The sequence below is a fragment of the Xiphophorus hellerii genome, chromosome 13, assembly GCF_003331165.1.
Source record: "Xiphophorus hellerii strain 12219 chromosome 13, Xiphophorus_hellerii-4.1, whole genome shotgun sequence".
NCBI classification, from domain to species: Eukaryota; Metazoa; Chordata; class Actinopteri; order Cyprinodontiformes; family Poeciliidae; genus Xiphophorus; species Xiphophorus hellerii.
This window is the reverse complement of record NC_045684.1, coordinates 1,549,743-1,830,756: the sequence shown is the minus strand read 5'-3', so window position 1 is coordinate 1,830,756 and position 281,014 is coordinate 1,549,743. Positions and strand designations below refer to the sequence as shown.

At 39.2% G+C, this 281,014-nt stretch overlaps 20 protein-coding genes across 40 annotated transcripts in view; 7 read left to right on the top strand and 13 right to left on the bottom strand.

Moving 5' to 3' along the window:
- Positions 1 to 124, top strand: part of LOC116731353 (C-type lectin domain family 4 member E-like) — a 5,692-nt gene extending 5,568 nt beyond the window's left edge. The window contains exon 8 of the mRNA XM_032581094.1: positions 1 to 124. This exon is cut by the window's left edge and continues 734 nt beyond it. The gene's annotated coding sequence lies outside the window, so the exon portion shown is untranslated.
- A 5,918-nt stretch (positions 125 to 6,042) lies between these two features.
- Positions 6,043 to 34,751, top strand: LOC116731350 (hepatic lectin-like). 3 transcript variants are annotated; one of them, XM_032581088.1, is made up of 8 exons: positions 26,279 to 26,330; positions 26,719 to 26,807; positions 29,194 to 29,292; positions 29,548 to 29,625; positions 30,084 to 30,146; positions 30,344 to 30,495; positions 34,208 to 34,320; positions 34,408 to 34,751. In XM_032581088.1, the coding sequence occupies exons 2-8, from the start codon at positions 26,780 to 26,782 to the stop codon at positions 34,577 to 34,579; spliced, it is 705 nt and encodes a 234-aa protein (XP_032436979.1). In that variant the 5' UTR covers positions 26,279 to 26,330; positions 26,719 to 26,779; the 3' UTR covers positions 34,580 to 34,751. The 3 variants fall into 3 exon arrangements, with proteins under 3 accessions (XP_032436978.1, XP_032436977.1, XP_032436979.1); XM_032581087.1 differs by lacking the exons at positions 26,279 to 26,330; positions 26,719 to 26,807; positions 29,194 to 29,292; positions 29,548 to 29,625; positions 30,084 to 30,146 and adding exons at positions 6,043 to 6,251; positions 6,348 to 6,413; positions 8,013 to 8,153; positions 8,463 to 8,543; XM_032581086.1 differs by lacking the exons at positions 26,279 to 26,330; positions 26,719 to 26,807; positions 29,194 to 29,292; ... (3 more) ...; positions 34,208 to 34,320; positions 34,408 to 34,751 and adding exons at positions 6,043 to 6,251; positions 6,348 to 6,413; positions 8,013 to 8,153; ... (2 more) ...; positions 8,992 to 9,128; positions 9,221 to 9,602.
- LOC116731355 (hepatic lectin-like) lies at positions 17,758 to 24,614 on the bottom strand. The gene is made up of 7 exons (XM_032581096.1): positions 24,555 to 24,614; positions 23,996 to 24,058; positions 21,155 to 21,283; positions 19,260 to 19,325; positions 18,869 to 19,020; positions 18,637 to 18,761; positions 17,758 to 18,561 (listed from the first exon to the last, which is right to left on the bottom strand). The coding sequence occupies exons 1-7, from the start codon at positions 24,610 to 24,612 to the stop codon at positions 18,327 to 18,329; spliced, it is 828 nt and encodes a 275-aa protein (XP_032436987.1). The 5' UTR covers positions 24,613 to 24,614; the 3' UTR covers positions 17,758 to 18,326.
- A 12,062-nt stretch (positions 34,752 to 46,813) lies between the features above and the next one.
- On the top strand, positions 46,814 to 51,828 carry LOC116731352 (hepatic lectin-like). Of its 3 annotated transcripts, none has more exons than XM_032581092.1 (8): positions 46,814 to 47,074; positions 47,591 to 47,687; positions 48,872 to 48,970; positions 49,136 to 49,213; positions 50,675 to 50,710; positions 50,908 to 51,059; positions 51,171 to 51,295; positions 51,375 to 51,828. In XM_032581092.1, the coding sequence occupies exons 2-8, from the start codon at positions 47,630 to 47,632 to the stop codon at positions 51,595 to 51,597; spliced, it is 771 nt and encodes a 256-aa protein (XP_032436983.1). In that variant the 5' UTR covers positions 46,814 to 47,074; positions 47,591 to 47,629; the 3' UTR covers positions 51,598 to 51,828. The 3 variants fall into 3 exon arrangements, with proteins under 3 accessions (XP_032436983.1, XP_032436984.1, XP_032436982.1); XM_032581091.1 differs by having other exon boundaries at positions 46,817 to 47,074; positions 50,660 to 50,710; XM_032581093.1 differs by lacking the exon at positions 50,675 to 50,710 and having other exon boundaries at positions 46,815 to 47,074.
- An 8,664-nt stretch (positions 51,829 to 60,492) lies between these two features.
- Positions 60,493 to 64,179, top strand: LOC116731349 (C-type lectin domain family 4 member A-like). The gene is made up of 8 exons (XM_032581085.1): positions 60,493 to 60,690; positions 60,790 to 60,852; positions 61,664 to 61,795; positions 62,207 to 62,275; positions 62,522 to 62,644; positions 62,842 to 62,993; positions 63,101 to 63,225; positions 63,316 to 64,179. The coding sequence occupies exons 1-8, from the start codon at positions 60,633 to 60,635 to the stop codon at positions 63,500 to 63,502; spliced, it is 909 nt and encodes a 302-aa protein (XP_032436976.1). The 5' UTR covers positions 60,493 to 60,632; the 3' UTR covers positions 63,503 to 64,179.
- A 3,142-nt stretch (positions 64,180 to 67,321) lies between these two features.
- Positions 67,322 to 79,935, top strand: LOC116731348 (CD209 antigen-like protein E). Its single transcript, XM_032581084.1, has 8 exons — positions 67,322 to 67,513; positions 67,667 to 67,726; positions 68,306 to 68,407; positions 68,542 to 68,619; positions 68,857 to 68,925; positions 74,778 to 74,929; positions 79,433 to 79,557; positions 79,648 to 79,935. The coding sequence occupies exons 1-8, from the start codon at positions 67,399 to 67,401 to the stop codon at positions 79,832 to 79,834; spliced, it is 888 nt and encodes a 295-aa protein (XP_032436975.1). The 5' UTR covers positions 67,322 to 67,398; the 3' UTR covers positions 79,835 to 79,935.
- A 6,247-nt stretch (positions 79,936 to 86,182) lies between these two features.
- On the bottom strand, positions 86,183 to 120,382 carry LOC116730585 (uncharacterized). Of its 4 annotated transcripts, XM_032579921.1 has the most exons (48): positions 120,280 to 120,382; positions 118,330 to 118,440; positions 117,847 to 118,003; positions 117,568 to 117,760; positions 116,783 to 116,854; positions 114,568 to 116,401; positions 114,403 to 114,492; positions 113,391 to 113,507; positions 112,601 to 112,757; positions 111,870 to 112,062; positions 111,647 to 111,718; positions 109,562 to 111,374; positions 108,191 to 108,253; positions 107,498 to 107,769; positions 107,164 to 107,443; positions 107,011 to 107,087; positions 106,786 to 106,926; positions 106,219 to 106,379; positions 105,090 to 105,276; positions 104,290 to 104,484; positions 103,375 to 103,536; positions 102,406 to 102,605; positions 101,186 to 101,330; positions 99,733 to 99,936; positions 99,497 to 99,647; positions 98,631 to 98,731; positions 98,437 to 98,529; positions 97,912 to 98,144; positions 96,705 to 96,885; positions 96,429 to 96,623; positions 96,140 to 96,290; positions 94,995 to 95,110; positions 94,790 to 94,915; positions 94,383 to 94,533; positions 94,123 to 94,295; positions 92,977 to 93,112; positions 92,769 to 92,864; positions 92,051 to 92,088; positions 91,853 to 91,970; positions 91,644 to 91,768; positions 91,382 to 91,559; positions 90,334 to 90,614; positions 90,030 to 90,117; positions 89,127 to 89,272; positions 88,416 to 88,530; positions 88,106 to 88,345; positions 87,616 to 87,736; positions 86,183 to 86,687 (listed from the first exon to the last, which is right to left on the bottom strand). In XM_032579921.1, the coding sequence occupies exons 2-48, from the start codon at positions 118,436 to 118,438 to the stop codon at positions 86,510 to 86,512; spliced, it is 10,425 nt and encodes a 3,474-aa protein (XP_032435812.1). In that variant the 5' UTR covers positions 118,439 to 118,440; positions 120,280 to 120,382; the 3' UTR covers positions 86,183 to 86,509. The 4 variants fall into 4 exon arrangements, with proteins under 4 accessions (XP_032435812.1, XP_032435809.1, XP_032435810.1 ...); XM_032579918.1 differs by having other exon boundaries at positions 107,164 to 107,769; XM_032579919.1 differs by having other exon boundaries at positions 98,631 to 98,728; positions 107,164 to 107,769.
- A 247-nt stretch (positions 120,383 to 120,629) lies between these two features.
- zmym4.1 (zinc finger MYM-type containing 4, tandem duplicate 1) lies at positions 120,630 to 148,887 on the bottom strand. 5 transcript variants are annotated; one of them, XM_032579922.1, is made up of 28 exons: positions 148,150 to 148,887; positions 147,316 to 147,463; positions 147,104 to 147,198; positions 140,380 to 141,109; positions 138,861 to 138,980; positions 138,534 to 138,610; positions 138,293 to 138,439; positions 137,190 to 137,422; positions 134,954 to 135,146; positions 134,667 to 134,870; positions 133,689 to 133,839; positions 132,844 to 132,959; positions 132,593 to 132,760; positions 131,841 to 131,991; positions 131,034 to 131,206; positions 130,809 to 130,953; positions 129,481 to 129,576; positions 129,209 to 129,397; positions 128,367 to 128,479; positions 128,056 to 128,284; positions 126,628 to 126,870; positions 126,445 to 126,551; positions 125,680 to 125,857; positions 125,451 to 125,602; positions 124,456 to 124,570; positions 124,130 to 124,378; positions 122,713 to 122,842; positions 120,630 to 121,987 (listed from the first exon to the last, which is right to left on the bottom strand). In XM_032579922.1, exons 1-28 carry the CDS (start codon positions 148,519 to 148,521, stop codon positions 121,756 to 121,758), a joined length of 5,256 nt encoding a protein of 1,751 aa, XP_032435813.1. In that variant the 5' UTR covers positions 148,522 to 148,887; the 3' UTR covers positions 120,630 to 121,755. The 5 variants fall into 5 exon arrangements, with proteins under 5 accessions (XP_032435813.1, XP_032435814.1, XP_032435818.1 ...); XM_032579923.1 differs by having other exon boundaries at positions 138,293 to 138,436; XM_032579927.1 differs by lacking the exon at positions 148,150 to 148,887 and having other exon boundaries at positions 147,329 to 148,024.
- A 482-nt stretch (positions 148,888 to 149,369) lies between these two features.
- On the bottom strand, positions 149,370 to 156,245 carry LOC116730589 (uncharacterized). The gene is made up of 2 exons (XM_032579931.1): positions 155,541 to 156,245; positions 149,370 to 150,662 (listed from the first exon to the last, which is right to left on the bottom strand). The coding sequence occupies exons 1-2, from the start codon at positions 155,873 to 155,875 to the stop codon at positions 150,116 to 150,118; spliced, it is 882 nt and encodes a 293-aa protein (XP_032435822.1). The 5' UTR covers positions 155,876 to 156,245; the 3' UTR covers positions 149,370 to 150,115.
- Positions 156,246 to 156,967: 722 nt separating this feature from the next.
- On the bottom strand, positions 156,968 to 182,656 carry sfpq (splicing factor proline/glutamine-rich). 4 transcript variants are annotated; one of them, XR_004341351.1, is made up of 12 exons: positions 181,660 to 182,656; positions 180,563 to 180,751; positions 180,178 to 180,479; positions 179,992 to 180,087; positions 179,709 to 179,905; positions 179,488 to 179,572; positions 179,234 to 179,345; positions 179,095 to 179,143; positions 178,809 to 178,915; positions 157,927 to 157,975; positions 157,750 to 157,849; positions 156,968 to 157,374 (listed from the first exon to the last, which is right to left on the bottom strand). XR_004341351.1 is itself a non-coding variant. In XM_032579930.1 (10 exons), the coding sequence occupies exons 1-10, from the start codon at positions 182,521 to 182,523 to the stop codon at positions 157,949 to 157,951; spliced, it is 2,028 nt and encodes a 675-aa protein (XP_032435821.1). In that variant the 5' UTR covers positions 182,524 to 182,656; the 3' UTR covers positions 157,926 to 157,948. The 4 variants fall into 4 exon arrangements, 3 of the variants coding, with proteins under 3 accessions (XP_032435821.1, XP_032435819.1, XP_032435820.1); XM_032579930.1 differs by lacking the exons at positions 156,968 to 157,374; positions 157,750 to 157,849 and having other exon boundaries at positions 157,926 to 157,975; XM_032579928.1 differs by lacking the exons at positions 156,968 to 157,374; positions 157,750 to 157,849; positions 157,927 to 157,975 and adding an exon at positions 172,697 to 173,188.
- Positions 182,657 to 184,218: 1,562 nt separating this feature from the next.
- On the bottom strand, positions 184,219 to 195,693 carry lypla2 (lysophospholipase 2). 3 transcript variants are annotated; one of them, XM_032579933.1, is made up of 10 exons: positions 195,636 to 195,693; positions 191,601 to 191,740; positions 190,537 to 190,568; positions 189,445 to 189,510; positions 189,328 to 189,375; positions 189,088 to 189,158; positions 188,057 to 188,130; positions 187,862 to 187,963; positions 187,600 to 187,770; positions 184,219 to 186,741 (listed from the first exon to the last, which is right to left on the bottom strand). In XM_032579933.1, exons 2-10 carry the CDS (start codon positions 191,676 to 191,678, stop codon positions 186,691 to 186,693), a joined length of 693 nt encoding a protein of 230 aa, XP_032435824.1. In that variant the 5' UTR covers positions 191,679 to 191,740; positions 195,636 to 195,693; the 3' UTR covers positions 184,219 to 186,690. The 3 variants fall into 3 exon arrangements, with proteins under 3 accessions (XP_032435824.1, XP_032435825.1, XP_032435823.1); XM_032579934.1 differs by having other exon boundaries at positions 191,601 to 191,693; positions 195,636 to 195,689; XM_032579932.1 differs by lacking the exons at positions 184,219 to 186,741; positions 195,636 to 195,693 and having other exon boundaries at positions 187,498 to 187,770; positions 191,601 to 191,711.
- A 908-nt stretch (positions 195,694 to 196,601) lies between these two features.
- pithd1 (PITH (C-terminal proteasome-interacting domain of thioredoxin-like) domain containing 1) lies at positions 196,602 to 201,203 on the bottom strand. Its single transcript, XM_032580301.1, has 6 exons — positions 200,847 to 201,203; positions 199,587 to 199,630; positions 199,276 to 199,353; positions 199,100 to 199,204; positions 197,750 to 197,858; positions 196,602 to 197,171 (listed from the first exon to the last, which is right to left on the bottom strand). The coding sequence occupies exons 1-6, from the start codon at positions 201,042 to 201,044 to the stop codon at positions 197,070 to 197,072; spliced, it is 636 nt and encodes a 211-aa protein (XP_032436192.1). The 5' UTR covers positions 201,045 to 201,203; the 3' UTR covers positions 196,602 to 197,069.
- An 807-nt stretch (positions 201,204 to 202,010) lies between these two features.
- eloa (elongin A) lies at positions 202,011 to 214,373 on the bottom strand. Of its 2 annotated transcripts, none has more exons than XM_032580299.1 (12): positions 214,237 to 214,373; positions 211,995 to 212,051; positions 211,728 to 211,840; positions 210,921 to 211,393; positions 209,817 to 210,145; positions 209,047 to 209,155; positions 207,494 to 207,646; positions 207,291 to 207,388; positions 204,859 to 205,039; positions 204,648 to 204,777; positions 204,230 to 204,376; positions 202,011 to 204,144 (listed from the first exon to the last, which is right to left on the bottom strand). In XM_032580299.1, the coding sequence occupies exons 1-12, from the start codon at positions 214,306 to 214,308 to the stop codon at positions 204,012 to 204,014; spliced, it is 1,995 nt and encodes a 664-aa protein (XP_032436190.1). In that variant the 5' UTR covers positions 214,309 to 214,373; the 3' UTR covers positions 202,011 to 204,011. The 2 variants fall into 2 exon arrangements, with proteins under 2 accessions (XP_032436190.1, XP_032436191.1); XM_032580300.1 differs by having other exon boundaries at positions 204,234 to 204,376.
- Positions 214,374 to 219,178: 4,805 nt separating this feature from the next.
- klhl43 (kelch-like family member 43) lies at positions 219,179 to 229,055 on the top strand. The gene is made up of 7 exons (XM_032580298.1): positions 219,179 to 219,355; positions 223,748 to 224,135; positions 224,504 to 224,652; positions 224,741 to 225,087; positions 226,605 to 226,904; positions 227,051 to 227,226; positions 227,648 to 229,055. Exons 2-7 carry the CDS (start codon positions 223,834 to 223,836, stop codon positions 228,435 to 228,437), a joined length of 2,064 nt encoding a protein of 687 aa, XP_032436189.1. The 5' UTR covers positions 219,179 to 219,355; positions 223,748 to 223,833; the 3' UTR covers positions 228,438 to 229,055.
- Positions 229,056 to 230,490: 1,435 nt separating this feature from the next.
- Positions 230,491 to 249,177, bottom strand: rpl11 (ribosomal protein L11). 2 transcript variants are annotated; one of them, XM_032581802.1, is made up of 6 exons: positions 249,173 to 249,177; positions 234,118 to 234,268; positions 233,930 to 234,036; positions 232,761 to 232,892; positions 231,493 to 231,603; positions 230,491 to 230,582 (listed from the first exon to the last, which is right to left on the bottom strand). In XM_032581802.1, the coding sequence occupies exons 2-6, from the start codon at positions 234,239 to 234,241 to the stop codon at positions 230,553 to 230,555; spliced, it is 504 nt and encodes a 167-aa protein (XP_032437693.1). In that variant the 5' UTR covers positions 234,242 to 234,268; positions 249,173 to 249,177; the 3' UTR covers positions 230,491 to 230,552. The 2 variants fall into 2 exon arrangements, with proteins under 2 accessions (XP_032437693.1, XP_032437692.1); XM_032581801.1 differs by lacking the exon at positions 249,173 to 249,177 and adding an exon at positions 234,827 to 234,851.
- On the bottom strand, positions 236,460 to 244,442 carry LOC116731906 (cyclic GMP-AMP synthase). 2 transcript variants are annotated; one of them, XM_032581796.1, is made up of 10 exons: positions 244,361 to 244,442; positions 243,404 to 243,470; positions 242,791 to 242,911; positions 242,231 to 242,463; positions 241,667 to 241,889; positions 240,228 to 240,358; positions 239,540 to 239,684; positions 238,858 to 238,957; positions 237,841 to 237,963; positions 236,460 to 237,276 (listed from the first exon to the last, which is right to left on the bottom strand). In XM_032581796.1, the coding sequence occupies exons 3-10, from the start codon at positions 242,864 to 242,866 to the stop codon at positions 236,898 to 236,900; spliced, it is 1,410 nt and encodes a 469-aa protein (XP_032437687.1). In that variant the 5' UTR covers positions 242,867 to 242,911; positions 243,404 to 243,470; positions 244,361 to 244,442; the 3' UTR covers positions 236,460 to 236,897. The 2 variants fall into 2 exon arrangements, with proteins under 2 accessions (XP_032437687.1, XP_032437688.1); XM_032581797.1 differs by lacking the exon at positions 243,404 to 243,470 and having other exon boundaries at positions 244,361 to 244,434.
- On the bottom strand, positions 245,264 to 252,195 carry LOC116731907 (elongation factor 1-alpha). The gene is made up of 8 exons (XM_032581798.1): positions 252,080 to 252,195; positions 250,695 to 250,850; positions 249,266 to 249,445; positions 248,007 to 248,303; positions 247,783 to 247,933; positions 247,016 to 247,272; positions 246,409 to 246,643; positions 245,264 to 245,605 (listed from the first exon to the last, which is right to left on the bottom strand). The coding sequence occupies exons 2-8, from the start codon at positions 250,836 to 250,838 to the stop codon at positions 245,481 to 245,483; spliced, it is 1,389 nt and encodes a 462-aa protein (XP_032437689.1). The 5' UTR covers positions 250,839 to 250,850; positions 252,080 to 252,195; the 3' UTR covers positions 245,264 to 245,480.
- A 134-nt stretch (positions 252,196 to 252,329) lies between these two features.
- Positions 252,330 to 256,154, bottom strand: LOC116731908 (elongation factor 1-alpha). The gene is made up of 8 exons (XM_032581799.1): positions 256,020 to 256,154; positions 255,092 to 255,246; positions 254,137 to 254,316; positions 253,765 to 254,061; positions 253,525 to 253,675; positions 253,186 to 253,442; positions 252,874 to 253,108; positions 252,330 to 252,776 (listed from the first exon to the last, which is right to left on the bottom strand). Exons 2-8 carry the CDS (start codon positions 255,233 to 255,235, stop codon positions 252,655 to 252,657), a joined length of 1,386 nt encoding a protein of 461 aa, XP_032437690.1. The 5' UTR covers positions 255,236 to 255,246; positions 256,020 to 256,154; the 3' UTR covers positions 252,330 to 252,654.
- Positions 256,155 to 265,969: 9,815 nt separating this feature from the next.
- Positions 265,970 to 276,315, bottom strand: LOC116731400 (sialin). 2 transcript variants are annotated; one of them, XM_032581113.1, is made up of 11 exons: positions 276,182 to 276,315; positions 273,065 to 273,200; positions 272,127 to 272,344; positions 271,420 to 271,653; positions 270,320 to 270,494; positions 270,125 to 270,243; positions 268,704 to 268,865; positions 267,595 to 267,727; positions 267,374 to 267,521; positions 266,713 to 266,803; positions 265,970 to 266,416 (listed from the first exon to the last, which is right to left on the bottom strand). In XM_032581113.1, exons 2-11 carry the CDS (start codon positions 273,138 to 273,140, stop codon positions 266,243 to 266,245), a joined length of 1,530 nt encoding a protein of 509 aa, XP_032437004.1. In that variant the 5' UTR covers positions 273,141 to 273,200; positions 276,182 to 276,315; the 3' UTR covers positions 265,970 to 266,242. The 2 variants fall into 2 exon arrangements, with proteins under 2 accessions (XP_032437004.1, XP_032437003.1); XM_032581112.1 differs by having other exon boundaries at positions 273,065 to 276,081; positions 276,182 to 276,291.
- A 667-nt stretch (positions 276,316 to 276,982) lies between these two features.
- Positions 276,983 to 280,394, top strand: mycbp (MYC binding protein). Its single transcript, XM_032581115.1, has 5 exons — positions 276,983 to 277,109; positions 277,392 to 277,464; positions 277,895 to 277,943; positions 279,978 to 280,110; positions 280,192 to 280,394. Exons 1-5 carry the CDS (start codon positions 277,095 to 277,097, stop codon positions 280,252 to 280,254), a joined length of 333 nt encoding a protein of 110 aa, XP_032437006.1. The 5' UTR covers positions 276,983 to 277,094; the 3' UTR covers positions 280,255 to 280,394.
- Positions 280,395 to 281,014: the final 620 nt, after the last annotated feature.

Below are 281,014 nucleotides of genomic sequence, written 5' to 3'. Positions count from 1 at the left end.
ACTGTTTAAAAGAATTTGAAATCAAACACAGGAGAAATATGAATCAAGATAATTTGTTGTTGATCTAATATTCTGGGTTTTTGGTCAATAATTTAACTCTTTAATTAGGACAGTTTATTGAGAAAAAAGTCAAATTGGCTGTAAGTGCTCATAGAAACCATAACTGTGTCTTTGTCAGAGAGTTTTCCTTATTGTGAAGCGTCTCCATGATGAGACGTCAACAGAGCTGTGAAGAAGGTAAGAAGGTAAATATGGAGGTAAACCAGCAGGAAGGTGATGGAGAAGCTGCAGCCAGAGGTGAGTGGTCTTCATCAGACAAACATCAACCAGACTGAACACAAACTGCCTGTAGAGACAACATGCAACATCTGAACTGGAAGAAAACAGCTGTGTGTGAAACTAAACGGCCCATTTACTGCAGGATCAGATCAATGCATAAAGTTCACATATCAGTAAATAAAGACTGAGATGTTCTTGTTTCTCTGACATGGAAGGAAACAAAAAGTAATAATAGGAATTAAAGTCATCAAGTGTTTAAAGATAAAGTGCAGCTACAGAAAATGAGGAAGTGAAACAAAGTTAATCACACATCATATTTCTTTTTGGTGGTAGTTTTGTCATGAACTGTTGTGGTGGAAGCGGTGAGGGAGACGCACCAGACCCAGATGAGATGATTATGATGATTTAATGGTGAAAATAGGCTCAAATAATTTCCAATGTCCACAAAACCTGGCGGCACAGTTGAGCAGAAGGCAAAGGCTCAGCACTGGTAGCAACAGGCTACACGCATTGACAAGGACCCGACAGAGACACTGAGACACAGGTGACACTAAATACACGGGAGGGTAATCACAGAAACGAGACACACCTGGGAAACAATCAAGGGGAAGACAGGACAAGACGAAGACTCAGGGACACAGAAAACTAAATAAATACACAGAAAAACACAGAACATGACAAGTTTTTAATGTCAGCAGCATAAAAATCTGTGATCTAGAACGTCTGATTTTACAAAATGTAAAGAAACTTCATGATCACCTTGGAGAAACATTTGGTGAAGGTGAGAAGAGAAAAATCACTTGAACTGAAAGAAACAGTTTTTAGTAAGACTTAAAACATGTGAAGCAAAACATCATTATTCTTTTCATAGCATCATTGTCAACTGTGATAATGTGATGTCACTTCCTCTTCTAAAAAGAAAACCATCTTAAAATAATTTCAGAACATATCTAAGCTTTTTACATTTAAAACACATTGTAAAAACATGTTCTGATTCGGGTTCTGATCCGGTTCTGCTCTAAATGATCCTCAGGTGAAAACCCAAGCAGAACCTGCAAGCTGCCAGCAGGGAGAGTAGTTCTGCTGGTTCTGGTCGGTCTGCTGGCTGCTGCTCTCATCGTCATCTTCAGACTCTGTGAGTTCATCCTGATGGTTTATTCTTACTGGATTTCAGTTTATGAGACAAAACTTGTGAGGTTTAAATTCACATGATCACTTTTATGTAACTACATTAACTATTATTTCCTTCTCCAATCAGCTTTCGATAAAATACAAATGAATCAAACCATCAAAACCCTGGAAGAGGAGAATGAAGCTCTGAGGAGAAATCAGTCAGGTGGGACAGTCAGAGTCTGAAGGCCTGAATGTCTGACAGCAGAGACGTTTGCAGTTTTTCTGAGCTGGAGTCTTACACTGATGTTAGTGATAAGTTTTGGTATGGGCTCATTTCAGGGCCGGCCGTGTCATGAGTGAAGGAAGACCAGATAGGGAAAATGTTTTGATGGAAACAAACCTGTCTGGAAAGTTAGAGCTATATGTTGGGGAATGCCAATAATGTGTAATGATGGACTGTAAAGGAGACTAAATCTAAAGATCCATAGGATCGATAGGGTATGATTCAAACAAAGATTCTCTGTTGTGATCTGTGGTGCAGTTGGAAATAAAACCCTTCAGTTTCCCGCTGAATCCGTGTCTGGTGAGACTCAGCTACTGACATCTTTGTTATTATGTATCTAAAGATAAAATGTGCCTGAAATGGGCCAAAGACTGGGACCAATATGAAGAAAAATGTTATTACTTCAACTTCATCAAATCCTCCTGGAATGACAGCAGACGTTCCTGCGCTGATCTGGGATCAGACCTGGTGAAGATCCACAGCAGAGAGGAGCAGGTATGAAACTCTGCTGCAGGTTCAGCTTCTCTCTGATTTCATCTCATCATCTTGATTCTCCATCTCACAGAAAAGGTTCACAGTTATTTTATCAACGTTTCCTGTTTAGATGTTCCTGAACAAAAGACTGAGAGACCTGATGGTGGATGATGAGGACAAGTTCTGGATCGGACTGACGGACTCAGGGGAAGAAGGCAGGTGGTTCTGGGTGGACGGATCTCCTCTGAACGAAAGGTTTCATTGAAGTGGAAATATGTTGGTCTGCAGAATTTCACTTGCTGGGGTAAACTTTGTCTTTCTGTTCTTCATTCTCTAGTTTACATTTCTGGATTGATGGCCAACCTGATGACAAGAGTGGAAACATCCCAGATGCAGACTGTGTGAGGATGGGGAGGAAAGGAGACGGCGATCCGAAGTGTTGGTTTGATCGATTCTGTGATCACCTGCAGAAAAGCATCTGTGAGAAAAAACCGAACCAGAAAAATACGTGTGTTTTTTTCTGAGGTATATTTAAAAAAAGAACCTGTTAATGAGAGCAGAGATTACATCTTTATGATTTTATTGACTTCAGCAGCCTTATTAATGTGTGATGTTAATTGCATTTTCTATGCATAATATTTTTATACCAGATTTTCTTTCTTTTTGATCTCAATGTTGCTTTTCTTCTGTTATCAGTTTGGATCAGCTGTTACAGACTCTTTCAGTTGAATAAGATGAATTCCCAGGTTAAATGTTACAGCTTTGTTTTGCTGTTTTGTTACATTTCACATTTACAACATTTTGTTTTATAAATGACTCAGAGTCCGAACTCTGAGAAAACACAAAAATAAGTTTCCAGTTACTTAATGCTAAAGAAATCAGTCCATTCAAACCTACCAGACAAAAATAACAGTCACACATAAACACTGGCTTTTCCTCGGGAGGAAAACTGTGATAACTGTTATGAACTGTTATGAATTGTTATGAACTGTTATGAACTGTTATGAACTGTTATGAATTGTTATGAACTGTTATGAATTGTTATGAACTGTTATGAACTGTTATGAACTGTTATGAATTGTTATGAACTGTTATGAACTGTTATGAATTGTTATGAATTGTTATGAACTGTTATGAACTGTTATGAATTGTTATGAACTGTTATGAATTGTTATGAACTGTTATGAATTGTTATGAACTGTTATGAACTGTTATGAATTGTTATGAATTGTTAGCATCACGTTTTTGCTTTGAGTTTTCTTTTGGGATGTAACCTTATCATTACTTTTTATTGTAATCAGTTTTTGAACCTTATTATTTTGTCTCAAGTTTTATTCAAATATATAACAAATATTCATATATCTCATTTGTATTTATATGATTCTTTTCATTTAATGACAACTGCATGACTTTGTATTTATTTTTTATTGCTCTACCATTATCAGAACGTCTTCTTTGCGTTTTGTGATTATGATTTTGTGGTATGAAGAGGACATTTTTATTTCAAAGGTCTTAGGTATGCAGAGCAATTAAGAAGAGCATTCTGTACTTAGATAATGATACGAATGAGTGATACCATGCATGCAGTTATATTTTAGAACGTGCAAGTTGAAAAACTTTTAGTCTTTGTTTAACAATCCTTCTCTCCCATTTCTCCTTATCTGCCTGTGCAGACACATAAAGTGTTTCTGTGCTGTAAGCTCAGAGCTCAAACCAAACTCTGTGTTTTCTCTGCATGTTGCAAGGGGAAATAAATCAGGTTGAATTGGACTGCTTCCTGTCGTTTGATACATTTCATAAGAAATACAATAACAGTTACCCATAAATATTGGTTGTTCCTCTGTTGGCAGCAGCAGCTGCTGTCAAGAGTTTGAGATCTGGAATAAATTTTTAGCATCATTTTAGCTTTGTTGAATTGTCTTAGACACTTTGGAGTGTTTTTCAGCATGAATAGTTAAAACTCATGCCACAGCATCTCAGTGGAGTTTAACTCTGGATCAGGCTCCAAGATCTTCGTTTTGTTTTTATTTTATTTTCTATATTCAGACCTGGACTTGCTGTGTAACATAAGTGTGTCAGAGTTAATGATCACAAACTAATGGTTGCATCTTTTCCCTCAGGATTTTCTGCTGCAGAGCAGAATTCATCATCCTGTCACCTAGATCAGGTCATCCAGGACCGTCATGCTTTCAGCAAAAAGTTCTACTTCTGTCCCGTCAATCCACAAAATGGATCCCCTAAAGTCTTTGAATTCATTGAGATTTTTTTTGTTAATGTCAGACAGACTTGTGTGTTTTTGCATTTGTGTTTTGCAGCGTTCTGGACTTGGTCCTCTCCCATGAAGGCCATTTGTGCTCAGGCTCTCGTAACCTACATATCAAACATTTGGTGTAGCAACCACAAAGTCTCAATAAATAAGTTATTATCATCTAAAACAATGTTTTGTCAACCAGGATCCTGAAAAATTATTGAATGCTTTAATTTTCAGTAGGTTAGTTTATGTAAATTTCCTTATAAATCAATCAGGCAGCTGCAGCTCATCCAACATGCTGCTGCCAAAGTCCTGACCAACATCAGGCAGGTAGAAATTCAACTCAATTCACTTTATTTATTTAGCACCAATTCACAACAGATGCCAATAACTCAGTCACACACTGTACAGTCCAATTAATCACAGCTACTGATCAGAGCATTAAGCTCAGTTAATTATTCAAATTAGCTTTAAAAGTTTCTGTAGAAGGAAACCAGGCAGATTGGATCTAATCATCAGTTTGCAGCATTTTCTCCTCCTGGACAAGAATGTAGCAACAGTCTCTGAGTTGCATTGTCGCCTTCACAGCAGTCCTGCATACAGAGCATGCACACAGGGACAGTGGAGAGGAAAAACTCCAGCAGAACCAGAACCAGAACCTGGCCCAGTATGAGCCGATTTCTGCCACGACCCACCGAGGGTTTGAGAAGACAGAACAGAAAACAAACACATGATGAACTGTTCATGGGAGTAAAACGTTAATAGTTTGTGCTACATTTCTTCAGTTTCTGTCGATTATCTGCTTCTATTTACTGACATTTCTGAACATTTCCTGCAGTTCAGCCTCGTCTTTCAGCTGATAAGCTTCTTCAGCATTTTAAACTCGACTCTAATCTTGTGGGTTGGAGTTTAGATTTCTTAATCTACAGATCTTGGTGTGTGAGAGAAATTCACCGTCTGTTTTTCCACTAGCTGATCTCATCTCATGGTCAACCACAGGCTGTTAACTCGCTATCCTACTATACGTGTAATTCAGCGAAGACATGCAGGTAAAGAGACAAGCAGAAACTCTGAGCTCCTTTAAATCGAGGCTGAAAACAACCTGGTTAGCTTTAGATTAAAAACATTAATTAATGCTGGTCTGGATTACAGCCTTTTGGTTTCTTTATTTTGCCACTGCAATATAATTTTTGTGTTTATTTTATCATTTGAACAACTTTGTTGCTGAAATGTGCTGAACTAATAAACCTGGACTCATCATGTTCCCTCAGAACTAAGGAACAAATTTCATGACTGAAGTCAAGAAGAAACATCAGATAATGAGGTTTAAGTCTTTCTGTTGCACAACCGTAATGAGTTTGAAAGTTTTATTAAGGAATATTAACTTGGTGAAGGGGAAACAAACCTTTGTCAGCTGGAACAAATGCTTTGTAATTGTGAAATCATAAAACTAAAATCATTACTTGAGTATTTTAAATGAGGTAAAGGACGTGCGGAGGAAGTAGAGATATGTCTTAAAAATGGTGGAATGGAAACTAGGTTTGGTGTTTACTAGCAGACTTCATCTGTGGTAACAGAGTTGCTTCCTGTTGTTTCATCATCGTCACTGATATCATTTACCACTAAAGGTAACTCACAGCTCTGATGCTGAGCCTGCCTTCAACACTGGATCAAACTTTCATCTCCGCTGATTCAGCGTCTCCGCTCCGACCCGACTGCAGCTCGGCCGTCACTCCGCTCTGAATCCTCCAGACTTCTGAACTTCACCTCTCCGTCAGGCTCAGAGATCCAACATGGCCGCTGCCGAGGTAACGTACGCTGATGTGAAGCTCCCTAAATCCAGGGCCAAAGGTGAGTTCATCTTTCTCTGCTTGCAGATTTAATGTTTAAGAAGTTACATTTTGTCAGACGTCGACCCAAACTGACTGATTTCTGCCTCACATGCAGCTGATATTCGTTTGTCGCCAGAGGTCACTTACTCTGAAGTCAGGCGCCAGAGAAAACTCACAGAAGGTAAGTAGAAAAAATAAAGAGTGTGTAAAAGATCTGTTAATCTGCAGAGGAAATAACTGAAGAAAATGTCATTATTTTATTTAATCTGTGTTCTGCTGAAAAATGCTGAATATTTTAATGAAGAAGCCAAAGTATTTCTATTAAAAATGCAAATTTGGAGTAAAAATATCCAATTGGAACATTTTGACTGCATTTTTTTTATTGAATATAAATATCTGTGAGTCGCAGGCATTTGATGAAATCAGCTTCTGGTCTTTGAAACGAGGAAAAGATCGACGTGTTAAACTCAAAGTTAATGTCATCCTGTGAGGCTGCTGTCATGTTCCTGCTGTTTCCTCTCAGATTTTAAGATTCTTATGGTGGAAACCAACAGCAAGTCATAATTTCTGCTCTTTCCATCAGTGACTCTTCTGTCTAAAGTTTATTTTCTTCTCTCCTGTTGACAGAATGGTTATAAATATCTCCTGTCTCAGCATTGATGAGCTTATTTACTATTGAACCTTTTTTTTCCAGAAAGGTTTAAATGCTGCAAAAAACAAAAAAATTCAAACATTTTAAATGTTTTCCAGAGGAAGATTCAGACAAGAGTGAAATTATTAATACAGAAAACTCTTCACACTTTATTACTGATCTTTGGGATTGTTTTTGAACATTTGCTGTAGTTTATAACTCTCTGCTTTCTTTATAACTGACTGCTGCCGTTTGAGCCAGAATTAAAAATACTGGGGCTGCTCATGTAGATTAACCATGTTCAATAATATTAAGTGATTAAATAAGTGAAGGTACATTAAGCTGATGAATGCAGTGTCATAGAAGTGAGGAAGTAGGTGGTGAGACTGACGCTGAGGATCCAGGTTGAAAAGATTAAAAGATGATTTTAATGTAGATTCCAGAAAAACAAAAGTCTGATAATCCAGGCAGCTTGAGAGCAGAAGGCTAAGACTTTACACTGGTAGCAACTGGTCAGAAAACACAGCTGACCGCAGACTGGCATGGCAGCTTGACAAGACAGATTCAACCAGGACCCGACAGAGACACAGAGACACAGGTGACATTAAATACACAGAGGGTAATCAGGGAACGAGACACACCTGGGAACAATCAGGGGGAAGACAGGACAACATGGAGACTCAAGAGACACAGAAACCTAAAATAAACACACAGAAAAACTCTAATCATGACATGCAGGGCAGAGAACAGCAGATAAACAGACAGCAGGACACTGACAGGTGGATTCACTTCACAACTGAACCTGTTAATTATGTGCAAAATGTCAGAGTTTGCACATCCATGTAATTTATAAAAATATGGAATATTGGTTGCTACCAGGTTAACAGCATCTCTGTCTGTAATTTAAAAGGGTGAACATGGAATAGATCATAAATCTATAGGATTTATGATCTATAGGATCATAAATCTATAGGAATTGTTTATTCCAACGATTCTGTCAGCAACATAAACTGAAAAGATTTAGTTAAGAAACGTGTGGAGTAAGCATTGCTTTGAAGCTCTATTTCTTAACTGTATATTATTATTATTATTATTATTATTATTATTATTATTATTATACATAATGAACCCGTCTTGGTGTCTCCTCAGACTCTCAACCATTTGATTCAAGCGAAATGAGGAAACCTCAACCCAGACGTCAGATAAAACCTCGACTCACCGCAGAGCGAGCGGCTCTGCTGGTTCTCAGCGTCCTGCTGGCGGCGGCCATCATCGCCCTCTCTGTCACCCGTGAGTCTCAGTGCTGAACACAAACTGATCCAGTAAAATGATTAAACCATGGAGGGTTTCCTGGGTTTCATGCGGGTCGCTTCGGGTCGTAAAATATTCATAATTTGACTCTCATCAAAAAATGAGATGTTCCTTTCGTACCTGACCTCTGAGACTTTGAGGGAAAATCTTTGGAAGTGTCTTCAAGGTTCAGTCATAAAGATTTATTCAGCGCTGCCTGACAAATCATATTTATTTGTGACTTTTTTGGATTAAGCAGGACTTTGTGAAGGGAGACTGACGTGAAACACTTTTTATTTTTCTAAACAGAAATGAACAACAGAAACATCCACAGTGAGCTTGAAATGTGCAAAGCGTCTCCACCTCCAACATGTCCTTCTGCAGATAAAAGTAAGTCCATGATCTGATCTTTGTCTCATTTCTGTCCTCTAATGAAGTTAAAGAGACATTGATGGACTGACAGAGACAGGAAGTTAGATTGTAGCTGCAGGACAGAAGACGCCTCCTGCTGTCTCCAGATCACACAAACATCTACAGAGATTTATTCCTCCTGGTTCACTGAAGTCTTTGTCTTTAAAGATAAAACATTTCTGAAGTGTGAAGCAGGATGGGAGCTATATGGAGGAAACTGTTATTATTTCTCCACCAATAAATCCTCCTGGACTGACAGCAGAAGTTCCTGCCAACATCATGGATCAGACCTGGTGAAGATCGACAGCAGAGAGGAGCAGGTATGAAACTCTGCTGCAGCTTCAGCTTCTCTCTGATTTCATCTCATCATCATGATTCTTCATCTTAACTCAGAAAAATCTCATTTTCATCAACTTCTCCTGTTCAGTTGTTCCTGTGCAGGAAACTGAGACGCTTCATTCATCACATGAAGATAAATGAAACAAGGAATTTCTGGATCGGACTGACGGACTCAAAGGAAGAAGGCAAATGGTTCTGGGTTGATGGATCACCTCTGAATAAAAGGTTTGATTCCTCTGAAAATATCCTGGTGTTTTTCAACTTGTGATGGTTTTATTTTATTTTATTTAAGATGCTTTTATTGTTTTAAATCACAGTCTGAGTTTTTGGAGTGAAGACCAACCTGGAAACAAACATGGAGGAAATAAAACTGCTAAAGATCGAGACTGTGTGAGGATGGAAAGGAAAACAAAAGAAGAAGAACCGATTTACTGGTTTGATGCATCCTGTGATGATCCTCTCAGGAGCATTTGTGAGAAAGCAGCAAATGTGTCTCAATGTTTCTGTCACTAAAGATCAATTCAGTTAAAACATCTGAATTCAGGATCAACAATGTTAATGTGACATTTAGAGATTTATTTCAGACATGATGAAGAAAAGAAAATAAATTCAGAAACTTTAACCAAATGTAATTGAATGATTTTTCTTCTCATTGGCTGTAAGGCAAAACCCATAAAATAAAATAAAACATGAAACAAACATTTTTCCTGTCATATTGACTGCTGTTCCCACTAAATCCAGTTGATCACATATTATACACATTGAGCCTGATCTTTAAACCCTTCATGGCAACACAAACCTGATCTGCAACCAGGACACACCGTCTGCAAAACGGCCGTTATCCAGGTAGCACATCTGCTTTCACGACTGAAACTCAGAAATATCATTACTGGGAATGTAAATGTATTAACTCAGCAGCTGCAACTGGGTTTATTAAACCTGGATCAGATTGCTAATAATTGATTTTGTGTCAATATTTAGAACAACTGAAAGATATACAGTAGGTGCTAACATAGATAAAATAAAAGAGTATAATGCCTGTGAAAATATTTCGGAATATTTAAAACACATTTTAAAAAATATCAAAGCTATCTTTAAACGAATGAACTGCTTTTAACATTTTGAGGTTATGGAAGTTTAATCTGAAATAAGGTCAAACAGAAGCATGTGGGAGGAGGCAGCAGATGAAGAACATCTTTCAGGATCAGCAGGAAGCAGGAAGATATTCTGAGGTTCAACGACTTCATGTTTCTTTAAAGATCAACATGATAAAAACCTTTATTTTAAAATCTATCTACGTAAACTGAGCACATGAAAGTGGAGTTTACTTATGGAAAATAAAGCTCAAGCTGATGTTTCTAAGCGGTAATGTAACCATCTCTGCTTGGACGCCGCCATGTTGGAAAACTGATATTTGTGTTCAGTGGAACCAGGGTCGGCCCAAACCTCGTTGTGTTGTTTTATTATGGCTGTTTATTTTAGCCGGACAGGAGAGGCAAAAAAGAAATGATTTTGAATACATATTGATAAATTAGCTCCCTCTGGTGAAAATATATTAAAAATCTGAAATTTCAGTCCAAAACCTCAAAATAACTCAACTTAAAAGTTATGAATATTATGAAAAAGATTTGGTCTAAATCAGAATTTTTATAATAAAATTAAGATTTTTAGGATAATCTTTTTTTATAAGACTGATAACTGAGATCTGTTTGATCTTCTGTGCTGTCATTGAGCATATTAATAAATGGGTCAGTGATTCTGTGGTGGGTGATGAGCCCAACCTGAACCTGGGCCTCAGATAGCTTTGGACCGGCCTTGTGCTCTGTGGCAGTAAGTGTGTATAAAGATCTCTGACCTCAAACACCAAATATTTAGTCAGAAATACATGAAAAAAGTCAAATTAAAAGAGAAACATCACCATGGGTGTCATGTTGCAGGTCGGTTGATGAAGAACCCGAATGCAGAGAGGAAGAAGCAGCTTGTTGGTAAAGAATGATTTAATGAAAAACGTACAGAATAACAGGAGACACAGGGAGCCAGAGAGGAAACAAAAACAGGAGTCCAGGAGGAAAATGGCAGCAGGGAAGTGATGGGAGAAACCAGCAAGGAACTGAGAATGAGGTGCTGAAGTACTGGGAGGTTTACTACTGAACAAAAATATCTAACACTAAAGAATTACTAAACCTGAGAAGCATAATTAAAGTAGAGTAAATAAGAAAGGACCAGACACAAGAAATAAACCTAATAAACTAGAATCACTAAGGAACAACTGAACCAAAATGGCCGATCTAATCAAGGAAAAGGAACGAAGCAGCACAGAAATGAACAAAACCCAAAACCAACTCAAACGAGCCGACATCCTGACACGGGTCCTCATCTTTTAGACCAATAAAAATGAAATGATTATTAATGAGATGGGAGGTTATAATCACAGAGTCTTAATAAACAGGCTTTAAAAAATAATAAGTGAAAATGGAGGCATGTGGGAGGAAGCTGCAGATGAAGATCAACAGGAAGCTTCGTTAGATATGAAGAGCGAAGATGTTCTGATAAATATCATTCTGCTCCGCCTGCAGAGGACAGAGGACACGTTTCTGGTGAGTTTTTAAATATTTCTGACCAAATAATGCTCAGAGAATGTCTGGGGTGTTTATTTTACCAAACTGTGTCATTTATGTAAAATGAGCTTGAATTTAATCTGGAAACATCACGTTTGGACCCAGGACCAAGTTCTGAAAGTTCTGAAAGTTTTAAGCCAATTTATCATTTTAAGGTTACCTAAAACAATTCATTAATGATTTCTTTCAGAAAGAGATAATATAGAGCATCTATAAAATATTATACCTGATCATCTGGATCATCAGGCCTCAGCACCGAAAGCGCTCTGACGGCCGACTGCAATCACAAGATTTCTTATTCTTCCACATTTTTTAGAGGCTTTAACATATTCAAAAACTCACCAAAATTCAGAGAAATTTGTTCCCCACATGAAATGTTTGGATTTGAATTGAAACGATAGTGGATGTGGCTAAGCTACTCTACGGCGCCCCCTATGCTGAGACAAGCTAAACTGTACATGGTAGAGATCTGAATGTTGGTCCAAAAGGCAGATCAACCCAAGTCAAGACAACAAGTCTCTTGGAGGTTTGTCCTAAAATGTACCAGGAGGCGGCCATTTTGGGCCATAGGGTAAATTTTGGCCATTTTTGGCATTTATACAACTCCTAGGGGTTTTGAGCTACGGGTTTTATCTTTGATCAGTTCACAGTTAATAAAAGTTCCTCTCTACACTGGGTGAAACATGAGGGTGTGGCAGAATGGAGCCGGTTGTATATGGTTGGCTCTGGATCACATCTGATTTATCAATCATTTGTAATAAATCCACTAACTTTCTGAAATTAACTGCAACCAGAGGTGAAATAATAACACTGATGATAACATAATGTAAAAATACTAAATTGTGTTTCTCAGAGTGGAACTGAAGCGCCTGCATGATGAATCGTCGACAGAACCCAAGCAGAACCTCCAAGCTGCCAGCAGGGGGAGCAGTCCTGCTGGTTCTGGTCGGTCTGCTGGCTGCTGCTCTCATCGTCTACAGACTCTGTGAGTTCATCCTGATGGGGCATTAGATTCACTTTGAATACTTGAAGGTCAAAACAGAAACTAGATGGTTTTTATGAACATCTTTACAAAATTCTGCCTCCATCTGTTTTCTCGTTTTGTCATTAGCTTGTCGTGTTGGAGTCCAATCAACGTCTCCAACTCATGAAAGAGGAGAATGAAGCTCTGAGGGAAAACATCTCAGGTGAGACTGTCAGGGTTTGGAGATTTCCAACATGTACAAGTTTCCCTGAGAGCCGACAAGCCCGATTCAAATGAAGCTGGGACATTGTGTAATCCATAAATAAACGCAGGATAAGATGATTAATAACCACTTCGGTGGAAACTAATGGGATTCTGATAAATGAACAAATAAACAGATGCTAGTTTTTGAATTTTGCGCTTCGCTCCACCTTGCTGAGCCGTTCAGGGATCCTCTCTTTGTTCCCATTAAGGATTCTCACCTGTTTCCAGTGAACCTGTTCACCTGTAAAATGTTCCAAACGACTGGTTTCCTCAACTTTACCAATGTTTTTGGAACGTGTTGCAGGCATCAAAATACAAATAAGTACATATTTGCAAAAGTACAATAATTTGAACATTAGATATATTATCTTTGTAATGTGTTGAATTCTGATTTTATTTGTTTTACGTAATGTCGACTCCATTGAAACTGGGATTGTAACTTTAGATTATTTTGTAATTTTCTCAGTATTCTCCAGGTTAATTCTAACACAGGATGTTTATTTCCTGTGACTTTGATGAGGAGAAATGTTTGGACTTGATCTCTGAAACAATATGAACTTATAAATGTCCACTGCTTTTTCCTTCAGCCTGCCAACGACTTCCTGCGTTTCCTCCTGCGTTTCCTCCTGCGTTTCCTCCTGCGTTTCCTCCTGCGTTTCCTCCTGCGTTTCCTCCTCCAACTGCAGTAAATATGAGTAAGACACATAATCACACCATCATCAATAACTTCCTTCCTCCTGACTCATTAAGGTCTTTGCTTTTATTACGTTTAAAGAACCCCCATGTTTGCAGTGTGAACCAGGCTGGGAGCTGAACCAAAACAACTGTTATTATTTTAACACCAATAAATCCACCTGGACTGACAGCAGACGTTCCTGCGCTGATCTGGGATCAGACCTGGTGAAGATCCACAGCAGAGAGGAGCAGGTATGAAACTGCTGCAGGTTCAGCTTCTCTCTGATTTCATCTCAGCACAGAAACACATCACCGAGTCAATTTCTTCTGTTCAGGCATTTCTGGCGAGAAGAGTGGGAGACATGATGGAGGACTTTTGGGACAAGTTCTGGATCAGACTGACGGACTCAGAGGAAGAAGGCAGATGGTTCTGGGTGGACGGATCACCTCTGGACAAAAGGTTTGATTGGTTTGGAAACATCTTAGTTTTTCACACAGCTGAAGTCGTGTTTATTATCCCAGGTATTTCTGATTTTAATCTTTTAGTTTAAATTTTTGGAGTTACACACCTGATGACTGGAAAGGTTCTGAGCAAAAACATCCAGAGGGAGAAGACTGAGCAACAATGGGGACTAAAGGAGGATCCCAAGGCCTCAAATGTTGGTTTGATGTTTTCTGTTCTAATTCTCAAAAAGGTGTCTGTGAGAAAACTCCAGAAACTGGATAGACATTTTGTTTGTGTGTGTGTGTGTGTGTGTGTGTGTGTGTGTTTGGGTGTGTGTGTGTGTGTGTGGGTGGGCGTGCGTGTGTGTGTGTGTGTGTGTGTGTGTGTGAGGCCTGGGCGCCTGTAGGATGTCATTGTAGTGTGAACAAAACCATCGCTGCACCCGACTCACACTAACTCATCTCCAACAGGCATCATCTGCATTAAACCACCATGTTGTAAAATTTTGTCTGAGCTCCAAAACCAAAGAGAATGAAGAGAATTTATTTTGTGAATTTATTATTTTTTATGTTTTCACACAAATGTAGAAGATCTAGAAGATGTAAAGATGCAGAGTTTGTGTAAATAATGTCAGGTTCATTTACAGTTCAGTTCTAGATGAATCCATAAATACATCCAGTGTGTTTCTTCTTTCTAATGTCTGTCTCCGGTTTTTATCTTATTTTAACTCATGCAGCATTAAAACAACTTAATAAAGGTAAATGTAATTTTATTTATATAGCACATTTTCAGCAAATGTTTTACAGGAATTAAAAGGAAATACAAACAAAATAACAAACCAAAGCAAAATAAGAAAAAGAATCTAATGTTGATCTAAAGTTTGTAAACTAGATCATCCTGTTCAGGGTTGGTAGGTTAGTATAAGTTATTTCCTTCTCAGCTTATGACCCTGCTTGGTAAATAAAGAGACGACACATTAATCGTGAGCTTAGGTTATTGTTCATATAAATATAAAACTGTTCGCTGCACAAAACGTGTTTCTCTGTAAATATTTAGCTTGGACAGATTTTGTAGAGGTTTCATATTTTCTCAGTTGTTTTGTAAAAGAGACGATTCTGAAAATGGAGACAACAGGAGAGGAAAGATCATTTCAGCATCAGCCTCTTTTATTAACCTTTATGTTTTATGTGATTGTTTAAAATGCTGTGAGGCAACATTTAAACATATTTATAATGAGACGACACATTAATGGTGAGTTTAGATTAAAAACATATGCAAAATATGTTTTTCTGTAAATATTATAGCTTAAATAAAAATCTGCTATTTACTTTTGTGTTTTTATGTGATGTTTTCAGCTCATAAAATATACTGTTTTTATTTCCTTTTGAGCTTATAACCCTGCTTGGTAAATTGTGTATCATTTATTTTAAAAATTCACCATTTGATAAACTTGAACGTCCTTTTTATTTGTGATTCTGTTCTTCCTTTTCATTTTCTTAATATTTTTTCTTTAGTTTGATAATGTTTTTAATATCAGATTAACTTGCCTCCTGTTTCAGCATCACATCAGGTTTCTGTTTGTCATCAATGTTGTCTTCTTCCATCCATTCATTCATGACTACAGAGTGACAGGGGGCTGGAGACTACCGCCATCTAGTGGAGAGAGACGGGACACCCTGGACAGGACACCTGTCCATCATGGGACAACAGAGAGGCGTAACTTCCTGTTGGACTGGCGTGGACATGTCCCCACCAACACTGGCATAAAGGGGACAGGATAGGGACAGACCCACCAATATTTCCTCAGCCTTTGTTTCTTTATGCGCCTGCATCTATGTAACTCTGCAGCAGCTGCACCAGGAAACGATTTCTAAAATGTCTTTGTAAAACTTAAATGGAAAGTCCGCTCAGTGATCTAGTGGACTGGACATCATGTAACTTGCAGGAATATCGATGGCCGGAAATGACTCAATCAAGTAAAGAATCTGAGAAGGAGACGCAAAGTTTTGAGATTAATTGTCAACACTACGATAGCAAGATAACCAGGTCCAAATGGATCACATTTCACAGGTCAGTAAAAAGCTTTAATTAAAAAATATATATGAAGAAAGTGGAGCGTAGGTCAGTTATTCTAGCTTAACTTGTATCACCTTAGCATGCGCTCTTGCTGCAGTTCGGAGTGTTTCGGTTTAATTTACACAAAATTTAGGAATTGCAGGTGTTTAAGTAGCTAATCCACCACCGCTGATGTTCAGGCATCAGTAATGATCCCAAAATGGAAATTCAAAAACATAAACCTGCAGGACAGAATGTTCTGTTTGGTGTTTTTATGTCCATTTTTGTGTGGGAAATTTTTTTTTTGTGAGTTTTGTATGTTAATTCCTGATGCACTTGAACATAATCTGTGCTCTGCGCTCCCGGGGCTGTGGTTTATTGGTTGCCATGGCAACGAGTTTACGTGTGACTTTAAACTGACACACTGAGAGAAAAATAATACAATCACCCGTTTTTCTACATTTTTCAAATTGTAGAAAAACGAACAAATTGCATCATTTGTTCGTAGAACGTGGAAATATTCAGATCAATCATCAAACAGGCCGATTCCATAAATTAGAATATGACTGAAAAGTTCCTTTGCCAGCAGTTTCATGACTAAGTGAAAGACATTCTATAGATTAATTAGATTACTTATGTTTTAACATGTTTATATTTCATAGTATGTTTAATACCTGCTAAAAGATTATTTTCAAAAGGTGCTATTAATCTGAAAAGTCTGATCAGGACGTATATCCTAATTATTGATTAAGACTGTCTGGCGTTCACATGTAAGTTTTGGCTTCATTCTTAGCAGTAGAAAATAAAAGTCCTTCCAGTAACTGGATGCATCATGACCTTATGCCCCCATCCTCCGCTCCTCTTCATCACCACCAACGTGCAACACAAAGTTACACCTTGACACAGAGAACCGTAAACACACTGATGTTAGACGGTGATCTAAAGGAACCAATGAAGCCGAGTTGGTCATTTTATTAAACTGTGGGAGGAAACCAGAGTATCCAGGGAGAACCCATCAGTAGAGGCTGTTCTGCTATATTAGCCTATAGCTGGCAGAACCAACTATCTACATGCTGTTGGTTGGAGGCAGAGGCAATGAAAAGTTTTCTAGAGGTTTGTCCAGTATTAAAAGCATAAAAAATGATGCAAATATCCTTTCCGTAGAAGTAGAAATCAGCAAAATATTTTTATGGGAAGCATGAAGAGCTCCAAAATGTCTGACTTAAAAAACCCAGTGGACCAGAACCAGCAGATGGTCACTGGCTGTAGAAACCTCCCCTCTGACCTTCAGCCATGTGGACTCTGGTCCTCTGGTCTCCTCCAGACTCTGGGACCTTGATTTCCAAACGAAATTAAACTTTTACTTTCATCTGAAAACAGGATTTGGGTCACTGATTAGTTCTGATTCCTTAAAGGATTCTGCTAGACAATCCCCTCAATGCTGCTGGGATACGTTTTCCTTCCACTCAACCTTCTATGAACATGCTATCGTTTATAAACACATTGCATTTTGGATTTTAATTTTCTGTAAGCTCCAACCATCAACATTACAAGAGAAAAAGGCCTGAAATATTTCACTATATGTGCAACAACAAAATATTTGAACTTTTTTCTGATATTCTCTTTGGGAGATGAGATTAAAATATAAAAACTTGACAAACAAAATTGACCAGAGGAGGGCAGCAAATCCATGTTGCTGTTTCAGATAATTTAAGGTGAAATGTAATCCTTAATGTGTAAGAAGGAAAGTGGAGACCTGAAGGCAGCTTACAGTTTGTCTTGATGGAAATGATCTGATCTTCCTCCCTCTGTGGAAATAAAAACCTCAGGAAGTCGATGTCATTCATTTTTATTTGCAGGCTATTTCTTCTTAGATTCAACATTTCTACATTTAGATCTAATAAACATCTAAAACTATTTCCAGAGATCAAAAAGACAAATTAATGAACCAGATATCTTCCAAATTCATCCTAAACGTCCATAAACCATTTAGAAACAGAAACATCATTTCAGACACAAACTGGTGTTTTAAAAATGACCTCAGCCTGTAACTATAGATCATTTAACAGAGTGAAACACAGAACAGGAAGATGACATCGCTATAGCAACACATAGTTTTCAACCTTAAAGCTGTTTTAAGAAGGAAACAGACATGTTAGCTTTTAAAGTCTTAACTTGAAAACAGGAAGTGGAGGAGGGAGCAAATTTATCTGATGCACAACCTGGAAACAAACTTCCTGTTTCCTGTTGGCCAGTCGAGCCAACAGTTTATACAGCCCATAATATCAAATCAAGCAAAAATAATTTTGATGGAAAATTAAAGATTACGTTAAAATTTTAAAGAATAAATTTTAAATGTGACAATATCTTTATAAAACCTTCATCTCTGCAGCTTCTTGATCTTAAACTTCAGACACACATGAACTCTGTTCAGCTGTTTTCTCACAGATACTTTTCTGAGGATAATTACAGGATGTATCAAACCAGGACTTCAGATCATCATGTTTTCCTTTCTTTCCCATCCTCACACAGTCAGCTCCAGCTTTAGCTTCAACTTTAACTTTATCTTCAGCTTTAGCTTCAGCTGAACGACCAGGACTCCTGTTGTCAGGTTGGGATTGATTCCAGAAACTCAAACTTGGAGAGAAACAGAAAGAAAACAGATAAAGACAGAGATAAATTCAAACAGAGACGTTTTATCAGCAGTCAAACCTTTCATTCAGAGGAGATCCGTCCACCCAGAACCATTTTCCTTCTTCCACCGAGTCCGTCAGTCCGATCCAGAACCTGTCCTGATTATCGTTCATCAAGTTTCTCACTCTCTCCTCCAGAAACACCTGAAGAGGAAAAGTTGTTAAAAATGAGATTTTTCTGAGCTGAGATGAAAAATCAAGATGATGAGATGAAATCAGAGAGAAGCTGAACCTGCAGCAGAGTTTCATACCTGCTCCTCTCTGCTGTCGATCTTCACCAGGTCTGATCCCAGATCAGCGCAGGAATGTTGGCTCTCATTCCAGGTGGAGTTCCTGTTGTTAAAATAATAACAGTTTCCTCCATGTTTCTCCCATTCTTCTTTACACTTCAGAAATGTTTCCCCTTCAAACAGATCAGAACAAAGACTTCAGTGAACCAGGAGGAATAAATCTCTGTAGATGTTTGTGTGATCTGGAGACAGCAGGAGGCGTCTTCTGTCCTGCAGCTACAATCTAACTTTCTGTCTCTGTCAGTCCATCAATGTCTCTTTAACTTCATTAGAGGACAGAAATGAGACAAAGATCAGATCATGGACTTACTTTTTACTGCTGGAGGTGGAGGAGGTGGAGGACATGCTGGACATGTTGGAGGTGGAGGACATGTTGGTGTAGAACTTGCAGTGTTCATTTTTGGTCTGGAATTTATTTCTATGAAAAACAAAAAAAATCATTAATAGAAATAAAGGAAAATCGTGACTTCCTGTGTCTATCAGCTCATTATTGCGTCTTTAACATCATGAGAGGGCAGAAATAAAATCTCTATTTAATTGAATTAGACTCACAAGTTAAACATTTCTAACAGCTCAGAATGAAAGTTGTAACTAAATATTTTGGACACTTTTAAATCTTGACAGTCTGACCAGTTATCATTTACCAGTTTAATGATAACTGGTTGGATATTTTCCAGTACTGGTCAATTTAAACAGAGAAAAATAAAAGTACCAGATTAAAAGAATTGTAAAATAAAACTCATAAAATCTTCAACTATTACAAAAAAAAAATCAACAATAATATATAAAACATATATATATTGCATGGACATCGGGGGCAGTTCCCCTGGATTGGCAGACTGGGGTGGTGGTCCCCCTGTTCAAAAAGGGGGACCGGAGGGTGTGCTCCAATTACAGAGGGGTCACACTCCTAAGCCTCCCTGGCAAGGTCTATTCGGGGGTCCTGGAGAGGAGGGTTCGTCGGATAGTCGAACCTCGGATTCAGGAAGAGCAGTGTGGTTTTCGTCCTGGTCGTGGAACACTGGACCAGCTCTACACCCTCGGCAGGGTCCTGGAGGGTGCATGGGAGTTCGCCCAACCAGTCTACATGTGTTTTGTGGACTTGGAGAAGGCGTTCGACCGTGTCCCTCGGGGAGCCCTGTGGGGGGTTCTCCGGGAGTATGGGGTACCGGGCCCTTTGATACGGGCTGTCAGGTCCCTGTATGACCGGTGTCAGAGTCTGGTCCGCATTGCCGGCAGTAAGTCGGGCTCGTTTCCGGTGAGAGTTGGACTCCGCCAGGGCTGCCCTTTGTCACCGATTCTGTTCATTACTTTCATGGACAGAATTTCTAGGCGCAGCCAAGGTGTTGAGGGGATCCGATTTGGTGGCCTTAGAATCTCATCTCTGCTTTTCGCAGACGATGTGGTCCTTTTGGCTTCATCAGATCGTGATCTGCAGCTCTTGCTGGAGCGGTTCGCAGCCGAGTGTGAAGCGGCCGGGATGGGGATCAGTGCCTCCAAATCCGAGGCCATGGTCTTGAGCCGGAAAAGGGTAGAGTGCCTTCTCCGGGTCAAGGGGGGTGACCTGCCCCAAGTGGAGGAGTTCAAGTATCTCGGGATCTTGTTCACGAATGGGGGAAGAAGGGAGCGGGAGATCGACAGGCGGATTGGCGCAGCGTCTGCCATCAAGCGGGCGCTGTACCGGTCCGTCGTGGTGAAGAGAGAGCTGAGCCAAAAAGCGAAGCTCTCGATTTACCGGTCGATCTACGTTCCCACCCTCATCTATGGTCATGAGCTTTGGGTCATGACCGAAAGAACGAGATCGCGGATACAAGCGGCCGAAATGGGTTTTCTCCGTAGGGTGGCTGGGCTCTCCCTCAGAGAGAGAAGCTCAGTCATCCGGGAGGGACTCAGAGTAGAGCCGCTGCTCCTTCACATCGAGAGGAGCCAGTTGAGGTGGCTCGGGCATCTGGTCAGGATGCCTCCTGGACGCCTCCCTGGTGAGGTGTTCCGGGCACGTCCCACCGGGCGGAGGCCCCGGGGAAGACCCAGGACACGCTGGAGGGACTATGTCTCTCGGCTGGCCTGGGAACGCCTCGGGATTCCCCCGGAAGAGCTGGAAGAAGTGGCCGGGGAGAGGGAAGTCTGGGCCTCCCTTCTGAAGCTGCTACCCCCGCGACCCGACCTCGGATAAGCGGAAGAAGATGGATGGATGGATGGATGGATGGATGGATGGATATATAAAACAATAAAAACATTTAAACTTACTGACTGCCAGGGCGATGATGGTAACTACCAAGATGCTAATGAGAACCAGCAGGACCATTCGCTCTGTGGTGACCTTTGACCTTATGCCCTGTCCAGCCTGTTGAGCATCTATGGCACACTTTGGACAGACTGAGATGGGAAACAGACAAACTTCTGTCAAAGTTCCAATAAAAGTTGGACCATAAAGGTTGATCCATTGAACTTTTATGTTCCTCACAGATTCATCATGTTAACTATGGTGTCCCACAAGGCTCTATTTTAGGTCCTCTACTTTTTAATTTGGACATGGTGCCACTTGGTTCAGTCATCAGGAACCGTGGAATCAGTTTCCACAGTTCTGCTGACGACACTCAGATTTCCATCTCGTTGCCTCGGGTCGAACCCCAGCCCATCACTGCACCTTTTAAACTGCATTTCAGACATAAAGACCTGGATGGTACAGAACTTTCTCCAGCTCAACCAGGACAAAACAGGAGTTTTAATCAATGGACCAGAGGATCAGAAGGAAATTATAATTCAAAAATTACAAACTGCATCTTTTAAACCTTCAAAAGAAGTCAGAAGCCTGGGAGTTTTTCTTGACTCTGAGCTACTTTTATTCCACATATTAAACAAATAGTTAAAACAGGATTTTATCGTTTAAAAATCACAGCCAGAGTTCGGCCTTTTCTCTCCCTCGCTAACACTGAGACTAACGTTTCTATTTCCAGTCGTATAGAAACTGCAATGCCCTGTTTTCTGGTCTCCCAGTGAAAACTCTGCTCAGCCTTCAGCTGTTACAAAACTCTGCTGCTCGATTGCTGAGCAGGACCAGAAGGCAGGATCACAACACACCTGTTTCAAAATCACGGCACTGGTTCCCAGTAGGTCTCAGGATCGATTTTAAGATTCTTTTACTGGTTTTTAAATGTCTTAATGGTCTTGCACCATCTTATCTTGCAGAGCTGCTATTACCTTCTACAGGCCGGGCGGCATGGGCGGGCATTGAGGGGCATTGAGGGGTCATTGAGGGGCATTGAGAGGCATTGAGGGGGCATTGAGGGGCATTGAGGGGGCATTGAGAGGCATTGAGGGGGCATTGAGGGGCATTGAGGGGTATTGAGGGGCATTGAGGGGGCATTGAGGGGCATTGAGGGGCATTGAGGGGTATTGAGGGGCATTGAGGGGCATTGAGGGGCATTGAGGGGGCATTGAGGGGCATTGAGGGGCATTGAGAGGCATTGAGGGGGCATTGAGGGGCATTGAGGGGTATTGAGGGGCATTGAGGGGGCATTGAGGGGGCATTGAGGGGCATTGAGGGGCATTGCCCGCCCACAGTATCAGCCGTTCCCCCGACTGGAAGCTGTTTGTTGTTTTCTACCTTAGAGCGGCCAACTCTATATCAGTTTGATACAATAGGGGCTTCTGCACTTCCCATATCTGTGTCCTCTGTCACTTTTCAGCAGTTAAACTGTTTAATCCATTAACACGTCGTAACCTGTTTTCCGAGCCGCCTTCAAACGCATCATGAACGCTGTTCATTTTGCGCTGGGTTTTCATTTGTGTGGCAGGAGAGGAAACCTGCTGCTGCGTTCAGAGCTGAGCAGGTGTGTTAGAATCACGTCAGCAAAACGTAAAAACTTTGCACAGTTTTTCCCCCAAACTAACCGACTGAGTTGAGTAAAGCTGTCGGATGCAGGTAATGAAAGCTAACAGATGACTAGTTAACAATACAGCACCAACAAGTGGCCTGCAGGCTACTGATGTTGTTGTCTATGTTCAGCTACGTAGATTCATTTTGCCTCCCTGTTAAACTCGTCTGGAGCCGGGCTGCCTTATGGACCGGACCCTGAGGTCATCTGGCACCGGACTACTAACAGAGTCAGAACTCACTGATGGTGAGGCTTCTGTCCAGTGTTGTGGCCCGTTTGTGGACCGGTCCGCCAGAGAACCTGAGGGCTGCAGAACATGTTGCTGTTTTTAAGAGCAGCTCAAGACTCGACTGTTTAACTGTGTTTAATGAATCGAATCATTTCTGCTCAGTCGGTGTTTTTCCATGTTGAGGTGGATAATTGTTGGTTTTATTGATCTGCACAGCACTTTGAGCTGCTTTTAGTATGGAGGGTGCTTTATAAATTAATTGATTGATTGATTGATTGATTGATTGATTGATTGATTGATTGATTGATTGATTGATTGATTGATTGATTGATTGATTGATTGATTGATTGACTGAGAACAGCAGTAATAATGTTTCTTTCTGATAGGAAATATTCTCATTCTGATCTGATCCAATGACCTGCTGACAGAAAAACATGGCCGCCACATTCAGTCCAGCCATATTCTCATATGCTTACAGTATGGATCACCTTTCTATCAGAAAGACTAAGAAACATGAAGCAGAGTAATCTATAGAGTTCTGGTGTTACTTTGTACTAAAAGCGTGACAATAAAATAATAAAATAATAATAATAAAATGACGATTTGCTCTCAGAATCTCTTCATTCATCACATCTAAGAACCTGAAGAAACAAACAAACTCTGGATCACCAAGCATGGCAGAACAGGAAGTGAAGCAATGAAGCTGTTTTTGCTTCTGGTGAAGAAAATCTTTAAATAGAAATGATTTCTGCTCAGAAGCTGCTTGATTCTCGAAAAACTACGGTGGCGTTAATGAGATGCATCTTCTCTGGCTGATCTGTTTTCTATGAGTACATTTACTGTTCAGCTACTTTAATTCTCCTAATTTAACATAAAAACATAAAATATCCAACAGAGATGGCAACAAAACATCAAATACCACATTTTAATAACATCAGAGAGTGACAATATAGACTGGCTGATTTGATTTATTTTACTCACCTGGATGTTTTGTTCTTTTCATCATGATGTCAGAATAAACAACATCAGCTGCTGGATCCTCAACTGGACAACAGAAACACAGAGAAGTGTGAAGGAGAGCACAGAACCAAACTGATTCAATGGACAGACTAAACAACCAATCAGAGACAAGGTTACTGAAGTATAAGTCAGGAGATGGATACAAAAACAAAAATTCTGGAGGTAATTTGATACCGTCTAGATGAGAACTACTGCTGGGGAAAACTTTTTATTTCCCAGCATCACAACGACCTGAAACATCAAAAGCTGAAGACAAGAAGGTGGAGGTTCTGGAGTGGCCCAGTCAAAGCCCGGACCTCAATCCCATAGAGAATCTGAGGCAGGATTGTTCACAGTGGATGTAATCCCACAGAGCTGGAACAATTGTCTTTTTTTTTCTGAAAATCAGTCAATCAATTCAGTTTAACTTTAAAGTTTTATTATTATTATAATTTATTCCTGCGTTAAAAGAGTCACATTTTGTTGATGGTGACTGATTGAAATCCAAAGAGGTGGTTAGTTTTCAGGTGGATATTCTTACCTTTGGTTCTCTGTCTGGTGAACTTCACATCAGCGTACGTTACGTCGGCTTCAGCCATCGTCCTGCTGAAAATGGACCAGAAGTTACTGTCAGCTTTAAAATAACCTGATGTCAGGTCTGACAGGAAGTCATAAATTAAACACTGTTAATTTATGCCGCTTTACACAGTGGTTTGAAAAAAAAAAGTTTAAATTATGCGCTGATGTTAAACAAACTACTTGAATCCATGAGTAAAGCAGCAGGTAAAACTTTAATCATTTAGATAATTTATTCTTGTTTAGCATGTTGGTTGGTGTCAGAGGAACTGAAGACAGGAAGCTTGTTAACTTGTCGAAACCGTTTCAGATTAAACTCTGATCTCAGCTTTTGCAGCTTTTCCTTCATCTGAGGAACAAAAGTCTAAAAACAGACAAGCTGTCCAGACCTGGACGGTTAGAGGCCTAAAGGAAAGGCTGGTGTTGCTGCGGGCCGAGGGATTGATGTGTCACTAAATATGATAAATGTGCAGCTTGTAGGTTTTCTAGTGCAGTGCGTTTCTAAGTGTGGGCCCAGTCGGCACCAGTTTCTGCTTCGTCAGTGTGAGATGAAGCTCAGACTCTCATGCTTTGCAAGCAGAGCAACAAACTGAAGGAGATTCTTGCAGGCCAGCTGTGGACCCTGCAGCTCTCTGGAGGGACGGATCCGATCTTGGAGAAATTACAACCTCAGCTCGGCTGAATGACCAATTTCCAATTGCAACGGCGTCACTTTCTGAACCGGCTCCTCCTGCGTCGGCCTTGGCTGCTGCTCTCTCTAATTCTCCTGGATGTTACGTAAAGGAAGACGCTCTGCTGCCAGTGACAGCTGTGGATCTGTCAGGTTGCTGATAAACTCTCCATCACATATCAGAGACTGTGGCTGGGAGAGATGTCTGGTGCAGCATTCATGGACTTAAGTTCAACCCACACACACACACACCCACCCAGACTCTTCACGGCTACAAACACACACCCTCCACTGGTGTCTATGTTTGCTTTTTATGCAGAGGTTTTATTTTTAAATTTTTTTTTATCTCCACCAATCTCATATTTTTCATTTCTGATCTAATGAAAGGGTGGCCCCTCCCAAGATGGCGGCAGTCTGGCACCTGTCTTCCCATGTCTTTGTTTGTTTCTTTCTTTGGACGCACTGAAGTGAAATTTTGTTGTGTTTCTTCACAATGGCAATAAAAGCATTCTGATTCTGATTCTGATTCTGATTCTGATCTGATTCTGATTCTGATCTGATTCTGATCTGATTCTGATTCTGATTCTGATTTGATTCTGATTCTGATTCTGATCTGATTCTGATCTGATTCTGATTCTGATTCTGATTTGATTCTGATCTGATTCTGATCTGATTCTGATTCTGATTCTGATCTGATTCTGATTCTGATTCTGATTTGATTCTGATTCTGATTCTGATCTGATTCTGATTCTGATTCTGATCTGATTCTGATTCTGATCTGATTCTGATTCTGATTCTGTCCCGCCTTTTGTTGTCTGACTGTTAGAGTCGTTGCCATTAGATACAGGAAGTATCTGGATGGAAACATAAACCTTCACTTAACGATAATAATATTTAAAATGCGTGAGAAGAAAAAGTGGATAGGAAATGAGGAAGTGAGCAGCAGATGAAGACTCCTCCTCCTCCTCATCATCATCATCATCAAGTGAAGCAGGAAGTTTCTTCAACATAAAGTCTGGAAACGTGAAGCTGAAGCATCGACAGATCTGAAGAACTGATCAGAGATCAGCGGTGAGTTTAGCTGGTTTTCTGTCTGATTCTAAGATTTTTGATCATTTTTGTTTTTGATCATTATTTTTTGTGTTTTTTATTAAAATTAGCTCAATAAAAACTTCATTTATTTAATACTTTAAAAGATTTTTGCTTTTTTCATCACTTGTCTGGTGAATATTTTAAATATTTAGTTATTATGTTGTAATAACTGAATAAATACAACAATTTTCTCTCTGGACTGTTATGCTTGGTGAGTAATTTAGGTGGAGTTTTAGCTAAACTGCCTAGAAAAAGGTTAATATCATGACTTTCTTTAATAATTGGTTTTTCAGTGTCATAAAGAGAACTGTCTCCTGAACTGAGGACTGCAGCTAAACTTTAACATGTACATTATTTTTCTTTATAGAAGCTGCAACAAGAAGCATCCGCTGTGACTGTTTTTATCCTGAGTGTGAAGTTTCCTCATCATGAGACGCCCACAGAGACACACAGAGGGTGAGAATATTAATGAGGAGATCAACCAACAGGAAGGTGATGAAGAAGCTGCAGGCGGAGCTGAGAGGTCTTCATCAGATAAACTACCAGGCTGAACAAAAACTGCTTTAGACATTTAACATTTAAACTTTAAGACACCTCAACGGTTGAGTTTATTAACTCTTAGCTGTTAAGAGTTAAAAATTAATGAAAAGAAATTTGAGCAAGTAAAACTGATAAAGCACATAGAGGAAGGCTGATGTTCCTGAAGATCTAACACGCTTCTTGTTGGTGGGTTCGGTTCTCACGGGTTGCAGCATGAAGAGCTGTAGATCTGTTCTCACCATCTACAAACGTTTTAGTCTCTATATTCCCATTTCTGCACAAACAGGGTTGGTTCTATTAAATGTTAATTGCAGCAGTTAAAGAAAACCCCAGTAGCTTTCAGTCCTGTGATATTTATTACATTTCGGATCAATAGTCATTTTCTTTCTGGTTCTGATTGACCCACATGCAGAACACAAACAGGAGATGAGAAAATCAGATTAATAACGTTTATTTTAGACAGACCAAAGATTGAGTGAGATGTGTGATTGTTGTCCACTGGCTCGGTCCGTCTGAGATCTGAAGGCGGGAAGACGAGAGGCAAGTGGACTGTAGAAAAGAAACTTAAAGGAATGCTGGATGAGACGAGGTTAATCCACCGGGGTCGGACGGGTTGGTGCTGGAGGTTCTGGGAGGAGTCCGGTCCGGGTTCTGATGGCTGGAGAAGTTTCTGAAGGAGGAGACGTTGGAGGGCAGACAGGTAATCAGGCAATCTGAAGGCAGAGGAGCGGATCTTCTCCGGTCATAGGTGGGAGGAACCAGGTGAATTTACAGCTGAGGCTCTTGGATGTGGGTTAGATGAACTTTGGCAACACAATGAGTATTTATTTCCAAGGCACCAGGAGAGGAAACCAGCGAGGAGGTCAGAGGAAAGTTCAGGTTAGTGAGAAAGCAGAAAAAGGCCCAGAGATAAACTCAGAGGGGCTCAGAGTACCGTTACTGGACAACACTCTGGTTCTGGAGAACTTATGCTGGCGTTGGTGAAACCCATTACCCGCAGGTGAGCAGGAACCGCCCTCCATCACACAGCAACCTCATGGCGCCTCCTGGTGGAGAAACAGCAAAAACGCTCCACACAAGGCCAGAACTCCAGCAGTTCTCTAGTTTCTCTAAAAACCAAATGACAGGCAATAGAGCAGAGCATAGAAAGAATAATTTATACTTCTGTATGTAATCTGTGTGAAATATAAGATAAATTATTCTTAGAATCAAGATTAATGAGATTAACTATAAACCCCGAGAACTGATAACAGGATGTCTGATGATTTTATTGACATATTAAAATATTTTGATCATCACATCATATTTACACACAGAAATAAAAAATACAATTTAATCTACAAACTCCACTTTTACTGAACAGAACTTCATTATTTTACTAGGATTTGAATTTTAATTTATGTATTTAAAGGAAATGTTTAATAAACTGAGGAAACCTGTTCACTGTATTTGCAAAATAAATAAGTAAATAAAATAAGCCATTTATTATGGAAAATGTAATTAAATATATGAGATACATTAATTGTTTCTAATGTAAAATAAAAGCCATCAAAGTGGCTCCTTAAAGTAAGAAAAACAGAATTTCTCTGGTTACTTTCCAATGATAAGTCAAACATTGTTTTTCTAATATTACAGGATATTAATAACTAAGTTAACACCAAGTTAGTCTACTCATAGAATTAGACTGTAAAGTGATTTTCTCACACAAACAAACAGTTAATGTACAAAACTGTACATTTGTTCATAAATCACATGTATCTACAGGATAATATTATATATGTTTTAAATCTAACTGAACATGAAACGTGCTGCAATAATTTCCTTTCCTAATCATTTCCATATTTTTGATGACAAATTCTTCAGATTATATTTGATGATCTAAACATGTTTTAAAATAATTTTTACATTGCATTAATTTTAGCTGTTTTCTATTTTTTATTATAAACCTTTATTTCACCAGGAAAATCCCACTCAGACTTTAAATCTCCTTGGTAAGAGAATCCTGTTTCAGGCTGGCAGCAGCACAGAGTTTACAGAACATTTACAGCAAAACAGAAACATTTATTATTGGAAGCTTTTGGATGTTTTTACAGACTAAACTGATTTCATCTCATCATGATTCTTCATCTCAGCTCATCATTTTTAATTCCAGTGTTTTTCTCACTACGTGTTACTGCTAGCTTACATGTAGCTCACCACCATCAGTGTGTTTGTGTTTTATTTTTATAGAGTTTCATCAGGTTGATGTTAGTTTCTGAGAGTCTCCAGGTTCTGATCCAGTTCTGCTCTAAATGCTCCTCAGGTGAAAACCCAGGCAGAACCTGCAAGCTGCCAGCAGGGGGAGTAGTTCTGCTGGTTCTGGTCGGTCTGCTGGCTGCTGCTGTCATCATCTACAAACTCTGTGAGTTCATCCTGTTGGTTCGTCTTTTCACTGAATTTAATTCTTAGATCAAGACAAAAACTACATGATTTGTATCAATCAGTCAAGTTTATTATTGTCTCACATTTCAGCAGTAAGACAGTTTAAAGTGCTTTACATCATAAAGACACAATATGAATGTATGAGCATCTTTACTGTGCTGAATTCTGTCTTCAACATTTTTCTTTTTGCCAATGAGAGTCTTTAAATTCTGACCTCCATCTGTTCTTTATGCAGCTTTTGATAAAATACGAACCAATCAAACCATCCAAACCCTGAAAGAGGAGAATGAAGCTCTGAGGAAAAATATCTCAGGTGAGACAGTCAGAAGGTTCAGACTGAACGTCTCATTCAGATCTGATGGATCAACTTCATTTGTAACGTTTCATGTAAAAACCAGGTCAACATTGTTACTGTAACACATCAGTTATGATGCATTAGTGGTGAAACTGCTGAGATGTTTCTGCTGAAACAGATCAATGTTTCTCCTGTTCTGCAGAGTCTGAGAAACGTTCTCTTCCTGATGCTTTCTGCTCTTTATCCAACAATGTTTCATCACTGAGACATCATGACTGTCAGTCTGATGAAGCTGCTGACTCTCAACACCTGCACAGATGTTCATGCATATTGTATTATATAAACATGAGGTTTCCATTTTACATGTTGAATTGCAGAACACGAGTTAATTATTTGATCATGTTTGTTCATCAGTTCAGCTTTAGAAGAAGAAAATAACTGACTGAGATCAAAACTGGTTTTATTTCTCTGAATAGAGCAGCAAACATGTCCAACATGTCCAACATGTCCTCCACCTCCTCCACCTCCAGCAGTAAAAAGTAAGTCCATGATCTGATCTTTGTCTCATTTCTGTCCTCTAATGAAGTTAAAGAGACATTGATGGACTGACAGAGACAGGAAGTTAGATTGTAGCTGCAGGACAGAAGACGCCTCCTGCTGTCTCCAGATCACACAAACATCTACAGAGATTTATTCCTCCTGGTTCACTGAAGTCTTTGTTCTGATCTGTTTGAAGGGGAAACATTTCTGAAGTGTGAAGCAGGATGGGAGAAACATGGAGGAAACTGTTATTATTTTAACATCAATAAATCCTCCTGGAATGACAGCAGACGTTTCTGCCAACATCATGGATCAGACCTGGTGAAGATCGACAGCAGAGAGGAGCAGGTATGAAACTCCAGCTGTGTTTCTATTCATCATAGAATTTTACAATGAGAGACTTTCAAAATAAAATTGCTTCATAAGAACGAGGCAATTTTCAAAAACTTTTTTTTCTAGATAAAATTTTTGCTTTAGGATAATGTTTTGTTTTGCTGTAACAAAATTAGTTTATTTCACAAAACCAGACTAGAAACACTTTGTTTGCATCACATAAGTCACATGATCAACAACCGGCTGTTGCCAGTGGAGCAAACCAGGAAGAAGGAACCAGGAAGTGTCAGGATCTGTGTTTTTCTGTGTTTATTTAGAGTTTTCTGTGTCCTTAAGTCTCTTCGTTGTCCTGTCCTCCCCTTGATTGTTCCCAGGTGTGTCTCGTCTCTGTGATTACCCTCCCATGTATTTAACTCCACCTGTGTTCCTTGTTCCTCGTCGGGTCCTCGTCATTGTTACGTCAATGTTTAGTCTTATTCATCGTCAGTGTGTCCATGTTCCTGCCGCTCGTTGTTTGGACTGTGATTTTCTTAATTAAATCATCATTATTCATCTTACCTGGGTCCGCTGCATCTGCCTCACCACCTCACACCCGCACTTCATGACAGAAGGACCCGACCAGACCGATGGTGAGACAGCAGCTCATGGCCCAGCACGACCCGGAGGTATGGTTCCAGCAGCAGTTGGAGTTGGCTCAGCGGGATCTCTACAGGGACGTTGAGATCCTGCCATCTCCGCTGCTGCTGGAGGAGATGGGACTGGTGTCGGACTACACCCTGGCGATTAGCCAACGCCAGATCCTACCAGTCCCCACCCCAAAGCCCTCCGGATTCGGCCCCCGCCGTTACTCACGCCGGGGGAGACAGCGACGTGAGCCGCCGGTGAACCCGGCCCCTCGTCGCCTTCCGGATCCGTCACCTCCGCTGTCAGCCCGGAGACGGCGACGTGAGCCGCCGGCAGACCCGGCCCCTCGTCGCTCTCCGGAGCCGCCACCTCCACGGTCAGCCCGGAGACAGCGACGTGAGCCGCCGGCAGACCCGGCCCCTCGTCGCTTTCCGGAGCCGCTACCTCCGCTGCCAGCTCGGAGACAGCGACGTGAGCCGCCGGTGGACCCGGCCCCTCGTCGCCTTCCGGAGCTGTCACCTCCGCAGCCGTTTCCAAGGCTTCGCTGCGGCTCGCCCCCGCGGCCGGTTCCAAGGCTTCGCTGCGGCTCGCCCCCGCGGCCGGTTCCAAGGCTTCGCTGCGGCTCGCCCCCGCGGCCGGTTCCAAGGCTTCGCTGCGGCTCGCCCCCGCGGCCGGTTCCAAGGCTTCGCTGCGGCTCGCCCCCGCAGCCGGCCCCGAGGCTCCGCTCCGGCTCACCTCCAGCCGGCGCACCCGAGGCCGAATCAGCCGGCGTTCCAGCCGGCGCACCCGAGGCCGAATCAGCCGGCGTTCCAGCCGGCGCACCTTCCGAGACTCCCAGTGTTCCTTCCGAGACTCCCAGTGTTCCTTCCGAGACTCCCAGTGTTCCTTCCGAGACTCCCAGCGTTCCTTCCGAGACGACTCAGACTCCCAGCGTTCCTTCCGAGACGACTCAGACTCCCAGCGTTCCTTCCGAGACGACTGAGACTCCCTGTGTTCCTTCCGAGACCCCCTGCGTTCCTCCTGAGACCCTGACTTTCTGCGTTCCTCCTGAGACCCTGACCTTCTGCGTTCCTCCTGAGACCCTGACCTCCTGCGTTCCTCCTGAGACCCTGACCTCCTGCGTTCCTCCTGAGACCCTGACCTCCTGCGTTCCTCCTGAGACCCTGACCTCCTGCGTTCCACCCGAGACCGAGACTCCCTGCGTTCCACCCGAGACCGAGACTCCCTGCGTTCCACCCGAGACCGAGACTCCCTGCGTTCCACCCGAGACCGAGACTCCCTGCGTTCCACCCGAGACCGAGACTCCCTGCGTTCCACCCGAGACCGAGACTCCCGGCGTTCCACCCGAGACCGAGACTCCCTGCGTTCCACCCGAGACCGAGACCCCCAGCGTTCCGACCGAGACCCCCTGTGCTCCACCAGAGACCCTGCCTCGGGGGGCTCGTCGTCGCCGTCTGTGGGCGGCCCCCGGGACTCATCGCCACCTCCAGCGCCGCGGACGGCCGCCGGACCGCCTCCGTGGTTCCCGCCTCCAGCGCCGCGGACGGCCGCCGGACCGCCTCCGGGGTTCCCGCCTCCAGCGCCGCGGACGGCCGCCGGACCGCCTCTGTGGTTCCCGCCTCCAGCGCCGCGGACGGCCGCCGGACCGCCTCTGTGGTTCCCGCCTGCAGCGCCGCGGACGGCCGCTGGACCGCCTCCTGGGGTCCCGCCTCCGGGGTTCCCGCCTCTGGGGTTCCCGCCTCCAGCGCCGCGGACGGCCGCCGGACCGCCTCTGTGGTTCCCGCCTCCAGCGCCGCGGACGGCCGCCGGACCGCCTCTGTGGTTCCCGCCTCCAGCGCCGCGGACGGCCGCCGGACCGCCTCTGTGGTTCCCGCCTCCAGCGCCGCGGTCGACCGCCGGACCACCTCCGTGGTTCCCGCCTCCTTTGCCTCCGCCCACCCTGTGGGTAGTTTTTGTTTGTTTTTGGACTCTTGGCCCTTCCTGTGTTTCCGCCCACAATGGTGGGTTGTTTTTTGTTTTTTCTGGACTCTGGCCCCCCGTCCAGCGCCCCTCCGCCCACCCTTGTTGTGTTTTTGTTTTGTGGGCGTCTGGTAGCCGCCCTTGAGGGGGGGGTACTGTCAGGATCTGTGTTTTTCTGTGTTTATTTAGAGTTTTCTGTGTCCTTAAGTCTCTTCGTTGTCCTGTCCTCCCCTTGATTGTTCCCAGGTGTGTCTCGTCTCTGTGATTACCCTCCCATGTATTTAACTCCACCTGTGTTCCTTGTTCCTCGTCGGGTCCTCGTCATTGTTACGTCAATGTTTAGTCTTATTCATCGTCAGTGTGTCCATGTTCCTGCCGCTCGTTGTTTGGACTGTGATTTTCTTAATTAAATCATCATTATTCATCTTACCTGGGTCCGCTGCATCTGCCTCATCACCTCACACCCGCACTTCATGACAGGAAGTAGCTGGAGCATCATGACAGCATGTTTTTTACTAACTTATCATGTGAACAAACTTATTCCTGATTTTAATTTCCTTTCTTATTGAATGGAAACATGCAATAGAAAATAGTGTTTGTTCAACATGAGCAAAATACTGACAAAGTTTTGAGTTCATTTATAATGGAAACACAGATTCTGCTGCAGGTTCATGTTCTTACTGATTCATGTTTCTTCATCTCAGCACAGAAAGATCTCAGTCACCAATCTTCTTTTTAAATTCCATTATGTGTGCAAAACCTTGTCGATATTCCACAGAAGAATCACATGTGAATAAAATGGTTCACTCAATAAGACTTTAAAAAATGATTATCCTATTTCCTGTAGGAGGAACAAGGCACAGCATCCTGTCGTCTTCTTCATCGTTTCCTCCAGTAGTAACATCCAGTTGTTGGTCATGTGACTCATTATAGAAAAAGGTGTTTCCATTGCAGTTTTGCAAAAATACTTTAATTTCCATTCATCTGAAAACCCACCTTCTCCTAGTGCAGAAGCTTTTTATCACAAAACAAGAGTTTTCTTTTTAAATTGCTGAGTTTCCATTGAGCAAATTTATTTTTTGCTTCCAATTTGCCATCATGGTCATTGGAAACGCAGCTTTTTAAATCGTCTCTTCCTGTTCAGATGTTCCTGCAATCGAAACTGAAGAAGGATCGGGACTCGTTCTGGATCGGACTGACGGACTCACAGACAGAAGGCAAATGGTTCTGGGTGGACGGGTCACCTCTGGACCCAAGGTCTAGATAAATTAGTGTTTTTTTGTTTTATTAACGGTTTAAAATCACATTTCTTTACTGTAGTTTTGTGTTTTGACTTTCTTTTAGTTTAAGTTTCTGGCATAATATAGAACCAAACAACTCGGCCGGAAAGAACCCAGCAGGAGAGGATTGTGGGAGGATGGAGAAGAGAGAAAACAACAAAGATCTGAATAATTGGGATGATTATTCCTGTGATGTTCAAATCAAAAGTGTCTGTGAGAAACCAGCAGAAATGTGATTGTTTTTATCAGGTACAAACATTTAAGACGTTTTCTTTCTGTCTGGACTGAATTAAGATGCAAAAAGTCAGATTTAAATTTAGACTTTTAATTTACTTTCACATGATGTGTTATTGCTGATTGGAGATTTCTAAATAAACTAAATAGAAAATAAAATCCTGCTGCTATAAATGTTATTTATCCTTCATTCCTTTAGTAATGTGAACATTAAGCTTCAAAATCCAAACAAAACATTTATCATAACTGGACACCAGTATGGAGGAGTGACTGGTGCAAACATGGGAACTGGGTCAGAGCAGCTGGTGGAACTGGGAGCTGCAAACTGGAATAACTGAGGACATCTAGTGGCCATTACAGGAACTACAGGCTAAACAAACAGGAAAACAAATAAATCTAAATCAGGGTGTCAAACCTTTTGTCACATGATGAAACATTGTGATGGCAGAATGAGTAAATATCCAAAAAATATCTGATTTCTAAACCATTTGAAATTTAACCTGCTCAACTATAAACTAAGCATACAATAATAATAATAATAATAATAATAACAATAATAATAATAATAATAACAATAATAATAACAATAATAATAATAATAATAATAATAATAATGGGGATACAATGTAAATCAATATGTCTGATACATATTGATGATGTGTAGATAAGCCTAGCTGCCTGCTGCCACTGTGACTCAGTTATTCTCCATCCCTGTTCTTTAATTTTGTCTAATGAAGGTGCTGCTGCTGTCTGGATTCATGTGTAACTGTTGATGTGGCCCCTCTCTGTATGGGATCCACCTCCAGCCATTCATCAATCCAACTGTATGCTGAAGTCTGAAGCATTGATGAGAAATATTTTTAACAAAACTCTGCAGCTGCAGATATCTAAAACAGTTGGAAGAAGGTCGGCCAAATGATTGCTGCAGCTGTTGAAAGGACAGAAGATGACCGTCTCTGAACAGATCTCCCACAGTAGTTATCCCTTTATTTGCCCAGGCATGGAAAGTTCAATCAGTTAAAGAAGGTGGGAACAAGGCTTTTGCTGCTAGGGGAGCTGCTAGGAGACCCTGTTTTTGTTTGAAATGGATCCTAAGCTGTTCCCAGATCCTAATCGCCCCCAATGTAACTGGGTTCATTGTAATTAGTCGTTTATCTAATGGCAATGAGAGGCAAACAACTGAGGCCAGTGAACCAGATTTACAAGAGTTTGTGATATTTGCAGCCCAAATTATTGGTTGGTAGACCCTTCTATCAACCTTAGATGGGGAAAAATTAAACTTTTTCTCTATTGAAAATGTTTGTCATTATTTGACAAAATAATACACAAACATAAAATATAAAATACATTAAAACAGACTTAAGAATGAGGTACTGTACAGTGGAGAAAGATTACAACTTAAAATGCTGAGCAGTTATTAAGATAACATGAGTATGTTATCTAACATATGTTATGAGTATGTTATCACCACATCACCCTGACTCCAGGGTGATGTGGTGGTTCAGGAGCAAAGCACAACCCACATATTGAGGCCTTAATCCTCGTGGATTAATACCAGAATAAAGTCCTAATGATGCAAGAATAAAGTCATAATATTACCAGAATAAATTAATTATCATATGGGAATAAAGTTGGAATTGTATGAGGAAAGACATCGCAAAAAAGTCGTAAAGATGTCAGATTAAAGCCGTAATCAGATGGGAATAAAGTTGGAATAAATACGAGAAAAAAAGTCATAATGTTACCAGGATAAAGTCATATTGTTATTCTGCTAATACGAGAATAAAGATGAAATAATATGAGAATATCCATAACAATGCGAGAGTAAAGCTGGAACAATCACAATAAAATGAAAATAAAGTCGGAACTTCAACATCACGAAATGATACAAGAATAAAGTCGCATTATTACGAGAATAAAGTCGTAATATTACCAGAAAATATTAATATGAATATAAAGTAATATTCAGAAGTGACTGAAGTTGTTTGTTCAATAATTTTCTCATCATTGCATCTTTTATTAAAGTTAAGACATTCATGCTATTATTTAATTTATTTTAATAAATAATATAAATTATCTATCTAACTCTTTTCTTTTTTTATGTTTTCACTTTTCCTCTCAGAATTAAATCTGCAGGGTTCTCCGGTCCACGGCCCGGTCCACTCAGTCGGTTCTGGGCGGCTGGTCGTCCTGTAATCCGCCTCTGACTCCGTCCAGCTCCCACCTGAACGGCTCCTGCCCCAAACCCGCAGGGCGCCACCCGGGCTCCCCGCCCACCGCGGCCGGGTCCGGGGGACGAGGAGGCGGAACCGCGACCCAACTTTCAACCAAAGATCCTCCTCAGCCTGTTTGAGGAAACGACTAAGAGTTTATTTTACGGCGCCCCCTAGTGGACAGAGAGGTTATTTTTCTCTCTGCTTTTGCCTTCCCTTGCAATAAATGAGCAATTTCTATTTTATACAGTCACAGTGATTACAAATGTCAATTTAAAACCGCAAATACCTTTAAAGTTCCTCAGTGGAAAAGTGTTTATACATTATTAACCATAACTATTTTTGTCGCTTTCTAGACAAAAGGCCACATTAGTAGAACTTTTAAATAACATTTGTGTTCAAATTCTGTTTTATCAATCAAATCAAAGCCGTCTTTATTGTATACTGGAGGTGCCATTTGTAAAGTTACACAGTAAAATAAAAGCAATAATTTGATTTAATTTGGCCCATCATGCCTGTCACAAATTTATAAAGGTAAGATTTCCAAACTAAATATTTAATTCACCAGATAAATATTTATCTAGCTTTATTTAGCTTTCAAATTTAATATTTTGAATTTTGATTAGCTTGAAAATTCAAAGCTAAATTTGAAATTTAGCATCAAATTTAACCTAAATTTGAAGCTTAAAAATTAAGTAAATTTGAATTGAAAATTTGAAACACTGAATTTCAAATATGTTAAATTCAATATTTGACAGTTAGGTAGTAGTTAGCTTCCATTTGGGTAGTAGTTGGGAAGCTAATTATTTAGTTTGAAAACTAAATATTCCTGAATAAATCTTTAATTATCTCTCAAATAAATATTTAATTTGTAGCTAAATTAACCGGAAGTTGTTTGGCTTGCCCTTACATTTTAGACAGAGGTTTCAAAACTACTCACTTTCTCTACTGAACTAAATGTACAGATGCTAGTATGAAAAAATGTTTTATTAAAAGTACAGGTTGGATTGTTTTATTCCAGTAAAAGTACTAAAGTACACATTTTGAAATGTATTTAATTAAATAGGTTTAATCTCTGTCAGCTCCCACTTTCTGAGAGGCTGCAACACAGTTTGCTGCTGCCCGCCTCACCAGATGCACCAAACTGGACTCAACCCCTCGGATATAAATCGGCTGTAATCGTCCCAGGATGCAGAGCTGCTGGCGACAGAAAAATGGATCTGACTGGTTTCACTGAAGGCCGAGCGTCTTGGTTTCACAGCTGAAGTGGGTAAAGATCAGCAAAACAAAAATCTTGACCAGGAAATAAAGTTTAGTTAGTTCACAAACATCAGAACTACAGGAAGTTCATGATTTGCATTGAAACTAAAACCAAACTGAACATTTAATTAAGATCTGCTGACTTATATTTATGTAAACTAATTACAAATAAAGAAAAATATTTTTCAGAAGGATTGATTGTACATTTTTAAATAAGCAGTTTATGGATAAACTTATGCTATCCATAAACATAACTTTGTGGATCAAACAATCCAGAATATATGTAGAGTGAAGAGTTTTAATAAATTAATTATACATTTAAATAATTATTTCATAATTTACTTTTTGTCATTTGGCATTCTTCACTCTCCATAAGACTGGAGTCTGGAAAATGTACATTTTACTAAGAATAAGCCAAAAAAATTTAAAAAATTATATACATACATATATATATATATATATATATATATATATATATATATATAGAGAGAGAGAGAGAGAGAGAGAGAGAGAGAGAGAGAGAGAGAGAGAGAGAGAGAGAAATCACAGTTTCTCTAAATTATTCTAAAACTGTATTAGAGATAAACTGGCTTGTTCTTTGAAAAGTGTAGATTTTCAAAACTTAGAATTATTTTCTTCAGTCCTAAATTGTGACATATAAATACAAGATTAAATACTAAATTATTCTAAAACTATATTAGGAATAAACTGGGAATAGTGCTATTTACATTAGCTTTATTAGAGGTTTAGATTTTGGCAGGTTTTACGGGTTTTAAATTGTGCTTGGGCTGGAAGATGTCAAATCTGGCAACCAAACCGAATGACGCCATATTTGTTATTTATGAGCGTGAGGCGCATGCGTCATGCTTGATAGAAATTTGGCGAGGCATCCACGTCATCATTTTTAAAAAAAGACGCTAGTCACATCCGGTTTCACGGAGATATTAAACCAGCTGTCTGATATTCATAAACTCTGGAACCCGGATTGAAAATTATCTTTTCTAATCGCCTAAGAAGCCGAGTTCTCTTGGACTCCCAGCCTAAATAACAACAAACTTTCGCGGCTCTGCCTGAAATCGTCTCCGTTATCGAGGCCTGGTAATATGACGTCATGACCTGCTGAGAAGACGCTACTGAGGGCGAGTAGGCCAGGGTTCGGGACCAAGATGGCGACCGGACCAGTCGCTGTGTGATGTAGCTGAGACACAGATTTCAATTTTCAGTCCTCCTTGCCAACATAATGCTCTCTTTTTGATCCAGGAATGTCTGTAACTTCTATGTTTGTTCTATTCAACCTGATCAAGAGTCACATTGTTGTTAAGACTGCGATCAAGGACGAGAAAAGACTAGGAGCTAACAAGCTAACCTCTGGATTCAACGGTCATCTTCCAGATCAACGTATACTACGATGCAACGATCGGAGCACAGCCTTAAAAGAAAAGAGAAAGGGAAATCTAAATCTAAATCTATAGCTTCAGACTTGCACAAAGACACGATGTCATCGACTGCAGCTAGTGGTCCCCGGATTTGCTCCCCATCTGATCCAGCTGCAGGTATCCCTGCCTCCGATCATAACTATATTGGTTCCATGGACAGACAGAGCCCTGATCTGTCTCCTCTACTGGATTCTGACCCAGATACCCCTGCTAAACCAGAGGAAAAGAAACTAAAAGGTGACTTGTCTCTCTTTCAATTACAAGACAACATCGCTAAGATAATCAATGATCGCTCTGATAAATTAGAAAATATGGTCAGCTGTAACACCGTTAGCATCGATGCTCTGAAGAAGTCAATTGACTTCATTTTTACGGAAATTGAAACGCTAAAATCCGACGTGAAAGCTGTGAGCTCCATATCGGAAAACACTGTGCAGAAAATGGCTGAAGTAGAAATGAGAATAAACGAAACTGAACGATACCAACGTAGATGGAATTTAAGGCTACACGGAATCCCAGAAGATAAGCATGAAAACATCAGAGCCAAAGTTAGCGACATCTGCTGTGCTGTTGTTGGAGAGAACCAGGTAAAGATGAAAGAAAGTATTGACATCGCTCATCGTCTGGGTCGCTTCAACGACCAACAGAGGGCGCCGAGAACCACTATGATCCGCTTCACCAACAGATCATCCCGCGACCTGGTATGGAAAATGGCCAAGAGCAGCAGCTTTCTGAAGGAAAACAGGCTGAGGTTTACAGAGGATCTCACCACAGCTGACAAGGCTCAACGAGAAAAACTGTGGCCATTAATTGATGCAGCCCGGAAAGAAGGAAAAAAAGCCCATTTTGCTGGAGTCCGTGTGATCATTGAGGGAAAAGAAATCAAGTCACCGCTGTCCCCAACTGGACAGAATGTCATTCCTGTCCTTATGGACACAACAAGCCCTTCATAGGCATGGTCACAGGTTCTGCTCAGTTGGTCACCTACAAAGCCTACACACTTAATATTTGGTTCCTTTTCTATCTTCTAATTCTGGAAGGCAGTTTGCCTATTTACATTATCTTAATTCACTCTATGTTTAAAAAATAATTATATGTTTATTGAATTCTGGTTTGACTGTGCTTTGCTAAGTGTATTTACTATGTTGTTAAGTACAGTCTCTGCTTTGCTGTGCATTTCAGCACTTTTCATATCATTTTGAATTTATTGTCCTTGATAGTTATTAATGCAGCTATACTGTTCCAAACTGCAAGCTTCTTCTAAGTCTTAGTATCTGACATTCTAAATCACCTTAGCTCCATTCTGTTCATGGTTTAAATTACACCATTCCGGGTCTGTAGGTTGTTTTCTGTGTCCACTTATCCTACATTGTCCCTTTCAATCTTCTCATTAAATGCCAGGGGTTTAAGAGAAAATGTTAAACGAAAAGCTTTATTTTTATTTGCCAAACAACAAAAGTCTGATTTTTGTTTTTTTCAAGAGTCACATAGTGTAGCAAATGATGCATCCTTTTGGAAAACTCAATGGGGAAATGAGTTATGGTTTTCTCATGGCTCAGAAAGATCAGCAGGGGTTACTATTTTAAAAAACAACTTTAATGGTTCTGTTCTACACTCAGAAAGTGATCCTAATGGCCACTATATAATTTTAATCCTGAATATCAACAACTATATTACCCTTCTTGCCAATGTATATGGATATAATTCAAAACCTGAAAATGATCTTTTACTTGATAGATTAGAATCTAGCTTTTTACACTGGTTATCAAAATACCCAAATGCTCTTCTTTTAATGGGTGGAGATTTCAACGTTGCTTTGAACAGCTCCCTAGATCGATGGCCTCCAAGTGTTAATAATACTTCTTCTATTAACTTGTCCTCTTTTATACAAAAATTTAATCTCATAGACATATGGAGGGAAAAAAACCCTGTCTCTAGAGCTTACACATGGTCTAATAAGCCTCGCTCATTAATGTCTCGCATAGATTACTGGTTAGTTTCTGATTGCTTACATAAGAATAACATTACTCCTAGAATATTAACAACACCTTTAACTGATCACAAAGCAATATCATTGATTGCCTCATTCTGTCCTAACATTACTCCCACATTCAAAAGTTCTTATTGGAAACTTAATAATTCCATCTTAAAAAATGTGCTAGTAATTGATAAAGTCAAATTATTAATAAACCATTTCTGGAAAAAAGCCTTAATTAATAACAATTTCTCTAGAAATTGGGAACTCCTTAAATTTGAAGTTACAAAATATTTCAGAGAGTTTGGTGCCTCTCTATCTAAATCCAGGAGAGATGAAGAAACAAATGTAATATCCAGAATAACTGAAATTACTCAAATCTCACCTGAAAATTTATCTGAAAATGACTTAAAGGATTTAATCATTCAACAAAATAAATTAAATGAAATATACAGAAGGAAAGCAGAGGGGGCTTTTGTGAGATCGAGAAGGAAATGGCTGGAGGAAGGGGAACAAAACACTGCGTATTTCTTTCAATTAGAAAGAACCCGTGGTCAATTCAACTCAATTCAAAAACTTAACATTAACAACTTTATCACTGATGATCCCCAAACAATAGCAAAGTATTGCTCTACTTTCTACAGTGAGTTGTATGAATCACACTATAATAAATGTGAATCTGAAATTTTCTTTACACATCTTACTGAAACTAAGTCAATTAATGATGACCAAAGGAATGTCTGTGATAGTCCCCTATCTCCTGCTGAAGTCCTGTCTGCCATCAAGCACCTAAAACTCAACAAATCTCCAGGAGTTGACGGCCTAACTTCAGAATTCTACATCACCTTCGCAGAACAACTGGCCCCGTTCCTCCACCGGCTGTTTGCAGAATGCATTGATAACCAAACTCTTCCTCCCACTCTGTGTCAAGGCCTTTTGACATTAATTCCCAAACCTAAAAAAGACCCCCTTCTGATTGATAATTGGCGTCCAATCTGCCTTCTTAATAATGACTATAAAATTCTAGCTCAAATTTTTGCGATGAGAATGAAAAGTGTTCTTAACTTTATAATTGATGAAACTCAAAATGGTTTCATGACACAAAGACATATAGCCAACAACATCAGGCTGGTGTTGGATCTGATTGACTATGCAGATTTGTGCCATGATGACAGCCTTATATTATTTTTAGATTTCCGTAAAGCCTTTGACACCATTGAGCATAATTTTGTTTTTCAAACATTAGAGAAATTTGGTTTTGGTCCTTACTTTTGTGCTGCAATCAAAACCATGTATAAAAATGCTAACTGTTCAATCAAGCTTCATGCTGGTACGTCTCCCAGATTTGATCTAAAGCGAGGTGTGAGGCAAGGTTGCCCGCTGTCCCCATACCTCTTTTTGATCTGCTCTCAATTACTTTCAGATTTCATTAAACTCAACCATTTGAAAGGTATCTCTTTTGCTGATAAAAATATTATAATTAGTCAACTAGCCGACGATACCACTTTATTTTTAAAGGATGCTTCTCAGGTTTCTTTAGCAATTAATATTGTTGAGAAATTTTCTAGAGCCTCTGGACTCTACCTTAACATTGATAAATGTGAACTTTTAGCCCTTAAAAATTGTAACAAACCCTCTATTTATAATATTCCTGTTAAAGAATCGGTCACTTATCTCGGCATAATGATCAACAAAGATCAAGATTCTAGAAATGCTCTGAACTTTAATCCTATTGTAGAAAATGTACAAAAGAAACTAAATTCTTGGCTTCAAAGAGATTTATCAATTCAAGGAAGAATTTTGCTAACCAAAGCAGAAGGCATCTCCCGTTTAACTTATCCAGCTTTGTCTCTTTCTGTAAATAAACAAACAATTGACATCATTGATAAAATGCTTTATAGATTTGTATGGAAAAATAGGATTCATTATATCAGGAAATCAGTCTTAATGAACTCATTTGAACTTGGTGGCCTCAATTGTCTTGATTTCTCAACCTTAAACAATACATTCAAAATAAACTGGATTAAACAGTTTCTCAAAAATCCAACCTCAATCTGGAATTTTATACCCAACTATTTATTCTCAAAACTTGGTGGCCTTAAATTTATTCTCCTTTGCAACTACAAAATTGAAAAACTACCCATAAAGCTATCTAATTTTCACAAACAAATGCTTCTTTCCTGGTCTCTAATTTACAAGCATAATTTCTCACCCCATCGATATTATATTTGGAACAATGGAGACATTTTGTACAAGCATAAATCTTTATTCTTGGAAAATTGGTTTGAACATGGAATCATCTTGGTTCAGCAGCTTTTTAGACCTGATGGTGTCTTAATGTCTTATTCTGAACTTCTAGAAAGGTTTGGTCTCCCCATACCACCAAAGGAATATGCACTTGTTTTTGATGCCATCCCATCTGGTGTTATGATGCTTCTTAAGTCTTCTGTAACTTCTGTTCTGACTCCTCCAGGTCTAGACGCTGCTGTCACTAATGTTGGTCAAATCTGTTTTTCCACAAGAAAGCGAAAGAACAACCGTGATGTACGTGCCTTATTCCAGAAGGACATCGTCTCTGTTCCTAATGTTATCTCTTATTGGAATAACTTTGCCCCCAACCTGAACTGGAAAAAAATCTGGTGTCTTCCATCTAAATATTTAATTATTAATAAAATCAAAGAAGTGTCTTTTAAGATAATCCATCGTTTTTATCCCTGCAAATTTTTCCTTCAACGATACAAAAAAGACATTGACACAAACTGTTCATTTTGCCAACTCTATGTAGAAGATCTCTGTCACTTATTCTGGTCATGCTATTTCTCTTGTATTTTCTGGCAAGATATTTGTACGTTTATTTCCCAAAGAATTCTTGATAACTTTTCCCTCACTTATATAAATATGTTGTTTGGATTCTTCTCTTATCCCACTAACAAAACCAAACATTTTTATATTATCAATCTAATTTTATTAGTCGCAAAATATCATATACATAAATCTAAATTCTCAAATCAGAAACCTCGCTTTTCAGCCTTTAAAGTGGAATTCAAACAATATATTACATCTCTCCAGTATTCAAGGAATAGAAAAGCAATTAAGACAGTGGATATGTGCTCTCACTTTAACATCTTTCTAAGTTAACTTTTTTATTTATTTATTTGCTTTTCATTTTGTTTGTGCTTCCTATGTAACACCCTGGCATTGTTGTCTTGTCTGTTTTGCTACTTATTGCGTTGAGTCTGCTATTTTGTAAACCCCTTTATTGTCAATAAAAAAAAAAAAAAGAGGGCGAGTAGGCCGCGGGAGCGCCATGTTTGAAATAGCTGCGTTGGTTATTTGGTAAGTTATTTTTCGGAAACTTTGTTTTGCCCCTGATGAAGTTATTGAAGCCATTTTTACTGTTTAACGGAGCAGCAGAGGAGGAGCGACCGAGCGACCAATGGCGTTTCAGCGGCGGTTTGTTTGTTTGGCTGCTGGCGTCAAACAAACAAACAAACATCTGAGGAGGAAGAAAATGGCGTCTATCACCTGATCGATAATGGATATCTTGGGTGATCGACAATGAAGCTGAGGACCGATTCAAGCTGCCTGGGGGAACCGCTCGACCCAACAAAGGTAAGTTAAGTCAAGCTTCTGTTCGACCGCCATGTCTTCTGCGGGTTTGATGCTATGCTAACGCTGTTTGATGCTAACTCTGTCGAAGGCCGAAGCTTTGCTGGTTTGGTTTGATTCTCTGCTGAGAGTCAATGAGCTGAGAAGGATTCTGCTGTTGCAAATCATTTTGTCTTTGGGTTTTTGTTCTGTGGTTTTCATGGTTGGAAATCAGTTGTGATGTGAAGGAAAAAATGGCTGCTAAGGATTTTTCAAATACATTTTAGAGACTGCAGGAAGGAACTCAGCTTAGTAAATTACTATAATAAAACTTCATAGCATAGCTATATATTAGTGATAATTGAATGTGGTTATGTTGACATAGTATAGCTGCATTAAAACAATTATCTTTTGGATGTATATTAAATGTTTTTGGGTGAAAATATTGTCTTATTTATTTTTGAAAATGCATACCTTTTTTATTTTTTGTATCTACTTAATATTTAGTTTTAAATTTAATCTACATATTTCAAAGTCTGGGTCCATACTATAATAAGTCAATAACTGAAACAATTTTAATTTACTTTCAACAATTTAAATTTAAATGTGAAAACCGGTTTTGTGTCAAAACATGCAGCCTCTTGAAATTTAATCTTGATTTCATTTCATCTGCACAAGTTTTTTTTGGGAAGTTTTCCTGTTAAAGGGAACTTTTTCCTCGTGTCTGTCGCCACATTGATCCCCAATAGGAGGCATTGCTTAAACTTACTTTTATAAAATGTAAATTAATGGTTCAGTGTTGGGTTTGTTTGGAAGTTTTCCTGTTAAAAGGAAGTTCTTATTTTTGGAAATTCTTCCTGTTAATCCTCATATGACCATAATTGTAACTAGGACTCCTGTTTTTTTTTTTTTTATGGCTGTAAAATTCTCAAAAAATGTGCATTCAGTTTGTATTTTTGCTCTTTTTTTCCAGAACAACCTCAGCTTTCACTATCTGATGGTTATTTAACATTTCTGTCTCTTAAAAATTGTGACAGTTTAAAGATTTTTTTAAAACTAATTGAAATTTGAAGGTTTATTACTGAACAAGAACTTCAAGCTGACAGGGGCAAACAATTTCAACTTAACTATATTGCATAAATGCTGAGAAAACTGAAGCCTGGCCTCCAATTTACAAGTTTTTATTAAATTATTTCATGTGTTTTAATATTTTGTGGTAGACTCTAAAGCAGTTCCTCTCCAGCTGGCAGCAGAGTAAGTGTAAATCACTTTTTACCAAAAGTGATTTTTATTTCCGTCCCTACTTTATTTAGCACACTTCAGGTTCAGAGGGTGCTGGTACCCATCTCCAGGGGTCAAAGGGCAAGAGGAAGGGTACACACTGGACAGGTCACCAATCCCTCACTTGGCTGATTTTTTTTTTTTTTTGCCAAAATCATTTTTGGTAAAAATATTACTTAGGGCATACCAAAAGTGATTTTGGCAAAAACATAAAAAATAATAATAACAAAACAAATCATTTTTGTATTATTTCTTTTAAATATATCTATTTCCTGATCCTGTGATTTTCTCATTATGAACTCTTCATACATTATATCTTGTCATCAGTTGTGATGCGCTGCTCTTTAAGGCAAAACCTGTTTCTTCTTTATTTGTGTTCAATGTAGAAGAATAAACAGGTGAGCTGTGAGAGCTGAGGACACCTAGTGGCTGTTACAGGAACTACAAATCAGCAGAAAACGTCCCTCATTCCTTCATGTGATCAACCTGCTAGATCCACCACATCCTGATGCTAAATGTTTCTGTCAGGAAGTTGGACTGTAACTGCAGGACAAACCCTGCTGAGTCCAGAAGTGTTGAGTTTTATTTGATGAAAGTTTGAATCATGAGGAAGCTGTACTCAGATGAAGTCTCCTCCTCATCCTCTGAGATCAACAGGAAGCTTTTTCAGATCTTGTGAGACATAAAGATGTTCTGATTAGTTTCTGCCTGTTCAGCCTGCAGAGGAGCAGCGACATCATTCTGGTGAGTTTTGATCGATTTCTGTCCAACACAGAAAATATGACGAGTTTATTTCACCAAACTTTGTCATTTTATGTAAAATAGTTAGGATTTGATCTAAAAATACTGGATTCAAGTATAAACACAGAAAGTGTGAAAAAATGATAAATAAACTGATCTTTTCTGTGTAGACAATCCACTACAGGCTTTTATTTTCACAATTATTTAAAAACTGAAAACTTAAACCTGTTTTGTTCCTCCAGTATCTTTTATATGTTGAAAACTTTGTTAAACTCAAACATATGAACTTTAACCTTTATTTACAATCTGATTTTTCAACTTAAACTTTTGTTTCTGTGTATATTCATCGATTTTACTCATAGAAAAACAAACGTTAGGAGTGAAATAAAGCAGAAACTTGAAGAAAAATTACAGTAAACATCTGAGATGAAAAGATCTACATTTCCCTTTAAACCTTCAGCTAAAACATGAAAAAGGCTAAAATATTAATCCCAGAAATGTCTCTGTGTTTGTCCTCAGAGTGAAGTTGATGAGACGCCACAGAGCGATGAAGAACTGATGATGATGAGTGTGGCGGTAAATCAGGAGGAAGGTGATGAAGAAGCTGCAGCCAGAGGTGAGTGGTCTTCATCAGATCAACAACCAGACTGAACACAAAACCAAACAGCTTCATCTGAAGGTAAAGGATGTTTACTGTTAATCCCAGACAGAGCAGGATGTGATATTAATAATTCACAACAAGGATAATCCAGACCTGAAACCTTAAGAAACAGAAGATCAACCAATAAACGCTGAATATTAATAAAGTCTTCGTATTATTTCCATGTTTGTTCAGCAGCTGAACACTGAGCAGGATGAGCTGCAGCTAAACGTGTAGAGCGTAATGGCTGCTGGATTTTTCCTCTGTTTGCTGCACCAAGCAGCTTTAAGGAGGGATGAAAATCATCAGATCTTTGTGGCGTCAGAGTGACTTCCTGTTCTTAAAGCTCAACATCCTGAACATTTACAGCCGATCAACATGTTGCTTCACTTTCGAGAGAGAAAAAAGAACTAGCAGCTAATTTACACGAAATGGAAAATATTTAGATTCAAACCATTTTCAAAATTGTTGAAATCTGATAATTGAAGTTATAAATATGTCAAATGAAGATGATGATGAGATGATTTAGAATAAATAAACCATAAACATCCAGAGATTTTCTGTGTAGCAGAATCTTTTCATCTTGCATCTACAGATCCTTCAGTGACGTTTTATGATCCTTGTTTATTTTTAACCAAGTAAAAATAAAAACAAAAAATAGAATTTAATTATTAGAAATATGAAATTTTTAGTTTCGTCAAAGGTTTTATTGGCCTTTATTTGATAGTTAATTGACAGGAAAGTGGGTAATGAGAGAAGGGGAAGACATGCGGCAAAGGTCACCGGGCCGGGAATCGAACCTGCGACAGCCGCTTCGAGGACTAAGGCCTCCTTATGTGGGCTGTGCTTAACCCCTGCACCACTACAGCACATCCGTTGTTTTTTCTTTTAGTAAATTTCTAAAACAAAAAAAAAAAACCCTAGTTGAATGAAACCGAGGCATCGAGGTCAGCAGAAGAAATTCACGTCAGAAATATCAGCTGATATAATAATGAAGATTAAAATGAGGCCAGCTGACTGGCAGTTACGTTTTTATTGCATGCATCAGATAAAATTAGAAAATCTAATCAGAGTTTCAGTTTTATAGATGTCAGGTTGATGTTAGTTTCTGTGAGTTTGTCTCCAGGTTCTGATCCGGTTCTGCTCTAAATGCTCCTCAGGTGAAAACCCAAGCAGAACCTGCAAGCTGCCAGCAGGGGGAGTAGTTCTGCTGGTTCTGGTCGGTCTGCTGGCTGCTGCTGTCATCACCTACAAACTCTGTGAGTTCATCCTGATGGGTCGTTATGTTCACTGACCTCTTAAAGGTCAAGGTCACTCTGACTGAATTTTATCTAGAACTTTTTTCTCTTTTTTACACCAGCGTTTGTCATGTTGGAGAACAATGAGAGTCTTTAAATTCTGACCTCCATCTGTTCTTTATGCAGCTTTTGATAAAATACGAACCAATCAAACCATCCAAACCCTGAAAGAGGAGAATGAAGCTCTGAGGAAAAATATCTCAGGTGAGACAGTCAGAGTCAGAAGGTTTCCAGAAGGTCCAGTCTGAAAGTCTCATTCAGTGCTGATTGATCATTTTGGGATGTTTCATGTAAAAACCATGGTAACATTGTTACTGTTTTGACCAGGGCTGGCCCAGGCCTCCATGGGGCCCTGATGTTGGGGCCCTCTCTCTGTGCTAATAATGTGAATTGCTGCAATCTACAGTCAGATGATAAGATTATTCACACATGTGCTCAACTCATTGCCTCTCTGACAGCGCTGTTAGATCCTATATCATCTAGTGGCAACAACAAAAATATATATATACTAGCATGCGCTGGACTTAAGATGGAATACATGCACACATATTCATAACATACTTTGATTAAATTAATTTCTCTTAGGCGTAACTCCAATAGCTAAAGATGTTATTTATACCAGGTGAGTCTTTCTCACCTGAGGTTGTGGACGAGCACCGGGCTGATTCTGAGCCTTCAAATCATTTTAACGGCTCCTGGAGGAGTTTAATAACTTATAAGTTTATGTAACAATAATAATTGTTTTAGCCACATAACTGATCATGCTCTGCAGCAAACAACATATCTCCAACTGCAGCTTAGAGCAGCTCATTGATTTATTAATGCCGAGGCCATTTAGCCTGATGTAAAAACATTTTGCTAGACAGTAAGAAGTTTTAATTATTGCCATCAAGCGTTATGAAGCCAAAAAACCTCAGAAACGTTTAGGGCCAACCACGAGAATCAACTGGTTTAAAGTTAAAGCTCATTTTCACACAAATGCAACCATTCTAGCATAAATGATTTTCTGTTGAACTTTGCTGCTCAAGGTCACGATCACGCTAAGTTTCTCTGTCACTGAAGGATAAGTCCTATTTTGCGACATGGTTTTGCTAACTTATCTTCCACCAGTGGTTTGGAGGTTTGATGCTCTGCACGGCAGCTCACATTACTGGTGAGGCGAGAACTACTGCGGCCACCAGGGGGCCTCCTAGAACAATTTATTTTTGCCTTTTTGCTCGTAGAAAGATTGATTTCTGCATGATCTAATATTTATTATTGTAAAAACACAGCTTTATAATGAAATTGTGTGTATTTGTTAATATAAATACATAGAAATCATTACTAAAAAAAGAGAGAAAGAAAAGAGATTGGAATCCCCTGGAATAATGGGAAGCTGAGAAAATGTTTCATCCCTACTTTAATGAACCAGATGATTTCTGTACTCGGGCTCACAGATCACAAATTGAAGTGCTTCATCTGCACTCAAAGAAACTGCTCTTCCTGTTTCACACAGAATATTTCTTTGATTTCTCAAAACAGAGAAACTACCGAAACCAAAGCACAATGGAAGTATTTGTTTTTAATAAGTGACCAAAGTGTGAACTCATTTGTTCATCAGTTCAGATTCAGAAAAAGAAAATAATTGACTGTTTTTATTTCTCTAAACAGAACTAAAATACATAGAGCAGCAAACATGTCCTCCACCTACAGCAGTAAAAGGTAAGTTCATGATCTGATCTTTGTCTCATTTCTGTCCTCTAATGAAGTTAAAGAGACATTGATGGACTGACAGAGACAGGAAGTTAGATTGTAGCTGCAGGACAGAAGACGCCTCCTGCTGTCTCCAGATCACACAAACATCTACAGAGATTTATTCCTCCTGGTTCACTGAAGTCTTTGTTCTGATCTGTTTGAAGATGAGAGATGTGTGAAGAAAAGACCAGAATGGGAGAAATATCGAGGAAGCCTTTATTATTTCTCCACCAATAAATCCTCCTGGAATGACAGCAGACGTTCCTGCGCTGATCTGGGATCAGACCTGGTGAAGATCGACAGCAGAGAGGAGCAGGTATGAAACTCTGCTGCAGGTTCAGCTTCTCTCTGATTTCATCTCATCATCATGATTCTTCATCTCAGCTCAGAAAAGTCTGAGTCATTTTCATCCACTTCTCCTGTTCAGATGTTCCTGGAGATCAGGGTGAGAGATTTGATGGAAAACGATCGAGAGAAGTTCTGGATCGGACTGACGGACTCAGTGGAAGAAGGCAAATGGTTCTGGGTTGATGGATCACCTCTGAATAAAAGGTTTGAGTGATTTGGGGACATTTTGATCTGTATCAAAGTCACCTGTTTTTCCTGAACTTTGCTGCTCTTTGTCTCTTAGTTTAAGTTTTTGGTTGCCCTGGGAGCCTGATGACATGAAAGCAGAAAATCCAGCTGGAGAGGATTGTGGAGGGATGGGGAAGAAAGGAGGAGCTGATGATCTGATATGTTGGTATGACCAGTTCTGTGATCTTCATCGGAGAAGCATCTGTGAGAAACCAACAAACCTTTCTACAACTGAGCTTCATTTTTTCAGTAAATCAAATTATTACCATCCCTTGTGAAGCACCTGATTACTATCTCACTACCCCAGATTACAAAGTATTTTTCCTATAGTAAAAGTACTTTAGTATAGTAGTTTTCCTGTCTTTCACCCGCCTTTGTTAACTTTAAAACTTGCTTTTAGAACAAAAAATCATTTTCTTTGAAAATGTAATCTGATCTTTATTCTTCCTCTTCCCATCATCCCCATCATTTATTCTTTATTTCTGAATAAAGCTGAAATATAAATAATCCTTAAGTTCTCCTTTCTTCCCTTTTCCAACACTAGGACCATTTTAAGGGATTTTTCCCTCCAGATTTTAAATGCTTCAGATTCCTTGTTATTCACAAAATGTTCCAGTTATCAAACCCAACACAACTAAAACAAGGAAAAATTTCAAAACTAACAAATAAAGACCAGCAGAGGGCAGCACATCCACATTTTTATCACAATCTACCATTTAGGGAAAACATTTTTAATACAGCTCATTAAGATAGAGAAATAAATCTAATTTTCAAAGTGTCAATTATATGGTCAGTGGAGAACCAGGTGGTGATTTTGCTCTGCCCCTCCTGCCTCTGCTGTCTGCTGATAAATACCACCTGTGCTACTTTTGTTATTAACTCCTCCAATAAACTCACCTAATGCGAGATCTTCTGTCGTCGTCCATGTCACAGCCTTTCATCATTTTCATGACCATGCACCTGTAATATCCCTGACCTGCGTTCTGCCTCCTGAACTTCACCTCTGGCTGCTCCCTCTGATTCTGGCTCTGAATCTTACTTCCTGTACCTGGACCTTCATTACCATCTCCGTCTCTGGATCGGTTCTGACTGTTCTCTCTGACCTGTTGCCAAACTGGACCGATTCCCTGACCTTTAGTTATGGGACCATGGATGTTCAACCCACTGGCTTTCCTGTGATTTGCTCTGACTGGATTAGCGTGCGCAACCCAACTCATCCTACATTTCCGCTCTCTGTGACATCACCATCCATGTCTTCCAGGATATGAAAGATTTCTGTCTAAACGGTCCTGTGGGTGAAACAATCCCCAGTAAAAAGGATTTTACTGGGGACTCCTCTACTCTTTCCTCTACTCTTACATCACAGAGCATTTCGGTCAGTCGGTGACTGAATCTTTGAAAAGGGTCGCCTTGGAAACCACCTCTGTCAGAACCCTCTCCAAAAGTCGTGCTGAAGACGCAGTTGCTCTCCATCTTCCACATCCTGATATTTGTTGTGGTCGTTGTTCTGGGCCCAAACCAAACAATTTTATTTACAGCTTGTAAAAATATCTGTTAGTGAAGATGCCACAGGTGGTTTTGACCAAAGAATAAATGTTTCTGAATAAATACTCCTGGTTAGATTTCAAATTTTCACTATGACATTATCAATCAATTGATTACGTTTATTTGCATAGCACATTTCAGCAACAAGAAAGTTCAAAGGCCTTTATGTAATAAAAACACAAAAATAAAAAGTCATAAAAACATCATACAGTCACCAATCAAGAAACCAATAACAAACATTACATTTTATCGAGGGCCATCATCAAAATCATCAATACACATCAAATTTGTGTGTCAATGTTCCAATTATTATGGTTCTACAGGAACTCTGAACATAACAGGTGGGTTTTTAGTCTAGATTTAAAGAATCTGCTTTGGCTGTTGTACATTTTCTGGAAGTCTGTTCCAGATTTTTGGTGCATAGAAGCTGAATCCTGGTTCTCCATGTTTGGTTCTGGGGATGCAGAACAGACCACACACTAAACCACAAACATAGATATATTTCATTGGAATTTAATTTGAAACACCAACACAATGTGGAATGCTGCTGTGAATTAGATAGAAAATTATGCATAATTCAAAACTTTTTTTACAAATGAAAAACTGAAAAGTGTGGTGTGCAAAAGTATTCAGCCCCCTCTTTTCTGAGAAAAAGGGCCTGAAGCAGTCAACTGCCTTCAGAAGCTGACTGCTAATGACTAAATATAATCCACCTGTGTGTAATCTAATCTCAGTAAAAATCCAGCTGCTCTGTGGCGTCTTGAGGTTCAGAGAGGGGAGCAGCAGCATCAAGTGCAAAAAATACACCAGACAGAAGGACATTGGGAGAGAAAGTTGTGTAGAGGTTTAAAGCAGGTTTAGACTATAAAAAGATTTCTCAAACTTTGAACATCTCACAGTATGGCCCAGTAAACCTACCAAGACAAGGCCGTCCACCTAAATTTAGAGGTGAAACAAGGAGCACTGAACAGAGATGCAGCTAAGAGGCTCTGGACCAAATGCAGAGATCCACAGCTCATGCCAGGTGCAGTAAGTTGTTTGTAGGACTTTGAAAAAAAAGCAGCAGAATTGGTTCAGAGGGTTGGAGCATGACTTGCATGTTGGTATCATTGTGTCTGAAATACCAGTATTTGTGTGTAAAGTGTAAATTACACACAAGAACATGGTTAATAATAACACAAGCCTGTGAACACTAGTTGTGCAGTCTCCATTTTATCTGCTGTATTTAACTTTACGTCTGCGTGTGTGTATGTGTGTGTGTACTTGTTTTTACTACATATAGAGGACAATGTTTAACTCTTTCACCCACAAAACAAGGTCATTGTGGGAAGTGGATCATTTTCCTGGTCTTCACTATTTCCCCAGCCCTAATTCTCTCTGCTGGTCAGATTTAGAGGTGTGGTGTGAATTAAGTTTTGGTTAAGGTTAGAAATAGACCAGTAGAGGTTAAGGTCAAGGAAAACGTCTTGGAATAAATGCAATTACTAAAATAAATGGAAGTCAATATAAAATCCTCATTGAGATGGAAGTACAAGTATGCTTCGGGGGATGGGTAGTTGTGTGTGTGTAGGCGTGTGTGTTGTGTAGGGGTGTGTATGTGTAATGTATATTACATATATTGATATTAGAATGACTAATTGAGTTAGTTAAATAATGAGGTCAGATCAGAACAGTCCTGGTTTAACTGCTGGAGGGAGTGGCACTTTGTAAAAACACAGAGACAACCAAATAGTACAACATTAGTGAAGTGTATTAAATAATATTTAAAATAATATATACAGACAAGTACTTCAAATAGTCCATGTATTCCATGTTTTTTTCATTTATCCAATGCAACATTTAACAGTTTAACTCCTTGATGGAGTGACAGGGATGATGGAAAAGGATCCAATTGAATTCAGTTCAGTCCAGAGTGAGAATGAGACTGTAGGCTTGAACACGTCCTACCAGACTAGAAGGAGCTGCAGGGAAGTGACAGTTCTTTGGTTTAATGGGTGGTGAGCTTGCCAGTTTGGTCCGTTTGGCAACAGATAGGATCTGGAACAGGATCTGGAACAGGATCCTGGCCAGATATCAGTAGAGGGGTTTTTTTCCACAACCACACATCTGTGGCAGCGACAGACAGCGTCTCCCACCTGGCCAGGTGAGCATCATCCATAAGAGCAGCAGCTGTCTATTAAGACACTGACGTACGCCGTAATTCACTCTATTTGTGAATTAGGGTTCTCACGTGGTTTTAGTGTCATGTGACACTGAAACCACGTGAGAACAGAGACAATAAATGGTGTTAGTTCTTGTTTGGTTTCTTTTTGCGCTCAAAAGAAATTAAGGAAAGGAGGACTTTTTAAAATAAATCTTTAAATTAATAAAATGAATAAAATAAGTGAATCTAACAGAAATGGGAAAAAATTACCCTGGTTACAAAAGCATGTGAATTTTTGTAATGTTTTAAAAATTCGATGTTTCATTTTACTGATGTATTTAAAACTTTATTTAAAACCTTACTTTTAGAATCTGTCTTAATCCTGAAAGTGTATTCAGGGCCATAGTTTCCAAATGATCTAGTGCTAGAAACCTGCATACATACCATCTACTTCTTTTTAAAAGGAAATTATGAATGTTCTTTAGTCCCTGTTAAATAAACAAATGATGTGAATGAAAATCCCCCGACCCTAATGGAGACAGAAAAAGAATATTTATATTAATAAATTCCCAGGAAATAATAACCTTCTAATTTACGTTTAGCATGTTTAATTGTTTCAAAATTTACTCGCTGTTTGCCTGATTTTTAATAATAACATTCCTGCTGCACTAAAACTACTCACCCCTCACAGATTTCTTCTGTTTTTGCTCCTTTTGTTCATTAAAATGTTTCAGATCAGCAAGCTGATTTTAATCTTGGATAAAGAAAATTTTAGGAAATACAAAACGCTGTTTTCAAATATGATTTTATTTGTAGAGGGGAAAAAAGCTTGAAACTCATCACAATGTTCACAGACACCCAGGAGGTTTGGATGAATCTTTCACCTTAATGAATGAAATAATTATTTCAAAGCTGCTTTTTATCTTTACTGAGGTTATCTTTATACAATATTCTCCAACCTCCCATTCATCTGCAAAGTTATTGAAAAAGCTGTTAAAACAATTAATAGTTTCCTTACGATAACCAACCACTTTGACTCCTTCCAGTCTGGTTTTTGTGCTCATCACAGCACGGAGAATGGCCTAGTCATGTCATGAAGTGCGGGTGGTGTAGGGGATGGTGAGGCAGACGCAGCAGACCCAGGTAAGGTAAATGGTGTATTTAATGACGGGAACACAGTCCAAACAACGAGCAGCAGGCACATCGACACACTGACCACGAATAGACTAGACATTGACGAGGACCCGACGAGGAACAAGGAACACAGGTGGAGTTACATACATGGGAGGGTAATGACAGAACAAGACACACCTGGGAACAATCAAGGGGAGGACAGGACAACGAAGAGACTCAAGGACACAAAAAACTCTAAATGAACACAGAAAACACAGATCCTGACAGTACCCCCCCCCACCCCAAGGGCGGCTACCAGACGCCCACAAAAAAAAAAACACACAACAAGGGTGGGCGGAGGGGCGCTGGACGGGGGGCCAGAGTCCAGAGAAACAAAAAACAACCCACCAACGTGGGCGGAAACACAGGAAGGGCCAAGAGTCCAAAGATAAACAAAAACTACCCACAGGGTGGGCGGAGGCAAAAGAGGTGGGGACCACGGAGGTGGTCCGGCGGTCGTCCGCGGCGCTGGAGGCAGGAACCCCGGAGGCAGGACCCCCAGAGGCGGTCCGGCGGCCGTCCGCGGCGCTGGAGGCAGGAACCCCGGAGGCGGGACCCCCAGAGGCGGTCCGGCGGCCGTCCGCGGCGCTGGAGGTGGCGATGAGGAGTCCCGGGGGCCGCCCACAGACGGCGACGACGAGCCCCCCGAGGCAGGGTCTCTGGTGGAGCACAGAGAGTCGGGGTCTCGGTCGGAGCACAGGGGTCTCAGTCGGAACGCAGGGGGTCTGGGTCTCGGGAGGAACGCAGGGGACTGGGTCTCGGGAGGAATGGATAGAGTCGGGGTCTCAGGTGGAACACAGGGGGTCTGGGTCTCAGGAGGAACGCTGAGGGTCTGGGTCTCGGGAGGAACGCAGAGGGTCTGGGTCTCGGGAGGTACACAGAGGGTCTGGGTCTCGGGAGGAACACAGAGGGTCTGGGTCTCAGGAGGAACGCTGAGGGTCAGGGTCTCGGGAGGAACGCTGGGAATCTCGGGAGGAAGTCCAGAGCGCAGCCTCGGGGCCGACTGCGGAGGAGAGCTGGGACGAAGCCTCGGGGCCGGCAGCAGAGGTGAGCCGGGACGAAGCCTCGGGGCCAGTTGCGGAGGTGAGCTGGAGCGAAGCCTCGGGGCTGGCTGCGGAGGTGAGCCGGAGCGAAGCCTCGGGGCCGGCTGCGGCTCCGGAAAGCGACGAGGGGCCGGGTGCACCGGCGGCTCACGTCGCTGTCTCCGAGCGGGCAGCGGGGGTGGCGGCTCCGGAAAGCGACGAGGGTCCGGGTCTGCCGGCGGCTCACGTCGCTGACTTCCCGGATGGAGGTATCGACGGGGGCCGAATCCGGGAGGTGCCAACACCAGCCTTGTTCCCCGGAAAAGCTCTCGCTGCAGGTCAGAGAGAGCTTCAGCCAGTGTCCTCTCCCCCCTGCCGGATCTCAGCCTCGATCCGCTCTGCCCCTTTGGAGGGAACCTCCTTAATACAGCTGGGTCCGTCATGAGCGAGCCTCACCAATCGGTCTGGTCGGGTCCTTCTGTCATGAAGTGTGGGTGGTGTAGGGGATGGTGAGGCAGACGCAGCAGACCCAGGTAAGGTAAATGGTGTTTTTAATGACGGGAACACAGTCCAAACAACGAGCAGCAGGCACATCGACACACTGACCACGAATAGACTAGACATTGACGAGGACCCGTCGAGGAACAAGGAACACAGGTGGAGTTAAATACATGGGAGGGTAATGACAGAACGAGACACACCTGGGAACAATCAAGGGGAGGACAGGACAACGAAGAGACTCAAGGACACAAAAAACTCTAAATGAACACAGAAAACACAGATCCTGACAAGTCAAAGTGTTCAGTGATATCCATATAAATACGGACTGTGGGAGAACCACAGTTCTGGTTCTGTTGGACCTCAGTGTCGACCATGACATTTTACTGAATCGACTGGAGAGTTGGTCCGGACTCTCCGGTCCAGTACTCAACTGGTTTGAATCCTACATAAAGAACAGGGATTTCTTTGTTTCAATTGAAAACTTCTCATCAAAGAGGTCAGAGGTCACATGTGGGTTACCCCAAGGTTCAATCCTGGGACCCCTCTTATTCAATATTTATATGCTCCCACTAGCTCAGGTTATAACAGGAAATAATATTAGCTACCATAACTATGCAGATGATACACAGCTCTACATTACGATGTCACCAGGTGACTCAGAGCCCATCCAATCACTGAATAAATGCTTAGAACAGATAAATGTGTGGATGTGCCAAAACTTTCTCCAGCTGAACAGAAACAAAACTGAAGTTATTATTTTTGGGCCTAAAGAGGAACGATCTAGAGTTATAGATCTAGAGATTATAGGTCTAGAGTTATAGATCTAGAGTCAATGCACAGCTTCACTTATTACAACTAAAAACCAGCAATCAGGCCCGAAACATTCAGCTCCACATAAAGACAGTTACAAAGTCGGCCTTCTATCACCTGAAGAACATTTCCAGGATTAAAGGACTAATGTCTCAGCCAGATCTAGAGAAACTCATCCATGCCTTCATCTTCAGTCGTATTGATTATTGCAACAGCGTCTTCACAGGTCTGTCCAACAAATCAATCAAACAGCTGCAGCTGATCCAGAATGCTGCTGCTGGCGTTCTCACTAAAACCAGGAAGATAGAGCACATAACACCAGTTTTAAAGTCCCTCCACTGGCTCCCTGTAGCTCAAAGAATAGACTTTAAAATACTGTTGTTAGTTTATAAATCACTGAACGGCTCAGAACCACAATACATTAAAGATCTGCTTTTATTGTATCAACCTTCCAGACCTCTCAGGTTCTGGTTCTGGTTCTGCTCTGCATCCCCAGAACCAGAACCAAACGAGGAGAAGCAGCATTCAGCATCTATGCACCACAAATCTGGAACAAACTTCCAGAAAACTGTAAAACAGTTGAAACATTGACTTCCTTTAAATCTAGACTAAAAACCCACCTGTTTGTATTTGAAACATAATCAATTACAAATTTATTGATGGAACTTGACTTAATGCTGTGTTTTGATTGTTGATTCTACGTTGCATGACTTTGTGTTTCTGTGTTTGTTATGATGTAAAGCACTTTGAAATGCCTTGCTGCTGAAATGTGCTATACAAATAAAATTTGATTTGATTTTGATTTATTAAACATGTAAGTCACAATTAAGAGTGACTACATTTTTAAGGGGACGAACTGTTTTTTATTCAACTGTAATTGAGAGAATCAACAACTTCCGTTTTTATTTCTGCTTCTGGATTATTTTGGGACGTCCTGTTTCTTCTCTCACTTGAGACATTAAGTGTTGATAAAGATCTCTGACTTAAAACGCCAAATATTTATTCCTGAAGACGTTTTAAAAAATCAAGTTAGAAATGTCAAAAAGAAAACACAGACAGCAGGTCCAAATAAGTTAAATGATGGAGGTTATACTTGTAAAATATTCATAAACAAGCTTTAGTCAAGTAAAAAAAACTAGAAGCAGGAAGTTTCAGTAGATTAGAAGCGTGAATAAGTTCTGATAAATATAATTCTGTTCCGCCTGCAGAGGAGAGCGGACTCATTTACGGGGAGAGCTTCAACATTTAAATGCTCAAAGATACGCCGAGAGGTTTATTTCACCAAACTCTGTCACTTTATATGAAATCAGCTCAGATTTAATCTAAATTTATTAAAGAAACTTACAGAACTCCAAAAACTGGAGGATTGGTTTAATGTGAACTTTTCTTAAAGTTTTAAGATTTTCCTTTTCAGAGGAAATTCCCTGATCCTCCCAGAGACAGAAACAGAATATTAATCATACTAAAGTCAACAGGAAGGAAATAAATGAACTACTATTTTACCACTAGCACATTTAAAGTTGGATCATTGATTTCCTGGTAATTAACAATAATGATCCTCCTGGGTTAAATTGTGACATCAGAGCTTTTACACTGTCAAATTTCTTCTTTTTGACTTTTTATCTCACTAAAATGTTTCAGATCAAAATAATTTTAATATCAGATAAAGACAAAAAGAGGTTTTAAAATCATGATTTTATTTATTGAGGGGAAAAAGCACCACAAGTGTTTCCAGTTCAGAGACTCAGGTTGGTTTGCATAGATTTATTTCCATAAATTAATAAAATTGTTATTTTGTTGTGCAATTTCAAAGCTGCTTTTTGTCTTTACTCAGGTAGTTTTGATCTAGTATTACAATTTATATTACATTTATATTTAGATGTGACTAAAGCCAAAAAAGAAAACAGAAATATGTGGGTGGGTCATCTGTTTTTCACTGAATGGAGAGAATGAACAACTTCCTTCAAACTTCAGTTTTTTTATTTCTGGTTTACTTTGGGATGCCCAGCCCCCAGCCTCTCACTTCAAGTCAGAGAAGTCAGTTCCTTCTCTGACTTGAGGAAGCTAAAAAAAAACTGGCAGGAACTTCGTTCTCCTTCAGACTCGCAGCAGCAACAACATGACTGAAGCTGATGTAACGTACGCTGACGTGAAGTTCACAACGCCGCGGTCCAGAGGTGAGTGTCCGTCCGTCCATCCATCCATCCATCCATCCATCCATCCATCCATCCATCCATCTGAACAAATCTCCATCACAGCTTCGTGTTTCTGTGCAGGTAATGTTGCAGCAGAGAACAGCACCTACTCTGAGGTGAAGATCTCTAACAAACGGCAACCAGGTTGGTAGAAAAACTTATTTAAATCAGCAAAAAGAGGAAATGGGTTTATTTTACAGTTTTTTGGGGAAAAAGAGAGTTCATTGTGTCTCTCCTGCTTGAAATAATGAGTAAATAGTTTAACACCACAAACAACATGTTTACAATTCATATTTTTGATTTGAGAAATGTGAAAAACGAGACGTTCTTAGATTTTGGTGTTATTTGTTATTAGTTTTTTGATTGCCATAGGAAAATAGATTGAATTAATGACCAGAAGGCTGTGATTATGAGTTTAATAATAATTCCAGTTACTCATGTTTGATGTTTTATGAACTCACCTCAGCCTGTGTCTGAGTTGAGATCAGATTGTGTTTCTCTGAGAATGGAGAACTAAGGAGCGGTTAGCTGCTGCAGAAATGAGGAAGTTTCTCAGCAGGATTTATTTTTAACAAAAATGACACAATTTCTGACAACTGGATTGCGAAACCTCAAGTGTTTATCTCAGTGTGACGAGTTTTCTTCTTCTGCTGTTTATTGGCAACAGACCTTAGAAACATGGCCCTCTGCAGACAGACAGACAAATATCTTCATAACTCTGGGACATTTTGTCAAGTTACAACAACAAGCTCAGGACGTTTGGCTTCGTTCACGCCATGTTTGTTTTTTTTTTTTTGCCAATCAGCTTATGATCGATCAGATTGATGGAAAACATCTGAGAATATCAGTTTTAGAGTCACAACAGATTCTCAGTTTGACTTCTGTCTGAAAGTTTCAATCTGGTTTTAATTAAAACATGTTTTCATTTAAACCAACATTTCCTTCTGCATCCCAGTCTGTTCAAACTGCTCAGCAAACATCCAACAGTCTGGGTCCAGCAGGAGGTCAAAGGTCACCCCAGAGCGTCTGGTTCTGCTGGGTCTCGTTGTTCTGTTGGCAGCGGCTCTCATCGCTCTTGGTGTCACCTGTGAGTTTTAATGTTTTACTTCAACCAGCAGGTTTTATCTCTGTCAGTCATTTTCCTGGTAGATGAACTCTGACCCCGTGTTGACCTCTGGTGCCTCTGAGGTCATTTGCATGATGCTTGGTCCTGTTTCTTCTTCTTCAGTTCATTGAGGTTTGCAGACATTTCTGATCCCAGTACAGACTATAGATCAGTTTTAGATCTGTACTTTGACTAGACCAGCTTTTTCAGCTACTTTGTTGTAGATTTGTTGCCACCTTTCTTTATAAAGATCATCATTTCTCCTCCAAACTGTCCAACAACCCAGACCTGTTCAATCTTTTTCTGATTTTCTGACTTACACGATCTTCATGTTGAGAAGAAACATGTCAGGTTTTCATAAATATGTTTAACTCATATTTTTTCTTTGATCAGTCGTTCAGACCAATCAGAATCTCCAGACCCTGAAAGAAGAGAAAGAAACTCTGAAGGAAACTCTTTCAGGTGAGTTTGAATGTTTCCTCAAGGCTCAGACTGGGCCTTCAGATTACCGGTAGTTACATTTAGGTTTTTTTTGTTTGTTTGTTTTTTAAACTCTAGATAGTTCACAGATTGATAAATGTATTTCTAGCACATGATACAAATCTATGGGGAGAGAGGGATTGTTTCTTAATGTTTCACTTTTGTTTTCATCTGCAAAACAAACTAATTCACTCTGAAATAACAACTTTTATTATCTTTTCAACATAGATATAAAACCTGGGAGTAAAAGTTCTACAACGGCATGTCCAACATGTCCAACAAGTCCAACATGTCCAAAACCTCCAACATGTCCAACATGTCCTCCACCTCCTCCAACTCCAGCAGTAAAAAGTAAGTCCATGATCTGATCTTTGTCTCATTTCTGTCCTCTAATGAAGTTAAAGAGACATTGATGGACTGACAGAGACAGGAAGTTAGATTGTAGCTGCAGGACAGAAGACGCCTCCTGCTGTCTCCAGATCACACAAACATCTACAGAGATTTATTCCTCCTGGTTCACTGAAGTCTTTGTTCTGATCTGTTTGAAGGGGAAACACGTCTGAAGTGTGAAGCAGGATGGGAGAAACATGGAGGAAACTGTTATTATTTCTCCACCACTAAATCCTCCTGGATTAACAGCAGACGTTCCTGCGTTGATCATGGATCAGACCTGGTGAAGATCGACAGCAGAGAGGAGCAGGTATGAAACTCTGCTGCAGGTTCAGATTCTCTCTGATTTCATCTCATCATCATGATTCTTCATCTTAACTCAGAAAAATCTCATTTTCATCAACTTTTCCTGTTCAGAAGTTCCTGGAGATCAGACTGAGAGTCTTGATGGTGGAAGATGATGACAAGTTCTGGATCGGACTGACGGACTCGGTGGAAGAAGGCAGATGGTTCTGGGTGGACGGATCTCCTCTGGATGAAAGGTTGGAAACAACAAATGAAAACATTTTGGTTTATTTTGAGAATCCAAGTCACAGTTCTTATTTTTCTTCTTTCTATTCTTTGTCTCTTAGTTTGAGCTTTTGGAGTCAGAATGAGCCTGATGACTGGAAAGGTGAGAATCCAGCTGGAGAAGACTGTGTGAGGATGGGAGAGAGAGGAGGAAGTCATGATCTGACATGTTGGTTTGATAAAGCCTGTAATGTTTCTCATAAAAGTATCTGTGAGAAACCAGCAGCACCAGGTCGTCCCTGTGTCTGAAGTTCAGCTCAGTCTATAAAACAAGCTGCAGAGATTCTGGTTCTATAAACATCTCAACTTTTCTTCCAGCTGCATTGAAACATCAAATTATTATATTTAATAATTATTTCTATCATCTTTAGTTATTTTCTGCTCTGCAGCAGCAGCAAACCACCAAGAGGAAAAACTCAGAAGCTCTGAGTTACAAACAGGAACCTGGAAGAACCTGCAGCAGAACTTTTCCATCAGAGTTTAACTGAGGATTTATTTCTGCTTCTGGTTCTAACGGTTCTGGATCCCACATGTGACTCGGGTCAGAACTTTTCTGAGGCTCTGCTGCTTCTGATGATCCATCATAGAGAGCAGAACATGTGGAAAACCAGAACATCTCTACTGGTTTGACTGGTTCAGATCCTTTTAACAGCAGCTAAAACTGAACCAGTTCATGTTCACAGTTCACCTCCTGGACATCTAGAACTCAAACTCCCAACATAAAGTAGTTCCTGTTGTTTCATCAGTTTATATAAAGCTTTGCATGATGTCATAAGATGATGGTTTCTGCAGCATGACTCATCATGTTTCCATGTAGAAAAATAAAGATCAGATCCACCATCAGAGCTCCAGCTTTCAGGTTATCAGCTCAAAGCAGCAGCTGTTCATGTAGCTGTCAGGATCATGAATAAACTTTTTAAACTGCATGAAACTGAGTCTGTCTGGTTTATATGAGTGGATATTTAGAATGAAGAAACTGTGGAGGATGAACAGGAAGAAGCTGCAGTCAGGAACTGAGATGTTAGTTAGTTTCTGATTGAAGGCGTCAGACGATCTCCTCGGTTTTCTGGTTCACTTCAGATTCTCACGGTTTGCAAAGCAAGATCCGATTCAGAGCAGCTGATGGAGCAGAAAACATCTGCTGCACTGATGGAGCTGCCAGCAGGTTTGTGATGTTTCTAAATCTCACTGCCAGTTGACATGGTGAAATGTTATCCAGCTCACTTGGTTTAATATATGTATTTAAATTAAATGGTAAGTAGACAGAGGCAACATATCTACTGTATTTGCATTAAAAAGACTCAAAGAGAAGTCATCAGGGTTCATTACTGCCAATGTAATAACTATATCTATGAGATACATTTGAATTTGTTCAAAAAATTCAAATTTAATCTAAATGTTACATTTTAAAGGAGCAGTTTTATGTATTTCCCAGACACAAGCTGAAATTTCATAACACAATCAAATGTTGTACATATCAAATATAAAATACTTTTTTTTTCTTCCCAATTAAACAATTTGAAATTGGGTCTCTGTCTCTTTAAAAACTCCTGCTCCTTCTGAAGCTCCGCCTTCAGGAAGTCGTCCCAACATGGCTCCTCTAAAATCCCTCTACAACGTTTTTACCAGCTCTGCTCTGAGCAGCAGCTCCTATAATGAGCTCAGCAGATGGTTGCTAATTGCTGCTGGCTAGTCTGAAGGAGCTGAGTGGAGGAGTTGTGGGACGGCGGCTCTGTGAGGTGGAAGCTTCCAGCTCAGAGGAGGAGCTGCGTCTGAAGGCGGGGCTAGGTCTACCCAGGCGTCTGGCTCAGCTCAATGGTTGCCATGGAGATCGAAGGTTTTCTCAAACGTGCATGAAAGAATCAAAGCAACACTCCAGGTTTGTTTGTGATGAAGGGATAACATGATGAAAGCTTAAAGAGTGGATTTTATATAATAATGTCCCTCCAAACACCATTTTGAAAACACAGGTTTTGTTTGCCGCCTCGTCTCCAGGGCAGGGCTCCGTCTGACGGAGGGGAGAGGAGACGCGTCGACGCGACGCACTGAGGTTTTACATTCATGTGCCGAAAAACGACTTATTAATAAACTGGAATCTTTTTGTATCTGCAGCCAGTGGAGGCTGAACTTGGCTGTAAACATTTTAACATTTGACATTTAAAACCTCCAACTTGACACGTCTGCATCTAACTGGGACTAATTATCAGTTCAGCTTCAGAGAATCAATAAAAGGAACTGTTACAGATAAAGATCTGGTTAGTTTTAGAAGTTCAATAAAGCAAAATGATGCAGAAACAAAAACATTTTATTCTGACTGACTTTAGATCGATGCAGAATGATTAATGTTTCTTCATCTTCACAGAAAAGTTTCACCAAGTTATTTTAACAACTTTTCCTGTTCAGATGTTCCTGCTAAGAAAAGGAAGGATGGAGGAAAAGGACAAGTTCTGGATCGGACTGACAGACTCACATAGGAGGCAGATGGTTCTGGGTGGACGGATCTCCTCTGGATGGAAGGTTTGATAGATGGAAAAACTATTTGATCATTTTAAAATAATCGACATTTCAGTTCTGAAGTCATTTTCTGTGACACTTTGTTTTTATTTTTGTAGTTTAACTTTCTGACATGACAGAGAACCAAACAACTGGGCCGAACAGAACCAGCAGGAGAGGACTGTGTGAGGATGGAGAAGAAAGGAAACAGTGTAGATCTAAGAGTTTTGATGATCATTCCTGATATAATATTCTCAGAAGTATCTGTGAAAAACCAGCAGAAATGTGTTTGGTTTGTAAAACCGTCTCAGAAGAAAATCAAGAAGCTACTTTTGTAAAGAAATGTCACAAAAATGTTAAATTCCCTCCAGATGTGTTGGTTTATTAAAATTCTACCTGAAATATGTTTGTCTGAATGGTTTTGTGTTGCTCTGGTTATTTTTCAATATCAGACAATTGTTTAGTAAATAAATATTTGCAGCAGCAGAAACAGTTTCTCAGTGAAAGTCACTCATCAAACAGAAACAACCAAATTATGAGACTTCAGAAATGAAAACCTGAATCCAGGTAATGATAGAAAGTCTAACAGAATAAAATTACAGTAAAAACTGTAACTGATTAACTCTAAATGAAGAGAAAAGATGATCAGAAAAACACAAACCATCCAATAACTGAGCAGGAATTCATTATTTTTCTGTTATTAAATGTGACACTTCAGTATTTTTAGGATAATAAAATGCAACAATAATTATAAAACTAAAAATGCTATTCTCCCATATTTGAGAAGACATGTTTCTCTCAGAAACAGTTTGAACTTAATTTTAATTTTTCCGTTTTTCTCCCAGCGTTGGTCTAAAGTTTCTCTCTTTGTGCTCATTTAAATACATTTTAATACATCCACAGAAATAACAGTAAAATAATATTTAATATGTTTTATAGAAGAAGAAACTTTGAAAGAACCTGGCACCAGTTAGTCAACAAGCCATTGGAAGCAGTGCGGCGCAGCTAGGCGCTGCAGGAAGTTGAAGAGTTCCTTGAGTCATTTCTAAAATATTAAAGTGATGCAATAATTTATGATCAGTTGATTACTTTTAAGTTTATTGTAACATTTTAGTAAATAAGAAATGTTGTTCTTGATCAGCATAATGACTCCTGATAGATGAACATTAAAATATTAACGTTGTCCTAATAAAACATCAGTAAGAATAAAGTTAGTGTAGATCTGTCCATCTCAGAATTATCTTCATCTGCCTGCAGAGCTGCAGATATAAACCGAATAGATTAAATCAGCAGAACTACAGTGTGTTTCTAGAGGCATTTTGTTAAATTAATTTTTAAAACCTGTTTTATGTTTTCTTTTGTTGTCTTATTGTATTGTAGTTCCTGTTTTATTTTGGTAAGCTGCTTCTTCCTGCTCTGTGTTCTCTTACTTCCTGTTTCTGACTTTATTCTGGCTGCTTTAATCTTTGTATTTTATTCTCTGTCATATTGAAATGTGATCAGTTTTAGTTGTTCTGATCTCTGATCATTTCTCCTCAGCGTCTCTTTCTGTCTCTGTTTCATTTAATCTTTTCTGTTTTCATTAAACACACATATATTTAGCCACAGACTCAAAGTGACCATTTAAGTCAAAATGAGGAAACAGAGGTGAGATGAAGCCTCTTCCTCCTCCTCCTCGTCTTCCTCCTCTACTTTTCAGCTCAACAGGAAGTTTCTCCAGCACAAGGCTGAAACTAGAAGAAGACGGACAGATCTTCAGTCTGAAAGGTCAGGTGATGATTTAGATGATTTTCTTTACACCAAATATTCAAAGAAAATACAAGGTTCATATCTGGCCAAACTTTAATAACTTGATGTTTTGGATTTAGTATTTCGTTGTTCTAGAAAAATTACGTTTAGTGACAGATGTTTGTTTCTCAGCGGCTGCAGAAACTCTGGCCTGTGTCTCCATGATGAGACGCCCTCAGCGCTGCAGAGAAGGTCAGACAATGAAGTTTATGATAAACCAGCAGGAAGGAGATGAAGAAGCAGAGTGGTCTTCATCAGAAAGTCAACGATCGAACACAAACTGATTCTTTAGATCAGCAGAGCTGAGATTAAACTATTTAGTCTTTATTTTACTGAACATGATTTTAATTATAGATGAAAACTTAGGATGAAACCTGATCTAATCCTGTGTGAAGAATTCAAAGTATGAAAGACTGAGAGGAAACAGAGATCATAACCAGGAACTCAAAATTAAAATAAAAACTACATCACTGCAGAAAATGAGGAAGTCAAACACTAGAAGTGAGAAATGCATCTTTTTCTGATGATTATTATTAGTTGCATAGAAAATGAAGACTGATGTCTCCATGGAAACGCAACATGATCACAAAGTGTGAAGTTAAGGTCATAAAGAAGCTGCAGTCCGAGTTAATTTCTGTTCATAAGGGAGAAAATGACAATAAAAACACATAAATCATCCATAAAGAGGAAGATGTTCAGAGTCTTTCAGGTTGATGTTAGTTTCTGTGAGTCTCCAGGTTCTGATCCGGTTCTGCTCTAAATGCTCGTCAGGTGAAAACCCAAGCAGAACCTGCAAGCTGCCAGCAGGGGGAGTAGTTCTGCTGGTTCTGGTCGGTCTGCTGGCTGCTGCTGTCATCATCATCTACAGACTCTGTGAGTTCATCCTGATTAACTTTTACTGGATTTTACTTTATCAGATGTCAGCAGAAAAATTACAAAGCGAGGTTCATAAAAACATGATCACATTTATTTAGCTTCACTTACTGTTACTTTGTTTCTCCAATCAGCTTTTGATAAAATACGAACCAATCAGATTCTCCAAACCCTGAAAGAGGAGAATGAAGCTCTGAGGAGAAATCTGTCAGGTGAGACAGTCAGAGTTTAAAGGTTTCCTATGAACGTCTCATTCAGAGCCTTCAGATTAGAAACATTTGAGTTTTTCTTGTGAAAATAAAACTTTTATTATTTACAAATTGATTAAAAGTGATGTCCAACACTTGATGGAGGTCTTTTTATTTTTCATAAATGTTTCACTTTTGTTTCCTTCTTCTGTTTTGCACAAACAGAATTCATTGAAATAACACAACTTTTATCTTTTAAAGATATAAAACCTGGAAGTACAACTTTTACAAACGCATGTCCAACATGTCCTCCACCTCCTGCAGTAAAAAGTAAGTCCATGATCTGATCTTTGTCTCATTTCTGTCCTCTAATGAAGTTAAAGAGACATTGATGGACTGACAGAGACAGGAAGTTAGATTGTAGCTGCAGGACAGAAGACGCCTCCTGCTGTCTCCAGATCACACAAACATCTACAGAGATTTATTCCTCCTGGTTCACTGAAGTCTTTGTTCTGATCTGTTTGAAGAGGAAACATTTCTGAAGTGTGAAGCAAAATGGGAGAAACATGGAGGAAACTGTTATTATTTCTCCACCACTGAGTCATCTTGGATTAACAGCAGACGTTTCTGCCAACATCATGGATCAGACCTGGTGAAGATCGACAGCAGAGAGGAGCAGGTATGAAACTCTGCTGCAGGTTCAGCTTCTCTCTGATTTCATCTCATCATCATGATTCTTCATCTTAACTCAGAAAAATCTCATTTTCATCAACTTTTCCTGTTCAGTTGTTCCTGCAGAGCAGACTGAGAGGCTTGATGGTGGAAGATGATGACAAGTTCTGGATCGGACTGACGGACTCGGTGGAAGAAGGCAGATGGTTCTGGGTGGACGGATCTCCTCTGGATGAAAGGTTGGAAACAACAAATGAAAACATTTTGGTTTATTTTGAGAATCCAAGTCACAGTTCTTATTTTTCTTCTTTCTATTCTTTGTCTCTTAGTTTGAGCTTTTGGAGTCAGAAGGAGCCTGATGACTGGAAAGGTGAGAATCCAGCTGGAGAAGACTGTGTGAGGATGGGAGAGAGAGGAGGAAGTCATGATCTGACATGTTGGTTTGATAAATCCTGTAATGTTTCTCTTAAAAGTATCTGTGAGAAACCAGCAGCACCAGGTCGTCCCTGTGTCTGAAGTTCAGCTCAGTCTATAAAACAAGCTGCAGAGATTCTGGTTCTATAAACATCTCAACTTTTCTTCCAGCTGCATTGAAACATCAAATTATTATTTTTAATAATTATTTCTATCATCTTTAGTTATTTTCTGCTCTGCAGCAGCAGCAAACCACCAAGAGGAAAAACTCAGAAGCTCTGAGTTACAAACAGGAACCTGGAAGAACCTGCAGCAGAACTTTTCCATCAGAGTTTAACTGAGGATTTATTTCTGCTTCTGGTTCTAACGGTTCTGGATCCCACATGTGACTCGGGTCAGAACATTTCTGAGGCTCTGCAGCTTCTGATGATCCATCATAGAGAGCAGAACATGTGGAAAACCAGAACATCTCTACTGGTTTGACTGGTTCAGATCCTCCTTAACAGCAGCTAAAACTGAACCAGTTCATGTTCACAGTTCACCTCCTGGACATCTAGAACTCAAACTCCCAACATAAAGTAGTTCCTGTTGTTTCATCAGTTTATATAAAGCTTTGCATGATGTCATAAGATGATGGTTTCTGCAGCATGACTCATCATGTTTCCATGTAGAAAAATAAAGATCAGATCCACCATCAGAGCTCCAGCTTTCAGGTTATCAGCTCAAAGCAGCAGCTGTTCATGTAGCTGTCAGGATCATGAATAAACTTTTTAAACTGCATGAAACTGAGTCTGTCTGGTTTATATGAGTGGATATTTAGAATGAAGAAACTGTGGAGGATGAACAGGAAGAAGCTGCAGTCAGGAACTGAGATGTTAGTTAGTTTCTGATTGAAGGCGTCAGACGATCTCCTCGGTTTTCTGGTTCACTTCAGATTCTCACGGTTTGCAAAGCGAGATCCGATTCAGAGCAGCTGATGGAGCAGAAAACATCTGCTGCACTGATGGAGCTGCCAGCAGGTTTGTGATGTTTCTAAATCTCACTGCCAGTTGACATGGTGAAATGTTATCCAGCTCACTTGGTTTAATATATGTATTTAAATTAAATGGTAAGTAGACAGAGGCAACATATCTACTGTATTTGCATTAAAAAGACTCAAAGAGAAGTCATCAGGGTTCATTACTGCCAATGTAATAACTATATCTATGAGATACATTTGAATTTGTTCAAAAAATTAAATTTAATCTAAATGTTACATTTTAAAGGAGCAGTTTTATGTATTTCCCAGACACAAGCTGAAATTTCATAACACAATCAAATGTTGTACATATCAAATATAAAATACTTTTTTTTTCTTCCTAATTAAACAATTTGAAATTGGGTCTCTGTCTCTTTAAAAACTCCTGCTCCTTCTGAAGCTCCGCCTTCAGGAAGTCGTCCCAACATGGCTCCTCTAAAATCCCTCTACAACGTTTTTACCAGCTCTGCTCTGAGCAGCAGCTCCTATAATGAGCTCAGCAGATGGTTGCTAATTGCTGCTGGCTAGTCTGAAGGAGCTGAGTGGAGGAGTTGTGGGACGGCGGCTCTGTGAGGTGGAAGCTTCCAGCTCAGAGGAGGAGCTGCGTCTGAAGGCGGGGCTAGGTCCACCCAGGCGTCTGGCTCAGCTCAATGGTTGCCATGGAGATCGAAGGTTTTCTCAAACGTGCATGAAAGAATCAAAGCAACACTCCAGGTTTGTTTGTGATGAAGGGATAACATGATGAAAGCTAAAAGAGTGGATTTTATATAATAATGTCCCTCCAAACACCATTTTGAAAACACAGGTTTTGTTTGCCGCCTCGTCTCCAGGGCAGGGCTCCGTCTGACGGAGGGGAGAGGAGACGCGTCGACGCGACGCACTGAGGTTTTACATTCATGTGCCGAAAAACGACTTATTAATAAACTGGAATCTTTTTGTATCTGCAGCCAGTGGAGGCTGAACTTGGCTGTAAACATTTTAACATTTGACATTTAAAACCTCCAACTTGACACGTCTGCATCTAACTGGGACTAATTATCAGTTCAGCTTCAGAGAATCAATAAGAGGAACTGTTACAGATAAAGATCTGGTTAGTTTTAGAAGTTCAATAAAGCAAAATGATGCAGAAACAAAAACATTTTATTCTGACTGACTTTAGATCGATGCAGAATGATTAATGTGTTTAAAATTAATGTAACTATGTGTTTAAATGTTTTACCAGCACTTAAATAAAGAGGAAAGAAGCAGATCCTCCTCTTCAGTTCAGATTTAAGCTGAGCAGGAAGTTCCTTCAACATAAAGCCGTGAAACAGGAAGCTGGCGGACAGACCTGCTGTCTGAGGAGAGACGACGCCCTGATGGTGAGTTCAGATGATTTTCTCTCCAAAAAATACTCAATAAAAATATTAGATTTTTTTCCAACTTGTTCTTCCTTTATTTTAATTTTTATTATTATTTTTTTTTTTTTTTTTTAATACATTGAATTCAATAAGAAGCAGCTGCTCTCCAGCCGTCGTCTGTAATTTAATATCTTCTGTTTGAATTAATTTTGTCTCGTTTTGATTTATTAAAATATAATTCTTGGTTAAACATAAATCTATGGACTTGGTAAATAATTCATGACTTACTTCAGAACCTCCCTGTATAAAAATAGATCCTTAGTAATGACTTGTTTTTCACATTTTATATTTATTAATTTTAGCAACGTGTTGATGAATAGAAGAAAGATTAGAGACAAAAAGACTTTATTTCCTCTGTATTTCTGAGATGTCTCTGTGTTTGTCCTCAGAGTGAAGCGTCTCCATGATGAGACGTCCTCACAGCGATGAAGAGCTGAAGATGAAGATGAAGAGTCTGGAGGTAAATCAGCAGGAAGGAGATGAAGAAGCTGCAGTCAGAGGTGAGTCCTCTTCATCAGACAAACAGCAGCAGACTGAACACAAACTGATTCTTTAGACGACTGAACACAAACTGATTCTTTAGACGACTGAACACAAACTGATTCTTTAGACGACTGAACACAAACTGATTCTTTAGATGACTGAACACAAACTGATTCTTTAGACAACTGAACACAAACTGATTCTTTAGACAACATCAATAAACGAGGAACTCAAGAATCTGACCAGAAACTGTAGATAAAATGTAGAAAAGCAGAAAATTCTGTTTGATTCTGTTTTTGTTTGTGTTTTTATTGGTTTGATCTGGATTGTTTTCTGAATACAAACTGTTCAGCACTTTGTTTAAAAATGCTTTACAAATTATTATTATTATTATTATTATTATTATTATTATTATTATTATTATTATTATTATATATGAAGTGGAAGAAAATACCTCAACCGGACATGTTTACTGCAGGATCTGATCTAAACATGATCATATTTTATGAAAATATCCTTAATAGTTTTAATAAAAATTGCCTACTTTAAATTATTTAACAATTACATGAGTTTATTAAAATGTAGTAAATGTTGAAACACTGTCCTCAGTTTTGTCCTGAGTCTTTGTGTTTATCTTTAACTGCTGATGATCATCTGCCCAGTCCGATCCGATCCAAGTTCTGGATAGGATCGATCGATCGGTCAGTTGGTTGGTTAGTTGGTTGGTTGGTTGGTTGGTTGGTTGGTTGGTCGGTTGGTTGGTTGGTCGGTTGGTTGGTCGTTCGTTCTTGGCTTTAATCACCAGTCTGCTTGTAGGCATTAGATTAGTCCTGCCAATGTTGACGCCTTAACTCTGACTGAAAATAATCCGTGTGGTTTTCCGCTGTTTTTCCCCTTCTTGTTAATTTTTAGCAGAAAGCCGTTAGTAGGAACAGATGACCTCACTTCCTCTCATCACACTGCCCCTAGTGACGGGCGTGGGCGTGTTCTCTACTTCTATTTCACTGCCATATATTTGTTAATTTGTTGAACAAACCATCTCAGTAGCTGTTTAGGAGTCAAAATTCACAGACACTGAAAAAGTTTCTTTGTTGTGAGATAAAAACCTGTAAAATAAACTTTAATGGAAAATACAGAAACTCAGTGATTTTAATGAGATCAGATGTTAGTTTCTGTGAGTCTCCAGGTTCTGATCCGGTTCTGCTCTAAATGCTCCTCAGGTGAAAACCCAAGCAGAACCTCCAAGCTGCCAGCAGGGGGAGTAGTTCTGCTGGTTCTGGTCGGTCTGCTGGCTGCTGCTCTCATCGTCATCTACAGACTCTGTGAGTTCATCCTGATTAACTTTAGCTGGATTTTACTTTATCAGACGTCAGCAGAAAATACAGTGAGTTTCATATGAACATGATTATATTTATTTAGCTTCTCTGTCTGTTTTTATCTCCAATCAGCTTTTCTACTAAACAATCAGATTCTCCAAACCCTGAAAGACGAGAACGAAGCTCTGAGGAGAAATCTGTCAGAGTTTAAAGGTTTCCTCAAAATATTTTTCTCTTTATAAATGTTTCTCAATGTTTCACTTTTGTTTTCTTCAGCTGTTCTGTAAAAACAACCAGAATTCACTCAAATAACACAACTTTTATCTTTTAAAGATATATATCCTGGGAGTACAAGTTTTACAACTGCATGTCCAGCATGTCCAAAACCTCCAGCATGTCCAAAACCTCCAACATGTCCAAAACCTCCAGCATGTCCAAAACCTCCAACATGTCCAAAACCTCCAGCATGTCCAAAACCTCCAACATGTCCAAAACCTCCAACATGTCCAAAACCTCTAACATGTCCAAAACCTCCAACATGTCCAAAACCTCCAACATGTCCAAAACCTCTAACATGTCCAAAACCTCCAACATGTCCAAAACCTCCAACATGTCCAAAACCTCTAACATGTCCAAAACCTCCAACATGTCCAAAACCTCCAACATGTCGTCCACCTCCTGCAGTAAAAGGTAAGTCCATGATCTGATCTTTGTCTCATTTCTGTCCTCTAATGAAGTTAAAGAGACATTGATGGACTGACAGAGACAGGAAGTTAGATTGTAGCTGCAGGACAGAAGACGCCTCCTGCTGTCTCCAGATCACACAAACATCTACAGAGATTTATTCCTCCTGGTTCACTGAAGTCTTTGTCTTTAAAGATCTGACATGTCTGAAGTGTGAAGCAGGATGGGAGCAACATGGAGGAAACTGTTATTATTTTAACACCAAGAGATCCTCCTGGACTGAGAGCCGAGATTCCTGCGTTGATCTGGGATCAGACCTGGTGAAGGTCGACAGCAGAGAGGAGCAGGTATGAAACTCTGCTGCAGGTTCAGCTTCTCTCTGATTTCATTTCATTATGTTTCAGAAAAATCTCATTTTCATCAACTTTTCCTTTTCAGTTGTTCCTGGAGAGCAGACTGAGAGGCTTGATGATGAAAGATAATGACAGGTTCTGGATCGGACTGACGGACTCAGTGGAAGAAGGCAGATGGTTCTGGGTGGACGGATCTCCTCTGGATGAAAGGTTGGAAACAACAAATGAAAACATTTTGGTTTATTTTGAGAATCCAAGTCACAGTTCTTATTTTTCTTCTTTCTATTCTTTGTCTCTTAGTTTGAACTTTTGGAGTCAGAATGAGCCTGATGACTGGAAAGGTGAGAATCCAGCTGGAGAAGACTGTGTGAGGATGGGACAGAGAGGAGGAACTCATGATCTGACATGTTGGTTTGATAAATCCTGTAATGTTTCTCATAAAAGTATCTGTGAGAAACCAGCAGCACCAGGTCGTCCCTGTGTCTGAAGTTCAGCTCAGTCTATAAAACAAGCTGCAGAGATTCTGGTTCTATAAACATCTAAACTTTTCTTCCAGCTGCATTGAAACATCATTTTTTCCATTTTCATATTATTTCTATCATCTTTAGTTGTTTTCTGATCTGCAGCAGCAGAAACCACCAAGAGAAAAACTCAGAAACTCTGAGTTACCAAATATTGTAACGGATTATAAATAAAGAAACTACAGAACTGAGTCTCTGTCTGGTTTATATGATGGATGGGAAACTTTAATCTGTCTTTTATTTTGTTTATTGATCATAATGACAAAATAAAAATGATCTGATGGAAACATTCAGGATTTATACTAAAAACTTCACACGTCTTGTTCCACCTGAACTCATCATTAGTTTACTAAGAATCAATAAGAGGAAATATTACAGATATAGAAAAAGTTTGATAAAGAAAACTGATGCAAAAAAAACATGCACAACATGCAAAATGATTAATGCTGATTAAATTAATCATCAATTTTACAAACATTTAAATAAGAAGAAGCTCCTCCCCCTCCTTCAAGTCGAACAGGAAGTTCCTTCAACACCGAGCCGTGAAACAGGAAGGTGACGATGTTTGTCTGAAAGGTTCACAGGAGACAGACACCCTGATGTGAGTTTAGGTTGTTTTTTTTTATCTAAGAAACTGCCAAAGAAAAATCTCCATTAAATCAGAAAATATTAGAATTTTACTCTAAACATTTAAAATGTTAGCTTTAGAAATAATGTCAATTTCTGGCTCATTGAGAGTTTGTTGTTCTAGGGTATAAAAATTATAAATCATTTATTAATGTTTTGTATTTTTAACACTTAATTTTTTCACTTATTTTGACTGAACTAAAGATAAAGATATAAAAGGAAATCGTCTTTGTTTCTGTCCTCAGCGTGAAGCGTCTCCATGATGAGACGTCCGCTGTCCGGTGAACGGGACGAGGAACTCGGTGGTCTGATTGTTTTATTTTCTGTAAACAGTTTGGTTTTGGACTGAAACATTTACAGGCTAAATTAGCAAAAGTGTCAGTAAAAAGTGCAGCAAGTTGAGTTTATGAAACTGTCCAGAACAGATCACAGACATATTTCTCTCTGTTAGCATTTTATTAGACATGTTGGTCAAACAAAGTCTCTGTTCATTAAACTCACTGAGTCTCTAAATGTCTGTTTCACAGCCGGATGTCACTGATTGGTTCAGAACGTTTTCTTATTGTTATTCAGAGACTTATGGACGTCTGACAGTTAAATTATTATTTACTTTATTATATGGGATGTGGCAAAGAATCCTCAACCATGTGTGTGGGGGGGGGGGGGGGGGGGGGGGGGGGGGGGGGGGGGGGGGGGGGGCGTGTGTGTGTGTGGGTGTGTCCGTGCGCATGTGTGTGTTTATGAGTCAAGTGGGTTGTTTTTCCTCCTTCACTGATTCCTATCATGTTGCAAAACTGACTAATAAGATGAAAAACTGACAAACTCCTTCTTCGACCTCTAAAACTGAATCCGTAGCTTGCAGGAAGTGTTTGCACCTTGCTACAAATATCCACAGCTTCCTCTTTAAAATACTTTTTTTTCACTCAACCAAGCATCACTCTATATTTTTAGACAAAGAGAGAAAAAGTTGAACTTCCTGCGTCCTGTAATAATGTTTCAGTGATCATAACACACTCAGAGTCTCACTCTGCTCTGGATCTGCTGTCGGATCCATCAGAGTTTTTTTTACCACCAGTGAAACTGCAGAGGATTCAACATAATAACAACATAAAGTTTTGTCCTGATCTTAAAGGTTTTCTTCGTGTTTCTTTCACCACAAAACAAACAGAACTGAACAGAAGCAAACAAAATGAACATGGATGCAATGTTTTGATGAGTTTTGCTGAAGATAAGCAGCTTAAAAACACATTTTCACACTTTTAGCCGATTAGTGACAACATTTATTACCACTTAAGGCAAATAACGTGATAGAATGACCAAACCTATTTTGCAGCAAGGTGAGAACTATGCAGGTGTAGGGATTTTTAAAAAATTTATATCCGTGTTTCTTGGTTCGTTGTTTCCTTTGGTCGGAAACAAACTAAACGGTTGTGAAAAAATAGTGTGAAAATGACCTGATCTGTACCAGTCAGTCTTTAGGTCAAACATGTTTCAACTCCTCTAACAGATTTAATTAATCCCTCATGTTCCCGTCACAAAGAGCTCTAAAGGCTTTCCATCATGTGATAAAGCTAAAAACACACTGGAGTGTTGCCATACATGTTTGAGAAATCCTTTAATCTCCATGGCAACCATTCGGCTGAGCAAACGCCTGGATGGATCTAGCTCCGCCTTCGAGGCTCAGCTCCTCCTTAGAACTGCAGTTACTCAAACAGCAGCCCTCCCTCACACAGCCCCTTCAGACTAGCCAGCAGCAATTAGCAAACATCTGCTAACAGGAGCTGCTTCTCAGTGAACGCTGGTCAAAACGTTGTTAAAGGGTTAATAGAGGAGCCATGTTGTGACGACTTCCTGAAGGCGGAGTTTCAGAAAGAGCAGGAGTTTTAAAGAGACACATTCCCAATGTCAAGGCGTTCAATTATGAAGTAAAATTTCTTTTAAATCATATTTGACATGTCGAGCATTTTATAACTGAAGGTAGCAGAGCTACATAACTGTACTAAAAAATTATACTGTCTGGAAAATGCATAATATTTCCCCTTTAAGTCTGTCGGGACACTGAGACACATTAGCAGGAAAAAAGCAGCAATGATATAAAAGTTAATTTATAATCACTACTTTTAGCCAAATTAGAAGAAACAGTAAAGGACAATAATCACTTTCAGTCCATTACTTTTAGATTTATGGTCATAAAGGAGGGAGTTTAATCAGGTTGATCTTAGTTTCTGTGAGTCTCCAGGTTCTGATCCGGTTCTGCTCTAAATGCTCGTCAGGTGAAAACCCAAGCAGAACCTGCAAGCTGCCAGCAGGGGGAGTAGTTCTGCTGGTTCTGGTCGGTCTGCTGGCTGCTGCTGTCATCATCATCTACAGACTCTGTGAGTTCATCCTGATTAACTTTTACTGGATTTTACTTTATCAGATGTCAGCAGAAAAATTACAAAGCGAGGTTCATAAAAACATGATCACATTTATTTAGTTTCACTTACTGTTACTTTGTTTCTCCAATCAGCTTTTGATAAAATACGAACCAATCAGATTCTCCAAACCCTGAAAGAGGAGAATGAAGCTCTGAGGAGAAATCTGTCAGGTGAGACAGTCAGAGTTTAAAGGTTTCCTATGAACGTCTCATTCAGAGCCTTCAGATTAGAAACATTTGAGTTTTTCTTGTGAAAATAAAACTTTTATTATTTACAAATTGATTAAAAGTGATGTCCAACACTTGATGGAGGTCTTTTTATTTTTCATAAATGTTTCACTTTTGTTTCCTTCTTCTGTTTTGCACAAACAGAATTCATTGAAATAACACAACTTTTATCTTTTAAAGATATAAAACCTGGAAGTACAACTTTTACAAACGCATGTCCAACATGTCCTCCACCTCCTGCAGTAAAAAGTAAGTCCATGATCTGATCTTTGTCTCATTTCTGTCCTCTAATGAAGTTAAAGAGACATTGATGGACTGACAGAGACAGGAAGTTAGATTGTAGCTGCAGGACAGAAGACGCCTCCTGCTGTCTCCAGATCACACAAACATCTACAGAGATTTATTCCTCCTGGTTCACTGAAGTCTTTGTTCTGATCTGTTTGAAGAGGAAACATTTCTGAAGTGTGAAGCAAAATGGGAGAAACATGGAGGAAACTGTTATTATTTCTCCACCACTGAGTCATCTTGGATTAACAGCAGACGTTTCTGCCAACATCATGGATCAGACCTGGTGAAGATCGACAGCAGAGAGGAGCAGGTATGAAACTCTGCTGCAGGTTCAGCTTCTCTCTGATTTCATCTCATCATCATGATTCTTCATCTTAACTCAGAAAAATCTCATTTTCATCAACTTTTCCTGTTCAGTTGTTCCTGCAGAGCAGACTGAGAGGCTTGATGGTGGAAGATGATGACAAGTTCTGGATCGGACTGACGGACTCGGTGGAAGAAGGCAGATGGTTCTGGGTGGACGGATCTCCTCTGGATGAAAGGTTGGAAACAACAAATGAAAACATTTTGGTTTATTTTGAGAATCCAAGTCACAGTTCTTATTTTTCTTCTTTCTATTCTTTGTCTCTTAGTTTGAGCTTTTGGAGTCAGAATGAGCCTGATGACTGGAAAGGTGAGAATCCAGCTGGAGAAGACTGTGTGAGGATGGGAGAGAGAGGAGGAAGTCATGATCTGACATGTTGGTTTGATAAATCCTGTAATGTTTCTCTTAAAAGTATCTGTGAGAAACCAGCAGCACCAGGTCGTCCCTGTGTCTGAAGTTCAGCTCAGTCTATAAAACAAGCTGCAGAGATTCTGGTTCTATAAACATCTCAACTTTTCTTCCAGACGTGTTAAAAGATCAAATTCTCCACTTTCTGTATTATTTCTATAAGTTTTAGTTGGTGTCTGATTTATAAAACATTATCAGTTTCAAGCACAGCAGCTGTTGATGTAACAGATTATAAATAAAGTTTTGTTAAACTACAGAATTGAGAATCTGTCTGGATTATATGATGGCTGGACGACTTGAAGTTTTTCTTTATTTTGTTTTTTGATCATAATGACAAAACAAGATTCTGCCTCTGTAAACGTAACGTCACAAACATTTCAGCTTCTCTTCCCGACATGTTCAAACAGTAAAGGAAGAAAAAAATTTTAAACACTTGGAAAAATACATGAACCAGGGTAACAACAAAAACATTAAAATAAAAAACATCCAGCCAGGAGACACGAGGAAAATACAGGGAAGCACAGCAGACTGAAGCGAGCAGAACTGAAAATCCAGAGAGTTGTGGAAGAAAATGAGAGGCGAGCTGATGATCTGCTGAGGCGAGAGAGGAAAATAATTAGAGAACAACTGGTACTGAAGAAACATGATAAACTAGAGCAACAGAAAAATAACTAAGGAACAAACAGAAGTGGAAAACAGGGCAATCTAAATAGAAAAACCTAAGGAAAACCAAAAATGACAAAAACCCAAAACCAAATCAAACAACTCCAGATCCCAACATGATCTGAATATCAGCAGATCAAACTGAGTTACTTCTGTCCCTCTACTTCCAGCTTTAACACGTTGAACTTTAACCTCTCTGTCCTCTGCTTTGGCCTCATGTTGTTTTTAATGCATAAATATACATTCACACGCTGGACTTTTATTATTATCCTAATCGGTTTCTCATTCCTTCACCTCACTGTAACTGCAGGGTATTTTATGTTGTAATTTTACTCTCACTTTACAATTTGCTATTCTTATTACTGTTTTTATATATTTTTCATTCTCCTCTTTATGAGTCTATTTGCTTTGCAGTTTGTCACTTTTCTGCAGTTGCGCTGGCATTTCCCCTGTGGAAAAAAAGGGGTTTTCTATTCTATTTTTATTTATTGCACACAAGGTGATCCACATCAGGAGTTCATGATGACATCATCATTACTCAGAACCATGGAGGAGTTCTGTCCTGTTCTGAACCTCCAGTATTTATTTTGGCTGAATTGAGAGCGAGCAGCGAGGTGAGAATAAAGATCGCTCTGGGGATTTTAGAGAGATGAATATAGACAGCAGCTCATGAATCTGGAGGGGATTTTAAAGAGAGTCATTTATAATCAGCTTTTCCACTGTACAAAAAACAGCTTTTCCACTGTACAAAAAACAGTCTGCAAGTGGAGGACGTTTAAACATGTCCGGTTCTGGCCGTGTTGGCAGAATCTCTGATTAAAGATGGCAAGATGCTAAACAAAGTCTGCAAACTGCTTACATGTTCTCAGAAGACTCATGCTACTCTAGATGTTAACGTTCATGTCTCTGCAGTCAGAAAGAAGCTAATTTTCACAAAGCAAAACAGTTTTATCTTTATCTTTGGTCTCTGAGAGAAAAACATGAAGGTCAAACTGAGATTAACCAGAAAGAACATAAATAAAAATCCTGAATCATGCTATTGGCTGGCATTTGCAAATAAACCAATTAAGGACTGCCATTTATTTTCCTTGCTGCTGATTGGTTGTTGCTCCAAGAGCGGCGATAAGGAAGACTGTACTGTTCTTTGGAAATTTAAATTCTTTAGACACAAAAACTTCTTTCCATCATCTTGGACTCATGGATTTTATCAGCCATCAGAGGAAGTGTGAGGAAATTGTGAGGCCATTTATGAAAACATTAAAACTTAAACCAAACTAACTTTAATCAGATTGTAGATTTTAAATCTGAGTAAACAAATTTCACAGTTGGGATTCCTCCAGGCTGTTTCCTCGGTACATTTTATTTAATGCATGGCTGAGATTTCACTGTGCGACAGTTTGCTGATGACAACTTTGTATTTTTTCACATGATCACAGTCCATGTGAATCAAAAAGAAAAATGTCATTATTTTTTCTACCATAAACAATGTTCACAAAGTGAGAACTAAACCAGGAGCCTTTAGCATCTGAACTCAGAAACAAACTCCCTGAAAACCTGAAACACCCAGAAACTGTTGGCTCCTTTAAATCAGGACCGAAAACTTTGTTTACTGCATCACAGGACAGAAACTAGAACTACCATCAACTGTTAGCCGCTTGCTTTGGATTTTTGTGGCTTCTTTATTGTGAAATTTTAAAATATTTTGGTCAGAATTTTTCTCTTTTTTTAAATAATTTCAGTTTCTTTTCTGTGAAATATTTTGAATTATATTTTGTATGAATGGAATTTTACAAGTAAATCTGCTCTGTCTGAAACTTTTAATTATTTATAATTATGTCAAATTGCACAAAAAAACCAGGAGAAAACAACAGACCACTAGAGGGCAGCACATCACAACTTCTGCCATGAGAAAATGTGACTATAAAAAACAATATTTAGGAAAAATAATAATATAAAAAGGGACCAAGAAAGCATATTTTACATTATTTTACAGAATATAATTTCCAGTTTTCTTCAACATCAACATATGGAAGCAGACGGAGGAAGCCTCCTCTTCCTTTAAGCTCAGCAGGAAGTTTCTGCAGCTTAAAGCTTTGAGTGATGGGATTTTAAAATGTAGAGTAGATTCATTTACAGAAATCTGGAGATCCGGAGGAAACGTTTTCCACCTGGCAGCAGGAAAATCCTGGATTTTTCCCCAAAGATGTCTGAAGACTTCAGTTCTCCTCTTAAAAGTTACATTTCTTGATTGAGGGATTTAAAAAGTACAACATAGTAAAAATACTCCTAAAATTTTTTTTTTTCCCCAAAAAAAGTAACTCGCATAAATATAACTACCTACCAGACTACGATACAAATTATCTTAATAAATACTGGAAACACAGCAAGCATCTACAGAACATAAAAGTTTCCTAACAAAGAAAATTGACATTTTTCTTTTATTCATAAGTTTCCCTCTGATTATTTAACAACCTGAACTAAAGTCTGATCACATTCAGAGATTAAATCATAAACATAAATGGAGCAGCCAAACCAACTTACTTACATTTTGATGTCAATCCAAAAAGTGAAACAAGATATTAAATATTGACTTTGTCTCATTTTATGTAGTTTCAAACAATCTGCCAGCATTTTATTGTCTTAAGTTCAAACTTTACGTTTTTAGGGGAACATTTTGCTTTGTGAATGTGGATTTTTGTAGCATAATAACTATTTCATATCAGATGATGAGTGTACTGGTGAGGCAGGATATAAAAATAATTTTTCATCAAGAAAAATTTTAATTTCTTGGAATAATCCAGGAGCGGAAATGTTTTCAGTCACATTTCAGGTTTCAGCTCTCCTGTGCCACCTGCTGGTTCAACCAGTCACTGCAGGTTCAAGTTCAAACATTAGCACAGCAGGACTCCCTTTATACAACTTTTATTTTTATTTTATTGTCTTAAACTTTTAAAATATCTTCTTTGTTTTGAAGGGTTGGTATCTTGAGCCCTTTTTTGTGCTGTACTCAGAGGAGCTACCCATTGCATCCTGGGAAGTGTAGTAGAAATGCAGAAATCAGAGTTTATCAAAACAGTTGAGTAAAATATATCTGCCACATAGAAATCTGTCCTGACATGAAAGCACAATGTAAACATGAACAAAATATTACATTTATTCTGGCTACAAACATTTTCTCAGATGTTTCATTCAAACATGACAGGAAGCTGTTCAGTAATTGAAAAGGTTGATTATAAGAGGAGGAGCTGCATTACACCAAACATCACCTGAGCTAAAATATTCCCAACCAGACCTGCTGCTGCAGCTGCAGGGAGAAAATGTTCAAGTTTCCAGTTCTCTCAACTCTCAGCCTGACAGACAGACGACACCCAGCCAGGGTCCAAACGACGCTGGGTGTCGTTTTGACCCCCAGGGCCGCTTCGCTTGCCGCTGCATCTCACAGGACTGCGTCTGTCCTGGTCATGGTGTCGGTTCTGGTCCCAGTCATCATGTCTGTCACGGTCACGTCTGTCCCGGTCTTTGTCAGGTATGTCCCATCCCTTGTCCCCATGATCTCTGTTGTCTCCTCCACGGCGGCCATCTTGTCCCTGGTCTGAACCATGACCCCCAGCTCCTCCATGAAAGGGTTTGTCCCCCAGTTGGGGGCCCAGGTCAAAACCTGAAGGGTGATCATCTGAGAATGCATCAGTAGAAAGTCAATTTCTAATTAAAAAAATAGATATCCTAGAAAAGAACACAAATGAGTTTAATTTACCAGAGGTGCTGCTGAACATGTCTGTCTCTGCTACTGATGATCCGTTGACAACGAGCTTGTAAATAAAAGAAAACAAGGCGTTGGCCTCTGGTGTTACAGCGAAACCAGTTCAACAGTTTATTGTGTATTTCCTCAGATTTTGTTAGTTTATTTCTAACAGGAAATGGACAGACAGTCCTCACCTCTGGCTGCTGTTCTGACAGATGATCCAAACTGGGCCTGGAGGCTGATAACAGGAACATATTGTTCCTCAGGTTCCTCATCCTCTGGACTCCGGATGTAGAAGGAGGCCTCCTACCTTTATGTAGTCTGTGTTTTTCTAAAACTGCACAAATGATGTAAATTGGTAAAAAGTAACCTTATCCTCATATTGAGGATTCTTGTGACAGTGGACATGAGAATTTCCCTTTAAGAGGAAGATTTTTGAAAAAGAAGAAACTTCCCTTTAAGAGGAAGACTTTCCAAATAGCTGAAGATCAGCCCTCCTACCTTTATGAGGCATTGCTTAAGGTTACTTTTTAACCAGTAATCATAATTGATTACGTTTCAAATCCAATCCTAAACAGGTGGGTTTTTAGTCGAGATTTAAAAGAAGTCAGTGTTTCAGCTGTTTTACAGTTTTCTGGGAGTTTGTTCCAGATTTGTGGTGCATAGAAGCTGAAAGCTGCTTCTCCTTGTTTGGTTCTGGTTCTGGGGATGCAGACCAGAACCAGAACCAGAACCTGAGAGGTCTGGAAGGTTGATACAACAACAGCAGATCTTTAATGTATTGTGGTTCTGAGCCGTTCAGTGATTTATAAACTAACATCAGTATTTTAAAGTCTATTCTTTGAGCTACAGGCAGCCAGTGGAGGGACTTTAAAACTGGTGTTATGTGCTCTATCTTCCTGGTTTTAGTCAGAACGCCAGCAGCAGCATTCTGGATCAGCTGCAGCTGTTTGATTTGTTAGGCAGACATGTGAAGATGCTGCTGCTGTGATCAATACGACTGAAGATGAAGGCATGGATGAGTTTCTCTAGATCTGGCTGAGACTTTAGTCCTTTAATCCTGGAAATGTTCTTCAGGTGATAGAAGGCCGACTTTGTAACTGTCTTTATGTGGCTCTGAAGGTTTCGGGCCTGATTGCTGGTTTTTAGTTGTAATAACTGCAGTTGTGCTTTGACTCTAGATCTATAACTCTAGACCTATATCTCTAGATCGTTCCTCTTTAGGTCCAAAAATAACATCAGTTTTGATTTTGTTCAGCTGGAGAAAGTTTTGGCACATCCACACATTTATCTGGTCTAAGCAAACCAAACGAAAGACAAGACCGAAAGCAAGACAAGCCTCAAACCAAGACAGACACAAAACAAGAACCAGACCAGAAACAAAACAAGACAGGAAGCAAAAAAGGACAAATTAAGAGAATCTGCCAGAAGAGAAACTCCGGATAAAGAAAAGCGATTCTTTTTAAATAAAAACTACATATGATCTAAATATTCATGTTTTGTTTTGCTTCTTGGACCCCGAGCCAAATTTTGGAGATTGTTGGTGGGAAAGAAAAATGCAGACATTTCACTTTCACATTTATTTATTTTTCTTGACTTTCTGCCAAACGAGTCGATTTGATTCCTTCATGTTTGAATTTAGAACAAACTGATCAGATTTTCTGAGCCTGGAAATAAAAACCTTCAGCTTAACTCATTATTTAGTTTAACAACTTAAAATTTTAAACATTCATGAAATGACAAATGTTTTATGTTAAAAGAGCAATTATCAATTTAACCAGAGCATTTCAGTTAATGAATGAAAGCATATATATGTCATTCTTAATGTTAGGAAATATTAGGATATAAAAGAGGCAGAATTTGGCTCAGAGTTTTGATATCTGGTGGAAAAAATATTTTCTTTTCCAACTTTATGCAAACTTGAGGAGGGAATGTCTGTTTTTCTTTGTAGGAAATGTTCAAAATGAAGGCAAACGTGCAAATTCTTCAGTACTGTTCAAAGATTTTATTAATGAAATGATTTAATTGAGTCAAACGGGACAAAAACAAACAACAGATCCAGTTTAGAACGACTGTTTCAGCCTTATTATGTAAAAATAATAAAAATGATTTTCAATCCAAAAACATCCAGTTGATAAAAGTAAACACTGATTCCCTGCTGTGTAAAAATGATGAACATGAGTTTCTGAAGGAAGAAATGAAACAAACAGTTTTCTCTCATTTAAACTTTTTTCCAAACCAAACAGCAGAAAATCCAAACTAGAAAAGAAATCCTGGCGCCGTCGGTTCCCTCAGGCTCCTCCTCCGTCTCGCTCCCTCAGGCTCCTCCTCCGTCTCGCTCCCTCAGCTCTCTGACGGCGAGCGATCGAACGATGGCGGCCTCCATGGTGGCGTCATCCAGCGGCGCCTGCGAGAACCACAGGGGGCTGCTGGGAACGCAGCGGCGGTCTGGCTGCAGGTAGAAAACGTCGCTGCGCCGCCTCACCGAGTCGGAGCTGGAAAACAGGAAACAACCAGCGGGAACGTTTTTATTTGACCTTCAATTAGATTTTCTGTTAAATGCAACAAATAAAAGAGGAAACCTGAGCTGCAGGTCGGAGCACAGAGATGGTCGATTTAAACCCAACAGAAAATGAAGAACATAAACTTTTCCTATTCATACATCACAGAATATTCCTGATGTTTCAATGACAAAATGAACTCATATAGTGAAAGTTTTTGGGTTGGATTCATTTAATACTTTTTCTTCCTTCATACAAACAGAATGTTCAAAAATCACTTTTCATTAATTTAATATTTTTTATTAGATCCACTCCTCAATAAATATTAATAGTTCACATAAAAACTAAAAGAAATCATGAATAAAAAGGAGCAGAAAGAAGTATAAACTCATATCTATAAAGCTGCTACTTTTTTCAGTCCAGATGTCTGAAAATACAAAAGATGAAAGAATCTATTTAAACTAAAATAAATTGTTGTAAGATGCTCCTTAGTCCCACTAAAGTTATTCACAGTATAAATTATAGTCAAAAGCAGGATTTGATGTGCAGACACTGCAGTTCTCCTCCTGAACAGCAGGTGGCAACAGAAAGAAATTAATACTATTGACATTTTTTAAAATCTTTAACTGAGAGACACCGTGTGACGATCCAGACTCATAAATAAAAAAATACATTTATTTTCTAAATTTTCCCGCAACTTATTCATGTGTTTGGTTTTCTTCAGCACAGGATTAAAGTTTCTTCTGTCTCACTTTTACAATCGGCTGCAGAGAAACGAAAACAGAAAACTGAACTGGAACTTCACTGAATATTGATGCAGATGAATTTCAATAAATGAGAATATTAAGAAAACTTTTCCAGTTTCTCTCATTAACGACAGCCTGAGCTGACGGCGGGCGGATCAATGTCAGGATGTTCTCACCACTTGGAGAGGTAGAACTCGTAGAGTCGGACTGGACAGCGCAGCGGGTTCTGCAGGTTCTCCTTCATCTCCAGGAAATCCTCGTTTAACCTGCGTTTCTTCGCCGGGACGCCGTCAGAACCTGAACATCAAAAGCAACAACATGCACGTAAAAAGTTTCAACATTTTATAGAAACATGACTTAAAATTTACATTTTTGATTTTTTTGTACTAATGCCGAATTTAGTCAATTTTTGCTCTTTTTTAAAAATTTATCAAATTAAATTAATCAATAAAATTCTATAAATCTATAATATTGAATTAATAGATACAATTGATTCACTGATCAAATTCAGAAAATAAAATTCTATAATTTTATTGATTAATCAAATAAAATTCCATTAATTCAAAGTTTATCAAAAAATTCAACTAATCAATAATATTTAATAAATCAATCAAATTCAATAAACCAATGAAATGTGATTGATCATTGAAATGTATTTATGGGTACCGGTCTCTGCATCGTCTCTGGACTCCGGCGGGTAGAACCGCAGGACGTTCGTCTCGCCGTCGGTTCTGGTGCAGCTGGTGAAGTTAGCGAAGGACAGCCGGCGGTGCTGCGCCACCGCGGTGAAGCCGAAGTTCTTACAGCAGAAGAAGAGCAGCGTGTTGAGGAGGACGGAGGGGGAGGACGCCCCCAGCTGCTTGCACTCCCACAGAAACTCCTCCTCCACCCAGGAGGGGGCGCCGCCTGCGGAGGAAGGGGAGGAACAGCTGCAGGAACAAAGATGGAGGAACAAAGATGGAGGAACACGACTTACGGTGGACGGACAGGGAAGGTCGGGAACATTTCAGGATTCTGGTGAGCTCAGACGAGAACTTCTGGTAGTTCTGGTCGGTGAAAATGTTCTCCAGTCGTCCGTTTTCAAACAAATACTGCAAAAAACAAGAAAAAAAACATTTCCAACAATAAATTATGACGGGAAGAAGAATCTGCAGAGACAGGAAGTTTCATATGTTGATGGCATTTTAGACCCAAATTTATGCAGAAAAACCCATTTTGATAAAAGCAGATTTAAAATTCCTATTTTACAGAATAAAGTGAAACTCAGACCTTTGTTAAAAAAAAGGTTTTATGCAAACAAGTTTTCACTGGATTAATAATTATAGTATTTAGAGCAAATAAATATAAGTTTGCTTTACTAGTTTTTTTGCAACATTTAAAATGTTAGAAATTCTCAATAATTTATTTAGTAAGAACTGCCACCATGACAGTCTGAGGCTAAAGTTTGTTTTTATTAATTTACTATTTTGTTTTTTAAAAATGTTCAAAACAGTTTGTCTTAAATTGATCAGTGGAACATAAAAGTAGATTTCACTTTATTACAAAACTGCCGTTTGAATATGAAGCACTTTCAAGGATTTTATACAGAAAATCAGTTTCCAAACCTTGAAAACTCTGAAATAAACTCAAGGATTTGAGGCGCCTGGTCTGAGGATGGAGGTAAAAACAGGAGCTGAGCGGAAAATACCTGCTGGATGCTGAGGCAGAGGAAGAACAGGCCGTCTGGAGAGCCGGAGTCTTCCTCACGAAGCTTCGCCTCCCTGATGAAGAGGAAGAGGCCGTCGCTCAGCTCAGAGGAAGAGCAGCGCAGGATGTCCGACCTGCCAGCAGCCGCTGCCAGACAGGAAGTGAGACGACGGGTCAGCATCATGGGACAGGAAGTGAGACGACGGGTCAGCATCATGGGACAGGAAGTGAGACGACGGGTCAGCAACATGGGACAGGAAGTGAGACGACGGGTCAGCAACATGGGACAGGAAGTGAGACGACGGGTCAGCAACATGGGACAGGAAGTGAGACGACGGGTCAGCATCATGGGACAGGAAGTGAGACGACGGGTCAGCAACATGGGACAGGAAGCGAGACGACGGGTCATCAACATGGGACAGGAAGTGAGACGACGGGTCAGCAACATGGGACAGGAAGTGAGACGACGGGTCAGCAACATGGCAACAGCAAAACTCTTTTTTTCCTAAGAATTCTGATGTGAGTCTCAAAATTTTGACTCTTCCCAGATTTCAGAGAAAAAATTCACATTTTCAGTTTTCAGCGGGGCCTAGTCCTCCGCTGTAGTTAGCATCACTTAAACTGAATGTTTTGATAATTTTTGGAGAAATTTTGCATCAGCATGAAAAGACGAGGACCTGCTGATGTTACACAAGTTTCCATAATCGTGGAGAAAAACTGATTTTTATAACTCGTCATAGCTCATAAAAAACGTTTTGATCCGATTGATGAAATAATATTTAAGCTCTCAGGTTCTTCTTATGCTCCCCTTTGAGTTTACGGGCCGCAGAAGGAGCTGTGGCGGGCCACTTTTGGCCCTTGGGCCTTGGGTTTGACACTTATGGGAGGAATGAAACGGACATACTGGGCAGCAGGTCCAAACTGGTTTGAGATTCTCTCCACTGGATCCATTTCCTCCAGGCATCAACTCCAACCCGACTGTCCAGAACTCCCTGAAGCAGAAGGAAGGAGTCAGTCTGACGCCCAGAACCAGAGTCAGAGTCAGAACCAGATCCAGAACCAGATTCAGATCCAGATCCAGATCCAGAACCAGATCCAGATCCAGAAACAGATTCAGATTCAGATTCAGATCCAGATCCAGATTCAGATTCAGATTCAGATCCAGATCCAGATCCAGAACCAGAACCAGAACCATCTCAGCTTTTTACCTTCAGATTATTCTGGATGTTTTCCTGAGTCTCGTCAGCCAAACCTGCAGCTGCTAAAGAATCCAGTGAGTTCTGGAGGTTTGGACCCGTTGGTCCAGCAGGAGGCAGAGGGAGGTCAGGGCCTGTGTGGAGGTTCGGTTCCGGTTCCGGTTCTGGAGGAGGGATGCAGCAGGTCTGGTTCTGACTGAATAACTCCAGGCTGCAGTCGGACTCGAAGTCTTTGTGGTTGAAACTGGGCTGGTAATCGGACCCCAAACCGTCCATGTAGCTGTTGATGGTTTCTGACATTCAGACAGAAATTAAACATATTAAGAAACGTCGGTAAATATTCTTCTATTTTTCATTTAATCACTTATTATTTTACACAATAGTAAAAACATTAAAAAATGCAAACAAACAAATAATTCAATTCCTTTTTCTAAATAAGAAAATAAATATTTATATTCATTTAATAAAAACTTTCAGTAATTTGTAGCAAATGATGCATCTGCAGCTAAAAAAACTAAATATTTAAAGTCACTGAACAGCAGGGGGCTGATTGGCTGATTTATCAATTAACTAATTAAAGTGATTAAGCAAAAGGAGCTTAATAAGAAAATGTTAGAGAATCTGAAACCTCAGTTCTGGATAAAACATTTTTACAGACAAAAATATGTATGTTAAATGCAAGATGTATAGATTTTTAGTACAATTTTAGCTTAGAGTGTTTTTTAAGCAAATTATCTTTTTTAAGTCAGAATAATAAAATGAATGATTAATCGATTAATAAATTAGTTGATGATTATTTCAATAACCTTTTTATACCTACTGTATATTTAAATGTTCTGTGATGAAACAAATTGCTAAAATAAAAAGTGATTATTTCACTTATAAAATGGGAAAAATTAAATGTTAGATGTGAAATAATCTGCCAGTGGAACCAGTACTTTAAAAAACCAATATTAAGGAAATATTTACAATCTGCTCCGTCTGTGTGGAAGTCGTTTGTGTTTTGTTTTTGGAAAAATCCAAAATGTAAATATTTTACCAAACTGAACTGATTTCATACCAATAAGTGACTGAGTTTCCTCCTGCTTCTCCGTTTGTCCTTGTGGTCGGCAGCTCAGCTCCTCCTGCAGAGATCCAGGCGGTGTTTCCTCCGCCGCCGCCTCAGAGCCATCTTCCTCTTCCTCCTCCTCTTCCTCCTTCTTCTTCTTCCCCTCTGGGAGAAACACGGGAACCAGCAGCTGTTGGGAAGCACACGTCCATCCCCTGGTCAAACTGTGCCTGATTTCCTGACCCGTTTTAGAGCGTAAAAGCCGATCCCGTACCGGAACGGGCAGAACCAGCGGAGCTGGAGCCAGCTGGCTGTAGAGGTTCATGGGCAGAGGGACGTAGACGGGAACCGGCACAGGAACAGCCGCGCTCACCTGGCGGACCTTCTGCTTAAAATTCACTTTAATGACAGAAGAAGAAGAAAATGATTTAATGAAGATCCTTAACCTGAGCTGCCAGGTCAGAAGTCGGGTTTTTGTTCCACCTGTCTGTGACGCCGTTTCCACAGTCTGAACACAGCAGGAGGCAGCTTTGTTGTGGACCAGAGGAACGCACAGCATGGATTTGTTCTTCAGCTGTTTGGGAGCCGTCTGGACGCTGGCCTGAGGACCAAACCAGCAAAGATCCATCAGCAACGATTCGGGTCGCATTTCAGATCAGATCCGTCCTCCTGTCAACTTACATGGCCGACGACTTTAGCCTGGATGTCCGAGAAAAGTCCTGCAGAGGCAGAATGAGGATTCAGAGCTGAAACTCAACCACATCACTGCAAAAACACCAAATTTTACCAAAAACCTTCATCTAAATGAGACAGAACCAACTTAAAAATAACTATTCAGCAAAATAAGGGAGCTTGTTTTAGATAAACAATCATTGAATATTGATTATTTCTCTTATAACATTGGAAAATGTCTTGTAATAATTGGAACAATTGGCCAGTGAAACAGTTACTTTTTTAAAATCAATATTAAGGGATTATTTACTTAAAAAGTTCCTGTTTCTTTCTGAAAAGTTACTCATAAGTTAGTTTTGTCTTATTTCATCTGTACTGACACACTGGCACTCAAAACCAGACAAAAATACTTGGTAAAGATTTTGTGTTGTTACGGTGATTCTGCAGTTAGCAGGCTGGCTAGTCTGTTTTTAATTCATTTAATTCAAATTAAAAATACTTTATTAATCCCTAAAGGAAATTAAATGTCATTAGGAATAAAAGCAACTCTCTTTTACAGAATCACATAAGTTTTGTTGTTCGGTTGGAGGCTAAGGTTTGTTTTTTTTATCTTGAACATTTTTACAGCTATTCTGATCAAAATGAGCTTCAAGATTAATTTTTATGTTTTTATTCCACAAATAGACCAGAATCTTTAGCTCTGACGTGGAGGAGGTCCGAGTCGTACCGAGCGGTGCGGTCCGTCCTGCCGGGCCGCCGGACAGCGAAACCACGCTGGTGATGACCGGCGAAGACGCCACGCTTCCTCCAGGCGGAGAAGGTCCTGGAAACAGGAAGTAGATCTGATGTTTTCCTGCCTCTCTGACCAATCAGAGCTTTTCCTTCTCCACTGCCCGACTGGCCTTAGCCTCAGATGAAGGATGACATCACGTTACCTTCATCCTGCTCCTCTTCCTCGTTCTTCCCGAAGCGCAGGAGACATTTCAGGTCGCAGAAACGTTTGACGTTCCCCGGCAGAGGAAGACTCTCCGTCAGCTTCCCTCGCCGGCCGCATGTGTCGCAATTCGCCTCCTGAGACGAAGAAGAAGGTTCTGCATCACAAAACCTCAGAGATTCATCCTCATCATCGTCAGGCAACAAGAGCATCAATTATTTCAGATTTAAACTGGATGTTCGCCGTCCAATCACATTTCCTTCAGTAAAATTCAAGCACTTTTCAGGTACTTTCAAGGTAAGTTTTCAAGCTTTTCCAGCTCCAAACTTTGGAGATAAAACAATACAAATAAACTAAAAAACAGCTTCAGTTCCCTATTATGTGTCATCATTTATTACTGTTAATATTTTTGTGACAGTATTTTACATTCTATATCCGCTGCAGATTAAAACATAAAAAAATATTATGTTTTGAATAATATAACAAAAAAATTCTCCAATTTCCATAACATTGAAAATGTGACATGATCAATAAGTCATTAAGCCATTAGGAATAATAAATATTTATTACCGTGAAACAATCCAATCACATCGTGTTCATGTAAATTATCATTCTGCTCAAATGAAACGCTAGAACAAAAAATATTTAAAAATCTCTAAAAATGTTTTTGATAAGTTTTCTGGCATTTAGCAAATATAAATAATTTTGCTAATTCTAATTAAGCTGAAACAAAAAAAGGTTTAATCTGATTTAACTTTAAACATTAAGAAATAAAATAAGTGTCTTTTTATTAGGTGTATGTAAATATCTGACTTATCTACAAATACCGTTTCTAAATTTAGACTTTTAATCAAACATTAGATTTCACTTTATTAAAAAACTGTGCAGCTTGAATATTAAGTACTTTCCAAACCTGGAAAAAATTAAATGGAAAGTCAAGCATTTTCAAGGATTTCAAGCACCTGCAAAAAAGAAACTAAATCAATGTTCTCATCTGTTCACACGTTCAAATAAACACTTTGTTGGAGTTTCTTCTGGTTTTATTACATTTCTCAGAAATGTTTTGTTTTCCAGGTAAGTTGTAAAAGTTAAAGATTGAATCTGGACAACATTGTGAAGTTGATTCCCAGAGTGCTGCTCTCCTTACGTGGCTGATCAGCGTTCTGAATTTGGACCTGCAGCGTTTGGAGCAGAACTCCCTCTGCCTGCCTGCCGCCGTGGCCGACAGCGCCGTTCTGGACACGGAGAGGCAGTAGGAACACGACGAACAGTGTTTCCCCCACTTCCTGTCCAGGTCACGGTGGAACAGCAGCAGGCAGCCTGAGCAGAGACAAAAAAACATTCCTGAACCCAGTCCAGCCCAGAGATCTGATCACTGAGATCTGATCACTCGGATCTGTTTCCGACCGTTGCTGCAGAAGCTGCAGTCCTTGTTGTCGATCCTCTTGACTTCGTGGATGACGGTTTTCTTCCTGCAGCGTTCACAAACACCCAGGAGGCTGTTGAGCTTCTTGAACTTCTTGGAGCAGACGAGGCTGCAGACAAAAATCACTTCATCCTGAGAAAGAAACAGAAATTATTTGCTTAAATGGAGGAAAGCCAAAATAAATGTATCTAAAACAAGCAGCAGACCAGGGCTGAAACAATTAACAGGATTAATAGTGATTAAACAATTATGAAAATAATTGTCAACTAATTTAGTAATCAAGTAAGTGAAAAATTGGCAGGAAGTCCTAATTTGTTCCGACGATTAATCGATTAATCGTCAGAACAATCGATTAATCGGTAGCTAAAACGACCGTGGCCCAGCTGACCTTCATCTGAATGACTCTGGGAGCCGTTTTAATGGCTTCCTGGCACTGAGCACACAGCCGCTCCTCTGGCGCCGGTCTGCCGGGTTCTGCTTCCCTGGTTCTGCTGATTTCGTCTTTATGCGTCTCCTGAAGCAGGGAAACAAAAACCAGCAGGTTTAAGATTCAAATGGCTGAAACAAACGAGGCAGATTTAAGCCTTGATTACCTTGAAAGTCACGGCGCAGGACAGGCAGCAGAAGCTCCTGATGGAGGCGTCCGGCATGGCCAGGTGACACGCCGGAGCCGCCGTCTTCCTGCAGTTATGGCAGCTCAGAGGGACACCTGAGGAGGACAAGACGGTCAGAGGGACGCCTGAGGAGGACGAGACGCTCAGAGGGACGCCTGAGGAGGACGAGACGCTCAGAGGGACGCCTGAGGAGGACGAGACGCTCAGAGGGACGCCTGAGGAGGACAAGACGCTCAGAGGGACGCCTGAGGAGGACAAGACGGTCAGAGGGACGCCTGAGGAGGACAAGACGCTCAGAGGGACGCCTGAGGAGGACGAGACGCTCAGAGGGACGCTGAGGAGGACAAGACGGTCAGCGTCTTTTGCTCGTCCTTCAATTCTGGTTCCGGTCCTTCAGGTCAGCCAGGATCTGATCTGGGTCAACAGATCTGCTTCCTGTGAGGCTTTTCAGATATTTTGGTTCCTTTTTCACTCATTTTCAGATCAGTTGTGAAATATCTGCATAAAATCCATTTATTTCATGTTTATGGCTCTTTAGAAATCTTTTTATTGGAGTTAAATTTTATGTTCTATCTTTCAAAGTGATAATTTTGGTGTTATATATATATATATATATATATATATATATATATACACGATAGTAGAAATACATTACAAGTACAAACTATGTCAGAGGAATTCTGGGTTGAACATATTTACAGACAAAGAAAGATTTTAATCTTAAATGTAAAACATTGAATATGTTGTTCCTTTGTTGTGTTGCTATGCTCCAGTTAATGATTAATCAATTACTAAATTAGTTGATGATTATTTCAATAATCAATTAATCACGATTAATCGTTTCAGTAATAATAGGAACAAATGTTATTTTGTGACAAAACGTCTAATTTTCTCTTAAAATGGTTTCCAGTTATCGGCTATGCAGAGACAACACAGGTTCAGTCCTGGATGCCTTCAGAAATCCTGGAGAACTTCTGACCCAGAACCCAGCTGTGTTTCTTTGGAGCAAAAGAATCAGAGAGGGAAGGATGGATCAGGAGGACGTGAAGAACCGATCTGTGTTTTCTGGAAACGTCTGAGACCAGAAGAAGAATCAGGAGAGAAAAGAGAAAACAGTTTGTTACCTGATGAACAGACGGCCTGGATGTTGGCCGCCATCACGCAGCTGCTGGAGCAGAACAGCTCGACGACTTCTTCACTGGTTTTATACTCAACCATTTCAGAAACAAGTTTAGATTTACTGCACATGGAGCACGGCTGCAACGGCGGGATTTTCTGTCAGAGAAGAAGAAAACATCTGATTTTAAACTGATTTTAGGCCAAATTTATGTTCCAGGATTCAGTTTTACTCCCAACTCAACATTGTAGAATAGATAGATAGATATGCTGGTCGGTTGGTCGATAGGAACCGACCTGCTTGAGTAGCTCCAGGCACTCGGCGCCGCACAGCGGCTTGTTGCCGTCCTCCATCTTGAGGCTGAGCGGCGCGCTGCAGCGGGAGCCGCAGTTCTCGCACACCGTCAGGTTGTTGATGTTGCAGAAGCGGTGGTAGCAGGGATCGCTGCAGACCTTCTGCACCACGTCCTGATGGATGACCTCATGTTTGCTCTGCAGGAAGGAAAACCAGGAGCGGATCAGAGCCAGATCCGGAGCGGGGCGCGGATGTCACACAGCAGCTGGGAGGCTTACGATGCAGAATCTGCTGCAAACGCTGCACTGGGACTGCGACCCAGCTGGAAGGATGGGGAGCTTGGTGGACATGATCCTCTTGTAGCTGAAGGACGACAGGCAGGACTGGCTGCAGAAGTCCTTCTTGGTTCCTGCGTCGTCCACGGCAGCCTGCAGGACCGACGGGAGCTTCACAATCACCCTGGAAACCAAAAGGATCCATGCTAAATCTGCAGAAGCTGCACCGCTACCTGGTGTTCGTCTACAACAGATAACCTGGTAGATTTAGTTTCACTGCTGAGGTTCTCCTTCACAAACCAACCAAGCCTTTTGAGCAACCTGTTCCCCTCCTGGCCTGTGGGGGCGCTGCACCAAGAACCACTGAAGGCACAACTTCCTTCTTCACTAAATGGAAACTGAAATGGAGTGGATTTTAGCGGTTGTTGGATTTCTGTTTAGTCTTTGGCAAAAGACCATAAGACCTTTGTCCAGCTAGCGCTAGGCTAGTACGTTTGTTTTGATTGTATTTACCCAGAATGCTCTGCTCTGTAGTACGCTTCCTGTTTTTGGAGCGGTCTCTGGTCCACTTGGTGTTCACATATACATTTGAACCAAATCAGAGATCACTTCAACCAAGCCCAGACCAAAGTTTGTAGGAGCACCAGAGTTCCCTTTTGTGGTCCAATTTCGCATTCACACCGCCCCAAACAAACCAAAATATCTAGACAAACGGATTGGAGTTCGATTAAAGTGAACCAAACAGCTTAGATCGAATACAAACCTCGGACTCAGTCCAGTTGAAGGGAATTCTGGTGCAGTTTGAATTCGTATGTTAACACCTAGCGGACCGGCGACTGCTCAAAAAGCAGGAAGCGGTCTAAAACCCAGGGCATTCTGGGTAAATACAACCAAAGCAAACACCTTAGCCTAGCGCTAGCGGAAGAAATAGTTGATGGTTTTTTTTTTTTACCAAAGACAAAAGAGAAATCTGACACCACTCCATTTTTGTTTACATTTAGCGAAGAAAGATAATGCAGACAAATGTCTTCTTCAGAGGTTTCTGTTGTTTTCTTCAGTGGTTCTTGGCGCAGCGCCCCCACAGGCCAGGAGGGGAACATGTTTTTCAAAGAGTTTGTTTTGACAGTGCAGTGTGAAAGAGAACAGATGAAAATGGATCAAACGTTGAAGTTTTGGTCCCCAGTTGAACCAAGTCAGGAAGCAGAATCACCGCAGACAGAAGTGACACGTCTTCTTCACGGACTTCCGCTGGTGGAACCGGAGCAGACAGGAAGTGGAGCAGAAGAGATCCGGATGGGCTTTCCTCTGGTAGACGGTCTCTCCGTCCAGCAGCACCTTCCGGCAGGTGGAGCAGGACGCCTGGAGCTCCATGTGGGCCAGAGTGGGCCGGGGCGGCTTGGAGTCCTCCGTCAGGGAGAAAACCGACCCGATCTTCAGCTCCTCCTGCAGAACCAGAACCAGAACCAGCTCAGTAACCTGTCTGAATCAGAGATGTTTTAACAGAGCCGAGTTTCTATTCATATACGTCTATAAAAAACAGAAGGAAAAGAATGAAACCAGTAGAGAAACACCAAAAAATGATCAAATTAAGTAATCAAACAGAATCAATATTAATAAAATGAATAAATTGGCTGAAGAATGAAAACATAAACATATTTGTGTGAATTAGCTTTAAATGAGAAGCAGATTTAGTTTTTGTATCATGAAAAGCAACATTTGGGTGAGAGTATCCGACCTTGGGCGCGCCCGGCTCCTCCTTGATGCTCTGTGGAGAAACTGAGACGGAGCGGCTCAGAAAAACCTCCAGGTCCTCCGGCTCCTCTTTGATCTAGTAAAAAGAGTTAAAATATCAGCTCTGTTACCGACGTTTAGTTTTATTTCAAATCAGAAAAGAGGCTTTGGAGTTTGTAACTGCACACAAAAACTCACCTGGGGTAAACTGGCCAGAGACGGCTTCATGTCTTTAACGTCTTTAACGTCTTTAACGTCTTTAACGTCTTTAACGTCAGTCTCCTCGGACTTGTTTTCTGCTAAAACAGAGAAAAAAATGTAAAGTTAATCGGAATTTAACATAATTTTCTTTGGATATTAAGATGCAAAGATCAGGAATATAAGAATAAGACATAGTTTGCATAGTTTGCACATGTTTAGTTTAGTTTAAATATATTCGCATTCAAACACCCTGATAAACCATCGCAGATGTATAAACTTACTTGACTCCAACCCCCATTATATGTCTTCTTTATACATTGTTCCTTATTTAAAGAAAAATAAATTGCAGCAGAAAACTAATTTGGGGTTCAAATGAAAGTGTTGGTCTTGTAGCCGCCCCTGACGCAGTGGCGCCTTGGGCAGAGAGCCACAGACCAAAGGCAATTTTTACAGAAAACCGAAGCACTGCAAAAACACAAATTATTGCAAATAACTTAGTACTCTTTAAATAAGACAAACCTAGCTTTGAAGTACATTTTCAGCAGGAAATAGGAGCTTTTTTAAAGTAAATAATTCCTTCAGCTTCACTGGCAGATTATTTTTCCCAGGTTGTAAGTGAAACAATCTGCCAGTTTTATCGATATTTAAGAATTATTGACCTAAAACCAGCTCCTGTAACTTGCTGAAAAGTTATTTCCAAGTCAGTTTTGTCTTATTTAAAGTGACTAGAAACTAGGACAAACATAACTGATGATATTTTGTGTTTTTGAAGTGAACAGGTTATATTTATAGCTTGTTTATATGTTATAAATCAGATCTTCCTGGTTTTAACTTGCAGAGTTAAAGGTTTGGAGGGATTGTACCTGGAACAGTGAAGGTCTGAGCTTTGTGAACCGTCATGCACCGGTGGCTGCAGAACAGATCCAGCTGCCCCTCGCCGTTTTGACTTTCCACCATGTCCGACATCTGATGGGGCGTTCTGCACGTCGAGCAAAGCTGCAGGGTTTTCACTTTCTGCAGAACCAGTTCAGGAAAACAGACGAGGCCGTTTATTTCGTTACTGTTCAGGTTCTAACGGCGGGACGTTTTGTTTCTGCACCTCTTTGAGCCTGAGCAGACATTCGTCTCCGCAGACGGTTTTCACGCCGCCGTCCGTCTGCAGGGCGAGCCGCAGGCTGCAGCGCAGCGCGCCGCAGGCTGCGCAGGACGACCAGGAGGACTGGTTCTGGATGCGGAAGTCGGAGACGCAGGACTCGCTGCAGAGTCTGTGGACCTCGCCGTCCACCGTCATGGAGAGCTTACACTGACGGAGAAACAGAAGATCAGAACAACGCTGTCATGGCAACAGATGAGCCCCATCTGAAGAAGATAAAATCCTCTTCTTCACACAGATCTCTCTGGTTTATGATGCTGTCTGTCTTATTAACAGGTGACAAGGATGAAATGATCAGTAAACGAGTTAATCTAAAGTTGATTCATCTTATCAATCAACTTGTGATTAACTGAAAAGCGGCCATTTTCTCATGTCATGAGGGTCAACCATCTTTCCATAACATAAAGGAATTAATGTTTCATATTATGCTGAATTTTAAAAAACACAATCAAATTTTAACTTTATGTTTCATCAGTTGTATTAAATAAACATAAAAATGTGTTTTTCAAACATTATTAAACTTGGATAAATTTATAAAATCTAACCTCTTAGATTGCTCAATAGAGAAATAAAAATATGTGAGACAGAGAGATGTTCATGCAGGAATGCAGTCTGTAGTTCCTCTTAAAGGAAAATTAAAACTCAGCCATCAAAATCAACCTGACTTCTTGGCAAAATGTTTTTGTACTTCATGTTAGTTTTTCTTTTTTATAATCTCTTCTTTCTGTCATCACAGCCTTGCAATCACATATTAGGGCCATTAAAGGAAAAAAGGAGTAAATATCCGCCAAAAAAACTTGAGACAATTATCAGAAATTTTCAAGAAAAAACTTGGAAATTTCTGAGATCCAAAAGTTGAAAATTTGAAAGAAAAAACTCAAACATTTTAAAATAAATTTAAGAAATTTAAAAAAAAACATGAACATTTATGAGATCATAAAGTCAAATCATTTTTTACTTTTCAATAAGATTTCTGAGATTGATATAAAAATTTCTGAGTTCTTTTCTTCCAAATTTTAAACTTTTGGATCTCAGAAAGTTTCCAGTTTTTCCAAGAAAATTCCTGAGCTTTAGCTGAAATTCACTCCATCTTTTCTCCCAGTAAAGAAGCTCTAAAAGCTGCTGTACTTGTAATTTCATCTCGCCTGAATGAAGAGATACTGAGGTGAAACTTAAAGAGTTTGTTTGTGTTTATATTTCTGAACAGAAATGCATAAAGTGCGTTTTGCATCCCACTCTGTTTGGACTGTTTCTCTTTCCCCTTCTGGCATGGCTGCCATCTTTAATTAATTAATCGATCAGAACTCATTTTAATCTAGTAAACCATTAACTGACAATCCATTGTTTGCCTCCCCAGTAGGTGGTTTAGCTTCGTTCGCTGCCAGCAGCGTTTCCTTACAGGACAATGTTTGCCACACAGCTTGCAGTTGGAGAGAAGCATCTTGGATTTGACAGAAGTGAGACACGTGTCGCTGCAGAGCTCCTTCATCGTTCCTGAATCATCCACCGGAGCCAGGATCACTTTCTGAGGCTGCGTGATCAACCTGAGGGCAAACAGGAAGAAATCAACCTGAGGGCAAACAGGAAGGAATCAACCGGAGGGAAAACAGGAAGGAATCAACTTGACAGCAAACAGGAAGGAATCAACCTGAGTCCAAACAGGAAGGAATCAACCTGAGGGCAAACAGGAAGGAATCAACCTGACAGCAAACAGGAAGGAATCAACCTGAGGGCAAACAGGAAGGAATAAACCTGAGGGGCAAACAGGAAGGAATCAACCTGAGGGCAAACAGGAAGGAATCAACCTGAGGACAAACAGGAAGGAATCAACCTGAGGGCAAACAGGAAGGAATCAACCTGAGGACAAACAGGAAGGAATCAACTTGACAGCAACAGGAAGGAATCAACCTGAGGGCAAACAGGAAGGAATAAACCTGAGGGGCAAACAGGAAGGAATCAACCTGACAGCAAACAGGAAGGAATCAACCTGAGGGCAAACAGGAAGGAATCAACCTGAGGGCAAACAGGAAGGAATCAACCTGAGGACAAACAGGAAGAAATCAACCTCAGGGGCAAACAGGAAGGAATCAACCTGAGGGCAAACAGGAAGGAATCAACCTGAGGGAAAACAGGAAGGAATCAACCTGAGGACAAACAGGAAGAAATCAACCTGACAGCAAACAGGAAGGAATCAACCTGACAGCAAACAGGAAGATGATTTATCTGATTTATCAGGGAAATGTTTATTTACATTAATCACTAGTATCAGTAAAAATACATTCATATTTATGATGTGACATTGTCTTACTGTTGTCTTTGTTTCTCTGGGAACTAAAAGAAACTCAGAAGTTTTAATTATTCATTTTATATTGAGTAAATTCCTGGATGTATCATAAAAAATAAAATAAATTCTAATGTCCAGAGAATATTAGTATTTTCTTGTAAACTAGTATATGCATTCAGATTAGGCGTGTACTTTTTGATAACAACATTTAAGCAGATATTAAATATACTGTTCTTTGTTTCTGTATTAAATTAGTTTTTAATTGGTCTGATGTCGTATTTAATCTTAAATACTTTAGCATAAATCTGAGAATAACTGAAGCATCCTTGACTTACTGGAGGCAGCTGTAACACTTCCTGGTGTCGAACTGGACGTGGGGAAGCATTTTAGTGACGCACGCCTCCGAGCAGAACAGCTGCTTTGCTTTTTTCAGGTGGTAAACTGCAGACGCACGTTTCAGCTGCTTCCTGCAGCCGCAGCAGGCGGCGTCGTCGCTGGCGATGATGAGTCTGGCCGTGTCGTCCGCAGAACGCTGCTTCACATTCACATTAAAGACTTTCACATTAAAGACTTTCACATTAAAGACTTTCACATTAAAGTCGCCTGAACCTCTAATGCACAGGTTTCAAATTCATTTTTGGCAACATCAAGACCATTCAAATTCAAATTCAATTACATTATTGATCCCAAAGGGAATTAAATATTGCTGCAACTCATATTAATTCATTCATGAATGTTCTTAAAGGGCCGGCTGTGTCAGAATGAATTAATAAAACCCTTTAAAATATTAATAAATAGTTATCTCTGCATTCAATAAGTACTTCTTTAAACTAAATAATATTGAACAACTTTTTTTTGTGATTTTTTGCAATAAAAATCATTGATTTTGTGGAGCAAATTTTGAAATATTTGCATTTATGTACGACAGTATATGTGACTTTTTGTTACTCGCCACATCAATCAAACTTAACATCAAGTAGGGCTGAGGCAGAAGTGCATTAGAAGTAAAAAATACTGCCACCTGCTGGTGGGAGTTAGAATCACTTTGCATAAAATTTGGCAATTATGCATTAGTGGTAATAATTACTGGGATCTGTTGATTTTGTGTGAAAAAACTGATTGATGTTATTTGGGAGTAAACAGATTACAAATGCTTCAATCTGACTGATAAAATAATATTCAAGTTACCATTTCACAATTATTCTCTGGAGTCTTTAGGGCCGCATAAGAAGCTGTGACCGGCTGGATTTGGCCCCCGAGCCTCGGGTTTGACACGTGTTTTAACTGTACAGGAATCTACTCACGGTTCTGATGTTCTGGTCCGCAGCGGGCAGCGCCTTGAAGGACATCACGCAGTAGCGAGAGCAGAAGAGATCCACGGCGTTCTCCTTGTTTTTGTGGTTGACCATGTCTGACGGGAGCTGAGCAGCTCGACACACGGGACACTCCTGGGCCGCCATCACGTTCTGCAGAACCGCAGCGCGCAGGACGGAACGATGCTCATACAGGAACTTACAGCAACTAAAGCCAATTTTTGACTTTTGGAAAATCTGGATTTTTTTCCACCAATAAACTCCTTGAGACTCAGGGCGGCCATTTTGTTTGACAAGTGTGTTTTATAGCTTCTAATTATCTGGACTTTGAAATCAAGTCAATTCTACCACAAAGTATTACAGCCAACCTAAGATTTGTTTTCTTTTAATTATGAGTATAAAGTCATAATATAAGAATAAATTAATTTTATGAGAATTCAAGCAAGAAAAATAGCTAAATTTAAAGGGATGAATGTTAGCATCTTGTGAAGTTATACTTTGGTTTAAGTCTTACAGATAATACTTGATAGAAATACTTAATCAGCATCAAATTATTATTTTAAAACTATCATGCAAGCGACTGAGAAACTGAGCCTGTCAGGTCAAATCCTGAAAAGTCCAGAAGCTTTTTTCTCTTCATAGTAAAACGTTCTTCTGGTACAAATGCATTTTTTTGGCTAATATTATAAATATATTCTTGTAAATAAGGAAAAATTCTCATGGTCTGATCCTAAGAATCCATCATACAGCTAACATAATACTTGTAATTTATTTTTTGAGAAAAGAAAGCAATAAAAAATAGATTAAAATCGTAAATCGGATCAGGTATGAAAAAAATTGGAGATTTTATTTTCAAGCCATACCACCCTTCTAAATTAAATCTAATGCCTGATGAACCCTCTTCACCTTTTTGAACTCCTCCAGACAGTCCGGACCACAGATGGTCTTTGATCCGTCCTCCAGCCTCAGCTGAAGCGGCTTCTTCCTGCAGGACTGGCTGCAGTTCTCACAGATGCCCAGGTTCTCCCTGCAGAACGCGTCCAAGCAGACGACACTGCAGAACCGGTGCAGGCACTCATCCAGCTTCAACTCCAGCTCGCTCTAGAACCACAGAAAACACTCAGATCTACAGCGGCGTATTTGTGCCGCTGGAGGCAGAAAAAAAACATTTTTAGATTACTCTCAGAAATTTCCTTAAAAAACAAGGACATTTCTCAGTTTTAAAAGTTAAAAATTTGGTAGAAAAAAAACTCAGATTTTGAGATTCATCTCAGAATTTTTTGAGAAAAAAACAAGGAAATTTCAGAGTTTGAAAAATTGAAAATTTGATTAAAAAAACATTTTTGACTTTTGAAATTTCCAAGATTTGTAGAAAAGCTCTGAGTTTTTTCTAGTAAATTTGCAACTTATGAAACTGAGAAATTTCTATATTTTGTCTACTTAAAAAATTTAAAAATTTCTCAGTTTAAAAAGTAAAAGAAATTCAACTTTAAAAACTCGATTTTTCTTGACAATTTCTGAGATTAACCTCAAAATTTCTGAGCTTTTTCTAGTAAATTTTCAACTTTTAAAACAGAAATTTCCTTGTTTTTCCTAGAACATTTCTGAGATTCTTTGGCAGAAATGTACTCCTCCTTATTTTTTCTACCTACATCGGCTCTAATATGCGGCCTTATCAAACAGCCAATCAGAAACGCTCATCCTACCACGCAGTTTTTCCTGCAGGCGCTGCAGAGCGATGACAGCGTCTGGGTGGATGTGGTGGTGAACTTTCTCTGGAGAGAAGGAGAGCTGGATCTGAAGGAGCACAAGCAGGCGGTGCTGCAGAAGTCTCTCATGGTTCCTTTGAGGTCCACGGCGGCCATGATGAGCTCCAGCGGCTGCAGGTTCTCCCTGAAAGGAGAAGCAATTATTAAAAAACACAAAGCTTACAGAAAACATCTTAGAAGAGCAGAAACATTAAACACTCAACAGAAATCATTTCTGGGTCAAAATAATCAGAAAACGGTTCAATATTTGACTGACGATAAGAAAGATTAAAGTTTAGCTATCTTGTGTTTTATTAAATGTTATTAGAAATGTACCAGCCAATCCTGCTAAAGAAGCCCAGAAGGCAGCAAATACAGAAAAAACCCAAACTTAAATTTTAGTTTTATTATAAGTTAAATAAAAATAAAAACATCCTGTTTGGAAAAACATTTCTTTAGAAATAAATCAAATCAAACGGAGGTGACCCTGATCTATACTTTTTAAAGTTGATCAGATTTTCCAGTAAAATTTTCTTGATTTTCTTTTTTGATATAAGTGGAAAAGACAAGAGAACGTGTCATCCATGTACGGAAGATGTGGCTTGATCTTTATAAATCAAGAAATGGCAACAAGAAAACTGGTCTGAACCTACATCTACAGCAGGAAAACTTTCTTCTGTCCTACCATCACAAACGTTTTAACATTTTCTAAACTCTCCTGGACTTTGAATGGATCTTTGAGCTTTTTAACCACAAACTCCCAGGTGGTTCTGCTGTGAAACAAAGGGAGAAAACATGGAAAAACAAAAAGATAAGAAGTGGAGGATCTATGACTTTATATTAAAAAAATGCAGAATACTAAAAATCAGTTCTTTCAGCAGGATGAACTGTAGAAACTAAATCAACCTTCTTCCATGTTTTCAGACCTGAATCCGACAGAAAAACTCAACCAAGCAGCTCTTTGTGAAAGACTTTTTCCTGCAGATTATTTACTTCAGTTTATTCCAGACCAAGTAGTTTAAATGTTGTGGAAGGAAAGAATCAGTTCAGATGTGCAGAGCTGCAGCTGCTGGTTCTTCAGACTAACCTGAAGCAGTAGTAGCAGCTCCTCCGAGCTGCTTTGCTGGGAGGAAACATCTCAAACAGGCAGCGTTTGGAGCAGAAGACGTCAGTGAAGCCTTTCTTCTGGTACGCCGTTTGTCCCTTCGTCATGATCCTGTGACAGTGGGAGCAGTTCATCTTCACAGCCTGGAAACCAAACAAGAGAGAAAAACATTTCATTCATGTCTTCTGGTTCACTTTAGGCTTACTACAGTAACATTTATTTAGCAGGTTTTCTTCTAAATAAATCAAGTTTCACTATTTCACACATTTAATGCTTACTTTCAAATTAAATGTTTAGTTTGTAAAATACTTTGCAAATAAATATTTAGTTCTTAATAAAACACTTAGTTCAGAGCTAAATGTTTAGTTTGTAAACTAAATATTTAGTTTGTTGCTTTGACATTTATAAATGTATGACCAACATGGTGAACATTTTTATTTCCGGCTAAATAAACGTTAATTTTTTACTGTGTAACTTTCCTAACGCTCCTCACTCCGCTCTCCAATCCTCTGCACTGAAATTATTCAGTTTGACACGGAGTAGTCTCACCTTTGTGTCTGTCTGTTTGTTGGTTTCCTCTGTGGACGTGGATCGACGCTCGTCTGCAGCGACCGGTGACGGCTGATCTTTGACCGACTGATTCTCACTCAGAGGAAACTGTGAAACCCGGACAGGAATCTGCAAGTTCTCCTACGTAAAACAAAACAAAGATGGCTGCAAGGAAATCTCAAGTTGAAATGTTGCACTTTGATAAAAAGCATAAAATAAACTCACCATGTTCAGTTTGCGGATCAAAATCTTGATTACTTTCATGCTTCTCATTGCTGCCTCAAAGTTGCTGCGTTTCTCTTCTGTAAATGATGCAAAATGAAAATGAAATTAAACGTTGGAGCTGAAACATGACAGGAACACTCCAGCAGATCCTACCTGTGCGTACAGGAGAAGATCCTCCACTTTCTGCTCCCATCCAGCCGTCCTGTTCATCACCATCATCGTCATCTTCACCGTTTGCCTCTTCGTTCTGTCCCATCGTCTCGACTTCTTCTGTTTTATCCTGAACTCCAGCGTTTGCTCCACAGTCATCATCAGCTTCATTCCCCTCTTTTCTGACATCATCATCATCGTCTTCGTTGTTTTGTCCCATCGTGTCTTCAGACGAGTTGTTGTCCCTCCGAGTCTCACTCGTCTCATTTTCTTCAGTTTTATCCTGACGGTTCGCTTCAGAGTCATCATCAGCCTTACTTCCTTCTTTTCTGATATCGTCATCATCGTTTATGTCGATGTCAATATTAAAATCTACATTCATGTCTTCGTCTTCGTCGCTAAAATAAATCTGACTCTCGTTCTGTTTGTCAGGAGCTGCAGTGGTTTGATTATTGGTCTGAGTCTCGCTGCTCTGCTCTGGTTCTTTCTCCGCTTCATTTTTCTCACGAGTCGCTTCAGTCCGATCCTCCTCGTCTTCCTGCTTCTTTTTGACTCGACTCCTCTTGGAAGAACCTTTGCCTTTCTTCTTTGTCGATGAGGGAGAACCACCTGGAAGAAAGAAAGTTCAGCTATAAGAATAGGTGGATGCATCAATTCTGCAGTTTGGAGTGTTTGGAGCAAATCTGAGCTTCATTTGCTTTTGTGGTTGAAGTTCTGCATTTTTCCAGGGATATGGACTGTGAGACGTCTCCAAAGGAGTGTTTTCTGCATGAAAGCAAAAAGCTGCAAAACAAGGCTGGAGTTTAGTAAAGACCAACAAACATGGATTAAAAGGGAAGCTGCTGTTAAGGATATCTGGGATTATTATCGTAAAGCCAAAAGGTAAATCCTTCTGCGTTCCCCTGCAGGTTAACTTTCCTTCTAAAAAAGTGCCGGCTATACAACTGCTTAACAACATACAGGAGGATGTTTAATGTGCCTGCAACAATAAGAGGAAGAAAAACCTACAGTTGAATGTTGTGTTACCCACCGTTCGCCTGACGAGAAGCTTCAGTGGCTCTCCTGCTGTTCTCCATCACCGCCGGCAGCTCATCTTGGAGAAAAACATCAATGTTTTACCAAAATCCTCTCAAACTAAATACAAAAAAAATCTCACATTTTTATTACTTGATGCTCACAACACCAGATTTTGTTGTTTTCCATCAAAAAGATGAATAAAGTTGTTGCATTTGGAATCCTTCATGTATTGTCTACAGTTTAGGCAGTAAAGATTTATTATCATCAATTTTAATATCCTGAATCTGTCAGTCTGAGTTCAACCAGAACCAGCAGCAATCAGCGCTGGGGTTCTGCACAAGAAAGTGGAATAAAGGCTTTATTTACGTTATTTAAATTATTTTAAAACCCCATAAACTTAACAGATCATCTTTAGGTCCAGTTCAGAATATATGCAATGTTGTGCCTCTTTATAAACTAGCGCTGAAAAAAAAATAAATAAATAAACATACTGATTCACTAAAGAGCAGGATATATATTTTTAGCAGGTTCTCTCACATTAAAACGTAAATATAAACTGTATGTTTCATTGGACAGGATTAAGATTGTATTTATTATTTAGCACTGCAGCTCCGTTCTGCAGCTGTATACCACAGCAGCTGCAAACTAACACAATACCACCACCTTAAATCTGAGGTGGATTTAGTTTGACTTTTTCCACGTAGGGATTTGTGCCTCTTATTTGTAAATTAACCAAATTTAACCAAATAACCAGATTGAAAACTTGTTATTCATTGAGTGCAACAAACCCAAAGCCTAAGTTCAGAATGACCAGTAAAATCACATCACGTTTAATCCCTACATCCAAATATTTCAAGCATTTTCTGAAATTTTAAGAGTAAATAAATGCCAAATCAACTTTTTTTTTTTGCAGTAAACTGTACAAGGCTGCTATCTGTATGTTACTATTGAAATTTGGACATTTTTGTGTAAATTTGTTTAACTCTGCTGCAATTTTGGCCTTAAACCATCTCAGTGCTGCCTCATCCCCACACGTGGCCCCACCTCTTTGCGTCTCTAGGCTCCGCCTCAATTTGGGGGCGGGGCTATGCTTTCACAGGGTCTTAGTTACATTTTAAGCCTCTTGAATCTCTTCAAGCTCATTTTTGTGTTGTATTTTAGCAATGATAATTGATTTATATTTTATAATCAAGTATTGGTTCATCTGGTTGTAAAGCTAGAGTAAATTTTATTTGACATTATCATTGGAATAAGAAAGTCATTTAAGCAACCGTTGAGTAACCTGGACGTCTGCTGTAATCAAGCAAAAACTTCCTCTTGAGTATGCAAAGAGCATAATCTTTACTATCATTCTACTTCCATTGGTAGGTGGGAGGACACATACCTGGAATTTCAATTTCCTCCAGAGATTTTCCTTGGTACATGGTCGGACATTCGGTCTCCATAGCCGACAGCAGCACCAAGATTTTTGCGATGTCTCCAACCGCCTCCTGGTTCTGGTAGAACTCGCTCTCGGATTTAACATCGCACCCCAGCAGTGTGGCTAACTGGCCGAGCTCCTCATTATTCAGGATGAGAATACGGAAAATTCTTGCCGTGTGAATACGGAAGAACGGACACTTTAGGTTCTTCTCACCTTTGGCGCCGCACAAACCCACAAACATGGAGATGACCCGTTGCCACTTCCAGATGTTCATGGACAAATTATCCGGCCATCCAAAGAGATAGGGGTTACCATCGGGCACACCGCATTGTTTTCTCTTCTCCACCAGCATGGTGATTGCAGAGAGCAGCTCTGGGGTCAGACTGAAAACTACGTTTTGGTTCTTTTCGTTAACAATGTTGATCTTAACGAGCCGTTTGGAGAGAACTTTGTCAAGCAGCGGCTGCTTGGTGTCAGCATTTTCCTGAGGCTGAGATTCACTCCACTGCAGGAACGACTCCAGGGTCACATACAACATGTCAGTAAAATTTCTGCTTAATATACCCACATATGCGAAGATCCCTTTGAGGAGGGCAATGTAGACTGGTGGGCTTTGAAACTTGGTCAGAATTGAGACTGCAGAGCTCACCGAATTCTGGATGTACTTAAACAGCAGCTGAACGTCCTGGATGAAGGGTAAAGTCGGTGCTCCCTGTACAGACTGTCGAATTGGTACGTTTGAAGCCCATTCCTTCTCACACAGCTTCAGGAACTCCTTCGCCTCCTCTATCGTCTCGTTATCCGCTTTGTTGCTCACAGCTACAGCATATTTTATATCAGCCACTTTCTTAAGTGAGTATCCAATTACTTTTGAAAGTGGCTTGGCGTTGATGTTTTTCCTCATGGTTGAGACTTTCCTCACTGCTTCCATTACAACATTGAAGTTCTGTGGTTTTAAAGCCTCCTCAATGCTCATTATAGACTTTTCTTTCAAGGTTGCGAGCAGTTTCCCCATTTGTCTCAGTTTCCGATTGAGTTCGTAGTCTTTGCTCTTGCCATCCGTCATGTAGTACAAACAGCGAGCCAGCCGCAAAAGGTAAGGATCCTTCAAAACTAAGGAGGTAACTTCATCTTCTTTCAGTTTTTTTAAAATCTTCCTCACACCTGACGACCTGTTTTCAGGTTCTGTTAGCCCAGATGCAACTAATGCTAAAATCCCTGACTTGCCTTCTAGAGGGGAGGGGATCCTCATCGGACATTTCTGAAGATGCCTCCATAAAGTCTTTCGCATAAACAAGAGCTTACAGTAGATGCAGGTAGCAGTGTTTTTGATAGAGGACGTGTTTGTTCTTCGCCTCACTTTAAGTTTTCCTTTTCGAGTTCTCAGGACTTCCTGGTTGTGGTTGTAGTTTCCTCTGTTCCGCAGCTTTTGGAGCAGTTTCTTTCGCTCCTTGTTGTTGTGATGCATCTTAAAAGCCTCAGCGATCTCAGGCTCTTCCGCTCTGTGGGTTAAGAGGTGACGGGAGATTTTTGACTGAGGTCTTCCACAAACGTAACAGTAGTTCTTCCTCGTTAAGGAAGTAGCTTTGGTCGGCGTGTCGGAGTCCCAGTCGTCGGAGCTGGAGCGAGACCAGTCCCCCTCTACGGTGGATGACGCCCCGCCAGGCAGTTCAGACTCTGAGAAACTGTCATCGCCGTCTGGTTGTTCATTGCAGACGTATTCATCTCCGGAGGATTCAGCAGAGCTGAAGGATTCTGCTGCAGAGTCTTCAAGCTGGAATGAATTTTAAAAAAGCAAATTTAAACCTAAAACATAGTTGGATGTGTTTTTCCAACAAATTCATGTTTTAAATGTGAAGAAAGAATCAGTTACAGAGTCATGGGGAACTTATCGGTGACAAACTACAGCATCCTATGTGCACAAAAGCTGATTCTTCCTCCCAGCAGCTGTTAACATTTTATAACCATGAGATTTTATATTTATTGTAAGTACTCTATTGCTGTTCTTTTGCATAAATATTCATCTATGTCTTGTACAAAACATACTTTTTTATCAATGGGGACAGCTGGATCCTTTTCCAAGCCTTTTTCAGGAATATTTACATCCTCGCTAGGATCCTGTCAAAACACAGATGACCAAATAAACACAAAGTAATTTTACAACATTTTTTGTTTTGTCTTGTTTTTTTTTTTCCAGAAGAGATGAGCGATAAAACAGAAAACGTACAGAAATGAGAACCGTATGCATCACTGTACAATGTGAATCTACCTCTGGGCGCCACGAGTACGAAGATCCCCCGTAGTCAAAGGTTATCTCCTCACCAGCTGATATTTCTTTCAGTGCAAACAGGCACAGGTGTGGCTTCTCCTCATAGGTAATCTTCACTACATTGCAGTTTGGATCAAGGTGGTCATCGTTTACGAGCCGACCCAAACTCCCATCATCAGCTGAAGCGTCAACACTAAGAAACAGTTAAACCAACAGGGTTAGTTCCAGTTTGCCACTTTGTCAACAACTTCTAATCCTATTCTAAATTTTCCGTTCTCGTATATTTGGGCTGTGGAACATTTTCCATTTCCTCTGATATTCTGCTTAAACTCAAGGAGCTCCAGCAGTAATGGAGTGAAAGCAGCCTGGACTGAAAAAGGGTGAAAGTTTGTAATTTGTAGTTCTTGTTCAGATCATCTCAAACCACTTAGGTTTCCTGAGGTTCTCTAACGGTCAAAGGTACTGTGGCAACTTTCAGTCACCTCTCTAAGTTATAATTTGGCTGAAGGCCACCAGTGAAAGATGACCAAGGTAAGTTTACATGTGGGTTTTTAAGATTTATTCTCAGCAAAGGCACACCGGTTTATTATTTTCAGAGCTAATTTGCTCTACTTGGTGTTTTATCTAATTATTTGTGTTTTCATGACTAGTGACAAAAAAAAAATCTTGGAAAGAAGGCAAAGGTTTTCAGCCTAAAGATGTTTTTAGCTGTGGAAAAGCAGAAAACTCACCACCAGTTTGTTTCTTGCCATGAAAAGTTAAACACATAATTGTTTAACGAATCTCCAGGTTGCTTCTCAGAGCTTTCTTGGCAAGTAGAGATCCTCCCCCGAAACTCAACAACAAAAGAAGATTGCTCAATGGATTCCTTGGTGAACACACCTCTCCCTGGAAAATCAGAAAAAGATTTTAACAGTGGTGGGTGTTGCTAACTAGAAGTTAGTTGTGTTAACCCTAAAGAACTGATAATAAAAATTTGTTCTGCTAATGCTAATACTAAAGAACCATACCAACATGGTATTTAGCAAAGGTTACTGCAAAAGCACTAAATATTTGATGACATCCAGTGAATGTCAATGATGAGTTAAAACACAGTGTAACGGTGTAACTGCTGCATGAACAGTCTTCAACCACTTCAAAATAAGAGCATGAATATAAACATTTAAATATTTGAAGAGTTCTTAACACTAGATGAGACTTCAGCACAGATGTCAAACTTTATTCAACTGAAAGTTTACAAAACAGGTAAAACAAGTAAATTAAGGCTTTAAAAAGTGCCAATTCAACATTTTTAGAATTTTCCAGAAAAAATGTTTTCAGGGAATCTAAGTGTGGCAAACCTTTTCAAAGTTAGCAAAAACACTGTAGCGCTAAATGAAAGATTAGCTCAGCTATTTGCACATTAGCAGAGGAGTGCCAACACCTTAATGAGATTTTAATAGGTTTGTCTCATCAGGTGTAATTGTTTCAATGTCAGATTTATCTAAAAAAAGAATGTGATTATTCTTTATGACAACAAACCTTTAGCAGAGTCTATGAACTTCTCCTGAAGGAAGGGTTTGTCTCTTTTAGCCTTTATGTGCTCCAAAGCATCCTGAACAGCCGGATTCAGCTGTCCATCGAGCTGCTCTGGAACATCTGCAAACATCAGCATGTTAGTCACATTAAAGGTTTGCTCCTGTAAACCTGGTGGTTCATATCACTGCTATGAACGTCAACACACTTGCAGATACATTTTCTATTCTTCAGATATTATTCCAACATTATTCCTCAGTGATGTAAAATAATCACTGATAAGTAGTTCATGGAAGCTGTTGCTCCTAATTGCTCCAATTTGCTCAATGATCTGAAACAAGTCCCTGAACACAGGCAATTCATTTAAGTTACTGAATGATTTTCTTTTGCAACAGTTATGAACACCACAGCTTCCTGAAATGTACCTAAAGTCAACAGAAGATAAATATATATTCCACTTGTTAATATCAATAAAGGAAAATATTCTGCCTTTTGTAAGTTACACTAGATAACACATTTAGTAAAACACTCCACAACTCCCTTGATGATTGTTTTGTGACACTGTTTTGGTTACCTTGACAAATAAACACAGGAAGCAGATAAATCCAAGATGGCCGAATACAATGCAGAAGCATTCATAAGTTAAGCTGATATAAACTTTAAAACGCTGCTTTTAACAAGATTTGTACGCAAGTACAAATAATGTGAAAAATAACAATTGTCTCTCTGTTTTGTGTAACAGTGGTAACATGTTTTGCACGTTTAAGTTAGTTAGCTTGCAGTAAGCGTGCATTAGGCGAATTTGCAATGTTACTTAGCTAATGCCATGCCTTGTATATTTCAGTTTTATGATGGTCAAAGAGAAAGCCAGTGGTCATTCTTCAATAAATCAGCAAAAGTAGAAAGATAAGTCTGTTCAGAGAGTCATTGTCTGGATGACTACAAGATAAAACTATAAAACTCAGGCTGAGTACAGCATAAATACCAAAAATGTCAAGAAGAATATTTTATAACGTACCACAATGTTGAAGTGGAGAACCTGACTCTTCAATAGACGTTTCCACATCTTCTCCACCACTGCTCTGCCCCTCATCTGACTCCAGCTCATCTTCAACAGAAAGCATATTTCACCACTTGTCCTTCATTTGCAAGCTGACCGCCGAGTGTCACAAAGGAAACTCACCATCGATCTCAACCTCGGCCAGAGATTTTCCTTTGAATCTGTCCAGAGTTCCTTTCTCCATTGCCAGGAGGAGTTTAGAGATTTTAGCAAGTTCAACGGCCGCCTCTGGGGACTGGTAGTATTCCTTGTTGGTCTGGATCTCAAGGCCAACCAGTTCACTAAGGTGTTCAAGCTCGTCGTTCTCCATCAGAATGTGGAATATTCTTGCCATGTGCTTGCAGAGATGAGCAGAACTGAGATTCTCAGGGTTCTCCGCATGACACAGGCTTGAGAAAGACTTGATACAGTGAGATCCGTGGTAGTGGCTTGTGACAGAAGAGTCTGGCTTTGCAAACAAGAACGGATTGTCCTCATGGACACCACAGGCCAGCCTCTTGCTGATCAGCAAAGTTATGGTGCTGGTGAGTTCAGAGGTCAATAGAATGGCGACGTACAGGCCACTCTTGCTCAGAATATTTATCTTGACAAAGTGCTTGGACAACACCTTGGTGGAGTTGCCCCTCTCCTCGAAAGACTTCAGTGTCATTTCTGAAACCTCAGTTGTACATTTGCTCAAAACCGAAATCTGTGTAAGTGTGACCCTGGAAAGTACATTGAAGACTTGAGGATCGTCAGATGTCTTCAAGCTTTCAGTGGCAGAAGCTGATAATCTTTCCAGGTAGGAATGGAAAGCTTGTACATCACGTGTGAAAGGTATTGCAGCTGGACTGCAAACTTTTTGTCCTCTCACTGATGAAAAAGTGGTGTCCAACACAAGTCCACCCCACTCTTTCTCACACATTTCTAGGAATATTTTAGCAGAACTCCTCATTGTTTCACTGATATTTTCCCCATTAAGAATGATTTTGGCGATCCTCTTTAGTGAATTTCCCAAATTGAAAGCAAGTCCTCGCTTGCTGTAAGTCTGCATTATGGGATCAAAACCCACAATGTTTTTCACTGAATTGACAATGCTGGAGAATTTCTTGGATTGTATTGCATCTTCAAAGCTTAATATTCTCTTTTTATTCAGATTCAACAAGAGTGTCCCTATTTCCTTCAGCTTCTCCTGGACAGAATGCTCCTTGCATGGGTCGTTTCTGTACTTTCTGCATAAACTCTTTGCCAGCTGGATCAGAAGGTGATCATTTTGAATCACAAGTCTGACTTCGTCTTGTTCCATCCCTGAAAGTATCTTCTTCACATCAGGAGGGATACTGTGCACTGACTCCAACTCCTCAGTGCCATTTATGACACTATTATTTACAGAAAGTGAAGTTTTAATACAATTGGGTACATGATAACACATTAATGATTGTGTCATCATGGCTTTACAATACGGACAGTACATAAAGCTTGTTGAACTCATGTTGCCAGATTTTGGTCGCCTTTTCACTTTCAATTCTCCAGTATTGCTCCTCTGCACTTCCTGATTGTGATCAAAATTTCCTCTGTTTCTTAATATGTTAAGCAGCCTTTTGCGTTCGGTTGAGTTTGGAGGAAATGAAAACGCCTTTGCGATTTCAGGTTGTTCCTTAGCGTGCTTTTCGAGATGACGAGAAATTTTGTGCATTGCTTTTCTGCAAACAAAGCAATGGTTTTTGGAAGTAAAAGATTTGTCTTTTGTGGGAAACATTTTCATGCGTTTTTGTTTGGGTTTGCAGATTTCATAATCCTTTTTGGTCTTGTGTTCATCAGGAGAGTCCTCTGATGGCTCCATGAAAGAGTCGGTAAGGTCCGGAGGAGATTCCCGATCAGCTGAACATGAAGTCGCTCGAACACAACGACTTGGTCCAGGTTGTTCATCGTCATTGTCAGAAGATTCCTCACGGTAGAAAATTTGTGACTTCTTTGACTAGAACCAAAGTAGAGTTACATATGAATAATCTTTTGTCAGTGTTTCCATCTTTAAATTATACACTTTTCCAATCTCATTTTTTTTCAGTCTTACTGAACTTCAAATTTAAAATATAGATTTGAAACACATTTCTACAGCAAACAGGTTTAAGATAAACATAGACTCATAGTTTTCAGATAAACTATTTCAGACAAATAATATGATTTTTAAAAAAGCTTTGTTTTAAACTTTATAAATATATTAAATTTAGGATGTTTGTTTATCTTTATACAGAATTGGAGGGGTATAAGACAAATATGCATAACTTAACACTAAAATTTGAACTGAAATTAAAGAAAATTCAATAAAGGCTTCAGATTTATTTAATTCTTCACAAACCCTTTTAGGCCGTGGTGCTGATGAGGAAGGACAGCCGTCTCTCTTTAAAGAAGTCAACCCACAGTAAAATTCCTGCAAATGCAATGAGAAACATTACATATAAATGGTTATAAAAATAGTATTAAAGTTATTCCTTTTTGACAAAATAACAGCAATTTTCAACTTTTAAAAATTATACTACAAATAAAACATTTTCTTTTTTTATTGCACAGCAATAAAAAAAGTTAAAAAGTCAAACTTGTTTAAAGCAGCCTTACAATACCAACATTAAAGTCTTTCAGAAAGAATTTAACACATCTATAACAACAAAAGTATTTTTTATGTCTGTGCATTTACGGTCGCATAGCCTTAAAAATATATAAGTGTAGTTATGTATGCTTCCTTACCCAACACTTAAAATCTGTTTTGGTTTCTAAATTTGCATGAGCTTTACGCTCCTCTTCTTCAGCAGTGCCTTTGGAAGGTATTTGGAACCTGGTTTTTCATTGTTTTAATGAAAAAAGGACATTTCAAATCCCTTCTAACTTTTCTTTGAGTAACATTAATTTTAATCAGTAAAGTGATTTTCTAACACATTTGTTATCAAAGTGGAGATCAACTGAACATTGTTGGTCTTCTTAGGCACAGAGCTCCATTCATATTCCTTGTGAGAATGTTAGGAATAGATTTAAACTAATGAGACAACGCTTGGCATACCTTAAGTAGACAAACCATAAGATTGTAATCTAGCTGATTGCATTTTAAAAAAAAAATCTAAAAAGCTGCTTTAACTGTTATGAACCTACCGTTGAGCGCCACTCATAACTGGACTCTCCGTAGTAGTATGTTATTTCCTCGCCTGGAGAGATTTCCTCAACTGCAAACAGGCACAAGTGTGGCTTCCCTTCACAAACAACCTTCCTCATTTCACAGTTTGGACTTATGTGATTATCATTCACAAGTCGGCCAAGTGTGTTGTCTTCTTCCGAAGCATCAATGCTGCCAGAAAACCACCATCATATCATAACTGTGTTCCTTCCGGACAATGATTTCCAACTTTTCAAATCAAATAAAAGTTAACTTACCACCATCGCTCTCCTTTCCATGAAAATTCAAAAACAAAACCATTCAAAGCATCGCCAAATCTCTCCTCAGATCTGATGCCTCTTGAAAATTTCTTCCCACGATATTCCACAACAAACATAGACGGCTTGATGGTTTCATTAGTGAACACACCTCTTCCTAGAAAATATGTAATCAACTCAAGTCACAATGTATTGATTTGGGTTTTTCAGAGTCCTTAGTTTCAATAACTAAAATCAGACCAAGATTCTTCATTTAAAAAATAAAACTACAAAAATGTTGAACTTGTGATTTCAAGATAAAATTCAGAATAATATTACATATAAAATTATATTTACATAAGACTAAGAAGACCAAGAACATTTGATTAACTGACAGTCAGTGGTTATTTGTTTGTATTTACAGTAAATGAAGCTGTGGCCCAAGTCCAGAAGACTCTGTGTGTGTGGCTGACCTAAATAATAAGTAAGAAATGCAGCTCCTACCTTTAAAAGAGTCAATGAACTTTTCCTCCAGGAAGGGTTTGTCTTTACAAGCAGCAATGTGCTCCACGGCATCTTGCTCAGGGGTCTGTTTCCCTCTCTGCTCTTTCATGACTATTTAAAAATAAGATTTATGGGTTTATTAATGTTGGGAACTGGAGATTTATTAACATTATACTGAACGGTTTCATACAATCATATAAAAGAATGGAAACAAACAAATTGATATAATTTTTTAAGTTTATGTCTTGATGCCAGTAAGAAATATTTAATAGCAGGTATTTTCCAATAATTTATTTTAAATCAAATATTTCCGAATTATCTTTTTGTTAAAGTCTGACTGTTTTCTTCATAATGTTTTCTACATTTTCAGGAGTGACAGGTCTAAATATGACTTTAGCAAGTTTGAGCATATGTGCTTGAAAATAAATACATTCGACTGAAATACACAGCAAATAACAAAACCTTGGGGTAATGTATATATTTGAAGTACTTTGATGCAAGAAGAAGTATGAATGCAGATCAATTTTAATGTAAATAAATGACTTGATTTGCAATTGATAGAATAAGCAAATATAGTTGTAAGTGGTTGCATCACAAGAGGAACAACAGTGTTATCAAGATTTATCTGTCAGTGACCTGAAAAAGTGAGTAATGTCACACAGTTTGTCTCAGGAAACACCAGAAAGCATTACTATAATTTAAAATAATTTTATAGGGTCCAAATGTGGGTTTGCATGAAGCCCTGTGTTGGTCCCCTAATATACACAGTGTGACCTGTATCACATTGATTTAACCATTGGTAATAAGTATGTTAACTAATGTAATGTTGTAAGAGTTATATGTGAAGACAAAAATATTAATCTGACAGCATTAAAATACTTTCACACAACCACATACCATGTGTGTATCTTAAAAATAAACACAACTACAGTATTTTAAAAGCTGAAAATCTGTGGTAATTTAAATGAACTAAAACCAATACAAATTTGGGACATAATAAAAAAATGCTTTAAATCTCATTATAAAAATGTATTCTTCTTACTTTCTTATTCATTACAATAATCAGACTTGAATTCCCAACTTGTTATAAAAAAACTAATTTTCTTAATGAAAACCTGACCCTCTCTAGACTAATTATATATGGTATATTAGCCCATTATTGGAATATAAGTACTATAATAGATTAACAGACAACCAGGCTAATTAAAAATGAAGTCAATTTTGAGGTAAATAAAAGCCATGTTTGTCACACCAACACTAGAACAATGAGCCCTCTGGTCATCAACAGAACTAATCAACAAAAACAATTATATAATTATAATAGCATCAATACATGCATGTTTATACTAAACTGGACTACTCAAAACGGCAGCTTTCATTAGAAAGTACAATCTGTTCAATAATATGGTAAAAGAATAATCTAATCCAACAATCACATGAAACCAAAACTAAACCATTCCTTCTTGGTACTTTTTGGCCAATTACTGTATATTTAACAAGTCCCATCATAAATATTGTGTATTTTTTGCACATAAAGTTATAACTTTTAACAGGCCACTTAAATATGCTAAATGAAATGGTGCAATAAGTAAATATATCCCACCTACGTGCAACGGGGTAAAGACAAATGCTGCAAGATAATGATGACCTCAAATAAAAGTTTTATTAGCAGTTGAATACTGATAGTTTAAATAGAAATGTAACCAGTGTGACTTTAGCAATGCTTCTCTACCGGGCTACCATGCTTACTGCTCTGACTGGTGCTGCAGAAAGCTCTAGCACTACGTGTGGCTAACTTTGGGTTGCTCCCAAACCTGAGTAGTTAGCATGCTAATCACAACAAATTCAAACTACTTTGTTTTCTTAAATTATGTCCTCCATTTCTTGCTTTGCTAAACGGCATTGGAGCAAGACTACTGGGACATAAGTTTCACAATGAGCAACACTTACCTTCGTTTTAGTGTCAGAATAGCTTTCTTTAGTGTAAAGAAACCATTGCAGTCATTTTTATTCTCATTCCCGTCTTGAAAGACCACGTGACCGAAGTAAATAACTAGTCAACGCGCACGGCAGAAAATTTGACCAATCATTGACTGTAACGTCACTAGCTTAGTGCGACGTCAGTGATTGACATTGAACGAGCGAATCAGATGCAAGGAGCAGCTGAGAACTGTGAAGAATGTGTGAACGTGTCTTATGGGGACATTCTAAGGACAGGCAAAGTCCTCATAACCACACTAAAAAAATAACCCTAAAATTTAACTATCAGAGACGAGAGAAAAATAATTCAGGTACACAAATTCAATTTAAGACATTATTTTATTAAAAAGAGAACAAACAATATAAAACAGACAACTATAATCTAAGGACAGGAGGTTAAAATAACCAAGATACACATAGCTTGCTGCAGTTACCCAGCATTATGATCCCCGGACTCATTTTGGATTCAACAATATCCCAAAAAATACCAAAAACTCATATCAAAATGGCAAAAATATTGTGTTTCAGGTTAGTATTTGCTCTTCCTTTTACAATTTACCAATCCTTCAGTTACATTCAAATTGCTTCTTATTCTCAAGATGTTAGAGAACAAACATCTTTGGATTAGCTCCCAGTACCCTCATTACTATTTATCATTATGGTCTCATTTCAGCCTGTGATACTGGCTTAGTTTTTATAATACAACAAAATTTGACAGTTGTGTGAAAAGGCCTCTGGGATTGTTTCTTTTTTTTCGTGGCTGGTACCCTGCATGTTTTAGACTTTTATGGTCTCAATTACTTGATTTAAATGATTAACCTTTTGTACTAGTTTAGAGATTTGAATTTGATATTTTGCAGCAGGTGCACATCTAAAACAGCCAGGACACCATCACTCCAAAATTAAAATCTAACATGCATCTTTAGATTTAAAGATATCACATCATTTTCAGGAGTTAAAAAAACCTTAATGCAATTAAAGTGAATAAAGATCATAGACGATTTCAGTTCTTGTTACTGGGCCAACAGCTCCAGAAACAAACTCAGAATTTAGGTTTTGTATATTTCCAGATTTACTGCAGACCATTCATTATTTATCTTTCAAATAAAAAAAACACGGCAGACTTGCGTGCACTGAAATGTTAGGAATCATAATACCTGGAAGGAAACCGAAAGCAACAAGATGCAACTAAACCGATGAGCTTTGTGTCTTCATCTTTGAGCAGCAGTAAACAGTCTGCGAGCTGAACAGTCTGCAGAAACAGTGTGCGTTTGAAAATGTGCAACTCTCGCTCAACAGAGTTTAGGAAAGGAACTTTTCTCCAGCTCAGCATACTGCTATCGTGAGTTACCGAGAACAAGTTGTAGTGAACATTTACGTTTATTTACATTTAGACAGCCAGTTGCAAAACCACGAAAAGGTCACTTCGGTTCTTTTTTTTTTAAATCACTCAGAGTCTTCATCCTCTTCTTCAGGTATAAAAGGCGGGTCAGAAACCACAGGCTGGTCTTTCTTGGTCCTGAGATGAAGCTCTCTGACGGTGAGGATGCGGATCAGCATGGACTCCATGGTGTTGTCGTCCAGAGGCGTGGACGAGAACCACAGTGGGCTGTTCGGGACGCAGCAACGCTCAGGGTGAAGGTAGAACATGTTGGTGCGCTGCTTCACCGACTCCGAGCTGGAAAAGAAATATACCAAAAAACAGAGCGAGGATGAGGAGGACATTTTACTCCGTCATATTTAACAGCAACCTTGATCAACAGCTTTCCAAGCTCCTGTTGAAGCTTTGCTTCGGCTTTTCCCATCATTTTAATTCGCAGTAACAGATTGTTTTTGAACTATTTTTCAAGTTTGTTAAACATCTTAACGCCACAATAAAAATGGAAAGGTTTTAAAACTTAAGGGACGGACAACTGTTGTGTAAACAAAAACTTGGTAAAAATTAATATTTAAATCAATTATTCAGGAAATTAAGACACATTTGCTGCAAAAACAAAATTTCTATAGCTGAATGTATATAAAAAACAACAAAAATGTAATAGTTTGATTGAATATAGGATTTTAGCTCCAATGTGAAAATTTCCCAAAAATTTATTGGCTAAAAACTCAGTTCAAGGATGATGCATCTGTCAGGTTTTTATTGGATATTCTACTGTTTCTTCCTCATTTTGCTTAACATTTATCTTCTGGAGATGTTGGGGTTTTTTTTGTGTGCGTTTTTTAGGTATGATGTTTTTGTTCACTTATTTTTAAGATACAATGCACACAAGAGAGATTACACAAACTTGTCTAAGAAAATTTGGTTTAAAGAACCAAATTAGGAGCAAAATAGCCTTGATGATGCTGATATTAATAGAGGGAAAAAATTAAGAACCAAAAGGTGAGGTTGCATCATCCACTCACCACTTGGAGAGGTAAAACTCATAAAGTCTGACTGGACAGCGAAGTGGGTTCTCCGTGTTCTCCATCATCTCCAGGATTTCCTCTTTACTCTCTTCCTCTTTACGCCTCTTTGCTGGAACTCCATCTGGATCTGAACACAATAATTACAGTCAACTGTTGGGAGAAGCAGAGCCACGTCACTGAGGTTTGTCACCGTCTTTATGTCTCACCTTTCCTGCACAAAGAAATACAGTGTACTAGAAATGAGCAAAAACATATGAATAAATCAGATAAAACTCAGTTTTCTATGGATTATATTTGAGTTTTTCCATCACTTTAAAGACTAGAGAAAGTAAATGCAAAAATAAACCACAGAATGGGCCTGCTCAATTATAAGGAAGAAAATACTGAATTAAATTACTCAGCTCTTCATTCATTGAATTTGAAAAGATCAGTGAATATGAAACTGATCCTGATGCCTTCTTGGGTTTTATTTATTCAGCTGTAGAGAAAGTCGTTTATTTTGCATCTTTCTGTGCAGAATAAAGCCTGTAACTGTAAAACTGAGCATTTTGTAGCTATTGGTGGTGTTTTTATTTTGGTTTATCAATGTCACAAATTCTATGAACCATTCTCTACATTCAGTCATATGTAGATTATTTCTGCACATACATACAGCTTGCTGTATCCAAGCTGTAGTTTTTTATAAATGAGGCTCAGTTACGGTTTTATCAATAAAAAGGATAACCTAACTACACTGCAAAAACACAAAATGTTGCAAAGTATTTTTTTAGTTTCTAGTGAAAATATTTTAGTATACTTAAAATAAAATAAGATTAACTTAAAGGTAACTTTTTAGTAAAATACAGAAGCTTGAAGTCAATAATCCCTTAATACTGATAAGTGCTAGTTCCACTAGCAACTAACGATTACTTCAGTCATCGATTAATCTGATTATTAACTGGATAAAAAAAAAAGGGCAGATTTCACATCAACACCAAAAGCCTTTCCTGTAAAATATGGGATATTAACAGATGCAAATAAAACAACTTAATTCCTTTTAAAATAAGAAAAGCATTTTTTTGCCCTAAAACACAACAACGTAGCGTTCCTTTAGCGAGTCTGATCAATTACTAAATTAGTCAAAAATTACTTCAATAATCAATTATTGATGATTAATTTCATTAATCGTTTCAACACTAGTAGATTATTTAACTTATAAAGGCATTTTTCACAAGTTAAAAATGAAGTAATCCAACAGTGGAACTGCTGCTTTTTATTCATGTTAATAAATTATTTACTTCCAACAAGCTCCTACACGTTGCTGAAAAGTTACTGCAAAACTGGTTTTGTCTTATTTCAAGTGTACTGAAATATTTGCACTAGAAATAAGATTTAGTGTTTTTGCAGTGCAAACCAATTGTTATGTGAAATATACCTGACTCTGCTTCGTTTACAGGAATGGGCGGGTAGAAGCGCAGGAAGGTGGTCTTGCTGTTGTCCGGGTTGGTTTTGGTGCAGCGCATGACGTGGGCAAACGACAGCTGGCGGTGCTGCTCCACCGTGGTGAAGCCAAAGTATTTGCAGGAGAAGAAGAGCAGCGTGTTGAGGAGGACGATAGGGGAGTACGCCCCCAGCTGCTTGCACCCCCACAGGAACTCCTCCTCCACGCGGGAATGCACGTAACCTGCGAGGGAAAAACGCCGATAAATCGCAACAAATGTACGTCAAAGTTGGCGACTGCTGTGTCTGACGTGAACTCACCTCTGGGAGTGATGGTGGGCTGAAAACTTTTCAGCATGTTGGTGAAATCTGTGGAGAACTTGCTGTAGAAGCGATCCATGAAGATGTTCTCCACTCGACCGTTTTCAAACAGATACTGCAGAGAGAGGAGTCGATTACAGAGTTTCTGGTGCAGATCAGCAGCAAAAACCTCATTTACAAATTGTTTAATTTGATCAGTAAAACTTCCATGTACCAATTCTTTATGCCATACAAACAAAGTCAGTTTCTAAAAAATGCAATCTTGCACAAAACCAATAAAAATATATAGATTTTTACTAGAAAAATGTTTTGTTATGATGATGATGGATGGTAAGCCATAAAAGGTCAAGGCTAAAGATTCTGGCTGTTGAGAGTGCTGTATCCAGGCATATTAGTGGAAAGTTGAGTGGAAGGAAAACATTGGAGGTCCTAGAGCAGAAATCTTAAAGGTGACCTATTAAAAAAAAGTATACTTCTGCCACAAAACAAAAAGGTTTTGGAGGTTTTTGAAATTTTGAGGTTAATTTCAGAAGCTTTCTAGGAAAACAAGGAAATTTATAACTTTTGAAACTAAAATTTTCACCTTTCCTCCCCAATACACTGTCACATTTTACAGATGTTTGATGAAATGCACTATTTTTTCCGGCTGGAACTTTTAGCTTTGTGCGTTTCTGGTACGCCTGTAAACCTGCCGCGCGAGCGACATCCACCAACGACGGACAACAAAGCTGCTTCTCTTGGCTTCTGGGGGTTAATTTCTGCTTCAGAAATAAAATAACCTGAACAGCAGAATAAAAACAATACATATCTTTATTGTATCTATTCAATAATTTAGTAAAAATGTTGCTTATTTTGTTGATTAAAATACGTTTAATTCACTGTAGACTCTGCAATAAACTAGATTAAATTTTTAATGGAGTCCCACAGCTAGCAGGAACACATTTGGCCTAAAAACATCGTTTTAAATCAGAGTTTTTGTTTTTCAGCGGCTTCACCTGCTGGATTCCCAGGCAGAGGTAGAACAGGCTGTCGGGGGGGTACGGCTCTCCGTTCGGTCGCTTCACCTCGGTGATGAAGCAGCACAGACCGTAGCTGAGTTCAGCCGTGGTGCAGCGGAGCAGATCCTCCTTCAGCTCCAGGGGCCGTGCTGCGGACAGAGCGGACGTTACCATGGAAACCAGGCGTTTCTGAAGGAGGCCGGGTCCCGCGGCGGGCCGGACTCACAGCCGAAGCGGCGCTGCTCCAGGTTGGGCTGCGTCTGCCTCCACTGGATCCAGGACTTCCAGGCGTCGATGCCGTACTGGCTCTTCAGCTTCAGGATTTCGGCAGACACAGACTTCTTGGCGGAGCTTCTCGGCGAACTTTCTTCAGCTGCTTTAGACAACCGCTGGGATTTACGACCCTAAAGGCAGAAGATCATGGAGAGGTCTGTGCCAAAAACATCCCATAATTCTCCATTTTTACCAGTCAATTTCTAGAATGATGCTGATGACATAGGCTGTTTGACTGCATTTTATTTTCCATTCAACAAGTTGAACAGAGAATGGAGGCAATGAGTTCAAGCCCGATCCAACCCGACTGATTCACTTCAGAGGCTCCAGGCTGAAGTAAACCCAACATTTTAATTTAGATTTTACTTTTCCCCATTTTCAACCAACATCAGCTTCTAAAGAACATTTAACACTGGAACACGTTTTAAAAGCCACCGCCTCCCCTGGAAGCGTTTCTGCCATGTTTCAGACTGGTTTTGTTGGTTACATTTCTATTCATTTTGTATTTTCTTTGACGGATTAAACAGTGTGATTTTGTATACATTTATATCTGATATTTTTTTTATTATAGTGGCTTTTTGAAGTAAAAATGAAAAAAAAATCTCCCTGGCTTCTCTCCCCAAAAAGTATCACTCAGTATCTCCCTCTGCTGCTCCTCTAGTTTTAGATTTTCCGTAACGCAGCCGCTAGTTGCTGCGACTCGGCTCTCCTCTCTCACCCTCTTGTCCCGGGCTTTCCTGTGGGCTTGTTTCCGTCTCGGCGCCGGCGTCGGACTCGGGGATCTGTTGCAGTGCTCCCTCAGCCGGGCCATCCTCTCCAGGGTTTCTGAAAGCGGCGCTGAACATCAGAGAAACAACCAAAAACATCTCACAGCAGGTCCAGCTCCGCGTTTTACTCTCACCGATGGAGAAATCCGCTTCGATGTCCAGGGGCGGCGGGCCCTGCGACGGCAGCGGCTCCAGATCCGGCTCTGGAGACGGGACGACGGCGGCGGCGGCAGCGTCCAGGACCGGGTTCAGCTTTTCAGAGGAGTACTGTCGACCCGGCAGCCTGAGGCCGGCGTCGGAGCTCGTCTCCTCCCAGTTGTTCAGGAAACTGGCCAGGTCGTCCGTATCCAGGTCGTCGCTGTAGTTGCTGATATGATCTGGAGAAAAAGAGCAGCAGAGGTCAAAGTTTACATCATGACTGAAAACATTTTAATGGGAAGCAAAACAGAGAGATTCTACCTGGAGTTCAGGCTCCCTGAACAAATGCTTTACAAACTGAAACGATTTACAGTTTGTAAAGCAAACCTAAAACTCACAAGCTCTACTCCTCTGATCTCGTCTCTCCACTGCCCTAACGCTCTCTGACTCTGGTCGCTATGGTAATGTTTACACCTTCAAAATAAGATACAGATGCGCGACAAAAGGAACATTTTACTTCACGATAACGACTAATGGAGCCCTGAGCTTGTTTCTCTGCAACCAGACGGTCCATCTGGGAGAGATGAGAGACGATGAGACCCGAAGTGTTGCTGATGCTCAGGGTTCTTGGTCTCATTGCCTCATTAACATCCGGTCACCATATCATGCAGAGCTTGGACTGTGGGAATCACCTGCCGGGATAAATCCATCCTCCTGTCTCTTCTCTGGGCCTTTTCCCTCATAAAGAAACTTTCCAAACAATCTGATCCGTTTCTGACTCGTTTTGCTGCTTGTGGCTCCATGTTGGCGGCAAGACGGAACCGAGAGAATCCGGTTAAAGGATTTTCAAAATAAAAGATCCTCCAGACTCAAATAATACATAAAACAGAAATATTTAATTAAGTACCGGTCCGTGGACCAATTGGTACCGGGCCGCGGGTTGGGGGCCACTGCACTAAAGGATGCTATTATGGACTTTTAGACAGTAAAATGTTTAATTTCTTATTTAAAAGTGGAATTAAATTATTTATTTGCATCTTTTAATGCACTTCCATCCTTTCTATGTTTGACCTGCTTTGACCCGATTGTTCTGTTCTGACGATTAATCAAATAAAACAATTTGCATATTTTAGATTTAACTGCTTCAGTCTTTTGTTAGACAATATTAGAAATGCATTAAAAAATGAAAATAAAACAATTCAATTCCTTTTATAAATAGAGATATAAACATTAACCAAAAAGCTAAATGTATACATTTGTTTTTTGTACAGTTTTGGCTCAATTACTGTTCAATATATGGTGTTTTTTCCCCCAGCAAATAAACTTTTCTTAAGTCAATTAACTAATCGATTACTGAAGTAGCTGATTATTTCAATAATCAATTAATGTGATTTAATCTTCTGGTTGTTTCTGCAGAGTCTCACCGTCTTGTGCAGGAGCCTCTTTGCTTTCCGACTCTTTCGCCGATGTTTTGTCTTTCCGAGTCTCCGTCTTGCTGCTCTTCTCCTCGTCGCCCTCGGCAACCATCTCGGCCATCAGGATGAGCTCCGCCTCGTACGGATCCGACGGGATCTTCTGCTTGATCTCCTGGATGGTCTCCACGATGCGCTCGGCGCTGTTCATCGTCACGGGGAGGAACATCGGAACCGGCAGCTGCAACGCGGACAAACAAGAAATAAATCTGAGTGAAGCCGATCGAGTTCAGATGAAATCAATAACCAATAATCAGGCGTACAGGTAGCGGGACGTTCAGAGGTTTGGGGACGAACTGGCTGTACATGTTCATGGGAACAGGAACGAAAACCGGGACTGGAACCGGCAGCACCAGGACCCTGGGGAAGGCGTCTTCTACGGGAAGAGAAAAGGACATTTTGTGAGGACAGAGAGGATGTTTTTAAATATCTAATAAATAAAGTAATAAATAAAGGCATTAAATGTTTCTGGTTGCTCTACAGCTGAGAAAAACCCATTTGGATCAAAAACAAAACGTGTTAGAAATATGATATAAATCATTAAATATGGAAGTAATTCAGAAAAATGGCGAGGCCATTTGAAATTTCTTTGTTTTTTAGGTAAAACATTGCTACGTGTTTTTTCTGCTTATTTTTGTCTAGAAAATTATTTACATGTTAAAAAAAATTGCTGAAATTTTGCTCTGTAAATTTTCTTTAATTGATTTACAGCTTATTGTTTTTTGGTTGTATTTTTATTCCACCAATTTGGAAAAAAAGGGGAAAAAAAGAAAATTAGATAAACAATTTTTAATTTACTTTAATCATAAACAACAAAATTCTGTATTTTATTTACAGAATCAGAACATTTTAATTTTTTTACTGCATTTTGTTTTCAGCCAATCAGTGGCTTCACTCACAGATTCTGGCTGAAAACATTTTAGCCAGAATCAGCGGGTGGATTAGCTTCCCAAGCTCTTTTTCATGACTTTATGTTTGTTATTCTCTGTACAATTTTATCTTTATTGTACAATTCTTTGTGATTTTGCCTGTGATAATTGTTTTCTGGATAAACTTTACTTTCTAAATGTGTGAGGATAAACTGACTGATAGTTTGTGTCCGTACCGGTCTGCGCCTCCACGCTGGCCGTCTGCGTTTTGCAGGAAACTCCTTTGTTCTGCACCAGAGGTTTGCACAGCAGCGCTTTGTTCTTCAGTAACTTCGGCGCAGGAGGAGGAAGAGGAGAAGGAGGAGGATGGATCTTCACTGTGTCTGTTTGGACATTTCCAGAGCTCTTGGTTTTTGACCTGGTGCCTGTTGAGACAAAAAGGGAAACTTTAGATGTGAAACAAAGAACCGGGTCAGACAGATGAATCGGTTTTGTCTGGGTTCTGTACTGAGGTGCGTGGGTTTGTCTGCTGACTTGGATCTCCCCGCCGGCTGGTCTGCCAGCGACATGACGCTGGCGATGACGGGCGTGGCCTCGCCTGCAGCTGCAGGAACCAAAACACAAACAACCGCTTCAAACCGAGTCCCACAGCTTCTGACCCAAACAGTCCAGCAGATGTTTTATAAAACAATAGTGAATAAAGTTCGACTGGACGATCTTCAGTCGCTTCTCAACATGATTCACAGACATGAAACTCAAACCGTTTCTGCAGGTTTTCCTTTTGGTCGTTTTTCTATCGTTTGAACAAAATATGTTATTATTTATGTCCATCAAAACTTGAGTTAATAGAAAGTTTGACATCTAGAAATCACTTCCAAGAAATTAAAAAAAAACTTGGCCTAAGACACAAAGTAATCTTGCAAAAAGCATCTACAATTAAAATAATAAAACTTTATGGGAATTTGACAATATAATCAGCTTTTGGTTCAACTCCAGAAAAACTTTAAACCTTCTCAATTTGTGAGAAAATAAATTGGTTTATTCCCACAATGCTGAGAAATCCAAGTGCCAAATTACTTCCTAAATACATTTTCTTGATCTATAAACAATCGTTTACATAAACCTGTGATAAAAACATGAACAATTTGATTTCAGTTTTTAATCATTTCATGTTTTCTGTGCTGCAATCCATCATAAAATTACCTAAAATGTAATTATGGATCAAACAGATCAAAAAAGATGATTAGTTACTTCTGCAGGAAATTAAAGTAAATACTATTTCTTAAATTTTTAGTTTTACATTTAACTGTTATATAGTAATATGTTGATCATGTTAAAATTATAGAAACATTTATAACATAAATATAGGGCTGAAATTATTAATCAAATAAAAATTAACCAATTATTGAAATAACTAATTTAGTAATTGATTAATCACTAATTACAACAAAAAAATACATTTGTTGAAAAAAAAGTACTTAGCGCAGTAATTAAGCTATAACTGCATGCATACATATAAATATATAAATTTGCATCTTTTAATGCATTTCTAGTATAAAAAAATATTAATTGGTTAAAAGAATAAAAAAAGGTAAAATCTGGCATTTTTTATCTGATTAATCAACAAAATAATGAATTACTAAAATAATCACTGACAGTGAAATCAATACTTATTGGCCTTATTAAGCAACAGTAGCATTTTCTGTCTGTAATAACTTGTTTACATTATTTTCTTTATCACTATTAAGCAGATCCCTTCTGTTAAACCTTGTTTAACACTTTTAATAACATTTTCATGCTCAGTAAATGTGGAATAAAGGTAAAAGTGATTTGGACCTTTGATGACTTCGCCCTGGGCCGCCACCCTATCGCAGCAGAACTTGAGCAAACAGCTGATGCCACAGAAATGTTTGACCTCTCCGAGCAACGGCAGGCTCTGCTTCAGCTTCCCTTTGCGCCCGCAGCTGTCGCACTTTGCTACCTGAAGGGGGCGCAGTGAGAGCATCGTCATCGTCGCTGAAAGCAAACGGAGGCTTCGGCGCGCGGATCGCGGCGGCTTACGTGGCAGAACAGCATGGTGTATTTGGAGCGGCACTCCTCGGAGCAGAACTCCTCGATGGAGCCGCCGTACTGGGCCGTCACCAGCTTCTTGGACACGCAGTGGCAGTAGACGCACGAGTGGCAGTGCTTCCCCCAGTTCTTACTCAGCTCGTGTCTGAAGAGCAGCTTGCAGCCTGGAAACAGCAACAGAACGCGGTTCTGCATCAAAATATTATGATTTTTGACTAGTTTCTAGTTCAAATATCCAAGTATGACAAATAAGACAAAATTAACTTAGATGTTACATTTCAGCAAGAAATGTTTTAACATTTCCCTAATGTTGATTTTAAAATGTGCTACTTCCAATGGAACATTATTTCACTTCCAACATGAGAAAAATGTCTCAATATAATCTGCCAGTGGAACTGGACATGTTTTAAATCAACATTAAGGATTTATTGACCAATAAGCTCATTGATGAAAAGTTTCCTTTAATCTACCATCCTTGAAATAAAACAAAACAGACGTTTGCACTAGAAACTAGACTAGATTTGGTAAGAGTTTGTGCTTTTTGCAGTGTAGTCATGGTCATTCACTGCAAAAAAACAAAATATTTCTGGTCTAGTTTCTGGTGAAAATATCTCAGTACACTTGAAATAAGACAAAACTAACTTATGAGTAACTTTCAGTAAGAAATACGAGCTTGTTTTAACTCAGTAATTCTTGAATGTGAGTAAAGATTGCTACTTAGAGGATAAAAGTCTAAAAATATAAATTTTTTACATTTTATTCCAGACGTGGAAAACTGCGTAAAGCCGCTGCGCTCACCGTCGCTGCAGAAGTAGCAGTCCTTGTTGTTGATCCTCTTGGCCTCTCTGGTGATCTTTTCGATCTTGCAGTATTCACACAGACTCATCACAGCGTTGGCCTTCTTGTACTCCATCGAACAGTCGGAACCGCACAGGAAAATTATTTTATCCTGAAGAAACACGGGAACAATCACAAAACCCGACTCTGGGATCATTTATCTGTTCAGATCCAAAGTGCAATTCTAAAAATGATACAAATGTGGCCTGTAGATTAAAATAGACGCTTTTAATTTGTACGTTTCTTACAATGGAAAATGCAAAGTATGTGTCTTTTTATAACCAAGCTTTGCCAAAACGTGAAACCTTGAATATTTATAGACTTTTACTGAAATGATTCATATAAAACGTTTGCTAAATATAGCAAACGCTTTGAAAGAAAGCGTTTCAGTTCTTATTACTGAAAAATCTGTTGAGTCGAGTCGAAAAGAAACTGAAAACTAGACGCTTTTCTTTTAATACAGCAAACACGCAAAATCAATGACGGAGTATTAGGTCACTGTAAAATTTCCAACAAAAAAAATCTAATCTTGAGAGCCATCTCTGAAATTCCTACAAAAAACTTGGAAATTTCTGAGTTTCGAGGAGAAATTTAATCTCAATTTATGACGTTTTTTTGGTGGAAACTTTCAACTTTTATATTAGAAAAAATACATAAAATTCATCATCCCAGGTTTAGACGAGACGGTTTAGTGGCGTCTCGTTTCCTGCTACCTTTATCTGGATGAGCTCCGGTTTGGAGGTGACCACCTGGCCGCACTGGAAGCAGTTGAGCTTCAGCGCGTCGACCAGCTGCGTCGGCGTGGCGGTCTGGGCCTGGGCCGACCCCACCGGCAGCTTGGTGAAAACGTTCAGCTGCGGCTGGCTCTTCTTGAACTTTTCCTGTGAAACAGAAACGATGCAGGAGAAATGTTAGAGTTTCACCTGCGGAGCGAATGAAGCGGCTGCGTTCGTGGCGTCTCTACCTGGAACGTCATGACGCACGGCATGCTGCAGAAGTTCCTGATGGAGGTGTCCGACATGGCCAGGTGGTACGAAGGAACCGTGTTCTTCCCACAGTTGTCACAGTTTAACCGAGCTCCTGCAGAGGAACGTTCGAACCGAAACGTTACTAAAAATATCAAAGTTCAGTCTTATGTCAGTCACAAATGAAGCTGCCAGAATATTAGGAACGTGGCGTTCTCTGTTCAGTCCATACATTCTGTTTATTATCTATAATACTGTTTGTTTCAGGTGATGATAATGTAAGAACTAATGTATCAAACTATTGCAATATTGAACAAAATTAGAACTTTAAATGTATAAAAATAATTTTCTAAATAAATACAAGGTTTGTTTGTTTTCTTTTAAAAGATTCAGAATTCCTGTTTCAGAAATATAGAGGAAAATTCTGCTGTTTTGATTTTAATGATGCTTTATGTATAAAAAAGTGGAGGTATAACAAGTTCGCTTTTGTTCTTGCAGTTGACAGGAATTTAAATATTGTTTATCCATTTGTGTATTTTTTCAGTCTTTTTTAACTTGTTTATGTAAAGAATAAAATAAACCGTTTGTCTTGTTAACGTAAATTAGCTGCTTTTCAATCTCAACTGATCATAAAATATCTCTGCAGAAAGAAACATCAGAGAGTAAGAAAACTGAAACATTCATCATTTACAGGAATAACGTTTCTCAAATGGAAGATCGTTTTACAATCTAGTAGCGAATCACAGAATATTGACTTTTTAAGATCACAGAGAATCAAAGATAACCGGAGAGTCTTCATCTCACTGCTTTAACGTCCAGCAGAAGGAGACGTGTGCAGCCGCACCTGAAGAGCTGACGCTCTGGACTTTAAACGCCATCAAGCAGCTGTTGCTGCAGAACATGTTGACTGACTCGTCGCTGTTTTTGTTGCTGAACATCTGGGGGAGCATGTGTGGCGCGCGGCACATCGTGCACGGCAGAATCACCTTCGTTTTCTGGCAACAAACGAAAAGCAATCAAGATTATTTGCATTGCACATTTCAGCAGCAAGGCCGTTCTCGGAGCTTTACATCATGAAAATATAAAAACATCAAACATCAGAGTCAACAGCTGGGAAACCAGAGTAAGAAAAATGAAGTGTCATCATTAAAATCATCAATCCACATCAAATATGTTGATTAATTTCTCAAGAGCTTTAGTTAAACGTAGAAAATTTAGTGCTAAACTTTCTGGAAAAAACAAAATCTTATCAAGTGTCTTGGGTTTAGATTTTAGAGAAAATATTTAAGTACACTTAAAATAAGACGAAAAACTAATTTACACGTAACTTTTCAGCAAGATATCAGATCTTATTCCCAGTAAATAAATCCTTAATATTGATTTTAATAAGTACTATTTTCACTATCAAAACATTTTCCCATGTTAGAAGTAAATAACATGACAGTAAAAACAGTTTCTTATTAATATTAAGGAATTATTTACTTAAAAGAAGCTCCTTCATCTTTCTGAAAATGTACTTGTAAGTTAGTTTTGTCCCAGTTTAATAACATGTGAAACCAGACTAAATATACTTAGTAAGATTTTGTGTTTTTGCAGTGTAGGAACTAGTTTCAGGTCAATAATTTGTTAATATTGATAAAACACTAATTCTACTGGCAGATTATTTCATTTATAATGTGGGAAAAATCTCAAGTTAGAAGTGAAATAATCTTCCTGTGAAACTAGAACCGTTTTTTAATCAATTATTTACTGAAACAGTCTCCTATTTCTTGCAAGTTAATATTTTATTTCCAGTGAACTGGAATGCGAGGCGTTCAGGTACCTCCTTGTATTTGGCCAGGCAGTCCATGTTGCAGAGCGTCTTGCTGCTGTCCTCCAGCTTCAGCATGACGGGTTTGCTCTGGCAGAACGAGCCGCAGCTGGCGCAGCCGGCCATCGTCAGGTTGTTGACGGTGCGGAAGCGGTTGAAGCACGCGTCGCTGCACATCTTGTGGACGGTGCCGCGCAGGATCACCTCGTGTTTGCTCTGCGGAGAGAGCAGAAAAATGTTGCTTCACAGCGGCGAGCCCGTAGAACCGGGCGAAGCGGGTTCTGGTCCGCTGAACTCACGGTGCTGAATCTGGAGCACATGCTGCAGAGCGACTGCGTCTGCGGCGCTTTGCACAGCGCGGCGCCGGCGGCGCGGATGCTCTGCGTGTGTTTCTTGTAGTTGAACGAAGTGACGCAGTTCTGGCTGCAGAACTCCTTCATGGCGCCGTTGGCGTCTGGAGCCAGAACCGCATCCTGGGTCCGGAGGATCAACCTGCAGGAAAGCAGCGCAGCCGGGTCACAGAGCCGATCGAGACCCGGCGGGGCCATAAAATCATTTTATTCACTAAAAAGAGTTTTGGAGAATCTGGATTTTTTTCTCCTCTCGTTTCCAAAGCTCAGAGTGTCGGAGCGCCACGGCGGCCATCTTGTTTAACAATCATGTCTAAAGCTTCTATTTAATAGACTTTTAATTCAAGTCGCCTCTGTGACAGAATATTAGGACCAGGACAAGATTTTTTTACTTTCAATTATGAGAATCAAATCTGGACTTAAAAGTTTATAATTATTATATTTTGTGATAAAAATAAAAGTGATGCTAACTATTTATTACAACTTTTTAGGTAATTTTAGCCCCACAAACAAATTATGCTCTTGATAAACATTCCCGTTTATAAAACGCCTCTTTAGGACACAAGTCATAAAAAATGTGATTTCTATCACTAAACTGCATTTAATCATATTTTCAAATTTATTGATACGTTTAATTGAATAAACAGTGGAGCAAAATATTAACACTAACAATCCCAACAATACAGATAGTTTTAGTGTTTATTATTAATGGGAATTTATTGTGACAGTTGTGAATCAAAATCTTATGAGAAATTTATCGCAATAAATGAATCGAGAAACGTTATGATAACCATAATATCACAAGAATAACGTTTGACAACAAACAAAATAATGCTAGAATCATTTAGGAGAACTTCAACATGAAAAATAAAATATTTAAATCAGAAATGTTCTGAAGTTATACTTTGTAAGTTTTACAGATAATACTTAATTTAAATACTTTATCTTTAACACATTAGCATGAAATGATTATCATATGCAGAAGTTTGAAACAATTGAGCAAACTAAGAGATTTTTGCTTTTTCATTAAAACTATCTTAACCCTCCTGTTATGTTCCGGGTCAAATTGACCCGTTTTAAAATTTACAAATTAAAAAAAAATAAATAGAAGCATTTTTTTTGCATGAAACGTTTTCTATTTGTCTTAATAGGTGCACTCTAGACATAAGTTGAAAATTTATTCATTTTACACATTTGTACCAAACCCTAGGTCTACTTTTTACATCGATACTGTTCGGGTCAATTTGACCCGGCAGTCAGGTTAAAGTGCAAAAAAAGATTTTATAATGTCCAATTCTATATGTTTCCTTGCAGTTATGAACCATATTTCACCACACACACACTCGCACACGCACACACGCAACCACACACACACAAGCCCACTTTCTCACTATTCTCTTTACTTCACTAGGAAACTGCGAGAAAGCAGGTGTTCACACAACCTTTGACGGGAATCTTTTCTGTTCCTGTGGACAAACTCCACCCACACTGAGTGGACACTCAGCAGAAGTGGAGAAAAACATAAATACTCTCTGCATGACTCATTTATCTTGATTTTAATCAGCGGGTCAATTTGACCCAGAACAGTATGTGTGTCTCAAGTTCAATTATAAAGATCACCCTTTGGTAAAAAAAAAAAAGTATAATATAAAATAATTTACCAAAGGTCAACTTCAAGGAAATTATTGTTTTTTTGTGTCTAGGTTTTTTTCATTGGACATTAAAAATCTAAATTCCATTTTTTATGTCCAAATGAGTAAATGAGCAGGTTGTCGTCATTGATCCTTAATTTCTGAGAAATAATAAAACATCATTGCACAAATATTGATTGAAATGGTTAGTATTGGAGTTAATAATCAGATACAAAAATGTTTTGGAGGAATTTTTTGGTTTCTGACACTATTGCATGATTAAACACTCCCTGGGTCAAATTGACCCACGAACATTTTTGCTGTACCCTAGAAACGAACATAACAGGAGGGTTAATTTTAATACGTTTTTCTGGCTAAATTGCATCTTTAATCGGCTAATATTATGACTATGCTCATATTCTGGTCCTAATACTCTGTCATATAATCCACAGATTGAGATAAAAACACTTTTTAAAAATATTTTCTGTCATTTCTCTTTAGAAAAGTGCAGATCAGATTTTTGGCCCGGCCCGGTAGCATGCTGGTGTCGTTACTTTTGGCAGAAGACGCAGGGCTTGGTGGCTCCTTTGGAGGAGGGCAGCGACGCGGAGAGGCAGGAAGTGGAGCAGAAGAGCGCCGGCGAACCCTTCCTCTGGAACGCCGTCTGTCCTTTCAGCAGGTTCTTCCTGCAGTTGGAGCAGGACATGTGGACGGAGGACGGGTTGACGCACGGCAGCGTTTCTCCAGACGGCGACACGGAGAACACCGAGCCGATCCGCAGGTCGTCCTGTCGACAGAGGAACCGCCCCGTGAGGAGACAACTTCACAAATACCAGACGCCATCTTCCTTGTGAGCAGCGTGGCGTTGGGCTGCGATGTCAACCGAATTATTTGTTTTGGATCAAAGCAGCAGCAAAATGCACAAACAGCAGTCGGTTTTTGTTTTCTCTGACTGTCTTCTTAAATTCATGATTAGCTGATGAATTGTGTTATTTTTCAATATTAATTAAGAGAAAGATTTTTTTTTTTCCTTTTCCTGCATTATTATTTTTTATAAGATCGATTTAGTTTTATCTGGATAAATGTTTCTCTGAAGGATTTTACTGAAGAGTTTTCACCGACTTAAAGAGAACAAACATCTGTTAATGTTTTTAAATCATTGTGTTAAGGTTGGATTAGTTCAGTGACTTTGACTAGGCCTGCAGGATTTCAGAACATCTTCCAACAGCTGCCTATTTTCTTCTCCTTCTCATAAGGGCTTCCATCACTCTGTGACCTTTAACCTCAATTCAGAGTCAAATGTCTCTACAAATAGTTGACCATAAAATTGAGCAATTTGATATTTTTAAAATAAATTTCCTTTACTGAAACGCCAATTCTAAAAAAACAACAACTTGTCTTCGATATAAAGTTTGGCGACTCCACAGACTTTATATCAGCTTCGTTCATCTGCTTCTGATCTGGAGACGAGACTTTCAGCTCGTTACTGAAAAACTTCCATCCATCCATCGTGGCGGCCATCTTTACGCTGCTGGGTGACGGCTACATTCTGCGCATGCAGGTCGCGAACCGTTTACACAGAAGTCTGATTGTGGTCTGGTTTCATTAGTTAATTTTATTTTGTTTTGATGAACCACCATGCTGTGCGTGAACTCACCTTGGCGGGTTCGTCCTTGATGCTGGCCGTAGACGTGGAGGAAATCAGCGCCTGTTCGTATTCCTCGTCCACCGGCTCGTCCTTCACTTTGGCCAGAGGCGGCGAAGGAGACGACTTCCTGTCTTCGGTCTCTGTCTGCCCCTCCTGCTTCAGAAAAAAAATTCAAAACACTTCAACGACGACCAGAAGGAAGAACGTTTTAGCTTTGAAAAAAAATATTTTTAACCGAGGAGCGACTTACAGGGTCTGATCTGGGAAAGGACAACTTCACCACTTTCATCCCGTTTACCACGGCAGCAGGGGAGGAGCTGTCTCTGCCTGCAGACAGGAGGAGACAAACGGGTCAAGTACGAAAGAAATTTTAACATAACATTTTAAGAGCTCAAAATAACTTATTGATTAATTTTTGGAGCTTGAAAATTACATTTTTGGAAAAGGTTTTTTGTTTTTAAAGCTGGATTATTGTTCCAGACCCATAAAGTCAAACACTGAGCCGTTTAGTTTTTGTTAAATCAGATCCATTCCTTGCAGCTGAAGCGGAGCTGCTTGCTGCCGTCGGCTCGACTACCTGTGCTTCCCGCTGACGGAGACGGAGACGAACTCGACTGCATCAAATCTGAAGCAGACGGTTTCACGTCGGCTCCCTCCTCCTCTTCCTCAGCGGAGTTTCCATCTTCCAGGGTGGAAACTACGAGGGGAAATAAAAACAAAGAGATTAATCCACTGCTGCAAACCTGAAAAGTGTAACAAATGTTGCAGTTTTGGTCCCAAATCAAACAGAGTCTATCAAACCATCAGGTCTGAAAACACACTTACAAAATCAATGTCTTTCTATAGAAAAACTGTCCATTACATCGATGGCTGTCAGGTTTTCTCACCGGGTAGATCAGTAGGTTTGGTTTGATTTGGAAACAAAACTGCAACATTTGTTCCATTTTGTGTCAAGCCAACCAACCCATCTGAGAAACCTGTTCTCCTCCTCGCCTGTGGAGGCGCTGTCCAAAGACCCACTGAAGGAAACACAAAAACCTCTGAAGACACCGAGTACAACTTCCTTTCACACCAAATGGAAACAAAAATGGAGACGTCAAATTTTAGCGGTTGGAGGATAAAGACCACGATCTGTCTCTCCTGCTAGAACTAGGCTAACATTTGTTTTGGTTGTATTTACCCAGAATGCCCTGCGCTGTAGTCCACTTCTTGCTTTTGGAGCGGTCTCCGGTCCACTTGGCTTTCACATATGCATTCAAACCGAACCGAGACAGAGGTTTGTAGGCGGAGCGGAGTTCGCTGTTTTGGTCGATTACGCATTCCCGCCTCCCCACCGGACCGAACCGGACCGGACCGTTTAGGAAAACGGATTAAAGCGGTGACGCTTTTCCACCTTCATGCTGCTCATCCAGTCACATCATTGTTGCTCAGCATGTCGACCATTTACATCCAGGTTGTTTTCTCAGGACGATACAGCTGAGAAACATCTCACCATATAAACGTTTCATTTCAGTCGATATCAATAATTATTAACTAGTTTTTGTTTTAAATATCTGAATTACTGCCAAATCGAGATGCAGCTTTTCCTATTTTACCCTCATTTTCCTCTAGAGACGTTTATCTCATTTTCTCCTTTCACCACACGCTGTTTTTTATTTTTAAGCAGTTATGACGCACAGCGGTAAGATCTGAAACTGCTGCTGTGCAAGTAGCTCAGCAGCTTGTTGCTAGGTAACCAAAGAGAGAGAGAGTTAGTTGATGCCACCATCCTAGCTTAGCAAGCCGCACAAGATGTTGAGCGGTTATTATCTCCCAGAATGCTTTGTGGTTCTGGATCGGAGTTTGGTGAAATTGTTGAACATTTTATTAGGCGCATTTTCAACTGATATTGATAATATGTTGATTACGATGTTTAATGTTATTGATTGCTTTTCCAATGACCACATAATTGCACAATTTGACATTTTGAAAACACGTTTTCTGAATGGAAACAGCCATTTCTAAAAAAATTCCCATTTTTTGATAAAGTTTTGATGCATGGATGAGGTTTTTTTTTTGGCCATCTCAAAACTGAAAGGTGAAACTACGCTGCGTACCTGTGTTTGTGTTTGTAGGTGAACGGTTCTGCTCCTCATCCTCCTCCTTCATCAGAGCTTCCTGCTCCATCTGGTCCACCGTCCCGATGTCCATCATCTCGTCAAGGTCGTCGGCTGCAGACGCGCTCAGCTTAGCAGCAAACAACGATTTCTCCTCTGATGTCCTGCTGTCCTCTTCCTCCGCCTCCATCCTGCTCTCTTCCTCCTCCCTGTTCTTCTGCTCCTCCTCTTCCTCTCTCGTTTTCTGCTGCTCCTCCTCTTCCTCTTTCCTGTTTTCCTGTTCCTCCTCTTCCTCCTTATTGTTCTCCTGTTCCTCCTCCCTGTTCTCCTGTTCCTCCTTCCTGTTCTCATCTTCCTCTTCTATTTCATAGTTTGTCTGTTTTTCGTCCTCTTTCAGATAAGTCGTGGGGTCCATCTCGCTGATGTCTGCTCCCGCCGTCGTTTCCTCCTCTTCCTCCTCCGGTTTTTCTTTGCTTTCCTCTGATTCGTCAACGTAAACCATTTTCAGCACATCGCGAGGAGAAGCGGCCTCTGAAGAAGATTCGTCAGTTTTAAGTTCGTCGTTTTTGGCCTCCTGACTTGCCGTCTCGTTCTCACCACCGCTGCCGTCCTCTCCGTGGTCGGACACAACGGGTGAAGCTTCGTCAACGGACTTCTGATCTCCGGCGTCCTTTGACGTTCCCGGTTCTGATACGGCGTCCGTGGAGTCGCTGTCTGTTTCTTGCGTCGCCTGAAGAGAGAAACAGTTATTTAGTTAACAGTAACAACATGACAATTATTCTTACTAAAGTTTATGAAACTTTGAGAATCTATTAAACCGTATCTCAGTGTTACTGAATCTTATTTTTTACAAAATATTCAACCATTTATACTCACCTTTTTTGATGCCTCAAATGTCTACTTAAGAGTAAATATCTGATGCTCACTCATCTATCCACACTTCAGTAATAAAAAATATTACCTTACATCATCTTTGCATATAAAATGTTTTATAGCTGGTTTTCTTTAAACTTGTGGTCATAAAACAACTAATCACATTCATGAATCAAAAATCCCCTGTGGCCAGGCAACTCTCGCGATGTCTCCCTCTTTAAACACAACTTTACCACGTAGCTAGTATCAATGAGCTAAAGATAACGTGGATGAACAAAACATTAGAAGCTGTGTAGCAGATGAAATAAACAAAAGTATAAATTATGTCGTGTTGATTTGTCTGAGTTTTTATTTTCCTTTTTCACTTTTGCAATCTCGCGATATTTGTTAGCGTCTTGCTGCAGCGGCTGCAGGGTCAGTTTGAGCATGATTGCTTTGTTTTTCACTCTCTGAAATGCACATTTTTTGTTTCGTCCATGGTTGCTAAACATCTAAACCGTTCAATAGAAAGCAGAACCTGTGGCTAACCGACCGCCTGCTAAGCCAAGCTAGCCTTTCAGTTCATTCCTGCTGTCCGGTTAGCTACCAGCATCTCGGCTCTTCGGTCTCAATGAACCGTTTCTGCCCCCTCAGACTCGCTCCTTCTCCCGCTGGGCGTATCTGGGCCCGCTGTGATTGAGCTTGTTCCAGCCTAGCGCAGCGTGCAGACTGTAGCTTACCGCGCCGCTGACCCGGACCTGATAGCTGGCCTGCTGCTCGGCTCCGTCTCCAGCTTCCGCCATGTTTGCACCAGAAACTGTCTGAGATGAAGCGTTTTCTCCTCCGGTCGGTTGTAAATCTGGAAAACTGCTTCACATTTATTCCAACTACACGGCTTTTTGCAGAATGCCTTTTTGGATTCTTCTTGGCGTTTATTGTCGGTTGGTAACGCTGTGGAATTACACATTACCGCCCCCAAGCGGTAGCAAATAAAACCAGCATGTTCGTGACGTCACGGCAGGTTATTATAAAATCGAATCACTTGACTTATGGTGAATTCACAAATTTTACCCACGCTCACATTAAACTAACAGATAATTTAAAAAATATTAATAAACACATACACCTGCGACTTTATATAAAAAACAGTGTTGTACATAGAAATACATTTTATTGGAGAGTTCAAATTGAAGACAAACTAACAAAACAACATTTACATTAAAGGTATCTAGGGAACTGTATTGTTGACTCTCGCACTTAAAAAATAAAAAACTTAGAAACAACTTCACGTTTATGTTTTTGTTGACATATCCACTTGACTTTGAGCCAAACTTTTCCTGCTACTAAAATGACATACTCATAATTTTAGGATATTATTTGCTCTCACAACAACTCTGGAAATTGTGAATTTGAACACATGTTGAATTTTATTATCATATTTGAAATTTTTCTTTTCAGAAACAAAAATGTGGAAACTCATTTTCTGTCAGAGCTGAAAAAAACATCAACCCTGAATTTCTGAAAACGTTGTTTTTTTCTAATAATTTTTTATTTGGATCTGCAGATCCTTCATGTCAGTAACATCTCTGTTGTTGCCATTTTTATTTTCGCTTTTTTAAAATGCTCAAATCCACAAGCACATTTTGTAGATTTGTTATTCTACTCAGTTGCACATCCCTTTGGATCAGAATATAATTTTAATAACTGTACAGTATTTGTAATTTTGCCCTTTCTATACGGTTTTATTCTTTATTCTGTCTTTTTATGTTTAACTGTGTGAACCTGCATGCTTTGTTTTCCTGTCACTTTGTTGTGTTTACACTTGAATTTCCCCACTGAGACAATAAAAAGCAGAATATTTCTAAATACTATTTATATTTAATAATTATACATTTTGGCCAACCGGGTTTCTAAGTGTATTTTGTGCACAACCTTCACATCATAACACCACTGTATAAAATAATTGTAATGTTATAAGCAATAATTATATACAACAAAAAAAATGATTGAAAACGGGGTATTATTGTTTTAATTAAATAGTAATTATGTATTAATTAATAAATAATATTTAATTATTATTAATTAATAATAATAATAATAATAATTATCCCCTAATGTGTTTTACTGCTGGAATCTATGTTCTAGTTTATGTATTTTATATATTTGGTTTTAGAAACTTAATGAATCTGACAGCTTCATTGTGTTTTAAAATAAAATCAATAAAACAACATAACACTTTCATCCAGGATTCCCAGTGTATATACACAGTATTTCACAAATTACGTTATTTAAACAAATAACAGGCCGAGGGAAATGTTTATTTTTATTGTTGATTAGAAAATGATAAACAATCCAAATAGGAATCAATGAATTCATAGTTGAGATATTAAAATACCATCTAAATATTAAATATTGTTGTAATTCATATTAATTCAACATTCCTCCGTTATTATAGATGGTGACAATAATCAAAAATTTACACATTTTGTCACATTGCAACAAACTCCAGATCAACACAACCTAGTTGAAGTGAGAGGACAAAAATGTGGAATTTTTAAACTTTCTTTTTAACTCATAATTTACTTTTACTCTCTAAACCATCCCATAATATATCTGGTTGTCCTGTTGAAAGCTGAGCCTCCAGAAGGTTTTCTTCCAGGATTATTCTGGATTTAGCTCCATCCATCTTCCCATCAACTTTGATTGGATTCCTTGTCCCACAGCATGATGCTGCCACCATGTTGCTGTGTTCAGGGAGACGCTGCGCACTGTGATTTAAATAAACTGCAGGCAGATTTGTGGCGCGCAGGATTGATAAATTCCACCTGTGGATTTCTAATCTTCTCTAACAAACCTCTGAAGCCTTCACACACACCGGCTGCCTTCACACTGGGATTAAAACACACACTAACTGGCTGCAGCTTATGGAGGTTCAGAAATAGGTAAAACAAAAAGGAAGGCTGTTGACGTTCTGAAAATGGTGCTGGATTCCCCTGGTCTGGAATAAACAGAACATGAAGCACTACTCTGTGTTGGTCTACTGCAGAAAATACACTAAAGCAGGTTTATTATGCTTCCTTTTAAGCAGGTTAGGATACGTCTATGATACTACGGCTGACAGGTACAAATGCACAGCAAACAAAATATCCAATCACAGAAAATAGTAGCCAAAATCTACAAACAGTAAATCAATGCAAACAAAAGCTCCATAAAAAATGATGCAAATAGCAAAAACACAGCAAGTCTGAAATACTGCCAACTTTCTCCACAAAATGGAAGTTCTCCAAACCACTAGGGGGAGTCAACCACCAAATCGATGCAGCCAGACTCTCAGTAAAGATGGTCTGTATGTCTGTATGTCAGTCAGTCAGGAAGGAAAAAAGGAAGGAAAGGGGAATTATTCTTGATGTTTTTAAGATATATTTTCACATATTAACATAGGTACCTACTCCAGACTCCCCCTAGTGGTATGGAGGACTTCTATTTTGTTTAGCAGTTTTGCAGCGTTTTAAGCTTGTTTTTGCAGCATTTCATTTGTTGCTTTCATTTTCTGATTGAAGCGTTTTCCTTTTGCGCGTATTTATTTATTTTTGTTTTGTAGTTTGCAGCGCTTCTCGCCATGTGAACGCGTTGACTATGAGCTACATACAACATGCTCATTAGATTTTTACACTCAGGTAGATCTCACCTCCTCAATTCTGTCTCTCTCTATTTTAAACTCCAATCAGAATGAGCTGTTTTAATGTTCTGTCACTTTTATGCAAATAAGCTGTTGCTGGCCACGCCCCCCAACTCAATGTTTTCAACTCCCCCTTCCTACTCGTGCAAATGACTGCAAAGAGATGCGCAAGACAGCGGCACATTTTTAACCCAGCAGAACAAATGGAGCCTCCTTCACTACCAGCAGGCAGGCAGGCAGAAGCTGTTTCTAAATGGTAATTAACGCTCATAAAGTAAAACGTTATTTGTGAGACACATCAGCTTATTGTTAGCTTGTGCTAAATGTTCACTCCGAACGCGTTAAGCTGTACTTACATCTCCGTCATCTTCAAATTTGAAGCGAATAGTGGGAACGGAGCCTTTCTTCAGTCTTAGCCTTAATGCGAATCCTGCCGTGTACTGTCGGTAGTTTTCAAAACAGTCTGTGGTGAAGTGATTCGCGCAAACTACGATCTTCTTGGGCAGTGAGCCTGGGGACGGGACCTTTCCGTCAAAGATGAAGCGGAGCCACTTGGTTCTGTTGGCCTCGGCTGGGAGGACGTGCATGGAGACATGCTGGTCAAAGCAGTCAACAACAAAACACCTGTCTTTCCCACCAGGCATCGTACAGCGGTGAAAACAGCTGGACACTTCTTCTTCTTCTTCTTTACCTTTTACGGTAAAGGTTGGAAAACAACTTAAACGAGAATTACCGCCACCTGGTGGCCTGTAGTCAGTCTGAAAAGTTTGTCCCTTTCTGATGTAAACTTCAGTCAGAGGACACAATTAAACACAAAATGCTGTTTTTACATTAAGGTGTTTATTACTAAGGGATAAAATCCCAAACATGGCTCTGTGTGAAAAAGTGATTGCCTCCACTCTGTTGAAATAAGTGGTTTGTCACACCTGAGTTCACCATCTCTAGCCACACACAGGCCTGGTTACTGCCAATAACACTGTTGCAATAAGGAACTAAGCAATTAATTGCATAATAAATTAAAATGAACTCCAGAATTTCCTTTCTGGTCATTATTTTTGAAGGGCAATTTTGTTTACGGAGATTTCATAATCCATTTTTTGTTGTTTTGGTTGTGTGTGGTTTTTACTTATCAGTTTTGTTTTGAATTATTCTGAACATTTACAATATCTTTCAGTTTTAGTGTTAGTTTTCCTTTAGAAGTTTAAAGTGTATTGGTCTTTGAGAAGGAAAACTCATGCACTATTATCAACATCATTATCCATTTTATTTCTGTTTTTTGTTGCATATGGGTTTTTTTTGTTTTTTGTTGTCATATTTTATATTGTATATTTAAAATATCCTCCAGTTTAAGTGCTTTTAGCGTTCTTCTTCTGCATTTATTTATTATTTGTGTCCATTTGTGTGTTTTAGAGTTCCCATCATTCACGTGTTTGCAGCTAATATTGACGCTTGTGCGCATCGCAAAACAGCAAAACACAGTGCAAAGAAAAAAATGCTGCAAATACAGAAAACAGAAGCAAAAGGAAAAATGTCACTAATATCAAAACAACAGCAGGTGTAAATTCCACAAAACAAGAGTCCTCCAGGCCACCAGGGGGAGTCGACCACTAAATCACACGATGCAAGACTCTTGGTACAGACGGGGTGTCCAGAGTACATTTAAGGTATCTTTTACAATATTATAAAACAGTAGCATATTTACCCACTAGTGGCCAAGAGGACTTCCTTTTTGTGGCATTTCATACTTGCTATTGTTTTTGCTATTGGTGATATTTTCCCTTTAGTTTCTATTTCTATGTGCTGTGATTGCAGCATTCTTTTTTGTTTTAAAGATTTGCTTTTTTCTGTTGGTGTGTTTAGTAGTTTGCGTCGTTCGTGTGTTTGCTCCACATTTGCTCCTGTAGGCCACCATAGTTGCTAGGTGAGGGTCAGTGCCGCCGACTGTACTAGCCGTATCGGGATGTTTTTGAAAGGGCTTGATTTCCAGACACCAAAATGCAGTAAATTGTTGCCAGAAAATGGCAGGATGTTTTTGGGTGGGGGATTTTTTGGCGATTGGTCTGCTTCTAGAAGCAGAAGAAACTAAAAAAGTTCATTTTGCATAATAGTTTCCATTTAAAGTTGGAGGATGTAACCTGACAAAATGTGCAGCAGTTTGGCAAAATTAAAAATCTGTAAGCAAACCAAACGAACCGGGTCTGACGACGGCCGAGCTCGAACCGAAAGCTGCCAGCGCCTCATGACGTCACAGCGGGGATCCCGAGGAATCAACAGGACATTCTGGGCTCCTGGAAACGTACCAGCAAAATAAAAAGTCAATATGAAAAGACAATTTATTAAAAAACATCTGGTCACCCGCCTTCCTGTCAGAATAAACTGACAAAGTAGCTGTTCTAATTATTTACCTTTATTCTTCACCTGAGGTTTTGGAGGCTTCGATGTCCTCGGTTTTTTCAGAGTAACGGTTTGCTTCTGAACGGACGCAGGCGGGTCGTCGACGCTTTGACCTTTCACCTCTGGGTCAGTATCGGCTGCCAGGGACTCTGCAGGAAGCTGGGAGAGCAGTAGAGCATGAACGCAGGTGTGTTTGTTGAGCTTCACTCACATTTACAGCTGCTAGCGAATGACAATTCAGTAGTGTTAATAACTGATAATAACTGATAACAGCCAAACTTCAGATATCAAACAGGGACTTGTCATGTTCAAACCATAATTATCCTAATTAAAGTTGATTATTTTTTAACACAGGATGAGTTTGGTTTAGTTTTCTGCCCTCATAAATGAAAACTAGTTTCAAACAAGTAAGAAAGAGAGGAAAAGGTGTAACAGGGTAATGACCCCCATCTGCACTGCGTGACGTCGGTAATACGTCATCAGCAACCCAGCATTAACTTATTCCAGAGTTGCACCGATCCCATATCTCTATCTGTCCCGATATTGGAAAAAAAAATCTAGATCTGTTATTGTGACAGTGTGTCTGATCCATTAGGGCAGATCTATTTAATCTAGTTCTGTGCTTTGTTCTCTGAGCGACATCATGCTGTATTATTTATGCTACATTATGTATAGAAATTGTTTTTGTTTGTTTTTCTTTTCTTTTTTACAAAATGAGCTCTGTTCATAAAACAGTTCTGTCAGATTTACTTCCCTGAATTGTTTTGTACATTATACATGACTTTTCTAACAAAACTAAATAAATGAAAAAAGTAAAATTGACCAGTGAAAAGGTGGAGTCTTACCTGGGCGGATGGGACCGCGTGCTCCTTCAGGTGCAGCTGTCCTTTATTATTCTCCCTCTTCCCGATGTAATCATCATCCGTGAAGTGAGCGCTGCAGACGCGGAGATGCTTCAGCGCGGCTGGCGGCGTGTTGACATCCATCCCCAGCACCGACAGCCACAACATCCGGAGGTGGAGGTCCGCCAGCGGAATGCGGTGGAACCTGTACGGCGACCAGGAGTTGGCTCTGTTAGCGCAGCCCGGGAAAGCGCAGGAGCAAACCATGTTCGGTGGAGACGAACTGGTCCCAGTCTGGACCCAGTTGAACCCAGAACCTGACCCCGTATCAACGATACTTCTGGTAGCAGCAGGAAGCGTTGTACCGCGTTCCATTCGACCCGGAAGACGGAGCTCAGTAGGGGAACGTGTCTGTCCGCCATATTGTGAGTGGCACGCCAACACAGAAACAGGGTTTTCTGAATTAAAAAAGGAAGGACAGGCCGGTTGGTGCAAAGGCTGGATATTTATTAAATGGTGATAAAAAAATAAATTATATAAAATTTTGCCACCAATAATGCTTACATTTAGTGCTTATTTCCTATGGTAATAACATGATCAGCTGTTTGACTGTTTTGTGTTTTCAGATGTTTTTTTGAAAAGTGCTAACTATTTGATCATTATTATCATTACATTAAATTCTCATTATAAAACAAATATATATGTGTGATAACACACTAAAACATTATGTAATAAACAAATCATAACATATACAACGATCATATAAAGATAATGCATTAAACAAGTATTAAAATAAAAATACTAAACTTTTTCAGAAAGTAATTCATTGAAATTATTTTGAGCCTTTTATTAAATAAACAATGTGACTGTATTAATCGATTATTGCTTTTAAACTGCTTTGTAATTTGTTTTACTTTAGTGTAACCAGGTTGTCGTGTTGCTGGAGAAGCTCAGGTGTCCAATGAGATCTGGATCTCCATGTTTCACCTGGTTAAATAAAAAATTATATATATTTTTAAAAAGTTACATATTTTAAAAATATTGTTGGTAAAATTTGTGTTCTTATAACACTGATTATAAATATTAGTGTTAGTATAAAAATGTGTGTTATTACTGTCAGTAATAAGTAATTGTTTAATATTGTTGAATGTCAATAATAAAAATCGCCCCACATTAAACACAGCAGCTGATTCCTCTGGGTTTTTGAAAGTATGACTATAAACTTGGAAGTATTTTTTTATTTCAGCTTTTCTTTCTCCACACAACTTTGAAGGTTCATTTAAATATGTGATCACAAGATGATCTTGTGATCTTGTGATCGACAAGCGTTGACAAGATGAGCACAAGATCCGATATTAATTATTAGTTGAGTTTCTAGTTCAAAAATCTTATAATATTGTTCACTTCTCTGACGTTTTAGACGTTTAGAATAGAAGAATAGAAACAGCCTTTATTGTTAAGCAAAGGGAAAATTAAAGTGCAACAGAAAAATGGATATGAAGGTTCACACAAAAAAGTTCTTAAAATGTTAAAAATAATATGTTAAAAAACAAGATTAACACTAATACTAATGATAATAACAATATACAGTATAAGACTAACATACAGTGGTGCAACTTTGTACTTTCTGGTGCGTGTTGCAGCGTGACTCTGTTATATAACGCCATAAACAGCTGTCAAATACAGAAAATGCAGACTAGAAATCATTTTTACGCCGTTGTTTGGCGCCCCCTCTACTGCAGCGCCCACATAGCATATCGAACTTATACCCACTTTTTGCGCCACTGACAGTTGTTAGAAATATTCATCCAATGGGTTTTTACACCATAAAAAATAAAATAATCCCTCCATATAAGCTCTGACGTCTTATGAGGAAACTCTTCTGGTCAGACTCCTGGTAGGGTCAGAGGTCAAGGTTCACAAACTGGTTGGAGCACTGTAGTCAGATCAAGGTAGAAATTAATTTTTTCTAGGAGTTGTTGGTGAGGGTGTGCTGCAGCTTCAGAGCTGTAATCCTGCAGTCCAGTTCATCCATGAAGCCTTCATCCACGGATTCCCTGTCCGCCTCCGGTTCGGCCTCGCTGGGCAGAAAGACGTGGAGCTGAGCTCGACCCGCAGGCCCGGCGGCCGCAGGGGGTCGCGGGCCGCAGCCCTGGAAACACGGCTTCCCCACCACAAACAGAGTCTCTCCCTGGCAGGAAGAGGAGTTGCGGCGCCGGAAGTCACCCTGCAGCATCTCCGCTCTCACATCTGGGTTGTGTGAGTGCCGCCTCACCGGAGCGGGCCGGGCAGCGGGCCGAATGGCCCGGGAGAAGTGGATGTAGGCCGGTCGGCCGCAGCTCTGGAGCTGCTGGTCGTGCTGCTGGTCGCAGTTCCTGCAGGGCAGCAGGGCCGGGGGTTTGCTGAAGGTTGGAGGAGGTGGAGGCCGCAGCTGTAAACAGCTGGAGAGACGAGACCCAGAACATCCATCCACCTGGAGGTCCTGACCCGGGGAGAGGAGGGACGGCTCGCTCAGGCTGGAGACACAAAAACATGGAATCCACTCTGAGTTTAGTTTAAGTTTGTTTTTTTTCTTCAGTGTACCAAAATTTACACATATTTTATATTTTGGACCATCTGGTTATTACCCTTCTGACAATTATGTCTCATTTTTCATTCATTCATTCATTCATTATTTTAACCTGAAAGGCCAAATACTCCTCTACTACCGTAATACCGTAAATTCTGTGAAAGAGGGGAACGGAGCCTGGTGCCAGAAGCCCATTAAAATGCGTTTACATCGTTTTAAACTGTGTGATTGTTTAAAACGATCCAGGTCCCTCTTGAAAATGAGATCTAGATCTCAACGGGGTTTACCTGGTTAAATAAAGGAATATATGGGTGATTCTCACGAACCCAACCTATTGAATGTCTTAGAAGATTTTAGGGGCATACTCATAAAAAACTCAAAATAATACACTTTTATTTGGACAGTCATTATTTCTAATATTTGGCACAGATCATTGTTAGTTACTAAAATAAGTCTTTTAATGTTTTTTAACTGTTTTTGGAGTCACAAATTCATTACCGTAATGCGTCCTAAGGGGGAAAAAATGCTTTCGCCTCAATTTATCATGATAAATAATCAAGCAGATTTATAAAAAATATCATAAATTTGTTTAAATATACATAAATTAATAAAATATGATAATATATAATAATTTTCTGTTAAGTAATTCAGAATATTTTAATAAAAGTGAGTGTCCGGAGGTGCAACTCTCATTACCGTTACACCTTGTTCAAAGTCCTGTAATATTCACAGCATTTTTTAAAATAAAGTTATTCTGACCCATGATGCACCACAAAGAAGAGAAGACAAAAGATGGCTACAAGGTAAGATTGTTTGACATCTTTTGATCATGATAACTGTTAAGCTTCTCCTTCCATATGCCTATTTTTACACTATAGGTGATCATTACCGTAATGTATAATACCTCATGTTCTTAAAAAGTTATTAATAAGACACTTTTTTGTATAGAAGAAGTTAGGGATTTCACACTGTTTGTGAGAAAAGTTTAACTGAGTCATCACGACATGCTAGAATTTTAAGCTAGCTCATGTGGATGTCATTCATTACCGTAATGCGTAACTTTCATTACCGCGTAATCTGAGGCCTGTTGCGGTAATGAGAAACAAGATTACGGTGATGAACAGTGTCATTTTTCAATAATAAATAGATAAATGTATAGGTTATTTACACTGTAATGTTGTTTGTTATAGTTTATTACACTTTACATTTTTTAGGTTAAATTTTTATGCTAATTTATGGTAATTGATATCAGCTAATATGAAGCGCAAAAGGAAGTGAACAGAAGAGGGCGGAATCAAGAGTTAGGGTGTGAAAAATTACAAAAAATGTAATACAGACCTGACCTTTTCATGTTTTTGCAGATAAAACTAAACATAATGTCTCCACAGGTTGTTGCTACTGACCCAGGAAATATTAGATTTTGAGAGGTCTCGTGCTTCTGTAGTCACTCTTGTGACTGCTTCTCCCCAAAGGAGTTTGTTTTCACTCAAAGGGAATCTGAAGAGACCATCAAAGTAGGAGCATGGGTCCTTGTGGACTATAACGGAGACCTCTATACTTGCACAGTAACACAGGTAGGTTTAAGACTGAGTGGAGAATGGGAAGTCAGGTGTGCAAGTATTGGATTCAGATTGTTAACATGTAATGTGGAGGTAATGATCATGTAATAATCAAATTGTCTTTGAAAAACACAGTTGATAAATGTTTTTTTGCTTCATTAATCCAGATTGCCAGTGGTCAGTATGAGGTTGATACAATGAGCTGTGCGGGAGACAACCGCTTCTACATCCCATCAATAAGATCTGCTGGTGAGAAGGTGTGGTATTATTTGGATGACATCAAAGAAATTATTCCTGAACCACTGCCTACCTCTTCAAGACACTTTTGTGTGGTGTCAGAAATCTAGGCAAAGTTCAAAAAGAAAGTCCAATGAATTATTAGCTACATTGGCATATTAAGGCAGCTGTAGATAGAAACAAAGGATGGAAAAAATTTCCACTAAAAAATCAAAAATTTTGTAGAATATACAAGTAAATTTGTAACTTTTGGATGTGGAACAAAATGTTCCACATTTGTTTCTCAAAAATTTCTGATTTTAATCTCAAAATTTTGTGGGTTTTTGTAGTAAATTGTTTGACTTCTTGAACTCAAAACTCAGAAAGATTCTGACATTTGAAAATAAAATTACATTTTTTGGCAGAAATTTACTCTTTTTTCCTATCTACAATGGCCCTCTTACATTGTCATTTACCAGTGTTAATGAGAAGGATTTTTTTTTTAAAAACTTATGAAATATGTGATTTCTTGTGTACTAGCATTGTTTCCTGTTTATCTGAGTGGGGTTTTGTATTCCTCTTTTTCACACAGTGTTGTATCACTAGAAAGTTGCTAGCACAAAGTTGAAAAAATACATGAATTCAGTCATTTCCCAGTTGTGTCTCCTGTTATTTTGAATATAGTTCGATATCTTTTTTCTCTCTGTGTCTTTCTTCTGATGACCTATCATCTCCCTGTGCCTTGTTTGCTTTTGCATTTACCCTAAATCAAACTCATTGTTTCCCATTGTCTTTTGTGAATTTGTTTCGCTTCTAACAGATTCACAAATATGAACAATTTTAAACAGTGCACTATAGCACTATTGTAATGTTGCCCATTTATTTTAAATAAATATTACTTCAGTTTGTACTATTTCTGAACCACTGCCTACCTGTTCATCAGCAAGACACTTCCGATTCACTTCCTAGTCCTTATAGCTGTTACTGTAAGTACTGTGACGCAAATATGGGACTATTTTTCTGTTCAGTTTGTGAATGTCGACTTAATAAACTTAAATAAAATTTGCAAATGTATGTTTTACTAGGGTATTTTATTGTTTGTGTAGTTCAATATTAATATAGTTATGAAGGGTTCACTACCGAAACATTGCTATTCATTACCGACATATGTTTTTTCATTACCGCTATGTTAACTTTATGAGGATTTATTTAGATTAGTTATATGAATTACTTTTATATTTTAACCCCTTGATGAAATGTGCCAGACCCTTTATACTATGGTTAAATTGTTTTTTCAGTGTAATGATTTGATACAAAATCACAATCAAAATTAACTTTGAAATTTGCATCGCTGTTACGGTGATGAAATTATTTTTTGCAGTAAAATAAAACATTTTGCTAAAAAGGCCTATTTTTGTTTATATCTGTCTCTTTGTGCACACTGAAGTCCTTGGTGTCCAAAAAATGTGAAAAAAAAGGTTTTGTGGTTTCTAATTTCTTCATGGAAATTGTGTTACGGTAATGAATTTATTTGCTCAAAGTTAGAATAAAATGTTTAAAAATACCTAGAAAATGTGCATATAGATTATAATTTTACAGTGAAAGGTAAAATTAGTATCCATTTTATAAAGAGTGAGTGTTTTTGTGTGTATATAATGTTTTTTAATTTTTGCTACGAGTTGGACCGTGTTCGTGAGAATCACCCATATAATATATTGTGAGCCTGAGTGGGAATAAAAACAGCAGCAGGTATTTTGTTCCATATAACACAGTAGGAGTGTAACAGGTTAACTTTTATGGATGCAAACTCCACTAAAAACCCACCTGTTTAGGATTGTATTTGAAACGTAATCAATTACTAATTTATTGATGGAACTTGAATTAATGTTGTGTTTTGATTATTGATTCTATGTTGCTTTGTGTTTCTGTGTTTGATATGATGTAAAGCACTTTGAAATGCCTTGCTGCTGAAATGTGCTATACAAATAAAATGTGATTGATTGATTGATTGATTGATTGATTGATTGATTGAATGCACCATGTATGCGCTAATCTTTAAGTGCAGCTAACGTCGGCTAGCTTAACCGCAGTACTTGACCCCCGTGTCACTCGGGTTTCTCTCAATTAAAGGTGCGGATCAGTTTCCCCCCACTGAGAATTACGGGTCACCGGTACCTGACCCGTCCGGCGGCGGCGGGACCGGTTCACATAAAGCCGTCAAACTGGGACACGGCCGGGAGGAAACAATCGGAGTGTAATTTCAGCCAGCCTGGGATCTGACAGATGCTTTTACTAGAAATGAAAAGTGATGCAAGCAGGAGAGTGGAGGTGATTCATCACATCTTAACAGATCACCTTAGACCCTGTTCTGGAGCAAAAATAATTCAATAAACTAATTAAATGTTGCATCAATTTTGTGACGGAAATGTCATTTAATTTCTGATTTGTTCAAATTTAGTGTCTGAAATATAAAAGCTCAGTTGATTAACATTTAAATGTTGTACACATAATTTAAAGAAGAGATCATTAACGTTTTTCAGACTACAACCCCCAACACACACAAACACCCACCCACCCACACACACACACACACACACACACACACACACACACACACACACACACACACACACACCCACACACTTTGATTAATGTAACATGGTTTAGATGAACTAAGTAAGGTTTATCTAATTTATTCAAAGATATTTAACTCTGTACTTAGTGTAATTTATTAGATATAGATGAGTAAGGTGTTCTTGAATTAATTGTATTTAAATTTACTTATTCAAATAAATGTAACTGAGTAAATGTAACTAGTTACTTCCCAACTCTGATAATTACTTCCTGCAAACTTTAAAAATCAAACAATTTCTTACAATTTGCTTATTTCTTTGTTACGTTTTAGATTAATTTATAGCAGTAATGTTGTATTTCAACATTATATAATGTCATCTTTGTTATGCATTTAGCAGTAAATGTTAATTTAATTCAATAAACTGCAGCATAAGGTGAGGTTTGGCTCAGAGTTTTGATCGTTCGGGTGATTTTACCTGAGGCGGGCCAGGCCGCTCCGCCTGCGGGGCGCTTTGGCCGCCAGGGACGGCAGCCTGAGCGGGGCTCTGCTCCGGAGTCCAGGCGGCACAGAGCCGGGCAGCAGGCGGCTGTTCCTCCGGACGGACCCGCAGTGCCACAGCCCGCTGAGGAGCGCCGTGGGGGGAGCGGCGGCACCGGAGCCGCTCATCCGGGACGCTTCTCCTGCAGGAAACTTCTCGGCTGGGTCCGTCATGAGGATGGGAGCGGGGTGAACCTGCCAGGCCGCTGCCAGGCCGCGGGGGGCGGATGGTGGATGTACCGTTACAGGTGTGCGTTTTACTGAGACCAGCATGAATGATAGATGAGCATTAATGATGCAGAGCTGGAGCTGCTCAGCTGGGCGTTAGGTGAACTGTTCCTTCCTCCGGCTCGGTTTACAACCGAACAGCTGCTGAGGCAAAACGGGAAAAGCTCTGAAAACTGCAGGATTAAAAAAAATATAATAATCCAAGATATTCCGCATAGAAGCAGATAAAGGCGCTAAAAGTTCACAGAACCCAAATTCAGATTCTCAACTGCAATGAGTACAAAGAGCTTGATGATTCAAATGATGATTTTAAATCATTTCAACTCGAATGAACTCGATATACGGAAGACGACTAGGGCCACTGAAAAAACACAACTTCTTTCTCAAGAGATAAAAGAAGAAAAAGTCAGAATTTTGAGATTAAAGTCAAACTTCTGAGAAAAACAAGAATGAATTATTTTTTCCAAATGGCCCTGATCCTCTTCCGTACTATTGGTTTATGAGTCATAATCTTAGTTGTGCTGATTGAAGAATAATCAGTTCAATTCAGATTTTTTTTTATTCTGCAGGTTTTCAACTTTTTGTAAACTTCCAGTTTTTTGCAAGTAAAAGATGTAAAATCAAACTCAGAGGGGAAAATAATTAATTTCCCATCTGATTTGTCTGATGCTGCAGATTCTAATACTGCATTTTTACATAAACAGCTGAAAACCATTTTCTATAAATCTATTTTACTAACAGAACCCAGGTGTAATGATGCTTCCAAACTTCCAGGACCATCGTCCCGCCAGCAGCTCAGGTGAGACGCGAACCCGACCCAATTGGAGCCCGGATCGTCTTGCTGCGTCCGGGTTGGACTTCCTCCAGGGTTGACAGCCAACACTGGGCATGGGAGCGTATTGCAGCGACGGAAACTTTGCACCTCTAGCCTTAGTTATATCAGAGCTGGAGGCAGCGAGGCGGAGCCGTACAGATCGGCCCGGTCCCGCCAAATACAGGCGATATGTTCCAGGCGATACGTTCGCCTCACCAACAGAGAACAGAAAGTGACTGAGCTCAAGTAAGAGCAGCACTACTTCAACATTTTCACTACAGTAAAAGTAAACAAAATGGTAAAAAGATTACTCGAGTACTGGGTGACTGATCAAAACAATAATTTAATATTTAAGAAATGCATCATCAGATGGACCAAAATATACATTTCTGTGGAAATGTTGCCATTTCAATATTAAGCTTATGAAACTAAAACAAACACTACAGGTATGTCTGGTGAATTTTTAGTTAAAACAAGTTTGTTCTTCATTCAGTGAAGTTACTCACAGCAGTAGAATATTCATAAATTTAACTTAACGCTTCAAGTAAAAGTAAAACGCACCATGTAGTAAAAATACTCCTAAAAGTACAAAATGACTCAGCTGAATAAACTCAAACATGAACAAAACAGTTTTTTGCTCATTTATTTTCCAACAGAAAAACAGAATCTGTCGCTGGATGTCCGCCCCCTGCTGGTTGCGTCCTGGTACTGCAGCTTCACATGCATCTGGCTGAAAGAAAAAATGATTTCCTTTAACTTTTCTTCTCCATATTGTTTAAAAAGCTTTGAGAAATAGAATGCAGAACAGTGAAATGACAGCCGCTAGGAGCTTACAAATACTGAGACAATACTTTACAATAGAATATAAAATAAATACATTAGAGAGAAAACTTTCATATTGGTGACATATCTAATAGTTTTCATATTTTGACCTAATTTTCAAAAAGAAAGTCAAACAAACACGTAACATCAGTTAGCCAAGGCCCCGTTTACCCATCTACTGGCCTGGTGTGACGACATGCTTGATACTACATGAAGCAGAAGATCTATGTTCAAAGTAAAGGGAGAGACGATGTTTAATAAAAGTAGAAACCTTCACATTTACCTTCCTGTACCGAGTTGTGAACCATTTTAAATCTTCCTGATGGAGTTCAGACTCCAGCCTCCGTGGCTTCCTGTTCTCAGACTTCAGGTGTGATTTTTACCTGCCAGAACAGAGGAGGACAGGAAGTCAGCTGGGAAAGCATCCAGAGGCCAGAGGTCACGCAGACGACGACCTTACCGTGGCTGCTCAGGTGGAACCGTCAGCCTCCTCTGATTGGTCGAGGCTCCTGAGGTGAGAAGAACACACAGTAAGAGCCTGGCTGTGATTGGTCAGCAGCTGTGTGTGTCGGGATGGTCGTGTTAGAATCAGTTAGAATGAGCTGCTGTTTGAGTCAGCAGGCATGAAGGCGGTCCTGGTACCACAGCTGGTACCGACCCGGCAGAGCGGCACCAAAACTTTAAGACCCGACGCCCTTTTAGACACAAAGGGTCGTCTAAGGTCAACAGGGACATTCTGGCATCACACTGAGACGGGAGGGAGAACGGTTTGGGCCGATTGGATAAAAAGGTTCTGTTTGGAGAAATGGGTCACAGTGCAGACAGATAAAACTCCCTCTGAGGATCTGGGAGAACCAGAACCTCCGTGATCTACAGAGAAGAAAAGTTTCCACACTGAACACCAACCACAGGCCGGTTCTGATCCAAATCTTCTGGTTCTGTTGGCTGAAATATTTCCCTGCTAACACGACTACAAACAATCAGGTGAACAGAACCAAGACGGCCATCGACTGAACCAAAGTTTAAACTCAGACACAGAAAAACTGCAGAGGAAATAAAAAAAAAGCCCGACCCGGTCCAAACCACAGCGCTCCCAGTACCAACATGAAGAGGTACGCCTCCAGTTCAGGAGCAACAGAAAGTAAAACACAAAATAATCATCAGTTATTCTGCAATAAGAGACCAAATGACTAATCAGGTGGTTTACTGCAGCAGAAAAACGTTTTACAGCATAAACAGGAAGTGAGTCATTAAGAAAATATAACTGAGTCTCCAAACGACACAAGAAAAAAAAACTTTTTCAGATTCATGGATTTGGTTTTTCTTCCCATCAGGGTTCTGCTTGCAGGAAGCCAAGAATTAAAACCTGAACAGTTTATGCATTTACTGCAGCAAAGTGAGGCTTCATCATGAAACACTTTTCAAAATGTAATTCTTTAGCAGCTCATATCAATAACTCTGAATCTAAGGTTGATTTTACTGACATCCATCTGGACAAAATTTTTCTTTTCATTAAGCCGCCATTTTCCTCAATTAGAGCACATGGCCCAATTTTTAGTTCGACTTTAGAAAACTGGAAATCTTAAGTTCATTATAAAACTAAAGGAAAAATTGCCCACATATGGAAAAAAGGTTAAAAAAAATGCATAAATCGATGAAACTTCAGTTGTGCTCAAAACTATGAAACATTCAACAAACTTTCAGAGCTGGTCTGGTTACATGAGGTCACTTTAAAACTGATGTGTAAACAGAAAATATTGACTCTGGATTATTTTCTCTAACAGATTAAAAACCGGCCGACTTTGTCATTAAAGACAAAAATGTCCACTTCAAAAAGCTGCTCTTAATATTTTTCTATTCACAATTCTATTTCATTAATGAAAAAATAAAATATGGATCAGATACCAAGATTTTAATCATCGAAATGCCAGTTTGACTTTGTACAGATATTTTTAAAACAAAAAGAAAATTATTTTCCAGAAGAAACATTTTGAATTGCTGGATTTTGTAGAATCTGATTTAAACTTTGTGACTCAAATCTCCAAAAGAACAAAAATGTCTCATTGACTCATTAAAACCAGCTTTTGTAATTCAGATGTAATTATTGATCATAAAAATGTGCATTACATTTACAAAATGTAATAAATAAAAACGACCACCTGCTGAAGGTGAGGTAAGGAGTTCACAGCAGATCCTCCTTCATCTCATCTCTGTTCCACCCAGAGGTTCTGGGTTCAAACAGGAGTTCTGAACATTTCAGATCATTTCACATTAATCTTATTTAAATATAATTATATCTGAGTTTCACATTTACACTTAGGTTAACTCCCACAATGAAAACCTCATTAAATACAACCCAACAGAAACTCTGAATGCCACAGAAAGGTTTCTAAGAGATGCACAATCATCCAACCATACATCTTTGAAAAGCAGAAGTAGAGCCTCCTGTACAACCAACAAGAATGCAGCAAGTGGTTTCTGCATAGTAAGCCAACAAAAAAACATGTCTTCTCCAGCAGCCATTGTACAGAGCATACAGCGGTAAAACCAGCTAACCAAATGTGTTGTAGCTCAGTTTGGGTTGCTGGGTACCGGCGCCATGCCATGGATTGTGACTTAATCTGAAGGTTTTGAAACTGCTCCTTTTCTAGACACTAAAAAACATCTTGCTGCCAAAAACCAGCAGGATGGATTATTCAAGCACCTGGGATGGTTTTACAAACAGTAGAGATCCAAACGCAAGTACAAAAACATGCAAAGTGTGAATTTTGCACAGCAGGACCCCTTTAAGGAACACTGAACATGTTTCTGGAATTATTTCCATTTTTCACTGATTCGCTGTGAATCAAATATAAAACAAGAATGGGGTTTAAATTTCAGACATTTGTCTTAAAAATTAAACTGTATGCTTCATTTATGGTAAAATATAGTTTAAATCTAATATTCTAACTTTGAGACATTTATATTTCTGTTTAATTTTAGTCAGAATTTATTTCGAGTTGCTTTGCCAACGTTTAGGTTTCCGTAGTTCCAGACAGGAAGCGATGTTCATGTGGAATAGGAAGTAAAAATGTAAATAAAGGAGCTACAGCAGCGAGACAAACTAGCATTAAGCTGATTTCCTTCCCTTCAGTTCATGGTTTAAAATGAACATAAGAGAATAAACAGAAACCAACTGATCTTCCTGACCTCTATCCTTTATTGGAGCTAATTAGATCAAACTTCAACAGTTTCAAAGATGATTTGGATATTTTCCATCCATACGGGACCATAAATACTCCGGGATCAGCTCTACTAAAACATTTCCTCACAGTTTGTCATGTATGGAGCAGAAACAGATCCAGCAGCAGCTTGTACACAAAACCTGCCTGATGTTTTTCTAATAGAAAAAAGTAACAAAGCCAAGAGAAAATCAGCAGCCCATGAATAAAAATGAAATCTGAATCCGTTTCAAATTGTTGTTTATATTTTAAGTAAATAAAAACCTTAACAGGGCAGTATTATGAATTTTTCAGGCACATAGCGCCATTTTATAGCAAATAATGAAGTAACTATAATACCTTCAGTTATTACAAAAATGCTATACATCAAATATGTCAAAAGAAATTTTACTTCCTAATTTAATGTCTTTAAATTGGGCCTGTGTCTTTTTAAAAACTCCTGCTCCTTCTGAAACTCCACTTGGGACGACTTCAGGACTTCATGGCTCCTCTATCAACCCTTCAACGTTTTTACCAGCGTTGCTCTGAGATGTAGCTCCTATAATGAGCTCAGCAGTGTTTTCTAATTGCTGCTGGCTAGTCTGAAGGAGCTGAGCCTTGAAGGCGGTGCTAAGTCCATCCAGGCGTTTTGCACAACTGAATGGTTGCCATGGAGATTAAAGGATTTCTCAAACATGTATGGAAAAAAATCCAGGCAACATTCCAGGTATGAATCTAAAAAAGTCTATTTTACATAATGCTGCCCCTTTAAAATGTAACATTCCCAGATCAGCACCATGTACACCATGTCTTTACATTTATAAAAGAAAAAAATTATTTCCCACCACCCAATTTTATCTTTTATATTAAAAGATAAAATGTTTGTTGAAAGAAGTTCAACTGAAGCTAAAATCCTTGTTTCTGGTTCTGCCTGGAGATACTCAACACGTTACTCCACACATTCTGATTCCGGTTCTGACCCACACACGGGTGTATTGTTGCAAACATACGGAGAAAAGTAAAGTACTGGCCACACACACATACAGCAGAGGTCAACATGGTGCTGGATTCCCACCCACACACCCCGGTCCAGGCCCGTTTCTGCACTGTGACGCCAGCCTGTCAGTGTGATGCCAGAAGCCCTCAGCGCTCCTGAGTGAAGCACAGCTGCAATCAGAAACATGGAGGGGAGGGGACACTTACCTTACTGTTCAGATCATCTGTGTTAGCATACCTCTGGCTGCAGTGTAAACAAGTCCAGGCTCTACTGTCCACTGACCTCTGCAGAACTACTCATCGTCATAGTAACCCAACTGCAGAGGAGATGTGTGTATGGAGAGGCGGGCGGCCTGCCTCTGACAGCAGCTAACGCACCTCAGGTAGCCAACGTCACACACACACACAACCACACACACACACATACAGCGTCCACCTGCAAACGTTAAGCTGCCACTGGAGGCACTTCATGTTGGGATGCAACGGAGGTCAGAGGTCAGATTACACCTCTCTGGGTCGGTCCAGTTCTTCTACTGGAAATGTGCACTGAGATGCTAACCCTACACACGGCCAACACCAGTAATGAACATGAATGTGATGCTAGCGGTTAACTGAACACATGCAGAGCAGCAGGTAAGGCTGCGTGCTGCCAGGTCTGGTCTGAAATATTCAGTTATAAAGCCAATTATACTGAGAACTCACTGAATGCTGCACTATGCACCATGACCCTAATCATCTGCACCTACAGCTGCAACCAACAATTGTTTCAGTTATTATTTTGATGATTAATCACTCAGATAAGAAAAGAAATTGGCACATTGTGCAGAATTTTCATTTAACAACTTAAGCCTTTTTTCACTCAATATTAGAGATATATTAATGCAAATGAAGAGATGATAAATATATTGCCTAAAATGCAATAACAGCGATGCTGTAGTGAATTTGGACCAGGTGAAGCTAAAACTATGCCACTTGAGTTTAGTGTTTTTATCCTAAATATATTTTCAGCAGTTTTGGCTTAAATACGGCACTGAATGTTCTTCTTTCAGTGCCAATTAACAATAAATTGATTTCTAAATTAGTTGACTGTCAATCAATTATAATTAATCTGATTAATTGTTTCAGGCCTATTTATACCCAACCTGCAGTGGGTGTTCAGGCAGGAAGGGCTTCAGCTGAAAAATAACTGAATGTTTTTCTGAATCTAAAACCATATTCATAAAAATCCCAACCTAAAGTAGCGATGGAACACGAGTCTGATTCCTTAAGGCTGACTTGTTATTGTGAGTTGAACTGAAACGTTAGCATTAATATTTCATGCTGGTCGACCTCAAAGCAGATTCCTGGTAGGTAATCTACAAAAGATTCCCAGGTAAATAACCTTCCTACTAGAGTTTAATAAACTCTGATGCAGTCAGTCTGATATTTTTATTACTGACCGGATAATTCAATTCAAGTCATTAAAACATTCAGTAATAGTTTAATATCTCTTCTATGATGGAAACTTGTCTGGGTTTCCTGATTACCAGGGGGAAACATTTTCATCTCTGCTCCAATTGAAGCAGGTTCTGCATCAGTAAGTCTCCCAGCTCACAGTGCAAAAGCAACATTTCATAACTAAAGGATCAGTGCTTTGTTACATTTAACAGCATTAGCAATGCAACTAGAAAAACGTTCAGGCAGTGGATCAGACGTCCACATCCAGGTGATGCACAAATCTTCACATAAAAAAAATTATATTGCATTTTTAAGACTTTTGTCCTGAATCTAAAACTTTTTATTTACTTGAATCATGAGGAGAAAAGGTTCAAACTTTCTCTACCAGCACAATTGAAGAGTGGAATTCTGGGTAAGATTTCTATCTCAAGAAACAGTTTCATGTCTGTTTCTGGTTTTAAAAGCTCAGCTACAGGTGAGTAACACGATTACGGCCAAACATGCAGCATGTAGCTGCATTTCCATTATAAACATGCACAAGAATTTGTCAACATTGGTATATTCTGCCAACGTTGGAGAAAAAAGCAAAACAATTTTACAACTGCAGTGTTTCAATTAAATAGGAAATGAAATAAAAATCAGACGTGATTAAGTTTGGTCACGCAACAAATCATTGAAAATCATGTCGTGCCATTTTCCTCCCATCACTTCCTGTCATCTTTGTCATTTCTGTCAGTTGCAACATCCTGTTGTTGATCACATAATTCATGTGATGCAAGAAAATAAAATTGTTTACCACTGCCGTTTTGCGGAGTACACTAATTTTGATGCAGTAGAATAACTACCATGTCAAGTTAGCACAAAAACTCTGCATTTTTTTCTAAATTGGCATTTCCACTAAGCAAATTTATTTTCGCAATTCCAATTTACACAATTTTATAGTCAATGGAAACGCAGCTAGTGATCAGATAGCTTTTGATCCAGTTGATCACAATTTTTTTCCTTACAAAAAGAGCGATAAATCAGGCTGATTTAGATAATTAGTTCACGTTCATTATGGAGTACCACAGAGTTGTGTTCTTGGATCCCTTTTCTTCGCTGTATATGTGCTTCCATTATCAGACAGGATGGGGTATATTTCCACAATTATGCAGGTGATATACTCAAAGCCTGATGAATCCAATAAATTAAGCAGACTACACACACTTCTTAAAGACATACAAACTTGAATGACTCAGTTTTCTGCTGTTAAATTCAGACAATGTGGAAGCTCTTTGGAGCAGAGCATCTGAAAAACAAACGCCGTACTTAACTTGGATCTCCAGTAATATCGTACAAAGACTTCGCATCACCTTTGACCAGGACAGGTTCCTTCTTTCACCTGCACAATTTTACAAAATGAAAAACATCTCATACCACAGTGACATAGGAAAACTAGTCCATGTGTTTGTTACTCTAAGGCTGAACTGTTGTAATTATTTACTACCACAAAGTTAAAAAAACTGAAGCAGATCCATAAAATCCAGAAGACTCATCATAAAAGTGAGATCTGATTGGTCCATATGTTCCCAACAGAGCACTTCAAAGTGCAGTAATGAAGTAGAATGGGAGGCAGATCTTTCATCACCCAGGTTTTTTCCAACACACTTTTAAAACTTGACCTTTTTAAGAAGCTAGTTGTAACCATCTTGAAATATCTCTGTAGTTATGCTGCTTTAGGCAGCGACTGCTTACATAGACCACTTTTTCTAACTACCATCGTCTTTCACCATCATCCCACAGCTGTTTATGACAGGCAACTGCTGAAACGTTATCGACTCGAATCAATTAGTTGGAAGGAAGGTTTGCTCCTTGATCCAACTGGCTGGGTGTGTTGGATAAATAACCTTTTACTGTTGGGTGTAATAAGCTAAATTGCACTGCATTAAAATGAGGATCAAATGGGAGTTTTTGTTAATGAATTTGAATCAGTCCATTTGATTGCAGTGAGATGAATATGCATTTCTTGATCTGAACTAAATCTGTTGTCTTGCAAAGTGTCTTGAGTTGAGAATTGGTGATGATATAAACTGAATTTAATGGACATGAAATTAAAATGTAAATGTATACTTAAAATTGCATTAAAACAGTCAATTACAACAGCTGCCATGAACCGTAGTCATGACATTAGATATCGTCAATAGTATAAATGACTATAAACCCAAAGCTTTGTTTTTCTCTGTGTGGTGAGAAACCTCAACAAAGCTCATTTCTAACACAACCGTGGCTGATAAAGCATCTGCTTTAGAGAAAACGTTGGTTTTCAACGCTCGAAGGAATCCAAACTATGGCAGTACTTAATGTTAGATGATCAACGAGGGAAGTACGTACTCTGGAAGTTTATTTTTTACCAGAGCAGCACATGAGCAACGAAAGGGCATCTGCAAAGGAGGTAAACAGGAGTTAATGATAAACTGACGGGTGACAATGCTGACATTTTTCCTTAAACTAGTAGAATGCACAAATTGTGCAAAATTTTCCACTAAGAGATCAGAAATTAAATCGTTTCAGATCAAAGGTAACCTCCAGGTTAGTGCTACAGTAAAACTATGAGAATGTCAGAACTAAAGCAGATTTACAAGACGAAATGTGGAAAAAAAACTTCGGCAAAATGATTTGTTCATAATAATCAAAAGGCAAAACTGCAGAAAATTCTTAGTAAAAATCAACTACAGGGTTTTGAACCCAATTCAAACCTGATGTAAAATAAGTCCGGTTTCTTACAGTTGATAAAAATCACTTAATGCATTTTTCCAACGCAGGTGATTAATGTCAGCGAGTCATTTTATGCCTGATTATTGGCTGCTTACTAAAATCCACTGAGGTCTATAGATCAGTGGTGTCAAAGTCTTTGATTTTAGGCCACATCAAGATCACAAATGTCCTCAAAGGGCCGATTGTGGCAGAATGAAAATATACATAAACTACATAAACTGATAAAACATTAATAGCGGTCCCTGAATTAGACTTAACGAAACATGAGTACTTAAAATTAATATTTCACACCTTTTACACTGGCGTAATTCGGCAGTCTACAGATAAAACAACTTATCTAGAGACCAGAAGGCCACATAAAAAGCTATGGAGAAGAAAAAAGTTCAAACTTTTTTTTTTTATTAAAGAGGGGAATTCTGGGAGTTTGTGTCCATGTCCCTGACGATTATTTTCAAACTTCCCTAGGGCTTTTTGGAGCATAGCTCTTACTGCCAAAAAACAACAATTTTCACGTCTATTTTTGTTGTTTGAGGTTAAAAAGCTCAGCTACATGTGAGCAACGTTTCCTGCTGAACTCTGCTCCTCCTGGGTTAACCGGACAGGCTGAACTAAACACATGACCAAAGAACCAGTAATACCTCAGGAAGATATTGGAGTGCCTGGCTTTCATTTATGATGTTCATACCAGAAGCTTCTGAGATGCCATTTAAAATTAAAGATATTTTCATGGCCTCAGATAATGGATCCATGTTCTGGTTCTGTTAGATCTCAGGGCTGCTTTAGATCACAATATTCATTGTGTGACTCCAACATGCTGCAGAGATCCAGGGAACAGCACCAATCTGGTTTGGATCGTATTTACATGACAGATTACGGTTCGTTCATGTTGAAAAATCTTCACACATCAGGATTACTTATGGAGTACCACAGGGTTCAGTGCTTGGTCCTATTTTCTTCACTATACAGACTAAACTAATACGGTCCAGCAGAACCTACAGACTTTCTTGGTTCCTTTCCATAGTCCAACATCTTAAAGATGATCAAACCTGTTAAAGAAGAACAAATTGTATACAACACCAACAAAGAGACACAGCAATACAAATACACAACTTAGCTAAATCAGTACTATGACTGACGTCTTGCTATGCATGATAGTTTTCTGTTTTATTGTAAAAAGAAAAGCTAAACATTGATATATGCAGTTTTATTTGGCTTTTCAGTTTGTGATTCAAGACACCTTTTAGAAATTAACACTCCAAGATGTCCAAACATCCTTCAATTACTGCATCAATGCCTATTCTAGAATTAGAAAATTATATGAAAGGATTTAAAAATGTTTTCCAATGTAGGAATAACCTTTATTTTGCAAGTCACCTTAAGTATTAATCTGGTGATGCCAAATTTACATAATTTACCAGATTAAATCATAAATATTTACATAACTCATTTTGCAAACAATAATTAACGCTGTGGGGGTAAATGAGGATTTCTACTCAAACAGAAGGAAGTGAAAATTATCACCACAACTTTTCCACAACTTCATCCAGAAACTCAAACTTCAGCTTTTTGAGCCAATAAGATTCAAGTACATTGGACTAAACAAATGGACTTGTATTCAAAATTGCATTAAAAAACAAGTAGCATATTCTTCAAACTTTGGATATATGTTTAATTATAAGCCACTAACTATTTGTGATATTATATATATATATATTTAAAAAAAATCCCCAAAAATAGAGGAAATCATTTCACCGAGGAGAGATCAGGAGAAAAATCCCAGCAAGGCTGTTGACCTTGTAAAATCATCTTACCATAAAGCTATTCGTCCTTGTTGAAATAAACAGAAATACTATAAAATAAAACATGTCTGCTGCTTGGATCTACAAATTAAATCCATGTTACAATGTCTTACAGTCCAAAACCTTTACAGCTGGTCAGACCTGTTAAAGAAAACATTCATACAACAAAAACATGTAACATCCAAGCAGAACAAGCCACATTTATCCAATGTTAAAAGTCACCTATGATTTGATTTAGGTTGAAAATAAGGCCTTCATTACGTTTGAAAAAATGTATAATCTCTTACCCGTTATAAACTCCAAGGTTGATTTAATCTTTGGGATGCAGTATTTAAAGATTCTTATACATCTCAATTCCTACTTTGAAGTGGAGGCTTAAAACTTTCCTTCTCAATAAAGCTGAAGGTCTGATTCAGATTATCCTAGGCTTTCTCTGTAGCTATGCTGCTGCAGACTGAGGCTGCTGGCAGTCAAAATGACCTCACTCTCCTACTACTCTCCAATTTGCATTATTTGCTGTCATGTCAGCTTTAAACTTTACATTCTTTGTTTTTTATTCAAATAAGCTATACCTGGTCTTGTGTTCAGTTTAGCTCTGAACGCTCTCCTCTAGCATGTAAAAGTGGCTCAGAGATTCTCTTTGGCTGTTTCTCTCCCAGATGAAGCCTCTAAATGAGCTACTGCTGACTTAATGTCTTACTTTTCTCCAACATAGAAAGCACTCCGCTGCACAGTGGTGCAGTTGGAAGCACTGTTGCCTTAGAGCAAGAAGGTCCTGGGTTCGATTCCCGGCCCGGGGTCTTTCTGCATGTTCTCCCTGTGCATGGTGAGTTCTCTCTGGGTTCTCCGGCTTCCTCCCACAGTCCAAAAACATGACTCCAAAAACATGACTGTCAGGTTAATTGGTCTCTAAACTCTCTGTAGGTGTGGTTGTGTGTGTGCCTGGTAGTTTGTCCCGTCTGTCTCTGTGTGTTGCCCTGCGATGGACTGGCGACGTGTCCAGGGTGTATCCCGCCTCTCGCCCATTGACCACTGGAGATAGACACCAGCACCTCTCGCGACCCAGATAGGGAAGATTATGTAAAATAATGGATGGATGAAGAAAGTTCTCCTGAATCAGTGCTCATGTGTTTTTGTGTGTGTTCCGTCTTCCCAAACCACCAATCGGTCGGTCGCAGACGGACGTTCAGTGAGTCCGGATCTGGTTCTGCTGGAAGTTTCTTCCTGTTCCTGGGGAGTTTTTCCCTCTTCACTGTTGCTACATCCTCATCCAGGAGGAGTGAATGGTGGAAGTCAATCTGATCCAATCTGTTGAATTTTCTTAGATAGAAAACCAATAATCTAAACTTGGTGGATTGTTTGATAACTGGGATCAACTAGACTGGATTTAATTGACTTGGAAAGTGTATGATTGAATTGAAAGGACTTTTTTTGGTAAAGTGCATTGAGTCGACGTGTTGTGAACTGGTGTTTCTCATCTTCTAGCTTCAATCAAATAAAATAAAAAAAAGCTGAAAAAAAGTCTGACGGATAAAAACGACAAAATAAAAAGGTCCAAAAACTGACATCTGAATCCGTTTAAAAGTTCCCTTTGGAGTTCAGTACAAAATGGGAATCAATCAGAAAGTACAATATGGAAAAAAGCTTACCATAGCGCATGCAGGTCCATAATTATTCATACCCCAGCCAGATTAAGATTCAGGGTTAATCTTAATTGTACCAACTGGAAGTAATAACATTTGCTCAGAGTAAACAATGCAAACTGCGTGACAATTATAGGAAGCATTTAACTGCTTTATTATCAATTAGTGTTCATCATGAAATAACCATAACATGCTTCTTTTTTTTTTGGTGACGCATTCTGCCGATTTTGAGTGATTTACAAACAGAAGCAGATTTCTGTCTACATTAAAACTGCCAGGGGTTTGAATAGTTTTTGGATTAGCTGTAAATGTACTTTTCTGTTATTCAGGCTCTGACAAAAGTTGTCAGTAGTTATGAAAGTGTCAAAAATTATCCAGAACACTTTTGAAATATGGACAAGATGATTTGTGAAACATTTATTTTAATTTTTAAAAATGACACTGTTTTTATTCACAATTTACTAAAAGGCTAAAAAATGTCAAGTTTAGATCTCCAATAATTGTTGATAAATACCAAAAGGCCGCAGACATTTATTATGGGATTTTAATATTTCCTTAGATATTAAAGCTTAAAGATACATTACCTTTTTAAAAAACAGGATGTTTACAGGTTGGTTACATGTCCTCTCCAACTTCTGGGTTTTCAAGCAAGGATCCCATCACAGGTGATCCTCATGCCAAAAAATAAAAAACCCACCAAGTCTGGGTTTTCACAAAAAAATTAAAATAAAAAATCTCTTCAGCAGTGGTCAACTGTCTAAACTGAGTAAAAGATGTGATTCAGATTCTTTAAAAATTAACAACCCTTTTTTTGAAGACCGTTAATTCATAATTGTGCTTAGAGGCCAAAGCTGGCAGTAAAATTATTTTATCACATAGGGTGGAAAGTTGAAATCCAACCTGCTCTTCAATATTTATAAGTTCAGTCTGGATTTATTCAGTTTATATTCTGACCATATAATTATTTGGGCTGTTAAACTACGAACAGGAAACTGCAGTCGAGACGCCAGCTTCTAGTCCACTCCACTCTGAAACCTGAGTGAAATAAAGATTGTTTTCTGGACATGACGGCCAGTAAGGACCCTGTGAAGATCCGACTGCAGTCCAGAGTTTTATAACGGTACCAAACAGCAAGGACAATACTCCTCCCACTCAAAAGGCGGCGCTAAACACATATAAGGTGTCAGATCATGAGCAGAAGAACAACAATGCCTGTTCTTAAATGAGAAGACATCTGCTGTTTTAACCAGAGAGAATAATTTATCCCTCAGGAACAAAGTCTAAAATAAATGAAAAATATTTTGCTGAGAAACTGATATTTGTGCGTCCTTTTCTCCTCGTCGGAGTAGACCATTACAAGAAGCACATTATCACCCCAGAAATTAGCAGTGTTGCCCAGCAGATATTCAAAATGGTGTCACACAAACAACCAAGGAATCCGACATTATTTAGGCAAAGTCTGGCAGTAAGAAACTAGAGGTGCAAAAAGAGACTTCCTCATTAAATACTGACACCAGGATGCTCAGTAACTAAAAACATCATACTGAGTTTTCTGTTTATGGTTTTGTTTGAATGTTTAAGGTACGACCACTCAAGCAATGAATGAAAGAGAATTTTTAACGAAAAAAACCAAACTTGATATATAATGGGTTCTACCATCTATCCAGACAGAACTCAGCGCTGCTCATTAAAGGACGCTGACTGTGATCAAGTTGTTTTGCCTTTGAAACAAATTGTTTGACATTTTCAGGCAAATTTGCTGAAGTAAAGAAACTTAATCTTCTTGATAAATTACTCTTATTGTATCAATTCAAACTCAAAATTTACTAATAACGACATTTACATGCAGAACCGTATAAAAGTTGAGCGCCAAAAATGCGTGTACAACAGGTCACAACATGGCAACTTGGTGAAAAGAAAAAGACCAAACTGAGTTCATGTAAACTGGAGAACATCAGAACTAAAGCAATTCTGACAGTAAGAGAAAGAAAAAATGGACGCAGCACAGAAGGGCAACCAGCTGGTGTGAGACACAGGTGATCCTCGAAGAACGCAAGTCCAAGTCCGCAAGTCCAGACACAGAAAGTGTCATCAAGTCTGTTGTTGGGATCCAGAAAAATCAATAAACTAAGGCTAATAAATGAGCTGTTGAATGCTAAGTGCTACATGCAGTGAGCTCACTCAGCTGCTAAAGGGCAAAATTTTCCCTTTTTGCAAAAGACAAACATTTGATGATTTTTAGTACAGAATCTGGCATATTATACACAATTTTAGATTAGAAATATCTATTTTATGAAAATTCTTTTATACTTCAAACTTGAGACTGAAAGTGAAGTGCAACATAGAAGGAAGGGGTTTACCAACGCCTCTATTCAACTTTTAAAAGTTAATGTGAAATGTTTTATTTCTGATCTGTTTGTGAACTTAAAGTTTTCATACAAAGACAAAGTGATTTTGAATTGTACTCTATTTTAAGCAATACAAATTTGTATTAAAAGAACAAACTTAAGTTGTTTTCAACAAGAAAATGTATACATTCACTCCTGTGCATTTAAAACTGAGTGTCAGAGAAATAAGAGGTAGACTAAAGACAAAACCCGCTGCAGAGGGTCACATCAGGGGGATTTAACACACGGACCGTGCTGGAGTGTCTTAACACAGGACTGGCTACTGGAGTTCATACTTGGACAGTTTTCTGAATAATTGTGATGCTTCTGAATAAAACAGATTCAAAACTAGTCACAAGGCACCACAGTTTGACGCGTCTGCCGCCACCCAGAGGCAGCTGGTCGGGCTTGTTGCCCTGAAGATGGCAGTAATTTAGTAAAGTCATAGTTGAGCTGTAATTTGTGTGACTAAATTCAAAGAACAAAAATAATGTTTTTGGGGGAATAAAATATCCCATTTTGACAGTAACCACAGCCTCCTGAGGAGAATAATAAACTCTTAACATTCAGGCAAAAGTAAGCTGGTTGAAACTGCTCTGACTCAGAGATCATGAGACATTTCATAAATGTGCAGAAAAGGTCACAAGCACATTAGAGGCATTGAGCTCTTCCAGCAAACACTGACACAATGAAACGAAGCGTTACAGTCAATCCATCATCAATCAATCACAGACCTACTGGGAATGAGTGATTCTGAAAGCGGAGATACCAGAGTTCAATGGAGTGATCTGCTGTACACCAATCAGCGAACTAAAGAGAAGTGAGTGTGACCAAACAGCCGGACCGACTGAGAAACTTCACTGAATACTGAACTGCATGTGTATGTGGTCATTAGGCCACTCTTAACCCATGAAACCCTCACAGACCCAACGTGATTGGTTTACTGCCAGTATTTCTTCTGTTATCTTGCTGTAGGAAAATGGTGGAGTCAGAATTAAAGTTTAGGAATAAACGTTAAAGGTTTGTCCTGATGGAACCAGTTTGTCTTTATTATAGTCACGTTTCAACTCCAAATAGTATTTTATGGCACAAACAAAGCCATAGGAGGTTCAGAAAGGTTACAGTTATCACTTCACGACGATTCACAGAATAATACATCTAGAAATGAAAAGGATACATGGTCTGAAAGAACAACTGGATCACACCGGGGTGACCTTTCTACACTAATGGCAATACAAAGTAAAAAAAGAAAAAAGTATCGACTTAATTATAAAACTAATCAATTAAATGGATAAAATGATGCAACAGATTCAACTTAAATACAATAATTGTGACTCAACATGTTCGTCTAGGAGTAGCTTTACAAATGCTGCTGCTGGAACAAAACGCAGTTTAAAAACGGGGTTTCTTAATGGGGCCATCAAACTCCTCGCGGACGCGGCCGTACGCTGCGGCACCGGCGCCCATTCCTCTAGGGCCGCCCTGCACGTAGCGCTCGCTGCGCTGCTTTTGTGGGAATTTGCAGGGAGATGAGGATTAATGTAAGGGAAGGAGTTGGTGCGAAAGCGGCACACAGTTCATGTCCATGTGGAGACGTGAAAGAATGTGTGGAAAACAGGCGGGTTGTGTGTATTGTGTGAAGATTTATCAAACAATCAGCAGGAGACGCATCCGGAGAAACGTTCGTTCCAATAGAAGGTCCACAGGTGCCACAGGTTACATACAGAGAAGGAAGAGAGGGTAACGTTTTCATTAGTCTGGGCCTTCCTGTTGTCTTCTGCTCTCCAGTGCATGCTAGCCTACAGCACATAATGCTCTTAAGGTCCAATACAGACCATATTCACCAGCTGCTAATCAGTCTTATCGCAACACAGTTTCTATAGACGCCACTGAGAAATATCCAGCACCATGTTGGAGGACAAACAATTAGCTTAAAAACTGAAGAAAGCGATAATCAACATAAAATTCAGGACAAAGAGTTTTTTCTTTAACAGAAAAAAAAGAATCTCAATCATAGGACTAGCAGCAAAAAGGACAGCTAAGTTTACCAAACATTTCCAGTTTGGGCTTCAATGCCGCAAACGTTTGTGGTGGGAAAAAAGGGAACAGTTGGAAACAGTGGCGTGACGTTTGCTAATCACCGTGCAGACGTGACCTGGTGGGCACGTCTGTCAGTCAAACCTCTAACAGAACAAACGGGAACAGCAGCTGATTTTCAGACCTTTGTGGTGGCAGATGAGATCCGTCTCTCATGAAAGTATCAACCTCGGTTTTAAAGTTCAATGTGTTGGGTACAATAGAATAAAATAAAAATGTATATTTTTTAAACTTTAGTCAGCTGTAAATAAATTTTTTATAATTTCTGAGCTTGAGAAAGTGTGTTGCTGACTATTTAAAATAGTCTTTTAGAAGTAAATCCAGAAATCAAATAAATAAAAATAAAGACCTAAATACATCCGTCTGTGAACAGCCAGTCTAAATAATGTGCTTTCCTTGAGCCTTAATGCTGTATATATTAAATATGACTTAACATTTTTACCAGCGTTGCTCTGATAAGTAGCTCCTGTTATGATCTCAGCAGTTCCACCAGGTGTTGCTAATTGCTACTGGCTAGTCTGAAGGAGTTGAGTAGGGGGAGGAGCTGTGTCTTGAAGGAGGAGCTAGATCCACCCAGGAGTTTTGCACAGCTGAATGGTTGCCATGGAGATTAAACATGCATGAACAAATCAAGGGAACACTCCAGGTATGTCTTAATGAGGGAATATCATGCCAAAAATGTAAAAGTCAATTTTACACAGTACTGCCCCTTTAAGCTATTGGGTGTCCTCCAACATGGCCAACAGGAAGTTTGTTGACGTCCAACTAAAATATTGTAGACAAATGATCAAACCTTCATGGATTCCACAGAAATATTATATGAATGAATATATAAAATGAAAGATAACTGATGTGTTTCAACCATCGTTTCAATCAGTATGAAATTATCCTCCCTCAGTTTAAAACCATAAATCAAGAGCTTCACAAGGGATGACAGCAATAGACCTGGAAACTCTGATGAATTGTTGCATAGATATTAGGTAAGAATATTAATTAGTTCTTGCAAAAATAAAGAGTAAAAACTTTCCTATACTAAATTATTTAAAGGTCAACTTGGGCTATGTTCACACAGCCGGCAAATGGGACATGTTCTAATTTTTACTGCCTAAGCTTTAGCTTCCTTGGTCTTGTTATGAGTTTATGAGGACACTGTTGGCTCTCACTGCTCAACAAGCTGATCCATACACAGCAGCATCCATTATTACTACTGTAAGCAGAGTGCTGTTGTGTGACGTCTACGTTTTCCTGTACATGCGGGTCGCTTTGGGATCGTTAGGCCTGTCACGATAGCAAATTTTGCTCAACGATTAATTGTCTCAAAAATTATTGCGATAAACGATAATATTGTTTGAAGACCTTTTTACACTGATTTAATGGAAATGACGTAATAATCCATGCGATTTCCTGCCAAAGATAGATACACTTTATTTTCAAAAGAACACTTAACACTGGAACTGATAAACAAAATAAACAAAACAACCAAAAACGAAAATAAAATGGATTCTTAGTCTCCATTAACAAAAAACGCACTTGAAAATAAAAACTAAACAACATAAAGCCAAAGTGGAAATAAATACTGCATTCAACCAAAAGAGTGCAGATTATGAAGTCTGTATATTATGTTGCCCTTCAGTAATAATTAGATTTAAATAGAGAAGATGGGCACATCGACTACCTGATGCAATAGTTCACACTACATGATTTTTTGCTCCTATTTTTCCACTTACAACAATCTTAAAACGTTGGTCTTTCTAAGATTGTTTGGTGTGTTACGGTAGATCGTTGTTGCCGCTCCGATCTAAATCAGGGGTTTTCCCCGACTGGAATCTTTAACGCAGCCTGTTGAATGTGACAGGCAGCCAATCAGAAAGCGCGGATTCTCCTCCGTGTTTTCTGAGGGGAAATTACGGAGGGGAATCCCAAACAGCTGAAACGGCGCAACCGGAAGTCCAGCGGACATTGGAGATGATACGTGGAAACAACATTAATGTTTATTCAACATGCAAAGAATATAGAAATGACAAGGGGAGGAGTTGGAGCGAAATTGCTACCGCAGATGATAAACCCGGTAACTTTTCAGCTGTTCTTCGTTAACATGACGTAAATAGGTTATAATGATTTTCATTCAGTCAGGACTTTACGCTGACACTAGCCACATGCGTTGCAGGTAGATTGTAGTAAAGCATTAATTAATGCCTGGTTTTAAAATTAGTTAACTGAACTTGTAGTCATTATTTTGTGCCCATTGTTGGACACCACACGGCAGGAACAAACCGATCGAACCGTTATACCTAGGATTTCTGTCGGCTCATGTGTGGTCTGTCAGGTTTTGAAAATGGGCCGATAATCGGCCGACAGCTCTAAGATCGTGCAGTCTGCGCTGGGCTTTACACTAAGGAAATGAGAAAGGGAGGAGTCAGTGGAGAGCACCGGAGTTGAGCCTTTTTTTCATTCAGTGTCATTAACAGAAAGAGAAAAAGGCCGGAAGAGACGATAATGCCGATAATTAAAATGACGTCGATAGTTTTAATTTATCGTACGATTAATCGATTTATCGTTTATCGCGACAGGCCTAGGGATCGTAAACCATTCACACAGAAGTCTCATTGCTGTCGCATTTAAGTAGTAGTTGAAATGACCATGCAAAAAAATAATGTTGAGTCATAGAAACTAATTGCATAGTTTCTATGATTGCTAATTGTAATTGAGCATCAAGACCTGCTGTGTGAACGTAGCCTGAGGTTCTCAGAGCCAGACATAAGTCAGAAAAGGTGTCAAAACTAGAAAACAAGGAATGAACTGGTGTGAGTTGCAATGATGCTAAAATAACACCTAAAGTTATAAATAAATACTGCACCATTTCATGAGTGTCAGTCTGATCTCAAAAGATCTAAACTAAGGATAACTCAACTATAGAGAGTAACCAGCTGGTTTTCATAGTGAATTCATGTTAAAGAACTAATTTATTCTAATCATTGAACATTTACTTAAAGCAACAACAATGAAATTACATAAATGCCACATTTCTAATCAGGATTATGAGAGCATTAAATCTTAAAAGATCTGAAGTCTTTAAACTGTTACTCTCTCATAAACAGAATGAGAAACTTTGATGGATCATCCCTTGTATTTTAAAGAAGAGCCTTTGCTACTGTAACATAGTTCGGCGTTGATCATTTAGCCTCTGATCGTCTCTAAAGGAGCTAAAAATTTAACAGGCACTGCAGAAGTGCGTCTCTAACTTACCTTAATGTACATTAATAAAAAAATGCCAAAAACAAAACATTAACTCAAAAGTTAACACAAAGAAGAAACAGTTTTTCATTAATCACAAGAATAACAGAACCTAACGGCAGTTCAAAGTTCAGAGAAACAGTTCTGTAGATGGATGATAGTCACAGAATGCCCCGATTTGATCCAGAGCATCGGATCGGGAAATGATCAGAGTTTATGATCATCTGAGATTCTGTGCTTTATGAGCTTATGAGTCTGGGTTTAACCCAACAATCGCAGTTTTTAACTCATTAACCTGAAGATCACAGAAAAAAGGAGAATATTTGCTGCTTCAGCTAATTGTAGAGTGCTCAGATATAACCACACATGCTATATAACCAGCATTTCAAACACCATTACCAGGATAAAGACACCAGTGTAACAAAGCCTGTAGCTGGACATGTCCAGTCAGAGACTCTCTATAAACAGTCCAGACGCTCAGTCAGGGCGGCTTGGAGGATTTTTTAAATAAAGTTTTTGGCAGACGGAGCTACAAACACAGCTGTCAAAGACAGAGCCATTTTTAATCAGGCTTCTGAAGGACACCACTTACATGAAGTGGAATTACTGTCACCAATCTGCCCAAAGCAACTACATTTCATCACATTTTGGCCTTTATTTTTGCTCTTGTGAAGCAAATGGAGGGGGTATTAAAACATCAATAAATCATCACGATAAATCTGCATTATTCTGATCAGAAATATTTTTTATGGTAATAAATAATGACAAATTCCCAGCCCTACACAGAGCATTATAAAAGCTTCCTTGACCTGGTCAAGAAAGCTTTGCAAGATTGTTGCTGCCAAAATAAACCGATAAAAGTCACTTCAAGCCCCAGATCTATGAGACGCTGATGGAGAGTCAGAATCAGATTAGGTTTTGACTGGGACATCTCTACTGAAATCAGACAAACTATGAATATGGTCAGTTCTGCAGCATGTAAACAGCTGTCAGCCGAAAAACTCTTCAATCCAGAGAAAAGATATTAAAAATATATTTCGCTCCAGCACACACCTCCAACATGTTTACAGCACAAATGGTCTCCATTTTGGCCTGACCCCTCTGATGAAGTCCTTTATGTTTTATACCATCATCCTGCACTAAAAGCATTCTAAATTTGCAGTTACAAAAAAAATAACTAGAAAGTGAAGGTAGCGGAGCAGACCGAGTACAGCAATACTAAAGGTCTCAAAGTTGCTCAAACAACAGAGGTATAGATGAGGTATATAGATTCCACACATCCACCCAAAATACAAGTTCCCATTTCTGTGGTTCATCAAAGTTATGCCTTAAAGTAAAAATGGAGCAAAAGTTTCAACTGGAGCGCTGCTGATAGTTACAGAAAAAAAAAGTTTTTCTGGTGTCCACAAAACAAAGTGCCTGTCACGCTCACAAGAGACAGGACTTGCAAAGATCCTCTATGAACACAGATGATACACTAGGAGTGAGCAGAAGGAACACTGGACAGATTTATCTGGTGATTTAGTGCAGGATGAAGGTTTTGTAGCTAAATGTGATTAATCCAGGATTAATCAGGGGACAAAGCTGCCATGGAGAACAATGTTTATAAATTTTCATATTCCAACTATTCACCAACCACAAAGTCTTAAAAAGAGAGGAAGCTACTCGTGTTCTACGCTGCTGCTGGCCCAGCTGGCCTCCATGTCTACAATCATCATCAGATGTTTAACACAAAAAGAAAAAGAAAAAATAAACAGCCACATGTGAACTATATTCCCAAAGTGGGATACATTACCATTTCACTGGTCATCATGCCTCCTGGAGATGATCCCAGTCCAGACTGACCCTCAAAGCCGAGGCCACTCATCGCAAAGTTCTGGTTGGATCCGCTGAAGGCCATATCTGATGAGAAAACAACACGTTAAACACCTCAGAGTTAAAAACAACTCATAGTCTTTGTGTTTCTCTTGATTGAAACAAACTGAAAATCTCTCAAAACTGTGACTTAAAAACTGAATTACACATCAAACTGAGCTGTTTATCTGTGGCTAAACTCCATCTATCAATGCAGTGGAACTTACCTCCCATGCCTAAGGAGCCACTGTTGTGCATCCGTATGTCAACGTCTCTCTGTGAAACAGAAATAGTTATCAAACAGGTTTTAAAAAAAAACCCCAACTAAATCATATGTTGTTCAGTTGAACATAAAATTGCTTTTACATCCATGAAGTTTCCCATTCGGTAGTTTTCTTCACGCTGACGCCGTATCTGTTCCTCCATTTCCCTCTTTCTGAGAAGCTCTTCTTCCCGTCGGCGCCGTTCTTCTTCCTGTCTGTTTATTTAATAAAACATAAATAAAACTCAGAAGTTCCTCAGAGTGATGTGCTTGTTTTAATTCAGCATTACCCTAAAGGGACACTATATTTCCATATGGCTACAAAATCATTCTAAAAAACCCCTGATCATTCTCATACCTGAGCTGCATTTCCTTTCTCTTTTGCATTTCTTGGTTGTGCAGTTCCTCCATGCGCCGCAGCTCTTCCTGCCGCCTCAGCAGTTCTGCAGAAAAACAAAAACAATGATTATTCTGATGATCACATAAGCAGAGAACAGTATACTGGCAGATATTGTTTCATTTTCTATACACAACAAAGCTGCAGCCTTTTGTTTTTGCTTTAGCAGCTTTGGGACTCACCCTGCCGCAGCATGTTGGCCTGATGCTCATGGTAAGCGTCTTCCATCTCGCTCTCCAGTTTCTCACGAGCTTCACGCATGTTCTTCTCCACCTGCTCCCTTTGCTGCTTCTCCATCTCATCCAGAGACTTCCAACGTTTTGAATATTCAAATTCAAAGGAGCCGGGGCGGGGAAAGCGAGGAGGCTGCTCACGCGCTCTGAAACACAAACATCCAGCATGTTAGACCAGACTGATTATGGAGGCAGGTTAGCATAACACCAGCAGCTGAATTAGCAAACTTACACTTGAAATTTTGGGTTTTTCTGGACAAATTTCTCAGGAAGCCCATCATCACAATCAAACTGCTCCAGAGGCTCAACAACTACAGGACGGGGCGACCTGGAGAGAGATGAATAAATCAGTGAAATCATTCAGGAACTTTTACTGTCAGGTCTCAGTTTTGTGTGCATAACTAAAAAACAAGCTTACGCGGTGAGAAGGAAAACGCCTTCGTTGCATCGGTCCAGAGCCTTTTTAGCAGCAGTTCTGGAAGCAAACTCCACAATGCCGCGCCCTGCAGAGCGTCCGCGATCATCAACGACAACGACAGCCCTCTCGACCAGGCCGAACTGCGAGAAGGCTTCGTCCAGGAGCTCGTTGGAAACAAACGGAGACAGATTCTTCACAGACAGCGCAGCAGAGTGTGTAGCAAAACGAACGCGAAGCGGTCTGCCCTTCATCGGATAGTCATCCATCTCAGCTTTAGCGATTTCTGCCAGCGCCCGCGACTCCTACAACACAAACAGGAAACGGATTCAGTTGGAGAAGTTTCTCATGCTCAGCTGGTGTCACAGTTCAGAGCATCGCCTCTTACCAGTCTGATGAAGCCAAAGCCTTTTCCTTTGTTGACAAAGACTTCCGAAGGTTCTCCATACTTTGCAAAAAGTTTTCTGAAATCATCTTCTGTGATGTCATTTGGCAGGTTACCAACAAACAGACGGCATCTCTGTGTGTAGGACTTCTCTCCAGGCTTCAGCAACATGGACAAGGCTGCCTTGAACATCTGTCAACGATAAAACACTTCATAGTAAATCAAGTCAATTAATTCAGGGGAAAACTCAACGGGACTACCATTCAACTTATATTCTGCTTTTTCATGCCCAGGCTTGACACTATACTATGCAATAAACAATAATATTGCTGTTTTAAAACCATTTAAAAGTAATATGATGGTAATGGCATAATAAAGCAAAAACACATTCTCAAAGATCAATAAACTTTAAATTCTAGTTAACATTTAACACTGGAACTGAAAGACATTTTAAATACCCAAAATAAATAAAACCAACAACAAATAAAATGAATTATGAAGTCTCTGTAAACAAAAATATCCTTAAAAAAAAGCTAGTTGAGACCAAAGCATCAGACTTTTGTCATTTATTTATTTTTGCATGTTTCATAGAATTGGGCTATGTAATTTTTTTAATAACAGTATTTTATTATATTCTAAATTCTGCCTTACTGTACAGTGTTTGTATTTTATTTTTATATTTAAATTTTTGTATTAATTGACATGATTTGGCTTTCTTTTCTGACACATTGCTGCTGATAACCTGAATTTCTCATCTGAGGAAGGTTATTTATTCTCTAACATTGAGCCCATCTAGCCCATATGAAGGAGCATTTCATCGTTGCTTTAAATTCTTTTAGTTCCAATATTGGTTTAGGTCAAGTAATTACTGTAAATTGAAACAAGTTAGTACCTCTCGAGAAACCCATTTGCAACGAAAAAATACGAATACTAATTTTCAGCGCCTTGATTTCTGTTTTATGAAATAAAAATAACCTCTCTCAATAAAGTGAATCACTGTTAGACAAGATGGCTGCGGGCTAACGTCAGCTAGCTTTTCTTCACCGTGTCTGACGCCATTAGCTGCTAAGTCTTGTTAATCTGACCGGTTTTAGACTCACCCCTGCTTCATCTGGTTCGCTCTTTGTGGGCTCCTCTTTCGGCTTCTGTTCGGCCATTGGTTCCGCCCTCTGGGGCGGCTTAGGGCCCGAACCCTGGACTGGGCCGGTCTTGTTGACTTGTTGGGGACCAGTCCTTTGGCCCTGTTGTTGGCCTGGTCTAGAGGCCTGTTGCGGACCGGGCCGTTGGTTCTGTTGGGGACCAGGTCGCTGGTTCTGTTGGGGTCCAGGCCGCTGGTTCTGCTGTGGACCGGGTCTCTGGTTCTGCTGCGGACCGGGTCTCTGGTTCTGCTGTGGACCGGGTTTCTGGTTCTGCTGTGGACCGGGTTTCGGGCTCTGCTGCGGAACCGTCTTGGGGCTCTGTTGCGGTGCGGGTTTCTGGCCTTGTTGTGGACTCGGTTTCGGGTTTTGCTGTGGAGTCTGCGGTGGCTGTGCGTTGGCATTCCCAGCCGGAGTCTTGATCTGCTGGTTCTGGTTGGCCTGAGCGGGGGTCGTGTCCGGTTTTGGAGTTGAAGTCTGGGTCTTCGACTGGTCCGCAGGAGGGTTCTGTTTCTGCTGCTCCTGCTGGGCCGGTGGTTTCTGTTGGTCCATCGGGCCTTTCATGGTGAGGGCCGGTCCGGGACTCGGTGGAGGAATAATTGGCTTCGACTGGTTTTGCGCTGACTTCTGTTGGGAATTCTGGCTATTCGATCCGCTGAAGTTGTTGTTGCCTCCCCTACGGTTCTGATTGGAGTTTTGGAAAGGGTGGTTTCGGTAATGCGGGTTTCCCATTAGGCCGCCACGCATAGGGCCACCGGGACCACCGCCTCGGCGTGGCTGAAATTGATTCATCCCGTACCCACCACGGTTATTGTTGAATCGAGACATTTATCCTTAAGTGAGCGAAAGTACTATTTAAAAAAAACTCAAAAATTAACTGCGTAGTTACAACTTTAACAGCTCCTTTAAGGTCCTCAAAATGGCGACCAACGGTCGAGCAGAAATGAGTCTTTCTTTCTCAGAAGAAAATGATGACTCCGCCCATCTTCACCCAGCGCCTCTGATTGGTCCGTCGCTACGTTATTGATGTAGCTCGAGCAGCACAGAAATGAATCCCCAGATTTTCAAGAGTCTACTTTCTTCACATTTGTTCCGGTTGAATTTAAATTATTTTATCTAAAACTAAAGTGTCAAATACCAGCCTTCAGTTGCTGCGTTGCAGATACTGTTATAGTTATTAGTCATTATTATTATTCGGGGTAATTTTAATGTGTAGAAAATAGCTGCATCTCTGCTTTTCTTGTACATTTGTTTTGATAATAAAAGGAGAAAAGACTTTTTCGTGCATTTATTCAATTAATATTTTTCTAACATTTTGAAAGTTCAGTCTTTTTAATCATATGAAATGTAAATAACACTTCTTGTAGTAATTTATTAAAACAAAATATTTGCTTTTGCTTACATCTATATGTAAACAAAAGCATTTATATGTTATATTTATCTGCAATGCAAGTAACATTGCAGATATCTGTGTTTATTTCCCATTCCAGAGGAGAAAATTGTACCTTTTATAATTTTTTGTTGGAAAATATATTTTACAGAATATCAATACTATAGAATAGATCATTTGTATTACACTATGTCTTTTGAGTTGTTGGGGCACTATTGTCATTTTCATTTCAGTTTGAAGCCTTAACATCTTTTAAAATCACTTTATGTAAAAAATGGCTCAACTAACACCACAACTCCAACTGAGTACATTGTTGAGTGGGTAAAAAATAAAATTAAATTGCTTCACCATTTTGGCCCTTCTGACTGAACTGATTGAGTATTGGTAAATATGTAGTGATATGCTTTTTGATAACTTCATTTTTAATTTACCTGTGTTAATGTGACTGTAAAGCATACATTTCCTCCATGTACAACAATAAAATCACATCTTATCTTAAAATGGCTGAGTTTTACAACAGTATATCTTCATTGTTTATGTTTTTCTGCTAAAGCATCAGAAGAAAACACAAAAGACCTGAAAGGTATCATTTTGAAAATATATATTTTGTTACCATTTGTCTTAGACGTTGAGTGTCTGTAATATACAAAAGTGTTAAATATATATGGATACGATAAATGATGCAGTCTGTTAAACTGCATCATGTAACACTGTAACTCAAGGCCAAGTAGGCAAAAAGACGCCACCTGTTGGAGGCGCTGTCGTATTGCATTGGCAAACCATTTTAGGGATGCACCGATATGAAAATAATGGGCAGATATTGATAACCGGTAAATCGAAATAAAGCCTTATTCTGGTTGTCCTTCCTAGCTTCCAGCTCCACATCCAACAGATTCAAAGATTTCCTCCAGTATAGATACTGGAATCTAGTATTTCCTCCAGTATATTTGCTGGAATGGATGTATTCATTCCAGGAAATGGGCCAAAATACAACCTGGAACTATCAGCTTAATTAAAGGCAGACTGTTTGAGGAAGAGTGGAAACGTTTTCATTACTTACTTTTCTTCTGTGTTTTTTTTTGTTGTTGAATAAACTCTTTTAAATCAAACAAAAACTCAGACATTCTCTGTTATTTCAAATTTTTTTGGATCGTTTATTCCGCAGAAAACTGTTTAGGGAACAAAATGAGCGGAGAGACCATCAGCCTCACCTCAACACGTCTTCTTAATGCTCATCATCATCATCAGACAAAAAGAGGATGAGATGACGATGAAAAAGATACACAACATTAACAAAACAATCAAAGGGGGAGAAAGAAAAGACATTAAAAAATAACAGGAACAGATTCCAAAAAAACGGCTGGGATCAAAGACTGAGACGGAAATATGGAAACACTGAAGGACACAAGAAACATTCATTGACTTGTGAACAATCAAAACTGACGTCTTTGAGATCAGAAGACGTCATCCAACCAGAAAAGGCTGAAACCTAAACTGTTCCTCTAAACAGAAATGAATGAGCTTCAGGCCAATTCTAAAAACCTTAACTGGAGTTTAACTTGAGATCTTTAATCTGTCGCTCTGTTAGCAGGTTACAGCAGGAGGAAAAATGAGAATTTCTGGATTTTCTCTGGGATTAAAAGGTCTGGAACTCTGGAACTCCTTGGCATCATGGATGGATATGAAGAGGGAGGATAAAATCTGCTCCAACATAACTGGGAATGATGGGAGGCGCAGTGAAACGACTGGTGATGTGCAGTCTGTGCGGGTCTCATGTTCCTGTGATTTTTGGAAAAATCAAAGTCTGACACAGAATCAACACAAAGGTTTTACAGCTCTGAAAGAAACAGGCTGGCAGGAACAGTCATTCATTTGCTTTATTTCACTTGGATTACGTTTTACACAAGTCACTTAATTTTCTCACATTTAAAAATAGGAAAAGCATCAGTTCCTGGGATTCTGTGTGTGCGTGTTTCCATAAACAGACCCGGACAGGCTGCAGAATGTGGAATGGATGCAATGGTGGAAAACCAGCTCTCCCAGTAACCGAGTCGGACACAGAAGAGTTTCGTTATAAAAGGCCTTTTCAGACATGATTAACGGGAACAATGCAGACGAGAATATTCACGCCTGGCTAGCCGCTAAGCTAACAGGTCAGAGGTCAAATGATACACAAACAGATTAAGCCACACAAATACGTTAACATTCTGATTCTTTCAAACCTGTAAACAAACCACTTCCAAATAATCTATTTAAACTATGACTTATGCTTTTGTTTTGTAGAGAAGTATTTTAAAAAATGATAGATATTAAAGGTCAGAAGAAGATTACTCAAATTTGGTTTTGTTTTGATCGTATCGCCCATTTGGGTCAGCTGACTGTTGTTACACAGGACAGATAGTGACCACTGATCAAACCTCTGGTATATGGTCTTTATTAGTCAGTTAATCACATTTTCCTGCAGTTATCTATGACCAGAAAGAAAAAATCTAAATAATCTGTTGGGTGGGTCAAACAGAGAGTTCTGTTTGGTGCCAAAAACAAGAATTAATATGTTTTTTTATCTATTATTTTCTGGTATTTTTCATTTATTTTATTTTATTCATTACTATTTTTTGTTATTTCTCAAAAGGAAGCCAAGATCTCACATTTACTGATTTGTGATGCCCAGAGGGATCCCACCAAGAATCCTTTTAACAAACCTGCAGCGTTTCTTGCTATTAAAATCAAAATAAATTAACAAGGAGTTTAAGTTTTTCTTTCCAAGCTGCTGTTTCTGATCAAACTCAAAGGAGACAGTCAGGGTCATAAGCTTGCTGCTTACTGTTGCTCTGCCACAACGTTGCAGGTATTCAAATTGGACAAATTTAGGTTCTACGAACGAATACTGCAGATTTGATGTAGTAATGTGACCAACATTGCTGCATATTTCATACCCGAAATGGTTTTCATCAGATTTTGATCCAATTTTACATCCTTCAAATAAAAATATGCTTTTTTTAATGCAAACAGCTTTAGTCGTTTATAAAGGCTGTCAGAATGTCTGACCAAGATGTCTGAAAAGAGTTAAAACAGATTCTACGTCCTTTCTTTTCCTATAAAACCTGCAGCTAATGTGCTAAAGGTGGAGAAGCAATAGCTGTTTGTAAACATCCGACCAGTCTGACAGCGCCCCCAGCAGGTCGGATGATGCGACTCAGACTCATCGCTGGTTTTCCAGTAACTCGAAAGGAAGTGTGGCAGTGAGGCGATGACTGATACAAGCTGATACAAGAAAACAAGATGAGGTAAAAAAAAAAAAAAAAGGAAAAGAAGAGAGGCAACAGATGGAGGATTTAAATTAAAAAAGGGGGAATGTGCAGCGACAGTTTCTCCCTCCGAACGCCGAGACTCGACAAGTTGGACTGTATGAAGAGCGCTGTTCAGCTCTGCGGATTAAATTGCCTGTTAAATGTGTGTGTGTGTGTGTGTGTGTGTGTGTGTGTGTGTGTGTGTGTGTGTGTGTGTGAGGGGGTCGGGGTTCTCATGGCTGTTTCCTGCAGGAGAGCAGATCAGGGGTCAGAGGTCAGTGTCTCGGAGGGCGTCACAGTTGGAATGAGGTGAGGTCAAATCCGGGGCAAATACTTCTCAATAAATTCCCTTACAGCCAACATTTCCTAAAAGAGATCAGAACAGATTAATAATCAATTAATAAATAATAATCTCACAGAAGTAAAAGCTTCTAATGTTCGTTTCCATCCGATCATCACCAGCAGGAACGACAGACTCTTTTTGTTCTCCGCTTTTCCAGGGTGGAACCATCACAAAACAAACGTCTACAAAGATTTATAAGAACAAGAACTGAGAGCTCAAGTTTAATTCAAATTCAATAATATTTTACTAACATACGGCTTTATGATTCATAATCACACCAAAGAGTCATTAAAAAGCCAACATTAAAGTGACCTTCCTGATGATGACGACCGGATTAAAGATCCACCGATCTGATATCAATATCTGTATCGGCCCGATATTGAAGAAAATTCTAGATCAGGTATCAGTGACAATGAGTTTGATCCATAAGGGAAGATCTATTCAGTCTATTTCTATGCTTTCTGCCCTGAGCCAAGTATTGCTTTATTATTTATTTTACATTTAGAATTCCTGATTGAACTTTCTGAACCATGTGAGAAAAAGTTTGTTATTTTCTCCAATCTATTGTTTTTGTCAACTTATTATTTATTTTACATAGACTATTTTCTCCTAATTTAACTGACTGAACAAATTAAAGTTGTTTTTCCATGTTTGATCAAGCTTGTGAAGCCTTTGGTGTATTTCAATGTGCTGTACTACTGCACAGTTATCAAATTAATTTGTAATTCAGTACATTTATGTTTGTGTTTAAAATAAACACAAACAGGTGTTCTTCTGTATCGGATCAGCTGATATTAAATCTTAGATATCGGTATCGGAGGTGAAAAGGGTAAAAAAAGTAAATCGGTGCGTCCCCAGACTGCAATAAGATGCAGACGTACCTCAGGACAGGAGGAGTGCTGAACGCCTGGGTAGGTTTTAAAGGTGACCATCTGAGGGTTAACTATGTATTTGAGCTTCTCTGCCGTCAAGGCGCCGAACTGTGCGGGCACCATCATGTCCATCTCTCCATGGCACTGCAGGATTGGGATGTTCTTGTTGCCGCTCGACGCCTGCGGGAACAGAAGACACACAGTGGTTCTACCTGAGCAACAGAACCAGCGCAGAACGTGACGGGGCGGCTCCAGCCGAGCCACGACCTACCGAAGGGAAACTCTTGTGAAGAGGGAGCCAGCAGCTGAGGGCCACCACGCCGGCCAGCTGGTGCTGGCAGGTCAGAGCGGTGTATAAGGACAAAGCGCCACCCTGAGGTGGGGAGGAGAAACGACAGCAAAACGTTTACTAGGACCTGGTCTGGTTTAAGAACAAACACAGAATCAACGTGAGCCGCTATCTGACCTGAGAGAATCCACCGATGATTATACGGTGAGGAGGAATCCCGTTTCTGGCCTCGTGTTCGATTATGGCCTTAACTGGAGACAGAAACAAAACCATTTAGTGACGGAAGAAATGAACGAGTCAAATTTGAACTAGTCAAAATAATACCAGAATTAAGTTGTAATAATACAAGAAAAAAATCATATGAGAATAAAACTGTACAAGAATAAAGTCATAATATTACCTGAAGAAAGTCATAATAATATAAGTTGTACAAGAATAAAATAATAATAACATGAAAATAAAGTCATAATATTACAAGGCAAAAAGATATACTAGCATAAAAACATGATAATAGTCATAAGGCCTCCAAGCTAACGAGTTCAGAGCAGAGCAGCCCTCTGCCACCACTCCCCCACTGAGCTCCTTCAGACTAGCTAGCAGCAATTAGCAAACACCTGGTGGAACTGCTGAGCTCATGATAGGAGCTACTTCTCAGTGAGAAATCAGAGAAGCCATGTTGGTATGACTTCCTGAGGCAGAGTTTTTAGAGAGACAGTGGCCCAGTTTCAATAAGTTAAATCAGGAAGTCAAATTTCTTTTAAGTCATATTTGACATATACATATATAAAAAGTGAAGGTAACATAGTTTCTTAATTATGGTATGAAAAGGCACTATGTGAAACGAAATACTCAATCTTTAAATCAATAAACAAGGTTTCTGACCCATTTCTAAAACACCATCTGTCATTTACTACTGTAAGGAAAGCTGCTCATTTCAACAAGTTCTGCACAACAAACTATCAATTACACCAGCTTAGACTCTGATAATTCAGCCCATCACTTCATTATTATTATTATTATGGTTATGATTGCTGCAGTGTTGTGGTGAAATAATCTTCTTTCCACTGCTGCCAGTTCCCCTGATTAAATTGCTGCAGTCGACCAATCAGATGCGTGGCAGAAAGCGCCACTTTGCGAGCTATTTCAGGCTGGCTTCAGAGGTGAATGTGGCCGTTTTGTTTCAAATGGCACGCTGCGTTCAAACTCACTGTTTTCTGCAGCCTTTTTGATTCCGGCTTCGTCCTCCGGAGCGTCGGGGCTCAGGCCCATGAGGTCGAACCTGCGCACACAAAACCGGAGTCAAGAAAAAAAAAAAACACACAACAAGGGATCAATACTCACAATCGCACTATTATCAAAGGCAACATGGGAGCCTATTGTGGTTTCCAGGGAAACAAAGGCAGCCAGTTTTGAGCTGAGAGGCGGTGGCGTTCATCAGAGCTACTCACCACGCAGGCATCAGGGACCTCATGTTGAGAGTGACGGGGATTTTAGGCCTGCGGGGCAAAAAGGCGTCAGGGGGGGCAGAACAGCAGTTCAGGTGAGATAAACGGCAGCAGACTTACGCGTGAGGGCAGATAAACTTGACGTGAGGCAGCCGGATCCCCGTCAGAGAGTCGGCCCACCCGTGCCTGATGGAAAACAGGAAGCAGATAAAAAAATAAATCCAACAACAAACAAACCTGGCTCATAAAAAAAGAAAAAGGATTTTTACAGTTTTGTAAATTTGTACAGAGGTCTGACTGAGGAAAACACTGAATACATTTTAGATAAATCGACTCAAAGCCACAGTCAGGAGATGAAAATAATTCTCACAGATAATTAGATAATATTTAATTAATGTTTCTTTTTTATTGTCATGTTTTTAATTTCTTTGCTATATGATTTTTCATATGTTGCCAATATCATGTTTTATTGTTTTACATTATTACAATTCCACTTCTTAATAGCTTTTAGAAAGTTTTTAATAAAACTCATTAAGGACAAGTGCTGCAAATTATATAATAAGTACCATGATGCAGGCAAGGGACGGCTGTGTGTTTGTCTCCATCAAATAAACCAATAAATAAAATAAATTTGCTTTTCTTCCTATTCATAAATTCCAGCTAATTTTAATTAAAAAAAAGAAGCATTAAAGAGTCACAAAAAAACTAATTGGATATTTTGCCATTTTTGGTTAAAGACCTTGTTTTTCTTACTGCAATTACTTAAAACATGCTCTAAATATGGTGTACAAGATCACAATACGTAATTATATTAATACAGAAAATAGGAAAAAACTGATTGCAATTTTCGGACCGACTTGCTGACTCTAATTTTGGCCGATACTGATTTTTTCTGAAAAGTCGATAATTATTGCAACAAAGTTGCAAAGCTTCAACAGTGGGGAGGTGGGCTGTTGTTAACGGAGCATTGTTAACTTTAATGAAGCAGATATGACCTAGTGAGAAAGTCTGTCTTTAAATTATTAAATCAATCAGCAAAAATTAAAGAGATATATTCAAATACAAAAACATTTTATTTTTTTATTTGTAACCGAGTTACTTCAAGGTGCTGCCACCCTGAGTGGTTTCGCAGCCTTTCTATGCCTGAAGGGACTTAAAATGGTCAGGCTGAAAGGAAATTCATTAGAGGATAAAAACATGTGAGGTGCTCACCCTGTGTCTCCTAATCCATGAAGGAAGATCACCTGCAGCACAGACAGAAAAACATCCTGAATCCCAAACTGTAACCCTTTAAGCTTCCTAGCAGATAAAATCAGCAACATTGGATTGGACATCGCCTACTAGCTGCAGGTATTACTATGCAATGAATCATGTTCATCAATATCGCCATATTTATAACAATCATGAATCACGAGTAGTCCAGTTTTTTCCGCATATTAAACTTATAGTAATTATGCCACAACAAAGGGAAAATAACATTAAAAATAGGTCAAACCCATTCAGAATCATTCCTTTTCTGTCTCGCTCTGCGTCGGCTTTACGCTACACCTAGACCCGTTGCCCTGGCAACTGCATGACAACAGCACCGCCAGCCAACCGGGCAGAGGTAACGTTCAAATGCAACAGGAACACCAACGCCTAAAAACACACAAATATTTCCCCCCCACAAAAAAATGGACATAAACCCCCCAAAACTGAACATCCAGTCCGTTACACTGTTATGTTTTCAAGCTTGGTGTTTATGTTGCGATTATTGATGAGTGTTTGAATGAACATGAGCGGTGGTTACTTAGCTAGTTTAAACACCTGATCTACTTTCTATCTGTCAGAAGGGAGTAGATGTGTGGGTCGCCTAACCGAAACACACAGAGCATGTTTATGTTCCGGTTGTCAAAGTTAAGCTAGCATGACTGACCTACTTTCCACTTTCTCCACATTTTTAATTAAAACTTTTTACTGACCAGTGAAATGCGACACTCTTGGCTCTTGTTATCCCACTGTTGTAGTGTTGACAATTAATAGTAAAACATGGCGTCACTTTTTCACATTATTTGCGTGATTATATGATTTTCTCGCCGTCAGATAGTCTCGATTTATAGCAAGGCGCATGCGTGGCGAACGACAGTCACGTGATGTCAAATTCAGTAATAACAATGGAGAAAATATGTCAATATTTGATTTATCGGAGCTTCTAGCTGCTCCTTGGTGTCTGTACTTGCCAGTCCAGCAGAAAAGTGCTGAGTCAAGCAGAGTCAGGAACATATTGGTCGACTCACCGCCGCGGTCTCCTTCTGTGTCCCGGACACCGTCACAGCCTCGGCTAGCAGCGGCACTGACATGTTGTTGCCACACATACACTGTAGGGGGTGCTGTAATCAGGAGACAACACAACGATCAGCAGCCTGCGGGTAAAACACTGGAGATACGTGATACATCAGGAATCGTCATGATATATCGGCATTAGCATCGATCGCTATTTGACGTTTTCTAATAAGTGAAACTGGGCCAATATTAATAATCAATGTTTATTTCCATCTTGTTGCCCTTTGTGTCTCTAGAGGGGATTGGTCATAAGACTTTTAAAGATTGTTATACATGTAATTTAAGGCTTGCATCATGAGGGAAACAACTAACCTCTTAGATCTTCACAGAAAAGCTTTATTAATATAAAAGTTCAAATTACAGGAATGCATTTCTTATTTAGATTGAATTTATTTAAGAGGGGCTGTAAAAGGGGCTGAATATATAAAAAAGTTTTACTTAATACATTATAATTTGATTTATGTTTATTTTGCATTTGAAATGTGACAAAACAAGAAGGTTTCAGCAGTTAGGAAGTGCTTGGAAGTCTGAGCGATCAGGATGTTTTACGGTAAAAGCTCTAGGACGATGTGAGGACAAAAAGGAAGGAAAACAGGAAGGTCGGATGGCGCGCTGCCTCATCAGTAAACAGACGACGAGGAGACGAAGGAATGTCCCAAACGCCAAGCTTAATGTTCAACCTTTCGCTGTTGAAATTCCATGGCTGCTCTGAAGCAGAACTGGAAACATGTGACTGGATAAATGAGTAATAGATGAGCAATACAAAGAGAAAGAATGAGGAAGTGTTGGGACATAAAAATCAAGTGGCTTAGATTCTCAGTTAGCTTCAAATCACTTGATCTGGGGATAAAATGTTTTTAATTCTCAATATTTAATTCAGGGTGAATAGAGAGAACGCTTCAAGCACCTTTAGTTGACAAGAACAACATCCATCTACTTGAATCTTTTCAGCCGCAGAAAAAATACTAAACACAAAGAAAATATTACACATATAATCCTTTAATCACCCGTCGGCTTACTCTCTGTCAAACAAACGCAATCTTTTCTTTACTACATCAGCGCCCTAAAAAAAACTATTCAACAGGTCTGGCGCAATAATCGGTTAGAATGAGCTCAATAAAATCCATTTATAATTTTTCTCTTTAAAAAAAACTGGATGATAAAATCTTCAGTCTGGTGTTTTGGTCTGAACTAACCTTTTTTTAAGGACAACTTTGTTTACAGAGACTTCATAATTTATTTGATTTGTTTTCTATTTATTTTGGATATTTAAAATGTCTTCCAGTTCTAGTTAAATATTTGTTAGTTTTTGTTTAAGGTTTATTTATCTTTGAGAATAAGTTTTTGCATTTCGAAGCCATTTCCATTATATTTCTCAAAACAACATCATTTATCGCAATAACTTCTGGGACAATTTACTAAAAATTGTTATTGCGACAGGCCTAATTATTACAGTATATTGATCTAAATCCAGTTTTAAATATATGTTTTAACACTTAACTTTTGTGTGGACCTACATACTTTATGCTACTGTTGCATCTAAATTTCCCCATTGTGAGAAAATAAACAATATTTCAAACTTAAAGTACTTAATATTAAATCAACCTGTTTTTTATATTTGAGATTATTAGAAAGGCATCACATTTAAGCTTCGGTGAACAAATCCAGTCTGATTTAAACAGCAGAAAGTTCGGCTCGGCAGAGTTCTGGTCCGAGACTCAGACTGAATAAAAACAAATAGAATTGAGTGAAGAATGAAATGGCTGTGAAAGACTGAGGCGCGAGCCGCGCTGGTCAGCAGATTCATGGCGTCTGTCGTCGCTGTGTGGGATTTCTCTAAGAAACATCGGATCGCTCTGAGCTTCTGGAGGAGGAAGGTGGGTAAAAATAGCCTCAGCATCTGCTGGGATTCAGACTCTCAAACCGACCGGATCTGATGGACTTTCTGTTTGCTCCGCAAAGTGCTTCATGTTTCATCTGACATGTTTTTACCATCTTCTCGCTGGAGGAGGATCCGTTTTAAAATATTATCTATATTTCATAAGAATCCCAGAGATAACTACAAATAATACGTGGATCGATTCGTAAACTAGACAGATGCTTTTCATGTTTTCATCTGAGTGTCAACGGCGTTTCTACGCAATTTCTCCTTCCAAAATTCCAGATTTTTCCAGACTCATATTATTCAGACTTTCATATTCATCATTTTAAAATCTAAATTACTAAACTTCACTATAAATTTACTGCAGAAATTTCTACAAGAACCAAGTTTTAAATAATAATTAAGTATTTGGCAAAAAGCAAAAACTGGAAGGGAGGAAGGAAATAAGCAAAGAATACAAAAAACAAAGTAAGGAAAGGAGACGAGGAAAGGAGACGGAAAAACAAATGAGACAAGAGGGCAGAAAGAAAGAACTAGAGAAAGAAGGAAAAAGCAAAAAATGAAAAGAGTGAAAGGAGCAAAAGACAGATGGAAAGAGTGAAAGAAAAAACAAGAGAAAGAAAGAGCAACAGGAAGAAAGAGTGAAAGAGCAAAAGAAAGGGTGAAAGAAAGAAAATAATTAATGGAAGAAAATGGATATTCATAATATTTAGGTAATGGAACAGTATTAAAGTTTGAAAACCCAAATAATTTCATTCAGACTGAACAATAACACTGAGTGAAACTATAGCATCGTGCAGAACAACCAGATAAAAACAGACTGTTGTGTTTATTTCTGGGTTAACAGGAGAGAAAGAAGCCTTCAGTCAGCCGCTTATCGACCAGAGACCATTTCCAACACTTACCAGGAAATCTGTGCAACTCTGAGTGAGGAAGAGGAGAGAGTCGCACTAAAGCTAGTAGTGAAGTAGTAGGTTATTTAAGTAAAAGTGCAAAAATATGAAAAGTATTCATCTAAATCAGGGGTCTCAAACTCCAGTCCTCGAGGGCCGCAGACCTGCAGTTTTTAGATGAGCCACAGGTACAAAACACTGGAATGAAATGACTTAATTACTTCCTCCTGGTGTAGATCAGTTCTCCAGAGCCTTAATGACCTAATTATTCTGTTCAGGTGCTGCAGCAGAGGCTCATCTAAAAGTTGCAGGACTGCGGCCCTGAGGACTGGAGTTTGAGACCCCTGATCTAAATGGAGGATAAATTAGCCAAATTAAGAAGAAAACGAGTCTGGAGAACTGAATCTAAAACACATCAACAGGAAATGATGTAGAATTAGGCAGAAGATACTCCATTATTGTTTTTACTTTATCTCTAAATGTGTTAATTATTCTCACTGATCTGATTTAATCCAATAAACGCAGCAGAGATCAGAAAACCACGAGGTCTCTCCTTCCTGCGTGACTTCAATTACACTGAACAGAAAAACACAGCAGAGGTGCTGCAGTCCAACGCTGATCCCAGATCAGCAGCAGGATCATCGATATGCGGCACATAGCGGCAGGTTTCCGCCATCCCGGGTCCGGGGGCCCCTGCGGCTCCTCCAGCAGCTGCCGGGGCCCCTGGCCTCACCATTAGCGAGTTAAAGGTGATTTTCATCTGATTTGAATGAGTTAGCATCGAAGGAGGAAACGGCTGTCGCTGGGGCGCAGAAACAATGAATGGCCGCAGTTCGGCTTTAATTCTCGTTGGAGGTGGAACTCAAAGCCCCAACCGCCCCAAAAATCCACTCGAAGCGACTCCCAGCCCCACTGCGGGCTTTAATCCCGCTTTATCTGCCGCACACACACACTGCTAAACCGGGTTAGCCAGAGGAAGATCCGCTACACACAAACACACACAATATCGAGTGTATTGTCCTCTGCCGGTGGCTTCTTCCATCCCCCCTCCGTCCCCAGAACCGGAACCATATTTAATTTTTGACCTCTTTTTTGACCAGCAGCACAGAATACCCCTTAAACAATGAAATATCTCGTAAGGTTCGTTTCGAACCAGAATAAAGCGTTTAAAAACACAGAATTAGCCCTTAGCCCGCTCAGATTCACACACTCACCGCTTGCTGTCCCAGTTCACGACGGAACTTCCGGTACTCTGCGCACTGTAAGAGGAGGCGGGGCCGGAAAGTGACGTCACACACAAACCACAGCCCACCTTTACGTTTTAGGGTTTTAAAAAAAAAAAGTTTTAGGGTTTTAATGCTTTATTTTTTAAAAAAAAACAACTAAATATCGATTTTTAAAAATATAAACTAAATAACTAGAAACGATCCAGTAGAAACGGTCCGGTTCCGTGTATATCCTGGTCATTTGTCTTTCTAAAAGACCAATAAAGAAAAACTAACAATATATATATATTTTTCTTAGTTCATTTTGTTTTAACCACAAAACCAGTAAAATAAATAAATAACCAGAATAAACGGTCTGGCTCGGTGTACATGTTGATAATTTGTGTTTTTATTTGAAACTAACTAAATTATTTTCTTTTGTTGCATAATAAAAAAATATTTTATTTTTTCACAACATATAGACATAGATGAGCAAGAACATCGAAAAAATATACAAATCTAGCAAACTGTATTTGTGATATATTTTTATGGGTCTTTTTTTAGAAGCACTTTTTTTCCATCAGTGATGTCACGGAGCGAAGTTAAGAGATGTCAGAGAAAAAAAATAAAAATTTTAGTTCACTTGTTTTTGACTACAAAAGGGGAACAAATAGCTTTTTGTATTTCATTTTTTGGTCTAAAATATAACATTTCTTGAACTGAAATATAACATGATTATTTTATTTTAGTACGCTGTTTTTGCAGTAGATCTAGTGCTTGTAGATCTATCAGAGCTTCACATTGTGGATCTATGCTGACCTGAAGTTGGTTCTGCAAACACCAAATCTGCTGAAACATTTTTGCCAGTTACACCGACCTGACTCACATTTACAGAAGACATAAACTCAGTACAAACGTCCAGCAGGGGGCAGCAGCCACTTCTGGGTGCATAAAAAAATCACAGAAAGGTCAAAGTTATCGTAGCATCTTATTTATTATTGTTAAGCATCAGAAAAGATGAGGAAAGGCTTGAGATCTTCATCACCTTTCATGTGCAGAAACACTGAATCAAGCAAAGCTGTTCATGATTTAAACCTGAAAACGTTCCAGTGTTGCAGCGAATAATGAATCCAGGCCGTTGTCATGGCAACCAAGATGTTCACCTAACAAATAGCTGACCCTGTCCTCCTCCCTTCCTCGCTTTATTTAACAGCACAATTCATCACAGAAGATTAAAAAAAACAAAAAAGCTTTCATGCATCTTTGCCAATGCTGTTGAGCATGTTGCCATGGAAACAATAGAAGCACACCAGTTTCCAAGATTACAGCGCTCGCTCCCACTTGAACCCCTCCTCACTGCCCAAAAGCAGCGCTGGACTTCCTGTTTGACATTTAGGCCTTCAGCAAACGCCGCTAAAACTTCTTCCTCTTCTCCTCCAGTTCTCAGGAGATGAAGTTGGTCTGCGGGATGATGCTCTCTACTTTGTGATCTGCTGGGTTTGCTGCCGCCTCGTAGTTACAGATGGTCACTTCATGTCTGTGAGTCTTACAGGGAACAGAGCAGAAAGATGTTAAACCAGGGGTGTCCAAATTGCGGCTCAGGGGCCATTTTCAGTCTTTGGAATGATTTCTGGCGGTCCTTGATCAGAATTTAAGAAGGCAGTGGATGCTGATACACATTTAAAAACAACGCTAGGGCGCAAATTTCACTGATGCCAGACCTTTCAAAAAAGATTCAGACAATTTAACATCTTACCACAGAAAATTTAAGGTTTTTGTTTTGAATTTAATTTATTTTCATAGTAAAAAGGGACAACAAACATCCAGTGACTATTACTAAAATTTGGACTTGGGCATGGCAAAACTAAATATGTGTGAGCCACATCCTGTTTTTGTTGGTGAAAAGACAAAAAAAAAAACCCATCCACTTATTTAATTCAAATGTTGAGGGTTTTTTTTTTTAATTACAATAAAGAAGAAAAATACAAAGAATTCTGTGGCCCCCCAGAATAATTAAAGCTCGACATTTTTGGGCACAGTGCATTAAATCTGCAGATTCAGCAGAACGATCTAAACTTCCTCTGATCAGAAGACGAGAACAGACAGATTTATGCCAGACAAACCTCTGAATATTCCCCTCTCAGGCCGATGTAGTACACCCGGGTGTTCTCGTCCCCAAAGTTTTTAGAGATGTGGATGGAGAGGTGATGGACGCTGGAGAAACGAGCAATCCTGCAAACGACAAGCGACAGAAAAACAAGTCAAAACGACGGCTTCCAGGAAGGAAAAATAACTCCTGTGTGAACATTTCACAGAGAAACGTTCATCCAAAACGAAGACAAACACCTTAAAAACCTCGTTAGAGGGTGAATATTTTCATCATCTAACTGTGCAGTATCTTCATTTCGCAAAAGAAATAAAGATTTCAAAAAAATCTTACATTAACTGGAGATATCAAGAGGTTTATTTTGTTGGGAGCTTCATTTTCTCATATTAGAGAAATACATAAATCTCAAGATTTATTTTGTCAAAATAGTTTATTTAATTTCCATATTTCAAGATAGCGATTTGTTGAGCCAATGTGTCACTGAAACGGTTCCCTTCTCTAGTTAAACTGAGATAAAAGATGTTAAGTTTCCTTTATCTCAATATCTTGAGATTACATCTTTAGTGGAATGTGTTTATTTCTTTAAACTGAGATTGTTTAGCAGTTTCATTATCTTGGTGTATCAGGATATATCAATCTTACATCTATTTTATTAGAAGTTTGGCAGATGGCAACATCTTGGCCTCATTTATGCATGAAAATACTGATTATCTCAGGAAGTCAGAATTTAAAGATTTTTATTTTGCTTCATTATAATTTTGTTATCTCAGAATATCTTGTTATATAAATATACTAAAATATTTTTAATTGTCTAAAGAGAAAGAATTTGAGACCGAGTTTGTTTTTTCTCTTGTCTAAATAATGAAATTAAAAAAGGGCTTCCTACTTGATTTGATGTGATAATAATTTCATCATCTTGTTAAATCCAGATTTTAAGATCCTGATTGTTTTTCTTTTATTATCTTGAGAATTTTTTTATCTTGAATTCATTTTATTTCAATAACAGTTGGAGACAAAAAATCTTAAGCAATATTTGTTGAGCTAGCAGTTTAATACTAACTCAAAATATAGAATTCATGAGCTTGATTAAGTTAAAACTGATTTGTTATCTGAAAATAATCGTAGGTAACCTGAAAATTACTTTGCTTACCGAGCAATTTCTTTAAGAAGTCTGGAAGCATCTTTTCTTATTCATTCAGAGTTGGAAAATGCTAAATGAATAGATTTCATTTTTTAAAGGCAACATGGACCTAACTGATAATGAGAAACCTACATTTAGCTAAAATAGTTTAATTTAAGGCTGCAGCTCCTCTGATTTCTAATGTTTCTGCTCAAAGTGTCTGGAAACTGAAGTGTGACTCCTCACTTTGTGGGATACTCCAGCTCAGCCAGCGGGTCTCTGTTGAGTCTGAAGGCTTGGTCCGGCTCCCTGCCGGTGTCATCAAACGACATCTGAGGGATGTTTTTGTATCTGCACACAGCAATCAGACGCAGAATCACAATGCTGCCACCTAGAGGGGGGGAGGGACGCAACAGACTCACAGTCGTATCTCTGCTGGATGAGAGTCGTCGTTTTCTCCAGAGATGATGATGCCTTTCAGCTTCACGCTGCCGGTGAAACTGAAACAGACGAGACGGCGTCAGTCTGAGGACGCGGACAGACGAGAAGAGAAGCACCGAATGAAATTACACCCAGCGGGACTTCAGGGTGACGCTAAGGGCTTATACCAAGAACTTTAACCCTTTCAAGTTTAAAGAAACAATATTTAAAACTAAATACAAAAAAAAAGCTAAAAGGATAAATTGCACACAGAAAGCAGGGTAATGATGATGATTGTGATTGCAGGACTTACGGGATGTTGAACAGCAGCTCTTCATCCACATCACTCTCCACATACTAAAGGAAAACAAAAACATGGTCAGACGCTTCTTTGTTTGGGATCTGCACTGTGAAGATTTTTACAGTTCCATTTTCAAATCCTCAAGCTTCAATCCTTTTCTGGGTCTTTCCAGAAAAGGATGGAAAGACCCATTGCGCCTCCATTGCGCCAGAAGGAGGCGCAATGGAGGCATCCTAACCAGATTCAATCAGATCTCCGACTCTCTGAATTAGAAATCAGAACAAATTTTACAAACAATCCTGAGAGCTCTTAATTTGGACCAGTTGTTCCCAAAGTGTGGGGAGCGCCCCCTAAGGGGGGGCGCAGTGCCATTGCAGGGGAGGGAGGAGGTATGGCTGCATAAAAATAATTTTAAAAAAAACAGTTACACAAAGGTGTTTCACTGTAAAGATGGTTTATAGTGTGTTTTGTTGCAACCTGAAGTGTGAAATAAACTTCAGTGGAGTTTGAAAACAAAATAAGTGTTTAGGTTTATGTCAGGTTGAACGATGTGTGTGCCCAGTTGATTTTTTTTTTCTATTTTGGGGGGGGGGATTTTATTACAATCCATAGTGGGGTGGGGGTCAGAAAATATTTGAGAACCACTGCATTAAACAATCAGGAGAGAGGAGGGAATCAGATTTTTATTTGCTGATCAGCGCTGATCGATGAAAAATCTACCGATTCCAATCTGAATGAGCGATCAGTGAATCTCTGGTAGTTTCAGATTAATAGAAACTAGGTAGCCTGGTAAAAAAAAAAAAAAACAGCCCTTTGCTTCCTACAGAGGGTTTGAGTTCTCGACTGTTTGCTTAGTGGAGGCATTGACTGTGTTGATGTTTTAAACTTTACGCAAGCTAATGTTTTTATATGTAATGCGCCAGTTCGACGCTAAGAAGCTTACATTATACTTCATGCACTGTAAACAGCCATCCTCTACTTCAAACAGGAAGATGCTCTGTGATTGGTCCGATAGAAAAACTACCAGAGGAATCGAAGTGAACGGGAGAAAGTCCAGATTAAACCTTTAACGAGATTTGAAATGAGCGGAATAGAGCAGGAAGGCAATGGCCAGACTAAAAACTATTCACGCCTGTCCAGAAATTAATACATTATTTTATTTCTATTAAACTCTTATGTCAGGTCTTAGTTAAGCGTCGTTTATTCTGTAAAAGGTGCTACTAGTCTAATATTTTATCGCGCTCACAGCCTGACCGCCGCTCTGCCCAGTACCTTGTCTCGCAGGTTCCGCTGGTCCCACGGCTTGAACACCAGCCGTCCGTCTCCGTCCCTGCTCTCGTTCAGACACTGGAGTCTCTCCAGGTCGATGCGTTGATACAACCCGAACTCCACGCCTCTCTCTGCGGGCTCATGCTGCCCCTCCGACCCGCAGCTGTGGCTGTGTCCGTGGCCGTGACCGTGGCCGGACATGGTGGACTCAAACGGTCGAACTCAATGATAACCTGCAAACAAAATATTGAAGCTTTCCGAGTAAAATGGACTGTTTTATAAACGAGGACTCGGTCAGCAAGTTTCGTTTTGCAGCGTGAAGCGAACTAAGTTTAGCTTAAAGTGAGGCGAGGTTAACCCGACAGTTCCGATATGAGCTCTTCAAAGTAAAAGCAGCAGCTTTCCCGTTGCAGTCATGAAACGGAATAAATAATATTTTCGAAAAACTATTGACATAGTGTTAATCAGAGTCAATCCTCTTATGTTTCTATAGCTTTATTCAAAGCTTAACTGGGCTTTTTTTTTTATCTTAATATGTAAAGCTGTCGACATTTTATTTTGAAAATAACAGGGTCACAGGGAAATGTCAACCGGTATACTGTCGGAAGCTTTTTAGGAGGAGCCAAAACTGAGCTCTGATTGGCTCCCATTGGTTACCACCAAACGCTGCGACTGACGTAAAATGTTTACAAGCGTGTTGCAAAAATAATTAGGTTAAAACTAAAAATAGGCTTATGTAGCGGAAAGGATCAGATAAATATCCGAATATAAAAGGTAGACCATGAAATGTATTTGTAGTTATTTCTGAAACTATTATGGAGTTAAAACAAATTTCAACATTTTTCCTCTCCATATCACATCCCGTCAGATCCATAAAATTGCTTACTTTAATTTTATAAAAACAAACCAGACACTTTCAGAGAAATTAAATTCTTCCTTCTAAAGTCTAGTGATGGTTTGAACTACATGAAGCCCTAATCAGTCAGACCATAAAAATGGAAAACAGATTTTATTAGGACTGATTGGCAGAATCTGAGGAGCCCCATTCTCATTCATCATTAAAGCTGACCGAACAAAGCTCTGAAAAGTTTCCTTATTAATATCCATATCCCATATATTTCTACACAAAATCAGACATTTTCATTCAAAAGAAGTTCCACACAGAGAGTTTGTCAGGGCAAAAGTCAATTTTAATAAAAATGACCACATAACATTTATTAAAATCTAATAAAATTACAGTTTTCCATCTACTGGAGCCCGTGTTGCAGGGAGGGTACCAGGTCCCATTTCTGAAAATAAATACATCTCATGGTGATGAAGGGCTGAAGCCGCAAAGGTCCTATGAACTTCCCTCATTAGAAACAGTTTGTCACAGTGAAGCAGACAGAAACAGACTTCCAGCAGGGGGAGAACAGGACCTGAAGCCACAGCAGAGGTAAAAATAAGACAGCAGGGTGTGTGTTTCTGCTTACAGTTCAGCCCTCCTCCCTATACACACACTGAAACATCACCAGGAATTACAGGATCACATCTGAACGGCTCGGTTTCCTAACAACGACGGCTCCCCAGTGGCCATGAAGCGACCAGCAGGAAGGTTTAGTGTCATTTGGTCAGAAAGGAAAAGAAACGAGAGCTCATTTAATCAAAAGTACCTTAAAAAGAAAAAGTTCAACTTGTTTTCTTTGAAGAGACAAAGCAGGTGTCTGATCCAATTGCCGTTTGTTAGCTTAACTTAGCACAAAGACTGAAAACAGATGGAAACTGCTAGCCTGACACTTTTAAAATTCATCTTTCTCTTCTGTACGCAACATGACAGATGTGTCTCTGTGAGGCCAGAGGCGCGTTGTTACCCATATATTTATAATAATGTTTGAATTCACAGTATTATTCTGGTAGATTGATGATCTGGAGCCAGAGGAAAGTCGGGTTCATCTCAAGATGCTCAATGTTTCTCTCCTGTCTGTTAAAATACTTAAAAACATAAAAAATCCCACTGATGAGTGAGCAGCAGAGAGCCAGGAAAATAAAGAACCTGTAGGATTTCCTGTTTGCAGGTGCGTTTTCCTAACATACGGCCGTCCAGATGAGTCAGACAGCTGCAACCTTCATAAGGCTAATTTTCAAATCAAGGTTTTGTGCAATCTGTGCTGGAAAGTTTAGCTGCTTCCAAACAGGAAACTGGTTTTCTTTAATGAGCCAGTCCTCCAAGGAAACCAGGCTTTCTTCTACTCCTTTAAACATAAGTTCTTCTAAGACCCTTTATGATCCGGTTCTTGTTCTTCATCTCTGGGAATATCATGAAAAGTAGTTAAATTCCTCAGATAGCAAGAGGAAACCAAAGAAGAAGAGTTGGGCCAAGCAGCAGATAAAAAACTATTTCAGCAAACAGCTCTCTGGGAACCAGACAGTTTTCCTAAAGCATTTTTACTAATTAATAAAATATGAGATAAATCCTGACAGGCTGCTGGTAACAGAGCTCTTCACCAGATCATCTGTCTTCAAATTATGATTTTAAATAAGATTTTTAAAAAAGGTTGAAACTGAAGTTTAAGATAAAAAAACCCTTAAAACGGGTCATTTTGCTCGTTAAGCATCTCATGTCGTTCCAGTTTGTCCTTTTTAAAAAAGATGATTCCAGATATGAGATGGAGCGGACCGCCGCAGGACGTTTGGTTCCACAGAGACGACTGGACTCCTGTTCTCCACAACCTCATCCAATTAATACCATCTACCAACAGGACGTTATTTTGCTTCTACCAGGCAGGCCAGCTGGTCCAGACAGAGATCAGAACCACAATTAATACAAATAGGGAGTTGGGATAAAATAAATGAAATCATATTTCTCTGTATTAATCTCCGTAAATCATAATTTTTCTGCAGCAAAGCATGATTTTCTGAAAGTCACCCAGATCAAACCCGAAGAGCTGGTTCCAGCCGATGCTGATTCTGTTCACATCTACAAACCGACGCGTTCTCTGGTTCCACGTTTGTTTCTAGTTTTTGTGCTCAGCTCAGAAAAGCAGAACCATCTAACATCTACAGTTCCCAAACGGTGAAAACGTTCCAGCGGTTAAAGATGTCCACCTGTGTCTGTGTGCTGTCGGCACCGGAGGGAAATACTGAAAAAGCTGCAGAAAGGAAGCCGTGTTCTCAGCAGTACCGTGAAGTTTATGCCGTGTGTGTCTGGAGGAAAAAAGCAGCTACAATTAAATTAAAACCTTCCTTCGGATTCTGGCAGACTACCGGCGGGAGAATCGGTTCTTGAACGCTTTGATGGTTTTCGCCATCATGGGGGCAATTTCTGCAACAGGAACAAGTTCAGGAGAGTTAAACACAATCATAACTACACATAAACATCAACACACCCGATTAAAATCAGAACAAACTCACTTTTGACTTGTGGCTTTTCCCGGCCGGGATGAACAGTTCCTCCTCCAGGCGGCGCTGAAGAGCGGGACGAACCCGCTGGAGAGCTGAAATGTGAAGAGGAGTGACTGGAGTCACCAGCAAAGTCAGAGGATGCTGGTTTTATTCTGAAAGAGACAAAGAACAGAGACTTCACTGAGACGCAGTAGAAACAAAACCGTTGCATTTGCTCCCAATGTGGGGCAATTTATCATCCAGCAGGATTTATTATTGTGATAGGTCTAATCGGGACCTCGGAGTAAAAGCTCCCCCTGGTGGCCATTCAAATAAGAACCTCCTCTGACTAACAGATCAACAACTTGATGAGAGGAAAATGCTCAAATCTGTCAGAAATCGATGTAAAGTGATAAATCTGATGTATGGTCATGGGAAACTCACTTGATGGGGGAAGCAGCTGCGGTGGAGGTCGATGACGAACTGCTGGAGGTTCCAAACTTCTCCTGGCGGCGGCGGACGTCCCGCGGCGGTTTGGCCACTGAGTTCACGAACGCCATCTTAACCTGCCGTCCTGCAGGACACAGCGCTCGGGTTCTCAGTTCCCATCGGGAGCTCAGACATCACAGCGTGACTCGGGCGAAACCCCGCCTACCTTTGGGTTTGTTGGCGTGGGCAGAGCTGATGTTCTGGGTGAGCAACCTGAGCCGCTCCTCGCGCTCGTCATGCAGTCGCAGGTACATCTCCCTCCACGACTCGAACTCCTGGGGAGACTCGCGCTTGAAGTCCCGCCGGCAGTGACGCATCCAGAGCTCGTCTGAGTCCTCAGTGAAGCACTGAGTGAGGAGAGAGCAGAAACTCTCAGCCTCAGAACAACGCTGAAACTTGAAGCTTTAAAGGGGACCTGTTATGCAAAATTCACATTTTGCTCTTTTTTACATTTCCATTTTGTTTTCCATTGCTTCTAAAAACAACCTAATCAACACCCAACCTCTTTTTGGTAATAAGTAACAGATTTTTGGTGTCTGGAGAATGAGTCGTTTCAAAAACCTCCAGAATATAACGTCACAAATGAGCAGGCACTGACAGTTACCTAGCAACCCCAGTAGAGTTCCCCCATTGCCTAGCAACCAAAGCTGAGCCCCAGCACTTGTGGTCAGCTGGTTTTAGCACTGTATTCACTGTACAACGGCTGATGGAAAAACCAGGTGTTTTGTTGTTGACTTACCATCCAGAAAGCACTTGCTGTATTCTGGTTGGTCGTGCAGGAGACTCTACTGACGCTTTTCATAAATGTACGGTTGTATAATTGCAGCCATTTTCACCTGAGTGTAAATATTGAGTTGGGGGGCGTGGCCAGCAGCAGCTTGTTAGGATTTAAAGTGACAGAGGCCCTAAAACAGCTCAAAATACGCAGAACTCACCAAACTAAAATCTTATTAGGATTTTGTGCAAACAAATACTTGATCACCCAGAGATCTGTCCTACATTGCAAACACTGAAATCTTAGTAAGATTAAATATCTTAAATTAAGGAGATTTATGCTTAAAAACCTAAGCATATATTTTTAAGTATATGGTTAGAAAAAGCATAATTTTTGTCACCAATAGGCCTGTCGCGATAAACGATAAATCGATTAATCGTACGATAAATTAAAACTATCGACGTCATTTTAATTATCGGCATTATCGTCTCTTCCGGCCTTTTTCTCTTTCTGTTAATGACACTGAATGAAAAAAAGGCTAAACTCCGGTGCTCTCCACTGACTCCTCCCTTTCTCATTTCCTTAGTGTAAAGCCCAGCGCACACTACACGATCTTAGAGCTGTCGGCCGATTGTCGGCCCATTTTCAAAACCTGACAGACCACACATGAGCCGACAGAAATCCTAGGTATAACGGTTCGATCGGTTTGTTCCTGCCTTGTGGTGTCCAACAATGGGCACAAAATAATGACTACAAGTTCAGTTAACTAATTTTAAAACCAGGCATTAATTAATGCTTTACTACAATCTACCTGCAGTGCATGTGGCTAGTGTCAGCGTAAAGTCCTGACTGAATGAAAATCATTATAACCTATTTACGCCACGTTAACGAAGAACAGCTGAAAAGTTATCGGGTTTATAAACTGCGGTAGCAATTTCGCTCCAACTCCTCCCCTTGTCATTTCTATATTCTTTGCATGTTGAATAAACATTAATGTTGTTTCCACGTCGGCTGGACTTCGTGTTGCGCCGTGTCAGCTGTTTGGGATTCCCCGACGTAATTTCCCCTCAAAAAGCGAGGAGGAGAATCCGCGCTTTCTGATTGGCTACCTGTCACATTCAACAGGCTGCGTTAAAGAGCCCAGTCGGGGAAAACCCCTGATTTGGATCGGAGGACGATCTACCATAACACACCACACAATCTTAGAAAGACCAACGATCTAAGATTGTTGTAAGGGGAAAAATAGGAGCAAAAATCATGTAGTGTGAATTATTGCATCAGGTAGTCGATGTGCCCATCTTCTCTATTTAAATCTAATTATTACCTAAGGGCAATATAGTACACAGACTTCATAATCTGTACTCTTTTGATTGAATGCAGTATTTATTTCCACTTTTACTTTATGTTGTTTAGTTTTTTTTTTCAAGTGCGTTTTTTGTTAATGGAGACCATTTTATTTTCGTTTTTGATTGTTTTGTTTATTTTGTTTATCAGTTCCAGTGTTAAGTGTTCTTTTGAAAATAAAGTGTATCTATCTTTGGCAGGAAATCGCATGCATTATTACGTCATTTCCATTAAATCAGTGTAAAAAGGTCTTCAAACAATATTATCGTTTATCGCAATAATTTTTGAGACAATTAATCGCTCAGCAAAATTTGCTATCGTGACAGGCCTAGTCACCAAGATGTTTTTATGTTAGAATATTTTTCTTATTTTAAGTGTTTTTGTACTTAATTATCTCAGTAAGATATAAAAGCTTGATACTAAGAAATATTACTTATTATGAGTAAATATATACTAGAAACTAGAATATCAATATTTACAAAGCAAACTTCAAGCAGTTCAAGGAAGCATCATATTTCACCTTTGAGGTTCGGACTAACCTGGTTGCTCTGCTCGATCCGGTACAGCTGCTCAGGAGTGCATCGCTCCAGAACCGGCTCCAGGATCTCGAAGGGGACTCCGCCCACTTCGGCGATGGCTGGGAGGAGAACAAAGACACCAAACTGTTGAAATTATGTGCCCAGAAAAACTAATTAAAAACCTGCAGCAGCCTCTGGTTCAGAGCGGCTGGAGCAGAACTCACAGTCGATGTTGTTCTGCAGAACCCGGATGCACTGCTCATACAGGGTCATCATCCTGGGCAGGTAGGACGTCTTCGACCCCGAGTAGACCACCATCTTGGAGTTGAAGCGCTTCCCGGTGAAGCCTGCGTCCTCCTCGTCGTTGAACACGGGAACTGGAAGTGAAAACAGCGAAATTGGACCTGAATCAAAGCCTGAGCCAGAGAAACCCGAAACTACTGCAGGAGTTTCAACATGAGGAAACTTCAGGAGGTTCGTCTGCAACATTCAATCATTACAAACATCCAAACTGATGGAATCAGAACAGAAAGAGGCTGAATGCAGAGAAAAATCTGCATCAAACACTTTCCCAGTAAAACTCAAACTGTTCACGGTAAGTTTTCAAACGTTACCAGCACAACGATTTCTAGATAAAAACAGTACACACAGACTAAAAAAAGTAGTTTCAATCCACTATTACATGACAAAATGTATTATTATTATTAGTATTTATTGTATTTTACATTCTACAGCAGGTGTAAAGAAACTAAAATATAATTTTTTTAAGTTTCTCTCACATACAGCCTGGATTCCTGATGGGTCCAAGAACAAAACAAAAATTTTACAAAAAAAATCCTCCAATTTCAATAACACTGTTTAGCATGTAAAGTTTACGCCAACCTTTACTTCAAACACACCGATCAATAAGTCACTGATCCATTGGAAATATATCCATTACACTGAACTGATCCAAACAAATCATGTTAAATTAAATGACCTTCCTGCTCAAATGAAATGGTTAAACACAAAATACAAAAAAAGGTAAAAGAAATATAAAAATAATAAAATTTTAAAAAATCACATAAAAAAGTTTCTCATTTTCTGGTATTTAGTAAATAGAGATAATTCTAATACTTCTAACTGAACTAAAACAAGTTTAGCCTGATTAAACTTCAAAAAATGAATAAAAAACTATCTGTCTTTTATAAAAAATATTTGATTTCAAATGTAAATAACAAATTTCGGCTTTGAATCAAGCGTCATATTGCACTTATTACAAAACTGAATATCAAACACTTTCAAGGACTTTAGACAGAAATCAAGCACTTTCCAAACCTTGAAAACACTGAACTGAAATTGAAGCATTTTCAAGGATTTCAAGAACCCACACAACCTCTGTGCAAGTTATGAAAACATTTTGCTTCTGCAGGAATGTTGCTTCATAGCCATCAAACTAGAATTATAACATTATTACATCTAATAACTGCGTGAAAATCAAAGTTTATAAAGCAAACACATCAAAATGACAAACAAATGTGTTTTTTGGCTGATTCGTATTTTATTTTGTAAGATTTATTTAATTTTCTATATTGACTCTGATACTTCCACATATATATTTTTTATTATTCTAAGCAAATGTTGGATTTTAATAAAAAACTATTCTTCTAATTGAAGTTTCTTCTATTTAAAATGTCATTTTTTATATTTCTGGAATAGTTTTCCAGGAATATTTCCATTTTTGCTGTTTAAAATGAGATTTCTCTGCCTTTTTTTCACAGTAAGGTTAAGCCGTCACCTTTGCGGCGCTGAGGCGACAGCGGCGTGTCGATGGAGGGCAGAGGCCTGTAGTTGGGCTGGATCGCTGGGAGCGGGATGTCTGGGAGCGTCGGAAGAGCCTCCACAACCTGAGCGGAAAAAATGACAACTTAAAAAACTATATGGCTTAAAAATACAATCTGCGATTTTTTCATACTACATTTGGTTTCCGTTATTAATCAATCGTTTTTGCTCTCTTTCCTTTGTAGAAAATATTTTCAAAAAGTGTCTTTTATTTAAATGATCTCTTTTTTATTTGTGCGGCGGAGTATTGGGGCCGAGCTTCTAGGATTTGTGTTTAATTATGAAAACACAGTCGTAATTTTATCAGAAAGAAATAATTTTTAATAGGAACAAATATTTATCAGGATCTGACATTTCCAGCTCAGTTCAATTGTTTTTTCTCCAGAAATGTGCAGAATCATTTCAAAGTCCTGCTACTGGTAATAATTTGATGCTGATATATGAAACGTATTTTTATCTCAACATTTCTCACTGAATTTTTACATTATTTTTCGTGTTGAGTTCTCATAACACTACTACTGATATTAACACTGCATTCTGGTGTTATTACAACTTTAAATTGGTAACATTATGACTTTTTTCTTGTATTATTTCAATTCTTTTGACTTACGACAGTGTTTTAGTAATATTATGACTTTATTATCATAATATTATGAATTAAAAAATATATACACATTAAACAGAAGAAGAAGCTTTCACATATTATTTGACCTTAAGATTTCTCACCCGTTTGCGTTTCTCTGGTTTGGGTTCTGAAGACCTGGAGTCGGAGTGACTCCTTTTGGAGCTCTGAGATCCGTTCGCTTTATTCGCTTTAGAGGAAGAGGAGGAAGAGGAGGAAGAGGAGGCCGCCGTTCTGTTCTGACGCGAAGACGAACCGGAGGAGGACTGAGATGGTCTGCTGTGAGAGGAGGACGACGGCTGCTGCTTCTTCTTCTTCTTGACAGGAGTCGGCGCGTCGTACGTGAGGAACGACTCGAAGGACATGGTGTGCGCCTCGAAGTCATCGTCGTCCTCCTTGGAGGGGGGGGGGTCCTTCGGTGGTCGGGGTCGACCTGGTGACGGTCAGGAGAGAAACGTCAACAACAACCAGCAGTTTCAGAAACATAAGATTATTCTGGTATATTTTATCTTTCAGTTAAATCAGAGGATAGAAATAAACATTAGTGAATCTCAATAAAACACATCCATTTAAAATATATAAGACTATACAAATGTATAAAATATTAGTGCCACAAACCTGCAAAACCCCACAGCAATGACATAAGTATGTGGCTCCATAAATTAAAGACTATGACGACAAATGGAACAAAAATAATAAAAGTAATAATTTAAATATTCAAATAAAAAATTTAGACTTATATTTAGTCATATTTTCATCATGTTTTAGGAAGCTTTGGCACTAAATGTTGTTATTGTCAATAATAATATAGATATTTCAGTATTATAAGAGCATAATGATGATAATAATAGTAGGAATTATAATTATTGTTATTTCATAAAACTAATTAACTCAATATGATTAATAATTTTTGTATTTTGGTACCAAATGATTGAAACTAAATAGATAAATGAATGAATAAACAGTTTTCCACAGTGAGGTGTTGTTAATCACACTGACAGATAAACGTTGCCGGTTTATCTGTCACCGTCACCGCGGCGACGGCTCAGGGAACCGATGAGTCAGCAGTTCTCAGGAAACGGTTCAGGACTTCCTGTCAGCAAACCTGGTGATCATCTGGAACAGGAAGTGCTCTAACTCAAAGTGTTCGCCTGAATAATCATCTCTCTCAGGTTAAGCGTGTCGGGTCAGAACCGGCCCAGACTCACCGTCCTCTCCTCCTTTCTTCTTCTCCTCCTTCTTGGTGTCGTGCGGCGTCGACTTCCTGCTGTGTTTCTTCTGCGGCGGCGGACTGTCGGTCCTCTCCCGGTCGGCGCTCCGTTTCTTCCCTCCTCCTCGGTCGCTGCCCGCCTGCCACCGCTCTTCGTCTCTGTGGTGATGGTTCTTGCTCGGTTTGCTGTGGCGGATCTCCTTACGGGGAGGAGGAAGAGGAGGAGGAGGAAGAGGAGGAGGGCTCGGCTCCGGCTCGTATTCCTCTGACTCGTAGCCGCCTCGCTGCGGGGGGCTGTACTGCTGCTGCTGAGGAGGAGAGGGGGAGTAGTTTGAGTGGTACACCATCTCCTCTTCCTCCTCCACCTCCTCGTCCTCCTCTTCCTCCACGTAGGAGCGCTGTTCCTCAGGGGACGGCTCTGTGTAGGACCTGTGGTGGGACTGGGGAGCTGGTTTGGGGTGACTGTTGGGTCTGAGGAGAAACCACAGAAAAAATGAACCTTAAACATCAATATTATTATTATTTATATTATTATTATTTAATAAACATCTAAATAATTTCTTATAAAAAATAATTTATTCTCAATATTTTTATTGAATAATTTATGTATTTTTGTACCATCTGATTATTTAAAATAAAAAATTAAATTAAATAATAAAATAATATATTTAGAAAATTATCTCTATATAGATATTTTTTTAATTAATAAAAAAAAAACAAAAATCGACTTTTCCTTTAACCAAACACAGAAACCAGGAGACCTGACAGCTAATGATTTCATGCTGTTTGCGTGTTTAGGTGCTACCTGTCTGCAGTCTGAGGAACCAGCTTCTTCCACTTGGCTACCAGGCTTTTCGCCAGCTCTCCTGCGTAGTCATGTTTCCTGAAGGAGTTCACAGTTTTGCCCACTCCAGTTCTCTGTGGAACGACAGAAATATGGAGATTAGCAGGAAAACACGGCGCTACGTGTGACTGTTAGCAGCTGGGAGTCATTTGATAGACTGGAAACCCATCCCAGCCTGCAGGTGAACACGGTTTCCCTCAATAATACTCTAAAGAGAGCAGAACTTACCACCAGTATGTCCACAGTCATCTGCACTTCTCCCAGTCTCTTGAGAGTCTTCAGTAACTGGAAAACAAACAGTTTAAAGTTTAAAGATCTGATCTAATCAGGAGGAGCAGACGAATAAATCAACTTCTATTCTTGCTTGCTTTGAATTTACTTCCTCACAGAAACATTTAATTTGTTAACTTTTTATTTAAAACCATAGAAACCTGAGACATGGTCAACAACAATGTCTCCATAACGTTGGACACTTTAAGATGTACGGGACAAAATGACGCCTGAACCTTCCCAAAGCTCTGTGTCTTCAGTCCCAGAGTAACTTTAAGTGTTGGGATAAGAAATGATTGAATTAGAAGCTAGAAAACATTTTCTGGAACATATTTGAGCTAAAAATGTAGGAATGTAAGGGAATGAAGTCATGGGATGAAGGCGATGACACCAAAAACTCAAATATATTCGGTTTGTGTTGTATGAATGGGAAAATACATAGTTACGTAATAATTATTGTGTTTTTTAACTCTAAGTAATAAATTCAGTTAAACTGGGTGAAATTATCTGGGTTTATTGATTATTCAGGTCCTTAAACGCCTCTTCTGGTCCCTGAACGCATCTCTGCCGTCAGCTCCTCTTTGTTAAAACAAAGAGGAGCTCAGTCAGCTTCAGCTTAGCTCTGCGGTTCTCGGTCTTCCTCCCGCAGAATGCGGTGTTTAACCCGCAGCTGTGGCCCGGCTCCAGGGAACCAGGGCAGGGGAAACATTCAGGCCTTCAGCCGGAGCTCGGACTCCTCTGACTCCTCTGACCGGACTGACGGCGGCTAGCTTAGCGGCTAACAGCTGCTCTAACTGGAGCGTTCCGGTATTGGACCGGTTCCGTTTGATTTTGATTAGTTAGTTTTTCATCAGTGTCTCGCAGCGAAGCGACCAGCCACCGAACCAGGCTGACACGGCTCCGTTTGGGTGAAAACTTCAGTTAAATGGGCCAGTATGAACAAGTTGAAGCTCAGTAAATATAGTGACGTCTCTGCGATGCATTCACAAAATGTCAGAAATCTTGGCGCTATTAACGGTAGATTTCGTATTAACGTGTAAGAAATACACAATAAGCTCGCTAAATTCTAATATTACATTTTTTAAATTTTATTTAAGTTTTAACAACTATTTGGGTATGTGACAATAAAAATGACATGTTAATATAAAAATTAAAACACAATATTTAATGCAAATAACAAAATCAAGATATGCACACCTGACTTCAGTTGGTTTAAGTAAAAAAAAAGACTAAACAGAAAAAAACAGTTTTGCTAATCTATAGTTCAAATAATAATTTTTAATTATTAACAATTTTTAATTTAATTAGCGTATTAATCAAAGAACGCTAAATAGGATTTGATTGTAGTTTGACTGTTTTGGAATCTACTCTGTCTGCACCTGGATTTGATTAAAAATGATTCAATTGTTTTAAATTATAAAGTAAAAGAGGAAGCTGAAGCTATCATTAATCCTTAAAGATGCTTCAGGTTTCATGTGGAAACACATCAGTTCTGACTGATTGGTGGACATTTCCTGCCTCATTCGGACAAACCACGACCCTCTCACTTAAACTGCAGGATTTCTTTGGGCGTTGTCACTCAGGAGTTATTTACATACCTGTTTTGGTCACATGATTCACCTGTTAAACCCCCAACCCTTCAATTAAAACCCCTGTGAAACCAGAACTCAGCCATTACTTTGCATCTATCTATAGATACAAGTATTTACTGAGAGAAATAAATTGTTTAAATCTATCCTGTTATGTTGTCTTTTACTTTATAAGTAAATTCTGTCTGGAATTTACTCTTCATGAGAAATCAGAGTAATCTTTAAAATATTCCTAATATTCCGGTGCATTTAAACGTCTCACGGTAGTAGCCTTGAGTTTTTTCATAAATGATCAAATATTCTGTCATATCCCACAAAAAGGACCCATTTGTGATTAAAACATGTAATAAAAACAATTACATATATCTTTGCGATACTTTTAACAACTATAAACACAACTGTAAACCACAACTGTCAAATTTCATTTAAAGGAATCCTAAAGCCGGAGCCAGACGGCAGTCCCTGAACGCATCATTTAAGAAAACGGTTACGACTCTCGCTAAGCTGCCGTGTCCGAACGTCTGTGACGTTTCTCGGCTTAAGACGGTTCTCGGGACTCGGTGGTTCAGAAACATGGCGCCCGGTTCTCTCGGACCGGGTGACTGGTTTACCTTTCGGGGCTCCGGGTTGTCCTGTATCCGGGACTGAAGTCGCTCCACTGTTTCCAGCAGCTGATCCGCCATGGCTGCTGCTGGTGGTTCTGCTGCTGTTGCTGCTGGTACCCTGTCCCCCGGAAACTGTTTGAGGATCCGGGCTGAGCAGAGCGACACGGCCGGGGAGGAGTTCCGCTGCCACAAAACATCCAATAGAGAGAAAAAACACCAACAAACATGAAGTAAACTCAGCTTTTCTGTAATAAAACAGAAAACTGTAGAGGGCGAAGATGGAGGATCGTTAACAGATGGTATAAAACAGACCTGTTAATACAGAAAACTAAACCAAAATAAAAAACAACTTCAAAATAACTCCAGTTATTTAATTATCAAGATTGCCGCGTGCTCACATATTTATTCATCAAGTCATTTATATATTCAGTCATTCATTGGGGCCTGCCATGCAAAGCAATGGCAGGAACCTATTACTCTACACCCAACAAAGTGTCTCTTTATAATAATTCTTTATTTTTCTTCCGTAACCGTTAATGCGGCTCATACCGCTGGGTGCACACCTACAAATGAGGTATCAAAACGTGCAGAAAATTCACGCCATTGGAGCTATTATTTTTGGTGGGATTTGGGCTTAACGTGGCGACATAATTCGCAAAAAACTGCGAAAAAAAACCCATTATAACTCAATGGGAAAAATCCTGGAAATACCCTATTTTTGAGGATTTTCTGTGTCGTCACAAATTCACCTAGAAATGCCATTCAAATTTCCTTTTGTAGATACGTCTGTGATCTCTTCGAAAGTGAAGACGGCTCGTCGATACCAGTTACGGTTTGTCCACAATTTGTCTCTAAGCGACCCAAAGTTTCTCATTTTTCCTAAAGTTAGAGTGCGTCTCTGGCTGCTTAGAGTGAGAGATGAAGACAACTTTTTCAACCCAAATCATTTTTGAAATCGCCATCACGCCCACAAATATCGCACGATTAGTATCAAAATCGGTCCTCACATTGATACGCCTGTCTGCTCCGGTAAAATGTTTTCGAAATTTATCTAGACCGTACGGTTTTCTGTCACGGTGCTTCAGAGCAAAGTCATGCGACAGGATTTTCTGAGGCTCTCAGGCTGTTTCACTAACACTTCACACCTTGGTGTGAAACTTATTTAACATAGCAACGGAACTCAAGAGGCTATTGGCTGCTGGTTTGGACTACAAATACGCATCACTGTAGTTCTATCTATCCTCAGTTGAAACAGATCAGGACTGAGAACTGGCCTTTAGAACTACGTGCTGCTATGGGCTGTATATAACTGATTTAACTCAGTAACTGTTACACATGGGATTACTTTGGAACTTTAAAATTAAGCATATTGAAAATTTCAAAATAAAAGCCGAAATGAAGCATACTGAAAATTTCAAAATAAAAGCCTTGAATATTTTTACATCATGTAATTGCTGTTTTTGGCTTTGTATGACTTTTTCATCCAAAGCACTGTTACACATGGGATTAGTTTGGCCCTTTGAAATGAAGCTTAACAAAAATTTCACAATAAAAGCCTTGAATATTTTTACATCATGTAATTGCTCTTTTTGGCTTTATTTGACTTTTTCATCCAAAGCACTGTTACACATGGGATTAGTTTTGAACTTTAAAATGAAGCTTAACAAAAATTTCACAATAAAAGCCTTGAATATTTTTACATCATGTAATTGCTCTTTTTGGCTTTATTTGACTTTTTCATCCAAAGCACTGTTACACATGGTATTAGTTTGGCCCTTTGAAATGAAGCTTAACAAAAATTTCAAAATAAAAGCCTTGAATATTTTTACATCAGAAAATTGCTCTTTTGAGCTTTATATAACTGATTTAACCCAGCAATTGTTACACATGGGATTAGTGTGGCAATTTAAAATTAAGCTTGATGAAAATTTCAAAATAAAAGCCTTGAATATTTTTACATCAGGTAATTGCTGTTTTTGGCTTTATTTCACTTTTTCATCCAAAGCACTGTTACACATGGTATTAGTTTGGCCCTTTGAAATGAAGCTTAACAAAAATTTCAAAATAATAGCCTTGAATATTTTTACATCATGTAATTGCTCTTTTTGGCTTTATTTGACTTTTTCATCCAAAGCACTGTTACACATGGTATTAGTTTGGCCCTCTGAAATGAAGCATACTGAAAATTTCAAAATAAAAGCCTTGAATATTTTTACATCAACTACTTGCGTTTTCAGCATTATATAACTGATTTAACCCAATGACTATTACACATGGGATTAAAATAGACTGTTTTGCATGAGCAGCAGATAGATCCTCTATTGCACATGTGTCAAACTCAAGGCCCGCGGGCCACATGTGGCCCGCTACGTCATTTTATGTGGCCCTCTCCCCCCTACCACCGTTTTACAACCCCATTGATTGACTTAAAATAGGTTTTGAGCACGAATTGACTGCAAACTACATATCCCATAATGCCTTCCGATTCTTACCAACCAACATTACGGCTTCTCGCCACTAGAGTGCAGCAGAGTCACCTCAAGCTGATTATTAATTTTCCCAGCGAGTAAAACTGAAACATCGACAAGCTAACAAGCTAAAGAGCGAAGTTCCCTGATGTTTCAATCGAGGACTTTTACCGTCTCCTGCCCCCTGATTTGATGCCACAGCTTCGACTCCATGCAGCTCGTGTTTTGTCCACGTTTGAAAGCACCTATCTGTGCGAACAGATGTTTTCAATAATGACTTTAAACAAGACCAAGCACAGATCGCGCATTACTGACGAAAACCTAAACGCCGTTTTGCGGATTGCCACAGAATAGAACTAAAACCAGACATCGACAAACTGACCAGGGGAAAACGGTGCCAGACATCCGGCCAGAAAACATTGGTAAGCACAAACAAACTACATTTAAATAGAATGGATGTAAAACCAAAACGCAGTATACTGGAATATGCATATAGTTTATTGATTTTGCTTGTGTTTTGTTTATTTACAGAACACAACGCAATTTTTAAACTGAGCAGTAATTTTACATCCATGCAAACTCAAATGTAATATTTAAAACTTGAATACATAAAATCAGTTATTTAACAATATGAGGTGTTGTTTAAAAATAAAAAAGATAGCAATTTCTTTTTATTGCAGAGACATTAGATTCTTAAATTTATGGTATTCTTTAAATGTTGTAATTTTGGTTCATTGTAAACTTTACCTGTAAAAAGTTTGTAGAAATCTTTAACATAAGGTCAATATATATTTTTAAACTGTAATATGTTGTGTGTGTGTGCGTTATTGAAAATTTATATTTGTGACAATCATTAGGTAAATGCTAATGAACTGCCTTCCTGCAGTTTATGAGCATTGAACTGTTACTAAACAGTTCAATGCAAGGTTCATTAGCGTTAGCATTTTAGCTTCAATAAGCTATTAGGTATTTATTTTACTTTTTAGCAATGTTTAGTATACTGAATGGAGTAAATCAATTACAGAAAATATCCTAGTGATTTCCCACATACTGATGAAAGCAATGACGCTAACATTAGCGTTTCTGCTGATTTTAGCTGATATACTTACTTTATAATACTGAATGGTGCACGTCCGCCTCGCTTAACGTTCTTGCGATTCTCCGCGTGCCACTGATCACGTTGCGGCGTTCTTTAGCGTCGACGCCGATTTGTGGCGTGACGACGCCGGGCCCATGCCCGACGGGCGCGCCTTGGCAGGCCCCGGCTAAATTTCTTCCGAAATTTTCTAGTTTATTACATGTGCTTCAACTGTGCTTGTTTTTTAATTTATTGAATATTTGAACCATTTTTTTTTATTGGACATGAACATTTTTAGATTTTTTTCTTCTCATAATCTATAGCTATTTTTTTCTATGTTAATATAAAAATTAAAACCCAATATTTTAATATTAGATATATAGCAAAAAAAAGCCAAATTTAATCCAGAAAATGTATTAATTTATTGACTTATTTAATAATTTTTCCATAAAATTGGCCTTGACCTCATTTTAAAATCTACACTAGATTTTTATGACCGTTTATTTTGTTCATTTATTTTATTTTTATTATTTTATCCATCATTTATTCATTTATTTATCTTTTGTTTATTAAATGTGCTTTAATTTTTCTTTATTTATTCAAAATATTTGAACCCTTTGTGAATGGACATGAACATTTAATGTGGGATATTTTTATGAAAACAGTAAAGTTTGTTTCAGAAAAGGTAAAAATTTATTTACTTATTTATTTACTCATTAAATTTGCTGCGACTTCTCTGAAAGCTATTTTTGATCTTTTTTAGTCAGATTTCTATTAATTTATTTTATTTTATTATTATTTTACTTATTTATCCATTAGTTATTTATTAATTTTTTTTGTTTATTAAATGTGCTGTGATTTTTTTAATTAATCCAGAATTTTTCAAATAATGTTATGTTTTTTCTTTTATATAACAAAATCAACATTTGTTTTAAAAAGTGACTTGTTTTTTACTCATAAGGTTTAGTTGCAACTCATTTATCATTTATTATTGACTTTAACAACAAATAGTGACATTTAAAAATTGAGAAGATGTTCAGATATTTATGAGGAGAGGTCATAACAGCTCAACTTTAGAAATTAATTTATTTTTAGAGAAAACATAACAACAAAAATCGACTGAATTCATCAAAAATCCCTAATAATTTCTCCTGGTTGTTTGTAACATCTGGAGAAGGAAAAACTGACCTTGTTTTCATTTTGTAATGAGAAATCTGGCAGATGTTCAGGAGGGAACCGGATCCAGAACCAGAACCTGAAACCCAGCCGGAGGTTCTGGGCGAAGGGACAGCTGGGAAACTCGGAGCTATTTTTGGGCAGGAGGCTGAAGGAGAGAGTCTCTATTTGGAGATGGAGGTGGAAAATGTGAAGGAGGTTCTGACGAACCCGACGTCACATTGTTGGTGGGAGCCTGAAACCCTGAACCACACACACACACACACACACACACACACACACACACAGCACTCCTGTAGACGGACTAAAGGACGAGACAAAGCGGAAAACAACTGAGAAACTAAACATAAAGGAAGGAAACACGAGAGAAACGAAAGGAACAAGAGAGAGGAAGGAGGAAAAGGTACAACTTTTAATTTAATCCATTTCTGCTGGGAAATCAGATTTTCAGTACCAACCATTTAAGGTGGTACTGATGAGGATATTTAAGGGTTTTTAGATTTCAGCTGCTTTTTCAGTGAAATACTCTGTTGCTGCTCATATGTGACCTGCTGTCATAAAAAGACTGAAACGCAGCAGAAGAACCAGAACCAGAACACCAGGACAGAAACTCTGTTTTATCCACTGCTTGTCATTTTATCATTATTATTTCCTTATTTAAACTATTAAAAGTGTAAAAGTTTTAATACAGGCAAACTGACACAGATACACTGAAAAAAGAAAACAGGTGATCCAACTTAAACAAACAGTTCATTTTTTACAAGGAATCATATTCAGTTTATCCAAATAAACATGTTAAGTTTATAAACTTGTCATGTTAAACAAATGTAAATTCAGTAAGTCTGACAAACTTAATTTGATTACATGTAACAAATTAATGAAACTTTTTAAGTTGACGCTCCATTCTCTGTTTTCCAGTGAACCCAGCATATTCAGTCTGTTTCTAACTGGTTTTCAGATTAACCATCAGGGCTGATCTTCCCTCCTTCCAGGTTTAGTGTCAGAAAAATGGCAGCTAGTATCTCTGCAGACCCCACACATGCTGGACACAAACAGTTTAGACTTTCAGGCCCCAGTCTGTCTCTCTGATGAACATAATGAAAACTTTGCAGCCTGGAGAATCAGAAACTCTGCTTAGAAACTAAAGAGGCGTGTTTACTCTGTAAATAATCTGCTTTTTAAATGTATTTCATTTCTGTTTCTGTGAGTGTGAGAAACTCAAAGAGGATCTTTGGTTGTAAATAATTTCCAGTGAATCTTTCTCTTCATTTCTCATCAGGAAAACAGCTTACATAAACTCTGGTTTGTATTTTCTGGACTTCTGTCAAAAAATTATTTCTCAATGTTTGTCAGCAACATGAGACAAATAATTGATTGATTTCAGATTCAATAACTTAATTCAGATGCAGAATTGGGACGTATTAGTTTATGGAAACTTAGTTATAAAACTTAGTAAATATTTTTCCCTCCCCAGTGTTGCTTTATTTACATTTTAATCCAATAATCTCTACAAATATATTTCATATTTACACAGTTATTAATATTTGTATTGATATTTGGGGGGTTTTTTTGCGCTCTGTATCTCTTTAAAATAAATTGTTTCAGGAAATTTATAAAAAAATGTAAAATCTCGACTGTTCAACATCCCGCCCCCTTTTTTCCTTTATGTAGTAAGATTTTTGTTATTGCTAAAAATAAAAACATAATTTTCAGTTAATTGTGATTCAGTTTAGTTTCTATAGTATGTATAATGTACAGACGTAAAAATCTGACAATATTTAAAGTTAGTTACCTGGTTTGTTTAGGAGTAAAAATAAAGGTAATCTGATGATGATGATGATGATGATGATGATACTGTCAGTCGGACTGGTTCCAGTCTGACCTTGGTACCACGTGTTTTTGACAGCTGATTGTTATTTTCATGCATCTGAAATGCATTTGCTCCAAAATAAGCCTGGATATCCTGTTAATCATTTTAAGTTGAAAAATGTCGACAACTTGAATTTATGTAAAACGTGGCTTTCTGATGCATTTGTGGCTCCAAAAGGATAAATTATTTTGGTTAATCCTGAATGTTGCATCACTGAATCGGATTTTTAATTCCTTTGATATATAAATATTACAGCTTGATAATATCTTCTAAAAAATTAAATCATGCTAAACTTAATTTTACTATTTATTTTAATCTGTTTTTATTTGAATTACAATTAGAACAAAAATATTGTAAAGTATGCCCCACAAATAATGTAATATTCCAGGGTACAACTAAAATTAAACCAGCTAATTGACCTTAAACTTTAGCATTAGCATTACCTTTTGTGTTAGCTTTAGCATTAGCATGGACCTAGCCAAATTTCTTTCTTTTTTGGGGGCGATTAACAACAAATGGACCAAAACAAATGCCTTAACCTTTGACATTTGTTGAAAATAAGACATAGTCATCAGCGTACTGGAGAACATTAATCAAAACTGAACAGTTTTTTGTTCCTTTGCTGTTATAATTTACAAAATTTTGATTTGGTTTGGACTGAAACTTTATTCTCAAACCCTCTTGCAGCATTTATGTGTATAATTATTTAATGTTCATTCTTTGAAACTAAACATTTGTGTTTTGAAGTCTGTTTTGGAGTGAATCAGAAGTGCAGCTGTAGATGTAATGAAGTTCTGCAGAGTCTCTGCTGCTGGATTGTTGCTGTTCTGTTTCAGGCAGGGTGTCTTTACTTTCTGTAGCAGTGAAGCCCCCTCCCCTTCATGTGACACTAACAACAGCTGCAGGTCCGGCCCGGCCCGAGTCCCACCCGGTTCCGTCCATATCGGGCCCAGCGGGCCGGAATGTGCTATTTATGGAGGACGGGATAGAGGCGTGAATCATGTTTACGTCTGTGGTGGAGGCCGTTCAGTTTTAGACGTTTCAGCTGAGGCGGAAAACATTTAACTGTTTCAGTTTGGATGTTTGACAGTTTCAGGTTTCGGAGGCAGAGGACCTCGTTACTGCCAACAGAAATCCTGAAAGAGACATTAAAACAGAAAGATTCGATAAAAACACTGATCTTATTTCATTTTAGACTTCAGAGCCTAAAAACGCACATTAGTCAAAGTCAAATCTAAAAAACTGAAACTAATACACTCAGAGATTGGATTATATTTCCTCGTGTGGCTGAAATTTGGTCTGATTTGGTTTCACGAATATCTTACTAGTAGCTCTGCCACAACAATCAATCAATCAATCAATCAATCAATCAATCAATCAATCAATCAATAAACCAATTCATGGTTTTTCTCTTTTTCTACCAAAAACTGTCTGATAAAAGTCTTCAGTCTAAACCTTTTACTGAAGGAACTTTTTGTTAACAGAGACTTCATGAGTCATTTTATTTCTTGTTTCTGTTTTGTTGATTTATCATGAATATCTAAAATGTTTTCTGGTTCCGGTTTTAAATTTTATTAAAATTTAAGGTTTATTAAGTTTTGTATTACTTGAAAAAGGTTGAAAATAACTTTTGGAGCAGTTTGCTGTCCAGGCCTAATGCCTGTGTGACGTGTTTGAGATGTTTTTAACTGCCTTGTTGTTGAAACGTGACAAGCAACCAAGACTGACTGTTAAATGCAGCTTATTATATTATGTCTTTCAGTTGGTTGAGTTTGTTTTTAAGTAAAATCTGTTCCATTGTGATTTGTTTGTGGGTTGGTTGGACATCACAGATGTAATTAAAATAAAACTTGAAGAGAAACTGGAAACTAAATTAAAATGAAACGATGCAATCTACACAAACGGAGCAGATGAAGAAGATAATGGTGATGCTGAGGCGGATGGTAAATCATCAGGGAGTTCTGAGCATCTGCAGCTTTTTCACTTTAAAGGACATCTGGCATTTCTGCTGTTCATAAGATTTTTATTCTTTGAGAGGAACTGAGAACAAATTAGACTTTAGAGCCTTCAGTTCATATCCTGAACAGAAAATCTACATAAAACAAGGTAGAGTTAATGTTATTTCATTATTCTGCATTAATTCTCCGGCCTCCATGAACAACTTGTGCCGTCTCTGTCAGGTTCTGGTTTTACTTGCAGATCTTCCCCGGTTGCTCTGTGTGTAGAGAGGCTGTAAAACACAAACTGGAGCTCAGTTCTTCCTTTCTGGCTGGCCTTGCACAGCACACCTGCACCTGCACCTGCCAGTCACTATCACCTCCTAAAGGAGACAAAGTCTGTCCGGCAGCGACGGTCTGGTTGGTTCCAGCAAAGGTGTTAACTGGTTTTCAGCAGAGTTTGCAGATGTTACTGGATACATGTTCAAATCAGACCAACATAACATGTTTAGTCATGAGTAAATTATGATTAGTCACTTCATTTTAGTTTGGTGTTACAAGCCGCACCAAACGACAGAGTATTAGCACCAGGATAAGACATTTTTTGATTTTGAGAGAATGTAATAATGCAAAAATAAAGACATAACAATGCAGGGATAAAGTCATAGCATTAGCACAATAAATTCAAGATAATATGGGGATAAAGTTGCAATAATATGAGACTAAAGTCATAACAATATGGAGATATCGTTCTGATAATGCGGGAATAAAGTAATAACATTCTAGAATAATTTTGTAGCAATTTTATACAAAAAATTAATACAAAATAAAATGAGGAATTTGGAGGATCTTGCTCAGTTTTTCTTAGAATAAGAAATTTTCTAGAAATTTTCTGAGATTCTTTGATGAAAATATACAGTTTTTCTTTTCCATATTCCACACAGCTTAACGGAGTTTTTCTCTCCGTGTCCCATTATTTCCTCTTCAGGTGCTGTGTGTTGTGTTGAAGCAAAACCACCAAGGAAACCAGGAACAATCCTGACAGCTTGATCAGTTCTGAAGCTGAAATCAAACATGGCGCCTAAGAAGAAGGCCGTCCGTCAGAGGAAACCTGCCACAGACGCCATCATGGACCCCAGCTCCCTGCCGGTGAAGGTGGAGAGCCGGGGCGACGGCGTGGTGGTGGTGGAGGCGGCGGTGAAGAAGATCGAGCAGATCGCGGCGCTGGACATCGCTCAGCTCAACAGCCTCAACCTGCCGCTGCCGCCGCCCGTCATCAAACCCGGGGAGCGCGGGCTCGGCCTGGGCAGCGAGCTCACACGGCCTCTCCATGGCAACGCTCTGCTGGACGAGCTCAGCAAGATGCGGCAGGAGAAGTCAGTCTGCGCCGCCGCATCTGGATCAGAACCAGGCTCTGAGAAAAGATGCTGAAATATCCAGATGTGATTCTGTAACAATCATCCAGATGTGATTCAGTAACAATCATCCAGATGTGATTCAGTAACAATCATCCAGATGTGATTCAGTAATGGCCGCTGCTCAGATATAAACCATCAAACATTACAGCTGCAGGGAAATATAGTTAAACTAAAGATGGTTGGATGGATAAATTGAGATGGATGGATGGATGGATGGATGGATGGATGGATGGATGGATGATGGACGGATGGATGGATAAATTGACAGATGGACGTTGTTGTCTTCAGGCCGGCTGCTGATTGGTTCCTGCTCCCTACTTGCTCAGGTTTCTGACCGATCTGGAGTTGGCCTGTAAGACTAAAGCCTTCGACGTCCATAAGCTGGTCATCTCCTCGGTCAGCCAGTACTTCAGGGAGATTCTGGCCAAAGACCCTGGAATGAAGCGCCTGGAGCTCCCCTCCCTGTCACCGCTGGGTCCGTTCTCTCATGCCACATCAAGTTCCTAACCTTCGTAAGGAATTATAAAAGTTATTCATGAAGGTTTTCATGTGTCTGTCTCCAGGTCTCGCCAACGTCATCACCTTTGCCTACATGGGTCGTGTCCACATGTCCCTCTACACCATCGGATGCACCGTCTCTGCCGCCGCCACCCTGCAGATCCCGCAGCTCCTGAAGATGTGCGTGGACTTCCTGCTGGCTGAGCTCAACGTGCAAACCTGCGTCTACATCTGGAACATCGCCGCAGCCTACGGACTGCTGCCCGTCTGCGCCGCCGCCCGCCGCTTCATCCTGGAAAACTTTGTCCAGTTCGCCGAAACGCCGTTGTTCACGCAGCTGACCCTGGAGCAGATCTCCGCCTTCCTGCAGGACGACTCCCTGGTCCTGCCATCAGAGGTCACGGCTTTCCAGGTCAGGGGTCAAACTTTAGATGCTCCCCCAGAATAACTTATATCCTCTTCTCAAATCTTTTCCAAGAAGATAACACTCCCAGTATTTACCCATCTTGGCTCATTCCTTCTATTTACAGCAGGGTCCAAAAACAGACCCCAGACCAGCTGCTCTCCAGCCAGCACAGACCCACATTTCCAACCAGACACCCACATGTCCACCGTGACCTGAAATCTCTAAACATAACTCACACTGTATGCTTTTTATTAATATACATGTTCACAACGGAAATAGACGAGCAGCTGAGACTTTAGTATTTATAATCTGAGCAGAACATGAGTCTGTCAGTGAGTTAACAGCTGCTCCGTTCTGTAGATGAACGCCTTCACGAATATAAAAATCTCAGTTTAATTATGTTATTAACTTTGCTGATGGATGATTGTTAAATTCATGGGTTCTGAGCCTCTGAATGGATTAATCACGTTTAGCTGAGTATCATCAGCATAACACATAATAAATAATTTTACAGAGTGGAAGTGAATACCTACAAAAGAGAAATGCCCCAAACACTGAACCCTGTGGTACACCATCAGCAATTGTGGTGGACAAGGAAGATTTGAATGTCTTTACCTGTCAAGTCTCGACCCATGATCCTTACAGAGAATTCAAGTCTCGGTGAAAGAATACTGTGATCAACTATAAAAATGCAGCACTAAGATCTAACAGGATCGATGTAAACACACATGCCCACCATCTGAACTCATTATGCCTCACTCCCACTGTGCAGTGCGGCATTAGTTGCTGCAGTTTGGTGAATCTTGTCTGTTTCCACTGTAAAAGCATTAGATACATCTAATGCGTACGGCACCATTCAACTGTAGGTACACAGGACAATGGTTCAGTACTGTTAGGGTGCAGCTACTGGGGGACAGAAAAACATCACAGCTTCTGACAAGCACAAGACATTCTAGTCATGTTTGTGCAACGACAAACATGACGCACTGGGGTTAATGATGCCACATTAACCCCACCTGCCCAATCCAACTGGTGGTGGAAACGTTCTCCTAAATAAGCCAAACCATAAAATAAGCTCCTCCTCCTTCAAGAATCACTCTATTTGGTCAATGTTTGTTTCTACCCAAGTTGAGCGTGGGCGTGGTCAGGAACTACAGGAGCTGTAGTTGAAACGCCGATGATGTACAGTCAGTTTCTCAGAAGCTGTGGGTTGGCCTGTCCAGTTGACACTGTGTGCCTTCTTCTGCCACAATTGAAGCTTGGACTTCAAGTTTAACTATGGCATTGTCAAATTGCAGTTCACCTCCCAACTACTACAGCCAATCAATGAATGCAGTCTGCTGTCAGTCAGATCACTTGAGCGCAAAACCCAGCTAGATCTGGGGAAGAACCAGTTAAAGTAAAGGCTATAGTGGCTATAGTGTACCTAAAAGCACAAACCCACAAACTCAGTGGAAATGAGGAATTAGTGACTTCATGATGCCCTTTTACAGCACACTGAAACTCTTCACTGACTCCTGCAGCTCGCCAATAAGTGGCTGGACTTCGACGCTTCCCGTCAGCCTCACGCTGCTGAGCTTCTGTCCCAAGTCCGTTTCGAGACGATTCCAGCCAGCGAGCTGGTGAGCCAGATCCAGCCCGTCCCCCGAATGATGCTGGACCCCCAGTGTCACCGCCTGCTGGTCGACGCCATGAACTACCATCTGCTGCCCCACCAGCAGAACACCCTGCAGTCCCGGCGTACTCAGGTCCGAGGGGCCCAGCAGACTCTGCTCACCATCGGAGGACGTCCGTCACTCACTGAGAGGGCTCTTAGCCGCGAGGTCAGTGTCGACATGGCAACAGTAACACTAATTACTGACATAAAAATTTAAACTGCCTCTTTTAGTAACAACCTTTTAAGATTGGTCTCTTCCTAAAATGCAGGGTATGAGCCAAGTTATTGTTGACCTTTGACCTTCCCATTCAGGTGCTGTGGAGGGACCCTCGTGAAGGAGGAGCCACCTGGCGCCACCTGACCCAGCTTCCGGCTAAGAGCTTTAACCAGTGCGTGGCCGTCATGGATGGCTTCCTGTACGTGGCCGGAGGAGAGGACCAGAACGACGCTCGCAACCAGGCCAAACATGCCGTCAGCACGCTCAGCAGGTAAACCAGCAAATCTTAACAAGAATACAACCCTGACACCAAAGTTTAAAGCTGACACTAACAAAGGAATGCCAATTCGGTTACTTTGGTATTCCTGATGTCGCTCTGCTTCCGCACAACTTGCTTTAATATGAGTCAATTAGCAGAGGTCTGTAGAGTTTGACTGCATGATGAGGCTGTTTTCCAGTTAGTTCAAACGTGGAGGACAAGGGACACATCTAAACGCTGCAGGACCTTTGAGGACTCCAGATTCAGACAACTGATCTAGAGAAAAGCTCTCAAAGAACAACCTTCAGAAAGCCTTAAGAACCATCAGGCCAAGAAATGGAAAACTTTAACCAACACTTTGAGAGCCACAGTTTCTGTCTCTACTTGTTTTGTGAATCAGATAAAGGTCACTGTCTCTCTTCCAACCCATCAGGTACGACCCTCGCTTCAACACCTGGCTGCACCTGGCCAGCATGCGTCAGCGCCGCACCCACTTCTCCCTGTCTGCCAGCGGCGGCCGCCTGTTTGCCATTGGCGGTCGCAACGTTGAGGGTCTTCTGGCCACCACTGAGAGCTACCTGCCGGCCTCCAACACCTGGCAGATGAAAGCCCCCATGGAGGTGCCCCGCTGCTGCCACTCCAGTGCCACTCTGCCCTCCGGAGACATCCTGGTGACCGGCGGCTACATCAGCTGCGCCTACTCCCGGTCAGTGGCCTGCTACCGCATGGAGAGCGACACCTGGACCGAGCAGGCTCCCATGGAGACGCCCCGTGGCTGGCACTGCTCCGCCACCCTCGGAGGGAGGGTTTATGTTGTAGGTGGAAGCCAGCTGGGGCCCGGAGGAGAGCGGGTGGATGTCCTGTCAGTGGAGGTGTTCTCCCCAGAGAGCGGGGCGTGGGGTCGGGTCGCCTCTCTCCCACTGGGCGTGAGCACCGCTGGCCTCTCCCCACTGGGAGACAAGCTGTACCTGCTGGGCGGCTGGAACGAGGCGGAGAAGCGCTACAAGGCGGCTGTGCAGAAGTACGATCCGGCTACCGACAGCTGGTCCAAAGCCGAAGACCTCCCGGAGCCCACCGTGGGCGTGTCCTGCTGCAGCCTGACCCTGCCACCCCGCAATGCGACGCGCCGGCAGCAACACCGCAACACGCCGGGCCACGAAGACCCGCAGCAGGCCGCCAAGAACCGGAGCAGGGAGAGTAGCATGGCCCCTGCCAAGGCGTAGCGCGACCCGGAGGCAAACCATGATCATGTCCGAGGACTTTTCTGTCTGCAAACATTTCACACCTGAATAACAGCTTTTCTAAAACCTGCAAAAGGAAGGAAGTTCTAAACCTGGAGCACAAAAAATATTCTATATGTATCAATATGGGGAGCAGAGAAAACCAGAAGAGTTTCTCCTTTTCTTCTGATTAAAGTTGAGCTAATTTATCTGTGCTGATGAGCAGAAAACAAGAGGAAGCTGCAGGTGGAGGCTAGTTTAGAGAGAAAGCTGGAAGGGAAAAGAGTGGAGCAGGTGGATGAGCAGGAAAGATGGAGCAGAATGAAGGAGTGAACCTGTTACTTTACTTAATGTGATGTAATGTGGAGAATCAAACATAAAAAGTGATAAATCAGATCGTCTTAATGAGAGAAATGTAAAACACGCTCTTAAAGCTAATGAAAAATAAATCAATAAAAAGTTTAAATTTTTACTGCAACTATGACTGAACCAGTGAGACTCCAGTCCTTCGGTCTGTGGAGTAAACCACTGTAAAAACAAAATGCTGATGTAACTCATTTGATCAAAACTCTGGATTGTTTTGGTGGAGATTCACTGAATAAAGACAATCTGGTCCAGACATTTTGCTTCTGCTGTTTTCTGTATTAAGCAGCCGTTTGCAGATCCTCCTCCTCCTGTCAGGTGTTCGATTTGTGCCGACATGAAGGTAAAACTCTACTGTTTGTGTCCAGGATGTGTAGGGTCTGCAGAGATGTTACCTGCACTTTTTTTGACCCTTGACCTTTACAGCCCAATAACATCCCAGACGACAATGTGTATGTTAAATTTTATGTAAAGGTTTTATGCTTTTTCAATTGTAAGACCTAAAATAGAAATAAGTTACTAAAAAAGTGAGTTTTCAAAGCACCTAAATTGTATTCTGGTGCCATATAGCTACTATAATAAGTACAATACACTGAAATGAATGTATAATACATAACGACTTTTGTTCTTTGAAACGGTTCATAAGCAGAAAAATCAATTAAAATTTAAATGATAAAAGTGATTTTGTTTAGATGTTTACTCAAAGGGTAAACAACAACAGCCTCTGGTGGAACATTTGCAGCTCTGAGGGTAAAACCTGATTTTTAGAGATTGTAACGTTTATAACTTTGACGTCCATTTTACCCCAATAATCACCAGACTGTTGAATACGAGGCAATGCTGCCACCTTGTGGTTGAACACATTATTTTTTAAACTTGCAGGACAGTTTCATTAGGATCAATGTGTTCAGATTTATTTGCTTCAGAAAAGAAGCGTTAAGATTTTATGCATCAGTTAAAAACAAGCTGAAATCTCGGTTAAAGCTTTTATAGATCGAACATTTCATTTTTGTTTTGTGGATCTTGTATAGTTGATCATACAAAATTACTAAAAACACTCCATCAGGCTGCACATAATTTCTGCTAATAATCTTTAAAATATATATATATGTACATATATATATATATGAAACGTCACTGAAATAAGAAAAAAAAATTATTGACCCTTTCATGCATGAATTATGATCCTTTGTGTCAGGATGTTTTTTCCATTTTTAATTTTTTTATTAAAGAAAGGTAGGAAAAACATTTTTGTAAAATCTTTTTTAGGTGATCTATTGTAATTTTCTCCAAATACAGTCATTTGAAAAATACATCAGTAGTATTGTTCTTCAGGGGTTATCTGATGTCACAATATTTTTTTTACCTACAAGAGTCGTCTACAGTAGAAGGAGGGATCGGGTCGGTCGGCCATATTGGATTTAACAAAAATAATTTCTTGCATTTGCAGCTGATGGCCAGTAGTTGATGGTGTATTTTATGATGCATTAGTGACCACTTCAGTGGTCTGTGAGCATTTATAACATAAAAAAACAAAATGGCTTTTAGACAGCTGGCCACTGTGCATGAAAGGGTTAATATGGAAAAATGCTTCTAGTTCAGTTTCTCTGTGTTGCTCTCATAGCTTTATGGGATTACATCACTTCCTGATTAAAAATTAATAATAAAAAAAGAATTAATCCCACAACAGACCTTGTGTTTTTGGTTTTTTACCATTTTATTATTTAGTTACAAACAAGACAGAGAGGAGCTCCTTTACTTGCCGGGGAGAATGATGCCATCATACTGGGAGAAGAAACAGAAAACAAAACAGTTTTAGTCAAAAGTGAAAAACTGATGATAAAAAATCTGATCATTTATTACGTTAAACATTCGAACATGTCCAAAAATAAAAATATTCACCATGGGAACCATTTTGTTGGCAGCCATATTGGATATTTCCATATGGAGATTCCAGTTTTTTTTAGATTTAATTGAAACTTCAGGGAATATTTTTGGTTTTCTGATGTCTGAGTTTAAACATTAAATGAAGTAAAACTTAAGCTTCGCCACAATGTGAGCCAAAAACAAAAACATATGAAGATTAAATAAATAAAAGATTCAATTAAATTTATACATCAAAGCGGTACATTTTAACGGTTCTTAAAAACTTTGGCTAACAGTACAAAGAACCAGTTCATGTTCAAAATATAAATGTAAACAAATGAAGTTTTTTTTCTGCAATATTTGCATTGAATTTCCAAAAGAACTAAACTGAATCAGAAATCTGCTGTTGGAGCTGATTTTGTGACACTGAGCTGGATTATATGTTTTTTTATTTTATATCATTTCATATTCCAACAGAAAAAAATCCATCTCCTTTTTGCAAAATTTAATGTTTATCTTTATTTTAAAGATAAAATTGTGTTGTATTTCTTTAATGTTTCCTAAAGTAAACATTTAACTAAATTTATGTCTTTTTAAAAAAAAACAATTCATGACATTTGAGGGTCTAAAGTTATTTTTGACTGGAATGAAAGAAAAATGTTTTTTAGGTTACAACGGTCAGTGGTCTAGTCAAAGTCTAGAATTAAGACAACTATATTTAATCCCATATTTTGTATTTTTGAGCCTGATGTTGTAGTGATAACTTCCATGTTTCTCCACAGGTGGGATCAGCAGGTTGAAACCACTTCCTGTTGACCTCTGAACTCACTTTCTGCTGGAACCAGCGCATGGCCTCCTCTTTGCGGATGCGGTGCTTGGCGCCGATGCGACCCGTTTTCCGCTTCTTGTCTGCGATGCTGAAGCCGGGTCTGCCCAGAACCTGGAGGAGGAGAGAGAGGTGAATTAGAGCTGCACCAATCCATATCAATATCTGCATCGATCCATATCAATATCTGCATCGATCCATATCAATATCTGCATCGATCCTGATAATGAAAACGATTCTAAATCAGCCATCTGTGACAACGGTTCACCACATAAACTCCAAAACAAGAAATGTTTGTCTTAATGTGTCAGAATATAACATTAATTTAATTGTAATTCTTATACTTTTTATAATTCCTGTGTTTTTGTTTTTACTGACAAATTGTGCAGTAAAGTCATTTTAACCTTGTTTTCTATAATCTTTGTTTTTCCAGATTATATATCTGCATCGGTCCTGATATCGGTAACAATGTTCCAGATCTATTCACTATAACTCTATGCTTTGTGCTCAGAGCAACACTGTGTTTTCTCATTTATTTTACATTATATTTAAATTTCCTCACTTTCTGCACTGCAAAAACAAAATGTTAAGTAATTTTGGTGGAAAAATGTTTTTAATCAATATTCCTTCATGTTGACAAAACGTTCTAGTTCCACTGGCAGATTATTTCACTTAGAACAGAACATTTTTCTATGTTTCAGGTGAAATAATCAGCCAGAGGAACTAGAACCGTTTATCAACTTAGAACAAACTCATATTCGCGCTGAAGTTATCTGTAAGTTAGTTTTGTCTTATTTCAGTAGACCAACATATTTCCATTAGAAACTGGACAGAAATACTTGATCTTGTGTTTCTGCAGTGAACCGTTTGAAATAATGTTTGTTGTTTATTTTACATGTTTGACCAAAATAATCAACCTATTGTTAGTTTTCTTATTATTTATTTGACATTAACTGTTATGCTTCTAACTGCACTGACTGAACAAATTAAAGTTGTTTTTACATGTTAGATCAAACTTGTGCAGCTGTGGCTGTACTGATGGATTCATCTAATAAATTTGTAATTCAGTAGATTTGTGTTTTAAAAAAGAATCTTTTAAGGGAATTCAGAAATGTTTTCTGTATCGAGTCAGATACAGGAAGTGAAGAAAGTGGATCGGTGAATCTTTGAGACTCAACCCGGTTGATCAAGGTTGGATTGTTTCCATAGAAACGATCGATCCTGTAACATTTTCTCGCAGCTCCTCTGTGACCAGGACGTTCGAGTCTCACCACGTAGAAGTCGAGTCCGTAGATGCCGATGCTGGGGTCGTACTTGATGCCCAGGTCGATGTGCTCCTGGATGCCGAAGCCGAAGTTCCCGGTGTCCGAGAAGTTGTTCTTCCTCAACTCGTACTCGCGCACCTGAAGGCAGCAGAGGAGAGGAACGTCACTGTACGGCAAGCAGTCAGTTTTTTTCTCTGCAGATTCATGTTGTCATTATTACAAGAATACGGTAAAAAGTCATAATAATACGAAAACAATCAGAAAGTTACAGGATAAAGTTATTTTATGAGAACTACAGTACAAGGAATAAGTAACTTGAAAGAATGTTGAGCATCTTGTGAAGTTTTACTTTGATAAAAGTTTTATGGATAATCTTAACACGTCAACATCTTTGAACCGATAACAGATTCTCCCATTGTAACAAGTTTTTTCTTGTAATTTTAATTTTCTGGTAAAATTGCATCGTTTACCTCACAGTAGGGACGACAAAGAACAGTCAGGTTTTGAAAATATTTATCCTCATTTCTCATAAACAACAAAAAAAACAATGACAAAAACAATAACTACAATCAGAAATCAGGTCTGGTCTGACAAAAAAATTAATGAATAAATCTGATTATATTTTTAAGCCATATGGCCCAGTCTATGTGAAATGTAAAAAAACTAGATGACAGAAAAATTATGGCATCTAAAAAAAACCAATGTTCCACAGCAGATGATCAGGATCTGAATCAGACAAAAACAAAGATTCAAAGTCTAAAAAAAACTTTAGAAACTTTAAACAAACTATCCGTTTAAAACTGTTTCCACAACATTTACACTCAAATTACACATTTTTCAGACATGTTTACAATAAACTGCTGGTCCATCGTTCCCAAAAAGGTTCAAATGTCATTTAATAGTTTAAACATGGGCAAACTTCAATCTTACACATAGAACTATTTAAACTAGACCTGGTCTGGTGTTAAAGCTATACCAAGATAGAACCAGTAGCGCAGTTAAAACCAACCAGATTCTCCCCAACATGTCGGTGCTCATCATCAGCTGGCTGAAAAAAACAAACTATTTTCCCTCATAGTTGAAAGACAAATTAATTTTTTATGTTAAATTTGTTTAACAGTAGAAAATACAGCCTTTTTAATTAACAGAATTAAAGCCGTTATTTACAGCCTCACCTTCAGCCCTTTCTCCAGGATCTCCTCTGCTTTGGCCCCACGGACGGTGCAGTGGACAGCAATCTTTTCATTCCTGCGAATGCCGAAGGATCTCACAGTATAGCGGGCTGCGGAGAGACGAACGGGCCCAGAATCAGAACACACCTCCGGCATTCAGTCCCACCGGCCGGCCGGACCCAAACACTGACCCTTAGAGAAGACGGGAGTCTGTCCGGTCAGCTGCTCCAGCACCTTGGCGGCTCTGGTCAGTCTGTCTCCGCTTTCGCCCACGCAGATGTTCAGGCAGAGCTTCCTGATGCGCAGCTCTCTCATGGGGTTCTCCTTCTTCTCACCCTGGTCCTGCAGGGAAAAACACACACAGAGGATTATTTAGCAGCAAAACTCACCTGACAGCTGCTGTCATATCTAGTTAAAGCACCTAACTAACCCAGGCCGCAGTTAACCTGCTAACGAAACCCCTTTCAACACCTAGGCAGCTCTGTGGAGCTGGCTGTCAGAAACACACGCCGGGTGGAGAACATGTCTGAACATCTCCCCGGTAGCATTAGCATCAAAACAGATCTCAGATCTGTCCGAAATGTAATGAACTCACAGCTCAAATATTAACGGAATCCCGTCGAGAAACTACGCGACACGTTTCAACACCTTCAGCAGAATGTTTACCCGAACTATCAGTGAAATAAACAGTTTTCAGAGGCCATCCTGTTAGCATCGGTAACCTTAGCTAATTTAACCTACATTTGTGGTGCTTATCTAACAAATACAGCGGCAGAAACAAAGTTCATCTTTGGGTCCGTGTGTCTGAACAGCGAATAGCCGATAAATCAGCTTTAACACCCCGATGATTGTAGATTTAAACCGTAACTTCGTGTGAGTTCAATGCGACATTACACTCACCGCCATATTGGATCGCTTAGAAAAGGACGACACATTTCCGGCGGGACAGCTTTATAGCCCAGTGTGCGCCTTCAATTGATCCCCCCGGAAATAAAAGACAGCAACGAGAGGGTTCCGCTTAAAGAGTACCGTTTAAATCCACACTACTATCCTTTCTTCTAAATATTATTTTAAAATCATACTTATATTCTTCTTATTTTTATTTAAGAGTACTACAATGCGTAATAATAGCCTAATTAGCTTTAATATATTATTTTATTATTATAGTGAAATATTTAATAGTTCACATTAGTATTAACAATAGTAATGCAAACTATTGTTAATACTAAGAAATATTTATTATTATTATTATTATTATTATTATTATTATTATTATTATTAATAAAGTACAGTGTAAAAATAATTGCCAGATATCAATATTGCATTTATAGTTGAAGGTAAAGGAAATCCAATAAAACATTAATCTATTAATAAGAGCATAAATGCAATAAATATTACGTATACTTTGAAAAAGAAAAACTGTTGTGGCAAATGAGGATTAATGAATGAATGAATGATGATAATTATATTACTGTTTTTTAATCCTTACAGGTCACAAAGCACTAAAATACAAAGATGGCAATGACTTAGGCTAAATATATTATGACCAAAAAGAATTTTGCTGCAATCTGAAAAAGATTGAACATTTCATTTTTAGAAAAGGATACTTATGTTTGTTTCCCAAGGAAGCTTAATTTAATAACATGTTATTCTGATTTAAAAATAAACATACAATTAAAATCTTTTCAATATTTTCTGATACAAACTTTATTACGCATATTAGTCACAAACCTTTTGGTTTTTATTTTTGCAGATGATGCAGCCGCTCTTTGTTCTGATCAGGATTTAAAGCAGCTTTAGGATGAAATTATCCAAAAGCAAATTTATGTTGGTTGGAAATTGAAAAAAAAAATCATAGAATAACTTACTAACTGATAGTGGATTCAGTAATTAATTAGTGTCTATGCAGACATGGACATGTGCATGTTTATAAATGCATGTATGTGTGTCCATATACAGGATTAGCATTTTGGTTAAGAAATTGTATGTAAACTTGGGGCTAGCGCTGGCTAAGCCACTCCTTCTTCCTGCTTCCTTTCAAAGAAATGAAAAACACACATTAAGATCTGCTGAGATCTGAAATGTTGCGATGGATACAGGAATCAGGCATAACATTATGACCAGAAATGGCAGCCCGACTAGTCAGCAACTCATTCAAATCTTCAGGCTTCCCTGTTTTTCCTGTAACATCAACTTTGAGGAAAACCTTTTCACAAGATGATTCGTCTTATTCACCTCTCCTGTCAATAGTCATAATATTATATCTGATTAGTGACTAAAATACACAGAAATGTAAGAAATAGAAATTAATATTTTGAATTTTTTTTCTGTATTTCTGCCTGATTTTTATTATTTCATCTACATTTTGGCCTAGTTCATGGGTGTCCAGTTCCAGTCCTCAAGAGCCGCTGCCATTAGCTGCGTTTCCATTAAAAATGTGATTAAAACTTTGTTGATATTTCGCAATTGCAGTGTTTCCACTAAATAAGAAACACATTTAAAATCACATGTGAATAAGTTTATTCACGCAAAAATTTATTAAAAGGTCATCCTCCCACTACTTCCTGTTGTCTTCTTTGTCGTTTCCGCCAGTAATAACATCCTGTTGTTGATCATGTGACTCGTGTGATCCAGAAAAAGAAGCATTTCGACTACAGTTTTGCGAAATATACAAATTTCAATACTTAGTTGAGGTGAGGAACCACCTCAAGCAAAAACCCATTTCAGGTTTTTCAAAATTGACATGTTTCCATTAAACAAATTCACTTTCGTAATTCCAATTTGCTCAATTTTATAATTAATGGAGATGCAGCTAATTTTCTATGGTTTTTTTGTTTCAACACAGCTGATTGAAATGCTCCAACTCACTCCTCAGAGCGTCATAAAGTTCAGCTGATGAACCATCGTTAGATTCTGGTGTGTTGAACCTGCATAGTGACCCGATGACTGACTTTGGACACCAGTGGCCTAGTTAAAAACAGAGGAACTTAAAACCAAAGACCACAGCTACAACAAACACCAGGATGAGCATCAGCCAATCAGAAGAAATCAGTGGGTGGGATTTTTCAGGAAGTTCTTCTGGGTTCATTTCGGTTCCGATGGTGACTGGTTTCAGAGAAGGAAGAAGAGACGGAGGCCGCAGCAGCGGCAGACCTTCCTTCATCTGCTCCTCTAGGACTTTGACTAGGAACTCCTGAGCTCTGCGAGGAAACATGGACGTTGCGAAGAGGTTGCTCTCCTGAACAAAGAAGTGAGGGAGCGAGCCTGTGCGAGCGTGTTTCTGTAGCGCAGCAACCAGCTGCAGGAAGCAGGAAGGAAGCTGCTGAGGAGCCCAGTAGGAATCATCATACCTGACAGGAAATATTCATAAATAAATAAATTACTGATAAACCAAGAACTGCATAAACATTTCTTCAGATTTCCCTCCAAACAGCTTGTTTCCTGTAAATTGGTCTTTATTACTATTTCTCCAGCCTTTCATATAAATCTTTCACCATTCTTGTAAATTTAAATTTAATTTGTTTGGTGGGGGCAATACACATTCATTTCTGTAAATGCTCCAGAATTATCCAAAGGGCTACTTTTCACCTGTTCTTGGACAATGAGTAATTTGTCTAGTTAAAAAAAATTAAAATGACTTAACTAATACAATCAGTAAATACAAAACAAAGGAAATTATAAAAAGTATAAGAAATATCTAAAACTAAATTAAATTAAGATGGTCACACAGTGAATTTCTTGGACACATTTTTAAGACAAATTGAAATTCTTGACTTGGGAGAGCTTGAAAATAAATGCACAACACACTTTTCAGATTGTTTCATATAAATTTGGTGTTATAACCCCCAAAAAGTGTAATAATCAGTGAGAAGGAATGCTTTATCGAGCCACAGTGTGAGGTGTCTGGTCCGCACCTGGTGGACAGAGTGCGCAGGAAGGCCGTCTTGCCGTGATACGAGCACAGGTCCTCCAGCTCTTTGGGATAGCGCCGTTTCAGACCCTCAATGAGAGACTTCAGCAGCATGAGGCACTGTTTGCTGGAAAATAATGAGGCAGATTAATCCATGCAGGTTCAACAGGATGAAACAGAACATTTCTGAAGAGCAGCGACCGATCAATAAATCAGCAAAGAGAAAATTCCCTTTTTGTTCTCATTAAGAACAAAAATGATTGTTCTTAATGAGCTGGAGACAATTTTCACACAACATGATGAGCACAGAGACCCAGAGAATGCTGAATCATCGGTTGCCATGGTGATGCAGGGCGGGAGAAGTCAAACAGCCAATCAGAAACACAAACAAGAACTGTTTTAATTTTAATCAGTCACTGTGTGAAAGCTATCTGGTGTGTGTGTGTGTGTGTGTGTGTGTGTGTGTGTGTGTGTGTGTGCGTGTGTGTGTGTGTGTGTGTGTGTGTGTGTGTCTCTGCACTCTGGGCTGATTGGACAGAAATACTTACGTTTAGATACATAAGTGAAGATTAAACTGAAACCTTAACAGGAGGTTGAATCATAAAAAATCTAAATATTTCCCAGACTCAGAATCTGGAGTAACATCATCTGTGCTGCTTTAATCACATAAACTGTGATTATTTAAAAAGTGCAACATGCAAATTCACTGAGATAAAGTCCAGCTTTCTGTGAGCAGTTTAAACTTTAGATGATGGTTGCAGTGGACAGCATGGCTGCGTTTCCTGTTATTTTAATGAAAGGAGTCTGTGGGGAAACGTTCACACATCATCTAATTTCTGAAACATGTAGAATACCGCTGCATGTTTTCACGTGTTTGTTAATTTAAAAAACAGGTAAATAAGCAGAAATGTGCCAAAAATGATAATATAGTTTAATGCTTTTTGTCTGGGACCTTTAAGTGTTAGGAGATTTGTATAAAAATAATTTCCCAGAAAGTTGTGGAGCTGAATTTGAGCCTCACCGGCAGCATTTGGTGCCTCCGCTCTCACAGCAGGTCTTCTTGTTGCCGTGAGACGTGATGATTTTCTTCTCAACGTGAGAGAAAGAAATCCTCCAGCTTTCTGAAAAACAGCCAGAATAAAACCAGGATCGCCAGATGGTGGAGATCAGGAAGCAGATTAATGTCACTTTACACATTTAACCACTGATTATTTCACTGAATCCAAATGTTTAGTCTAATACTGTATTTAACAAAGTTTAATAGAAGAATTAATGTGCTGTATTCTTTCTTTTTGAATAAAAAATAGTTTATGGATCTATTTACTATGAAATTAAAATGAAAAAGAGAAATACTTTGTGCCTAAGACTTTTTATTTCACACTAAAGAATCATTAAATACGTCATTGAAATTCTCATAAGTTCCCTCCTGAGGGCCACATTTGTACCGTTTTGAGCTGCAGTTGGGGGCCACAAAATAACTGTTAAGTGCAACAAATGGCCTGGTGCCACACATTGGGAACCTTTTTTTTATCCAAGCTGATTCATTTATTCTTTTAGTAAAGTTAAAATATTAAACATGAGGCCAGACACATGAGCTTGTCCAAAAAGGTCAGGTGAATAAATTGAGTTTCCAGTTGAAACCACCAGATGGAGCTAAAGGCAAACATCTGAATTTGTAATGATATAAAATGTCTTCTTCTCACCTTTGGCGTCTTCACTCAGTTTCCGTCCTTTCTGTCTTTTTGGAACAAAGTAACAAGGTAAGCTCCTGATTTCCTGGCAAAACTTCGTTCCCAGCCATCTGTCCACATCTGGGCCGTTTCTCACCGCAGGGGGCCAACTCTGGACCTCCAGGCAGAAACAGCAGCTAACATTTCAAACTCATCAGAGAAACTGTTACTGTTGTGTCATTAACACTATTCCAGACTGAACAGCACAATCCGGTGTGTTTTGATGTTGTTTTGAAACAGAATTGCAGTTAAATTCAGGTCTGGACTTTGACTAGGCCATTCTGACCAGCAAATCTGCTTCAATCTTAATCGTCCCATAATATCTCTGATTGTCCTGCTGGACAGCTAAATTGAATAAGTTAACATACAACTAAATTTAGACGGTCATATAGCCAATTTAAAAACTCTTTGAATGTTTTAAGACAAATTGTCTCTTATTAGGATTTTGTTTGATAAAGCAGAACAATCTGGCACCAAGTCATGAACATTAACTCTTTATAAAGGAGTGAAGAGATCATCATGCTCACTTTGGAACATTTTTATAGTAAGTAAGCCTGTCGCAGTGATCAATTTATTTCTCTCACGTTGAGAAGCGATAAATTAAAGTGAACTTTCTGTTCTGAAATGTTTTGAAGGAGCAGATTTATTGATTATTGATTACCTCCAGAGCTGGAACGACGTCCACAGAAATCAGCTCCTCCCCGCCGCTGTCTCTCCGGCACAGAGACAGAGTGACGGCGGGAGAGTTGGGCTTCTTCCTGTTCAACTCCCACCGGCAGCGATGATCCGGGACTGAACAGCAGAGAAACACAAACCAGAGTCAGAACCTTTACGGTTCAGAGACGTTCAAACATCCGTCCATATTCTAGACCTGAGAATCCATGCAGAGCCTGGAACCGACCAGGAGGCGCGAGGCGGCGCACGCTCTTCACACACAACCTAGCTAATCAACGCAAATATTTATCTTTATTCTGCTAATATCAAAAAACACAATTTCATAATTGCAGTGTTTCCATTATTATTTTTTACAGCCACTTATAGCACAATCAAGTAACTATGTGAAAATGTCATATTCAGTTGTCATAAAACTGCTATAAATATCAAATATAACTTTAGAGAAATTAGATTTTGTAATTTAACGCCTTGAAATTGTGTCTGTTTCTTTAAATGTTCCTGCTCCTCCTTCAGGAAGTCATCACAACATGGTTCCTCACTTCACCCTTTCCTGGGGAGGAACTGCGTCTCCAAGCAAAGCTGCACATTGTTCAAAAACAAAACAATCCTTGTACCGCTTCCTGTCGTCTTCTTCAACATTTCTGACAGTAGTAAAACCTGGTTGTTGATCATGTGACTCGTTTGATGTGAAAAAGGTGTTTCCATTGCAGTTCTCCGAAATAAATCTATTTTAATACGGCTGAAAAAACACCACATGCCAAAAACCTTATATAGAAAAAAAAGATTTTTTTTCAAAATTGCTGTGTTTCCGTTAAGCAAATTTATTTTCGTACTTTCAATTTGTGCAATTTTATGGATAATAGAAACACAGCTACTGGCACCGACAGTCAGTTTGGAGAACTGATAGAATTAAAATAATAACCTATATAAATACTAATCATTATATTTAGGGAGGCCTCCCTGAAGAGAGCGGTCAACATGAATGTTTTGATTAAGGGAGCGGTTGCAGCCAGTTTCAGCAGATAATCGCTTCCTGTGCCCCTGACACAAAAGATTGTGTGAAGCTGTATAACTTGTTTTCATTTAATCGTACATGAACATGTGTTCCAGAAGATATGCGGTGCAACTCTGATTCATTTGTGTGATTCAGGGCTCGGCAGGATGAATTCAGAGCGGGTTGAGATTGTAACCGAGTACGTTTCTGTCCGTTCTCCTCGCGAATATAAGAAATCTAACTCTTTTGTCTTTCCTCTTTGTGTTATTAATGATATTTTAGGATGTTTAAACCTGACAAGAACCCAAGCAGGAGGAGAACATGCAAACCCCCTGCAGGAAGACCCCAAACAGAAACAAAAATCTGACACGAGTGAACCCAGATGCTCAGACTTCAGCATCAGAGCGGTAGAGTAGGGGAGAACCACAGACCTCTGTAGGTCTTCAGGAACTTGCGGACGAGACGGAACATCTCCGTCAGGATTTTACTGGACGACAGGGTGAGCCTGTCGTCCAGCAGGAAGTCCTTGATGGGGTTGCGCGTGGGGCGGGTCAGGTCGATGCGGTAGAACAGGCCGGCGTCCAGCGTGGTGATGTTGAAGCGAGAGGGAACCAGAAGCTTCAGCATCATGTCGAACTCATCAGGGATGCCGATCTGAAGGAGAAACAGAGTCCAACTCTGACCGGATTTACTTTCCAAACCAGACAACATTCAGACGATTTTATTCCTCCTATCAGTTATTCTGAAAAAAATACAAAATCCTACCAAGTATTTTAGTATCTTAGTACATAAAACAAAACTAATTTATAAATAACTCTACAGCAAGACGTAGGAGTTTGTTTTTAGTCAATAATTCCTTAATGTTGTTGGAATATTCTTAGTTCATTGGCAGATTATTTCACTCATAACAAGTTTTTTCGCTTGTTGTAAGTTCCAGTCAGTGGAACCGGAGCGCTTTTAAACTACAGGTTCTGGTCCGTTTCCCCTGACCTCACCTTGACCTTCTCAAAGTAGCTTCCTGTGGTGAGGAAGTTGGCCGACTGGAACAGCAGCTGGTCGCTGTTGTTCTTCAGGAACCTCAGCAGGTTCTCCCTGAAGTCGTTGACCACCTCGGCGGCCCAGGAGCGGTCCTTCTGCCGGATCTTCAGCTCCTTGGCCCGCAGCTTGATCCGTTGGGCCAGATCGGGAGGGATGGGAACCGGTTCCTTTACCGACAGGGAGCTTTCCACTGCAGGGCGACGGTGGCGAGTACGGCGCCAAAGTAGGGACATTGTAGGTAGAAAAAAGGAGTAAATTACTGCCAAAAATCTCTCAATTTTCTAAAAAAAAAAAAAAAAAACAAGGAAATTTCTGGGTTTGAAAAGTCAAAGTTTTTTTCTAGAAAAATGTTGACATTTGAAATTCAGAAAATTTCTATTTTTATGGAAAAATTCTGAGATAAATCTAAAAATGTTCTAGTTTTTTGCTGAAGTTTACTCCTCCTTCCTTTGGTTTCTGTCTACAACGGTCCAGTTGGAAAACGATTCCTCAAACCTGGACTGATCATCGCTTTTACCTGAGTCTTGCTGCTGAACTCTTGACCTTCGTCTCACAGGAGAGACGACCTCAGGCTGATTGACCTCTGTGTCCATCCTTCAGTCGTCTCAGACTTATAATGAAAATTCAGAGAGAAAAATCTGCAGAGGAAGCAGAAAACGGCCGGCGGCAGTGAGATGGCGAGCAGCAGCGTTCTGGATCAGCCGCAGCTGATGGTTGTTTTTTAGGCAGACTTATGAAGACACCGTTGCAGTAACCAATGCGACTAAAGATAAACGATCCAGCCTTCGCTGTGACATTAGTCCTTTAATCCCTTCACGTTATAAATGGCTGACTTTGTAACTGTCTTTATGTGTCTTTGAAGGTTCAAACCCAGATTTCAGCTGATCTTTGGTTTCCAGCTGTAATCTGTGTGTTGACTCTAGATCTATAACTCTAGATCATCCCGCTTCAGCTCCCAAGATAATAACTTCAGTTTAGTTTCTGTTCAGCTGGAAAATCGTTTGCGTAGTTTTGAGAGCTAATCTGATTTCTGAGCTAATGAGATCATTTAGATATTGGACATAGAGACCCCAGGACCGAACCTTGGGGTACCCCACATGTGACTTCTGTTCACTTCAATGAAAAGTTACCTGTTGACACAAAGAGATCCCAGTTCTTCAGGTCAGATTTCAACTCGTGATAAAATACATCCTAAACCTGCAGATGAAAAACAGATTTCATTGACTGTAATTCGTTTTGTAATCTATCTTTTATTTTTTGTTTTGTTTATAAACTATGTATGCGTGTGAATGAGAGAAGTGAGAGAAAGAGCTGCAGTTTGGTCCATCTAGCCAAAGGTGGGTTTTTCATTGAAGACTGCGGTTACCATGGAAACCAGAATGAAAGACCTTAAATCATCATAAAGCCTGTCTGAATAATAATAATAATAATAATAATAATAATAATAATAATGATAATAATAAAGTATTGAACTTTGATTCAAATGTTCTACTTTATTCAGGAACTACTGGATGACTAAACCCAGGTCCTTAGAGCTTAATGTTGTTTTTAATTGAACTACAGATGAACTCCGGCAGTAAAATGCGTTTCCAGGAAGGATGAGACAAAATGAGACGTTCAGCTCTTCAATCCCGGAACATTCCCTAAATTCAAACATTCCCTGAGCTGGGAGAAGGAAGTGGCAAAAGTTTTCCTGAAATACTTTATTAATTTATTTACTTTCAGACTTGGATGTAGAAATGTATGAAAAACAATATTTTGGCGATGAACAAAACGGATTGTGTTGTTGTTCCTTTAGTCCGGATCACATGCTGGGATGTTTTATGACTTTGCTTGTAAAGCATGTTGTTTAAATGACCTGCTTTTTAAATAAAGTCAATCTCAACACGAAAATTATATCTAGATGATTAACTAAACAGCTAAACCACAGAACACACAGCTATCCCAGTTGAACTTTATTAACCAGTTAAAACCAGTCGAACCACCGGCTGATTTAATTAAACACCATTAAAATCATTATAAACCCCAAAAATATTAGTTTTGGATTCAACAGAATTAATGAATGAAAATAAGGCAGCATCACTCACCTGGGTCAGGTCCTGCTGTGAAAATGTCGTGTCCCTGAACCGGACCTGGAACCGAGCCGCGTCACGTAACCCAACAGAACCTGAGCTCTGCTGTGATTGGTTGGAAGCGCTGATTAGGTTTCACTTTCATCTACCTGGAAGCGTCATAATTGAAACCACAAACTGTAACTATAGTGTACGGAAACACTGGAATGCCAAAAATAAAAATCATTTTGGGAAAAATATGCCATCACTTTACTGCAATATAATTACAATAAAGATTCTTGTGAACAAGTTTAGCCTCAAACTTTTTCCATTCACATTTATTTTAACATCCATGTAGGCTGGCTTTTCTATGCCTAATAATTGTTAGTGTTTAGTTTACAAACTAAAGATTTAGCTTTTAGCTAAATATATGCCCTAAAACAAACTAAATATTTAGCTCTAAACTAGTTAGCCAAAACTAAATATTTAAGTGTAAACTAAATATAAAACTACATATTTAAATACAAAATATAATCTTATATTTAAACTAAATATTTAAATCTTTAGCTTACAAATTACCATAATTAGCTCCAAAATAGTAAGCTAAAACGTAATATTTAAATATTTTGTTTTAAACTAAATATTTAAACATTTAGTTTTATATTTAAATATAAGTTATATATTTAAATATATATTCCAAATAGTACAGTAAATATTTAATTTGCAAATTAAATATTTAACTCTGAACTAAAGCTAGTTAGAAAGCTAAGTATTTAGCTTAAAAATAAATATTTAACTCCAAATTAAATAGTTATCATGCAAGCTATATTTCAGTTTGTATACTAAGTTTTAGTTTTAAACCAAAGTTACGTTTGCTAGCTAAATATTTAGTTTGTAAACAGATTTAAGAGAAAAGGCACATAAAACAGGAGAAGTGTGTTTGATTCTGTGGTATTTTTATTGTTTTGGCTTCATCTTAGTTAAACCAGAGCTTCCAGGTGAAGGCGGAGAAGCCTCCTTTCCTGCGGAAACTTTTGCGATGAGCTTTAATCAGCATAATCCAGTCCTTGAGTAGAGATCTGTGCCTCAGAGAAGAAGACGGCTGGTGAGGATGAGGAGGAGCCGCGGCTTTCTGCTGGACGTCCTGCATGAAGATTCATTTCTTCTTGTCGGCCTTCTGCGCAGACTTGGTGACCTTTCCGCCGGACGGAGCCTTCTTCTCCACCGACTTGATGACGCCCACGGCCACCGTCTGCCTCATGTCGCGGACGGCGAAGCGACCTGAGATCGAAAGAAAACGTCACCAGTGATTGATGCCGAACTATCGATTCTCAAGTCCAGGGATCAATACTTTCAATATCCGGTCATCTGAGATAATGTATCTTAACAAAAGCAGGTTAGAAAGTAACAAAATTAGTTGGTCTATTTTTTAGTGTAAATATCTTAGTACACTTGAAATAAGACCAAACTAACTTTTGAGATATAGATATAGATTTAGGAGGTTGTGTGTCTCTGTGTGTACCTGCAACGGACGGACGGACGGACGGACGGATATAATTATTTAACATTGATAAAAAAAAGTACTAGCTAAACTGGCAGATTATTTCACTTGTTAAAAATGTTTTGTTATGATTAAATTATCTGCCAGTGGAACTGGTACTTAGTATCGGCCAATATTTGTGATTTTTTTATCATATCGGTATCGGAGCAGTAAATAAAACTGGGCCGATCCGAAACACCGACATTTATTTTTACCTTGTTTCCGGCTGTTTCTGCTCTTTTTTACTACAAACGTGTTGAAACACTGGTGATATTTATATAGTGTTGGTAAATATTGGCTATATAACAGAAATATTAACATAGCATATCAATATTGGCCCAGATTTTCATATCAGTGCATTGCAGTGACATCTTGGGTTCTTTATGAAGCCAAAATTTTAAGTACACCACTTGTTTTTAGATTTAGTGGCATCAGATCAGTGTCGCCGATTCCACCTGAATTGTTTTAACATCAATAAAGTTACGTCACCAGTTTGTGTCCGGAAACTTAAACAAAGCGACCCCCAGTGGAGGGGCTGACTCACCCAGTGGGGGGTACTGGGAGAAGCTCTCGACACACATGGGTTTCCCAGGCACCATGGTGATGATGGCGGCGTCGCCGGACTTCAGGGCCTTGGGGTTGTCCTCCAGCTTCTTGCCGGAGCGCCGGTCGATCTTCTCCTTGAGCTCGCTGAACTTGCAGGCGATGTGAGCGGTGTGGCAGTCCAGAACCGGGGCGTAACCCTGGGCGATCTGCCCTGGGTGGTTCAGGATGATCACCTGCAAGAGGAGCGACTCTTCAATTAAAGAAACAAGCACCGCCCTCTTAAACGAGGGAATCAGTCAGTGTCAGAGTTGGGTAGTAACCAGATACATTTACTTAAGTTTTTATCCACTGTGAGTTTGTTTGAGTCAAAGATTCACCTGCAGTTTTATATTGTTGCTGTTATTTTATAATTATGTTATTTACAAAATTTATTTTCATTTTTGTTTCTAAATATTAAATGATTGATAATTTGATCAGTAACCAAATATTTTTTTACTATTACTTGAGTGCAAGTAATAGTAAACAACTTAGAAGATTGGCTGCATCTGATCCAGATAAAAAGTTCTGGTTCTGCTTTGTGTCAGTAAACGGGTTCTGCGGCTCACCTGAGCGGTGAAGTTCTCCGCAGCCTGAGGCGGGTCGTTCTTGCTGTCTCCAGCCACGTTGCCACGGCGGATCTCCTTGACGGAGACGTTCTTCACGTTGAAGCCGACGTTGTCGCCGGGCAGAGCTTCGGGCAGAGACTCGTGGTGCATCTCCACAGACTTCACCTCAGTGGTCAGGTTGGGGGGAGCGAACGTGACGACCATGCCGGGCTTCAGGATGCCGGTCTCAACACGGCCCACGGGGACGGTTCCGATACCTGAGAGACAGAGACAGGAAAGTCACTGGGTGTGAGTTGTGTGCTTCAGGTTAGAAAACCCTCAAAAATCTACAAAAATGGCTGGAAATATTATTTTATCTTGACATTATGTGCTGCTTGTTATGTTTATTTTACTCTAAACTCGGCTTAGAATAAGTATGGAATAGGGTGTAAATACTTTCTGACATGCATATACACACATATATACAGTGGTGGGTATACTTACTAAAAAGTTAGTTGCACTAACCATAAAGTTATAAACATTAGTTTCCCTACTGCATTATACCAACATGGTATTTAGCTGAAGCTAATGCTAAAGTTCTAGATCTACTACATTTAATTGACAAAACATTATAACACAGTACACTGCCTTCAATGCTGTCAAATTTGTTATTGTTTAAATTAATCTAGGGGAAGCTAAGTTCGCTAAATATTCTCAAAGTTAACGAAAGTGCTAAACAGAAACATTGGCTGCGTTATTAGCGCTTTAGCTGTATCACTTCTACTCACCGCCGATCTTGTAGACGTCCTGCAGCGGCAGACGGAGGGGCTTGTCGGTGGGACGGGAAGGCGGCATGATGGAGTCCAGGGCCTCCAGCAGGGTCACACCTGTAGCTCCGCCCTCTTTACGCTCGATCTTCCAACCTTTGAACCAGCTCATCTTCAAGTAGAAAAAAGGATTTAGTTCACATGATCGCGATGAGAATTAGTTTGATTTCGACTCTGCGTCTCACCTTGTCGCTGGCCTCCAGCATGTTGTCTCCATGCCAACCAGAGATGGGGACGAAGGCGACGGTGGCCGGGTTGTAGCCGATCTTCTTGATGTAGGCGCTCACTTCCTTGGTGATCTCCTCGAATCTCTTCTGGCTGTAAGGGGGCTCGGTGGAGTCCATCTTGTTGACGCCGACGATGAGCTGCTTCACGCCCAGGGTGTAGGCCAGCAGGGCGTGCTCACGGGTCTGACCGTTCTTGGAGATACCAGCCTCAAACTCACCGACACCAGCAGCAACGATCAGGACGGCGCAGTCAGCCTGGAAAGTTACTTCAGGTTTCAATATTCCAAACACATGAAGCCACAGACATAATAAAGAATAAACTCCGCGTGGACTGCTTTTGCCAGTTGACGCTGACGTGCCTTGGGGCGGCCATCTTGGAGTAGACTCAGTGTTATCTGGCGGCTCAACGAATCACAACTCACTGAATACTAAACTGATTTTCACGTCCTTTGTTGGTGCAAACCTCATTCACACAGCTATCATGGCTACATGAATTGGATTAGCACATGATTCAGCATATTTAGATATTCTTAGTGGGGTTAACGATGACAGAATAGAAAAACAGAAGTAGAATATTCTAATTTGAAGCATGATAATTAATTTTCAAAAACCATGCATCCTCTCATATATTTATGTGTTTATAGAGTAATATTTACCTAACTAACATACAATAATACAAATGTATTATTCAGAAGCATATGAGCCATCAGAGGCGTCTTACTTTTAAAGTGAAATCATAAAGTTTTTTCCTCCTGTGTAAAATTGCTGGTGAATGTTATGATCGTAATATTTGTTTTATTTCTCCAGTAGATTTTTTTGTGTCAGATGATCTAAATCAATATTATAGGATAACTAAAATTACTTTTTAAGATTTACAAAATCCCATTGAACCCCGGCATTACACCAAATATTATAGCTAGTGTTAGTTAGCATTTAGCTGGTGGGCATAAATACAGTACAGTAATATTCTATTCACAAAATATAAACAACGTGTTTGTTTTATTTGTGAAAAGTTATTCCCCAGGCCCTGGCGCCAGTAGTCCATTGATTTAAACTGAAATGTCCAGCAGTGCTGCAGCATCCTCTGCTGTTTTGGTTTAACCACACAGGCAGGACGGCCTCACCAAGATGGCGGCCGTACTTCCTGCGCCTGGGCTGCCAATGCGGGGTCTACTCTTCAGAATGTCTCAGCATGAAGCTAGCGCGGTGGGTTTTACCTGGGAGGTACCAGTGATCATGTTCTTGATGAAGTCCCTGTGTCCAGGAGCATCAATGATGGTCACGTAGTACTTGCCGGTCTCAAACTTCCACAGAGCGATGTCGATGGTGATGCCACGCTCACGCTCGGCCTTCAGCTTGTCCAACACCCAGGCGTACTTGAAGGAGCCTTTTCCCATCTGAGAACAGAACATCACTTTAATGCAGCGTTTCTCAAACTTCAACCCATTTAGATGATAGGTGGTGATGCTGGTAAATCACACGTTTTGAGTTATTTACAGATTCTGAAAGTTTGGATTCTTAGCTTTCCAATAACATCAAACACCTGAAAATCAAAAAACTAAGCAGTTATTTACTACAAGTGCTGTGTACATTAACATTTTTGAGTTCTTAATAACTTAGAAGTGTAATAAAAGAAAAATTGACTTGAGTTGCTTTGGCAGAAAGAAAAATCCTCTTCTGCACCATAAAATATCAAAATGATCCACCCATTTCTATCAACTGTATTTATCTAACAATCTAACACTTCATATTACTTAAGTAAAAAGTACTTTGTAGTAAAAATACTCCAAAAAGTAATTAGTTTTGGAGTAAAACCTAATGTAAGTAAAAGGTCAGTACTCACCCCTAAAAACTTTAAGTCTCATTTTGGAGTTTAATGTGTTAAATCTTGGGTGCATGTTATTGTAGATAGACAAAAAAAGGAGTACTTGTTGTCAAAAAACCCTCTGAAATCTTCAAGAAAAACGAGAACATTTCTCAGTCTGAAAAGTCAAATATTTACTGAAAAAACTCAGAAATTTTGAGATTAATCTCAGAAAATTTCTACAAAAAACTGAAACATAAAAGTTGAAAATTTGCTAGAAATAACTTGGTGTTTTTTAAATTAATCTCAGAAAAATTGGAAATTTCAGTTTTAAAAGTCAAAATTTTTCAACTCTTGAAAAAGAAATCTGGTTTTGAAACTGAAATTTCCATGGTTTTTTTTAAAGATATTTAATGTGTTTATTCTAGCAAATTTCTGACTTTTGGAGCTCATAAACCTCCATATTTTTAAAATTAAAAACAATCAAAGATGAATCTCAAAATTTCCAGGGGTTGGGGGGGTCCTAGCAAATTTCTGACTTTTGGAGCTCAGAAATGTTCTTAATTCTTCTAGAAAAATAGTTTTTAGTGGAACTTTACTGCTCCTTTTTCTTTTCTTACCCACAATGGCCCTAATACGCCATCACATATTTTATTTGCAAGTGAACAAAAATGTATTTTCCTAATATTAAACGTTTTTATTTATGAGCATTTATCGTTTTAAATTTAGCCCATCTCAGTGGCAGTACACATTTCAAACACTAGATGGCAGCCTCCACCACAGAACGTTGCTGTTCCACAGTGATTAGAATCCGAACAGAACCGAGTGCTGCTGGAACCGACCTCGGCCGCCTCCTTCTCGAACTTCTCGATGGTTCTCTTGTCGATCCCGCCGCATTTGTAGATCAGGTGTCCGGTGGTGGTGGACTTGCCGGAGTCGACGTGGCCGATGACCACGATGTTGATGTGGATCTTTTCCTTCCCCATTTTACTCACCGGCTGCAAATAAACGAGGAGCAGCTTTAACATTTCTTCAGGCTTTTAAGTTCACATTTTCCCTAAAACCTGCGACCATTTAATAATTCCTTTAAAATCAGCCTAATTCAATGTCACTCATTTTTCAAAGAGTTTTACAAACTTAAAAGGGTTTTACAGCTGAGCAACATGTATTACGTCATAGAGGATTTTTCTGTAATAAATATTAGCTTTATATGACTTTAAGACACAACTAAAGCAGGCCGTTTTAACATAAAATCGCCCTTACCACACTTAACTGAAATTGGTGTATGATTAGACTTTCTCATTTTGATTGGACAAAGTACCTGTTTGAAATATCTTACTCTGTCTAGAATAAATTGTTGATTTACAATTAAGTTGTATTGAGGCTTCAATCCAAGATATCCGGTTTCTGAAACATGTCAGGTAAATGTCTACAGAGCTTCAAATCTCTCATTTTATTCAGGCTAGTCATTTAAGAGATATCTTGACACCATAATGCAAGACATTTTTAGATATATAGATTAAACTCTTGGAAGTTACACAGCTGTTTGTCAAAATTTAAATAGAACTAATTTTGAAATCCATTTTAGGCTTTATTTCAGATATCTTGAACATTGACTAGTCAGAATGACATTACTGAAAGTTTTCTGACTAGAAAAACAAAGATTTGTGTAACATTTTGCAATTTTAAGGGTTTTTTGACTCCATCTTTAGCTTGGTTTGCGCTATGCTTGACAGCCACTGAGAATTTAATAATTTTAGTAGTCAGAATGAAAATTTTTATTGTTCAGGATAGTCAAACCAAGTCAAGTTATCTGAAAAGCATTTACCCAGTTGGAACCAATTTTATGGTAAAACGGCCTGCCATACCCAGCCAGTCCAGGGGGGAACGTGCTCGTTCCCGACACCGGAGTGACGCACCACGTGCTGCATTAGCGCCGGTCTCCAGCCTCCATGTTGCGCACAGCCGGCCGCCATGTTGTGTAATGTGAACGCGCGCGCCATTAGGAGTGTTCCCGAGGTAGACATTTCTCTCCCCTTCAGTTTACATTAAAAATTGATCCAGAGGCTTTTCTATGCTGATGGAGCTTTTAGTTTTCAGAATTAATCAAGTTTTCCTCCAAAACGAAGCGCCTCCTAAGCCATGCTGTCAAAGTTGAGATTTAAACTCCTGCTGAACTTCCACCTCATTTTCACTCCATCATGCAGTTCAAAACAGTTTCACCAACCTTAGTCCAGCAGCCAAAAGGTCCGAGTTAAAGAAGAGACAAAAAAGGACCGAACTGGAGCCGAGTTGAGTTTTTATACTGGACATGGAGGGAGGGCTGCGCTGCTTCTTGGTTGGTTCCCTCACTCAAACCAAGAGGTGCCATTGGCTGAGAGATGACCGTGTCAGTGGATGGCATGGTCAGGAACAGCTGCACCCCGCTTCAGACCAACCATCCACCCCCAGCTAAAGGATGCCAGACACGCCAATTGCAATTTTTTCAGAAACATTTATTAGTTACCAGCAGCTTTCTTTCCAATTAATTTGTGGCATTTTTTAAACATTGAGATACAGTTCTAAACCATTTCCAACTCAAACTGAACTGAGAAGAGGCACTGTCTTTTGACTTGGGTGACAATGCCAGAGTTCTTTTTTCCTGCGGAAACTTTTGCGATGGGTTTTAATCAGCATAAGCCAGTCCTTGAGTAGAGAGCTGTGCCTCGGAGAAGATGACCCAGGGTGGTACGAGGAGACAGGGGAGGGGATGGCCCGCAGCTGCCGGCACGCGTCTTGATGTTGGATGTCCTGCACGACCATTCATTTCTTCTTCTGGGCCTTCTCTGCAGCCTTGGTCGTCTTTCCGGAAACTTCCTTGGTGTCGACGGCCTTGATGACTCCGACAGCCACAGTCTGCCTCATGTCACGCACGGCAAAACGACCTGGAACACAGGGTAGGTGATGTTAGACAATACTGCAATATACTAATATTACATTAACTGTAGAACTGGTTTGAATGAGACAGAGGCAGGTTCCTACCAAGGGGAGGGTAGTTGGAGAAGGGCTCCACCACCATGGGCTTCTGGGGGATCAGCTTGACGATGGCGGCGTCACCAGACTTGACGAACTTGGGGTTGTCCTCAAGCTTCTTGCCGGAACGACGGTCGATCTTCTCAATCAGCTCCTTGAACTTGCAGGCAATGTGAGCGGTGTGGCAGTCCAGAACGGGGGCATAACCCTCGTTGATCTGACCTGGGTGGTTCAGGATGATGACCTGTGGACGAGTCCAGAGTTAGAAACCTACAACGCCAAAGCAGAGTCTTGTTTATTCATCAGGTGAGCTGCACCAACCTGAGCATTGAAGCTGTCGGCGGCCTTGGGTGGGTCGTTCTTGCTGTCTCCAGCGACGTATCCACGACGGATTTCCTTGACTGAGACGTTCTTGACGTTGAAGCCAACATTGTCACCGGGCACGGCTTCAGTTAGAGACTCGTGGTGCATCTCCACGGATTTCACTTCAGTGGTCAGGTTAGGGGGAGCGAAGGTGACGACCATGCCGGGCTTCAGGACACCGGTCTCAACACGACCGACTGGGACAGTTCCAATGCCTGGGGGGAAAAAAATATATATATCAAATGCACTGCAGTAAGTTCAAATTATGCAAAACACACTTTGTTTAGGGTTTCTTACCGCCAATCTTGTAGACGTCCTGCAGGGGCAGACGAAGGGGCTTGTCTGTGGGACGGGAAGGTGGCAGGATGGCATCCAAGGCATCCAGGAGAGTGGTTCCGTTGGCATTGCCATCCTTGCGCTCAACCTTCCATCCTTTGAACCAGTTCATCTACAATCACAGAAAAAAAAGAAAAGAGTTTGTATTCTTCCTCAGTAACCCCCCAAAAAACAGATTCCCATTTGGTTCCGAGGTCTCACCTTGGTACTGGCCTCCAGCATGTTGTCTCCGTGCCATCCAGAGATGGGGACGAAGGCAACAGCGGCAGGGTTGTAGCCGATCTTCTTGATGTAGGTGCTCACTTCCTTTTGGATTTCCTCAAAACGGGCCTGGCTGTAAGGGGGCTCAGTGGAGTCCATCTTGTTGACACCAACGATGAGCTGCTTCACACCCAGGGTGAAGGCCAGCAGGGCGTGCTCACGGGTCTGACCGTTCTTGGAGATACCAGCCTCAAACTCACCAACACCAGCAGCAACGATCAGGACGGCGCAGTCAGCCTGGAGATTTAAGAGTCACTTTAGATTCAAACATTCCAAAATTAAACTAGTCAATCTAGTATTGTGGGTTCTTACCTGGGAGGTACCAGTGATCATGTTCTTGATGAAGTCCCTGTGTCCAGGAGCATCAATGATGGTCACGTAGTACTTGCCGGTCTCAAACTTCCACAGAGCGATGTCGATGGTGATACCACGCTCACGCTCGGCCTTCAGTTTGTCCAACACCCAGGCGTACTTGAAGGAGCCTTTTCCCATCTTACAAAAGAGAAAAGTTGGTTTAACTTCATTATTAGAGTAAATATTTGTCAAGGAAATTAAAATGCATTTAAAGGATTTAAGAAAACTTATTTACAGGTAAATTACTAGACCCATTATGGTGTCAATAAGTTTGATGGGAAGTATTCTTTTTGCCTTGTTTAAGTATTACAAAACTATTTGAGCTGAGTGGTAGTAGGCAACTTTTCTAAATTGATCTCCAGATAATCGTTTATTTGGTATACAGTTGACATCTTGTAAATGTTTATACAAGCATACTTATTTACATACATGTACATTTTACTTTAACTTCATTATTTTTAAGCTCTGTTGGTACAGTATTAATTGATTCTGAACTATTTAAACAAAACTAATTTTTAAACACTTGCTTACAAATTGATCATTTAAAGGTCATTCAGTTCATCTAACTGAAACTGTTTCAGTGTTTATGCATGTGGGTTTTAAAAATGGGGTTCTGAACTTCTACAAAAATGTGCTTTTTTTGTTAAATTTAAACTGGAGCACTTTTGTATTTATAAATTCTAAGTTTCAAATTCATAAGATCCAGTTTCCGTTAAATGGTCTGCGGCCTACTCTGGATAAAATGCACAGTCACCACTAGCCGTTGCCGCCGGCAGGCCCCACCCCGCGTGCGCGCACACAGCTACAGCTACACCCCTCGTGCCGGGCAGTTGGGCATGCCGACGCCGCCATCTTGGACGTGTCTAAAACCTCCTTAAAAGTTGGATTTAAGGAAAATAAAAGTTTCTCTCACCTCAGCGGCTTCCTTCTCGAACTTCTCGATGGTTCTCTTGTCGATTCCTCCGCATTTGTAGATCAGGTGGCCGGTGGAGGTGGACTTGCCGGAGTCGACATGGCCAATGACCACGATGTTGATGTGGGTCTTTTCCTTTCCCATTGTTTTAGTTTCTGTTTAAAATAAGCAAAAACCACATTAGCCATTTTAGCTTAAAGGGTTTAATAGGGAAGCTAACAGATAAATGAGCCAACATAGAGGCGTCGGTCGAAGCAAAACAGGCTTAAGCCGGTTTTAATCGGTCATTACTCAAGAGTATGTACTGTTATTAAAGTCTTTAAATCGGGTCAACATGAGAAATTTCGCGTTCCAAAACCGCATTTCTACATTACGTTGATATTTTTCTTTAGCCGACTGCTTTGCTAAAAGGCGGAGACTGCTAGGCCGCAGCGGGCCCCAGGCCAGCCTGAGACACGTGTTACTGCCTGGGCCACGTCGGATAAAGTTACAAAGACCTCCAAATATCCAGAGTCCATCCTGGTCCAGACTCCCACACCTGTTACTGGGAAACCCGACCAGTTGTTCCCAGGAGGAGAGGGACCAGATGCCAACAAAGCATCCTCGGATGTGGGATTTTCCCTGCCTCCTTTGTTCATTTTCTCCACATACCCTCCCTTTTTAGCGCATTTTCTAATCCTAAACTATTAAACTTCACGAAAACAAAAATTCTTCCTGTCATATTTAACCCGGTTAAACAACATTTTCCATACGTTTAACATCCAATTCTAAGTGGAAAAACTACACAGGTTACATAACAGTAAACGTAAAGTTCCGATATGCTTAGATTAGGAACAAACCGAGGACGTTTTCTCATTAGCGGGTAAAACGCCGCTTCGAGGCCTACGTCGTGATTTCTGGTAAATGAATGAATCAGAGCTGAACTCACCGGTGTTTCTGGGTTTTCACGGCCAAAGCTGCTGCCCCTTAGCCAGGTAACAGAAAGAGGAAGTGTGGAGTCGGACTGGGAGGTTTTATACTGCATGGGAGGCGGCCTGGAGGGTCCGTCATCCTCCCTCCTCGCAAAACCCCGCAAATCACGCGTATTCCTGTAAAAAACGTCATGACGTCAGAAGCTGGGCGGATGGAGACTAAAACACGCGTGGTGGCGTTTCCTCAGCTGGCATTGGAGTTCACACACAAAACAACACGTCCACTTTACTCCTGACACCTGAAGATGAAAGTATGCAGTTAAAATATATCCACACTTTCAGTATAAACAGAATAAGCAACCCAGCATTTTATCTATATATTTTTAAATATCTACTTTACTGAAAAATATTTTAAAATACTTGCATTGAACAGTAACTTTTCTAAAAAGTGGGTGTTTTTGGTCTATTACTAATCAATTAAATTAAATTAAATTAAATGCAAAACCCTGGAAATTATCTGAATAATTAAATGTAAAATAAAAAAATACTCCCAGTCTGGTTAATAAAATAATTATTTCATATCCGTGCAAAGTTACACAACTGAGAATTTTTTATATAAAATTACAAGAGTTTAAATTCATGTTAACAGAGATATTTGTAACGCTCCAATATAAAGGTCAAAGTAATTTACTTTTGAGTGAAATGTTGACGACTATACAACACAAAATTATTACAGTTTTCAGCTTTTAAACTATTAAAATATAGAAATATGTTACTTGAAGTTTTCCTCCAGCTCAAAATATAACAAAAGTACCAACATTACAGCAAACAATGATCAAAATAACAATTAAAATACTTTATTGTGATTGGCAGTAGAACCAGGAAGACATTTTTTTGCCCAAACAGTTCCAAAACTGTAATCAATTTTTTAAAATGACTGTAATAACAACCCATATAACTATGTCAAATACTAATATGTCCATTTTGCTTGAAAATAGAACATGTTTTATACAAAGTTTATGTAAAGTTACACAAAGAGGAAAAATACATGTTTTTTCTTTTTTAAAAAGCATAAAAGTATTGATTTGTGTTTTAGCTAAAGGGACAATATTTTATGAATTAAGTACAGAAAATATTTGTTTATTAAGTTTATTTTTAAAATGAATTTATTTGTTGTTGGGGGTTTTTGTTCTGCTGGGACGCAGAACTATTGGGAACAATTATAATCATGAGTCAGGTATAAAGGCTGATTAAGTGCAACATTTAATATTTAACAGCTTTCAGACTGGTTTCCACCACACAACCCCCACTGGTATCACTGGGAGGAATGATTGAATCATCAGATTAATTCAGAGGACAGAGATTTGCATTTAAACAGTCTGAGAGAAAACAGAGCGTAAAAAGTTTTATTGTTCTTCAGACGCTTTTGTAAGAGCCGGCAGACGCATATTCAAGGTCTGATTGAAGTGATTAAAAGCGATTCTGCAGAAGGAAAGTTGGGCTGAAACCTGGACTGAACTGCTCAGCATGCAAACCAGTTTAACTCTGCTGCTGCTGCTGCTTTCAGTCCATTGAAGGTCAAGTCCAGACAGGCTGAACTTGGGTGCACCAAACCCGTCAGGCTGGAAGGCTGAAAGGAAACGTAAGGAGCGACACCTCTAATCAAGAGAACAAAACACTCCCGCCGCGTTGAGCAACAATCTTTTAAAATACGGGTGTAAAAATGCAGCCTGGCCTGATTCTAAGTGCAGTCAACAGGTTCTCCCGCTCCGTTCGCAGCAAACTAAAGTAAACCTCCTCAGCAAAACAGTCCAGCACCCAGAGGGTCAGGAAGGAGTTCCAGGCGGTAGCAGGAGCATCCAACAGTCATTCAGAACAATCTTTGTTCCAACTCTACCAGGTTTTCAGGTTGAAATGTTGTTTCTTACCATTGTTGAACTTTGAAAACTTGAAATTCATCTAAAAATTTGAATCAGGAAATGTTTCAGATATTCAAACACGTTTTAACGTAAAATCAAAAAAGCCGTTTCAGTTACAGATGAAAGTCCTCTACATAAAAATGGAATCACCCGCCTCCTGTTAACCCAACACAATAAAAATATTCTTTATTGTCCCACAGGGAGGAAATTCAGGTGTAGCTGTAAAGTAAATTACCTTGCAAAATAATGAGATGTGGTTAAATATAAAAACAGGCTGAAAAATTACAAGCCATACATGTCATGGATCAGATACAGAGTTACATTCACCGTCCAGCGCTGGGCGTCACTTAGCTCACCTGGTGGAGGTAACCAGGTGAGGCAAAGATTGTAGAGTTTAACCTTTATTCTTCTAATCAAAATGTTCCCTCCCTAAAGGGTAGTCTAATCAGCTTCAGTCTGTTTATGTATGACTGGCGACAGTCACACATAAACATGGTTATGTCAGCTGCAGCTTGTGCATGTAAGTAGATAAAAGAGATAGAAGAAAACACAGAATCCATAACATTACTGTACAACACAGTAAGTGCAACATTTTGACGTAAAATTGGTGAAATTACTGTAAATAATGGAACCTTATCCAAAACAATGTTGTCAGGTTAGCTGTCAAAAATATCAAAATGTGTCCTCAGTTCACCGCTGGTCAAAATGTCGTTAAAGGGTTAATTAAGGAGTCATGTTGTGACAACTTCCTGAAGGCGGAGCTCCAGAAAAAGCAGGAGCTTCTTAAAGAGACAAATGTCCAATTTCAAGGCGTCAAGTCAAATTTCTTTTATGTCGTATTTGATCATAGGCGGTCCTAGTCGTTAGATGGGATCTCATGCCTCCCCTCTTAATATGCTGCCCTGGGCGGTTGCCCATATTGCACATAGCAACTGAAGGTAACATTGATATTTATTATGCTATAAATGTGTGCCTGGAAAACATATAATACTGCCCCTTTAAGGTTGAAAACATATTCACAATTCAGAAATCTAAAGTTGTGTTCAAATTTTGGTAAATATACTCTAAAAGTACATTTTTCCAAAAAGTTAGTTAAGGAAATGTCAGAAGTTTGTACCAAACTCTGACTGGCACCAATAAAAGCCTGTTGAGGCCCAGCAGGGTGGAGCAGGAATCCTGGAGGCTCAGGGTGGAAACTTGACCCGGTTTCCCAGCAGAACGGAGGAACGTTTTATCAGCTACCATGCAAAGATCTCCCAACCTTTGCTCCCAGGATACACAGGATTCATGCTCTGCTGTGCCGCATTCATGTTGAGTCACTGATCAGAGCTGAACAGGCGTGAGCAGCATTCTTTATCCAGAAATCATAACTGTAAATCAGTATCATAATTATAAACCAGTAAATCAGTAATTATGATGTTCAAATTGTAAAAAAAAAATTGTTACAACACAACTGACATTTAGGTGGATTTTACTCTTTTGAGCTTTAAACTGCCTGTAAATGTAGCTTTAGTCTCATTTTAAGACATTATAAACTCACCTGGTTATTTATTCTGTCATGAACATAAGAAATGAAACACAATCTATTTATTTTCTGTCAATAATGGGTGATAAATTGTTCTCTCAGGGTACTCTTCTTCTCCCCACAGCTCAAACCATCTCTAGAGAATAAATGGAGGGATGTTGAGTATTTCCTGATTCCTGCCTGCCTGTCGTTTCTCTCCAGGTGAGGCGTGACGCCGGTGTGATGGCGGCTTCCCATCATGCCACTGCAGCGGCGAAAACTCTGCTGCTGCTGCTACGAAGGAGGAGGAGGAGGAGGCCGAGCGATCAGAGCAGAGACACGGAGGCGTTACGGTGTGAAAAGACGCAGCGGCACATCGGGGATGAGTCATGTTGGATGGTCGTCATGGTAACAGGGAGCTGAATTATCAGACTCATCCATTTTCAGTTCAGGCTGCCCAGCAAAGACACAAAATCCCACCAAGTGGTCCAGTTTCCAATGCAAATATCTCAGTGCACTTGAAATAAGACGAAACTAAATTAAAAGTAACATTTCAGCAAGTATAGCAGCAATAATTCCTTAATATTGATGAAAAAATACTAGTACCACTTTCAGATTATTTCACTTATAAAAGGTTATTTTTCCCACACTATAAGTGAAATAATCTGCCAGTGGAATAATAACTTTTTCATCAATATTAATTAATTAATTAATTAATTACTTAAAATAAGCTGCTACATCTTTTTTTGTTGTCTTTTTTTCAAGTGCTAAGATCTTTGAACTAGAAGCTAAACCAAAATGTTTTGTAAAATGTTGTGTTTTTGCAGTTGTTTTTATTTTACTGTGGTGAAACAAATACACAAACTGCACCTCTACTGGATGCCACCTTCAATATTTGCTGAACATTTTCAACAAATACATAGTGAATCAACAAACCTTATAGTAAAGATTGTTTTGAAACAAAAATGTTTCATTTATACTTGAGCTTAATCATCACTATCTGCAACAACTCTGACAATTTGAATTAGTGTGAGCTACAACAACATTTAATTCCCCTTTGGGACCAGTAAAGTATTTTGAATTGAATTTTTAATTCAGATAAATGAAAGAAAATACAAAGCAAAGTTTTGCAGCATCAAACAAAACCAGTTAGGATGTTCTTGTAAACAGTAGTAGATGTTTACCTGAGTGGAAACTGGTTCTGGTTTCTGCCAGCGTTCAGAGACGTCGGCGTCTTTCCTGTGCAGAGAGCTGCAGCGTCAGCAGCCTGCATGGTGACATGTGCAGAGCTGCAGGGGGCAGTCGATGCAAATAATGCACATTAGCAACACACTGCAGGAGCCACTTCTCCTCTTCACCTCACATTTGACCTTTTACATGTCAAAGCCATGATCTGCATCGTCCTGTAAACCAGAGGAGTGCCGCTGTAAAGCTCAACTGTTCTGAGTGTTAACCCCGGTTCTGGTCGGAATCACTTGGACTGAACTCTGGTTCAGTGTTTCTCTTCAGCTGTGAATGAAAATGTGTTGAAATGTTTCATCAAATAAAACACAAGTTTCCTAAACTCCAAATATTTCCACATTTTACTTGAAAACTTACAGCAAAAGATGATTATGGTGTTTCCTTTTTTTCTACTTTCCTTTTAGCGCCTAATTCTTATTTTTACTAGTTAGTTATATTTGACTGTATGAAACGTTACAAAATTCAGAAAGAAAAAGTGATTAAATTAGCTTCACAAGATCATCTCTAGTCAATAATCCATGGTCCAGGATGCTGAGACAGCCCTTTAGATTTTCACTGAATTCCAGCAGTTCTTCATTTATCAGATCCCAGAAGGCTTACAATGAGTAAAAGCAAAATAAACACAAAACAGACAAACACAAAACAACCTGACAAACTTAGGAGTGAAAAAAACAATTTCAAGGACAGTTTGTTTTCTTGACTAACTTCGTGTTCAGGTATTTGTGATGATATTTATCTCAACGAAGAGTTCTCAGTCAGTCTGAAAAGGTTTGGAGTTGATTCATATCATGATTCCACATGTTAGATGATGTCAATTTTATTTTTTTTAAATAATTGACAAGGAAATGTATTTTTATTTGTAGTTTATAAGAGTTTTTGAAGACTTTTTTTAAGTTAAGCTTTTTAGTTTATCTGTAATTTTATTTATTTTTTTTAAGTTAAATTTATGGATTACTTTAAAAACTTTATTAGATTAGGTTAGAAGTACAAATCAAAAATATCTCCAGTGACATCACAAAACTTAAATATTGAAATTACTGGAGTTAAATATAGGTCAGATTTTCAAGCAAGTTATTATTACTGTGCTCCAGTTACTACAGAAGAAGAGCAAGGATAAAAACACCTGAACAAATCACACGAGAAGATTATAAAACGTGCTGATTAATTTCCAAAACTGGTGAGAATTATCACTACTTTTGTGTGAATGTAGCAACATGCTCCACTGATTCTTTCTTTTAACGAAATAAGCACGGATAAAGTTCAATAAAGGCGTCTGTTAATAAATATTTAATTTTTAAAGCAAATTTAGGAGCCAAAATTGAAATATTTTCGTTAAAATTCCTCCTTAAAGCGTGCTAGGTACCGCTGTGTCGGTAGGACGGCATTTCATGTTGCACCGCTGTGTTCTCGTCGAACTGCTGACGTCATCAACATCCGGGTGACTCCGTGAGGCGACTGATGCAAGTTCTAGCGGTGAACTGAAACCGCCGAACACCTGGCGGTGACCCACAGGTCAAAGGGCTTTTATTGACCCCACTGCGAGTCCGGCATCAGTCCAGGAACAAGTTATATTCATTTAACAATAAAAAATTATTAAAATGTACGTAAATGGCTTTAAAATTGGGTGTATTTAAAAGGAAATGTTGTAACTGGTAATAAAAAAATTAATCTAGATACGTTTCGCAAACTCAACCTTTTTTTGCCTTAGGTTTTAAATAATCTTTTATAAATGTCGTCTGTTGAAGCTGAAGAGTTTAAAGGTATTATGTGTTTTCTGGAGGCACTCAAACAAAAATATGACATTTTGCTTTAAAGCTGAAACCTCACAAAGTTCAGGTGATTCAATGTGAAGAGATAAGTGATAAGAAGAGTTAACTCCTCTATTTTATCTTAAGCTTTATTGTTACTCCTTTAACTCATAACTTCATATATAATAAAATAATCTTCATGCTGAGACGAAGTTCCTTCATTAAGAAACAAAACATCCTGTTTATCCAGGATACTGTTTATTCTTAAAGAAAAATAATCTGAAAAGTTTGTGTGTTTTACTTGTTTTCTGATGCAAAGTTTTCAAGGTAAGAATTTAGAGTAAAATCAAATTTATATTTAAAATTATTTATATAGTAGTAGATAATTTGGGCTTCATTTTATGTTTTTGCACCTTTTTTTAAACTTAAAAATAACAATGAACTACTTAATCAGTAATATACTTAAAATATTGAAGCTCTTGTGAGCAGCTTTTAGCATTGCAAGCCCAAATCTTTTTATACTATTTATATGATGGAAACTGCCTTAACTAATTAGTAAAATATGTCATCAAGAAATTTATTTCCTGCCAAATAATCAAAAACAGAAATACAAGATCTGATCGTTTCAGAACCTTCAAATAAGAATTATTTTTGCTATCAATTTGCACAAATAATAATAATAATATTGTGATACAACAGAAACTGATGTTTATTGTGTTGCGCCACCTAGTGGTTGTTAACAGTAACTGCTCCCCTGAAGCCTCTGGAGGAAGGACGTCTATATAAACTATACATTTTTTAATATAAAAACAGGCTAATATGAACATTTACCTTCAAGCTGTATGAATTATAAAAAAGTTACAGTCAGAATTAAACAACTGAAACTTAAAGTATAAAGATGATGTACATGTTTAAATATGTACATGAAATATTTCTGAAGAAACGTCCAGACACATTTTAGAGAATTTCAGCAATTTTATCTTTCTTTTAATCCCATCTTTTAAAAAAAACTAAATATATTTTTAAAAAAAATTCAGATCACAGAAGAAGTACATTTTACACCCATTTATAAACATCCACATGTAACTTATTTCTCTGCAAACATTTGCAGAAATTATATTTTTAAATCTTATAAAAACAAAACAATTGAATTTGTAATATAAAAAACACATTACATTATTAAAATTATTATTATTAATTGTTATTAAAATGTTGACGTGAAAAGTGCTTCCAGTCTAAGTGATGCTGTTGCTCAAACATCAGGCGCCTGCAGGTGAAAGTGCTTCATCTGGTCCCGTCTGAAGAGTTTCATTCTAATGAACGACACTTTAAATCCAGTTTTTCCTTCACAAACTGCAGACTGAAAACTTCGTCTTGTTCTCAGTAACACTGAGACGTTCCTAAGCAGCTTATGTCCAGTTTGGGGTTAAATAACTAAACAAAAACATTGATTTCAAAAATAAAACACCAAATAAAAAGTGCTAAGACCAAAGCAATGTAACAAACCGATTGTGGAATAAATTGTAAAAACAAAACCCAGCATGAAATTAAAACTTCATCCTTTAAAAGTGAATCATCATTAACTCTTAATAATAAGCAAACAGGATCTAAATAAACAAACAAACTCAAGCCTGAACCGTTTTAATCCTGAGATTAATTCAACTTTAAATCTGCAGACAGTGAAGGATCTTTGCAGCTTCAGTCTGTCTGCAAAACAAACCGACAGAAACGGTTCAGCAGCCATTTTACTGACAGTTCAGATGATCCGGTTACTGCCTGATTTCACCACAACTCCGCTCATCATCCGCATGCTCAGATTTCCTCACATTAAAATGTTTCATTCTTTTCATATGTTTTAAAAAATCTTATAAGTGCAACTGCATTTTTATTTGGCAACATGTTTAAATAGAATCGTTGCTGTTGTGTCTGTGGAGCTAACAGTGATAAAAAGTCTGTTATTTCATTATAAACCTGTAGGAGGCGCTGTTGGACATTACCTCTACTTTTAATAGTACAGTAATTTAAAATAATTTAACCGAGAAGAAGGAGATATTTTCCTCTGGAAACCAGGAGAAACTAAATAAGATAATAGAAAATTTAATGCAATTTTTTTTCTCACTTTTTTAACCAATCAGATCTGAAGAGAAACTTCTTTAAAAAACTAAAAACCCTTAAAACAAGAAAAATTCAGGCTTCATGATTTTATGCTCTGGATATTGTAGATTTCTGATAAAAGCCTTCAGACTCAACTGGCCAGTTTTGTTTACAGAGTTCTGTTTATTTGTTGTTTTGATTATTTATTTTGGATATATAACATGTCTGAGTTCCAGTGTTACATGTTCATAAGATTTTAAAGCTGATTGATATTTAAGAATCAATAAATATCGATTTATTACCATTATATTACTTTAAAATGGTCTTAAAACAATATTGCAATAACTTCTGGAACAATTTATCGTCCAGCAAAATTTGAAATAGTAAAATCGATAGTTTTTCTGTAAAGTCGATAGTTTTACCAAAATGCTGCAGATAAACGTCGCCGCTCCCAAATATCAGACGTTTATCTCAACAAGGTTTATCTCAACAAGACGCCGTCGTGTCTCTGACGGCTGAGACATGACGAGCGCTAGCACCACGACTGAAACATTAATACATCTCATGTAACCGTTTACCATTATTTATTATGACTTGTCACGTGAATAAGATTATTCACATGTGATTTTAATTGTGTTTCTTATGGAATCGAAACACCAGAATTACAAAATTGTGTTTTTTCAACATTAGCAGAATATAGATAAAGTTTTGTGCACATTTGTAATAGAAACACAGCAACTGACTCTGATGCAGATCAGCATATAAGCAACATTAATATCAGATATCATCCCAGATTTTAAATAAGAAACTGGACAAGAGGAGGACAAAACAAATGTCACTCCAACTTTGGTCTTTAAGGAACCGGAAGAAAAATCCAGGAAATCTGACGCGATGCTAAAGCCATGAATCATATCAGTTTTAGAGTTTATAGAATAAACTGGATTAACTCTGATTTATTATAATTAAAAGTATTTTTAGGACCAAATTATTCCAAACTTTTCCTGATATTGTTGTTGTAGTTTGAAATCACCTAAAATCATATTTTCTGTTGAGTTTCTGGGATTTTTCTGGGTTAACTGAAGGTTTAAAGGTTCTGATTTCCAAAGCAACACGGTTTAACCTGTGAACTGGTCTGTTGTGTGTCATCGTTGTGCTGATTCATCAGTTTTTACTCCTGAATGATTCACATGTCGGAGCTACGAGGCTTAGCGATCAAACTACAGCATTCCTCTGAAAACGGTTGGGAACTAAGGGCGTGCCGTGGTGGCGTAGCGGTTAGCGCGACCCGTATTTGGAGGCCTTGAGTCCTCGACGCGGCCGTCGCGGGTTCGACTCCCGGACCCGACGACATTTGCCGCATGTCTTCCCCCCTCTCCTTCCCCATTCCTGTCAGCCTGCTGTCATATAAGGGACACTAGAGCCACAAAAGACCCTGGAGGGGTAAAAAAAAAAAACGGTTGGGAACTCGACTGATACGGAGTGAAAAATCAGCCAAAGTCCAAAAATAAACCTTCAAAAATACTGAGCAAGACCACCTTCAATGATTACAGGAAAATCTGAATCATTAGAAGGCAAGAAAGTAAGAAATCAGAGGTGAATTAAAGCGATGTAAACTTCCCACAAGAAGAAAATGTTGCAAAAGAAGTAAAAACTGTGCGCTGAGGTCAGTCTGTGGATTAATTGCCCTGAATCCTTCGCCAGGTTGAGCTTCGCTGCTTCTCTTTGGTTTTTCTTCAGCTTGGACATACCGCCCTCTCCTCTTCCTCCTCTTCCTCCTCTTCCTCCTCTTCCTCCTCGACGGCCCACGCCTGGATCTTCCCGCTGCCAAATATCGTGTAGATGACGGCGCCGCCGATGTTGATCCCAGCAGCGACCCAGAACACCGTCCTCCAGCCTGCCATGGTGTGCTGCAGAAAGGTCAGAGGTCAATCTACCCTGTGTACCACTGCAGACACCTCACTGGAGTTAAAATGTGATTAATAACTCAGTAAAAAATGGAGTTTATACAATTATTTTAGTTGTTTTCATGACACAGAAGCTAAACTTCCAAGAATCTTATTTTTATGCGAGAGCCTCAATCAACCCAACAGAGGAAAAGAAAACATTAGGAATAAAAAAGTTTAGAGCAGAACAAACAGAAACCAAACCAGACGGGAAAGAAAAGCTGGAGGTGTTTCAGCATCAAGATTTCTTGGAGACTCACATCTTCTGTAAAGTATCCCGTCACGATCGGCGCCACGACGCCCGGGATCGTCCCGAACGTGTTGGTGATTCCCAGGAGGAATCCGGCGTACCTGCCAGGAAAAGATAAAAATATAAAGTTTTCCTCCTATGTTGGCTGTGATGCTTTCTGCTGCCATCAAATAATCCATCTTTCTTCTCACACACAAACTGGATCAGAATTAGGGCTGCAACCAACAACTGATTTACTAATTTAATATTTTATTGATTATTCTGACAATCAAAATTTTGATTATTTGCACTTTAAAATTTAAAATTAAAATTTTAATGTTAAAATCAGAAATAGTTATTTCCTGTATAACTATATATTATTCATGACAAAATAACTTGATGTGCTGTGATTGGTTAGCCTGCAGACCAATCACATTTAACTATAACTGTTAGCCCCGCCCACTGACCACAACGGATTAGCCTGAAATGATGGCTTTACGTGACATTATTTATGTATTTTATGCATAATTGCATTTTTTAAATTTATTGTAATAAAATGATCATATTTGTTCATTTGTGAATATTTATATATATTGAATTGTGGAAAGCAACACCTCCAGCTCAGACGCTAATCTGTTAGCTCATGACTCCATGTTGGAGTTCAAACGGTTGCCATGGCAGCGGGCACCCACCGGGGAGCGATGTCGATCTGGTTGACGTAGACTCCGGCGGAGCTGGTCCCTCCTAAGCTGGTGGAGAGCGTGAGGAAGGTGACGGTGAGGATGTGGCTGCATCCGGCGTAGCAGACGGCGATGAGGAAGAGCGCCGGCAGCACCAGGCCTGCGGGGAGACGAGTATCTCCATGGCAACCCAGCGGCTAGTCTGTTTAGGCTGAAAAAGTAACCTCACTGACCTGTAAAGGTGAAGATCTTGCGCACGTTGGTGATGCTGAACACCTGCCTCATGATGAGCCAATCAGCAGCCACGCCGGACAGCAGTGAGACCGGAACGCTGCAGAAGTACGGCAGCGCCGACAGGAAGCCGTTCTGACGCCCACAGAGACGCAAATTACTCATTTATTAACACAAAACTCAGCAAACAGAATGAAATCTGTACAACTCATTATAAAATAAACGTTTTAAATAAAAATCTAATTATATTAGCTTAATATGAAATGCTACAACACAGTAAATTCAATCTGTAAACCACAGCAAAATGCAGAACAGAACCCAACAGGAGCAGCTAATTAGATTTTAAGGCTAATTTATATTAATATCTGAATTTTTCACTGATCCTGTTATCAGAAAAAGCAGAAAATGGAGCATGAACGATTTAAAAACATTTTTAATATCTTCTGGAAAATGTTTGGTCCTAATAAACTCAAAATATTTTTCTTTTATTCGCTACCTTTATTACTTTTATTTTAATATCACTCAAGTTGTGCCGTAAACATCCAGAAACTTTCTACTCAACAGACTTGGGCTCCCGAGACATTAAACTTGGCTGAAGACAGCAACGATTTCAGAACAAAGTTCTCCATTTTTGTTTCTGAGTTTAAACTAAAAACATTTTCTAGACCAAAAAATAGAAAACATTAAACCATGGCGGCTCCAGGATGAATGTCGCCCTCAACCAATCAAAAGTTAAAAACAAAGAATCTGTATTTCTGTCCCTCATTTCAGGAAGTGAAACTCAAATATTATATAGATTCATCACAAACAGAGTGAAATATTTAAAGAAATAGTTCAAGCCAAGGCTGCAGTTAGCCCCATTGCTGGTAGACTTTTTCCTTCCACTCAACTTTCTGAGACACTGAATTTCGGGTTTTCATTCTCTGTGAGGCAGGATTACCAAAATTAAAATAAATAAACATTTCCTCGTTCTGAAATGAGGGGCAAAAAAAACCCAACCTTTTCACGATATTCACATTTTTTGAGTGTCTGTTGTTCTCTCAGTGGAAACCTGGCTGAACAGGTAAGTTTTAGTTTTTTAATCTGGTGCGACGGAGCAGCAGAAACTCACCGACTGCAGGTCAAAGTGCAGGATGTCGTTCATGTAGGTGGGCAGGGAGGTGAGCAGCGTGTAGAAGGACCAGTTGGAGCACATCTGGGTGACGATGATGGCCCACAGCGGGACGGAAAGCCCCATGGACACAAGAGGCAGCGACCAGCCGTGACCTTTGCCCTGAGGGGAAATTATAGCAGACAAATTTAACTCGTATCTGGGAAACTGTGAGAAAAACAACACACAGATAAACAAGCAGAAGTGTTTAGCATTGATAAAAAAAGAGTTTCACATGTAAACAATAAGATCTGAGAACAAAAAGCAGGAACAGGGGCGTGCTGTGGCGGCGCAGGGGGTTAGCACGCCCCACGTCTGGAGGCCTTAGTCCTCGACGCGGACGTCGCGGGTTCCGCAAAAAATACGAGCCACTAGCGCTGCAAAAACTTTGGAGAAAAAAAAGGAAAAAAAAAAAAAGCAGAAACAGGAAGTCTAAAGGGGAAGTGAGGAGTATAGAGCCGGAAATTTCTCCAACATTTAGTTTGAAAAACAGATTAGTAATTTATTAGTCTGACGATTAATTGGATTAAACAATGGCACATTCTGCAGACTTATTATTTAAGCTCATATTTTAAAATATAAGGCTGAAATAATCTGATTAATCGATCACTCAAATAATCGCCAACAAATTTAGTAATTGATTAATCATTAACTGGTATACAATGACTCAAAAAAAGCCATTTGCTGAAAGAACAACTCAGAGCAGTAATTAGGCCAAAACTGTTAAAATTTATATGTATATTTTGCATTTAAAATGCTTTGTTGTTGCGTTTTAGACAATAAATGTTTTTTTATTTAAAAATATATATATTTGTTTGTCTGCATAACTTCATTTATTCCTAATAATGTATAAAAAGGCTTAAGTAGGATGAAAAATCTCCAGAATGTACCATTTTTATTCAATTAATCATCAAAATATTTGATTAGTCATCAGACTAATAGAGAGAAGAATTGATTACTGTAATGGTTAGTTGCAAACCTAATAAAATATTAAAAATCTATAAAAAAAATACAAATAAACAAATAATCAAATTAATTTTTTAAAGATAAAAAATAAACATTTTATTGCATAAAATGCAATAACAGAATTTCTTTAGTGAACAATTGATCATTTGTAGCAAAGGATGAATTAGGATGATGACGAATAAATTAGTTTTTTCAAATTAAATGCAAAATGTGTATTTTTTGTACAGTTCTGACTTAATGAGTTAAGTACAATTTTCTTTCAGCACATGGCCTTCTTTTGGATCAGTACACCCCAGGTAACGATTAATCGATTACTAAATTACTTGACGATTAGTTGAACAGCTAATTAATCATGATTAATTGTTTCAGTCAAGCACAAAAAGCTGAATCCAAACAACCAGGATGTTGATGCTCACCTGAGCTCCAATAGAGTTTATGATGTAATCTCTCTCCTGTTCGCTGATCCGACGGTGAGTTCGAGGGTCGTCGGACACGAGAATGCACCAGAAAACGAACCAGAGGCACCCGGCGCCTCCTGAGGGACGAGGACGTGAAGCATTAATAAAAAAGGAGCTGAATGGAGGCGATTTCTGCGTGTTTCTGCCACGGACCGCAGAGGTAGAACACAGCGGGCCAGCCCAGCTGTTCACAGATGTAACCGGTGAGCGGCAGCGCCAGGCAGGCGCCGAAGCTTCCCCCAGAACCCGACAGGGAGATCAGGAAGGAGCGCTCGAGAGGCGGAGCCCACCGGGTCCACATCGCCATCATGGCTGGGAACGTCACGCCCTGAAAACAAAATTATGAATTACAAATATGTGTAGCAGTGGTAATATAACTTTTTAAATTCAAAAACTACAACAAAACACTTCTCTTTTCCAACAGCCATTGTACAGGGCATTCAGCGGTAAAACCAGCTGAATAAACGTGCTTGACTTCTGCTTGTGTTGCTAGGTAACGGGCTGGGTTTTGCTGGGGTTGCTAGGTAACCCTAGCAATCACTGCCTTGTGATTTATAACGTTACACTTTGAAGGTTTTTGGAAACGGTTCATTTTCCAGACGTCAAAAAACTTTAACTCATTGCCAAAAGACGTCTGGGTGTCTTTTTAAAGCGCTGGTCTGTTTTTAGAAGCAGTAGAAACGCGAATGGAAGTACAAAGTGCAAAATATGTCCCCTTTAAATCACTGTTAAAGAGCCAGTATTTTGGAAAATCTCCTTTTTCAGCTTTATCTCATGTAATAATGAGGTAACAAACCAGATGTTTTGCCTTGATTCTTTCATGCATGTTTGAGAAGTCCTTTAATCTCCATGGCAACCATTCAGAAGTAGGGGGATCTAGCCCCGCCTTTGAGGACACAGTTCCCCCTCGTTAGCAGTTTATGAGCCAACGAGCTTCCGCCTCACAAAGCAGCTCCTTCAGACTAGCCAGCAGCAATTAGCAAATTAAAGGAGCTACATCTCAGTGTGATGCTGGTAAAAACGTTGTTAAAGGGTTAACACAGGAGCCATGTTGTGATAACTTCCTGGAGGCGGAGTTTCAGAAACAGCAGGAATTTTAAAAAATAAACATTTTCAAGGCGTTAAATTATGATGTAAAATTTTTACTCATACTTGATATGTAGCAACTGAAGGTACCATAGCTGCTTGTGCTAAAAAATGGCCCTATGTACCACCGCCCCTTTAAGAGTCTAACACAGAACCAGGTGACCTACCTCTCCGAAGCCCTCCAGGGCCCGCAGAGCGAACAGCCAGCGCGACCCCCACCCAGCAGCCAGCGGCGTGAGGACGGTGAGGACAGCCGTGCCGAACACGCCCACACCCAGGAAGATCTTCCCGCCGTAGTGACCGGCCAGGTAGCCGCCCGGGATCTGAGTGCACAGGTACCCGAAGAAGAAGGCGCCCAGCAGCCAGCCTTGAGTCTCTGAGTCCCAGCGATACTGGGGGGTCTGCGGGGAACAATCAGCCGTCAACAGGGGACAGAAACACCAGCGTCTGTTCAAATGTCGCTCTGGAGCCGTGCTGCATTATAAACAAGCCAAGTCGTAAAAATGAACAGTTCTCACTAACTGAGAGTCTGGGGAAAAGGTAGCAGCTCCCTCCATATGAGATTGTGACTGACAGCGCTAAGTCCCGCCTCCTGGCTCTGATTGGTTGTTTCTAGTTACTGCTGGGAAAAGGCAGAGGAGCTCAACTTTTTCACAGTTTATCTGTCACATAACAAACAAATATGTAAATAAATATATTCTATAAAATTACATACTTAAGCTTTGCGCCATTTATTCACTGTTATTGTTAAACACAATCGCCTGGTAAGCCAACTGCAGTTTGAGCAAATAAACTGACGTGTACATGCAATACCTTGCGGACCACTAGGGGGCGCCGCGAGGGCCACAGTTTGAGGAACAGTAGAGCAACTCACCCCGTCCGGCTGCTGCAGGGCTCTGCTGCTGTTTTCTGGTCCCGACGGCAGCGGACACGCCGGGTCCGCCGTGGTGTTCCTGGTTCCGGCCGGGTCCGTGGCGTTCACCATGGCGACCATGGCGACGCTGAGGTTGACCCGGAGACCGTAGACCACGGAGATCCCCAGGAACATGAGGACGGCGAGGCTGAGACGGGCCGAGCAGCACCGAGGGGGAACTGTTGAATTTGAATTTCGTTGTTCTTGTGACAATGACAATAAAGATTTATCTTATCTTATCTTATCTTATCTTGACGGGAACGAATTTGACAAAAGTCCAAATGACTCCGGTTTGTTTGTTCACCAACGCTTTGTTTTGAATTGGACTCTCTGTTGCAGAATCTGTGAAAATGTCTTTCTGTGTTGTTTCTGCTGTGATGTTTGGACCCAGCAGCTCTGAGCCAGTTGAGTCTTTAGGGACCCAAATGCTTTAGTGTCCATCGTCCTAGTTGATGTCTAGAGATGTTGCTTCAATGTGATGCTAGCTCACTCCTCCAAAAGTTAAGTTCTCCCTAAAACTGAAAACTAAAACAGATTTTTGTTTTGTTGTTGTTGGTTTCGAAGTAATGGCTTCGAAACCATTCATTTGTTTAAATGAATAAATATTAAAAATACTCATTATTAAATAATAAAATATTCAAAAATACTTATGTTTTTACTATTGATACATTTCTTGTATTTGCTTTATTATTCAGTCATTTATTTGTATATATGTTCTATTATTGTTGTTGTTTTATCTGAGCAAATTTCCAGTAAGAAAAAATAAAAAGCAAGATATGAAAAAAAAAAAAAATAATAATAATTATAATTATAATGTGCTCCATCTTCAGCTTCTCTTTTGGAGAAAAAAGCTGCTGTTTGCTTTAACTTTGCCATGTAAACAAACCAACCAAACTCACCGGCGTCCTTCCCCAGGAGAACCTCGGTGTCTCCGCTCTCCTCAGTGTTGATGGAGCGGCCATTGGGCAGCGGCATGGCAGGCGTCTGAGCCGGACTGGATCGGTCGGTGGGTCGCTGCTACTGAGCCATGATGAGCTGGAAACATTAAAACGTCAACAAAGCAGAGAGGAAGCGAGATGAACGCGTGACGGAGTTTCAGCTGATCGGGATTATTGTTGAAATTCTGCAGAAATGTTCCCAGTACCACTTCCTGTTTCAGTAATCTGAACTCGTTTAGCTTCAGCAGAGCAGTTCTGATGGACAACAGGTGGCATCCAGTGAAACTCAGCTCACAGTTTAACAGCAGTCTGTTTTCAAAACCTGCATTTTCAGCAGAGCGTAGAAAAATCTGCAGACATTTTCTCAGTCATGAAGACAGATGCATTAACCCTTGATATGTAAAAAGCTTTTAAGACAAACCTAGCTTTAATCCAGTAGCTCATCATCACTGAAAAATGCAGAGAAATGCAACTTTTAATTTTATTCAGTGAGGGAAAAATTTAAAAATAATAGCTACTGGTCTAAACTGAGACAAACGAAGCAGAACGAGGAGCAAAATGTATCTTCCACCACACACAAAAACATCTCCAAACATCACTGCATCAAAATATGAAGTCCTAGAGTCACCAACAGGCCTGTGACAATAACAAACTGTCCAAAAAAATAGTTATTTTGAGACCATTTTAAGTAATATATTGACAAGGGCATAATAATGCAGGTTTGCCCTTTCAAAGGCTAATAAACTTTCATATTATAAGGAAGACTTTACACTGGAACAGGAAGATATTTTTAATAAAATAAAACAACAAAAAAACAGTAACTAAAACAGAAACTAAAAACACACACAACCAAAAATATAAATAAAATGGATTATGAAGTTTCTCTAAACAAAACTGCCCTTTGAAAAAATATTAATAATCAGCTGATCTTGATTTATCATAAGATTAATTGATTATTGAGAGAGGCTTAGCCACCAAGTCTCCATATCAACCATCAGTTGTCATCTGAGATACTTACTACTGGTACTCTTCTGTCACAAACATGTGAAGTTTGCTCAACTCTCCGGGGATTTCACCTGAATCAGACTAAACTTTCCAACAACAAAACCTCCCGGTGAGTCGATGATAAGCACAGTGGAGGTTGGGTGATGCTGTGGGCCTGTTTCACTTCTAAAGTCTCATTATGTGCAACTGCAACATCAACAAAAACTATCTGCTTTCTGCACATTTTTCAGCATTTATGCAAAATCTACTGCAAATTAAACAAATAATCTGGGTCAGAATCACCTTGACAACAGCCTGACATTTAGTTTAGCTTTACTGTTACAAAGCGCCGCGACTGTGAGGAAGTTCCTAATTAAACTTTGCTTTAATTAGGAACTATTGAAATGTCTGGGAGAGAAACAGGAAGTAGATAAAGTCATGGTAAAGAAAGAAAGTACATCCTCTTTATTTGCTTTGTTTTACACATCAGGGAAAAGTGATCAGGTGTTTCTGAGTTTGTGAAATGATTCAAATTAAACCTCAAGAGTAAAAAGTACAACATGTTCCTCACTGTTATTTATCAAGGAAATAAGGAGCAGGAAGGATTTACAAAAGAAGCAGAGAAGTTAAGAAATCCTCACAGAGAGCTTCAGAAAGACAGATTTACCTGTGAGAAGTTTTATTTATGAAAAACAACATGTGCTGAACTCAACTGCAATGGACTTTACTGCTCCACTGCTGAAGAAAATGAATGTTGGTTTGCTGGAAAACCTTTGGACAAACAATAAAATTGTGGAAGAACATAACAAGTTCTTCAGGAGGAGCTACTGGCAAAACTCATAATTTACTGAAAAAACATTGACACAATTACTAGGGAAAAAATAAGCAGAAATTTCCAAAAAATATCCAAAAACCTTGAAAAACTGCTGACCAAGACAACTTTGAAAGATTAGAAAAAGGTCCAACTTCTTGGAATCAGAGTCATTAAAGTGTAGCAATTTATATTTTAATAAACTTATCTAAAGAAACTGTTTGTGTTTAATTCACTATCAGATGAAAGCGGAGATAAAACATATATTTATCATTTTTCACGTGACTAAGGCAAGTCCCGGCAAGTATGAGAGCAACGCATCACGAGGATTCCTGTCAGGAACAATCAATGCGTTACTGAATCTCTGTCTTTGAGATTCAGATTAACTTCATGCGAAAAGGACAAATTAGCAACAATAAGAGGAAACATGGAGGACGCAGCAAAATAAAGCTCTGACTTGGAAACACTTGTTTTATCTGGTCTGTAATTTAAAGTCATGACGCTGTAAAGGGCCAGAGAAACCTGATGGGATGTTTTTAAATATGCCACAGGATTAAAGATTCACTTCAGATTTGTCTGTAAAAATCAACCAACTCACTTCAGGTCACCTAAAAGAACAACATTAAATTGTCAGTTTTTAGCTTTATTTTTCTATTTTGCTGTAAGTCATTATTTCATCATGATAAAATCTAACTTATCTAAAATAACCTTATTACTTCTGATGACAACATAAGAATAATTTTGGCAGCAACAAAACACAAACCTGAATGCTTCAGAGAATCCTGGTTAAAATATTAGTTAATTTCTTTAATATTTACTATTTCATGCCAACCGAATAGCAGGATTTGTGTGCGTTTTGTCATGTCATCAACCTAGATATGCACAAAATAGATTTTTTTAAAACTAAAAAACTTTGTATTTTGTAAAATCATAAAAAATTAAACTATACTGCATCACCCAACTGTGAGTTTTATCCATATGCGTTAGTGAAATACAAAACTAAAGTTAACACGTTAACTTTAAGCTTCTGTTCCTTAAATCAAAAAATTACAGAATACTGGGAAATTTTGGCTTAAAACAGACAACTTTAATATGTAATCCATTGACAGAAAACTAAACTAAAAAATAAAGCAGAAGGGCCTCAGTTATCATCGCTGTCAGACACTAAAAACCGAAACCTGATCTGAAAATAGAACCAGTAACCGCAGAATACAACTTCACTGTAACTGAGAGGTATCAGGCAAGTAAAAACCTGTAACTGTATTTCTAAAATTAAATCTTACCTTCTTAATTCTAATCAAGCGAATAAACATAACGCTTCTCCCGGCAAGACACAAACTAAACAAAGCTGCTTGTTTTTCAACAGAGTCACAAGAGGAACAACGATTCCGGGCAAACAGATCTACAAATCATTCAGAAGCGCTACGCCTTGTTTGAGACCCGGAAGTGAGTGCGGTAGGCATGATTTATCAATCTGTACTAACGATTATGACGTTGACGCTTGTGATTGGCTCCTTGTGCTCATGTGATTACACACTTTAAATAAATTAAATTATTAAAGCGGTGTTTTTGTAGTTTTAATAATGTAGTATTTTCTCATATATTTTGAAAATAAAACGTCTTCAAATGATTCGCGAACTCTCTTTACAATCGTCACAATTTAAAGTTTTTGCTGCGTTTTAGTTGACTTTTTAAAGTGTATTTCAACACTTGAAAGCGTATAGCAAGCGAATTAAAACAAGAAAATATTCGGCTGCTTGATTTTTTTAATGCCTCAATATTTCTGAAAATATTCGAATATTATTGTTTACAGCAATTTAAAACACAATTATAATAAATATATTTAATATAATGTTTATTCTGTTTTTCATAGTATATCGTGTTCTGCAGTTAGACTTAAAAACGTTACATCATAAATTTAATCACATTTTAATGTCTTTCATGAATACATTTCTTAAAAATACTTCCGTAATTTCAGTAACTCTGAAAGCTTTTAGCCACTTTTCTCTTCCAGTTTTAATGTTATATTTTCTATTTATCTATTTTTGAAAAAAATGTTTTTGTTTTCTGGTGTTGCTATGGCAACAGCCCACTTGTTTGTAAGCGGAAGGATTAGCACCACAGGCTAACGGTTGCGGCTCAGTTTGGAACTGTCTCATATTTGCCACCTTAAACCAAACAATTTTAGCAGCATTTATGGCTAGCTTCAGGGTGAGTAAATCCCGGGAGCCTTGCTCTGTTTTATCGCTAATACGTATATGTATATATATTTTTTACATTGTTACGTTTTGTTTATGTTTTCATTTTTATGCTAATGTAGCATTAGCTAACTGGTTAGCATCGTGTGTAGCTTGGTCGTGAACGCACCACGAGACCTGCCTGCTTTATATTCAGCTTTTATGTCAACATAAACCCTCTGGAGCTGCTGTCATCGGGGTAATTCAACGTATTTTGACGTTGAATTACAACAGCTTTATTGATTCTTTGTTTTAGGCCCCAGAATCGAAGCGGGAACAGTTTAGGAGATACCTGGAGAAATCAGGAGTTCTGGACTCTCTAACCAGCGGTGAGTGGACAGGACGTTCAGTCACCTGTTAGTTAGTTTAACTGCTTCAGTCATGCGCGAAAGTTGCTGCAAGAACACTGATGTTATGATTTGTAACTTTAAAAATAATATCATTCTGTTTAACATTTTCCTTTCACAGCTTTACCTGTGTTGATATGAATTAATATACTGACATGAATTTAGCTTCTCCGTTTGGGCAGAAATTATTCAAAATAAATCTTTGTTCTAAATTAAATTTTTTAAACAAATTGCTATGAATTTATTTACACAGTTACCAAAATATAATGTGAACCTTTAACAAAAAATAAAACAAAGCTTTACAGTTTATTAAACACCACATTTGTGTAATTGAACAAACTTTCAGCTTTATTTAAATGTTATTACATGTAGGTTTCAGTACTGTGTTGATTTATCCGTTTCTATCTTGCAGTGCTTGTGGCTCTTTATGAAGAACCAGACAAACCAGACAATGCACTTGAGTATCCTTTTTTAAATTAAATGACATATTGTTTAAATGCTGTATTTATATTCTAATATCTAAAATGAGACTTGGTTTTGCTCCTGCCTGAACCATGACGGTTATTTCTAGTCAAACTTTAAGGAAAATATGATTTCCTGCCCAGAACGTTTGGAGTTGTTGTCTTTATGTTCACTGTTCACATTTTGACTGTATTTAATAACAGATTTGTTTGATTGGACCTTAAATTCTATAATTTAAAGACATTTTTTTCTGTTCTAACACAAATTGTGTTTAATTTGGGACACAATGTGCCAGACATTTACCCAGTCATTCTAATCTCTCTGTAACCCAATAGGGGGCGCTGCCACTCTGATGTTCAGGTTGTTTTTAACTGTACTGAGGAATATTTTAGCTTAATTTCCTGCAATGTTGCTGATTTAAAATAGCATTTAAAGGTCTGTCCTCTTATTTGCCTGTTGAAAAGTAATTTATCTAAACAAATTTAGCAGAGCTGTGAAACAGGAGAGGCAGTGTGTTTCCTGTGTATCAAGTTTAACTGGATTATTCTGCTAATATCTCTTTGGGAGGGTTTATTATTACAGCATACAGTGAAGAGCAAAAGACTGAAATATTCTGCTTTTAAGATAAAAAAAAATAAACCTATTTAAAAATATAAAAGTTAAACCAAAGAATTAAAAGTGTTTGGAGTTCTGTGAAGTACTTATTCAGTAGTGTGGCTGCAATAAACAGAAGTTTAATCAAAGTCAGTTTGCATAAAAAGACAAATGTCTGAAAATATCTGGAATTAATTTCAGCCAAATGCATAAAAATATCCAACAGACAAAGTTATTTTACATTAATTCACAGCTGACCATTCACCAAAAAATCTGATTTATGGCTGGACCGTAAATCAATTTTACTGATTGATTAAAATTTCTGTTGATGAAGATTTAATTTATGGAAAATCATACGCTCCTTGGGCTTATGTGGTTCAGAGTTACATCAGCTTTCCCAGGACGGCCATCTTGTTTTGCAGCTTGTATTTAGTTAGACGTTAAATTCAGGTCAGCTCCCAGAGTGGGAGGACTAAGATAACGTTTTTGAATATATATTCTTTCAGTTGTAATTTAATTCTGGGAAACGTAAACTGATTAAAAGTGGAAATTAGATTTGATATGAAAGAAATCTGAGATTTTATTTTCAAGGAATATCGCCGAGCCAGTTGCATTTAATTGATAGTATTCACAGAAAGAAATTTTGCTGGATGATAAATTGTGCCAGAAATGTTTGCAATAAACAAAAATATTGTTGTTTTGAGACCATTTTCAAGTAATATAATGGTAATGGCATAATTCTCAAAGATCAATAAACTTTAAATGAATATTTAACACTGGAACTTCAAAGCATTTCAAATATCCAAAATACACAAACAAAACAACAAAAACAACAAATAAAATGAATTATGAAGTTTAAAAATGTTTAGTTGAGACCAAATCACAACACTGAAAACTTTTGTCATCTAGTTTTTGGTAGAAAGAAAAAAACAATAAATCATTCAAATGAAAATGATTGAGCTCATTTTCACTTATCATGCGATGGATTGATTTACTGCTTATTGCAACATGATAATTTAAAAACTCAAATCTTCTTGTGACTCTTGAACTCTTAGTTTTATTTCTAGAGAATTTAACTAATTTCAGACAAATTGAATCTTTTACACTCTCAGGTCAGAAAGCTGCAAACTTTATGAGCTCAAATGTCTGTTTGTTCAAGTTTGTTTTTCATTTAAACAGTAGCACACAGATAATAAAACATTATCTTTACTATCTCTGATAATTTGCTGTTAAAACTGTTCAATACCACTACACTGCACTGCATATAAAACCTTATTTATGCAAAACTGTTCCAACTATTTGCACTACAGGGACAATAAAAGGCATTTCTGATCTATTCTGTAGTTTGAAATTAGGTCAGATGGTTTTTTTAGAGTCGTAATCTCCTAAACCTCCTCAGCCTGCTGTGAATCATAACTGGACCTTAACCAGCTGCTCAGCTACATAAAGCTCCACCTGGGGGGCTTGGTGTGTGCAGAGCCGACCGACACTGAGGTTCTGCAGACAGAGCTGGCCGATCTACAGCAGAAGTTCAATCTGCTGATGGAGGAGAACAAAGAGCTGAGGAACAAGGTGAGACGCTCGGCTGTCGATGTTTCTGTTTGTGTGTCCAGAGCTGAAAACATTAACCTCCCGTTCCTCCTCGTCTCGCAGTTGCTGCAGTATGAGCCGTTGCCTGAAGAGGGAGCTCCACAGCAGCCGGAGGGCGTGGTATAAAAAGAACATTAAAGTTGTCATTTTCTTTGTATAGAATGTATTTGTTTATTCATTATTACAGTGAAGTGAAGACAGACTGTTGACTTTTGTTAAATAAGAACCAGCTGCTGCTCCCGAATAAAACTATTTTCTGCCATGTTTGCATCGTCGCAATTTTTTTACATAAAACTAGATTCTTTTAGATGCCAGCTGTTTCTCTGAGCATTAAGTAGAAAAATAATATTTATACAATAAAAAAACAAAATCAGACAAGATGTTAGTGTTGGAACCAGAGGCGGTCCTAGCATAAATGATATCCTGGGAAACTTAGCGTTACAGGAAAACCGTTTATCCCATGTCATCAGTGGCTATGCTAACTGGCCTTAGAATTCACAGCATGCTTTGCTAACTGCAGTGTAACAGAGAGCAAAGGGGGGAGAAAGAGAGAGGTATGAGCAATACCACACAGAGGGTGATTGACGGCGCTAAGACACTGTAACAGGACAAACTGTCTTGTTACAGTGGGTTCGCTTCACATTGACTATAAAAAAAAACAACAGAAAACTTGTCCAGAGCAAAGCAGACATCTTTTTTGTTTTTTATTTCTGAGTGTTCGTACCGAGTTTGGATAAATTCAGACCAGACCTCTGAACTGAAAGTGTCTGTTTGAATGACTGTGCGATGGTGCCTGAAACATTACAGATCAATGAGTTGGTTTTCCATTCCCCTGCGGTCCGTCAGCCTGCGTTCAGCTGAATCATTACAAGTCGATCTGTTGGCC

What these genes read in the sequence shown, in the direction of transcription:
- LOC116731350 (XM_032581086.1), top strand. Translation starts at nt 6,194, where the DNA reads ATGGCCGCTGCCGAGGTAACGTACGCTGATGTGAAGCTCCCTAAATCC. An exon ending in CCAGAGAAAACTCACAGAAG is followed by an intron (nt 6,414 to 8,012) that starts GTAAGTAGAAAA and finishes GTGTCTCCTCAG; the next exon opens with ACTCTCAACCATTTGATTCA. An exon ending in TCGACAGCAGAGAGGAGCAG is followed by an intron (nt 8,885 to 8,991) that starts GTATGAAACTCT and finishes TCTCCTGTTCAG; the next exon opens with TTGTTCCTGTGCAGGAAACT.
- LOC116731355 (XM_032581096.1), bottom strand. Translation starts at nt 24,612, where the DNA reads ATGGCTGAAGCCGACGTAACGTACGCTGATGTGAAGTTCACCAGACAG. An exon ending in CACCAGACAGAGAACCAAAG is followed by an intron (nt 24,059 to 24,554) that starts GTAAGAATATCC and finishes TCTGTTGTCCAG; the next exon opens with TTGAGGATCCAGCAGCTGAT. An exon ending in ATGTCCTCCACCTCCAACAT is followed by an intron (nt 19,021 to 19,259) that starts GTCCAGCATGTC and finishes ATCTGTTTGAAG; the next exon opens with GGGAAACATTTCTGAAGTGT.
- LOC116731352 (XM_032581091.1), top strand. Translation starts at nt 47,630, where the DNA reads ATGATGATGAGTGTGGCGGTAAATCAGGAGGAAGGTGATGAAGAAGCT. An exon ending in TGTCATCACCTACAAACTCT is followed by an intron (nt 48,971 to 49,135) that starts GTGAGTTCATCC and finishes TTCTTTATGCAG; the next exon opens with CTTTTGATAAAATACGAACC. An exon ending in GGATCACCTCTGAATAAAAG is followed by an intron (nt 51,296 to 51,374) that starts GTTTGAGTGATT and finishes TTTGTCTCTTAG; the next exon opens with TTTAAGTTTTTGGTTGCCCT.
- LOC116731349 (XM_032581085.1), top strand. Translation starts at nt 60,633, where the DNA reads ATGACTGAAGCTGATGTAACGTACGCTGACGTGAAGTTCACAACGCCG. An exon ending in CACAACGCCGCGGTCCAGAG is followed by an intron (nt 60,691 to 60,789) that starts GTGAGTGTCCGT and finishes GTTTCTGTGCAG; the next exon opens with GTAATGTTGCAGCAGAGAAC. An exon ending in GGATCTCCTCTGGATGAAAG is followed by an intron (nt 63,226 to 63,315) that starts GTTGGAAACAAC and finishes TTTGTCTCTTAG; the next exon opens with TTTGAGCTTTTGGAGTCAGA.
- LOC116731348 (XM_032581084.1), top strand. Translation starts at nt 67,399, where the DNA reads ATGAAGCCTCTTCCTCCTCCTCCTCGTCTTCCTCCTCTACTTTTCAGC. An exon ending in CCCTCAGCGCTGCAGAGAAG is followed by an intron (nt 67,727 to 68,305) that starts GTCAGACAATGA and finishes AATGCTCGTCAG; the next exon opens with GTGAAAACCCAAGCAGAACC. An exon ending in TCCACCTCCTGCAGTAAAAA is followed by an intron (nt 68,926 to 74,777) that starts GTAAGTCCATGA and finishes TTGTCTTTAAAG; the next exon opens with ATCTGACATGTCTGAAGTGT.
- LOC116730585 (XM_032579918.1), bottom strand. Translation starts at nt 118,438, where the DNA reads ATGAAAGAGCAGAGAGGGAAACAGACCCCTGAGCAAGATGCCGTGGAG. An exon ending in ATCTTCTCCTGTACGCACAG is followed by an intron (nt 107,088 to 107,163) that starts GTAGGATCTGCT and finishes CATCATTTACAG; the next exon opens with AAGAGAAACGCAGCAACTTT. An exon ending in AGGCTAAAGTCGTCGGCCAT is followed by an intron (nt 91,971 to 92,050) that starts GTAAGTTGACAG and finishes TTTGGTCCTCAG; the next exon opens with GCCAGCGTCCAGACGGCTCC.
- zmym4.1 (XM_032579922.1), bottom strand. Translation starts at nt 148,521, where the DNA reads ATGGAACGCGGTACAACGCTTCCTGCTGCTACCAGAAGTATCGTTGAT. An exon ending in TGTAAACGAAGCAGAGTCAG is followed by an intron (nt 122,843 to 124,129) that starts GTATATTTCACA and finishes TATTGTGTTCAG; the next exon opens with ATCCAGATGGAGTTCCAGCA. An exon ending in GAGTTTTACCTCTCCAAGTG is followed by an intron (nt 121,988 to 122,712) that starts GTGAGTGGATGA and finishes TTTCTTTTCCAG; the next exon opens with CTCGGAGTCGGTGAAGCAGC.
- LOC116730589 (XM_032579931.1), bottom strand. Translation starts at nt 155,875, where the DNA reads ATGCTGGTCTCAGTAAAACGCACACCTGTAACGGTACATCCACCATCC. An exon ending in AGCGGCCTGGCCCGCCTCAG is followed by an intron (nt 150,663 to 155,540) that starts GTAAAATCACCC and finishes TTGTGTCTCCAG; the next exon opens with CCTGAGCGAGCCGTCCCTCC.
- sfpq (XM_032579928.1), bottom strand. Translation starts at nt 182,523, where the DNA reads ATGTCTCGATTCAACAATAACCGTGGTGGGTACGGGATGAATCAATTT. An exon ending in GAATGGGAAACTTCATGGAT is followed by an intron (nt 179,144 to 179,233) that starts GTAAAAGCAATT and finishes TCTGTTTCACAG; the next exon opens with AGAGACGTTGACATACGGAT. An exon ending in GCATGATGACCAGTGAAATG is followed by an intron (nt 173,189 to 178,808) that starts GTAATGTATCCC and finishes TTCCCACAAAAG; the next exon opens with CAGCGCAGCGAGCGCTACGT.
- lypla2 (XM_032579932.1), bottom strand. Translation starts at nt 191,678, where the DNA reads ATGTGTGGCAACAACATGTCAGTGCCGCTGCTAGCCGAGGCTGTGACG. An exon ending in CATGGATTAGGAGACACAGG is followed by an intron (nt 189,511 to 190,536) that starts GTGAGCACCTCA and finishes GTTTTCCATCAG; the next exon opens with GCACGGGTGGGCCGACTCTC. An exon ending in TTCACAAGAGTTTCCCTTCG is followed by an intron (nt 187,771 to 187,861) that starts GTAGGTCGTGGC and finishes CTGTTCCCGCAG; the next exon opens with GCGTCGAGCGGCAACAAGAA.
- pithd1 (XM_032580301.1), bottom strand. Translation starts at nt 201,044, where the DNA reads ATGTCCGGCCACGGTCACGGCCACGGACACAGCCACAGCTGCGGGTCG. An exon ending in AGCGGAACCTGCGAGACAAG is followed by an intron (nt 199,631 to 200,846) that starts GTACTGGGCAGA and finishes GTTTTCCTTTAG; the next exon opens with TATGTGGAGAGTGATGTGGA. An exon ending in TGAGAGGGGAATATTCAGAG is followed by an intron (nt 197,172 to 197,749) that starts GTTTGTCTGGCA and finishes GTTCCCTGTAAG; the next exon opens with ACTCACAGACATGAAGTGAC.
- eloa (XM_032580299.1), bottom strand. Translation starts at nt 214,308, where the DNA reads ATGGCGGATCAGCTGCTGGAAACAGTGGAGCGACTTCAGTCCCGGATA. An exon ending in CCACGCCAACAAACCCAAAG is followed by an intron (nt 204,778 to 204,858) that starts GTAGGCGGGGTT and finishes TGTGTCCTGCAG; the next exon opens with GACGGCAGGTTAAGATGGCG. An exon ending in AAGCCACAAGTCAAAAGTGA is followed by an intron (nt 204,145 to 204,229) that starts GTTTGTTCTGAT and finishes TTCCTGTTGCAG; the next exon opens with AAATTGCCCCCATGATGGCG.
- klhl43 (XM_032580298.1), top strand. Translation starts at nt 223,834, where the DNA reads ATGGCGCCTAAGAAGAAGGCCGTCCGTCAGAGGAAACCTGCCACAGAC. An exon ending in CCCCTCCCTGTCACCGCTGG is followed by an intron (nt 224,653 to 224,740) that starts GTCCGTTCTCTC and finishes GTCTGTCTCCAG; the next exon opens with GTCTCGCCAACGTCATCACC. An exon ending in AGAGGGCTCTTAGCCGCGAG is followed by an intron (nt 226,905 to 227,050) that starts GTCAGTGTCGAC and finishes CTTCCCATTCAG; the next exon opens with GTGCTGTGGAGGGACCCTCG.
- rpl11 (XM_032581801.1), bottom strand. An exon ending in GACTCCCGTCTTCTCTAAGG is followed by an intron (nt 234,037 to 234,117) that starts GTCAGTGTTTGG and finishes GTCTCTCCGCAG; the next exon opens with CCCGCTATACTGTGAGATCC. An exon ending in ACGGACTCGACTTCTACGTG is followed by an intron (nt 231,604 to 232,760) that starts GTGAGACTCGAA and finishes CTCCTCCTCCAG; the next exon opens with GTTCTGGGCAGACCCGGCTT.
- LOC116731906 (XM_032581796.1), bottom strand. Translation starts at nt 242,866, where the DNA reads ATGGACACAGAGGTCAATCAGCCTGAGGTCGTCTCTCCTGTGAGACGA. An exon ending in GGAGGCACCAAATGCTGCCG is followed by an intron (nt 237,964 to 238,857) that starts GTGAGGCTCAAA and finishes ATTATTTTCCAG; the next exon opens with CAAACAGTGCCTCATGCTGC. An exon ending in CTGCGCACTCTGTCCACCAG is followed by an intron (nt 237,277 to 237,840) that starts GTGCGGACCAGA and finishes ATTTCCTGTCAG; the next exon opens with GTATGATGATTCCTACTGGG.
- LOC116731907 (XM_032581798.1), bottom strand. Translation starts at nt 250,838, where the DNA reads ATGGGGAAGGAAAAGATCCACATCAACATCGTGGTCATCGGCCACGTC. An exon ending in TGATCACTGGTACCTCCCAG is followed by an intron (nt 248,304 to 249,265) that starts GTAAAACCCACC and finishes GTAACTTTCCAG; the next exon opens with GCTGACTGCGCCGTCCTGAT. An exon ending in GGACGTCTACAAGATCGGCG is followed by an intron (nt 247,273 to 247,782) that starts GTGAGTAGAAGT and finishes TCTGTCTCTCAG; the next exon opens with GTATCGGAACCGTCCCCGTG.
- LOC116731908 (XM_032581799.1), bottom strand. Translation starts at nt 255,235, where the DNA reads ATGGGAAAGGAAAAGACCCACATCAACATCGTGGTCATTGGCCATGTC. An exon ending in CCGACAGCTTCAATGCTCAG is followed by an intron (nt 253,109 to 253,185) that starts GTTGGTGCAGCT and finishes ACTCGTCCACAG; the next exon opens with GTCATCATCCTGAACCACCC. An exon ending in CTCCAACTACCCTCCCCTTG is followed by an intron (nt 252,777 to 252,873) that starts GTAGGAACCTGC and finishes CCTGTGTTCCAG; the next exon opens with GTCGTTTTGCCGTGCGTGAC.
- LOC116731400 (XM_032581113.1), bottom strand. Translation starts at nt 273,140, where the DNA reads ATGCCGCTGCCCAATGGCCGCTCCATCAACACTGAGGAGAGCGGAGAC. An exon ending in TGCACTTTGACCTGCAGTCG is followed by an intron (nt 267,728 to 268,703) that starts GTGAGTTTCTGC and finishes TGTGGGCGTCAG; the next exon opens with AACGGCTTCCTGTCGGCGCT. An exon ending in CAAGATCTTCACCTTTACAG is followed by an intron (nt 267,522 to 267,594) that starts GTCAGTGAGGTT and finishes GTCTCCCCGCAG; the next exon opens with GCCTGGTGCTGCCGGCGCTC.
- mycbp (XM_032581115.1), top strand. An exon ending in AAACCAGACAATGCACTTGA is followed by an intron (nt 277,944 to 279,977) that starts GTATCCTTTTTT and finishes CCAGCTGCTCAG; the next exon opens with CTACATAAAGCTCCACCTGG. An exon ending in ACAAAGAGCTGAGGAACAAG is followed by an intron (nt 280,111 to 280,191) that starts GTGAGACGCTCG and finishes CTCGTCTCGCAG; the next exon opens with TTGCTGCAGTATGAGCCGTT.